General features: G+C 39.4%; 1 protein-coding gene across 1 annotated transcript; it reads right to left on the bottom strand.

The window, feature by feature from the left end:
* Positions 1-14747: 14747 nt before the first annotated feature.
* XKR4 (XK related 4) lies at positions 14748-240046 on the bottom strand. Its single transcript, XM_058019078.1, has 3 exons — positions 239124-240046; positions 100631-100830; positions 14748-28177 (listed from the first exon to the last, which is right to left on the bottom strand). Exons 1-3 carry the CDS (start codon positions 239963-239965, stop codon positions 27231-27233), a joined length of 1989 nt encoding a protein of 662 aa, XP_057875061.1. The 5' UTR covers positions 239966-240046; the 3' UTR covers positions 14748-27230.
* Positions 240047-244246: the final 4200 nt, after the last annotated feature.

Genomic DNA, 244246 nt, shown 5'->3' with positions numbered 1-244246 from the left:
TCTCTAATGTCCACTTTAAACCTCCCTGATCTATTTGAAATCTACCAAAGGTACCTAGAAACATTTCTGAGCTCTTACTTCTGTAATGAAGTTGTCAGCTCTCCAGACAGTTTTTTAATGATCAGATTTCTCCCTACTGTCTGAAAAACACTTTCCTGACAGATCCACCAAAACCTTTAAAGCACCCTCACCATTTAGAAATGAATTTATTTTCTTTTCCTCATTATGCAGTGGATTAATTTTAACTAGTGGGCACAGCATTTGCAGATTTGCTTGGTTAATGTTTTTTACCATAAATTTCCACTTTCCAGACAGAAATTTTGGTATTTGATCAGGCTTTGTAAGAACAAAATCGAGAGAAAAGGCTGACTGCAACTTGGAGCACTCTCTGAAGGGATTAATGAAAATATAAACCAAGTCTCACAGCTGAAGCAAGCACACACACCCCAAACTACAATTGGAATCCTGATTCTGGGCAATCCTGAGTCACACTTATGAAAATAAAATTTTCTGGATTCTTTTTCTCTTTGCAAAACCTACACTAGCACAGAAGCATAGCAGCTTTGATGGCATTCCCAGGACCAAGATTGCCATCTGAGTTGAGCAGTGGTGAGGGCACTTATCCTGGAGGACCAAGCTCAGGAGAAGACCTCAGGAGCACTCAGGGCCTGTATAGAGCAAAGTGTAACTCAGTATAATGTAGAGGAAGATGTTTAGTCGTCAGTGCTATATTACACTATCATCAGGTATTGTCACCTCCAGGCTTGTGGTTTCCTCTCAAAAGCAAGCTGGTAGTCATGCTTGCTACCCATTTCCTCTCTCTGCCACTTGTCTCTGCCAAAATCTTTCTTGTAGCCATCCCCTGTGATGATACCCAGGGTCTTCAGGACAAGGCTTAAATCCCACTAAAGCTTTGCCTTCAGACTAGGGTGTAGCAAGCTCTAGCACCTGTGTTTCCCTGGGCCTGCAGCAGTGTGGTGTGGTGTGGTGCAGTGCTGGGCTGCCTGCGCAGAGCAGCCAGAGGAAGAGGCAGCAGCCTGGCTGACCCAGCCACCCTGTTCCCAGTGCCTCACATGCCCTGGAACATCTTGTTCAGCTCGGGTGTGGCCAGACAGGCACAGGAAGTTACAGCTGAGGAGCTAATGTCATTAAGTTCGGGTCTTTGTGCACATCCCACCACATCCTTAGGATCCTCATACAGAGCAAACTTGATAAGGGAAGGCTGCTTTTCTAAAAAGAGAAGATTTGTATAAAGAATTTCTGGTATTTTTCTGTCATCTTACAGTATGCACAAGTACCATTTCTAGGAGGCAATAAGCTTTCTGCAGAGCAGCTGTAATAAATGAACCAATAGACACACTGTGTGATTTATTCCACCCTTCTGGTACAGCAAAGGGTCTGAATTTGTGCTGAAACCACTTTTAAATTGCTTTGGTTACTCTGTGCCCAGTGCTTCATTTGCAAAACTCTCCTTTTGAACCAGTGGATGTACAGTTTGACAAGCACTTAAATTTTAAATTTGGAGGATGGCTTTTGTTGCTGTCTGCAGCAAGTTGAGTCAGACGAGCCCGGCATGTGGGCAGCTAAACACCCACCATGGCCCAAAAACACACTTCAAGAAAGAATGAGGATAGAGAGCTGACCTGAAAAGGCAGCCAGAAGATCTCAGCTCTTGGAATGCATCAATCTATCTTCAGTTTCTTAACTCATAATATCATACATTAATGGACCAGATACTGTCTGGCTTTACACAGCAGCATAGGTAAATGTACATGTGTGTTTTTGTGATGCCCTGTTTCTTTGGTATAAACAGGAGCATGGAACCTACTTCAGCTGCTGATGCAAGTCAAATAGACCATTATTATTCAATCCACCTGGGCCTTGCAAATGTCAAGATGATATCAGTCATGGTTGCTTTGTCATTATTACACTTAATCATTTTTATTAGCTGGTGAACCAAGCAGTTTCTGTAGATGTGCTGATTTCTAACAGATTGTCCCTTCAAACCATGCAGCAAAAATAGATAGCAAGAAAATAATTATTTCTGTAGCCCGAGCTCCTAATTTTAATGCAGATCTCTGCAATTGTTGGAACTAGGTCTATAGGAAATTTTTATCAATTAATTTGCTTTTCTGCGGATCTGGGCCCCATTTCCAATATCTAGAGTAAGAGACAGCACCTATGTTAACAGCATGCTCACATTGGAGCAAATAAAGCCAGAAACACTCAGGTTCCTGAATAAGGAACCTGTTTAGGTTTCCACCTCAACAAATATTTTTATATTATGTATATCAGAATATTCCTGCACTCTAGAGAAAAAAACACACAGGACTAACAGATTTCACAATGAGGAAACCTGGTATTTTCAAATATAAAAGTGTAGTTCACCTGTAGAAAGGGGACATCCCAAAAAAGACTGACATTTTCATACTGGGGCTTTTCTTCTGAAGCAGCTTGATTTCTTTGGCAGGCTGTCCTGTTTCAACAGTCCCTCCTCCTTTCCAGGCAGCGTGCCAGGCAAGAGACAGCAGCAGAGACACAGTCAAAGGAAAACACGTGAGTCTGTAGTATCAGCTCTTTTGAGACAGAATGAGGGCCTGCTTCCATCAAATTTAATCACATTTAATACTCAGCCGCTGGGAGCAGCTACTGTTTTGCAACTGGAGAGAGGAAAAGATGTTTGGCGGAGTGCAGGCAGGATGTGTTGGAGAAGGTGGTGGTGATTCAGCCCAATATAAATGTGCCACTGCTGGGTGGGGCGAAGTCAATTTTAAGAGGTGCCGCAAGTGTTGGCAGCTGCAAGAAGTAAATTAGTAAGTCAAATGAAGAAAACATCACTGGCTCCAGGTAATTCATATGCCCATGACCCAAATTTCCCTTCCTGGCATCCCATACTGTTCTGTGTGTGTGCTGGGTTTACCTTAAATTTTAGCAGCAAAGCTGACGGTTTATTTCTCCGAGGAATACATTTGTGGAAGAGCAGCGCATTTGGAATGGAAATATTTGATCCTCTACAGGATGCTGGGCTGTTTTTTCCCCCTCCTTCACTGCCTAAATTTTTGTTTAGTGAGCAGCGCTGCCCCATTGCAACCATCCTAGTATAAAATCACCAACTTTAGCTGCCACTAGCACAGACATTACATAGCAAGGCAGATTGTCTTAACTTAGAAAAGCTGTCAAAACGCAAAATGTATGAGAAATAGCTGAGGTCACTTGGTTTGTTCAGCCTAGAATAGCAGACACTGAGGAGAGAACTCATTGCAGTCTACAGATTCCTCAGGAGGGGGAGCAAAGGGCCAGGGATCAATCCCTTCTTTCTGATGACCAGTGACAGGGAATGGTCTGAAGTTGTGTCATGGGAAGTTTAGGCTGGATATTAGGCTCTTCACTCGAGGGTGGTTGGGCAGTGGAACAGGCTGTCCAGGGAAGTGGCCACAGCACCAAGCCTGGCAGAGTTCAAGAAGCATTTAGACAATGCTCTCAGGCACATGGTGTGACTTGTAGGGACCGTGCTGTGCAGGGCACGGAGTTGGACTTGATCTTGTGGGTTCCTTCCAGGATATCTGTGATATCTCAACATTGCTTAGATAGTGCAGTTATTCCCCTTTGTAAAAGGAAAGGAATTTTTTGATATGCCCAATTCCTTAAGATCTTTCACCTGGCCAACCTGAAAGCCTGCCCACCCCATGGAGTTAAGTCTGCTCAGTTCATACTTACAAATGCCATAACGCATATAATGGGAAATCCCAAATATTCATCTCCTTTGCCCTGGTATCTGAGGGCAAGGGAAGGAAGGATCTTTGAACAGGGAAGCTTGCAGTGTGAAAAGGTTTGCTAACACTTTGGCCTCTGTTTTTTTGTTCTTTCCCCCAAGCACATTGGCAGTAAGTTGTTTGCAGTTAGTGTTTCCCATGTCGGGAACAATAAGGGCACAGGGAATTTAAAAGCATTGCTGCCTTGGCATAAGTGGAAGCCCACATTGCTGAAGCAGAGATTATTCCTTTGAACACTCGCTGAGCACCTCTGAGCACTCACACCAGCTGCTGCATCCCAGTTCTGACAGCTCTCAGGAAGAGCTCAGACTGGCGCCGTGCGCCGTCCGAGCCGCAGCGATGTGAGCTGGCACACAGGGGGCCAGTGGTTCTTGCAGCCTGATGTGGGCTGAAAAAGACAGCATGAAAAGGTTCTCTTTGCAGCCTCTGCTTAAAAACCAGACATGTGGGACCTGGAAAGTGCCAGAACAAGGAGCACTGCCCTGCTGTGAGTAAAAGCTCAGCTCTGGCAGGGCAGCAGGACACGGTGCCCAGCTCCATTACTCACCCTCCCTACCATGCCTGACCAGCTCTGTGTCCTTGCTGGCTCTGCTTCCTCCTGCTGCACGCTTTGATCTGTGCACTCATGCCTTGACACTTTGTATATTTGTCCCAGGCAGTTAAAGATAAATAGCGGAGAGCTCCTGAGTCTAGAAGCATCTCTGCTTTCTTGCCCCCAGCCAGCTGCCTTCACAAGAGGCAGAGCATCTCCCTTGGGCCTGTCCTCCTGTCTGAATTCAAATGGCACTGCTTTAGTACTTCCTTTGAATCGAGGTAGTAGATAATGCAGAGCAAATGACTGCTTCTGATAACTCAGGTTTCAGAAAAATGTCAGATCAAGTCTTCAAGGCAAACTGTAATGAACACAAGGCTTTTATGTTCTTCCAAGATTTTTTTTGCTTTTCTCGAAGGCTGCCCTGCTTTTCCTGAGTCTTCCTTTAGGAAATATAAGAGCTATAATCTCAAAAGAGGTTGCACACGTGCACACAAGAAAAACTACTCCAAAGGATAAAAGTCCAACCAAAACTTCACTTCCTATTTTAATTCTGCTTCAGGCAGAAATAAAAAGAGAGTATATTATCTCTGTGCATAGTCAGAAGCATCCTGTAGCATAGGCTGCTGGTAAAAATGAATTATCTATGCAGGAAAAGTTAATTAAAGAAAAGGTTTTAGGAGATCTGTATTCAAAACAATGTTGAAAAAGTTAAATTTAAAATTGAGGTTTCTCCTGTCCTACTTGCATGCACTACCAGGGCAATGGCATACCTGGTTGGAAGCACAGTGCAGTGACTTCCAGTCACGGCTGAGGGAGGAGATGTGCCAGGCTGGATCAGACCATTAGCCATGGCACCATCCAAACCATCCACTCCTGAGGAGTGCTAAGTCCAGCTTGCCCCTGTGCGATTCCATAGGGCTGCAGGGTAGGTGAGACAAATCCAGACAAAGCAGCAATGGTCCTGTGCTGAGCAGGAGGCACCAGAGCCTTTAAAATGGGCAGGAGCCAGAGGTGACCTCCTGTAGGGGCTGGGAGCCAGGTTCAGCAGGAGCAGAAATGGACATTTCCATTCCTCCCTCCCCAGCCCACACTCTAAAGTCTCAGCATCAGGATGTGTCAGACATTCAACTGAGCACTGAGAACAAAAAACAAGGACCACATTCTTTGGATCCCTAAATTTTCAAGAATGTTTCTCATTTAATTGCATATTTTCTGAAGATGTCAGATCCTAGACATCCATACAAGGAGATCAAAGACAGAAATTTCACCCTGACATTCTTTCTGCAACAAAGCCTCACAGAGGTACTCTACAGGCAAGGTAAAATAATTTTATGCACTACATAATACACTAATATGATGAAATCCTGTCCCATTGGGGTGTTGAAGAAATGGCTGTCACTGAAATCTCATGTCTTATCAGCACAGAGTAACAGTTTGGGATCAGGTGATGGGACCAAATGTAAGAAATTGATAACTGCATGAATGGAATGAAGTTGGATAATTATAACTTTCAATATGACATGGGTCAGATATATAACCAAAAACCCATCTAAAGGCTAAACTTGATTCATTATTAGTTATGAGTCACACATAGGAGTTGGTGCTGCTTTAAAGAAAGATATAACCATGAGGCATAATTATTCTTCACAGCCTGTAATGCCCTGCCTGCCATCAGCTGGGGCAGAGAGGGGAGAGCTGTAACCCTTGTGTGAGCACCAGTGCTTCTCACAGGAGGCATAGCAGCCCATTTCTACCTTTAAATCATGTAATGGAACTGAAGCTTCAACCTCATTTTTGCCTTACAAATACAGCACACCCTGCCCTATGTAAGCTGCTCACAGGGGTAAGATAATTGGAGATGTCATTAAAGGAGGTCATTAAGACATGCTATGTGATTTATGCTAAAGCAGACTTCAAGGCACATGGCGGTTACCTACGTTCTTGGGAAATGGGGAAAGCTCCAGGATATTATGGAACAGCTAAAGAAGGGTCTCCTTATTTTGGATTGGGTTTTTCTAGATTTTAAAATATGGGCACATATAAAAGTTACAGAAATTCCAAGTCAGCACAACAGATCCTGGGGTGAAAATGCAGGCAGAAGATGGCACAGGGTACCTAACAGAACGCTAACAGGCAGGGAAGATGAGAGATGGGTTAATTTTCCTGCTTGTATCAGGACATTGTTAGAACATTGCTCAGGACATCAAACTGACAAAACGTCACGAAATGTTACCTGTAATGTAACCACAGAGCTCCTCACAAATGCTGCACTGACACAGTCAGCTGGAATCAAAGGCAGCACAGAGAGGTGACAGAACTTGAAATGAAGTCTCAAACATAACAGATGGCAAGCAGAGCCCAAAGCAAGACAAATCCCCAAAGGAGAACACAAAAACAAATATCAGAGACAAATGGGCATTTAAAATAAATGAAGAAATGCATACAAAGGGAAAATGCCTTAAAGGGACAATCTTGGAAGAGTTACAAAATCATCAGACAAGAAAAAAGATCAGTGGGGATAAATGTGAAGTAGAGTTGTATAATGCTGCTCACTCAATCTGAAGGAGATTCCAGATGTTCCTCTTACTTTGATTTAACTTCAAGTTGTGAAATAGCTGGTTTGCAGAGGGTGGCTGAGCTGAGGCAGGTCATGGTGTCTCTTGTCTCGCTACAAGAGTGAGAAACTGCATTTAGGGAAGAGAAATTACATTCATTTCACTGCAGTAATGGATCCACTGGCCTGGAGGAAGAGTGCACAGAGCTAATGGAGGAATCAAGTAGGGTCAATGCTGGTGAAGATATAGAGGAACTACTAGCAGCAGCTACAGCCTCACTAGTCATGGATGATAAAATGAAGTTGGGTCCACATTGAAAAAATTGGTGGAGTTTAATGAATTGATGAAATTCTAAATTTGGACTGCTTACTGTCTTTACAGACACAGGAAATTTAAAATTTGTATAAGACTAACATGCTTAAAACTATGAAATAATTTGGTAATCACCTGCAGGAGACCACAATATCTGTAATAAAACATGACCTCAGTTCCAATTTTTTATAATAGTAGTGTACTTAAGCTTATCCTTCCATGTTTTGGGACATTATCAGTGATCATGACTTCTATAAACTGGTCAAAGTAAGTCCTGTGAGCCCATGCAGCAGTCACACAGCAGTGGGAAGCACCACACGTCCCTTGGGTGTGATCATGGCAGCAAAGCTTGTGCTCACAGCGTTTAACAAGAACCTGATTTAAAATAAATGATCTGATTGCTGAAAGATAGCAAGAGTGAGCTTCAATTTATTTTGTGTAGCTTCTTGTGGATGAGAAATCCTCTGCCTTGGATGAAGCCCAGCACTGCAGGGCAGCCCCTGAAGCCCACGACACGCACGGCCCGCTGTGCTAGGTGGCAGCAAAGGCAGGGAAAGCCGCCCTTCCACTCCGCCTGGCTCCACATCCTCCGGAGCTTTTTGTCAGCAAACCGAGCTCTCTCGCCATTGGAACGGACTGCACGTGAGCACTTGGGAATAACATCAATGAAAAATAGTTTAAAAATGCATTATTGTGTGGAAAACACACTGTAGAGCGTAGTGAAGTTGAGACTTTGCTCAGCCCAAAACCATGCCTGAGGGAAGGTCTCCAGCACATCCTCACACCAAGTTCACCTGAGGTTCTGTGCTTGACCGTGGGTGTGAAATACTCCCACAGCAAAAGTGCTGTACATCAGTACTTACTTTTCTGCTTTCCAGCTTTGTTTCTGAAATCACTGAACAAATGCTTCTTGTACCTGTGCAACACTCATGAGGAAAATATCTTTAATCTACCTTTCCAAGTTTCCCATTGCTATAGTAGGAAGACTCTGCTCCTTCCCATGCACACAGGTCTCTAGGTGCATTATTAGCACAGTATTAAGCTCAGCCTCTTACTAGCTCCCAAACTGGAGAAAAACCCTGCTTGAATAATTTTGCCTAGACACCCGGGACTTTTACTACCAAATCTCTGTATTTTCTCAGATTATCATTTTTTTCCCCCTGAAACTATAGACGCGTCAATTCTTTTAAGGCAGGAGAGTCAAGAAGTTCTCTGAATAAGCACTTTTCAAGCCACTTGCAATTTTTTTCCTCCCCTTCTGTTGTAAAGAATCTAATTAAACTGTCTACTACCTTTGTTCAGCCTAAAAAGAAGCTGCTCTGATTCTTTCATGCAGGTTTTCATTAAAAGTCCCCTGAAGAAAGCTTCTTCCCTAGAGGTAAATAATTTGCATAAAACCATGCAAAATCAATCCCTTTTACCCCAAGCTAACTAGACCCCACTGTGGCAGCAGCCCACCCAGTTAATGTGTCCTGTGCAGCCTACATTTGGGGAGAGAAGTGGGAAACCATGCTAGGGGGAAAAAATATATTTTAAAGTATGTTTCTATTACTTGCGTGCTGGTTTTGGAGCCTTTGGTGAGGATTCACAGGGTTACAGGGTCTGAGGATTTAGGACTCACATGAAACAATCCCAGTAGTGCTGCTGGGCTGCTGATCCCTTCATCATGCTTTTCCAAGTTAAAATAAGAAACTGCTCCCTTCAAACCCTTAGCCACACAACAGAGAAACACATGAGAAACAAACCCTCTGGGAATCTATCAATCTTATGTCATACCTACTGGCAAATTCACTTACCCAAGATGTATACTCATATATTCTTTTGTCTCTTTGAACTCATGGCAGAGTTAACTGTTGGCAGATATTCAACTGTTTTGTGGGTTGTTTTCATGGCAGATATTTAACTGTTTTGTGTGTGGGTTGTTTTCCCCCTCATCTCCCTTTCTTGATCACCTGAGGAAGGCCAAAATGCAGCATCTAAGGAGTGGGACGGTGGTTGTGGGACAGAAAAGCTGAGGGATCTAGGAGCTTGCCTTCCTTGCACAAACTTTGGCTGCTGCTTGAGGTGCCATTGCACACACAAATGGGGCAATGAATTCCAAGAAGGAATCAAGGATATTGGAGATGCTGCCAAAGACAGCAACAACTTGTGTAAGAGTTCAGTGATATGAGCAGTTACCCAGGAGGCAGAGGTAGAACCATCTGCATCTTCCCTGGATGTTTTCCCAGCTATTGGTGTCAAGACAAGGCTGGGTTGAGGCTCAGCCCTCCCTTCTCCACTACTCCATGAGGATCACTGAATGGTGATCCCTTCAGGGGTCTGAAGGGGGTGTGAAAACAACAAAGCACCTTATTCTGGCTCCTGTGGCTGGGGCCCTTCTCAGGTGAGGGAGGAATCCTGTGTTTCTGCTGGCCTGTTCCCCGGGTGAGGGCAGCTGTTTTGGAGGTCTTCTTTCAAGGCAGCACAAAGAGCCCCGTCCATGGTGCCAGGAGCACGCTCTTCTGCTGCTCTGGGCAAGATGCCTGCTGGGGTGTCCCATTCCTTCCCGGGTGTCCCTGCTGGGACAACCATCTGTAAGGTTGTCCAAGCTCCAGGTAAAGTCTTCTCCCAGTCCCAGGGGTAACCTGGGAGCCACTTGCATCACTCCTACATTCAGGGATAGGGCCTCCTATGGTAATACTGCCCAGAAACGTAAAATAATTACTGGTGGAAGGGATCTCTAGAGATCATCTGTTCCAAACCATTGTCCAAGCTGGACTTTTATCTGCTTTCCTAATAATTTCAGAGAGGTTAGCATCCTTTTTATGATCCAATAGGATAAAAAATATTTTATAAAGGACTCAAGAGACAGGGTAAAATGACCACAGTGTACTTTATTTAATGATTTTGGTACCTTGTGTTGCAATAAAATAAAAAAAAATCTACAAAATCCAAATATATAAAATTTTCAAGTTTCCCTTTTAAGTTTTACAAGAAAAATCAAGTTGTAACCAAGGAAATTTGTTAGTATGAAGCACTACTTTCAACTTCATTTCATCACAAATTGCAACTTACTTAACAGACCAAAATAACTATGGTACTGCAGTACACCAATTACTTCACACACTGTGTTCTTTACTATAGCACATGTAACCTCCACCACGGGAGGCAGCGGTCTCTAGCCAATAAAGACACTCTTCACAATCTGAACTCTAAAGGAATGTTTGTATACATGGATTCAGAATATATATATTTACAGGAAGATTTCTTTTTCTTTTTCATTTTTTTTTTAATAACTATTTCGATTCTTCATTTCAAATAAAATACCAAATACATTTTTACAATGTTTACAAGTCAAAGCACAAAGTTCTGCAATGATTATCATTCACCTGTAGTCACTGTGCTTGTACTGGGGCCGGGGGGAGGGGGTATGTATCTACACTGTTCCATAAACACAAATGTGATCTTCCATCACTTTATTTCTGCAGTGGTGACTGAGGAGTATAAGCACAGTAACAATTCTTTTAGCACAATCAGTGTATAATGCAACAGTTTACAACAGACAGCTGAGAAACTATTGGTCCACTCTGTTCAATTTGCTGTTTATTTGCCAACTGTTATGTTAGTCTTTGTCACATAAATTGTGTACAAGAGAAGAATTAAATAACACAACTTGAATAGGAAAGAGCATACATTTTTAAGGCAAATTAATAAGCAGCTTATGGTGGTTATTTTGTTAAACTATACCCCAACACAACCTAAAAATAAAATGTATGTTCTGCAACTGTCAATAATTATGTCTTCTTAAACAGATCTCCTCTATAAATTGATCAACATGGCTTTGAACCTGGTTATTCAAAATTGAAATAATTCCTCCCCCCAAATCCCCAAATATAGAAAGTGCATGACTTCATATGCGCCAAAACAAAACAAAAGGCAGCTGAGGTAGTTAGATGTAAAACGCATTTATGAAAAATAACTGAAAAACAAAAACAAGGACATATACAGTAAAAACCCACTCATTTGGAATTAATTTTATATCAGGCAACAACTTAAAGCAGGAAAATTTATGACTTCTGAAAAAAAAGCAGTAATAACATACGAATGAAAACAGAATATACTATTGGAATTTTAATTTCAAGTATTTGAGTGTATTTGCATGTGCATTTTTTTTACAGGCTTTGTATAGCATTAGGAAGTCATTTACTTTTTATCAGGCATCACATGAGATCTGGTTGACCTCTGGGAATGAAGTTCCTGGAAGGTAGGAATGTACTGTGAGTGCCTGCAGGTGGAATGCCGCCACGTGTGCCTGGAAGCACCACCATCTCACCCCGGGTGAACTTCTACACACCCATTCATTCTCTGCTGAGCTCACCTGAGAGTGACAGGGCCGGGGATCCGCACCTGTGCCTCCTGGGGACTGACTGGATGGATGTCCTGGGAGCCTGCCTGGGATGCACCCACACGCCTGGATCCGTGCAGGATGTGCCCATGTGGTGGGGATCCCACACATGATGTCCCTACAGAGCTGGTGTGTACACACCTGACCCAGGCAGTGACCCTGTGCACCAAAGGGAGGATCAGCCTCCACTCTGGAGCACAGTCCCAGCTCCTCATGGGCCTTCCTGCCTGTGCCCAGCACCATTGCATTTCAGCTCTCACAGGGACCTTTGCTCATCTGGAGAGAGGGACAGTGCTACCACTCCGGCAGACAGGACAGTCTCCAAGGAAGTGTTTGCTTGAGTCCACTGAGGATGAATTGGGATTTTGGCTCACATCATGGTCCCAGAGCTCCACCAACAGCCCCTGGCACAGAGGCAGTTCCAGCTTTCCCAACCATTTCTCTCTAGAAAGACAAGCATGCAGATCTCTTTAATGAAATGCCCAAATGGAGTGCGCAGGTGCATGGAAAGTCTTCAAGCTTTGGGAATGAAATTCACAAAAACACTGCCTACTTGTAGGAGACAGACCAATTTGGAGATGTCTTCAGTAACAACAACTCAAAACCATCACATTACTAAATGTGCAATGTGCTGGCTCTTCTGAGCCCTACTGTTAGACCCCTCTGCTGATGGACACAACACAGGTGTGTGCAATTTACTGTCATGAATTCTGCACCTGGCTTGAAGAGCATCACAGCAGTGAGCATCAAAAACTGAAATAGTTCTGATGTGAGTGGTTTTCCTTTTTTTTATTGGCCTGTGATAAAGTGTGATGTGTACTTCTGAACTGTGTGCATATGACATCTTCTATTCTTATTTTCTATTAAACAAGGAAATCCTGAAGCCCTTTCTATCCTCTTCTTTTCCTTTAATTGTATCCTTCTGATCTTACTGTATTGTAAAAATGATTTTCAAAAGTGAAGTGTGATTTTGGCTAACTTAGTCTCTGGCAACCCAAAATGAGGAGTTACTAATGTTCACAGAGTGCTGAATGTATACACTATGGTGGCAGAGATGGTAAAGGCCAATTACTCTTGGACATCCTGCACATCATGGCCTTGTAATTTTTCCTTCTAGAACTAGATGGAAAATTAGAGGACTGGACTGTGAGATTTCTTGATGTGGCATGATATTTCAGCTTTCCTCAAAATTTTTGTCAGAGATTTCTGCTCAGTTGTTCAGATTGTTTCAGCACAAGAGGGAGCTTCTCAGAGAAGTCAAGGTTTTATAACTTTATGTAAACCTAGGCAGAAAAAGATGCTCTGATTTTAAAGAGGGGAGAAATATTTTTTCAGGTCTGATTTCATAAAACACAAAGATGTTAAAAGGCACACTTTTGCAATGGATGTAAAAATAATTTTTCTGCATGTGAAACAACAGAAAACAATCCTCTACAGCCCAGGGAATCCATCTCGGTGTTTCAGTGTGTTGGCATTGTGAGTACTTGACATATGTAGACATCTTCTTCACTGTGTCAGTACTTTTATTTGCCACATTTCCTTTCAAAATACAAATAATGTTTCCAAGTCTCAGTACTCACAACCAACATTTGCCCCAAGAAGAAGCAGTCCCCCTTCCCATCACCAATTCAGTTGTGTCACTAGTAGCCATTGGAAACTGGAAGAGAAGAGGATCTATCTGCACCTGCCTCATCCCTGTCCTTGTGCCAGCGAGCTGTAAAGAATGAAGTTAAATCTGTCAGCATCCAAATGCTAGATCCATTTTCAGGGATTTCAGTGGTGAAGAATGACAGGCAAGAACCATGGAGGGCTGGATAGCAGGTTGGGTAGAAAACAGGACTCTTGCCTGAGCTTGGGATAAAATTTCACTTCCCAAGATTTTCCCTGGTGACATGGACTTCACAGAAAGATGTAGATTTGTCTTGAAACTGAAATTGAAATACATACCTCAAGTGACAGTTTTTATTTCATAGAAAATACTAAAATATAATTAATATATTCACAAACTATCTGAAAATTTAAACAGACATTTTAATTTGTCCTGGAATCCAGTGAGGTATCTTGGCCTCATCCAGTAACTAACGGAATTGGAAGACATAGAAATGCTTAAGTATTATTTCCAGTAAACTATTTTTTTTAGTATAAAGCCTGATATTTCTTCCTCAGACATTTTCAACTTAGCCAGATCAGTATTAAGTGCACAAAGACTGAAAATTTCACTTGGCAGTAAAGTTCATGTGCACTGCAAAATAGCTACTGAAGAGATTCTTTAATAAATAAATTTTACTTAGACTGGTGTTGCAGAATTTAAGAGCAAAATGCCCATGTGCTTTCTCTTGGGGCTTATTGGACTCCACTAAAGTCATAAGAAAGTTATTCATTTTCTGTGGTGGACCTTCAGGGAGGCCCTTTATGATTATAAACTGTCTGTAATCAAAACAGTATAATAAATGCTTCTGTCCAGAGCATTGGTGTAAGTATGTCTTATTGACATGTGCACCAGGCAAAGTTTCTCCATTTGTCTTCTAAGAATGTATTTTGGTTTGTTTGGTGGATTTTTTTTTTTTTTTTTGCTTAGCTGTAGATAATTGAAGACTATTTTGTAAGCACAGTTGTTATCAAGTCTGTCTTTTAGGATCGTTTGCCTCGTGTGAAATTGCTTTGGAAGGCTCCCTTGTTTTACTAACAGCCTAGAAACACTTTTGCACATTTCCTCAAACCAAACCAAATCAAATCCACCAGTCAACCTGAAAACAGACTTGGAGTTCTGTATATTAAGAAATGGAGGGTGGAAGAACACACAAATTAGTTAACCTTATCTGAATATAAATTTTGCTGTAATGAATGGATAATATACTCTTTTTAATTATTACTGGGTTAATTAATATATTTTGTAGGAATCCATTTGAAATATTCAATGTGAATTAACTGACATGCTCCTTGCACATTGCAAATTTCAAGAGAACAATGAATGCTGAGGAAGAATGATTAAAAGTTGGGGGTCTCCTCTTTTCTTTTCTTTTCTTTTCTTTTCTTTTCTTTTCTTTTCTTTTCTTTTCTTTTCTTTTCTTTTCTTTTCTTTTCTTTTCTTTTCTTTTCTTTTCTTTTCTTTTCTTTTCTTTTCTTTTCTTTTCTTTTCTTTTCTTTTCTTTTCTTTTCTTTTCTTTTCTTTTCTTCTTTTAATACAAGAAGATTGCAGAGAGCTGCACAAAGTTTCAAAGCTTAGCTGTACTCTGGAAAATTGCTATAAAACCAATATGGTAATGAACTGTGTTTATTGCATCCCAGAGGGAACCATTTCCAAATGCACTCGGCTTACAGTGAGAAGATGAATCTCCCATTTGCTGATGCCACAGGTCAAATCCAGAAGCCAAACTGGGTTTTGCTTGGTTCTGCAGCATGTGAAATAACAGTTGTTAAGTTAATATTTGATTAAATAGGCAGGAGAGCAAGCATGGGAATGACAACAGAGGCGGCTGCCCCTGTTGAGACCATCTTCTACACAGAGTGGCACCTGCAGGAAAGTACAGTGACTCTCATTTGTTAGGATAAACATTAGCTTGTTAACAATACAGAACTTGGAGAAGGGGCAGCAAAATATCTGTCCCCTCAAGCAGAACAAATTACACAGGGGACAGTTTCTGCCCTTGAGAATCAATGCGAATTGATTTAAAGGAACTGCAGTCCTGGTAAGGAAGAACTGTGGTGGAATGGCAGATCCTTGTTTGCTAATCCAGCATGATCCCTGTTACAGGCTGTTCTGTGAGTCAGAAATTACCTCAGAAACAAAGATACCGATTTTTAGGTTGCTATGGGCACATACCAAGACTGTGGAATGATGGAGTAAAATCAGCTGACCTGAAGTAAAATCAAGCTATGACAGCTGTCTTTAATAAAATTCCTGCTTTGCAATTGAGAAAATTACTTCAGTGTTTTCATTTTTAATCCAGATTTCCATCTTAACTATAGAAGTCATCCCATAGCCAGGTGTTATGCAAAGGAATTTTTGAGTTTTGTACCATGACATGAGAAAAGAAAGTTTCTTAGATAACCTGAGCATTGCCTTTTCTCATTGGTGAGGTTTGCATATGAGACTCATACACACAAGAAAAAAATGGAAGCAAGGAAGAACATCAGAACAGTATCTAGTAAACTTTGCCAACCTTTCTGAGTAAACCTTTGAAGAAAACAGATCTGTCGTGATATCCTACACTTACAGACCATGCATGAGGTTACAGATAACTCCACAGTGTTTTCTACTGAAACCAGGATGAGACTTTTTCTGCTACTAAATAAGGAAGAATGGATGATAACTGGAAATCTTTCAGCAGAAATTTCCGTGAGGAGCTGAGTGACAGAATACCTGAGCATAAACAAATGCTATGAAGGCTCACCTACTCTAAAGCTTCACAGCTCTTTCCTAATTATAAGGCTTCTGCCATATCTACTGATTTCCATTTTCTCTATTTTTTTCCCTGTTCTAAGCCTTTACACTGTCCCATGCATGTGTTCCTCAGCTGTGCATGAGGAAGTGGATGTGAGGACTATTAGCAATAAAGGAACATGCACGTGCAAATCCACTATTTGCTCATGGATATACTGTGTGAGAAAATGCAGAACCAGTTGAGCAACCAAACCTATGATACTTCAGATACAGAAAAGACCATCTTTTGAGCCTATTCTACACCTTATATTTCTTGTGGAAGCCATCTAAGATTTATCTTCCATAAAGAAGGCAATAAGGTTCTCTGACCCATAATCTATTGTAAAGATCTGTCATTTCTAACCTAACCATCACTGGCATAACTGCCATACAAAACCCTTGTCTCCCAAGCCTTAGTTTGAGACACTTCTGTGTCTTATTGCTAATAAACAGCTCCTGTCAAGAGCAACAAAGTCATATCTAAGAAGTATCTTTCACTGTCTCCCTGTGTGTTTCAGTTAGTTTGTAACACATAAAGAATTTTCTCAGTCGACCTCTTTCCCCGAGGAAAGAGAGAGTAATTGCACCATAAGTAGTATTTTGGCATCAAGGTTTGTTGGTTTGAGTTTGGGGTTTTTTTGTTTGTGGTTTTTTTATTTGTTTGTTTGTTTGGTTTTTTGCTGTTAAAATAATCTGCTCCTCCTTTTATCCACTGAAACAGCAGGGGCTGCTTTTCCACAGTGTTTCGCAAACATCTCTTAATCTTGACCAGAGGAATCATCCTTTTGCTTTTGTGTCTCTTTGATCTCTGGCCTCCTTGCTAAGGTCACTAGAGGAGAGGCTTCCACGATAAAATCTGTGTACAGATTACTCACATGTGTGCCCTGTGCAGCCTGACTGGAGGGGGCTGAAAATCATCCCACCTGAAAATTCTGTATCAGGAGGGTCCCAAGCCAGAGATCTTGCTGAGTCCCATGTTGCCATAATTGTGTTCCTACAAGGGTGAAGTTAAATATTAAACCACCCACTCATTCTTGCTGATTTTTATAAAACTGCAACTGTGCTAAGCTACACTGTTTCTGATGATGAGAAAAAATTAAGTGCTTTGCTAATCACAAGCCTTCAGATGCCTCTGTAAGCAGCATAGTTTATTTTTTTAACCTTCTACTTCATGTCAAAGTAGCTAAAATCCAACTGTGTGTTAAAAGCAGTGAAAACCAGCATTTTCTTCATTCATTCACCCAGTTCTTACTGCTGTTGCTAAATGTAGTATGTCCTTTGTTACAGTAATTTCTTAAGGATAAAAAGTACAAAAATCTGTACAATCGCCTCAAAAATGAAATTTTACTGCTGCTGGATAGAATAACTTTTTGGCTGATAAGATGAATAAATGACCAGAAGGAAATTTGTCCAGCTTCACACTGATGGTAACTAAAGCTGTCTCAACCATAGCGATATTCTTTAAAATACAACTCCTTGCATATATGAAATTAATCAAACAGATAAATGTTCCACAAGATTAGTTATGAAAGTTTAGCTAGGATGAATTTACTAAGGTTACGTTTCTTCTAGATCTCTCTTTCCAGTGTGGGTACCTCACTGAACACAGCTAACAATGCTTTTTTTCCCTTTTTTTCTCCTGAACTGATTAATGTTCGCTCACAGGACTTTGATTACTGTATTACAAGCCACACATTTGCAAGATTAAAAATGTCTGTTGAATTAATTAGCTGCAAATCAACCTAGGCACAGCTCGACAAGTTCTAAGCAGTTCCAATAAAATAAAAAAGAAGGAATCGATAGCAACCACAAATACATGACGATATGCTGGCATTTTGTGACTATAAATAGTGGCAGCTGCCCTCTCTGCTGACAAAGGAAGATTTTTCATTGTCCATACAGTGTTATCTAAGGGCTAAATCCTGTCCAGATTGGTGTGGCAGTCTCACCGATAGTTTAAGTGTCCTCGGTGAAATATGTCCCACGGGCCAGCCCAATGGCCCAGGGAGAACTGGAGCTGGAAACAAGCTGCCTATTCTGTCTTCCCTTTGAGCCAGAGTGAGCACCACAGTGCAGGTGCCAGGAGTGATTCCAGCACACGTGGATGCTGGCTGACAGGAGGATGATGTGTGTCCCAAAGTGGAAATTCAGGGAATGATGCTGAAAGTCATTAGTGACTGCTTTTGAACTCTTCCTCTGTAGTTACTGCCATTATCTCACCCAGTCATGACCATTTTAGATCTCTCTGACCATGTAACAGGTCCCCTTGCAAACTTACTAGTTTTTTCAAACATTATCCTTAGTGCTGAATGGTGACACAGGTCAGGAGCTCTAGACATGTATCTGAACTTCAGAGAAGGAAAAGCCTTCACTGGCTATCAGTCTCTTCCTCTGCTGCACAAAATTTAAAACTAATTCTCATCAAATATTTTCTGGGAAACAGTCTGGGATTGACACATAGTAATGCAGAACATATTGAAAAAAGCATCAGTGGTTAGAATTTCAGAAATAGTTAATGCATATGCATGGTACATTTAAATTGAGTATCATTTTCAAGTACATGCATTTGAAATTTATCTTAGTTACGTAACCTGTGCAAGAGCCAGTCTTTCCTTCCAACAGCTTGCATCAGGAAACTGCATATGCGTTGGATAACAAACCCAATTAGCATTCTTCAGTCAAAATGCAAGTGAACCATCCTAATTATTGCAGGTTATTTCCTTCATAAGCTACTGACAATGATAACTGATACTGAAACAAATACAACCAACATTACATTACATGAAACAAAAGTTTAATTGATCCCTTTGCCATTTTTCTATATGATTGGTTTTTTCCTTAAGAAAATGTGATAAATCCTTTTTTGTTTTACACAAGTGTCCCTGCTCTATTCTTTTACCAAAATATTTAAGATACAAAATATAGCATTACACATATTTTCTCCATAATTTTTTCTTAAAGTGCTGGCACACTAAATCACAAGGTTGTTTCCAATAATATATTTATTTTCCAATATTATATTTATTTTCCAATAATATAATTCTCTATTTTGCAATTGCCAGTTGGATATCCTTGATGACAATGTTCCTGATCCTTTTTTTTGTTTTAGGCTTAAGATTGAAACGAATTGTAAGATTGAATCCTAATAGAATCTCAGGACTCACTGTCGTGTGTATACACAAACACACACACACATGCACACACATATATATATATACACACATGTTATATATATATATATTTAGATAGATAGATAGATAATATAAATAATGCATTTGAAACTGTAAATTTGCTCCCAAGCATAAGATAAGGTCCTACTGATTTTACTATGATAAAACTGAACACTTCCACATAGAGTATTCATTATAGTGTGCTGTGGACACTGAATGTCTTGCATTCACCTCAGCCTGGGCAATTTGCACACAACTGTGGTCCAAATGTACGGTCCAGAGAAACCATGTCTGCTCCACATGCTTTGCTAGATAGCACAGAGCCTGTTTGCCTTTTGCTCAGCCCAAACTGATTGATCTTTGTTTGGCAAAGTAGCTGGGATCTCAAAGTGTATGAAACTTGGGCTCAGGGAGCTACAGATGCTACAAGTGTAGCTCTGGTGTCCATACAAAGTCTGGCTGAGCTCCAAGGAAAAGCCACGTGAAGGTGGCCAGAACTGCACACAGTGCATTAATAGATCTGATTCAAGGCAGCATGTAGAGATTCAGGCTTTGTCACAGTGTTAACCATGTTCATACGGCTTTTGGTCAGGTTGGAAGGTGAACAAAGTGATTTTTGCTTCTGCCCCAGATGTTTACTGCAGACATTACTCTGGCCAGGTGTAGGCAATGGCACTGAATGTGCTCAGCAATTTCAGAGTCCTCAACACTAAAGGGACTGAACATGTCAAAATACTAGAAGTATGTCTACACTGCACATGTCTTGTGCATTTGTACATCCACATTTACATTTTCCACAAAGAGGAAGAACAGTTCAAAATATGAGGCAGAGAGCATTGCCCTCCTCCTCACCAGTGTGCAGCCCTATATCCCTCTCCTGAGAGAAAGCAGCTAAAGATATGAATCATTGCTAGCTGGAGAGATCACTGTACCTGGCTCTCCCCTTGGTCTCTGCCAACCACCAATTTGCTGCTGGAAAAGCCCTCATGAGTATTTCAGTGCAAAGCTCCATCTGATAGCACCACAGAGGACCCAATTCTTTCAGGTAAAATGAGCAGGACAATACCTGCTCAGAGGACCCTGGCAGGCTTAGGTGGGAGACAGCAGCTGAACTAACCTTGTGCTGTGAAGACCAAGTGTATCTGACCAAGTCCAGGAGGTAAATTTTAGGTCCTTGAACATCTGGCATTAAAAATGTTCAGGAGCTCCCAGTTAGTGGAGTTCGGAGGAGCAGGAGGAGCCTGAGACCCCGATGTGCCTGTGCCGACCTCTGCCCCTGCGCTGCCACGGGCTGGGTGTCTGGTCCCCAAGTGGTGTGGCTTTCATCCAGCCCATGCACGTGGTTTTCCTCTCTTTTGTGAGCTCTTTGGTGCATGAGGTGGGGAGGAAAGTGCTGGACTACGACCAGGCCTTGCCCTGAGCAGACTTGTAGCACACAAACACAGTCCATGCCTTGCCTTAGTGCTGTGTTATGTCTCTGCAGGCTCTCCTAGACATTCAACTAGCAGCTTTTTTACCTTGAGGAAATCACTCAGCTGTGAAATTCTGCTTTGCAGTACTGTTACACACTAGGTGGCTGAGTGGACACACCTATTTCATGCTAAAAATGCTTTTGGGCGGTTTAGTTCAGTGCAAAAAACTACCCCAAACTCAATGCTTTGTTAAAAGGATGTGGATTCTCCTATAGCAGAATGGATCTCGTGCAGAAAAGCTGCTAGCATTCCTAGAGCTGCAGCATGCCAGAAGCAATTGTTTCCAAAGTTATCTGAAATGAGAGGCTGAAACCTACAGATAGAGTAAACTTACAGCAGTCATGTCTTTTTTTCTATGAATGTTGCATTTTGTTGCATTGACAAATCTATTACATTTTAAAATTTATTTCAACCATTCATTGAAGTGAGATTTTTAGTTGCACTTTAAAGTTTCTTGGCTAATTATTTTTTATGCTGCCTTGCATGTAGAAGTTGAGATTTGATCTTTCTATTAGTTGGTCACTTATATCACAATTTATTGTAAATCTCTCTCAATGAATATAGCAACTATATGTATAAGTCTGTTGTAATTATACACAAGCTTCTGTTTGACTTCTCTGGTTCATGCAAATCACCCCATAAGGGTGCTGAAGAGGACTTTTTGCTCTGTATCTTGCATGTCTGTTGTCTTTGCCCCAGGATTCAGAGTAGGCACACAGTTTACTAATGGGTGTGTAAGATCCTCTGCATAAGAACGAAATGCTAAACATTTAGAGCAAAATGTAAGAACAGGAGCCAAGCTTACACAGAAAAAGTTCCTTTTAATGAATGTACTGGTCAGGAATTGGCTTTTGTAAGAATCACTGGAAATGACTGGTTTCAGGGACATTTTTCAAAGTTTTCTTAAAAGGATCACAAAAGAGCAACTCAGTCAAAGCAGGTATAATCTTGAATGTTTGAACTAAAAATGAAATAAGAAGAAATCTTTGATTCATGCCGAGTCAGCACTAAGTTTAGTGTAGGTATTTCAGGCTGACCCAAGTGCCTTGCAGGCTTTTTGGCATTAAGCAAACCTCCAGCTGAGTTCAGTTTGGAGTGAAGAGGTGAAGACTTCCACAACCATGGTCTGAATTCATGTTGTTCACTCTAGGTCAGGACCTGATTTTAACATATTCATACCAGTGAAGAAATCTCACCAAAATCCTAAACTGAGATAAAATAAAGGGTGCCAGGGGACTCCTCATGTGTTAAAACAGCTCTGTAAATGATGTCTTAATCAGTGACACCATTCCCTTAACTTTGCATGAACAAGGCCTTGTAATGTTACCTCTGTCTCTCCTGTAATGAAATCTGCTCATACCAGATGTGAGAAATCATCTCAGAAGCAGATCACTCAGCAATTTGCAGCCAAGTGAAAATGATGGCAGAATCTGTTTTAAAAAATCACTACAGGGCAGTAATCTGTTGTGTCACTTTTTTTTTATTCCCAGATTTAAAAGAATCTGCTCTCATTTTGCATTTTATCTTTTTTATCAGAATAAGGAGGAATGGATTCAATGCTGTAATGAAAAGACATAGTCCTATAAACAATTAAGTGAGGATTTTATAGCTTAATGTCTCTGGTACACAAATGGCTGTCTGCCACTTACTCCATTTGGCTTTCTGGTGAGAGCCTGGGCTCTATGTGAGCTAGTATAATTGCTACAAGTAGTGAAATTAAATGGCTTATTGTGTATTTAAACAATTCTTCCCATGTCCTGCATTGTTACACTGCAAAATTACCAATTGTGGTGTTGGGCTTGTAGATTTATGGCCAAGTGTTATCATTAACTTCATCACACACATCTTGTAGGGGTTTATCTTACACAGGCTGCTTTAGATGGATGCACAGATGCAATTTATTCTGCTTCCCACCATGCACAGGAGTGAGAGAGGCAGCAGTAGGATCCCAGGAATCTGCTGAAGTCTTTTCCTTGGCATTGTGCAGGCAGTGCAGGGGGTGCAGAGTAAATCACAGCATCTCAGTCACTCTGGATTGCACTGTTCAGGCAGGGAGCAGAGAAAGGGCAGGGGCTTTGGAAGCTGAATCACTGGCAGACCCAAATAAAACTCAGTACAGTGCCACTTTTAAGGCTCCTTAGGAATGATATGATAAAATCACGTACGCTTCAAACTCGTTTAATTTGTGTTCTAAAAACCCCAACAGTCTAGTTGTGAATATTTTGCTGGCCAATAAAAAGTAAATGAACATATTGCATGACTGGGAGTCCCTTTCCAAATAAAGCAGCATTTCTACTTTTAGTACCACTTATGAATTGATCTTTTGGGGAGATAATGATGTATTGGAAAGACCTTCATATGTTTTAAACTAATACAGGTTTAATAGCTATTCACCACATATTAAAAATTAAATTGTCAATAAGATTATGATTTTTCTCCTCTGCTTAAAAGTTTACAAAATCAGGCAGATGAGACCTAGCATTAAATTTTGGGAAGAAAATTTTCTCCAATTTTATAAAAACTAATTAATATAAAATTTGTTGGTTTGACAATGAAAATATTGTATATATGCCATTAAGTCTATATAACCCAAACAAAGAAACATTGTTCTGTCACAAGAAGCATATTTAAACTGACATAAACAAAATTGGAAATTAGTACTTTCATTATTAAATATGCATGGAAAGAAAGTATTGCACATATTTGTAAAGAATTTTTTAAGAAAAATTATCCCATTACAGAATAAACAGCTTTTAAAATAAGTAAAAAGTTTTCTCTTACATTTTCTTACATGTTTTCTGAATGAACATGGATATACATTACCTTTATTTAATTATTGATAGTAGTTCAATTGTCTTTTCTGCAACAGACAAATTCACAATTCTCAAAATTTTAGGACTAAGTTTTTGACCAGATAAATTACCATTAAGTCTGCTGCTAAGTTAGTTTGGTTCATTAGAACAATGCTCCCATAAATCTTACTGCTAACAAATAGATGTGATTGCTTTTCTTTGCCTGAATGCAAATATGAAAATATGAGCTTTTTTATATTCCTGTATTCTGCCATGAAATTCAAAAGGCATGATGTTTTCATTATTTGAAAACCAAAAGTTCAGGTTTTTTACAAGTCCTTTTTATAAATTTTATTTTTGCTATTGCTGTCTCAGTTGAACTTTATTGATTTTAGAACTGTCTGTGGCAAAAAAGAAGAGTGCATATTGATTATTAACTGTCCATAAGGCCATAATGGAATTTCAGCATGGACTATGTTTATTCTTGGCAATTTCTATTAAAAATTCTTACAGCTTTTAATGCGACAACTCACAGCAATGCAAATTAGGCAATTGTCCATGCAGCCCTCAGAGTGTTTAGATTTCAGTCACTGCCCTCTTCTCAGTGCAGGTGACACTGATGGTATGATGGTAAGAGAGCAAGATTTTGGAGAACAAATTTTGACTTAGTGCATAAGGACTTCTACCTCTGCCTCAAACCGCCGCATTGAATTCTGAGGACAAGGTGTGTATATGTAGAGCTGCATACATATAAATATATGTACACAAACACACACATATATGTCACTCTGCACTCACACCCTGCAGGAGTTTCCTTAAGATAAACATTTTTGCAAACATTAGTTTAAGAAATTAAAAATGCTGTGAGCGTAAAGAAAATAAATGCTGGGCATGAAAAACCACGTGGATAAATAGCATCTCTGTGTCCTTCCTTCCAAAACCAAATAAAAGAAAATCAAGGAAACTCATCCCAAACCTTCTTCAGAAACCTTGTAATGCAAGCACCTTAACCCTTTAAATTCCATACAAAGCAACTTTTCTTCAGTTCTGTAAGCCTGGCCAAAGGGCTCACAGCTCTGAGGAAGAGCGAGAGGATGAGGATGAGAGGGACCTCAGGAGAGGCAGAGCCTCGCTGGCAGCAGCAATGCTGCCCCTCTCCCCAGGAGCTGCTGGTGGGAGACTGAAGCTTGAGAAGGCTGCCCACTGTGCCTCACTCAGGCTTCAATTTCCAGGTTGTTAAAGCAGCAGCAAACACTTCAAACTGTCTCCAAATGAAACCCTCACATCTCGGGTCATAAAGCTTACGTTTGCCCTCGTTGTAAAGAAAAACAGCAATTCCCTTGCGTGAGCTGGAATTTGATTCTGGAGTGAAGGGTCTATTGAATATGATAGGACGAAGGACTTGCTTCCAAAATCTTTTTTTTTTTTTTTTTAGCAGTTCTTGCAGTGTTATATTTTCTGAAAAAACATGAGTGCTTTTCTCTGAATAATCAGCTGTATCTCCATGAAGAAAAGGGTAATCACTTTGTAAAAAGCTTCAGGTTTGGACTATCAAAGATTTGCTTTATTTAAAAAATTTTTATAGAGGCAGTTGGCAATTGCTTAATTTGAAAATACCTAAGAAACCCCTGAAGCATAGATTTTTTCTGATCTCTGTAAAGTTCCCTCTGCTTTGCAGATTCCTGCACTTTCACAGGTTTTTGTTTAGAGGAACTAGCCCCAGCAAAGTACAACAGGTATTGAATATCTCACTAATAAAAAAAGTCAACATTAAAAATGGCTAATTGAACACATACAAATAAACATAGTCTGTGTAACCTTGGCCATTTCATAGTACAAATATTTGTAATAGGAAAGACAGAAATTTACCCAGCGGCATACACAGCAGTGACTACACTGGATATATCTGACAGTCCATTTATCAGGTCTTCTCCATCCTGACAATGCCATTTACAACAGTAACTCTTCAGTTCTGCTTTGCTCTCCTAAAATGGATGGAAATAGTTATAGCAAATTGTTTCTCATGGAATCACTTGGTGTCTTTACAAGCCACTCACATTTGAAGCAGGATCCACAGTTTATAGAGTATTCTAAAAGTACCCATGTAGGCTTTCATATGGCATTACACTGCAAAGAAATCCATAATGTGTGAAAACCAGGTTTATGTCAACCTGTAAAAGTCATTTGATAAAATTCATGGACCAATTCTGAAAATCTAAGCTATAAAGAGAATGAAATGTATTAAAAGATTTGAGGTTTATAAAAAGTAACCTTTTATACCATATTTTTACTTTACAAAAATATTGAAATAATCCATGAGTTTTTCACTCTGCACCAGCTTTAAAAAAAATACTATCAAATTTTGACTTGCACCTTTAATGCATCTGAAAGCACCGTCAGGGGATACTTTTAACATAAAGTATAATATCTTTAACTAGATTTAGGGAGGTATTTAAAACCCAAAAGCTTGCATCAAAAGCACTCTATTACAAGAAATTCTAATTTTTAGACACGTCTGGACACCAGTCTTGAACAGGCAGAAGAGGCTCTTCCACATAACTTGTTTGTATTATACTTCAGTGAATATACTTACTAAGAGGTGGCTGAAAGCCTTTAAAAGACATCACTTTCACCTTGAGGGGGAAAAAATCAGAGCTGTCTCTACACATTGAGAGCTTGGTTGGTCTTTCCTGCTTCTTTTTCTGGTAGGGCTTGTGCCACTTGTTGTGTCCCTCAGGCAATATCAACCTTGCAGTTATACAATGTTTGGCACTAGAAGGGTATGGCATGTCAGTCTCTTGTCACACCTGCATACATTCACACACTGAATCATGCATTCTCAGTCCTGAAACAGAGAAGTTTCAGTGTGTTCAGCTCCTTGTGGTTTCTTCTGAAATATCTGAAAGGGGTCCTCCAAAAAGTTTAGAATATGAAAACTATACTTCCTTGTTCTTTTACTTTTGTATTTTTTTGCAAATTGAGCACTGAATCATGATTATCATTTAATGAATGTCACTACGTGCTAGAGCTCCGTATTTCTCCTCAAAACCAGAAGTGAGCTGCATAGAGTTTCTGTTGACAATAATATCAAGAAGTTAAATTGCATTTAAAAAAAATTTTGAAATTCCACAGAAAACAAACAGTTCTGGTAGTGTTAATTTTAATCACCTAGTTAATCAGAATTTAGTTTATTTTCCATTGACAGCCTTATAAACATGATGACATTTCTTTTTAATTAAGAACTATTTTGCAAACCTATTCTAACCTGAATGGTTGATTTATGGGAGTGTTGAAGACTACTAAGCTCCTGTTTTTTGCCCCAGAAAACAGTTTTCCTAACAGCAACACTGTGTGCTACAGTTTCATTATTTTTGAAAAAGTGTGGGTTTTTTTTGTTTTTGCCATTGATTATGGAAATATCAATCATTCATTTCTAAAATAAAATGCACTACTGGCTGAAGCTGAAAGCTCTGGTCAGAGCCTTTTTATTGGTTTGATTGTAAGTACTGTGCAGTCAGAGATTCATAGCAGCGAGGGGTGGTGGGTGAGTTCCCCACGCTGATGTAACTGATTTGTATGTGTGGGTCAGGGTTTGGGGGTTTTTGAGGCTTTCAGATGATGCTGCTGTACCAGTGTCCTGCAGACAGACTGCACACAGTGGATCAAATGATAATCATGATGATAGCCAGACTAAGAACGCTATAGCTTGCTGCTCTATTTGTAGTACGCAGTTTAGTTGTTCCTACAGCCCTACTGTCAACCCTTAATTTGGACTGTAACATTGGAGCTGCTCCAAGCTGTGTTTTTGCTTTGTCTACAACGTGGTTTCATATTCCAAGCGCTCCTGAATAAGGGCATCATCCTTATACTGTAGCCGTGGAGGAGCAGGGGAACATTCAAACGCTAAGATCGCCTTCCTCAGGCTCCTGTCCAACACGTGTCTCTCCCATGCCGGGTACCTGTTCCTGAACAGATCGATTTTAATGACAGACTCCTCAATCCTTGGTGGCCGGGAGGAAGGTGTGGAGGGTGCAGTGGGTCTCACCTGAAACACAGGCACACACCCGTCCCTCTCTGCGAATTTCTGATCCCGCTCGCTCGTGACGCTCCGGTTGTTGGAGATGGAGCGCAGGGTGCTCGTGGCCACCTCTGGGGGAAGGGTGAAGGCAGCGGCAGGGTCCTCACAAGCACAGCTTGGTGACTGCCCAAACCTCGGTCCGTTGGGGTGGAAGAAGGCATAGTACATCAGCATAAAAACAATGCCTGTTAAAAAGCTGCTGAACACTACACACAGTGCTGGTATGGCAAATGCATCGGAGATTGGAGGGGCCTTGTACAGATACCAGAGAACGCTCAAGGCGGTGTTTTCTAAAAGGATGACAAAATAGTAAATGAAAAGCCTACAGCGTGTCCTCCCTTCCTTGACGTTGAACCAGCTGAAGATGTAGATTATCCCAACAACCATGTCGAAAACTATCTCCTCCCACTTAGTGATGCAAAACTCTGTCTCGCAGTGAACGATCCAGAAGGTCATGATGCACCAGTGCAGCACGATGAAGATCCCAAAGTACAGCTGGAAAACCGAGGCAAACAGAGCAAAAGTAATGACCCTTGCTGCAATGGTGAAGAAGTGCCAGCAAAACTGGATTATAACAGCCATGTAACTGATGGGCTTCTTGTCATCGCGGGAGTCACGGAGGGCCTTTTGGTAGGAAGCCAAAGCCCAAGCCAGGGATACAAGGGATGCTGCAGCAGTAAGACCTAGGAGGAAACAGGAGGTGCAGTTAAGGCATAATTAGTATGTCAGCACTTGGCTGATAACAGGAGATCCTTGCTGCTTTAAATATGTTCTCCACCTCTGGCACAATAAAACGTCTTCCCTCTCCTTTACTCAGAGAAACGAACCTCTGCTGCTGAGATTTCATTGCCCAATGCTGGATGCACACAAACAAGAGCAGCTATTAAACCACGCTCTGAACCTCTTCCCTAGCAATCACATATTTGAAACAAATTAATTAATTCACAGCATTGAGCAAGTCAGGAATAGGTGTCTCTGTCAGCTGTTGAGATTGAAGAGCACCTACTGTGGTTTATGTTTTCAAGAAAGAATAGGAATTTTCTGATTTTGATAAGCCATTAAAGAAACCTAATATAAAGCAACCAAGTCTTTCTAATTAAAATGCCAGCATCATCTACATATACACTAAATCAATGACAATGTGAGCATATATCTACATAAAATCTATTAAAAATAAATTTATGTTACTATTGTTACATCAAAATTTAAACCGCCTTATTCTTGCTGAGGGAAAAAATTGACCATTTTGATATTTTCACCCTTTTAAAACAGAATTTTAATAAGTAGAAAATGTCAGAACTCACTTTCTTCCATCTGGAAATTATATTTATTTTTAAAATGTTGGAATTTTTAACAGAATTAAAATAATGAGTAAAGATGCTCCTAAAGTAGGGGGTGATATATTTTAATTTATATAGCCATTCTATCTCCAATATATCACAGAACTGCCTGTTAACAAGGCCCTACATGATAATATTTTAGTAAAACCTGACAAATATTTAAAGCATTCAACATGAAATTATTTCTCATAAGATTTAAAACATTAGTTTTGTGAAAATACAAAAACTGTAAAACAATTGTTAAAAAAACAGACCTTTTCTCATACTTATTTTAAATGTATATTCATTTCTCCTCAAGGGAATTTGATTCTTGTCAGTAGGTAAATTTAGGAAAAAAATGCTGCTTTGAAATGAATCTGACTTTTAAACTAATCTGTTGCTTCCAGACACTGCCAGAAAAACACCTTACATTCCCATTTCAAAAATAGTATAGATCAGCATAATTATTCAAATGATAAATACTTACATAGCATTCTGGTAGAAATGAATGATAATTCTTCTTTACTAGAAGATTAATTTTTATTTACTTACGCCTTGTATCCAGCTGCTTTGGATGGAAATGGGAATTGCAATTGAAATGCAAAATCCTTGCCTTTCAAGTGTATTTATTATTTATATAAAATTGCAATAAATGTTGTATACAGGGGAAAAATGTATCAAGCATTTTATATTTAAAACTGGTTTAATACCAAAGCTAATTTTACATACAGCTAATGAATGAATTCATAAGTCTCAGGATCCCAGACTGAGAATTTATTCATAGGCCATTTAATGATAATGATGCTTCAGCTTATTCTATTTCTAAGCAGTTCCTTAACTTTGAACTAGTTATTGAAGTAAATCAAACTGGCATGAAGAAAACATTTCTTTTGTCTGCTGTTAAAAGCTGTTTAATCATTTTGACAAGCTTTAGTTCTGGATGCATAGACAGTATTTTTCTTCCCAATTAAACAGTTTTCTTTAGAACTTAACAATCAAGAATATATTTCTTAAATATTATGAATTTTAGGAAGTTGTATTAATAGCAAATGTTAAATTTAAGCCTAAATACACGATGCTATTTACTTTGAAAGAAAACAAAAAAAGTTTATTTTAAAAGAGAAAAAAAGTAAGTTATGGAGATAAAATCTATTTAAACAATTCACTTGGCATAACACACTAAGATTTTGCTCAGTAATTAGTATGGAGAGATTCATTGCTTTCAGGAGGGATTCTTTTTGCCAGTGTTTCTTCCTCTCTGGCAGGGTGCAAATAATGTTGTGAGCTCCCATGAATCCATGAATTGAAAATCCCCTCATTTCAAAAATAAAAAAAAAATAACAACAATCAGCAGAAATATAAAGGAAACTTAGGATTCCAGGGAGAATTTTTAATAAAACTTCATAATTTTTCTTCCCATGCAGATGCCTGCATGAAAAAACCACCGAAGTTACTTCTGGAATCTTCCTTCATGGACAAAATAAGCTATCAGCAATGAAGACAGGAAAGAGACATGGTATAAATTGGTGTTTTCATTTCTGATATTTGCTTTTTCACACTGAGCTGCCTTCATGTTTCCATTATCTCTGATGACAACCCTGGGAGCTGAAAATGTAAGTTCTTGTTTTCCTGTAGGAATGTTTTAAGTATTGAGAAAACACAGTTCATTTCCCTCATGAAATGAAAAGTTAGGAAAGGTAGATGGATAGTATAAAGAATCTTTCAATACAAATAAGCCACTCTGAACAAGAACTCAAGAATAGCATTATCAGCTGAGGAAAAAGTAATGTGAGCGAGAAATCCATATATTTTCTTTGCAAATCTAACTTTAATGACCTCACACACTCCCCCAGAGGTTTGAAGAGATATCATCAGTTTTGCATTAGGAAGTGTAAAATCATTCAATAATGCATACAAAATACAATGTTAAACTCACAGGAATTTCCACTGTTCTAATGCTAATTAATTCATAGTCACTGTCTGGGACATAAAGAAGCAAGTACAATAGCTATGTAATTCTGTTATTTAAATAGTCATTAATAGGGAATCATCTTCTGCTTTTACAGAACAAACTCAGGGATACTGGCATACAGGAGCGAAAAGGAGGCAAGGGAATGTACAAAAGGGAGGAATTGCCAGTTAATGTATTCTGTGTCTGCTCTTGGCTATTGGCAGTGGTATTAGGGATATGGAATTAAGATAAAGTTAAATGCTTCATGGGCTCCATCCATTTTTCTTTATTGATGAGACCAAGCACTAAAGAATTATTGAAAGTAAATTAATGATGAGAAGAATGATGTAGAAGTGATGCAAATGGCAGTTTGCTAATAAATGTCACTATATAAATAATTCACTGGGAATGGTTAGAAATAAAGTGAATTATTGTAGTACTAAATGGATAATTCATTAATTAGAATATATTTTTGCATATAAACCTCTTTATCCCTATTTCAAAGAGGAACTAAAATAAATTTCTATTACTATCAAACAAACATTGCAGCAATGCAGGTGCAGTCAGGAACACTTATTTGCCACTCAGAAATGAACAGAGATTGGACAAGATCTGTGGGGCCACTGTCCATGAAGAATAAAAATCAGCTTTCCTACTTGCTCATCTGCAGTCTCTGCACTCTTTTTGGGTACTGCAGCAGCTTTCTGTTGTGTTTGACTCTCTTGTATTATGAATCTTATATTTAGAGTCTTGATCTTTGAAATTAAGACTAATTAGCCATTCCCAGTGAATATGTACGCAAGCAGCTATATGCTCATCCACTACAGACTGTTACAAGAACAAGAAAGCAGGAATTCTCTAGAATGGCCTTAGGAAGCATGGAAGCATGCTCCATGTTTCTTTCTTTTCTAAAGCGGAACCTTTCAACATTTTCCACAGTATTTGATTTGATCTCTAAAGTTCTGTCCTGAAGAGGAAAGAAATGCAGGCTTTGCACAGGAAAAACATCACAATTTGCATCAGCAAAGGGATGCTTTTGAATGGTTCTAAAGTGGACACCTGAAACACCCTAAATAGCAAAGAGTGGGCGTGTACATACCCACTTTCAGCCTTTGCAGCATAGCCCATCCACAATAGTCACAGCAGAAAAAAAATAGTGCATTGTATCAGGACAACATTCTGGCAGGAACTAATTATAATCTGGTTGGAGTGAAAAATACAATTTAACCTCTTTTATTCTTTGCATTACTTAATTTGTATAAAGGAATGACATCTTTTTAATTACAAATGAGTTTCAGATGTTCTTAACATAGTGAGAGTATATCAGACTTTCTGTCTGATAAACAAACAACAGGATTGCTTTGATTCAATCATAATTTTACTTTATTTCCCTGAAATTATTAATTTCCCCATATATGATATGTGCTTGCATTTTGTAGATTGTGGCATTTCTCTATGTGTACTTAAAATATAATACATAACACACTACAATGAACTACAGCTCATTAAAGACAAGATAAAAAACTAACACACATGACTTTCACAAGTGAAAGCAAATGCATATGAAGGAAAAGAAAATGTATGCAGAGATGAATACATTCACAAATGTATTATTGTTTCAAGGAAGCAAGCAAACTTGGATAACTAGGTCAGAACCAATGGAATTCTCCTCAATGGTACTTTTGGGAAACCTGATTTGGACTTGAAAGATTAAAGGTATATCCACGTCCATAAATGACTTTTTTTCTAATCATATCAGTACATAAATCCTATATAGCATAAGGACAGAACAACTCGAGTCAGCTGGAAACCCTACAAATGAATGAACTGATCTGAGAAAGTGCTCCTTGACATTCAACCTGATTTCAGAAATCAAACTCCTGCCAAGGTGTCTGTCTGCTTCATCCTTCCTTCAAAACTTGTACTCATCTCATCATTTCCAGGAGTAAATTCATCTAAAAGCAGGAATACCAAATGCAGCAGGACATCTAGGTGTGACAACAGTGCCTGGGATGTGAGACTTTGAAACATTATTTTAAGAGAGCCTATTTTTTGATTTTCCTTCTCAGCTGGGGAAGTGACATTACATGCATCCAAGCTTCCAGGTGCTTCTCTGAACCACAGCCAAGGATCTATAATATTCACATCTCAGTCCTTTAAGAAACAGCATGACTGTATCCCTCCAGCTTCAGAAAATGTCTTGCTATATTTACACATCTTTTGCAACACTGCTCTGCAAGTGTAGGCACAAGCTAAAGACTCACGTGGAGGCAGCCTTGCAGGCAGCTTGAAAAGAGTCTATGGGTTTCTGCACTAGTGCTTTTGCTCCCAAACACAGTGTATGACAGCAATGTGTGTCACGGTGTGCATACTGTTCTTCCATACGTGGTTTAGTACACAGGAGGCTTTGCAGGCTTTAAGGGCAGCTCTTGGTCACATCAAGGGCCACGTGTCCTGGTCATCGGTACGTGTTTCATGCTCACGGATCTCATGATCAATACCATGAGATGAAACTTAAAGATGAATCTTACTTTTGTTTCATGCGTTCCTGTTTTCTAAAGGGATAACAATACAAACTCTTGCTCTCACCTGGGCTGTTTCCCCATAAACCCATTGCCAAAATAATCCTATTACCTTTCCACATCAACAAGTTTGTCATGTATTAGCTATCATAAACCAAGATCAAAGGCTTTCTGTTCAACTGAAATAAGCTTCCTGAGGTCAGAAAAGCACTTTTTTCTTTTTTCTTAACTCCCACTATATCTGATTGTGACTAGATTGAAATGGCACCCTATTGAAATGTTCCACTCCTGTGGTTTTACACTTAGACTGTTTCCTCCTCACAAACATGGGAGTATCAGTGTCTGAGGATGTCTCCAGAAGTTCACGTTTCCAGTTTTTGCCACGGCCTTTATTCATTGCTGGGGATTTTCAAGGCAGCACAGATGGTTTCATCAGTTTGCCAACGTTCAGCTTAACTTTCTCCCACTGCATACCAAAGGGGATTAATGCAGCATAATGTGCGTTAGGAACTCTTCCCTGTTGAAATGTAAGTCAGCATTACACCTGATATTACTCCTCCTTTGTGTTACACAATGCCCATAGAACATGCTAGCACATATATAGGAATAATGTCTCCCATGATTCCTCTTAGCTGCTTTCAATAGACACTTCTGGTGCTACAACTTCCAGCTGCTTCTTTAATTTGCCTCTCCACAACAACTTGTCATTGCCCTGAAAATCAAGAAATACTCTTAGTATTGTATTACTTTCAGCCTTATTCATTTTACCTACTCCTAATTTTTTACCAGCAGTGGTCTGGACTCTGTGTAGAGGACCAAAGTTAAATGGCAAAAGTTTGGCTTATTTTATGTATCTTTAGCAGTTTCTTAGGGTCTGTACAGGACACCTGCCTAATGATTTATCTCTTTCTGCACTCAGAGTCTCATCCACCTTAACAAATCTAACTTTAGACAGTGTTGAGAAGCTTCTGCTGAGCAGCAACCCTGGTCATAGCTTTATTTCAATGGTCATAATTTTATTTCAAGATAAAATAAAGCACAGTCGTCCTTTGCCTTGCCCTTAAATCCAAACTAAGTATTTTACCCAGTTTTTGCTAATGTTTCAGGAATTGTATTAGAAACTATGAATACAATTAACACAGATAGAGAGAGGCAACTTGGTATGCAGGGACCACAAGAACCATGAAAGCTGGCTCTCTCCTGTCTTTCAAAAGACCAGAGTAAGTAATTGAGATCTCTCTTTCTTCACAAACACCAAAAGCTCCATGACTTCTCCTCTATCTGTAGAAGTAATTGGCTGCTTCAGATACTCGAATGGAAGTCTCACTGTCAGAATACCCCAGCTAAGGCCAGTTACTAGCTCCCATGCTGGGTGATCTCTTCCCCTTCAATTACATTTTTCTAAGATTTGTTATTTTCTTGCTCTACTAAAGATGTGTTAAACTTAAAACTTTCAGTTTAGGAGTCCTCATTAGCCACCAATCAAGTCCAGTCCTTCAGTGGCAGTGACAACCACCAGGTACTCATGTGCGCCGAGCAGTCTGTGTGCTGCCAGGCTTGGCAAGACAGCATGAGATCATTTTCCCTGTTAGGAGTCTAAACTTAGATTCTGTACTTTCACAGCTAGACTCCTTGTCTGTTAGGTAATTTGGTGTCTTTTATTCCAGTGAAGTATGTGCAGCACAAACATACCCACTGACTCCAGGCTCATTTCCATGATTTCTACATTTCAGGGCTTTCAATGCCTTGAGCCTGCTGCAAGAAATCAAGGGATTATTTGGAGAATACAGCAACCCCAAGCAGAACCAGCCCCCTGCCATTAGCTCTTAAGAAACATCATGACAACCTAATGCTAAGCTAAATATAGGGCACCATCTATGGGAGACAGCTCCACCTGCACTGCACTTGATAAGGTACTTTGATAGAAATGCTGTCTGTGATTGCAGTGATGAATGACTTGTCCCATGCACGGACACCTTCCACAGCACCTATGGCAGCAGGAGCAGCCCCTCTCCCTGCCACCCAGCAGGAGAATGAGAAAAAGATGGAGTTTACTAGACATGTAAAAATCCTGTTACAACTTAACTCTTGAAGAAATGCCTTCCTGCTGGCCCACATTTTGGTGATTTCACCAGCACTCTTCTGTCAAGCTTTTATATGCTCTTGCTTATGCAGCTTCTGTACAAATTCTGTCCTCATATATTTCACTGATCTGGAGGAACCAGCCACACAGATCTTCATTCCATGGCATCTAACAAGAGCAGCTGGAACTTTTTTAATGGGAAATGCTTTGGAAAAATATTGAAGTGACACCCCATCATCCCTACAATATAAACAGTAAATGCCATTTAGATTATTTAAGTCTTCTGTTAAAGAATACACAAAATTTAAAAAAAATTATATATTAATTAGTCTGTAAGAGTGCATAAGCATGAACAGGGAGAAAATTAGTATTAGCATTTGTTTCTTTTGCAAAGTCACTGTGTCACCTGCCCCAAGGTGTGCATGCCATCCTTCTCAGCTCACAGGGCAGGGACCTGCCAAATGTTGGTGGCTGGCTTGGCGCTGCTGCAGGTGTGGACTGAACCCACACATCAAAAAAGGGCAAAAAAGTAAAACGTTGTATTAACAACTCTCAGAGCAACAATACAAAACTAGAACTGAAATGGTTACAAAATTTGGAAATAAATCTGTTGACTTGAAAGCATGGTGGTGCTACAGACCACATTGGTTTCCTAATCAATTCTCCATGGAACCGTTTTCTAATTGCTTTCTTACTCTTTTTTAATTGGTTGTCAGGTGCCCAAGTGCTGGCAGGGAGACACATGGGGAGAGGTCAGAGCCTGTCCCATGTGGGACACAGTTGTTTCCAGACAGCTACAAAGTGATATACCACAGAATGCAGCTGAGCCCACCAGCCCATTGTTGGTGCCTCTGAAAAAACATATTTAAGAATTTAGGTTTAAAAATGTCTAATAGGCAGAGGAGTGGGGGAAATAAGGATGAGAGAGCAGCCATGTAAGCACTAAAGTGAGAGAAGAAGGAAGGGGATGAGGTTCTCCAGGCAACTGTGTGACAGAATCATGGTGGAGCAGGTAATTTCCCACTGCCTGTGAAGGACCATGATGGAGACTATGTACAGCCTACAGCCTCTGGATAATTCCTGAAGGAACATATGGTCTTTGGAAAGCCCACACTGGAGCAGTTTTTTCTTGAAGGAACTATACCATGTAGGAGAGATACCATGCTGAAGCAGATGAAAAGTGTGAGGAGAAAGAAGCAGGAGAGAGAAAATGGTACTGGAGTGACTGTAACTCTCCATTCCCCATCCTCCTGTTCCACATGGAAGGGGAAGGCAGAAGGACCAGGGATGAAAGAATAAAGTTTATTGTGGTAAAAAGAATACAGGGGAGAAATCTTGCTTTAATTAGTCCATGTTTCCCACTATCCATGTGCTTTCCTTGGCAATTAATTATATTAATTATTATATTGAAAGTTGAGTCTGTTTTTCCTGTGATGGTAACTGGCGAAATATCTCCCTACCTTTACCTCAGCCCACAAAGATTTTTTCCTCTTTTCTCACCCTGTCCTGTTGAGGAAGCAGAGTAAATGAGCAGCTGGGTGGGTGTCTGTCTGCAGTCCAAGGTCAACCCATCCCATGAATCACCTCATTTCAATATATTTTTGCATGCACAAACTCTACATATGGTCATGGCTTTAGGGGCCAGGTTGTGTCTGCTCCCTCCAGGACCAGTCAAGAAAATTACTTTTTCCTTGCACAGGGATACATGAAACATTCCTCAAAATACTGGAAATCCTCCTTCCTCTGAAGGGTGTCTCACCACCTGCCCGTGACCTACAATGTACTGGCTGCCTCAGAAATGGATGTCTGAGAATATCAAAGCTGTCACATTATTTCCTGAGATTTAATGAGAGGATATGGAGGAAGAGTGCACCGAATACCTGGGACAATTGGAAGGTTACTACAAATAAAATTTTTCAATGCCTGTAGAGAAAAGTACAAATTCTGGAAAAGGAAGCACCTATAAAATTTTTTGTGTTTTAGTTTGATATAATCACAAAAAATTCACCATTTCAATTTTTTAGTGGAACATGTAAAATAATTGATACTTCAGTAAAATGCTTCATAGGTGTAGAGATCTATCGAAAGCGAGACAGCACAGTAATAATCAATGTAAAATACAAAACACAGAGCATTGCATGATGAACATTGAGTCAATCCTATAATTGTGTTCAAAGATGTGAATAGGAATTCAAAAGTTTCAAATAAAGGACAAAACACCCTTCCAAGGGACATTTGTCTTGCCATTAAATATGCACTTTTTCAGTCTGAATTTATCTACCTTTTGTTTTCTGCCATTGATTTGGCTGAAGTTGTGTAGGATTCAAATAACTTAAGCATAATATTTCATGGACCTTCAGAGTTTTAAAAATTAAAATTTTCCAGGGCATCAGTTTTTTACTCAGTAGTAAACAGCTGAAGACAATTTTCCTAAGCCTGAGATGAGCTGATGAAGGATATATATTTTTACTATTAACCAAGATTTCTGATATGTTTTCTGCAAGCACCCCACAAGCAAGACAGCTTGAAATGATCATACTGGCTGCAATATGGTGGAACATATCAGAAACAGAATCTGGCAAATTCAAACTATCTCTTCTGAATATTTTTTTCATGACATAGTGAGTATCCTAAACTTCAAATAGCACTATCACACTGGTTCTAGAAATGTCTGCTGAGGATTTGGAAAAGGAAAGGCTAAATCAATATTTAAAACACACCAGAGATTTTTTTTTTAAAGATATTTCACTAGGTGTGGCCAGCACACAACACAGACAAGAGTAGAAGCCAAGATGCATTTTGGCATGAAAAATATCTCAAATATCTTGTACCAAGTTTTACTACAAATCAATGACATGGGACCAGGTCACTGGCAAAAAAAAAAATGCTGACTCCATGCAAAGATAGCATGGGGCCCTTAAATCTCCTTAGGTCATGATTTTAGGATTGGCTTTCAGTGGTTCATAGGCTCATATTGGCTTTCTGAAAGGAGATAAATTTCAGTCCTTATTAAGGAACTGATATTTCTCCCACTTGCACATTAAAATCAGTCTGAAGTTAGTACCTTATTTGACACAATTTGTCTAAGAAACATTTTGTATATGTAGCATGTTTTTGTGTTTGTCTTTTAAACTTCTCTAAGCTGACAAGAGATGTTGAGTTTAATGCCTGATATGATGCTCAGGGACAAAACACAATTAGTGTCACTCTGAAAAAGAAATCAATTTAGTATTTGTTGAATCCCACTTAGCACAGGAAAAACTGGAGCTGTTAGTTCATGTTATACATGGAGAAGTTTCCTTTAGATCAAACTCTTTGCTATGTTTCTTTCACTTCGATAAAAGTTCAAGTGTATTTTCACAGTAATTCATCAAATAGACTTATTTTTCTGTTAGTGAAAAAGCAATCACTAACTTCTCCTCCTCCATCTCAAAAGAAAATCCATATTTTCACCTACTGTGGGGATAATGTAAATTGAAGCAAAGCCTAACAAGCTGTTTTGAAGAATATTCAGTGTATTTTGAAGATTAATTATGCTTCCAGGTCATGGCATACTTGGATTATTTTAGGTCTCATATTTACGTCTTTGTCTTCATTTTTAGTTGCAAAATTATTAATTTTCAGTAAGAAAGATCTACATCTCTATATCTATCACTCATATCTACCTATGTCTGATATGGTTGGAATATATACACATGATATATGCAGGTAAGTATTACACACATTCTGTATGTACAGCATATTCAGAGTTATATACTACACACAGACAGAAAAACTGGTGCAATTTGAATATACCAAGCAAAATAATAACTCAAAAATTCCTCTGAAAAGCTTTTCCAATATTTATCTATGGCTTGTGCCAAAAATTTGCTCCTTGTTGCAAGTTTAAATGAATCTAATTTCCATTTCTGCTACTTGTCTGGAAGATTGAAAAAGTTCCCCTGGCTCCTGTCATTAAGGTTGTTTTTTTCCAAATGTATAAGTACGCAGAGAGAGTGATTGAATTACTCCTTCAGCCTTTCCCCAATATTCTAGGCTTATGAGTTCCTAAAAGACTTATATCCCAATGGTTGATTGATGGCCTCTGAGACCATTTTTTTCCCTGTCCTTTGAATTTCCTTGAGTAGCTCCTTCCTCCAGGAGCTGTGAGTCACAGAACAGGGCACAGTGGTCTTGTTGGTGGTGTTCAAAGTGGTTTGATCTTTTTAATGTCTCTACTGCATATTTTTTTTCCTCTTCGTGCATGTATCAATATAAGGTTCAAAGTGTCAACTTGACACTGAGATCTCACAAAAAAGCTCTTCCCTCTCCTGCTCTGCAATCTTCTGAATTACTGTTTTCCAAGACAGACAATGGGTCTGTCACACCCATCCCATGGGTATGTTTCTGATTGTAAAATACACTTTCCTGTATTATAAACCATATTTAGTTGGTGGGGATAGGTTTTGGCCAGTCAGTCAGACTGGCCTGTGATGGCAGCTGTCCTAAGCACTATCAGCTACCCTCACATCCCTGTGCAAAGCCTGGAAATGCCAGCCAGTGGAAACCCAGCTGGCAAATGATACATGTCACCATCCATAAGGCTATCAAACAAGATGAGAGCAAGGACAGGCATTTAGTAGGTGCTCCTGAATACTCCCTCACTTATTCTTTCCTAATTTCCATATCCATCTAGATGACAGATTTTAGTACACTTTAAATGAGCTCTACTCCTTCCTGCTTCAAGATCTCATGTGATTTTAAGTCATATGAACTTAAAAAATAGAAATTATTCATTATTCATTATAATTGCTGTGATCATTCTGGCTTCTGAGCTTGTCAGTGAATGATTACAAGTCTGGGTAACAAGACTTGATATCCAATAAACAAAAAGGTTTGCAGACTTCTACTGTCTCACTTCTAATTCTTTGTTACCTGAGTACACAGTTGACATTTCTATTATTTTTTGCTGAATTAAAGCCAGGATAATCTATATTAATGTTTATTTCTGCGCACACTTCCCTTTAAAATGTTTAGATTTGTTTCTTTATGCATCTGCACATCAGTGTGCTCTATGGCAATTGTTAAGAATGACCAACTGATTTCAACAGAATTTGACACAGAAACAGATGTTTCAAAGATGCTAAGTTCTGTGAGGTTTAGGGAAGACAATAGCTAGAGAAGGGCCCAAAGAAATGTTCCCACTTAAAGTATAGCAGACTTCAGGCATTTCATTTTTATGCCTGAATTTCAGGCATTTTTATGCCTTCAGGCATTTTTATTGCAACAGCTAGGGACCAATTAGTAAGTGAATAAATATGTCCCTGGCAGCTGGCAAATTCACAAAGATGTAACTTTGAGCTAATCCCAGCAGATATTGCCTCTTAGCCATCCAAACCCAAAGTCATGAGAGAGAACTCAGAATAAAGAAGGGAGTGAACAGCAGAGTGTGACAACCCAGGGGATCTGAGGAAAAAAAATGGATATATTCTCTGGGCAGTGGTTAAGGCAGGAAATGAGGCTTCATTATTTTTGCTGCTTGAAGAATGTATGTTAATAGGCACTCTCCTTTTCTTGAACTCATCTGCTTCTCCAATATTTTGTTAAAATATAACGTTTCAGTGTCTCCAGACATACACGCCAGGGTCCTCCAGGCTGGAACATGAAATAGTTCAGGCTGGACACAGAACACAAAGAGGGCCCTGCAAATGGAATTCAAACACTTAGGTCATGTTTTAAAGATTACTGAACACCTACCTCAAAGTGCAGATAAATGAGTATTAGTTTTACAGCAGTATGACTGTAAATCAGATTCTCTGCCGACACAAAGGGGGAAGTGACAGTCAGCTGCATGCCTAATATTTATTTGATTTATTGTTTTTCTGATACAGTGTGACAGCAGATTAGCAAAGCATTTTTATGACACTCATGATCAAGAAGTTATCAACTCACATCACTGGGACATTTTAACAAAGAGAATAACAATAATAAAGCATTCAATCTATAACAGTTACCTAAGTATGTGGGATTCATATTCTCTGAACCTGAGAGAAGCAGTGAGAGAAGCAGAGAAAAGAATGATCAAAACAATTCTTATCTCATTTGCTGCTCATGTGTTGTGCCAAAATAGAATGATATGGAGATTGTTTACCCAGAGTGATGGTGTTTTGTTTACCCAAAGTGTTGGTGTTTGGCCCTATCAAGGCCAAGTGTATGTTCAGACTGTCAGTCAGCAGACAGTCACAAGATTTTGTTGAGGTGAGTGCTTGTGCAGATTCAGTTCAGATGTAGTGTAATACAGTATAGAATACTATAGTATAATAAAGTAATTAATTAGCCTTCTGATATCAGTGGAGTCAGATGCATCACTTTCTCACCATCGTCGGGGTTGCCCTGCCTTTACTATATAAGTAAATAATTTGATATAAAAATCCAGTAACAACTGATAAAAGCCCAGGAGCAGTAGTTCTACACGTATTAGTGAAAATACTAGACTAGTAGAATATGGTTACTCTGGTCCACCCTAATAATTTTGATTTGGAAAGGAAACAGGATAGTGTGCATATCCTTGATTGGGGGAAGGTATGCTAAGAAATATGCTATTTTCCTTCAGCTTTAGTAGTTATTTGGATGTGCAACTGTGAATGACTCTTCGTTCAGCCTGCAGAAAAATAGCTTATCTCTGCTACTGCACTTAGATAACTCATCCCTCTCAGTCAATTAGAAACATAACTGTTCTTTAGAAAACAAAGCTCATAGAAAGCCCTCTGAGCCATGCCATAAACACACTGCCAAGCAAAGAATCAAAATCAACACCATGACAAACTAATATCCCATTTTGAGATTTGAAAGGTAATATGAAAATATACTTCAAAGAGTTCAGATTCCCAGTTAGAGGAAAAAAAGTGCCATGATCTATTTGTGCAAATGATCTTCCACAGAGAGATGAAGTAAATAGGTTAGGCAGTTATTTTTTTAATAGTTGTGGTTCTTACTAGAGCACACACAAAATACCTTTCCCCAAACACTCTGGCACTGGTGGGAAAAAGTATTTCACATTAATCAGAAATCCATTCAGTTTGTATGTAGATTGTCTCTATATCTCTACTAGTTTTAATGTTAGGATACCAAGATTAATTCTATTTTGAGCTCCTAGCATTTAGTTTGAACTCTTAGCACTTCTGCTGGCCTGGTTATACTGCAATGAGTTTTAGATTTTTCTATTGCTGTTTCTAACTGGTTTGAAACAACATATTATGGTTTGAAACAACATATATTGATACTAGACAAGGAATAAATGCAACACTTTTGGAATAACCTAGCATACTTAAATTGTTAATATTTTTTCCAAATCTTAACCTGGTCTGGGAAACAGGAGACAGAAATTTTGTTTTGATTATGTTTAGAACAGTATATGAATACAAAGTTGTTTAGACATTTTTCTTATTTTGCTCTTGAAAAGCAATGTCTATCAAGGGGAGTATGATTTAATTTATCTTTCTGAGATACTCAAGTCTTCCTCTCACAAAATAATTAACCGTAGATTAAGCATCTTGTCCATTTCAGTTCTACATATTTTCCTTCTACTGTTTCTGCCCCCAAAAGGACTCAGCGTCACTCCCTCCCAAATGCTGCCTGAGACACCTTCCTTTTCTCTTTGTCACCTCATCCGCAAGGTTTTCAAACTGCTTTTTCCCAATGTTCCTTACATTTCTTGCTTTCCCACAGGTTTCCCAGCTCATATATTTGTTTTCTGTAGAGGTGCTCCAGATTCGTAGCTCTTTTCGTCCCTTCCTGCGTTCATCTCATCTGGTATCTCCACATGCCTGTACCCATCCCAGCACTGGGACAGAGTGCCCAGGTATCTGCATTTAGATAAAACCTCTTGATGACTGGAGCATTGAGATCAGAGCTGTCTGGTTCAGAAATGTGTTGTGGTCCACCATAAAACCAGACATCTGCCCTCTCATGCTCACTCCTCTTGGCAACAGCATCCTGTCCCAGCAAAGCACTGCTCCGTTTTCCAGCCTGTGTGTAGTCACACACAGGCAGCACCTATTGCTGTTCTTCAGGCTTTCCCCCCAAGCCAGCTCACCTGCTTTCCTTAAGAAGACAGGTTTTTTTTTTAAGTCCTGATAACTATGGTTATTTATTAATTTTATTTTTTTTTACAAAAGATCCCGCTACAGCAATGAATGTCATAGAAAACAAATATTCTTCCGAATTTTAAAGCAAGTTTTACCGGTGCTACCTGGTTCATATTTTAATACAAGATGTCATATTGAGGACAAAGGTCTGCTTGTGTGAGTAACTATCAAGTCAGCAAGGAAATTCACTGCTTCCTAGCTTTTCCAAAGCAGCCTTCATTATCTCGGCCATTTCAATTCACTGTCTTCTGTTCTGACTAGCACTCTTGTTTCCTAAGTTATGTCATCAGAATAACCCCTGCCCTGTTCCTTTATACATTTTTATTACCTCTCTTTCTCATAATGAGGTGAGGAAACTCTGAATACAATAGTCAAGTAATCAGGTAAAGTTTCATAGACTGTAGGAATATATTTGTAATTATTTGCCATCACCCTGTGTTTCTGTCTGCATTAAAATAACTTTTGCTATTCACAAAGTACCTAGATCCATAAATTCATAATTTAACATTAAAATAGATAAAGTCATAGGCATGATCTCAACACAGCCTATTCTCAGTGCAAAGAGTTCATAAACTGAGCATCTCAGAGGCTTCTGGGAAATGCAAGTGATGTTTGTACAAAAAATTGTGTCTGACAATATTCAGTTAATAAAACACATAATTTCTGTCTCCAGTATAAGATTCCCTCTCCTTTATCCATGCTGAAAAGGTGACAAAATTTCCCCTTATAGCTCCATTGTATTCCTCTAAGCTCTTCAAGAGGAGCAACATTGGCTGCCAGAATGTGCGTGCTCCCGTGAATGGGACATTTAACAATTCTCTGCAGATCTAACACCTTTTCTCAAAATATTTTAGTATTCTCTGCAGTCACTGCATTATTCTTAAAATAGCAGATGAAGAATGTCAGTATGACATCCATTTTCCTGATGCATGAACCCGAGAAAAAGGAGCTGAATGATTTGCCTGAAATACCAACCTACAAAGCCTTTTGAAGAGTAGGAACCCAGGAGTTTTAAAGCATTAAAACTATTATCCCAGGCACAAAGAGCATGGCTCCAATGGCACCTCAGCACCATGGGGCAGCAGACTGCTTGGCTAAACTTTCACACACCAAATTATCTGCCTGCATCAGTGCTGTGCTTATCAGAGGACTCGAGCCCCCTGCCCATGAGCCAGCATTACAATCTGAGCCTGCACTGCAGACATTGACTCATCAGCTGGATCTTCAGAAACTTCTTTCCTGAGCAATCAGTTTACCAAAAATATATACAGCTTGTATATTTTGGGAGCCAGTTGAGTCCCACTTAATCTATCAAAAGCAACTGGGCTTTGAAAATAGGTGAAAGCACGAAGGAGAGAATGTTTCTGAATGATGTGTTTTACAGTTGTGGGCAGTGACAGGTATTTATTTCATTCTTTCAAGCACTTGGCTAGCAACTACAAATCAGAATGATCACAACTGCCATTTCTCAAGAGCTATATAAATCAAGCTGTCTTACCAACTTAGCAGCTTTTTACACTCTAGATCAAGAAGGGCTTAGTTTATCTTCTCACAACTGGAGGTGATGCTTTGTGGTTGTGCTCACCCAAGAGAGTGTTTAACCACTGTGCTTAAAGCATGCTGAGAATGCCTGCTGCAAACACTAGCATGCCTTTGGGTTGAGTTTGAGAGACGTTTTTCTGGAGTTTTTCCAACCTTAGATGCCATTCAGAAGATTATGACAGTGGTGATACATTTGTTCAAGACTTCACATTTGTGAACACAAATTTCCAACGGGTTTCGTGCTAATTCACTGGCAAAGACTGTTAGGTGAATTAATTCTTCTTAGATTAGTGTTGCAGAGGCATAAAATTCCAACAGCTTTCCTCATCTGAGAGACTTGAGGACTGGGCATAAATGCTATGGGTCATTAGTGGTATTTGGTTCACTAAACCCTTATGGGCCTTTTAAAAATATCTTACCTGGTACACTCAGCACAATTACTCAATCAAATGAATTCATCATTTTTGGCCAATGGCACATTCCATATCCACATGTGGAACTTCTGAGCTATACAGGGTATATACTCTGATTTTTAAATAGCAATTTAATAGCAGCACTGCATAAATAAAGATATTTGCCTAAATCAATTATTTTCTGAAATAATCAAGATTTGCCACTTGTCTTTAAAAACTTATTTTGCATCTTTAGGAATCAAGGAGCAATTTTACTGGCTTATTTGCAAGTAGAATATGAACAAATTTCCCTAAATCTACAAAAGCTATTGTATTCTAGGTATCACCAAGCTGAACTGAATTATTACTGCATGGTAATAATGTCCTCAAAATAGAAGGCTATAATGTGAACACTTAAACTCATGTAATGAATGCCAATTATTCTATTACTCTGCTCAGTGTATAATTAAGGAAACTGGAGAATATTCTGGGCTTACAGTTTCTCTATTGTTGGACTGTTTGGTAAACTTGACTGGCAGCTTCTCTCTTAATTTTTTTTTAACCAGAAGGGAATCAAGTCATGCAGCTATTTTGAGTGACAGCTAAAGAATACTGACTAATGAGCAAACACTCCACACTGCCTTTTAAAAATGCAAACACCATCCAGGAAAAAGAATTGAAGTAGCCAATTTGTATAATAAATGACTTTATAGGGCATGCATGATAACAGAGCTGAGAAAAAATGGGATGCCAATCCAGGTGGGCTCGATGCAGCAGACATCCACAGCACAGGATGCCTTTACATGATGAAAGGCAAGCACCACATACGTTGGCTAAATTTCCAATTAATTAAATAAGTTGCTAATATAATTAGCTTGCTCATTTTAGCTTTCCCAGGATGAAATTAATGAAAGAACCCTTTGCACTTCTGAAGACAGACACTTACATAATCACACACATTTGCCATAGGACATGTAGGTCCTTGGCCTTGAGAGTAGGAGGATGGATTGAGGGAGTTTGCCAACACATTATCCTGGCATAAATTAAAGGAGCTTGAAGGTGGCTGTCATTTGCCTTTGCTGCTGACAGTTTTAAAGGATTATTGATTCAGCTGACAAGCTTTGCAGGAGTGTAGCCACGTCTCCTTTCCCAAGGCCACAGTGTTTGCACAGGGGGAACAGCTGCTTGCCTTGCAGGGCATCAGGGGATTGCTGCACACCAGAAAGCTCTTCTGCAGTCCCTGGCTGTGAATTAAGGGCTGCTCCATGGTGGGAGTAATTGCCTGTGTTTGTGAAATAGGTCAGCCTGCCAAGCAGTGCACGGCTCTTTCCTCAGCTGCAAAGTATCAAAGCCTTAGAGAACCACCTAAGCTAAATGTTTGTGAGAGAAGAGAGTAAGGGAGGGAGGAAAGCTGAGCAAAGGTTTAATGCATTGCAAGCAACCAAAAAACACCTGTGAGTCTTTCTGTGAGGAAAAAGAAGGCTCACCAGAACTGCTTTTCAGTAGGAGCACATAGTCACACAGAAGGAAAAGAGTACTGCTGAGGAACATAAAGAGCTGGTTTTTAATAGAATTTTCTTTTGTTCTGGCTGTACTTGCCAGCATTTCACCTTAGGGGTAAAACTTCTTGTTTGTTGACCCCTGGTACAACAAGGTGCAAAAGAAATGCATAACTCAATAGGATTTGAGTCATGTTAAATCCATCATGAGAAGTTTGTGAAATGTTTTGTTTCCAGTTTCAAAAGTAACTTAAGCTTCAGCAACAATTAAATGCTTAACACCCCTGATGTCAGTGGGAATTAGACATTAAAGCACTTCAGATGAAATCCTATGGCCCAAGATCCCCACATCTAAAAATATCACTGATGTTAAGCTTGCTATAAGACTCCTACTATAGCTCAAAATAAACCCTTACATTGAATCCTTAGTGCCAGCTCCAATTCAGTTACAGATTTGGAAATGTAACCTGAGGGAATATTGACCCAGTCCCTTGCTGAGAACTTCTTCTCTGCCTGTCTGGGAAAATTAGTTTTCCCAAGACTTGAACTATGTTTTCAGTGGTAGGGTTCTTCTGCTAACTGTTAAAGCTTCCTATGCTGCTTCCAGGGTTCTATCCAGCTGAAGTACCCGTGCATCTTTTTTCTTACTTCCATCAGTCATGCACCCACGAGCTTGCTTTTCTTCTGTGCTGAAGCTCCTACTTAAAGAATAGAACTCAATGAAAAATCCAAGATAAGCCTCAAGCACCATTAGAATGACCTTCCAAGAGGGAAAGTAGACATGGCCAACTTTTCTTCTGAATTAACTCAATATAAATGCTCAGAAGAAGCAGCAGTATAACAAACGGCTTCACTAATGTTTACACAGCTGAAACATCAAATAGCAAGCCCAAAATATGTTTAAAAATCCTATCCATTATTCTGATAGAAGTTAAATTATTTTTTACCCCTTTTGTGATTATCTTCTGTAATCCAAATGAACCCTGTGCTGTATCTTATTTTGAAATTTTTTGTTTTATTCAGAAAAATTACAATAGATGTTGAACATTCTTGGGGAATTTTCAAGGTTAATTGTCAAATCCTTCATGACATCATGTCAACTTCTCTGTGGTAAATATAGGCTTGTGATCAGCAGACTGTCAACTGCACTTATTTATAAGCCAGTGTTCCTAGAAACACGTCTAAAGGCTATACTTAGAGGTTGTGCCACAATACTGCAGTGCTGCAAAACTGGTCACATATGGAGGTAAACAGTTTTGAAAGGTTAAGCCTCCTCACTTGTGATATGCTCTGACATCCTGTGGATGCCAACTGGCTGAACACAACACAAGAAGAAGAGCTGTGGGTATGTCAGAAAAACAGACAGTTGCTTATTGGGATGAAAATTTACAGCTTAAACTGGTAGGATGGAAAATCTGCAGGGTACTGTCGGAAGGTCAATGATATGGATGTGAAGATCAGGAACAGGCTCACAAGTGACTTAGTACTCAGTGAGTTTTATTCCTGAGATCATGAATATTTATTCTAAGTAGTCAATTATTTATATTAGATTGCATGCAAGTACATTTATTATAAATATGTTTTAAATACAGTATTAGTCAAAAAAGGCAAGGCACCTAGACACTCTAGTCAAGCATGCAGAAATTCTCAAAAAGATTTTCAAGGTCTAATTTTGTGCAGACTTAAAATAAACATGTCTCACACTCATCTGTTCTGAGACAATCTCCTAAGCAAATATGAGCTGAGTGTCAGTAAATTCAGTTTGATATGCACTCCTTTTCCAGCTAATAGAGCCTACACTATCAAACGATTCTCTCAGTTAAAGTTCCCTCAGTATTTATGACTGAGCTTCAAACATCCTTGAAAAGTATTATAATATTTCTATTCTCATTTTATAAATTAAAAACTGAGAGGCTTCTTTAAGAAATGTGGCTCAAGCTTTTTTTTTTTTTAATGTTTGGCAGTGATGAACTATTAGTTCATCTCATTCTCTCCATGCAGCCAGGTTAGCGAGTTTTAGAAACCAAAGGCAATCTGACTCAAGTCTTTGTCCTTGGTAAAAGATATCTAGGTAAAATTTAATGGCTGGGGATATACAGATAGCTGGACCTAAATCTTTTGAAACTCCAACTGTCCCAATCAGCAAGATGGCCTCCAGGAGAAGTTGAAAGACTAATCCATTTTCCCATGTCTTGTCCCATAGAGATGTGTAGAAAAAGGTTCCTTTCTACAGGGTTCTATGTTCTCTTGCTAAAAAGAACAGATAATTCTGTGGTCAAGAATATTTTATAGAAAGCCTCACTTTTTTTGTCTTAAGCCCATCAATAATCTGCAAATACATGCACTGCTGTGATATTTCAGAAGGCATATTCCATGAAGACAAAGACAGAGAATGAAATGAACAAAAACTCCTGACCCAGTAGATAAGGCAAAACTTATACCAGTCACATGTATTTCAAAATAAAAATACACCACTTTTTTAAAGTGCAGTGAATTAACGTGGTAGGCCATTGTTTATATATCCTTATTCATAACAAATAGAATTGTCCACTTCCTACATTAGAAGCCTTTTCCAGGGTCACTGTAAGGACCCCTGGAACTATTCTTGACGACACTTAATATGTTTGAGAATATGCAATGTTCTTTTTCACAGAAATGTGTTGTGATGATCACAAAAGTACAATTCAGAGAGGTTAACAGCCTGTCCATATAACTCTGCAAAACCAGATTGTTCAACTTGATTGATACATAAGAATGTAGTAGCAATAGCATCTGATCATTGAAGATGTTAATTTAAAAGATTCACCATAAATTAAGGAAAATTCATTCACCCAAGTTTAAATATCCACACTTCTTTTCCTTGTAGAGTGTTTTATAACAGTCTAAAAATATAAAAGGTCTTGTCAGACAGAAGCCTTGAAAGAAAATACTGTCCTTAAGGGTTACTAAAAAAAGAAAGTTAGTTCAGAAAAAAAATATGCAGGCTAAAACAGAGGAACCAGCAAATTCCATACAGGCCAGTGCAGCTTACCAGAGAAGCTAAGTCTTCTCCAGTGTCTTCTCTCCAGACCAGCTGGTGAGGTGTGTGGTTCTGTGTGCATCATTTGCACAGCTCTGCAGCACTCTGTACCTGTGTGTGCATGTCCCCCATGCTCCACCTATTCCTTCTGGCAGGCTGTGCTGCTTTTGGCTGCAGTAGGGTTAACTTTCTTCCCAGTGGCTGTGGTCTGGGTTTGTGCTGGACACGGTGATGATAATACAGGGATGGCTTGGCTTACACAGAGCCAAGGCCTTTCCTGCTTTTTGTGCTGCCACTCTTTTTTGGGCTGGAGTTGCTTGGGAGGGTGGGAGGAGACACAGCCAGGACAGGTGACCCCAGCTGACCAAAGGGACATTCCAGACCATGTGGCATCATGCTCAGTGTAGAAGGGCAGGGAAGAAGCAGGATGGGGGGATGTTTGGAGTGATGGTGTTTGTCTTCCCAAGTTGCTGTTATGTGATAGAGCCCTGGTCTCCTGGGATGGCAGAATATTTGCCCATGGGAAGCACTGAATTAATACGTTGTTTTGTTTTGCTTTCATGCATAGCTTTTGCTTTCATTAATAATCTCCCTTTATTTCAACCCATGAGTTTTCCAGCTTTTACCTTTCTAATTCTCTCACTGATCCTGCTGGTGAGGGAGTGAGAGAAGGGCTGCATGGGGCTTGGTGCCTGCCTGGGGGTAAATCATGGCACAGGCTGTGCTGGCTCACCTGACTTTACATGAGTGTGATGGTGTTGATGGTGTTGAGGGAGCATCCTCAAAGATAATGGTCCTGACAGGACCATCATTTAAGGTTAGGATTATTCTCAGATGGCTGACGTAATTTCTGCAGGAGCCCATGCTACCCTTGAGGCAAGGGAATGAAGCTGATGGAAACCTAGGCCTTCCTCTTGAGAGGTGATAGCCATTGATGAGTCCTACAGAAGTGCCCTTTTGCTTAGTTCAGAGAAGTAACAGAAAAGGTATGATATTTAGAGGACTGATTCAACAGACACAGAAATAATCTTGTGATAATTCCCAATTTTACAAAATATTTTAAAAGTACCTGATTACCTGCAAAGAACAGGTCATTGTTCTTTATGTACAAAATAATCAGTCATTATTTTTTATTATTAAAATAGCAAGAGAAAAACATAAACAGCAATGAAGAAAGATTAAGGAGATAGAGTTGCCACACAGGCTCAGGCAAAGATGCAAGAAGCCTCATGTGCAAGATGCAAAGAAGCCTCTGGCAAAGAAGCCTCTAACATTTACCACCCAGAAGATCCTCACACCTTAAATATACCCTATAGGAAAACCACATCTGTTTTTTCATTCTTAATGTAGCATCTGCTAAATTCCCTTCTTAGTCATCAGCCAATGCACCAAATGACACTGCAAACCGCTGGTTACTTCTCATTGCACTCTCAAGTTCTTATTTCATATACACCATGTGAGCTGTCAGATTTCAGAAAGGCTGAAAACATGACCCATATGTGTTGAATGCCTTCAGTGTAATAATGCATCTACTTTTGTTCTCCAGAGAAGAGGAGCTGCCACTAAGACAAAGAGACTGCAGAGTTGAATCAGGCACCATGTGATTGACTCATCCCTGGTGGACAAAAGCCAATGTTAGGTTCTTCCTGCTGCATAATGGGCTGGTCCAGTCAGAAAAATGAAGGAGAAAGATGACACAGCTTTTCAGAAGCTCCCTAAGGATGAGACTAACCCAAAAGGTCTGCCTGTACAATAATTTCTGTTTATTTGCCAGTCTTCATTTTCATTCACTGTAAAGAGCATTAAAATAGTTAATAGACTGGTCTCTGTTCAATAACTGTCACTAAAAACCTGACAACACATTGACACAAAGAAGATATTTCACAGTGCTCAACACCACTTATTCAGAATTTCTGCAAACACAGGCACACATCATCTTCTTCATCTGGAGTTGTTTCAATTTATTCAACTGCTAGAGGAGTTAGGAACTTTAGGTATAACTAAACTGAGATTCTGGAGGACAAAATACCAACATCAAACAAAACCAAGTTACCTTTGAACTCATCTGAACCGAGCTTCTGGCAGAAGCAAAAGAAGCTTTTATGTGAGGTTTTTCTTACTTTAGTCTCAGTTTCTGAGACTGTACAATTATCACAGCACACACCAATATGTCAGATACATCCTGTTCAAGAGGGAAGAAACTGAAAGATAACCAGGATGATTAAATTCAGAAGATTTGCATGGATGTCTTATAGACACAGGAAATAGCATGAGAAAATGGAAGCCTTCAATATATCAGTCACTCAGTATCTCTGTTTATAAACCAATGAAGTTTGAGGCATGAGGTCTGTTCACGTCATTTGGAGGAAGAATCAAAGGAGTTAAGAAAACTGTTAAAAACCCCATCTAATCTCAACATGTACCTCTGCAGTGGCCTTGCATAGAAAGCAAAAAAGAAGCAGTAAAATAAGCAGCTACTTGCTACTTGCTTAGCTGAACTTCTTTCATTACTAGATTATTTTTAATGGTTTCCTCCAGAAAATAAGAATGGAGAACTGACATTTCTTTGTAAGAGAAGTGATTATTTTGAATTGATGGTGAAATCAACAGGATGTGTACAGGACCTACTGCCCTCAAAATCCCTAAATGCTTCTTACTTGGACAATTGTTCTAGGTTCAATTTTGGCAATTAGGAATTTTTAAAAAAACCTGCTGGCCCTAGAGCACTCATGGTACTGTATTTTGAACCAGCAGTTCCAATTAGCTTTGGCAAGTATTAGTGACAGGTACTGTAGCATGAAGGTCCACCCAACAAGTTTTTCTTTCCCTGTAGCAGTTCCATGCACGTATTTCAATGGTTTTTATATGAAATTTCCCCACTGGTTAACAGAGGGGCTATGAATGTATATGGCATAGGGACTGAATCTGTCCCTGTTTTCTTGGCAAGGATGACCAGCTTGTGGCTTTTGCAGAACTTCATCACAAGGAACATTCTGCAATGAGAGCAATGCACACTGTAGTATACACCACCAGTTGAAAATATATACAGAAAAAAAGACATATTCAGTATTCAGTATCTTGCACTGTTACAGCATGTAGCAACGAATGATGAGAAAACACCTCACCTCAGTAATCCTTGGCTGTAGCTTAGGGAAAAAAACCATGAAACAACCTTCTACCTGGAAAAACTTGTGTTGTTGGAAATAATACAGCTCTGTTGCATGGATGCTGAAGGGTTTGCTCTTTGAATAGACTGCAATGCTCTGTTGCATGGAGGCTGAAGGGTTTGCTATTTGAATAGACCACAATGCTCACCTTAGTTATGGCAGCACCTTGCTCAGCACATAAATTTTCATCTTATAAAAAATAATAGATTTGCCAGTAGGGGAAATGGTATGTTTCTGATCAATTTGTACTGTCTGAATGATGGAATAGATGGTGCAGGGGAAGTTTTCTGCTTTATGGAAACCAAATGGGATATAGGAGCCTTTTTACTAATGGAAAAACCCTGACCCATTTCAATATAATCTTGTATAAAGTCCAGCTTTTCTGCTTCCCTGTTTGCCAGTAACTGATGGCCAGGCCAACTCTGATTCATGGGTCATAAATGCATCTTTCACCTAGCTGATAGACCATGCTTCTATCAAAAACTTACATAGGATTCATTGTTTTGTTGTGAAGAATTACTAATTATTGCATTATTTAGATTCTTAGCACAAATAAGTTTCTGTCCCATGATCAGGGTATTTTCATGTCATTTAATCTCACAATCAATCTAGTCTCTCCCCCAGCCAACAATAAATGCTGTGACAAATAAATGAAATAAAATCCTAGTCATTATGTCTAGATCTCTCTATAAGAAACTTATGCAAAGATGAGTTTTCCAGAGAGTTTATAAGAAAACACAGACCTTAATCACGTAGGAGATGCAGTCTAGAGCTCAGAAGTTCATAATGAAGAACATTTTGCCAAATGCACAAACCTGTGCCAATGGAGTTGCAGTACTTCAGCAATACCAGCTGCAACAGTAAGAAATGGGTTGTACTAAATTACTCAACTTAGAAATGATAACAGCTGTTGTTTTGGCATGTTACTTGAAAGGGAGAACATGGAGAAGTCTTGCTTCCTGAGCTATTTTGGTATCTGTGCCTGCTGTGTGGTGAGAGACTGAACTCTGCAATGACAATGTGAGATTAGACACTGTGCTTAAATGCCCTGCAAGCACAAGGAAATGCAGTTGGTTATAGGCAGCCAAAGTAGAAGGAAAATACTGTATATACCTGTGAAGCAAATTGTGCTGTCCCTGTTTGCTAACATCAGAGATCCCTTGCTATTTCTATGAGCTTTCCTCCATTTATCATCTCTGTCTGGATGGATTTATGCATGCTTCTTACAGAACACCACAGTTGTGAGCACATCACATCTGCTTGTAATCCATACTAAAAAGACCTCATAACAGGAGAGCAATTACCCTCAGGAACTCATTAGGTTCTGCCAGAGGACAAAAGAGGAACAATATAAGGAGCACATCACCCATGTTAGAGACCTTTCACAGTAAGAGTTCAGAGCTTCTCGTAGCCCTACAAGCGTCAGTGTTTGTAACTTGTCCCTTCTGCTGCCAGAAATGGGTGAATGGGTCATGCAACTTCTTTTCCACATTCAGATTCCAATCAGATTGGTATCATTTCAGTACCTTTTTGAGGATAGAATAGATCTGAGGTATTTTATCTACAAAATAACTAAATGAGGAAAGCCCAGCTAATGACCACTGGGACCAGCCTCCTTAGTCCATTTGTGAGCAGCAAAACAAACCATTGTTGATGTGGGGAACTGCCAATGCGTGTGAGAGTTTCTCTGACTATTCATCTGCAAGTTTGTGAGGAAGAATAAAAGACAGTAACAAGTTGCAGAAAAATTCAAGATGACATAGTACTGCTTGCTACTGAAGCAACAGCAACAGAAAAACCGTTCCCAATTGCCATTGTAATAATTCACCAAGAATATGACTTCAACAAACACATAAACTTGTACTGCTGCTTCATGGCCAGCGAACTTGGGATTTTCTGAATTTATTAAATGGCAGAAAAAACGCATAGTCTCAGGGAAAAATCTGCCTCTGGTTGCCCAAAATACAACAGTTGGCTTGATAGGAGAAGCATTATAATGTATCTGGATTGTAAACATTATTCATTGGGAATACTAAATGGAAATTGAAGCTGATATTCATTCCAGGGTTGTCCTATCTACAAGCATCAAATACATATCAATGTGAAAAACAGCACTGTAGCAGCAAATTGTATTATTTTTCTCTGGTCTGGGTTAATACAGTCTTGTAGTTTTAGCAAATTTTAACTGCCAAAAGGCTTTTCAGATAAGAAGAGTTAAATGCAAAGAGCTATTAAGCATGTGATAAGTATTTTTTCTCACAAACATCTGTTGAATTTCTAATTCTGATGTTTCTTTGATTCAAAAACTCCCAAATGTTCTTTGAGTACCAGGTAAATATTTAAAAGAAGTAATAAATAAATGTGGATGATCTGTGATACTGTTGCTCAATTAAACAGTAAGGTTTGCAGAGGCATAGCCCAAGGCACAAAGCTCTGTTTGATTTAGATTCTGGCTATCAGACAGTCATCAGGGTGTGGAAAAATGTTCTTAAACTAACAGCCTCCTTTCACCAGCTGACAGGCATCAACTTTACCTGTGGTAAGGCATATCAGAGAGAGACCCTAGAGTCTAAAAACTCATTTTGTTTTAGTGACAGAACTGGAAAGAATTTACCTAAGGGTTTTCTGCTGGATTTGTGCATCAGTCCTGTTTACATTCTTATGTTGGGTATAGTTTCTGAAGAAAGTGTAAGCTGTGCATTTCACATTGGTAAAGTTTCATATATTATCTATCACTGAAATGCTTTGTAGCTGAAGTATTTGGATACTGCCAAAAGGATATCCATGCTGGCCAAACCCTTGAGAATTTAAACTGAGGAACACTATAGTTAAAAAAAACCCCAACAAAACAACAAAAAACAACCAAACAAAAAGGAATAACATGCTACAATACTACAACACTGCAACCTCTTGCTAAAGAATCCAGATTTGCCAGGCAGCACTGTATTAAACTAGGCACAGCTGAAAGAAGACCTCCTACTACATACTGCCTAATGGGATGCACAACATATTATTGACCCAAGTCTAAACCAAAACAAGCTAATAATTTTTAGATTGATGTTTTTGCTGCAAAGTCTTTCAGGACCTCTGGCTCTTCTGTAAGAATACTTACATATTCCAATTAAATATGAAATAGAAATACTAATAATATTACTTGTATTTGCCAATGTAAGCTGACATAACTGTAAGTGAATTTTATTTACAGTGATTTATTCACAGCCTACTAGGGATTAGGTCTTTCTCACACTTGCCTCTGCAGATTTTAGAAGCTAAGTAGGGTCAGACTACTTAGGTCAGATTTAGAAGCAATTTAGAGGCGCTATGAAAATTTAGATATTCTGGTTAAATGTCTCAGTGCTAAAGATTTGGTCTCACTTTTATCAAAGTATTTCAATTAAGCTGAACAGTGAGTATGTATAGAGACTTCAAAAGGACTTTTCCTAACATTTGAGTAGAAAAAGCAGTTGAAATGTAAGCATGGTATTTCTCCACAAATATTAAAAGGTTCTGATAACACTACTTGGTTAGAAGTAATTCAGTGCAATTTCAAACAAATTACTTCAGACTCTTCTAGAAATCCCAGTTACAAGTATAGTTGATTTATGGAAGTGATTTGAGGTACAGTGGACGCACAGCAAGATTTTGGGAGGTAAGCATGATGAATGCCTGATTAGTACATGTGGCAATAAACCATTTTTCATTTGCCAGAAGCAGAAGAAAGGGCAACGCTGTCTTGCCTTGTGTTCACAGCCCGGCCCACCTTTCTGCAGGCCACTGCAACACTGGGGCAATGCACAGAGTGGCTGGCATAAGCCTTGGGGCCTCCATGCGTCCATTTTCCATCCCCAGAAACCCCCTTTAACAGCAAGGTTCCCTGTGAAGGCCAGGCCAGAGGTTAAGTTGGCACAAATGGGTGTTGCACGAGGCTCAGTAATAACGCCCTAGGGATCAGCCGTTTTCCCAACTCTTGTGTGAGAACTGGCTAAGTTCTCCTTCCCTCATTCCTCTACAGCTGGCCCACTGTGGGTTAGCAATGCCTTTGCAAAGGAAGCCCTTTTCTTTTGCTCTGGAAAGGTGACAAAAGAAGCTACCTTGATTTTCTCAGCCCCTGCTGATGTAAACACAGTTAGACAGTGCATTACTTAGACACTGCATTGATGTGAAACAGCTCAAATGCACCTGTTGAGCATGGATCAGATAAACGTGTCATGGGCTGAATCATCACTGCCATTGCAGCTGTTAACAGGACTTACACAGCAGACAGAATTGCTCAATGAAGGTTATACCATTCACAGGTAACATTCAATCTCTCTAGTGCATTTTTAAAGGAATGTCAGGCTCACTTCTAAGAGCTTATTTGATAGTGCTGGGAAGACTCTGATCAACCAGGCTCTTTGTAGACAGACTCAATAGTTTGCAGCCACATAATGGTCACTACAGATATTAAGAGCTGCTGAGAAAATCCTAAGTGAGGAATTTATTTCTGCCAAGTTTCTCATCTAAGGCTATGTCGTTACACTTATTTCAAGATAGTAGTCATGTGCACATCTAGATAGCAGCCATGTGCACATCTAAACACATTTTAAATGTTGATTTTTTGATATTCTCAACATCCTGAGAAATACTTATTTTATGATTACTTTTACCAGGTAAAACACTAGAAATGTTACTGGTGGCCTTCTTATGTCAAAAGGTCTTACATTTCCTGTCCTGTCTTGTCCTGCAATTCTCTTAAAATGCCATCCTTAAGACTGAGCAAGGAGCTTTCATTCCATAAGATGTGATCGAAGATATTTATCAGCTATACAGTCTCTAACACGGACAATTACAAGTGCCCAGATTCAGCTGAATGCATAGATGAATATATAACTTAAAACAATCAAATATGCCCACATTTAGGAAAGTATTTGAAGTGAGTTGTATTTTATTTATAATAAACTCCAATAAAAGCATTCAAATACCTAAGGCTAATAATTTGTTAAAGGATTTTGCTGAAGCAGAGTCTAAAGGAGAAATACAGACTTGAAAGATCAATATGGTCATCTACAAAGAACTGACCACGGAGTGCTAGGTCCAATTTAAAGATTGGTTTGTATTTTAATTGGTTATATATTTTTTTTTTTTGCTTTTAAAAAGCTTTTGCTTTTAATGGGTAAATGTCTCATCCCATGTACTTTTTACTCAGTAGCAACACTGGCTTATCTTCTACTTCTTCTGTCTCCCTCATACACCTTGATCTTCACCTCATCTTCAGAAATATATTATGAAGGAAGGCTTTGAGAGAAACAGGAGTTTAAAAACCTTGATCATATAAATTATCCAGTTTTGACGGTAATGCCATAAGTAGCTACAACAGCACAAATGTGAGTGATCAGCTTCAGGAGGGGGCAGAAATGAATAGGTTGCTTTGAGATTTATTTCATGGTTACAGGCTGAATTTCAGTGACAAATTTATGAACCCAGAAGTTGTCAGCATCACTTAAGATATATAAAAGCTTGTGTGCGCGCCCTTCTACTGCTTAAGTGTGCAAATGATTAGTTTATATGCAAATTAAATTACAGGCTGACTATTTACATGCTGACTGTGGATTGCTTTAAAAATGGTGCATGCTGACTGTGGATTTCTTTAAAAATCGTGCCTTAAGAATGGTTCTTTCCTGCAAAGGTACTGGAAGAAGAATATTGCAAGAAAAGTAAGGGTCACGGTTTGTTTGTTTCAAATCCAATCAACTTAACGTACAAATTAAAAGTGTACTGCTTTTGCTGCCAGCAATTTAAATTCGGGATATTCTTAAAAATGACATTACTGTCTTACTTCAGCAACCATGAGAATTGTGCACCTGAAATTTAGGTCTGAACCCTGGTTCATAGAAAATTGTCTTGGTGCTCTTTTGCCTTTGTAAGGGGAAAAATCTTTCCTAGGACTGACACACTGCTGACTGACAGAGAACTATGACCATAATACTCCAACATGCACTGAGTTTCAGGGGCAAAACCAGATGTTTTTCCCAGCTGATACAAGGGATGAATGGGGAGCAGTAACCTGCCTTGCTGTGCCCTCCTAGCCATTGTTTAGAGGTGCTGGAAGACTGAGAAAAGAATAATCAATTATTTATATGGCGCACAAGCTGAAAAAGTAACACTCCTTTCAGGTTTGTTAGAGGCTCAAGGAGCATTTGGGTAAAGGCTGTAGTGGTGCTCAGGTGTTGTGTTCTTTGCTCAGCTTAGACTGGTTGGTCATGAATGACGACTGCATGGAACTGCAATAAAGGAAAACAGGACAGATGTTTTATAGTCGGATTCACACTGTGTCACACTGACTCCTCTAAAATAATGTTATTGGAGAAGGAAATGGACTATCTATGTAGTTCAATGAAGGAACTTCTCAATGTTACTTGAGAGCATCAAATCTTGTAAAAAATTATGTAGGAATTGGAAAATGTCTGTGGTTTTTAAGTGCACCCAGAAAACCTAGTGCTGTTAAAAAATCAGAATATGTATGCTTGGTTACTTTATATCCCAAAATAACCATGTGAGCCTAAATTGACAAAAATCTAGGGGGAGGAAAGAAGCAATTAAAGCTGCACAAAGAATTAGGTTGGCTGTGGTTATTGTAGGGGGTTGCTATTTTCTTCCTTTCGAGGAAGGATTGAGATCAGCTGTAAGTTGTGTCATTATCTGCAATTCTTTTAACAGCAGCATGGTGAAAAGCTGCCAAAGCATTTAAAATTAATTCAATCAGGCTAAGAGGAGTATGTCAAACTGACTTCTTTGCCTGCAAATTACAAAATTATCTATAGTTAAAATTAGTTTCTAACCATCCTGGAGAGGGAGGAGATGAGCTCCTAAACACCACTGTATGCTGTGATGAGTCTGTGGTGTAGGTTTGATGGCCCATCAGCAGGACTTGCAAAGTCACTTGCTGTTGGTAGAACTATTGAGGTGTATACATGATGCACATGTGATTCCCACTGCAAAATGAAGGAGGTGATAATAGTAACTGTAAACTAAGAATAGAAGGTTATTACCATGAAAAAAGATAAAACCATCTAGATACTGAGTTATGTTCTCATTTTTCTTCAAAAATCAGCACAGCATAGCCTACTTAGCTCTTGTGTAAAGTAAAATTAACTTTTTGACTTATTACTATTGGCTAGAAATGCCAATAAAATTTCTCTTAGCAAATTTGGTTTCGGCCACATCTATCTTCTGATTACTGTCCTTCAGCACAGGGACCATTACAGCCAATTACATTGTTATCTGACTCAAACATGTGGACAGCTCAGTCAGTGACTTTAATTACTTTCTCATCAAAGTCATGTTGGACAGTCTCTGAAATTCCTTCTTTGCCTCCTAGGACACTGTAAAGGACAAATGATTTTTGCATTCCGCTCATCAAACATGACAGGAAATCTCTTAGTTTAGTTATCTCAAGTCAAGTTCTACCAAAAGAAAGGAACTATACCTGGATTGTCAGTGGGCTCATATCCTTTGAGATCTGGCAGATATTGTACACCTTTAGCTTCACAGTTTATTTTCAAAAACAAATTGATTTCAGACTTCATCTTTACTTGAAGTCTGAAATCAATATACATGAACAGAATCCTTTCCTTAAATTATTCCCTTCACAATGCAAAATATTTTGAAGTGATCTCCTCTGGAATTAAGGTTCACAACATCCTATGCTTACACACAAATCAGTTGTACTCTGCTTTAGCCTTGCCAGAACTGGATGGGGCATACATGTTTTTTCACACTGAGTAGGGCTTCTGGTCCTAGTTTTAATTGCCAAGGCACCTCTCTGCAGTTATTTTCTAGCTCGCTCTGGAAATTCAAAGCACCACATCAACAAAAGAAAATACAAAAAAACCTCAAAATGTTTGTAGATTATTTTGAATGCTCAATGAACTTAATAATGCTTAAGTACTTATTGTTACTAAAGTCCATGGACACGTGAATAAAGAGAGAAACAGGATGCAATTACTGGGCGTTCATATCATCAACAAAAGGATATTGCATTATTGCAGAAAGCAGGGCAAATACCTATAGCAGATGCATCTCACAAAACTACTGAAAATAATTGCTCCAAGGGGCCATAATTAAAACTTTTTACCAAGAACACTTATTGGCACAGAAGGTGTATTTGAAATGTCACTGATTTCTGTTATATAGCTACAGCTGTCAGTCCATGCATCTAAAGGTGACATTTGAGCCAATGTTTGAATAAAAATAATCACGGTCTTTGGCTGAATAAAATTCTATGAAATTATAGTCTAAATACTGTTGCCTTTAGAACAAACAAAACTGCAGCTGTTCATTTCATGAAAAACAGATTTAGACACGTGCAATCAGGGCGAGAACTGCTCAGAGATGTGATAGCTCTCTGATTGCAAAAGGGACAATTACTCCTACAAGGTTTCTAGAATCAATGAGGGGTCTGGGTGACCTAGTCAAACTCTTGCTCAGAGCAGCATCAACACTGAATACAAGCCAAGAGATTCAAGCTATTTGATAATCTCCCAGGAGGAAGGGTTCACAACCTCTCTGGACAATCTGTTCCATGATTAATTGTCTTCTTGATGAACTTTTTGTTCCCTCATACATACAGCCAGAACATCTCTTGTTTCAATTGATGAAGACTGATTCCCATACTCCTGTTGTGCAACACAGAGGAGAACCTGCCAACAGGAGGGAACAATATTTTCTACACATTTTCCCTAAGTATCTCTCCCGCTGGCCACTGTCAACAATGAATTATTGGTCTAACATGACCTTCAGTTTCATCAGGTGCAGTGCCTCAGGTTCCTATGACAGAACCTCCATCACTTTTCTACATAGATCACTGAATAATAATTTATAGTTTTTAACACTTCTGCTGAGCTAATGACTAACATATACAAAAGTGAAGGAAAATAAAGGGTCTAATCTACAGATATTACAGAAAATGATTGTCATTAAATGTCTTGCATGTAATCTAGAAAACTGGATTGATTTTCTTGAGAAAATAACATATGGGAATCATAATTTAACAACAGAACCTGGTGAATTACAGAGCAGGGATAAGGAATGGGAAAGAGCACTGAGAAAGAGCATGCAAAAAAACATGTAGGTGCCAAACTTGCATTTGTTAGCAAATGTGTCACTATTATTCTGAACTGGAAAGTTACATCTCCCATTGCTGTAGCACTTTTGCACCTCTGTCCTTACATAAATGTGCAAGAAGAAGAAATTCCAAGTCGTACAACGGGGCGGGGGTGCATGATTATAACCACCCCCACTCTGGGAGGCACCCAGACATTGCTGAAAGAAAAAACAGGTTTAGACCTGAAGGGGTGCAGTTTGGAGGTGATGATGAAGCTGTTGCAACAAGTGACCTGACGAGTTTATTAGCTTGGGACAGGAGCATGTGTACCATAAAGGGTTTGGGTAACACAGCGGAGTGCTATCATGTGACAAGACTGATCAATAGGACTTAAGCAGAACTGCTGTCAGGCATTAAAGTATTGGTATTGAGTTTATGATCTGAGCAAACTCTCTTGATCTCTTCAGAGAGTTCACACAGACTAGCAGAGTGAGCTCAAATGTACCATTTAAATATGTCAGACTAATTTCTGAGTTTACGGTGCGTATAGAGGCACATGGGGCACTGGGATTTCTATGCTAAAGCTTAAGGAGAAAGTGATGCATGCACTGCCTTTGCCCAGTACACTTTTGTAACCTTTGCCTTCATCTCCTTAATACTTGGAGTTTTTAGCTGCAAGCTGTAAAACCTGCTACTTCTTTAAGAAAATAATTTACTTTAGGGTAAGTTTGTATAGGAAAACAATACCCTTGTACACAACAATACCACTTATATCCTCAGAGCATCATGCTCCAATGTTATTTGAAATTAATTAAGACAAGAGAGAGGTGGATTGCATGCCATTCTTAGAACTGTGATCCTCATACGCCCTTTAAACCACACAGTAGCAGTCCTCAATTGACACTTCCCCCCCCCCCCCAAAAAAAAAAGAAAAAAAAAGAGAACTTTGAAGTACATGTTATGCAGAAAATGTTTCTGGAACATTTACTTGAATTAAAAGAAAGCGAAAATCTAATCCCAAGTAATTTTTTATTATAAAGTAACTTGTAAATTCTAGTATGTTAGAAGCACGAAGCATGGCAGATCTTTTGCTCTTTTTAATTTCTTAGGTTTTAAAACCTTTTAGGCTTGGTTTATAAAACAAACAGTGGTGGGGGTTTGGTTTCTCTTGTTTCTTATTGAGGTAGTCCATGGATGAACATATCTTTGGGCACTTATAAAAATCATAATCATTAAGGCACCGCAAGTAGGATACGGGAGTTTTGTACAGATTTCACAGCTGTGCTGTGCACTTCCTCTTTTACTCTGGACAAATGCTTAAATAATCTAACAACCTTCTCCTCCAAACTTGGTCTGTTCGCATATTAATTTCACTTGAGAAGAAACAATAACATAACAAATGAAGAAAGAGTACAACACAGACCAAGAGAAATGCAAATCGTACTCTGTTGACTGTAACTGCATGCACTAGACTGGCAATGGTGCCAGTTGGTTAAAATATTAATTGCTGCAAGTATGTAATTTTCTCCCTGAATATACAAATATTTTGTCTAGGAAGCTGTAGAAGACTTTTACAAGCCCACAGATAAGCAAACTTCTTATGCATTTTTGTGTGGTATAAGGGATTTCAAATTTTAACATTTAGTGTATGCCACTAGTTCATACATTAAACGGTGCCACTTAAACTGGTCTAAGAAGGTGCCACCCTCCTTGCCTTGAATTGGTTTACACCTCCACACCTCCCCCAGTGTTGTCATGGCACATCTGAAATCATGGCTCTGCAGCAAACTGGATCAGTTATGTCATCCAGCCAAAACTGTTTCTGTCCATGTTATTCTTCAGCAGGATTGGTTCTGCACAAAGAGAGAGTGAGGGCTGGATGGCTGGGCCCAGACGTTGGTGGCTAATGGGTTGTATTCTGCCTGGAGGCTGGTGGGAAGCAGAGCCCACAGGGGTCTGTCCTGGGACCTTTGTATCTTTGTCAGTCACGTGGAGGATGCAACACTGCTCACTCATCAGATCACCTGATGGCACCAAACTGAGGGGCCAGCCAATATGCTCCAAGGCAGGGCTGCTTCCTGGACAGCCTGGAGAAACAGGACAACAGGAAACTTATGAAATTCAGTGTGAACAGCATAGTCCTGCCCCTGAAAAGGAAGAATGGCTGGCAGCAATGCAGACTGGTGAGAGACTGGTGGGGGAGTAGCCCCAATGAAGAGGCCCAGAGGACCATGGCAGATATAAGTGGGACATAAACCCCATGTTTCCTGGTTGAATGGCATCCTGAGCAGTGTCATTAGAAGCACAGCCTGTAAATTGAGGGAGCTGGAGACTCCATTTATGGAGCACCTGCTAAGCCACATGTACATATACACACATATATATATATACATTCATATCTACATGTAGAGTTTGGAGTCCCCAGTACAAGATGCATAAATCAACTGGGCTGAGTTCAGCAGAAGTTTACTGGAGCCCTTACCATGTGAGAAGATGCTGCAGGACCAGGGCTTGTTCAGCCTGAAGAACCTATGAGATCATCAATAAGATGGAGCCAGACCCTTCACAGAAGTGCAAGGGGGAAGGATGAAGGCAATGATGTTAAGTTGAAACACAGAACAGAACTAAAAACCTATTTCCCTATGAGGACAGTAAGAAAGTAGACAGGCTGCCCAGGGTGGTGGTTTTACAGTCCCCACCTCCAGAAATGTTCAGTATCTGACTGGATAAATTCTTCAGCAGCCTGGTGTGACCATATAGACACCTCTGTTTTGAGCAGAGGTCACTTCCAACCCCAGTGACTCTGTGATTGACATGAAAGTCAGGGAATGCTTGAACTGGCTCTGCTATGGATGAAACAGATATGGAAGTGTGTTATTTATCCCCAGGATCATGCACTTAGGGTGCATTATGTGAGCAAATGAAACACAATACTTTCAACGCTGAAAAACACATGAAGGAGAAATACTGTGGTATTACACTCTTTTCATTAATAACCACTGGATAAGCAATGCAAGGAACTTCATTACTAGAGATTGTGTCTATCCCTCTCCATATGTACAGTCTATATTTTTGTGTATTTATATCTGTCAGTATGCAAAGATATCACTGCTCGAGAGGTTTATCCCACGCAAAAATTACTCTGTACAGAGTGTTTGCTATGGTGTTGCTTACATTTCTTAGCTGACTCCACAGTGAGAAGAGTTAAATGTTTTAGAAGCTTTTAGAGGGCCAGAATCCATAACAAGGGTGTGGAGAGATCCGGATTATGCATCTCTGATTATATGAAATTAGAGAGTCGATGAAGCTGATCTCTACAGACACACTTGTGCAGTACTACACGTGCATATAACTATCTTGGATATATTAGGAAATAATTGCCTTGTTGTGCTTGTGTGCATTGTACTTCAAGAGATGGAAAAAAATCTGGATTTAAGAGAAAAATAAATATCAATCCTCAATTCTAACAGACTTTCCCATGATGCTTGAGGTACAAATTACTAGTGTTCCTTTCCCATCGCATAAGGCAGGCATGCTTCCTCCTCACCTTCTCACAGGAAGAAAGATATGCCCTGAAATTGAATGGCTTGCCCAGGATCACTTGTTAAATCTCTGATGAAATAACAAAGAAAACCTGGGTATTAAGGGCAGCATGTCCTGTCCCTTTCTAAGCTTATCTTCAGTATCATTTTCTGCTCAATAAGAAGTTTACAGGCTCATAGAAGCTGTTTTTTTTTTTTTACCTGCATGTGAACCACCAATCACAACTTACCTTATTACCAGTTATTAATTCAGTTATTCCTTAACTTAAAACTGTTGTTCTTGTCTGCTCACAAACATGAATGTCAGCTTTACCCTGGTAGGCAGCATCTGCAATTGGAATGGAGCTGCTGTGAAAGATGCTGATATCCATCAGATACCATCTTGTAATTTAGCTTTGTATGAGCAGAAAAAGAGATCTTGGGAAAGGAAGAGCAAGAGAGAAAAAACAGAAAGAAAGGGAACACCTTTGTGTGTTATTATAGCCATAATTTCCAAGTTATAGTAGAAAAACTGAAATGTGTAAAGGAAAGATTAATACTAACAGTCACACCAGGCTGCACAAAGCTCAGCCTGATCTGCATTGTAAACTTTCTGGAGACAAACTTATGCTTAGCATAACAAAGTGGAGTACAAATTTTTTGTATGGTTCACTGCATCTCCTAAAGCAAATCCATAGCAAAGTACACTCAAAATACTGGATTGCATGATAGCATGGAAAGGGCAGCATTAAAAAGCTTTATGACAATTTTTGCCTGGCTTTTGCAAAATGCTTTTAAAGTTCATTCTGAAACAGATACACAGATTTTACCAGGTACACCACCACAGAAACAGCTATTACTATTTGTTCATTTAATTAATTTGAACTGTCATAACTTCTTTTTAAGGTGGTACATTTGGGACTTCACATATTTCTCACTTGATTTTTTTCTCCAACTTAACAGAGCAGCTGGAACATTAGTAATAAAGAAAGGAATCAAAGATTTACTTTTCTTCATTCTCCCCAAGGCTAAGAAAATGTATTTAGACTATGTATTTTCAAGTGAAACAGACTATCATGTGTAGATATTTCTGTATCAAGCTGGAACTAAAGTATTTGTATTAAAAGAAGATTCAAATCTACTAGACAGAATTTTTTTTTACTACAACAAGAGATTATTCATATAAAATACATATTCAGAGAACCAGATACCATTATATTACGGTATGAATAAATACCAGCTAAAAATCTGGCAAATTGTAAAGATTTATCAATCAATAAAAAACAAATGTGGAAGCTTAATTTAATGGAGAAATATGTATGTAACTATCACTTCCTTTTTTTTCTTTTCTATGGCTATACTTTGCTCACTTTCTTTCTGTTGTTTTTGGAAAGTATAGCCAGTTTAGCCTGCCTTCCTATGAAAGTTTCTGACATCCTTTCAATAAAGTAACACAGGTGAAAAATCACATCTTTATCTGTGTTCAGAGAGTGGGTGGGCACAATGTGCCTTTGCCTTAGGTCTGGTATTCCTTACATACATGCTCCGTGTCTTAACTTTTCCCATTTGGAGGCACTGACTACCTTCACTCTTCTGGGTAAAGTCCTGTCTTTCTTCTTGCAAGGGTGAGGACACTGACATTGATTCTCATCAAGCTTTAATTTAAAGAGGACGAAAATAATCAAAACATTATGCGCACACTTGTCTGCCCTCAGCTCCACAATTTATCATAATTCCAAAACATTTAATATGTGTTTTCATCTGAGAATAGGCCTTCTGGGCTAATGACAAGTTTGTGTTTTTTGAGGTTTGCCCTACAGGACATGGTAGACAGGAAACAGAGATTAAATAAAAATGACATTAAAAAAAATCCTGAGTACATCAGTCTCCTAGAAACTTTGCTGTCACTACTTTTCAAAGGTGACCCAACATAACCCTGCAGTGGGTGTCAAATGCTACCAAAACACAGGAATTTCATTTACTTTTGTCTGCTGTGTGAGGGGAAGGTGTGGAACAGTGAAAATTTGTCCTTTCTGAAAAGCAAAAGACCAACAAAGTCATAGAAACCTTAGGAAATCCAGGAACAAGGCAGTGCTCCAAGGCTGACATCCAACTTATTGCAATATATTCCTCAACAGCTTAAGGGACACAGAGCAGAAATGAGTGAAGCTATCATATGTGAAGGGGTACAAAACACTCCTTTACCCCATACTGACCTCACCTGACTTCTGCAAAGGCCAGCACCAACCCAACCCATTTCTGTGCACCCGGGCTTCAGCTGGGAGTGGGTGGGCATGTCTGAAAGGTCAGCTGTTCTGCATCTTGGTGCCTCATTTCCCAGTCTGCTGGGAATAAAGCTAGTTCTGACTGGGGCCATTCAGTAAGAATAAATGTGAAACATGGTATTAAGTAAAAATGAAGCAGCATGATTTAATGCATTAACCACACTGCTAAAGCACTCCAGCTTTTAGAGCCCATGTTTAGAACACATCCTTCAGCCTGCTGAGGGGCAGGGGCCTGCCCTAGAGGGCCTCCAGCAGATACCCTGAACTGAGCTCCCTCCCACCACTGCTTGTACACAAGTGATCGCTCCTCACAAACGCACAAACCTCAACAAACTCACATCACCATCACAAGGGCAACCAAAGTGAGGTCAAACTCATTATTATCTACAACAGTAGTTAGGAAAAAACATGTAGCACTCAAGTGATGGCTGTCTTGTGAGGGGCAAGACAAGATAAAGATGATCAGAAACCAGTTGTAGGTATTTCTCAGCTAGTCTCAAACTGTTTCTTCTTTGCTCTTCAACCCTCACCCAGGCACCAGTAAAATTGATTTTTAAGCTGCTCATAGTTTCAAAGGGATCACATGTTGACGTCAGGAAAAAGATAACTATCACTGAGGGTTCAAGAAGGAGAATGGTAGGGCAACTCAAGAGGATAAAGTGGTTCCAGAGATCAGTGCATGAACATTTAAAGTCTCAAAATAAATTTGACATAAAGATGATACCTGCTTTGAAAACCAAATTATAATTTTCAAAAGCAGGCTCTGGCCTGAACTTTGAACACTTAGAAATGGCCTCACTAAGAGCATTTGGTTTAAGACAAATACAAACCAAAAGAACAAATTGATGATCCTTGATCTTGGTCTAATTTTCTAAAAGTTACCACACTGTGCATACTATTTTCAATTCATGAACTGTTTAGGCATTATTTCATAGCTATAGTACAGAGAATTAAAGAAATGCAGTGCCAAAATTGCATGCATTCACACCTGAACCATTTGGGCAAAGAGTTGCTCTCATTTTGATTACATCTGTGTATGTCAGCAGGAAACTGAGGGTGCATGTCTATTGAATCACAGGACTGGATAAAAATAGATTGATTTAGTCACTGGTACAATTAATCACGTGTGTGCATATATATAGATACATACACAAACTATTTAAAGACTTAAAATTTCAGTAGATATGCATGCACTTCAATACAGCACATCTGATTTAACAAGCAAGAGGGTCACATTAATTGATAGCCCAAGTGTAAAGCACACTTACTGTTGTGTGGCTGATGAGACCACTGAAAATCAGATGGTTTTGGTTTTAGGTGAGATGCTGGCACCCTGGCTGTTGGGTAAGGGTGGAAGGTGACACACAGGCACACTCTGTGGGGGAACGACCCAAGTCTGGCTTTTCTGCTGCCCCCATCATGTGTCCCACCGCCAAGGAAGCAGGTGAGGAGGATTCTTCCCATCGTTCTTTCCTCCTCCTGGGCTCAGACTCCCTCTCCTGGCTTCTAGCACCACTGCACCTTGTCCCCCCTCTTTAATCCTGTCCAGAGATTGAATGTGCCTTCAGTGTCACTGCCCCCACAGGAACGTGGTGTCAGATTTCCAGGGCTCCATCACAGCCCCTACTTGTGTCAATATGGACCTGCCTTTGGTGGTTTTCCCATGTTTAGCCTCTAACACAGAGCTACCCAACACAGATGTCGCCAGAACAAGGGGACAGTTCACAGTATGGGGATCTGAAGGGACTTTGGCTTCCAAGGTGGCTGTTGCTCAGAGACTGGCTGGGCATCACTTTGCTTTTGGAAGCTGGTGAGTGATTGTCTGCAGCAGCATCAGTATAGGTTTTCTGCCCTTTGCTTCACTTATTAAGCTGTCTTTATCTCAACTGTCAGGAGTTTTCTTGGGTTTACTCCTCTTGTTCTCTTCCCTGTGCTCCTGGAGGAGGGAAGAGGAGTGAGTAAATGGTTGTGTGGGTACTTGGCTGCTGGCCAGGGTCAACCCACCACACTGGGATTTTACCCCAACCTTGTAAAACTTTTACAAAAGTGCAAGGAATGTTATCCACATTTTTCTGTTGTGCATAGAAACACAAGAGATATCTATTTAAAATATGATTTTGTTAATTAAAAGGAAAAACTGAGGGATTATTTAATTGCCAGCTTGATTGTAAATTTTAAAATTGAAATGTACATTAAACCAAAGTTGTCTTCAATCATATCCCAAAGTTTAAATGTGCAGAAGACTGCAGAAAAACTGTACTTCCTAACCAACATTTTACCTTTATGTTTGTAACACTAATAAGTATAGTCAGCTTATTTTGATGACTGCATAGAAAAATCTTGCTCGGAACCATCTGAAGTAATTTTTTTCAACAGAGACAAAAACCCCTCTAATATCTAAAGACGCAGATAAATTTTCACTCCAGTTCCTACTTGCTATAATGACTCAGATATAAAAGAGAGAAAATGAATGTCCTTCCTCAACCAAAAATTTTACTTCTCAGACTTATTTATTGGCATATTTATTGGAGTGGGCATAGTGTCATTGTCTTTTAATAATCTTTATGGAATTAAGTTTGTATGTAATATACTTCTGTTCAATTATGCCCTTAATTTACAACAATTCTGCTAATATTATTTACCAGTTCTGCAATCCTGTTTTGTGGTGATGACTTCTGGAACCAGGCTGGGTTGCTGCATCTCCATGGTGTGTTAGGAAATACAGGCATCATCTGCAAGCCATGCCCCAGAGAGTAAATAAGGAAAGCTAAAAAGCCTTTAGAAAAGGAAATTAAAATTCTCTATTACTGCAATGAAAGAATTTTATGACCTAATATTTTGTTCTTAAACAAGCTGTATTGGCATAGGAACACACAACCAATTTTTCAATTCAGGAAAAATTGCATGGGAAAAATGTAAAGAAATCTCTGAAAGAGATTTTCAGACATTATATTATAGTCATTTTAACAGTAACTAGTCTTCAGAAGCTTCCTTTTTCTAAAATTAGCTTTCTTTTTCTAAAATTAGTAATTCAATTAATTTACGATGGTTACCTGCATGGAAGTTTGTTTTAACCCAACACTTCCTTTTGGGTGTGCCTTTCCACAAAGAAGTTCTCCTCCCTAGCATGTGAAGTCCTGATAGTGGCACTGGGCACCTGCTCATCCATCTGCAATCCTGCTGCTCTCTGCCCACAGTGCAAGAAAATCCAACCTCTGTCTCCCAGGGTCCTTTGGGCAGGAGCTTGAGCATGCTGTTGTTGAACAGACAGGTAAATATTACTGAAGTGTGGTTTGCAAAGATCCCAGAAACCAGAGGAGTTTCCTCTCTTGTAGAAGGAGCTGCCTGCATCCTCCTATCCTTCTCAAAGGTACAGGAACAAGGGCATCTTGGCAAAGATCTCTTCTTCTTCCTTGGGCAGGCCAACATTCTTTCCTTTTCCCACACTCTAGATCTTTTATTAAGAGTTTATGCAGACTTATGGCAAACTTATAGGTTTTCTGCATAAAGGATTTTGGTAAATAGAAGGCTTGGTGGAGAATCTAATGAATGTATATAAATAACTGAGGGGATAGTGTAAAAAAAAAGGAACCAGACTCTTCTCAGTGATATTCAAGACAAGAGTCAATGAGCACACAAACTGAAACACAGGATGTTCCTTCCCTCCGATAACAAACTATTTTTTTTTTTTTTTTCACTGTGAGGGCCATGGAACATTGGAACAGGTACAGAGAGGTTGTGGTCTCCATACTGGGAAATACCCAAAAGTGTCTGAAAATGGTCCAGGTGTGTCAGTGATGGCCCTGCTTTGAGCAAGAGGGTTTGACTAAATTATCACTCGAGATTTCTTCTACCTTCGTCTAATCTGTGATGTTGTGATTTGCTATTTGTTTCTCCTCCTAATTATCATGGGAGGAAATTTTTGACCCTTGGCTTTAATTTAGCTTTGCAGCCAGCTATTTAAGGCACACAAATCTGCAAACATGGATTTACAAGCCCCATAAGGAATTTATGCATGTTTGTGTATCTGTAATGGATGCTCCTCTGCTTGGTTCTGGATCCTTTTCTCCTCTCCTGGATGCTGCACTGTAACATAATATTGCACTACTAGAAATGGCAGGACCTCTCTCTTGGCCTGACTTATGTTCAGTCCTTTCCACGTCTCAGGAGGCATTTTAACCTGTGTGCATGACTGGTAGCAGTAAGGGATCATGTACTACCTTGTAGATGGTGGATCCAGTGGTTCATTGTAGCTGGTTTGTGCCTGGGTTCAATGAAGGAAATGAAGCTCTTTGGCCAGAAGTGCTTCAGCCTCCTGTCAGTGTTCAGATGCAAGTTTGATTTACTTTGTATTGTGGTGTCTGGTCCCTACAGAGCTGGGTCAGCTGCAGCTGAGCAGATGTTCTACTTGATGTTGCACTAAACAGATCTTTCCCTGTGCAGTCTGTCTTCCTCTGATAGACATCACACCTTGGAAGGCTCACCACTATATTGCACAAAATCTTCAAAATTCTCCTTGGGGTTTTCTTCCTTCTAAGTTCTTTCTGTCATTTGTTTCACTGTCACCATGACAGCTTAAAGCTAATCTTTTATGTTTCTGTCCCATGTATCTCTGTCCCATGTATCTCCTAATTTCCAGTTATGAATAATTCTTGCTTTTGCTTTCTGTTCATACATACCTGCCAGATACTGGCTCTCAGAAAATAATTTGGTGATGCTTTAGCTACTTCTTAAATTAGCAATCTCATTTTCTGACTTTCTCCCAATGGATTAATTTCTGATCTTCCACATGAATTGTTCCAATGCTGACATGTTCCTGTTTCCAATCCTGTTTTTCTCTTCCTCAAGCATGACCTGCAACTTCTCAACACTTTGAGTTTCACATTACAACCTGGTCACCCGGTTCTTTTTGCCTTTTTTGAGCTTGTCCAGCAACTAGCATTTCAGCCCCCACACCATCAGTAATACACCCCTGTTCTGCCCGTGTTTAATGCACAGAAGTAGCTCCCAGCTTGTCTTTTCCATACTAACAGCACCATCCTTTACAATTATAATAGGCAGCCCAGTGAAAGGAGGCAGAGGGCAGCAGGCAGTGTACCTGTTGTGATCAGGGCAGAGCATCCCACCACTGTTTTAGGTAGCTGACGTGACCTTGGGCATTTCCTGCCCTCTTGAATGCAGGATTGAAGCAGCAGGGCTTCACACAAAGAAGATGCAGAGGAATGCCTCCTGTCAGACTTGGGGCTGCCCTACACTGTGACACTCACACAAGTAGGACAGAGGGAAATTGAGGAATGCAAAGAGAAGAGTAGATGCTTGTTTCAAAGTCATGCTGCCAGTTAAGCGCATATTTATACAGAGCTGCCTCCAGATTTGTGACCTAGCTGTAATGTAGTAACCAACAGCTTCTAGTTCTCAGGTGTCTGGGTTGGGGTGATTTCTTAAGCTTTGCTTACAAAAGCAAAAGTGTTTTGTGTTACCAAGGCATGATAGAGGAAAATCTAAGGCTGCTGTGGTTGAATGTAAAGGTGGGAAAGGAGCCCGTGTGGCAGTACTCGTGTCACAGAGGGAGGTACTCCAGGGCACTTGATCTTGCACTGAGCTCTTCAGCTCTTGCAGTGTTGAGTTTCTAAGAGGCTCTTGACTTTTGTTCCTTTATTGAGCTTTTAGTAAGCTATGGTCAAGAGTTCTGCTGTGCTAGCCAGCACTAGCCACCAGAAAAGAGAGCAGATGGCCACTTGGAGCCATTTTAAAGAAAATCCCTGTCATTATTACTTATACTAACTGCAAATCCCAAATACTCTGCTCCCTAGCCCAATGAATTTACCATCTTGTTGAGGACAAAACCTGTCACATCCTCCTCCTAACTGTCATCACACTTATCTCATCTACTGTCTCTCTGCCTCTGCTTTCCCCAGAATACAGCTCCTCATTGTCCATCAACCCACATCTTGTTGCTCTTTTATAGTGTCTCTAGTCTCTTTCACTTACAGCAAGAACTTCAATAAAATACCTGGATTCAGAACAAAATTTTCCTCTCTTTTGTTCTCCTCTTTTTGTGCTTCCTCCCATCTCATCTGCATGGATAGGTAAGGAGATGACAACCCATCAAACTTTATTATATTCAGTGGTGGCAAATGGACTGCTTATCTTCCCTTTACATATTTTAATGTTTTTGCTTTGACCTCCACATGTTTTAATTCACTACGAATTACTGCTTTTAGTATATGTAGGGAGGGCACATAGCCCAATTTGGCAAATTTGACAAGTAGTTATAAATATTATCTTAATGAAAAATATTAATGAAAGAGAAGGAAATGAATTCTTACAATAATTTTCTATATGTGCCCTGTCAGAATCCTGGTTACTTAAACCTTCAACTTTCTGTTACTCTTCTGTAAAAACTGTTATGGTATAACTCTGATTCCAATTTCTCATCTTTATGTTCTCAAAGTCACACTTTGAATTTCAGCTTCAAAAGACAAGATATCATGAAAGAGACACTGTTGAAATTGTAGCTCTAGCAGACCATTTGTGAGAAGAAAACAGAATGCTTTCATGTATTAACTTATGTGACACAAATGCTCTGTTCTGCTCTGAATGTGTACAGTTCAAATAAAAACAGGAAACTAGAATTTTGATTTAACAGCATAAACCTCTCTAAATTTCCTGAAAAAGTCTGAACAATAGTAATCTTTTAGCTGAACACTGTTTCAGTGTAGAAAGCAATCAGTCTTTGAGTCTGAGTTTGTTATGCAACCAGAGGCAAGAGCAGGCAACTTGAATGTTAAAGTGAACAATTTACATTGTACTGTAACCATTTTGTGGCTGAATGGTGTCGTGTTCCTGCACACCACTGCTCTCTCCATTACTGGGAGTTTGATTTCTCATTGCTTTGTGCCTCTTTAAGTGTTTTGTGCCTGTGTGAATTGGGTATTTAAAAATACTCTTTTGGTTTAATCATATTTCATATCTTCTTTGTGCAGTATGAAAAGAACAAACTTTATGTCACTCCAGATGTCCATTACTGTAGACATCCTGATCTCTTAACTGACTAAATCTGTCAATATTTGGAAGCATAAACCCACACTTATTTCAGGAACTAGTCAGATTGCCATTTTAAAAATAAGTTGTCCTGCTTGACTTCTGCACCCCCATCTCCTCTTCCCCATGCTAACATCATAACAGGAACATGAAGAGGTTCAAACATGCCAGGTGGCACCTCTGGGGATCAGGGAATACCCTGCCAGTGTGGTCCCAGACCATTTACTCTCAGCTTGTTATAACAAAGCTGAAGGCTCCTATATCCTAAAATGTGATTGTGGTGCACAACACCTGGTTGCAGAGGTAGTTCTTAGGGAAACCAGCAAATACAGGAGACATGCTGTATCTCAGTCCACAAAGCCATTAACTTAATGAATGCATTTTCATTTTTACAGTGTTCAGACCATTAGACGACAGGATAAGATTAACAGAAGAAGAAAAAAAAAGACAACTTTAATCAGAGCTTTGTGAAGTGTGCTAATTATCTTCAGGCAATAAGATGCCACAGTGAAAGACTGTGATTTAAACTCCCTTTCCTGAGACTCTGGAGCTTGCATTTGTTCTGAGTGAGCAGTGTGTTAGGTAGGGACTCTGGGGTAAACCTAGAGTAGATGTGTTTTGTGATCAGTGGACTGTATAATGAAATACTGATGCAATATATTTCCCTTTTTCTGCAGGGGAGTTCCTCTGGGATTTGATACAGCTACATTTGATATTATAAAGAATTTAAAACTGGTAATAAATGTGTGCATATCTGTTCCTAAACAGCAGGTATGAATTTTGATGCACTGACTATTTATTATGTGTGGAGTTTGCGTTTTTTTTTTTTCTTTTGCCAAGCAATATAAAAAATGTGCCTCGCTGTGCTTTCTTTTAGCAGTTTGGAACAGTTTTATATGCACACCATGTATTAGCAGCCCCAGCAAGAAAGCTGAAGAAGCCAGCAGGATGAAGTATCCAAACAACAGCAAGCCTACATGACTACTCCTTTGGTAGGTCCTCCTGCTCATCCTCCTCTGTTTACAGCTCCCCTTCACCCAGCTGTGTTGCTGGTTTCTGGTGGTATATTGACTCTCACAGATGCAATGAAGTTTGACCTGAACTCCCATTTGAGGTTTTTCAGCTTGATACACTCTAGATTATGTGCCCAGTGGCATCCATTCAATCCCCAGCCATCCTGAAGAACGCCACCAGAACCGAAGAACTTCCAAGTCTGAGCTTCCAAGTCTCTCCCGATGAACTCAGCCGTTCTCTCAGGTTGTGCTTAAAACGCCAAAGCCTCTGAGCTGCCGGAGCCATCCTGTCCCCTCCCTCCTCCCTGCCCTTCAGCAGCGCTACAACCCCAGCAACAACTTCTCAGCATCCCCAGACCACCAGGACACGGAGCCGCAGCCCTGTTCCGCCCAGCGGGAAGGTCCCAAGAAGCCCTGGGGGGAGGCGGGCACAGCCCAGCATATTTACAATAAATATTTATTTATTCTCTGCCATTATTCTGTTCCTATCACCCCGAGCGGGCCTGCTCCGGCGGCCGGGCTCGCACTAGGTGGCACTGCGGGCCTGCGGCAGCTCCGCACCCGCGCTCACCGCCGCTGCCTCTGTCTCAATGAAACCTGACCGAGCTAGGGGTACGTAGAAAATACACTTCTCTGTGTATTTTGACAGCCAAAGAAAAACAGGGTCTGCCGACAGAACAGTCCTGTTCCCAGTCTCCAGCGTGAATGACGCACTGAGAAGGGTTTTCCTGGCCCTCTCTTGCAGCAGGCCGGAGGAGATGGCTGGTTTCACTCCCACCAGAATCTGTGTGGCCTGAAGGAGAGGGAAATCAGACCTACAGCTCAGTTTTGAGTTGTACCACTGAGCTATGCCAATGTGTTTTAGGAGATCCTTGTGCTCACAAATGCTTTGGGTCTCTCAAAATCCCCCAAAATAGATCTGACCTGTTCCAGAGACCTCGCTCCAGCCTCTGTAGAAATTTCCCTCCCAGACTAAACATCACATGCAGCAGCTGAAAACCAACAGCATCCCTGATGTACTGGGGAAGAGCTGGAACTTCTTGGTTCTGCACACAAATGAGCTAGCTGGACCCAAACTGCTCATTACATTCTCAGTCAGAGAAGTTGCATGAATGACAGGCTGGAAACAGGAGAAATTCCATTTTAATTGTAGAGGAATCGCCTTTGGCTAAAGTAGGGCACAGAGGTGCTCAATTATCAGCAGAGTTAGAAGTAATATGAGACTTTTCACATTCTATTTCCCCAAAGTGAAGAAATAAACATGCTCTGTTAGTGAGGCTTTCAGGCTGAATATCTGAAGGTAGCATTAAGCCTTAAATTAACACATTGTTCAAGTATTAAAAAATTATATGGGATTAATTGAACATGTGACCTGGGCTCCTTGGCCTTGAAGCAGCCCTCAGTTAAATGAAACTCCTGGAACGTGTTTGTTGTGATGACTAAGAAGCACTCTCTGTGTACAGTGAGTTAACTCTTCAGTAGTAGAGGTGGCTCCTATTCTGACTGACTGTGATTTAATTTCTACTGGACCTATTTGGCAAAGGCTATGATTTGATGATTTCACATCCATACCACATTGGTAATTTAAACTGTCATTATGGTAATTTTCGAGGATATTCCACCTAATTATGGATGTTCCACCTAATTATGGATGTTCCACCTATTCTTTTGGAGGAATACACAGCATTGCTCAAAAAAAACTTCTAGTATTATGATGATGACTTAGTATTTACACACACACACAGACAGACACAGAGATACATTTGTCTCTGTAAGCCTCTGTCAGTAGTATGCTTGTGATGTAAATCTGACTTTTTAAGGAGTTTAGTCAGGGTAGAGACATTCTGACATAATATAGGAGGGACAAAAGATCTTTGGAAACCATATGGTCATTTGCCACAAGGGAGCTGGTAGGGAGTTTCTGGAAGGAATGGTGGCAGTTGTGATAGGAAACAGTGCTGTGTTCCCTGACCACAAGGCTTGACCAGACTTGTTCCCTGACTAGAAAGTCTTGCTGTTTCCTGAACTCTGTTTATCAGAGCTCACAACTGTTAGGACAAGTTTCTAAATAAGCTCTCATTATGTAGTCACCTCAACAATGGCTGAAGAAAGAAACCCTGGTCAACCTTTACAAATGTGTTCCTCTCTACACCTTTTGTATAACTGTCATCCTAATCAATGCCTGAGTAATTGAAATCCCCCAAGACCAAAGCTGTGACTTTCTGACTGCCCTATTCCTGATCTATGTTCTCTAACTCCTATAGTGAAGGGGAGCAACATGCAGAGTCAGATGATTGACTTTGCTGTGCTAAATGATAACCAGTCTGTCAAAATATATCCCCTCCTTACAAACTCAATAGTGCCCTTTCATTTTCTGCTTCTGAAATCTTGTTATCATTTACACTTTAGAAATTAATAAATATACTGGTGTTTCTACATGTAAGATGAAATTTCACTTTTTATCATAAATTGAACATGGTTTTAAGGCTTAATAGCTTTTCTAAAAAGTAATTTTCATATGAATAAAATCATGTTGCTGCAAATCCAGTCTCAATTCTTATTTGGCTTTGCTTCTCCTGGTAGAGAAATCCTGGCCACATGTGAGTGATGATAAAATTCAGGTGAACAGAATGACTCCAAGGATTTCCTTGTAAGCATTTTTCAAGGCATAGTTTACAAGAGAAAAATGTCCTCAATCCCAAGAACTTGAAACTTAAAACTTCAGTCTTGTAGTGGAAGCCAGATCCCTGATACCACCTGGATCCTCAGGGAAATCAGCAGGACAGTATAGTGTAGGAAGATATACAAATCCCTTTTCCAGACTCAGCATAAACTCATGATAAAACAGTAAAAAGATGCTCTTAGACAATGGTGGCTTGTGTGGACTAATGGGATATGGCAATAATAAACATTTTGGTGTATATTTTGAAAATCTGTTTTGTTTTTTTAAACCAGAAATGTAGTAATATTTTTTTAACTTATGTGGTTTTTATAATGTACCTCAGTATGAATAAGCTGGTAGCCTTTGGAATGATTTTCATGCATTAGGAAGGAACTGAAAATAAAGCATGTTACTGCTAAAGAAAATTATGGTGCATCACATCACACAGAACTGTGCCAGGCTCTGTATATTAAACATTGTCATGGATTTCCATATTGCAATAGGACAGCTCTAGAAAAATCATAATACAGGACTGATTTGTATTCAACAATCGGCTCTTTCAGATAAGAAGCATTTAATTTAGATTTTTGAAGACTTGAAATAATTAGTTTTGTACAAATTTTATCTCAAAATTTGAGATAAAATAGTGTAGTTTGCACTTGATCTTTATTTTTTTCTAAGCTATTCATGTATCTTAAATTTTGAAAAATTTCTGCTGGGTTTATGGAGTGAAGCAGATTGTTAGTCACTAGAAATTATTTTTCCAAGACCAGTCTTAAGTGTGCTTTTTTATCTCTGTTATCTGTAATTTATTCTGGCTAGTTAAAAAAACCCAGATCTTTTGATTAATCAGCTTGAAGTTGCTGAAGTAAGGGAAGTTAGGCCTTTCCTTTCAGAATTAATGAAGGCATTCTCCATTATTTGTGTCGCTTGTGTAATCTCTCACAGGAACAACAATATCTATCCGAAACATAAAAGATTCAGCAAGCAAAACCAGCCAGACATAATCCAGCCTTCCTGGCACCATGTACCTTCAATTCACTGATCATTTCTATCCAATATACTTCAGAAGCAACTTCACAGCTCAGGCCTCTTTGGCTCTATTAGCCTCCTTTTTATTTGATTTGAAATCACTCTAAAGGTAAGAAATCATGCTAGCTGCAAGATACTGTCTGTTAATTGCTCCTGCAGATAATGAGCACCCCAAGGGTCGAAAGAAGGTTACAAGGCCTACAGAGACACATCAGAAATACATAATTTATGCCTCTTGCAGCAGTTAACATTGCAATGCTTCTGTGTGCACAGTCTATCTTAAGCTGTTCAGCCTCCAGCTTTTCAGGCATTTCATTTTTGGATGGTTCACCATTGAACAAACTAGTGAAACCTCCCAAAATCTCCTTAGGGCTTTTTCCTCCTAAATCCTCTTCTGTCATATGCCTCAATTATTTGATGGTGAAGGATTTTCCATTTCTCTGCTCTTTGTTTCTCTCCTCACTTCCCCATTTGAAGTCCAAATAAAGTGCCAAGACTGAAAAGTATTTAAAATAATTAACTTGGCATCTTGTACAGCTTGATTGAAAAGCAGGAATTATTAATACAAATGAGCAATGCCTGTAGGACCTTTAACATAATTGCTGTTTTGTTTATGCTGACAAAGTATAATGTTTGCATTTTGTTATTCAATTGTTATTAAGATTTTGAGACAGTGAAGTTATGTCTACAGTATAAAAGAGGCATTTATAACTCCTATAAAAGGAACTGTAAGTTGTACTGCAAATGACACGTCTGCCTGTGAGAACACTGGCTCTAAGGATGGGCCAGACATTTCATATTTCATCCCTAGAAAAGCAGTTACCTTATGGATGCCTCTGATACAGTGTGGTGATACAGGCACTTGCAACCAAGCAGTTTTGTTTGGCCTCTGTCTTCACCTCCTTTGCCCCAAGAGTTCTCTGGAGAAGCTGACAGAGGCTGGTAGTCCCTGAGTTAATCTACTCAAATGATCTCACTGATGAAATCCCATGTATCTTCTGATTCACTGAATTCAGATTGTGTCTGCCAGTTTGAATTAGGCAAACCAGTTACATGAGGATAATCCCAAGGTATCACATTGGAGCATTTTCTGTACAAGGCTGAAAGGCTGATCTTGTAGCAGGTGGAACAAGCTGTTCCTTCCTCAGAGAGCAGCACTGTCATTTTTTAGGGCACAATAGATATTATAATTCACTGTATGACCTGTAGCAGTATTAATTTACAAACATTTGCTGTGTTTCTTACTGCTGCAGGTGTGACACAACTGCCATGGATTCAACTGTGATTTTTTTAAGTGTAGCATCTTTTTTTCATACTCAACAAACTTTTAGTTTATTCCTACGTGATAATGAAAGAAACATTCTGTGGTGAAGGAATTAAAAATTTCTTAGATTCCAAAGCAATGCAAATCCCTGATATGTGCACAGAAATGAGAAATCTCTCTCCACAAATTTTTCAAGCATCTATCTTGCAGTGAAAGACATAGAAGAAGTAAATGTGTGCCCATCTCTCTAAATTTTACCCATGTTTAAGTGAGATACTGAAATTAAATTAATTACCTGAACTCCAGGTAGCTAATTTCTAGGCCAATGAGAGATGTGAGATAGGGTAAGTCATCCCATCTACACTAGATGCCTCTCAAGAAAGAAAGAATGTCCTTCAGGTGCCTCTCTCAACTGGTTATAAAAGGAGCTTAAACAGAACATCTAACTTTTAAACAGAACTGTAGTTCAGCAAGATTAATTCCACCCTTAACATGCAGTTTTGTCAATATCATCTTCACAATTCAGAAAAGTATTTAAATACATGCGCAGCTTTCCATGGCTGAATAACTCTAATCACATGGACTGGGTTAAGTAGCTTGTTACACCAGGACTGGATGGTTTCTTGAAAAGACAGCTTAACATACTGTGTGGCTCCCTCTGTTAGACTCCAGGCTGCTTTTTTATGACACAAATTCTCTTTAGCTTTCTTGAGAGGCAGTGTCAGTATTTTAGAGAGCAAATGGAAAAAGCAAAACAATTGTTTTAGGTATTTTCAAAAGAAATACAAGGCATCATTTACTGCCTAGCTCTGTGCTGCATGTCTGACTAAGTGTTTGAATTATTTCTGCTTTCCTTTGCCTAAATCTTTTAGATTTATTTATTCCCTGCTATTATTTACTGAGACTGTTTTATGTAACTCTGTTAAGTGTTTGGGGGCACTTTCACGGTGTGAAATGTTCCACAAATAATAGAGAGCCATTGTTCAGGCAGCTCCCATGGCAGTTGATGGTAGAGATTCAAGTATTGGGCCATAAATTGTATCAGTATAGTGTCAACAGGACATTGTTGACACTTTATGTTCCAAATTAGAAAAAAAATTACGAAGACACCTTGCCAGTTTTTGAGCTGCTTCCAGTAATTTCTTTACATGAGAATCTAAGAAGCATGCTCAGACAGTTGACCTGTCTCCATTTGGCATAATGTTAATTTCAGGCAAAAGTTTCCTCTTCAACTGGCTGAAGAATACCTAATCTAAGACACCTTTTCTCTCTTGTTGACCTAACTGTGCATGTTCTTGCACAAAACCCTGATGACAAGAATTGGATATTCAGATGAGTATCTCTAGGAACAGTGGATCACTGAGACCAAAGGAATATGAAGCCCCCATCCAAACAGAGACCAGAAAGAAGAATATTCCTAAAACGAGATCATTTGAGATAGCTTGGATTCTGGCAGAAAACAAAATGAGCTCAAACAAATGTCAGCTCATTTAATATACAAGTCAGAGGAAGATTCTGAGCCAGATGATCAATGGTTATTTGAGAGCATTGGCATATTCCACCAGAATCCTCTAAAATAATAGCTAACAGTGATGCCATTTAGGTTTTGCCTTTTGCTCTTTTATATGTTCTCTGTATTCTTCACACGTATATTTGTAACTCTGTCACCCATTGTATTGGTAGCTAGTTTGCCCAGTACTTTTCCATGGCTTTTCCCTTGGCAGAAAGGCAAACCAAATTCCAGAGCTACAAGCCCTGGGGGGTACAAGGCTCTGTGCTATCTTGGTTCTTCCTGGGAACCAAGGCTGGGAACAGCTCTTGGGGATACATTCTCGTGGACAAAGCACAGCTAGTGCTGAATGGGGGGCTCCAGAGAAGGGGCTGACCTGGGGGAGAATTTCAGCACCACTTGTCCTCCTAATTGGTGCTTTTTAGCAATTATGCTAATTATCTAAAACCTATAAAAATGTACTCACCCCTGGGGGGGGCGGGCTTTTGTGGACATCTTTCCATAACTGACTGTGAAGGCCTTCGAATAAAGATCCCCTTTTATATTACCTCCTCACTCAAATTATCTTGAGTTCCATTTCCAGGTTGGGCAAAGGCAACAACAGTAACCCTGTGACAGTGGATGATGTCTGAGAAGCATAAGTGAAAATCACTGAGCTGAAATGAACCCGAACCTGAGCCAAAACCAGAGCAAATCACTGTCTATCAAGAACTGAAGATGAAACTGAACTTCTAGTGTGAAATCTTAGCAAAATTCCCTCATGTCCTCCCTCTCCTCTGCCAGACACCCATGAAAGGGGCCCAGGATTGTTTCAAAAAGCTCCAGTGTGGAGAGGGAGCAGCCTGTCCCTGGGATATGTGAAACTGGCTGGCCTAAAGGTCACAGCTGAGCTTGGTGTGCCCATCAAGGCTCACAGGACTATTGGCACTGACATACGGGTTACACCAGCCGCCCGCGATTCCTGCAGGTCTTAAAACAAGAGTTCCACCAGGGTGGGAGGTTGGATGGGATCCCCATGAGCAATGCTCAGCAGGGGTCAAGGCCCTGCTTCTGCAAGGCTGCTGTGCGGCCTGGGTACCACCCAGGGTAAAGGTTTTGGGATGGTTCAAAGATGGAATCTTGGATGGAAGAAAATATATGGGCCATGTGCTTTTCTTCAGTGTTGCAGAAGGACTCAGATCCAAGGTGCCTCACAAAGGCTTTGAGCAAAGCTTGTGTAGGGGGAGAATTAAAATGTAAATTCAGGTTTGGCAGCTCAGTTGCATGCTTGCACTCTGCTGGCCAGTACCTTTATCTGTTTATCTGTTGCCTCTTTCTTCCCCGCTCATAACAGCACATTTCTGCTATTTTAAATCTAGTTTTTCATATCCTGGGGTTATGGCACTTCATAGCAGGAAGAAGGTATAATTTTAGCGTATTTTAATTGCTAAGCCATGCTCTCCCAATCTGCCTCCTTATCTCCTTTTGTTCTTTTTCTCTTGAGCAGAAAGGCAAGAGAAATCAGGCACTGAGGAAGATGAATACTGCTCCCTGACAACAAAATCTAGAGCCAACTGTTGCAGTCAGTTTCAATTTTCATTCTCTGGTGAAACCCTGAAGCTTACTGGGACATGGAAACAAGCAGGCTAGAGCAATTTATGATCATGCACGTAGCTACTGCTTTTTTCTTTTAAACTTTTTTCTTGCAGTTGTTTAAAGGAAATGTTAGCAGAGATGCAGACTCCTGCCAAACATATGTTGCTTTTAGGACACTTACACGCAGCATGAATTTTCAGTCCTGGGTGAGGAGAAGAGGGCACATTTCTCATGCCCCTGCTGGGGAAAAATGCAAATTCAGTGCCAGCTTACACAGAAATCTCAAATCTCAGTCCTAAATCCCTCCACCCATAAACACATGAGCTACTCTGCACAGTTTATCTATTCTTGCCTCACTTTGCATGTACTTAATGACAAAATGCTAATTTTTGTTGGCTGTTGTTTTGCATTTTGTGGGATTGTATTGTTTGCATGGTATAGTTTCTTAGTGTTTTTGCATAGTATAGTTTCTTAGTGTTTCCTAGCCGGAGAGTGAGCTTTGTGATCCAAATATATTCCTTATCATCTGACACCTGACATTAACTATTGGGAGGGGCCATAATAAAAACACCATGTGAGTTGTACCATTACAGCCTTGGTAATGGCTTTAGAGGGCTGAAAATATTTAAATGATTGCATTCAAAGACACTCAGAGGATAAAGCATCTGGTTTTGACAACGGAAATACTGGTTGAAAGCATTACCTCCCTTTTCTTCAAAATTTATGACATTGTCATTAAAACATTGTCATTGTCTTTTGCAAACAACAGTGAGGAAAATGTGTGTTTGGGTGGGGGAATAGACGGGAGGACAAAAAGGAGGAAATAGGACTTGTCACCATGGATTAATAAGCCAGGGGATGAATATTTAGGCAGTAGTGCTTAACTGGAGCCGGCATCAAATAGTCACTGTCAAGAACTAATAAACATTTTAGCACTCATCGGTGAGGTGCTAATGAAATAGTATGTGTGGTTTTGTGTCCTTATGGGGGAAGCAATCAAAAACTAAACAGTAGTTAACTAATTATACTATCCTTAGGGAAAAAAATTGTTCCTTTTGGCCATCTTATCAGGCAACAAAAATGTAGACTCATAAGTAAGTTCATAGTCTGATAGTACAAGATACGTCAATAAAAGGGCAAAAAATTAAAGAAAACCTAACTGTACTCCAGACAAACCTATTTATTTAAAGATATATATATTCAAAATTTGGTAATGATTTTATAGAGCTTATTAAGGGAGTCATGAAAGCCCTTTAAGTTGTAAAATATCTTGTAATTGGATTATTACTTTTACAAGGCTACAAGATATTAATGATTTCACATGATAACATAAAAAGACTCAAATATTTTAATGGTTTTCAATGATATATGATTTCAGTTCTTTAGTGGGTTAAGATGTCATTTGGATCAACAAGTATTTAGAAAATTCCTCTGTAGCCTCAATGTATTTACAAACACATAACTGTAATTTTTTCTTTAAGTTACACATACTTATACATTTAGAAAGCAGATTACATATTTATGCGTTTAACTATGGATCTCTTTTCCTAACTTTAGACATGCAATTTTTAAAGCTTTTTTTCAAAGTAACAGGTTATTGGTGTGTTATAGGAAGAAACCAAAATATCACCCCAAACATGTGATCTAAAAGCCTGGTGTTCTCTTCATTACATTCCAGCTTTCTGAAGATCTCACACCTTATCTTCTCTCTTTACAGACTTGGCAAATTTCAATATACAGTTCTTGGAACCAGAAATTTGGTATCCGAGAACCATCTTTCTATAGCCTTCCCAGCAGGACTATTTTACTTAATAGCAGGTACAGCTCATATGTAGAAAAATGTGTGAAAGTCTCTAACTGGAATCCTTTCTTAGCCAAAGACTTTGTTCTACAAATTACTCATGTTCAGATATTTGTGTAACCATCTTCTATAATACCTTTCAATCTTTTAACTTTTGTATATGCAGCTCTCTGTCTCTTCTGTTTCAAGACTGCATAAAGAATGCTCTACTTAGAATCAAATCTGGAAATTGATTCACAGTATGTGCAGATACTGTCAAAGCAGAAGATATTCTTAAAGTGTCTGATCTTCCTAATTTGTTCTGCAGAGCCAGTTTAAATACTTCTGAATATATAATCTGAAAGACTTGGTCTTGATGACTGCTATTGATGAAATCTTGAGTAAGAAGAAAAAAAAAGCCCTTGATGCAGAAGAGTTCCCCAAGTGCAGTTACAAACATAACACAAGTCAGTTGTGATGGACTTGCTACTTCATTTGCTGATAACAGCTACAGCAAGACACTTCACTGTATGGTATAAAAAATTCTACAATAAACAGTTCAGGAATAGCCTGCCATGAATAAAATTGCTTTTTCTTTCTCAGAAAGCAGAACTCTGAAAGACACAATGGCTGGATTGTAAGCATTTGCTGTTAGAATGCTGAATAATAATAATAATAGTACTCATAATAACAATAATAATAATAATGTTCTTCAATCATTGGTCACCTTTACAGGTTGTGCTTGGCCTTAGTGATGCCTGACAACAAAGGGATACCTTATACAGGCAAATGTTTTAAAGATAACATTTCCTCAACACACTTTGCCACTGTTCAACTCAGTGTTCCTTCAGCTTTCATGTTAGGTGAAGTATAGCTAATGTGCTTTCCTAGAGATCATTTGCAGCTCTGTAGATTTTATCCAGCTGATCTTTTCAGAAGAGCTTTTTTCAAAGCTCTGTCCATTCTCATTGCCTCAATTGTGTGTCAGTTTCAGAAACTAACACAGGACCCTGCCTTTGGGGTAGCAGATTTTGCTGCCCTCTTGTATAAAGAAATAAACTCCTACTGCTTTTCAGATTGCTCTGGGTCTTGGCCCATGTCCTTGTTCAAGCCCCAGATAAAAGTGAATCGTTACAGCCACTTTAAGTAATTGAGAATCAAAATTTAGAAGTGAAATGCTGATACCACCTTCCCCATTACAGCATTTAGCTGCTTCTGTCATGAGGCAATCAGCCGTGTATTGTAAGTGACTGTGTTGTGAGCCTCTCTGATCTAAACATGTGTTAGCTTAAAATATCAATTCAATTGCAATGCATTATGCTCTGCTCAGAAAACCCATCTGGTTCCAAAGGCTGCTGCCACAGGATGTGCTGCTGCTGCAAAGCCAAAGACCTGTTTCTGCCCTTGTTTGCATGGCTCTGCCTCTCAAGGAATGGCATTGAAGTGGCTGAAAGTGAACCACCCCAGTGCAGGTGTGGCAATGAGTCAGCCAGGTGTATGGCTACATCATGCAAATTTCCCAGCTTGTTTTCCCAATTTTGCTGCTACACTCATTATGAAGGAAGTGAAAGAAAACACCTCAAAAACAGAGAACACCTTTGGATTTCTTTTCAAGCAAATGATTGTAACCCCATTTCTTTCCTACTGAATCATCATTCAAGATACTTTCAGGCATTCAGATACTTTCTGCGCTCTTTATAACAAAACTGACTCCATAGGGGTGGAAAGTAAAATCACGCTTTTTAAAGGAAATTACAAGAAAAAAAAATTAAAATATTCATCCTCTAGCAGAATTTCTTTTTACTGCAAATGATTTTAGTGTCTACTGTGCTTGCAGGTGAAAGTACATCATTGAAAACCTCTAGATGAGAGTCCTGGTCTCAGGTTCTGCGAGAGATCTGCTGGGAGTACAGTGGGTCTGAAGAAAAGGCACGGGGAGCCATTTTCAGTTTGCTGCTGCCTTGGACTCAAGTTGCACATTTTCTGCCTTCTGCTGAGCCAAACCAGCACAGAGCCCAGTTACTGAGGAAAGCAGTAATGTTTTGAGCTATATTTAAGGATGACAAGCTGCTATGAATATACAGAGAGTAAATGCTACCATGTCACTTAGGGTCAGGATCAAGCAGATCACCAGAGCTCAATTTTTTTATGGCTTTGGGGCATCTTACTTATTTAGTTTTATTACCAAGAGTGACTAACCTAGGAACTCAAAATAAGCTCTGAATGCCTTTCTATGGCAGGGGAGACCTGGAAAAGATCCAGCTTAGCTAGATGGTGTTTGAACAGCTCTTTTCAGTCTATCTATCTATCTATCTATCTATCTATCTATCTATCTATCTATCTATCTATCTATCTATCTATCTATCTATCTATCTATCTATCATCTATCTATCTATTCAGCTACCTTTCTGGTGATGATGAATCACTCAATTTACATTTATCCAGAGAGCAGGGGGGAGATTATGAGAGCACCAAGGGCACTCATTAAAACCTGAAAACAGCCTGAAGTTGCATAAGCTTTCAGAGGGCTTTGACGCCGGGGTGGCAGCAGATGGCTGAAGGAGGGGACCACCCTGTCATTCACTGCCCCTGTGATGGGGATGACAGCACAGCTCACGAAGCAGCCCCTGAGCTACTGCAGATTTTAGTACAGCATAAAGCATGAGATGGGGGTTAGTTTATTTCACTTTGCAGACTGAGAAGTGCAGCGATTTGGGAGGCTTTTCGTGAGTCACTCTGTTGTCCCCACAGCCGGGGACACGGCAGCAGCCTCGCTCAGAGCGATACGGCAGCTGGCAGAAGGGGTTTGCTGCTGCTGATCTCTGCTACACGTGAGCCCTGAAAGCCCCAGGGCCCAGCACCTGCAGGATGCTCCCAATCAGTCCCGGGGGTGCTCTCTGACCCTGCCATGGGGCTCCTGGGTCCTCCTGGTTTCACTGGGTAGGAGCTCCAGGGAGGCTGCAGCTGTCAGAGCTCCTGCAAAACTCTGTGACAATCCTGGAGGGCTGCTGGAGGATGACAGGGAGCACTACTTGTGGCTGTCACACTGAGGGAGGATTCAATTCACACTTTTGACTCAATTATGAGTATGGAAGAATTCCTCTGCATCTTGAAATGTCCAGAGGGTGGGGAAGAACATGCAGAAGCACTGTCTATTAGCTATAAGGGGCTGGGATCAATAGTAATTGAGTAACCTCATACCACAAGATTCTTCCTGCTCAAGCTATTTAACTCCCAAGGGCACAATGGCCACCCAGGCATAAATGATATGCTAAAAGCCCCACTCAAAACTAAAACTAGAAATTCTCTTTTCAGCAGTAACAGAAAAGCGATTAATGATTTGTTTTTAAACTGTATTCATTATATACAGAGAACAGAACACAGTTTATTACTTTATTAACTGACGTACTGTTAGAAATAACACCCACTGGATAAAGGAAAATATTTTAAATTCATTTTCATTATAATTTAGTTCGGAACCCAAAAACTAATAAAATACACTTAATAGGTTTTTATCCCCATTAGGTTAGGTAGAATGGCATGCTTAACATAAAAGACAGCTACTTAATACCTTTTTGTAAAACAATGCTCCTATAAATCCCAGCCCAGCAAGTAGATTTTATTCATTAAAACAGTTCCACTGAGTTCAGTGAGAAGGTGCCCACAGGGGTGAACCTCCTGTACCTGACTGTACCTTTTGTTTGAGTCACACTTAACACTGGTTATTCACTGATACTGGCAAAACTCTGAGCACAAAGCAAAAATACAGTGAGTTTTTTTATATTTGTGGCTTGATACTCATCTAACACACAGCTGAAAAACACTAATATGTATAAAACTAGTTACAGGTATGAAATCCCATACAAATCTCATTTGTATACCACTGTATATTCTGTATACCACTAAACTTGGATGTCATGTGAGGCACATTTTAAAACCTGCATTTCCACTTTGGCATGCAACTTACAGCTGAAATCACTCTCATCAGGAAAGATTACTTTTCTGGTTAGCTTTGGCAAAAAAAAAAAAAAAGTAATCCTGCAGATTAACAAACTAACATGCACTCATGCACTAGCAATGAAAATGACAGAAAATTTCAGATCTGTGGTTTTGGCGTGAAACTGGACATGCACTTTGGCTCTGTGACTGAAGATTTAAAGGTCACTGCATGATGAAGAATTCACATTAATTCTTATCTTTGAGGTATTGTGAAGGCTCTGGGTAAGACACAATCACGACTAAAATTTGTCACTGCTATATTAGACACAGGAAAGCTCTTTCTGTGCCAAGCATGCATCACTTTTTTTTCCCATCCCCAAGCAAAAGTACCAGTCATAAAAAACACAGGAACCCAAAAATGAAATTGGAAATTTTTTCTTTGGCAAGTTCACTTATAGCACAACAAAAAGGGAGCAGAAGGATATGCCACCAACTTTCTGACATTCCCCAACAAATAAAATTCAGTGTGTAGGCAATATATCACTCTTGCAGAAACTAAATGCACTACTTTATGTCTCAGGCTGTCTTTACCACTGTGTATACATTAACAGCTTTGTGAAGGCACTATTAAATTTAAAAATCTGTAGATAATGTGAAAATAATTTTTGTTGGGTTTTTTTGCCATTCCCTGCAGCAGTAAAGAATTTCTTTTCATAATACCTCCAGGCTCATAATGCCCTTAAAGCCTGGATCCATCAGAGGGGATCAGCTGATCCTCAGGAGAGCAGGGCTGCCCTCAGAGGGGTCTCAGAAGACTGAGAGGAGTGACAAAAAGACTTACAAAGGCAAAGGAAAACTCTTGCATGTTCATATCACTTTGGGCCACCAGTAATGGATTCACAAACTGGAGGGAGGCCAGTGAAGAGTCACTGAAATTAAAGGATCCTAGAATGTCACTCCATACTCTTGTAAATGATCTGTCTCCATCTTCCTTGTAGGCCTCCTTTGGGTACTGGAAGGCCACAACTAGGTCACCCTATTGCCATGCTGAACAATCCTAATTCTCTTATACTTTCCTTGTAGGAGAGGTTCTCCATCTCTCTGACCAACTTGATGGGCTCCTTTGGACTCACTCCAAAGAAATGTCTGTGTCTTTCCTATGCTGTGGACCCCAGAGCTGGATGCAGCACTCCAGGTGGGATCTCACCAGAGCAGAGCAGAGCAGAGGGGCAGAATTCCCTCCCTTGCCCTGCTGGCCATGCTGTTTTTGACCCAGTATGGGATATGGTTGGTTTTCCAGGCAGTGAGTGCACATTGCCCGATCATGTCCAGCCTCCCACCCACCAGCACTCCCAAGTCCTTATCAGGGTTGCTCTGGATCTGTTCATCCCCAGCCCATGTTGATACTGGGGGTATAAACACCCCAGTATTACCCCACCTGAGCCAGGTACAGCACCAGCACCTGGTCTTATTAAACCTCATGAACTTCTCATGGCCCCACTTTGTGAGCTTGTCCAGGTCCCTTTGGATGGGTCCTGTCCTTCAGGTGTGTTAGCTGCACCACTCAGCTCAGTGTCATCTGCAAATTTGCTGAGGGTGCACTCAATCCCTTTGTCCATGTCCTCAATGAAGATATTAAATATCACTGGTGCTAATATGGACCCCTGAGGAACACCACTCACCACCAATGTCCATCAGATTCTGAGCCACTGACCACTTCCCTCTCAATGTGACTGTCCAACCCTCCCTTGTCCATCTACCTGTCTACTTATCAACTCCATCTTTTTCAATTTAGAGAGAGGGATGTTGTGGGGAATCATGTCAAAGGCTTTGCAGAAGTCCAGGTATATAACATCTGTAACCCTTCCCTTGTCCACTCCTAGCCACAATGTTAGGGACTATGGTGCCTGAGCTGGCTTTGTGTAGCCTGAGGGAGGACTGGTAGAGAGGACTGTGAACCAAGAGGAGAGATCCAATTGCCATTTTCTCCTGTCTAAAAGGAGAATTATACAAACCCCTCAAACTTAGAGGCACAAAATGAGTCAAAATTGCAGCAAGGGAAAATCTGATTTGCTGTAAGAAAAGAGATTTTTGCCAGGGTGGTGAGCATTGGTCCAGTTCACCCAGAGAGGCTGTGGGCTCAGCAACCACAGAAGTGCACAAAACTCAAACAGACATGGCCCTCAGGAACCTGATCAATTTTTGAACATGGTTGTTCCTCTAAAAGGGTTTGGACCAGATGATTGATTGAGGACTCTTTGACCTATCTTGTTCTTTCATTCTGTGACTAGACACAGGAGCTGGTGTGAGCTGGAAATATCACCCAGAGGTGAGATTACCAGCTTTGTACTTGAACAAACTCCATCAAAAAGCCTTGAGAAACCAATCTTTAAATTATATTCCTATACAAATGTAAGTTTATAAAACCACTTATAATAATTTTCTTTTGACTGGCATAATACCTCTAAGGCATTACAAAATATGTACCTAAGGTTGTGTTCGGATATCCAAATATATGTCATGATTTTTTCAAAATTTAGTGAAGGAGGCCCCTACTTACTCTCTTTGGTAACCATCTGATTTATTGATACCTTCCTACAGGTTTTTGCAGCTTAACTAGGGACACCTCTATCTGCAAATGTAGCTAGAATTGCTAATGTGAGAAGAAAGAGGACAAAAAGAGTAGCAATAAAATGTGTACTAAATCCTCTTAATACTGTTTTTAATTACTTTTTTTTTCTATTAAAATTACATATGAAGATTTTATGCTGGTATGTTATGAAGCCTTACTGCTATTCACTCAGAATGACTGAATAGTTTATTCATTTTCTTATGATGTAACGAGTGGAAAAAATTGTTTAATAAGTGGCCAAGCTTCCCAAAATGATATTTTTTGCATCATAATGCACACTTACATTTATATGTCTACATAGTGCTGTGTTATCCTCTGGTCTTTTTATGACCAGTTAATAGGTAATAAACATGGATAAAGATACCAGCATAAACTCAGTAAAAACCAGAGTCATCAGAACATCTTGTTATGAAAAAATGTTTTATGCAGTTCCCCTCATTACTAATGCTGCAAGAGGAATTAGGGTTATTTTACTGCAGTTAAACAGAAAAAATAAAAATATTCACTAGTCATCTTTGATTGACTTTCAGGGGTTGAGGTCCTGCAAAATGGGTTTGTTAAGACAATAACTATGTACATTGCTTCTTGTTTTTACAAGTTGTATTGATGCATCATACTTTTAGATAGATGAATGGACAGGGACAGGACATCAGGAAACACAGGAAATAAACACAGGACATGAAGCATTATAGGGTTACAGAAAGACCTGTAGGGGTACAGAAACACCCATGGCCTCATAATCTTTCCCTGGACATGGGTGCTGAAAGAAGGCTGGTATTCAGGAAAGATGGAAATAATGGCAAAAGCAGCGTGTGTGAATGGAATGACAGCAGGATATTTCAGAAAGGGTTCCCTGATAAAACAGATTCTGTTTGCATACAAAATCACTTTGGGGAAAGATTGTGGGTAGTTGTTAGAGTCTGCTGTAGAATTCCAGAGTTAAATTTGGATATGGATTGAGCTGTTCAAACCATTATTACAGGGAGAAATTCTGCACAGAATTGTCTCGTTATGGCAGCCTCTGATTTGTCAGATATAGGCTGGAGAACAAGTGCTGCTGAAGGCAGCCCAGATATTCCAGGGTGTGACAACTGACAGCTTTTCTGAGAGAAAGCAGAGAGGATTCTTTCTAAACTTAGTTATGGAAAGCATAGAGGTTGTTACAGGACATCTAATTGTAGCAAAATAGCATTGAATCCCATAAATGTTGGTTTAATTTATATACAATGGAGGGATAAACAAAAATAGATCTGTTAGTAAGTCTAACAGAATTTTAGAGAAATGAGTGAAGGCAGCAGAAATTAATTGTTCTGTTCCCCACTTCTCTGTGGGGGAGACTTGGATTTTCTTTGAGGCAAAGTGCAGAAGGATTTCTGGAGCTTTTGAACACTGAAACCCAAAAACTTTCAGAAAAAAAGCCTCAAAACCTACCTCAGAAATGCTTCTTTGATTGAAATTAAAAAAAGAATGATGAGCAATAAAGGTTGTGCTATATAGGACAATTTTCCATAAGGGCTCTTGAAATAAGAGCTCAAAGACAGAGCCAGCTGATAGAAAATAAGAACAGAAAGGAAATTTGTATTACTGTAGATGGAAGCAATGCTGGAAGTTCCTTGTTTTCACCCAATGCAACCAAAACCTCTCTGTTTCAGGATTGAAAATAATTCAATGTATGAAATCCTGCTGTTGGTGAGCATCATCTTAACCATCCCCACTCAGAAGTGGTGCCATGTGACTGAAAAGGAGGCATTTCACAAGTACCTGGCTGAAGCAGGGCTACAATGCAGGCTTCAATACAACACAAAGCTTTAGAGCAGCTTTTAAAGCAATAACTAACTGGAAACAAAGGTAAATCCAGAACAATAGGATGGCTTGGGTTGGAAGGGACCTTAGAGGTCATCTAGTTCCAAATCTCTGCCATGGGCAGAGACTACTTTCAGGAACATCAGATTCCTCACAGCCCTGTCCAACCTGGCCTTGAAACATGAAAGTGTATGAGAAAGAATGGATAAATCAAAAATGAAGTAGATCATAAGAGGGCTGGAGTCTAGAATAGCTCAATAGCTTTCTTTTATAACCCCTTTCTCACCAAGTAAAATGTGGCAGATCTAATCTATCAAATGGCAGAATGGTGACTACAATGCTAATGGGAAAGTGCTGGTGATGCTCGAGAGGTTAGCAAATAGCAGAGGAGAAATAAGGCAGGTAAAGGAGCTAATTAAAGAAAGATACTGCAGTTTATGTTGAAATGCTAATAAGGAACCCTTGAGGTGGAGTAGAGTTACTCTTACTTTTTCAATACTGATTACACTTGGAACCAATCTTGTTTGAACACTTCTCTTAATGACCTTTGTTAAAGACATAATGTACTGGTAAGTGTTTGGGAGATATTGTCAATGCAGGAAAGGAGAGTGATATGTGCAAAAATCAGGGGGATCTTGCAGGCTGGAAAAGTAGAAAAGAGATGAAATTTCCTTACATGTATTTAGTTGCTAATACATTTTTATAATGTAATTGAAGCCTCATCAGAGTGATATGACACTAGAAGAGCCTGTGTGCTTTAAAGGACCATAATAACTAGAAATAACTAGAATTAACTAGTCTAATACCTGAGTGAACAGGGAATTACAACCCTAGATCACACCTAGTGAGATATTGCCATGAGAAATATGGGAGCTCTGGATAAATGTCATGTGGAGTGTTCTATGAAGTCTTGGTCATCTGTATACACCAAAGATGAATTCAGACTGGGACTGAGGAAGAAAAAGTCTATGAAGAAAATTCAGAACCCCTCATGAGATGAAAGAATGCACAGCAAGAGGAATGATTCCACTTTTCCATCAAAGTATTTCTTATTCCCCAATCCCATTTGTCACTCACAACAATCCCACGGGGCAGGGGAAAGCAGTGCAATTCCTTGTCTGGAAGGATGACTGGTGGCTGCTAGGTAATGAAAAATATTGGCTGAAGTCTGACTGCTTTTCCCTGTAGTGGAAGCTCTCAATTTTTAAAAAATATTTGTTTAAAATCATAATTATTTTAATTTATTTTTATTTTCATTGTTTTTACAACATTGTTTTTACAACATTTTTTTACAACATTTAAGAAAACATAATTATCTTTGAGATGTTGGCTGTTCTTTTATATTGATTGAAATACTGCAATGGATCAGAAGTTCTAAAAAGCAGGACTTAAGGACAGGAATGGGCTATATTATTGTAGGGACCCCATTTCCTTAGGGAACAAGTGTAAAAATAGGAATGGCACTAGAACAAATGTGTGCAGACTGCTGATAAAATTAAAAAGTCAGAACACACATAACAGGTCTATATCAATCAGAGAAGCTTTCAACTGGTATATTAGATACTAAGGGTATAACTAGTTTTAAGATTGTAATCATGTTATGAAATAGTTTATTTGACTTGATTGCCTTCAGGAAGTCCTCTTCTGGACTATCAGAAACAAGGGTATGCTAATATGATGCCTCTATCCTAATGAGCACAAGATAACATTTTTGAAATTTGCAAAAGGACCTGCGGATCAGTTTTAAAGTCATTTCCAGAAATGACATTTACTCTGTAGTATATCATACTTGTTGATCCTTGTCACTGGAAATCTGTTTTGCCAAGTAGAATCTGTAAGTATAGGTTGCTCTGGTTTAGTTTCTCGGTGGAAAGTTTGGGTGCTGGACTGCTGTGGTGCAGAACCTTGACAACACAGAAAAGTAATGGCAACTTGCCCAGAACTCAAGTGCTGCTCCTGATTTCCATACAAATATACATTGAATTGTATAAAATGTTGCATCAGAATTGTGAATTTTATTTAGTTATCTATTTATAGGGCACTGCAAATGTAGGCAGCATTTTACAGAGCAATCCAAAATTGCTGTGTGCTAACAAAAAGGAAAAGCTGTGCAAAATCATAACGCTGTTCACAAAAAAATTGTAGACTTAAATGATTTTCAGTTTACTGTGCTGATATGAAAAGTCTGAATTCCTGATGCACAGCATTGAGCTTTGCCAGAGGATTTTTATAAACAGCTAGTGAACAACATAATTTGCTTCTGCCAGATAAAGTTAGAACCTATCAGGCATGTCATAAACTGCTATCAAGTCTCTGAGATTCTTCTTCAGCTCAGGCAGGAGCAGCAATTTGTTTGGAGTGGGAGCACTGGAGAATGGTGCTTGGTGGCACTGTAAACATTGTATACTGGCTGTGGTGTCAGCATATAAAGTGTAGGGTTTCCAACAGAGTTGGTAGAAAATGGGAAATGTTTGGCCAGGGAGATTTCCTGGAAATGCATTTTCAGCAGAATCCAGTAGCTCTGTGGTGTCTGGTGACTTCAATGAAACTTGATGAATTTATAAACTGGTCTGAACTTTTTGTTTTGCTTCTGGCACTACTGTCAGTCCCCATTAAGAAATGCAGCTTTATATGACATAAACTTTGATTAGATTTTGATTAAACTTTGATAGAGACTTTGATTAATAACACTGTATGGAGAAGCCAGAACAAACCTCCCAGGGGCTGATGAAGAAAAAATGGTCAATGCAGTAAACAGGAACGAGAAGCTAATCTATAATTTAAGCAATGTGTTAATTAATACAGTATAAATAATGAAATCTGTGGTAAATCCAGGGAGTAATCTTGTCTATCTGCTCATCTAGGTGTGGTTAGAACACCATACCCTGAATAGGAAAGTAGTATCTGTATAACTGTATGATGGGAGTCTCTTTCCAATCAGATGGTCAGCAAGATTTTTTTCTTGCTGGAGTTTACTCATTTTAAGATGAGAAACCTTTTTAAAACGGCATAGTGGGAAAACTGAAAGAAGTAAGAGAAGAGTGCCAAGGGATGGCTGCTAGTGTGCGGGCAGGACTCCAAATGAGGTGCCACATAAAGGGACAGCCCTGACCTTCCTTCCTTACCCTGATGCCGTGTCCTCCCTTGCCTCCCCAGGGCTGGCAGAACCCATTGTTGATATTCCCCTGTCCCAGGAAGCTTGGCTGTGCTCAGAGCAAAGGCAGGAGGAACAGACTCCTGTGAGGAAAGAGGGAGGAATTACCTATTTCAAGGCACATCAGTCAGTCTTCTAGATAGCAGATATTTCTTCAAACTCAAAGGAATCACCTGAGTGGAAGAGTTGGAGGGAATAAGGGTATTAGCACAGCTCCAGCTTAGCCCACTGTCAAACTGAAGTTGTTCGTCTTCTTGAGAACTTTGCACCTAGAAATCATCAGCTTCCCACACAAGCAATTTCACTCCTTCCACTCAGGTGAGAGCTGGCTGCTGGTTGTAGGCAGAATAAGAATTAACATTGCCTCTAAATGTGCCAGTTTTGATGAAATCTTAAGGAAGAATCAGGGTTTTAGAGGATAATTTGGGTACTATGTTACTATTACTGGGATAACCCTGGATGAGGATGCAGAAGAGAGATTCCACTCCATAAGGTCTGTCCATGGCCTCCCACACAAGCCTTACTCTGCTGCAGGGTCATGATACAGGGTGCACAATCCTTGCTAGATTGCAGCTTTAAAATTCATGCTTGGGGATCCCAGGCAAGTGCTAAAGGATCCCTGTGGTGTATCCTCAGGGCTTTTGAAGTGGTCTGTGCTGCAGTGCATGGGAGATTGAGGGGACAGGTTTTGCAGATATTGCACAATATTGCTCATGATCCCCATAAAGATCCATGTACAACTCTGCACATATTTCTTCCCTTGATTAGCAGGGTGTAGTTACTGAAATAAGAAAGAGTCTTAACCAAGCCAACATCCATTACAAAACTTGTAATCTTCAGTAACACTGATAGCATTCTCCTGTTGGGAATAATGCTATTTAGTTGCATTTGGAATTAAAAATATAGAATTTAATAAATAAAAATACTTAAAAGATTTTCCTTGGAGTAATTAATGGATTAATATTAGAAGTACCCTGCTTACAGACCATTCATGTCCTGTGCCAAATTTGTGGTTTGTGAAAGTCATAAACTCATAAGAACACGGACCAGCAATGTCACTTAACAATTCTCCTAATAACTTTGTCCTGTGGGACAGAGAACTAAAAGAACAATAAAAACAATAAAAAACCAGTAGCATTCCCTAAACAAAGAAAATCAATCAAACACCCTGTTTATTGATCCATGTTGGAAATCTCTCTAACAGGCTCAGTGAGTGGACAGCTAGCTGAAGAAAATACCTTATGGCTGGGCTTTTTAAAACACCCATTTGTAGCATGATACCACTGAGAAAAATTATGCTCTTCTTATGCAGCCTTGTAGCTAGTCCACCATCCTGTGGTGCAATGCATTAGCCTTACCATTTCTTTAAGAAAGGAGAGAAAACAGAGAAAGGATTTTCACAGCTGGCAAGATGCTAAAACATATTAGCTTTTATTGTGAGATTGTAATGGTACTACTGTTTAAGAAAATCCAGCATCTTGTTTAATTTTCTTAGTTTTTTAAAATTGATCCTTTTCTCTGTGGAAGCTGGAAAAATATGGGGGAAGCATAAGTAAATACCATCAACCTTCTCAACTGCAATCCATAATTATAGTTTTATTACTTTCTGGTTTCTGATGTATAGGTTTCACAGAGCTGATTGCAGGGTGCAGGAACCATTTTTGCCTTTTAAATTGAGGCATCTCAGGTCTTCTCTAATTAACCACTTGCAGAGTGTATCACAGGCTCAGTGTCTACTCACCAGGCTCATTTCTCAGAGAGAGATCTGTTATTGCACTAAAATGAGGACAAGAGGCATTCTGTATTAATAGTTTATGAAGATAGCTAAATTACAGCTGACCATACAGTATTCTGCCTGTGTTCTTCTCCTAAATCTTTCTCTGGACTCACTTTTTCTGGGGAAACAAATCTTGAAGTGATAATACCTTCTCTGCAATGATAACAGTTTGAGAAATTGCAGTAGGAAGTGCATAGGCAAACTTCCTTGTACAGAGCACCAACTAATTAAAATAGAAACTTTGGTTTTCTTTTCCCATTAAGGTGGCAGAGTTTTAGATCTAATGGAACAAAAAACACAGGAAGAAGTACAGCTCTTTATTACATGACGGTTCAGAGCTCTGTAAAAGTAAAGCCTCTGATTTATCCATAAGAAACTGCCCAGGATCAAGATCTTCACACAGTTACCCACTTTGTGCCCAATCCTTTTTTAGCCAATCAGATTCACTTCATGTTACTCATAGCAAGCTAACCAGACCCAACATTTCTTGGAGCAAGGAGCTGTCACATTTTCTTCTTGTACAGTGGTAAACACATGAACTGTTCCTTAAAAGCAAATGACAAAATTCTGAATTTCCTTCCTCCCTCTGTCCCTCTCATTCTCCCCTCCTCCCTTCACTCCTCACTGCCTCATGGCATTTTTGTCACCTTCTGGATTCCAAGTTCTCATTCACTTCATTCCCTTGCTAAAAAATTCCATCCAGGTGCAGCCATAAGGCAAAACAATGGCACAATATGAAAGGACAGCTGTCAGGTAGCCAAAAGCAGCATGAGAAAAGCAATAGTGAGTGAGATATTCCAATATCTGTATCACTGACTGACAAAGCCATGTAGCAGGACATATGCATGCATTTACCATTTTAGAGAAGTAACCACACTTGCTGAAAGCATCAACCTTTCAAGGAAACCCAGAGTGTGAAGGAATGAGTACTGCTGGAGAGATGATTTGTATTATTTCGGGTAAGCACGGCCGAGAGCTGATGGGCATAAACATTGGCATTATCTTCACAGAATTGCTGTTATCTCCTGTGCTGTCTCCTGCTTTGCATAATGCCATATCAACCTCATTACTGCAGTTTGCAGGGTTTTGAACATTCACAGAAAAAAGCATAGGGAGAAGAGTAATAGTTTGATTGATGCAATTTTCACATTGGCCCAGTGGATAATCAGAAGAAGCTCTTCTATTACAAGGACATGCAGAAAGCAAAACATTTTAAATCCTACCCACAACCCAGGGCCATTAAGAAAGGCTAAAAAAACCTCTAATAACACAGTCTTTCTTGACAGAGTTATTGTTAACAGCTAAATAGCAGCTAGCAGGCAAGATCTGCTCTATGCCAGGACTACAAGGCACACAGCAGTCTGAACGAAGGATAAATATGTATGCGTGGAAATTACATCTTCCAAAAATTATAAAAAATAAATAGATTAAATGAACCCCTACCTTGGAGAGCCTGGAGTGTACGAGTCTGTACAACAATACAGAGTTGCAGGACCAGTTGTGGTGCACTTTCCAGAAAGGTGGCTAGCAAATGCAGCATACTCACATCTGCATACTCATACACCATTTTCCAATAAAACCGCCATCTGTCATTCTCTCCACTCTGTCGACTCCGGATACCCAAGTACATCGTGTGAAAATACCTGGAAATAAAAGAGAGTGGTTATAGAAGCACAGAATGATATTTTACATGTTCTACTTCTGCTTGCAAACAATGTTTTGTTCAAAGTACTTCAAAATAATGAACGCTTATTTAAAAAGATCATTGTATTTCAATTTATAATAGTTTATGTGATAAGAGTAAACTAAACTGAAGGCAAAACTAGCCTTTTTAAGGCCATTAAAAAGGCTTAGCATTGACTTATTTGTTAAATAGTATTTCTTTCAAGGACTCAGTTTTCTAATTTGAAATATACAGGTGATATCTTGGTTATATGGCCTTCCTCAGAGGTTTTGCAAATAATGATAGGAACAAAATGGACTCTTTAATGAGAACCTGCAAAGAACTAATCTCCTTCTGCATGGCTGTATTAGGACTTGGAGAAACACCTGCACTGCAACTCTGAGGTGGTCTTAGCCTGTAGCTCTGCTATGGCAGAACTTATTGTCCTGCTTTCCCCCCTTCTGACACACTGAGTATTTCAGATACTGCCAAATGTATTGCGGTTTTTTTTCCTCATAGTTTGATTATTTTAGTCGGAGAGAAGATGTAGCTGTGAGTTCCTATTTTAGAAGGCGTGGAGATGTGGCGGTGGGTTCCCTTGGAGATCAGAAATGACTCACTGTGGTAGCTCCCATGCAGCAGTAAGCAGCAGCGGGAGCCAGGAGCCCAACAGTCTGCTGCTGCTGCCCGTAGTAACCAGCAGATAAAGGGAAAAGAGGCAAAGCCCCTCAGCTCTTGTGCCCTGTGCAATCAGCAGGAAAAACACCTGGCAACCAGCTCATTAGCTAGGTTTTGGTGGGTGCAGGAGCAATGAGTGGTTTTAGGAAGCAAGGGAGGTCTTCTGAAGGCTAGTACCCAGATGCTGTGATGCCTGTGGTGACCCTTGCAGAGCGTGCAGCAGCTTCCCATGACACACCTGAGTCACAGCACAGCGATCACTCGGGGTGGCCTTTGATCTGCTCTGTTATTCTGATCTGCTATCAGATATTCTGTGTCAGAAAAGCTCCCACACTGTTCCTGCAATTTTAGTTCCAAACTAATTAAGGCTGGCTGAAAAAAATCCCCAGTCTCACTTCATGAAAAATTTTGAAGATTAAGGTATTGTCTTGCATCAGGGTGCCTTGTGTCCTGCAGTAGTAGCCTGGGGAGCTACTAACTGATGTGGATCTTTGTTTCTCTTTTTCTTGAGGTATCTTTAATATCCTGTTCCTGACATCATTTTCTTATGATATTTTAATATGTTTTCACAGCAAATTTTTAAGGGAGATCCTATTTTATAATTAGCAAAAGTTTAGTAAATTTTAACCACTTTCAATATGAATTGCTTTAATTAGTTAATATAAAGTATTTCAGTATTTCTTCTTTCCACAAGTTCTTAAAACCCTTTTCCTAACTGGTGGAGCATGGTGAATAGTGAAATCTTCTTTTACAAAAGTTGCATGCAACTTTTGTAAATTATAAAATTTACAAAATTTTATAATCTCTGCTCAGCTGTAACTTCGGAGGTGTCTTATGCTGATGAGAAGACTTTTGGCTTCTGACTGGCAAGCCTTGGTTGTCCCCTTGAAGAATGACCCAATACACCCTTGTACCCAATGCACACTCTATGCAGAGCAGCAGTTTTTATTCAGGAATATTCACCAGACAAAACCAGGGACTAGCACAGAGAAACAGCTGAGAGGACAAATCTGAGCCTGCAGCATTTCTCTTGACAATGCACATCACAGCAATATAAAAGGAAAACACATTAAACTCACATTTAAATTAAAATCACACCAGGTGGCTTTGAATTTTATCAAAGTCCCGTGTGGGAGTGAAGCAGCAATGAGCTGCTCAGAGACTGAGACCACAGAGGTACAGTAAACAAGACACCAACTGTAACTTTCATGCAAAACACTGAGCAGGTCTAGATGGGTCAGAGTGTGATGGCATAACTGGGGCACTCTGGTGTCTTTGGGGTTAGGTAAAGTGGAATGGCCTGCTGCCCAGATCTGAAAGCCACTGAGCTGGAAAGGCATCTTTTGCTGCACAGTTCTGTTAATGGGGTCCATTGGACCCACTGGTTCTCAGTCACGATCCATTTAATTGTTCCTAGACCTCTCATTAAAGTCCTGCAGCACAACAGGGACAGGTAAGGCTTTTATTTCCTTCTGCAGTTTATTGTTTGGGTGGGGGTGGTTTGTCCTGCCTAACATGTCCTCCCAAGGGGCACACCTTGGAATATTGCACATAGTGGGACCAGACAGCATCTTCAACACCATTCTTTTAAGATACCACTAACCTCTCCTATAAATTCCTAAAGGAGCTGTGGCTGCTGAAAGTTGTGCCAGGAGGCTCTAGCTCTGCCAGTGGAGCCATCTGCAACTTCAGTTCTACAGCATTTGTACAAAAAGTATTTTTCCTATTACAAAAATGACATACTGTGGCAGGTGAGGACCCCTAGGGTTCTCTACCTGCTCTGCAGAGTGGTTGTGCATGGCAAATATGTTGTGATTAATGAACCCGTATGGAAATATTTCCTCTCCCGTTGCACTTTATTGTGAAACACTGGCAGTGAGTTATTGGGGACTGGGGAATCATTGCTCTTTGTCTACTTAGCTCTCTGCAATTTAAACACAAGATGTAGAGGAGGAAGATACTTTGTGGTTTTACACACTGGGGACCAAATTTCAGCCTAGGGTGATTTTTTTTCTGTCCTTTCAATTTTGGCCAAATTAATTGCAGGCTGAAATTAACATTTACACACATAATTACTGTCACTGATTTATAGGCATAATCAGGTGATTAGACAGCTAAACATTCTGATTTGCGTCCACAATTAATTGCACCAGCAATTGATGTTAGGTGTGCAAATTAGGAGCTATTAAAATAAAAAGAAGGTCTAATAAAATGATTCATATATCAAAGACACTTTTTTCTGATTGTGAAATATAGAATAAAAAAATGGGAGAAAGTGCTTTGTTGTAGTGGCTTCCAAATATAGCTTAACACTGCAGCAATGACACATTCCATTTTATATATATATGCATTATGTAATTCCACTTCAGACACCCTCACTGGAGGCCTATTGTCAGCAAATGCCATACATACACAGTCAGAGGTAGTTCCTGATTTAAAACGTTTTTCTATTTTGGTGTTCTGGTATTGTTTTGGTAGAAATTCACATTTTTATGTGAGTCTAGGTTGTGACTCTTTTATACAGTTATTCCAGAAAGATATAGGAAAAAGCAGTATAGAGTTCTGCATTGCAAAATTTCTTAGGTAAATTGATGTCAATTTTCCTGAAAGAACAGCTGTGAATGTCATTTTTTTGGTTGTGATTGCATTCAGTCAACTACAGTCTTCTGCCGGTGCTGGTGCTTTACCAATATACAAAACCTGCCTATTCATGTTCCCAAAAAGCATTTAATTGATATGTAAAGAGATGATAAAGAGTGAAAAATTGAGAGTTACAGCACCTGGCAAATAAGGGAAAAGAAGCAGAAATGGGGAGTGTGGTAATGATACTGCCATCTAGCAAAGCAACTACTTTGTCTAATAAATCAAGTTTATCTTAAAGTCTCTTATTTCACTAGAAGAGTAAAATGAAATAAAAATACACCACTTCACCCACTCCACAAAAAGACCCTAGAATTTCATAGATCTCTCTTTCATAGCTCTCTTTGCAAACTCTCTCTTGTTTGTGTAGAAGAACTTGGACATAACTGATTTTCTTGGAGATTTTGCAGTTAGAGGATTATGAAACCTCTCCTGTGAAGTCAGACAGAGAGAGTTGACGTTGTTCAGCCTGGGGAAGAGAAGGCTCCAAGGAGATCTTATTGTGGCCTTCCAGCACCTGAAGGAGGCTGAAGGTTATGGCTTCAAACTGAAAGAGGGTAGGTTTAAGTTAGTTATAAGGAAGAAATTATTCATTGTAAGGGTGGTGAGACATTGGAAGAGAAGTTGTCAATGCCCAGAGAAGTTGTCAATGCCCCACCCCTGAAAGTATTCAAGGCCAGACTGGATGGGGCTTTTAGCAACCTGGTCCAGTGGAACCTGTCCCTGCCCATGGCAGGGAATTGTAACTGGATGATCTTCAAGGTCCCTTCCAACCCAAACCATTCTTCCAGTCTATGATTCTATGAAATGTACTATGAAAAAGCAATATCAAAACTTTTTTTATTTTAAAAGTATCTTTTTTTCTCTCTCTCTCTCCTTTTTTTTTTTTTTTATGAAGATAGACCACTGCTTGGGTTATTAATGCTGATTTAAAGAAGCTTATATTCAGAATTAATACGATGGAGTGAGAAGCACTATATCACTGATAATCAGATAGCAACATATGTATTGTTATTTGAGCCTTAACATCTTAACCTTTGAAGGAAGTAGAGAATTTTTCAGCATTTAGCTGTCTTAATTTATTTCAGTGCATCACACAGCACAGTATACAGACCTTGATCAAGTATAACCCTTAAGGATGTGAATGTGAGAAGGACCAAGTGACATTCTTTTTCTATTATATTAATGATGGAAAGCACTAAAGTAAAAGAGACAAACAGAAAACCAGGCTATTCATTATGTCCAAACCAGGCTACTCATTATGAGATGCAAGACAAATAGAAATAAAAAACTGCCTACATTTGTATTTGGAAAAAAAAATGTATTTCTGTTATAGGGAAACAGACATTCATTCTGGTAAGACAGTGGCCCTCCAGTATTTCCAAAATCAAGAGCCCTCATTTTGCTCCAGATTCACGTACCAATCTTGAGAATGGTCAGCATAGACTGAGATACATACATTTGAAATAATTCTGGTAACAATTCACTTATGATTAAAGCATGCCTACTTGTGTATTTAATTGAGATGAGGTAGTGTAACTATACCATAATACCAAATATTTATAGGAGTGCTTTCCATGTTTAAAGTGCTGTACGACCACTGCTTGATTAACTGGGATGAATGAAAATAATCTTACAGAGTTTGTTCCTCAGGAGCTGGCAGCTGACCAACCTAATATCTTTCTGCAGGACCCAGGTATAACTTTCAGTCAGCACACTCAAATCCAGCTGATATTTCAGAAGCCCATGACTGGACAGGCCTTTTTCTTGTGTGAAGAAAATTCTGACTCCTTTCTCCCTTATTCTTAGCAACTTTTTCCCAGGTCTTGCTCCAGTACAGGGCAGGCAAGGAGGCCCCCAGAATAGCTACCAAACAGGAGACAAATCCTCAGAGTCAGTTATTTGGGAAGAGTGCTTAGGTGCCACTGGCACCTGTGCTAAGGATTTCCAACCTGCCTACAATTCATCTATTCTTTTATAAAAGATCTTTGGTGAATATCCTGGTATCATTGAAACTGAAGATGCTTTTGGAAGTGATTTAACAGAGCTTGAGTTTTTCCCCAATTTACTTCATAGTGTTATACTTCTGGGTGTTATTTATGCCTATTGCTTCTAAGGAATTATTTCAGAAGCTGCTCTGTTATGCTTCACAGACACCATTCTTTTTCATACAGATAGCTGAGGCTTATTTTAAGTGAAAAAGAGAAAGCAAACCCTTATTACTGGTTATGTATATGGATACGTTGTTCCCAAGCATGTGGGACTTGACTGTTCTTGCTGCACCTACTTTGGCTCAATGTCTTCCAGTCTTCTGAGCTCCTCTGGGATTCTCACCCCAAATTTTGTTATTTGATCTTGCCTCCATTCTTCCAGTCCCATAAATTTTGAAAATCTTTAGCTATAAATTTGGATTTTTGAGATTTGGAAAAGTTATGTTCATCTGCTGCTCATTTAGACAGCGTGCACAACAAGTATGTTAATATGCAAGTGCAGAGCCATATGTGAGTCCAGTCTGACTATGGCTCTGAGCGCTTGCTACAGATTTTCACCATAATGAAATTATCCATCTGATGATAATATATACAGCTCTAGAAAAAAATCTTCAGTTTAGAAGTGTCAAAGACTGCATTGTCACCATGTGCTTTATCTAAGAAGTCCTTCGGATGATACACATGAATAAGAGACCATTTGCATTCTTTGGAAAAATGAAATTATTCTGATTTCATGCCTCATGTACTCCATTTTATTGCAATTGCCTAAGTCTGTAGAGGGTGCCTGCTCATGTTGCCTGCTTATGTTGCATAATCCAGTGAAGAACTTGTGAGAAGACCAAAAGTCATTAATGGCTATTTGGAGCAGTCTTAGACACTTATTCTGGTGCCTAATTTGCCCCTGCATCAAACACTATATTAAACAATTCAGCCATACCATAAACAGTTGTTCTTTCTGTGTTTGAGGTGTAAAGGATAAAAATCACTACTGCAGAGCTACAAATCAGTAGAATAAACAGCAATTCAGATAAGTGGTATTTTCTTCTGTTGCTTAGTTACCCAAGAAAACTTAACTGTGTTTGTATCTCAACAGTATTTGCCATGTTAAATAACAACAGATTGTTCTATTTTACTTCTTATGTGCCTTTTTATTAGGTGTGCCTGAATACTTAAATAAAAAGTTTCTTTAGAAGGAATACTTACTGCATTAGCAACACATGCTAATGCTTATTCTTTTTGTTCTGAAGAAACAAACAAACCCCTTCAGTTTTGATTCCTTATTCTAGGAAGGAAAAAACCCCCAACTTTTAGTTTTCCAATCAAATTATTTTTGATGCAACCATTAAGCTTTAATGTGCAAAAGGAAACTGAAATGCATTCTGGAGCACAGAGCAGTGGCAAAAACTTGTCCAACTAAGCATGGTTCTGGCAATTTACCAGCAGTCAAAAGTCTGGATTTAATTTACTTTAAATTATGAGTGCTGCATCCTCATCTGTGTCACTGAGATGAGATCCATGTGAGGACAGATCCCACTGGGGACTATTTCATCATAAGAGACATTAAAAGGCTGATTTCCAGAATATGCATACCATACAAAGATAAAAAACAAAATCCAACTCCTTGTATTTAATTTTACTTTGCAGTATTTAAGATACCAGAAAAATAACTGCTTTACTTCCTATAACATAAAGCAAGACACTTTATGAGCATAAACAAAATTATTACATCTGTTTCATTACGACCTATAAAGCATTCCCCAGCATCTTCTGTGACTGGGTGATCCTTCTCAAATGGCTGTGAGTCGTATTACGGCAGAATTTTATGGTCATCTAAATTTTTATGGCCATCTAAATTTAGCTACTTTATGAATTCCCCAACTGTAGCCAGTCCTACCCAGCACTCTCCTTCCTTTCCTGACACGTGCAAGCTGCAGACCTCCAGTTTGTGAACCGGTGGTGGAGGGAGATGGCTGGACTAAGTTGGACTTGCTCCAGGTTTAATGAGGAGAAGGCAGGGTGGTCTAAAGAAATCTCTGATGCAGCCTGCTCCCCTACTGACTGCCCTCACCCCTGGGGTTCAGCGCTCAGCCCCACTGCTCAGCCCACTGTGGATTCAACCATGTGTGAGGTGACAAATCTCCAGGGAACAAATCTCCTTGTACTGGAATGAGGGGCAGCCTGGATGCTTGTACTGAGCAGCACGGATGCTGGGCTGTGCTCTGCCAGGACCCCTCTAGCTTTACAGCAATTTACTGTCCCTTCCTTTTCTCTGTACCCTGCAGACTCAGGTGAGGCAGGCAGCAAACCCTCCTCCTCTGCACACAGTGAGGGGATATCCCCAAAGCATGCCTGGCACATGCTGCCAGATCAGATGGAAATTCCTCTGCATGTTTGCTGTTTAGTTTAATTGTTTCCATGTTTCTCCTCTCAAAACTGGGATATTCCCAGGATGCACTTGCCTCCCAGGGCTCCCTATCAGCCTGGTGGCTCTGTGCATCCCCTGTGAAGTCCTGTGCTGCCCCAGCCATGCCTGTGATGCTCAGCCCTGGGTCAGCTTTCCCCTTGTACAGTGCTGGGGACAGACAGAGCTTGGTGGCCATGGACCCATCGGACAGGCAGCTGATGATGCCACTGCCATGGTAGGGATGGCATAGCCTTGCCAGGCAGTATGACACATCCACTGGCCACAGCTCCTCTAGATGCTGCCCAGATACTTCTCAGGAATAAACATTGGTGCATTTTTTTGCACTATCAACTCTGGGTTAGAATTGAAAAAGAGAATGCAGAAGTGAAATAATAAAAAATTTTACGGTATGCTGCAGATGTGTATAGCTTTTTTTCACAGATTCTTCACCAGGCATTGCCACTGGTGCTGCATAACAGCTGCCTTTCCTGTTTCAATCATGGGACAAGGACATTTAGACATGTTCAGCAGCACAACTAAGAAGTTTTATTGCACTGTCATTTCCTGCATGGCAGTGCACACCTGCATGCTCTGTAACTACAGGCACTGCTTCATCAAAGGCTGATGAAATTGCTTTGGACCTCAGAGGTTCTCAGAGGCTCTCTTGGTTTCCACTTGTGGGAAACACTGGAGTTTCTTGTATATTATCAAGGCTGCAGTGCTGGGAGTGATGTCAGTGAGAGATCAGACTCCTAAGGGCAAGCGGCTTCCTGAGAGATTAGATATCTGCCCTGCTCTGCGTCCTCTGAAAAGCTGAGGGCTTTCCTGCTTTGTCAAAAGGGTCCTTATGGGCTTCCTGAAGCAAAGGTCCACTGAAGCTCTTAGGAAAACATGGCTCTGCTGGTAAATGCCAGAGCACTCTAAAGAGATCAGTTAAAATCCTGATTCACAGACTGCTCTGCAACTATCTCCATTTGGTTTCATCCCTGCAGCCCTACATGGTTTTTGGGGTGACCAAGTGGAAGGCTATATCTGTACTATGAAGAAGAGCTAAGGTTCCCAACCAATAGTGGTTAACAATGATTTTCTTTCTTCCCTTCTCCTCCTTTTCTCCCCATGTCATATTTTTAATTTTCTTCTAAGCCTGTCTGCCTCTTAGTCATCCTGAAGCACCCCAAGAAGTGAATCCTGGTTTGCCTCTGTCTCAGTTGGGAGATATCAAGAAGAATCAGGGATCAGAAAAGCAGAGAATCCCCCAAGGAGCTCCAGGCATTCCCTGGAAAGGCAATTAGTCATGGCCAAGGATCTGTACCATGCAGCTGTCACAGGAATATAATCATTATCATAGGCATCCTCACTTCACCAGCCCCTGGGGCTGCAGCAGGAATTGAATTGTTTCCCTGTTCCCTGAAAGCTCTGACAGACTTATGATGATAGCCCTTGGAAATGGTCCTGAGACCTGCCATGTGAGACAGTCAAGGAAGATGCACCTGTGTCCCAACCACCTCTTTGATTGCACTTGAAGAAGGGACTGCTTGTATTAGAATTAAATCCCAATATTGCTGGATGGAACATGCCTGGGCTTGTCTGGCCTTGCTGCTTGACCAGAGGTGGCAGCTGTGGTGGTTTCACCTCAGAGACACCTTTGGCTGGCTGGATGCTGCAGCTGGGTGCCTGGGACAAGTCAGGCATACAGGAGCTCAGGTTTACCTCTGGTGGAAAGGCTTAGGGTGAGGTGAAGGAAAAGGAGTTGGTTCTGCTGGAGGGTTTGATCCAGAGCTTTATTCCTGGCACACAGGCCTCTGAATGCAGCAACAACTCCAACAGAACAAGAGAAACTACATGGTTGCTGTGTCTTTTAACCCCAGGGAGAGAGGGAGGGAAGGGGTATGGATCCCACCCACCAGGTAAGGGGGGGGGGGAAGTCTCGGGGGACAAATGACACCTCGATGGCTGAATGTCCCCAGGGCTGAGAGGCATCTTTTGAACTTCACCAATCACAGGATGCCCTTGCTGGAATGCCGGATTGACAGACAGCAGTCGGCAAGGGGGCAAGGGGAGGGGAAGGGAGAGGTTATTGGCACACCTGGGGAAAGAACCGGGAAGGACAGGCTATTACATCACACCGCAACATGCTTGTGGAGGTAAGAGTGGGCACAGATGGCAAGCAGCGTTTCTGGCTTCCCAGCTTGGGGTACCAGGTGTACGTCCCAGATCTCTGGAGAAGCAGCCAGGCAGCCTCCCACCAACACAAAAGGATAAGACCAGTAAAAGGTATTAAGAACCCTTTGCCTATCTTACCACTGTTTCCACAGGAGCACTCTCTGCAAACCCGTGCTCTGTGGCTGCAGACTTTGCAGCCTGGAGATAGGCTCTTCCCCTGGGTGCCAGTGTTTATCATTCACACTGCACACAGGGAGATGCTCAGCCCCTCTGGGACAGCTGAGTTTCTCCCAGCATCTGTCTCTCAGCCCAGCTCCACAGGGACATGGGCTATTTATTGACCTCAGCAGGTCACAAGGGAGGCTTCAACAGGGAGGTGGAGCAGCAGAGCAGCTGGTGAGGTAAATACCCTTGAGCACTCCTGTGCCAGTCACAGCTGCCCTGTAAGGGAACCCTTCAGTGTTCCAGTTCTCAACCTCGTGGTCAAGCTCACCAGCTGGAAGAGGGAATACCTTTGCACGGGTATTCACAAGAACCCACGTTGTTTGTTGCTTTCCCTAATGCCTTTGATAAATTAAGTAGATTGATCTGCCTCCTGATTATGCAGCCTTCCAGTGACAACTTTCACAGAAGAAGAGCAGACAATTGTGATTTCTTTGATCTAGGAATGGGAAAAAAATAGCATTTTTAAAGCTGAAGAGATGCCTATAGTATCTTTTGCAAAAGTCAGGAGAAGCAACAGTAGTACAAACACTAGAGAATCGCAATGGCTAGGGTGGATGCTATATTGTATTCCCACAGACAAAATGTAATGTGTTTCCCTCCATATAAACATCTTTCTTTCATGACCACTGGTGTGTGCCAGGATGAATCTGGGTTGTGTCACTCTGGGGGCCTAGCATATAATTTCACACTGTGAAACAGCAGGAGCTAGCTGCTTCCACTAACCAGTAAAACTGAACTATTGCCAGCCTTCCCCTTCCTTCCTCCAAAAAACCTTCCAAATTGCTTATAAGAGCTTTTATAGGACCTGCTTGCTCTTTCTGGCTCAGAGAAAACACACAACTGAGAATTCTGTTTGGAAATATCTTGCTGTAAATAACTTTTTATTCATCCTATTTATATAGCAGCCTCTGCTTCAGCTTTTTCTTTTGAAGTATTCAGGAGAAGCCATTAGCTAATCCTGCAGTAAAAAACTCCTAATAAATTGAATGGTCATTGTTTGGATGGAGCAATCTATAAACACTCAGGAAATAATGTGGGATTAGTCACTCATTAAGATATAGACAGGCAGTGCCCGTGTGATCTTTATGTGATATTCAAATGGCTGGCAGTGTTATTTAACAGGAATTCAGGCTAACTTCCTCTTGGTGCTTATCAGTTGTCTGGACTAATGGAGAGTGTTCTTTAAATGTTGCCTGCCTGAAGAATTTTATATAAGAATCAATTCAAAAACAAATTTGCCAGCAAATAGCATTAGTAGGGCTGAAAAGCATCTCACAAGGAAATGGTCTTGAATACCAAGCTGAACACCTCTCCATGCACTATATCTGTGTGCTTTGCAAATCAAGTATTCAGAAATCTTAGGAATAAAATTTCTGGCCTGGATTTTGCCTACTAAAAAAGCTCTAGGGCAAATGACAGCATTTTCATATCAGCCTTTCATCAATTCCCATAGGTCAAATCCAAAGGGTGTCTGGGAGAAAAAACACTCAGGAATCTAGAGGGAATTTTGCCAGTTTTCGACCTCCTAGTTTGCCCCTTATCAATATATTATAGAAAAAGAAGAAGGGATATAAGAGGTAACATGCTGGCAGCATACAAGCCAATGGAGAAAATAACATGAGCTGGCAAGACAGCAATTACATTTAGGACTTGAAAGCAAACCATGGTCATTAGAGATCTAAAGTTTTCAGTCTAACTGGACTTCTGTATTCCAATATTAGTTCCATCTTAAAAAATAGCACAAAGTCCAAGAAGCACAGAAGGATAGTAAAGCGCCTTCAAGAAAAATGCTTCAAGGAATGGCTTGTTTCAAAGGGCATGAATTTATATGTGCTGAGACTGAGTCTGAATTTAACAGCCATTTTGTTTAAAAACTTATTCAGAAAAGAAGGCAGAGATAACACAGGCATGAAACAAGAATTTAGAAGGAATTTTTTGCTATGGCAGGAATAGAAGAAAGGTTCAGCTAAGGTTTGGTCTGTGAACATCTTTTAATACTATTTTTAGATGGATGTAAGATCAGTTTCACAGCACAAAACACAACCATATTTGCATATATATGCATATGCATAATCTGTAACTTCCCTGCAGTTTAGGCGTCTTATTCCAGCAGAGAAGGATATAACATCTGATAGAAGACTTGTAAAACTTGGGAGACCATATTACTGAAATGCTACAAATACAACTAATCAAACCTAAAATCTGTGTGCTGTTAAGTCCCAAATGGACATAAATGCACCTATAAACAAGAGCAGCACTGTCAGTATCATGTCTGAATTCACTATCACAATGAAAATTGCTGAAATTAAATGCCTCATGTAGAATGGGAATGCTTTCAAGGTGGTCAAACTGGACAAGGACTTGCCAGGAACAACAGGGCCATCTGCTTCTCACCTGGGTGAGCAGGGATATGCCAGAGCTGGAAGGCTCTTTTAGGACTTGTGGAGAGAACACTTGTGCTCCACAAAGCATCTGGCACTATCCCTTTGCACCCAGGCAGAAAACAGCTCCCAGTTCTAATTCTCCAACACTCAATGAAGGTTAAAAGAGCTATGAAGGATGTCCAAACCCTGCTTTGCCCATGGTATATCCATTGAAACTGGCAAACTTAGTGTGATCTGCTTCACCCTTCGACTGCAATCTAATCACAGAATAGCTGAGGTTGGAAGCGGTCTCTGGAGGTTGTCTGATCAAGGAGAGCCATCACCTAGAGCAGGTTGCTAAGAGCAGGTCCAGACAGCTTTTGGACATCTCCAAAGATGGAGACTCCACAACATTGAGACCAGAGCAACTTGTCCAAATGCTCTGTCACCCTCACAGAGTGTTTCCTGATGTTCAAGGGGAACCTCCTGAGCTTCATTTTGTTCCCACTGACTCTAGTCCAGTCACTGGGCACCACTGAAAAGAGCCTGACTCTGCCCTCTTTGCACCCTCCTTCCAGGTTTGTGAGATGGTCCCTGAGCCATCTCTTTATGCTAAGCAGTCCAGACTGTCCTCAGAAGAATGATGCTGCTGTCCCTTAGGTATGTTTGTTGCCCTGTGTCAGACTCTGTCCAGTACACTACGTCTCTCTTGTACTGGAGGGACCAGAACAGGACACAGCACTCCAGGCATGGCCTCAGCAGTGCCAAGTAGAGGAGCAGGATCACTTCCCTCAACCAGCAGGCAGCCCTTTGTCTGATGCTGCATGGGACACCATTGTCCTTCTTTGCTGACACTCAACTTGGGGCCCACCAAAACACACAGGTTCTTTTCTGACCAGCTGCCTTCCAGCACAGGATATCCTCCAGCAGAGTACATTCCCCAGTATTTACTGGTGCATGAGATTGTTCCTCTCCAGGTGCAGGACTTTGCATTCTCCTCTTTTGAATCTCATGAAGTTTCCTTTCTCCAACCTGTAGAGGAGAAGGTGCATCAGCCGTTCTTCCCAGGTTTGTGACATTAGCAAACTTGCTGAGGACTCACTGTGCCCCATCATCCAGATCATTCCCAAGATGCTAAACAGGAGCAGAGCTGGCTCTGACCCCTTGGGTTCAATGCTAGTTGCTGGGCTCCAAATAGATTTCATGCTGCTGTCAGAGCCCTTTGAGATCAGCTGTTTGGTTAGTTTTCAATCCACCTTACCAGCTTCACCCACTTCAGGCCACACTTCACCAGCTTCTCTACAAGGATCATATGAAGACAGTGTCAAAAGCCCTGCTCAAGTCTATTTAGAAAATATTCACTGTTCTCCACTCATGTTCTAGCCCAGTCATTTCACCATGGAAGGTTTATATAAAAACTAAAGTGAGGTTGGTATGGCAGGACTTCCGGTCAGATTTATAAGGCCAGCATTGGTGAAAATGAAAGCTTACACGTAAATGAAAAATTTAAAAAGTATGTTTAGGAAGCTGATAGATCTTTTAACTATCCTTGCCCACCACTGCAAATCCCTCAGACATATGACAGATGCCAGTGATAAAATTCCTTCTTTAGACTGACACCTCATTTCCAAAATGCCACATGCTACAAGTCTGATTCTCAGCCTAGACTTCATGACTTTTTCAAGGAAAATATGAGACATGTCTTCCCAGATCTTTGCATAATGAATAAAAATTCTCTCAGAATCCCAAGTGCAACTGAAGTAATATATAACAGTAATAATAATACTATTAATAATAATATTAAGTCTGTTTAGCATTATCTGCTTAAATTGAAAACCATTCATATTAATACAGGCAGCAATGTGCATGAACTTCCTTTAACCTCTGGAATCCATTAAGAAATTCAGTGGTTTTGGCTAATTACAGTTGCAATTCATGGGACCTGCTTGCCTTCTAAGCTAGCTAGGTAAAATACCACTGTCCCCCTGACATTTCCTTCCTCTGTGTATCCCAGTTATCCAGTGCAGAACTGGCTTTTCCACATTTGTAATCACTCTGAATTTAAGGAGTATTTGAGGTGAAGGTGGAGAGGGATGCAAATGTGCCTGATAAAGGAGGCATTAAAAACTACGAACTGCTCTTCTCAGCTTTTCAAAAGCACAATTAAGAACTTGCTTTATCTGCTGGTAAAGATGAGACCAGAAGCTAAAAGAGCTTGGGAAAGCAGGAAAAAGTAATTTTTGCAATTACTTTCTTTTTTTATTTTCCTATGCAGATTATTTTAAAGAGAAGCTTTCCCTTTTTAGACTTACCAGTTTCCTTTCTAGCAGCAATCTGCCTGATTGCTGCTGGCTCCCAGGCCACACATATGCCCTTGGTTTCCAGAGGAAATTCAAAAAGAGGTAATGTAAATCATAAAACTGCTTCTACACACAGAAATGTGAATGTATAGAGAATGTAAAGAAAATGTACAGCAATGCAGTGAACAGCTCTTTCTGGGTCCTCTGAAGAAAACAAGGGACCCGTGAGGAATTAAGAGGGTGAAAGACCACCATGGTGGCTTCACCACACCGACAGCCATGGCTGGTCCCTGTGGGTCCCTTGGCATTTCCACCATATTCTTGGGATTTTAAGCCTTCCCTGCTCTGCAGCAAAATAAATTTCTAAGGCCTAGTAAGCATTACTAAAGCTAGCTGTACCAAAGGCCTGTGTATTAGTGTTCAAAGATGCATATCATTTCCTACAGCTAGAGGCAGCCATTTAGCTTTGGCAGATGTTATTTTATTTGTTCAGGCTGAAAGGTCACTATAATTCTGTCAACTTTATTTTCTGCATTTAAAATGTCACCCCCAACAGGTAGCTAAGGTAACACATTTGCTTTCTACATGTCTTTTACCATTTTTCATGTCAGAGAAGGTCTTTTATGTCTTAAGAATACTAATTAAGTTTGAGAACTGGTCTTTGAAAAAAAAAACACTCAAAGGAAGTGAAGCACCTTTTTCAGACAATTGTCTCAGTTCCAGATGTGTTTGTTTCCATTGTTTTTCTAGGGGCTTTGACATGTTTGCTTCTGGCAGGATTTCTTTGCTTTCTCAAAGCATCTCTTCATGTAAAAAGACAATTATGATGATCTGAAAGGCTTCCTGCTACTGTCCTCCATTTCTCTGCTCACATTTACTTGTGTTTGCACCTATAGAAATGTGTAACAAAGGTGATCCTGTGCTTTGGAGGCCATTTCAAAAAAAGTGATTAAAACCATGTTTATAGGGACAATTGCATTGATCTGTCTGTTGATGTTCACCATCCATGAATCCTGACTGTGCAAACCACCTCCCTCCTTCACGCCAGCTCCTGAACATGGCTGAACCTGTGCTAAGCTATTTCCACACGTCATGCACGTCACCACTATCCCTGCTTTTCTGATTTAATTTGGGGTTGTTTTCTGTCACCTTGGCATGCTGAAACGGCTTCATGAGGACCACAGGGCACTAGAACCACAGGGAGAGGCAAGAGAACAACGAGCCATGGGCAAAGGGAGAGGCAAGGTGGAACCAAGTAGAACCAGCCCTTGCATGGAGTCCCACTGCCATGGCAGGACATCTTCAGTTATTGGAAAGAGCTTGGTGGGTCCAAGGATGCAGTTTTTCCTTGCCATATTTCCCCAGAGAATGCTTCACTTCTCTTTCTACTTAGAAAAACCTTACCTTTTACTGTCATTTGAAACACAGGTATCTAAATGCATTTGAGCCAACATGTTGGTCAAACATGGCTAACTGTGCTCCAGGGAACCCCATCTGCTTATTAACTAACTTATACCAGGCACATAAAGGTAATAAAGATCTCTACTGAATTGATTAATTCAATGCACTGCAATTTCTTTTTTCAACTGAAGAATTAAAGCTCTTATTTTGTGGTATAAATGACTTGAAAGGAAAATAAAAATGTTCTGGTTTTGGATATATTTATGAATGGTTTTCTTCTAATACTCTGTTCTTGTCAAAATGGGCATGAAAGCAAAAAGACCAAAAAGAACTTCACAAAATACTTATTTTCCTTGTAAAATACAGTGATGATCACTGCTGTCTCTAAGGACTTGTGATTTTTTCTCCCATACTGTTGTAAAAGTTCTAAACCAAGCTGCAGACTGGCATGACACACTTGTGAAGCACTGAGACTCTAGGTCAACAGAAAGACTATCATTCACTCTTTTAATTTGCTTTTAAAATTAAGTCTGAAGAGGACTGCAGAAAACCTGTTCTTTTTGTACCAACTATTTAGATATTTTCACAAATGTGTTTTTATCTTTTTTTTTTCTTTCCTTTCCTGACCACATGGTTTGAACATGCAGGTCAATGTGACCTTACAATGTCCTAGGGGAAAATTAGTTGCAGAGAGATGGCAAGCAAAGAAAATGCGACTGACAAAGAATCAGTGGGTTTTCTGCAAAACACATTTACTGCTTCTTGGCAGTCTCTGCCCTCAACTCCCACCTTTGCTTTAGTAGCATCTGCTCTGATTTTCTTATCTTACACTGAGTGGTCCAACCAGAATTTAATAATTTGGAAAGTGCATTCCATTCACTAATGTGTATCTGATTAAACTTGGCTCCAGATTACCTTAAGTTAGAGGCACATTATAGCTACATCATCACCGACCACTGAAACATCCCACTTCCCAGAAAGCTTTGGCAGAAGCCCAAATTTTACTGAAATCACCAGGACTGAGACCTCTAATTTCCTTTAAATATTGAGACAGTTTGATAAAATAGGACAGACGCTGGATTGTGTACACATACACATATATGTGTGAACGTGTGCCATGCATACACACTGATATGTCATTACCATACCATTACACATCTACTGGACCCTCTAAAGGATTCTGCACCCTTGTGTCCTGACTTTTATTTCCCAGAAGCAGATCAATCTTCAACAAAACTCTGCAAGGTGGATGAAGGAAAAGAACTGACCCAACCTCAGTGAAAGCTCTCCCACCTAAATCCACCAAAATAGTAAATTCAGGAAGTTCAGACAAAGGCAAAGAACAGGCCCCTGGCTGTTTCTCATTCCAATCCACCTTGCAGAGCACATTTCCCCCCCTGTGGTCTCCTAGCTGGTGTGCTACTTCCCTGGACTGAACAGAGTTCATGGTACCTTGCTCATTCTATGATCCACTGTCTGGCTCTGAATGTTTCTGCTGCACCTCACTGCCCACAGGGGTGAATCTCACATTTAGCATTAAGCTGCCATAGGTAGGCTTTGACCACTTTGTCTAAAAGAAGAGTAGATTAAAAGGAAGTGAACTTGGTCTCTGCTATTCAAAATGAAAAGCAAATAAACAAATAAAAAGATGTCCTGAATAAGCCAGCTCAAATCCCTTCATTTAGCTGGCTTTCAACATTTTTTTCACACTCTGAGACTCTGGTATATGAAGCAGGCCTGGAAACTGATGAAACAAATTTCAGCAGTCTGGGAATCTGGCCTATGTTTGCAATGGGTGGACCTTAACTAGACACAGGGAATGCCAGAAGTCATAAAGAAGACTGATGATCCTCTTGTGATCTCCAAATTAATTTCAATGAACTGAGGAATTTGACTAAGCTCCTGTTAAGCTTTTCACATTTGGACTGCTGTTCCAAGCCAAACCTATGTGGTTTCATCCATCTCCATCTTCCTGGCTTGATTTGAACTCTATCCTGATGACAAAGGGAAACACTTCAAGCAGGAGGGAGAAAATGCTCTAAAGATTGGCCTTAGCAGTGAGAAAAATCCAGCCCTAATTCTAATTCTGTATCTTCCTCATGAGCTTGCAGAATCACTTAAATGGAGATAGGCTAACAACATATTCAATACAAAAGAGAAGGCAGAGGTCCACAAAAAGCAGGTGTGCTCATAGAGTGAATGCAACTCAATTTAAACACCTTTAGCTGAAGACTGATGAAAATCTTGACTCCTCCTCTGAATAAAACACAACCAGTGATATCTCTAATTTCACCCTCCAGGAACACAAAAAAACAGTGCAAATGCCCAGAGCTACCACCACCCTGTCCCAGCTGAATAGCTCCATATCTTCTCCTTGCTCTTGTCCATCCACATGGGATGTACCATAATTTACATGCCTGCCACACTGATAAGGGCCCAGGGCTGGCTATAAGCTCAGTCTCCTGTCTGGGACCTCCCAGGAGGTGTGAGAGTGGGGCTGGGATCCCCCAGGCTGGGCAGAACCTGCAGGAAGCCCATGCATTCCCTGCACTGTACTCTGTCCACCACACTGTACATTGATCCAGTTACATTTTCTATACTATTGCTACAGCTTTTAGACAATTACCTAGAACCAGCAGCTAATTTTCAGCATCCACCATGTATCAAAAAGCAGATGAGATTTCAGATACCTTCTCAGTATGCATGTCCTCCCAAGAATTCTCCTGTGCTTAAGGTGACACAAGATGAGCCATTAAGTCTGGTTCAATGTAGTAGCTTTGCCTCCTTCTACATCTCTCATCATGTCTATGTGGGAATGCTACTGTTCAGTAACATTGTAAGTATGTTTGGAGCCTAATTAAATTAGAATCTGCAAAATACTAGCTCCCTTGGAAAGCAGGTGCTATATAAGTGAAAGATATTATATTTAAAATGTCATGCTAAGAGAAACTTTTTTTTTTCAGATTATCTCCCAGAAATCCTCGATGAGTTTTAAAGCTGAAATTTCATTAGCAAGTTGTCAACACCAGCCCATCCTCCCAAACCCCTCTTTTTTCTCCCACTCTTTCCTCAAAACACCACCCATCTTGAAGCATCTAGAATGGCAAAGGAAAACCTGGCATATTTAAAAGAGGAAAAGAATCAAAGTAAGCAACATGAAGCTTACTTCTTTTTAGGGCTAAAAATGCTACCCTGTCTCACACATACCCTTATACACAAACATGTGTATGAACAAACACACTCACAAAATGCCTATGTACCATGCTTGATAGACAAATTTATGCACAGAAATACAATTACCAGTTAAATGAAACAAAACAGCAGAAAAATGACTGGGGACTTCAGCCCACCTTGTTCCTCCATTTTGAACTCTTTTTAAGCCTCATTTTCTACTCAATAAATTAATGAGTTAGCATAGGACTGTTCTAGTTCTTCTAAAAGAGCTAGATGCAAGTAAGGCTCCTACCAATTCAATTTTGACAAAGAAAATAATCACTTGACAGAAGATACTGATTATAAATCAAAATTGCATGTGTCCATTCCATTCAAGGCAATCACAGTTACTTCCTCATGAAGACTGCTACCTGTATCACATCAGGCACTAATTCCTCCCCTGCCTTTTAATGTACACTACAGTTTCCAGTGGTTATTAAATGCATCCTGACCAGACATTCTTTTAAATTAGCATTCCCCATAAGATACAATATCCTCTTGAATTCCCCCAAGAACCATTGCAGTTGCAATCTCCACTTAATATTGAATTTGCACCAGAGAAATTCATTAACTATGAACAGTATAAGGCTTCCTTTTTCTCTGTTTTCCTTTCATTCATCCAAACCCACCTCACCCCTTGGCTAAAGCAAACGAATTTGGCCTCTTCCCAGTAAAATTGACTGTTAATGTACATACTGAAAAAAGTCCTTTGTATTCAAAAATTATTAGTTACATCTTGGATCCAGAGATTTTATCCTGAATATCTTTTTAGGCTTTGGCAGAGACTTATAAATTAAAACAATCCTGTTCACTACATATACATCGTGATACTCATTCTACTTATATTCTTAGCAAAATCTGGGAATATGACACAGAACTTAATAGTTGTGGACTACAATTCTAAAATCAGAGCTACATAGATACTGGACAGATTTGAAACATTTACATATTTATTCTTCCAACAGTAATTTGAATATTTAAGTTGTGGAAGCAGACCTGTTCTGCTTTTTTATAAATAGAGAACACAGAAAACAACACACTACATACACATAGACACACAAATATGTATAAATATTCTGGTTTTGAAACTTTGTGTTGATGCTAGCTCATATTCACTCAGAGCAGGTAGTGAAACTAATATTCTGCTCTTTAAAAAGATTGCAATTTAGTAATCAATTACTGCCCTCTTTAAGATGCCAACAAATAGGAAATAACCTGAAAAATTAGTCTTGCAAAGCTTAAACTGAGAAGTGGGCAAGGGTACTGACTGGAGCACTGCAGTACGCATAAACAAAATGGTTTGTTACTGTTTGTCTTAAATGTAATGAAATCTTGAAAAATTGCTTTTTCAGCTTTTATTCACATAACAAATGTGGCTCTACATAGTATAATTATTTGAAATGTTTAGTCTTAGGAAAAGACACCTAAAATCATCAAGTCCAATACTAACCCAGCACTGCCAAGTCCATCACTCAAGCATCTCCCCAAGAGGTGTTTTCCAAATACTTCCAGGGATGGTGATTCCACCACTTCCCTGGGCAGCCTGATCCAATGCTTGACATCCCTTTCAGTGGAGAAATTTTTCTTATATCCAGTCTATACCTCCTCTACCTTCTTGTGCTGTCTGAACACAGGATTTGAGGTGTGGCCTCAGCAGTACCAGATACAGGAGGAATTATAGCAGCATAACTACAGACAGAAACTCTCCAGCCCTCCATTTCAAAGGATACAAAAGTCTTGCAATTGTGTACCTTTCAAGAATGACTGTGCATTAACAGAAGTGCTGAAAGCAATTATCATGGCAATCTAGGATTCCTGACAGTTAAATTACAACATCTGACATAAATGGGGATAGGATGCTTGAATACTTGATATTGTGCCTTTTGGAGTGAACAGACTGAGGAAATATGTAGGTTCCTCTATATACTAAAAAGGCTTGCTTAAAATTCATTAATTAATTTGGACAGGTTAATTCCCACACTTTTTCCTGAATGCAGTACTCATTAATTGCTATATTTTATTACAATCTTTCTTAAAATTGCATGCAATGAAAGTACAGAACCAAAACGAGCAATGCTTTTCTAAAATGCAATCACTCATGAAAATTAAGAGAATTCAGCTATATCCAGAGTAGATTTGTCAGGGATTTCAAACAGCTACATCCTCTTTCTTTTTCCCCATAGCATGGGCTTCTCTAGGCCATATAAACCAGACCCAAACTGTGGTAACCAGGGGAAAAAATCTATTGATGCATTGTATGGCTAGTGCCTTTAGAGGTTAAGTAGCCTTAAACTGACATAATCAGGAACTACAGAAGCTCAGTATCTCCTCCAAAGACATTTTGCTGAAGTTCTGCTTTATTTGAAAAAAAACGGACACAGGTTATCTGTGTACAAAATAATAGGCAAAAAAATCTGACTGATTTTCTTTACTATGCAAAGATTTATTATATCTGGAGCAGCTCTATCCATATCAGTGCAATTACACCAATATTCGACCTAGAATTGCATATAGCAGAGCAGAAGTAAAATTACATCCCACTCTCCTATTCTACACTTACACTTTTCTACTTCTGAATTATTTCTCATGAGTACAAGCTTGCCTTTGTCCTCTGCTTCATCCTTTCTGCACCACCAGGTCCTAAGGTGACATTACTAAGCCCACATTAAGTCCAAAGTTCTATTTTGGTGATCATTAGCATACATTGAGCATCTTTATATCTCAATGGGGAATCAATCCATGACCTTTTAAATCACATCTTCCTAGTTTGTAACCACTATTAATATCTTGAATTTTCCCTCAAATACCATTATAATGATGTGACTTCTTCATCATGCATTTGATTAGTCTTACAGTCAGCATGAATGTCTAGTGCTGTCAATAATCTTGATGATTCAAAAGACCAGCATCACTTGTGTATTTTTCAGTTTATAACAGAAATATATCAGCTATAGAGGCAGTGGATTAGGGACATTACTGGAGTGGTGCTCCCTTGCACTCCACAACCTCCTCCAGGCGATACATGGTGAGACTGGAAATTCAGGTCACAGTAATAAAAGTGTAGTTTGAACTAGTGCACCTCTATTTTGTTCTTTTATAACCCAAGAACTTACACACTCCAACTGCAAGCAAGAAATTACAGTAAAGGGCTGTGTTCAGCAGCTGCCTCTACTATTTAAAATGTCAGGTTCACATTTTCAACTATTGCCTTCAATTCGAAGGCAGAAGTTAAACTATTCTAGCTTGTGGGGTGGAAAAAACATACCTGGGACTATATTCCATGCTTGACTTACAGAAAAAGCATGAGATATCCTGCCGGTTTTTTGCACTTGTGTATATCATGTGGCTTTTCCATGTGTTCAGATCTCAGTGGCACCAGCGGGTAGATTTACAATTCAGATCTATTTATTCACCAAGTTCTTAAAATAATTTCCAGACTATACTGTTACATACTTTTCTTCAGAAAAAAAAGAAAAGTATTTTAAAGATGCCTAGATAATTTTTTTAGCTTGCTATTGTTTATTGGTTTGGTGGGGTGATTTTTGGTTGTTTTTTTTGGGAGGGGAGATGTTGGAGGTTTTTTTGGTGCTTTTTTTTAGGTGTTTTTTGTTTTGTTTTTGTTTAATTTTGTTGCTTTCTTTTTTTCCCCAGAAATTTCATTTATCCTACATGTTCCAGACCAAAAAACTTTGTGAGAATAAGTATAACTAAATGAAATTTTTATTAAATTATTGTTTATTCTGGACTTAGTAGCATGGATTTTTCATTTCACTGATGCACATTTTGGTTTCTCATTTCATTTATTTTATGGTACAAATATTTAAACTGCTAGAGTGCCCAGCTGGTGCATACAGAGCATACACCAAGGAATGTCCCACTGATTAGACTGTCTAATTTGCCTGCCTATTCAAGAAGCCACTGACAAACTCTTTCCTCTTCCAAGCAAAATCCATGCATGCAGACACATCAGTTTTCTTGACTTTTACTGAATTTTGAAAGCTGAAGTGTTTTGCAAATAAACTTCAAAAGGTTTTGTGGTGACTAATGAGGACATCATTTGCTAAAAATATGAAGAACTCATGCACTTGAGTGAGCTGGTACAATATGCTCTTCCTAAACATATTATTTCATACAAGCCTGTCTGAATTTACATTATCACAAGTGTTCCAATAAAGTGCTGTATTTAACCCAACCAACTGAACCTCATTACTGTCCTCTGTCTCAGAATACATCTTACCAGGGTTTAGTCTTCATGTCTTGGTGCCTTTACCCAAAGTAAAAACACTCAGACCCAGGCAGCAGCCTTCTGAGCATTTGTGATCATCTTGACACATTCTGGAATGCAATGGACTCAAGAGATTCTTTTCCTGCTCCCTCTGGGACAATGAGAAAAAGCCTCAAGATCAATCATTCAATTAAGTTATTTAAAAAGTCTTTAGAAGCAAGGTTTCCAGGAGAAGAATATCAATACCATATTGTGTGCATATTTAACTTTGCATTTTTCTGGAACAAAATGGTTCAATTCTGCTGGGCTTCCCAAGCCAGCCTGTCTCTACAGACAGCTGCTCACACATGCCAACCTTTAACAGCCTTTCAGGTTTGCTTTTGACTTGAATTCTCCATTGGTAAGACAAGATTTTCAGTATCTTTGAAATCAGGACAGCTCCTTCCACTGTCTTGGCAATGTATATCAAAATGAGAAGTGATGGCGATATTTGGTATGGATTTAAGATAGAATAATCAGGAGGGAAAAGAATCTTAATGCTATATATCAATCAGTTTGTTGCATATTTGGTGTTGACCTTATTTACGTTAAAAAAGAAGACAGTGTTTCACTGTGCTATTTGTTTGGGAATAATCTAATACTTAGTTATTCTCAGATCTTACACAATCTTATTTCACTCTTAGGTCACTAAAGCACATGTGGGTCATCAGTCTTTGTGCAATGCCCTGGAGAAAGGTGGTAATTAACCTACTTCCATACTGACCAGAAGCCATCTATAGCTCCTCTTTGTTCCCCTCAGTTTACAGTCTATAACACTGCTTTATTTTGGTTTTGTCAACTTTGAGTGCTTAATTTCTTTAGATACCACTGACAAAACCTTATCAAGATCACAGGGCCATAGCTGGATTTGTCCACTCTCTAGGTGCAGTAGCAGTGAGATGGGAGAGCTGCTTTCTAAGAAGCCTAGAAAGGGTAATTCAGATAACAGAAAAGATCCATGAAGCATCATGCAGGTATGCGGAACATTTATTTTATTTCCTCCTTAGCATATCCTCAACAAAAGCTACTTGTTTCTTATATCTCCAATAATATTTTCTTGCCTTAGACAGCCTCATGGTAGGAAAAATGCCAGACATGGAATCCTGTTTAGAGAACTTTGGCAAAGTCTTTTCAAATGTTTAGATAAAGATCCAGCTGACACAACATTTTCTGCAATTGTCATGGCAGGCTTAAATTCTATGAAATTAGTAAGATTAGATTTTTTTTCTTCATGGAAGCCAGAGTGATTTGTATCTATTAGTATCTATCATGCCTAGTTTAGTGTTTTATAAGCTCTGCCTTGCTTTTTTCAGCTATTGTTCTGGATCCTAATGTAAGTGCTTTATGCTCCTCAAGTGATCCCCTAATTTATTTTTTTTAAAGAGAGTAGTATTTGTTACAAATCAGGGTTGATAAGTAATTGACTCTAGCATTATTAAGGTACACTTTCATCAGCAGCTCAGCTGCTTCTCAAACATTGCTGTAATTCTTGTGTGAACAGTGGCTAGACCTATTATTTAATTGCAGTTTATTCTACTGCTCAATTTTTGAACACCTCATTTCCCATTATGCCTAGATTTCATTTGGAAAAAAGAAGAGTGATATGGTAGTAGGAGAATATGTCTCAACTTCTATGATATGCACTAATGCAAAGTCATAATTAAGATGCTTTGAAATCACATTTCAAACCTGCCTTCCTCTGACTCAGGGGAAGGAAGGAAGGAAGGAAGGAAGGAAGGAAGGAAGGAAGGAAGGAAGGAAGGAAGGAAGGAAGGAAGGAAGGAAGGAAGGAAGGAAGGAAGGAAGGAAGGAAGGAAGGAAGGAAGGAAGGAAGGAAGGAAGTGTCGGAAGGAAGTGTCGGAAGGAAGGAAGGAAGGAAGTGTCGGAAGGAAGTGTCGGAAGGAAGTGTCGGAAGGAAGGAAGGAAGTGTCGGAAGGAAGTGTCGGAAGGAAGTGTCGGAAGGAAGTGTCGGAAGGAAGGAAGGAAGTGTCGGAAGGAAGGAAGGAAGGAAGGAAGTGTCGGAAGGAAGGAAGGAAGTGTCGGAAAGAAGGAAGTGTCGGAAGGAAGAAAGAAAGAAAGAAAGAAAGAAAGAAAGAAAGAAAGAAAGAAAGAAAGAAAGAAAGAAAGAAAGAAAGAAAGAAAGAAAGAAAGAAAGAAAGAAAGAAAGAAAGAAAGAAAGAAAGAAAAAAGAAAACGAAAGAATTGCACTCTCTCCACTTCTCCATTGCATGCAGGAAAACATCCTTTGAAGATGTATCTGCAGCCTAGGCAGGATGGTGGGCAGGAAGTGCAGGTTAACTGGCAGAGCTGAGAAATCTCTCATTTCCCAGTTTTTTCTAACCTGTGTGTTTAGAGGTAAAGCACCTGTGGCCAGATTTGAGGGGAGGAAGAAGTAAAGGTCAGGCTGTGGACAATTATCCCTTGAGAGGCAGTAAGCAGGGAGGAACTTGCTCCCCTCTGTACCATGGCCCTTTGGCAAAGCCCCCAGTGCTGTGGGGATGCAGGGTGTCTGTGGAACACTCTCTTCATGTGGCACTGTAATTCTGGGAGATTTTTAACCTACAGACAGCAATTGTGTGGTGGCTGATGTAGCACACACGGGCTGGCTTTTCCTCTGGCCTCTTTTGGACTATTTTTCTATTATATGGTTGGCTGTGTTTGCAGGCAACAGGCTCAATGATCCATGAACTGCCATCTATTCCTATGGGGAACAACTGGGGATAACAGTAACAAAAACTCTGCGATTTTAGAGAATTTGGGAGTCTTGTTCTTTGTTTCCCCTGTGTTCTGCAAGAGCTGCTGTGAATTCTTTAGCTTCCCCAGCTTTCAGAGGTGTTAAAAGGTTTGCTAGGCTTGCAGACCTGTCTGGGAACTTAGAGACATTGAAAAATAACAACAGAATGGCCCAATGAAAGAACAAAGGGCTGCAAGCCAGAATCTGTCCCTTGCCAGATGGTCATCTTAATAATACTTTGCATAAATGTAGCATTAAGAATTTGTACTTTGGCCTCTGAAGTGGATACATATCATTAAAACTGTTTTAAAGATGAGGAAGCTAAGGGTTGAAAAGGTGCACTCAGCAGCCATCACATGTGGGAGTAATGCCAAGAATTTTTACACACAGGTTACACAGAAAAGGTCTTGGTGGCTATTGCAGTATGGAGATCCTTGGAGTAAACTGTGATGTTCAAAGAGAGCACCGTGTGTCTCAGCAGCCATACTACAAACCTGAGCTAAAGGAGATTCCTGACTTTAGAGATTAAACGTGTACAGCTGCTTTTGCATATTAGAGTTTGTTCCTTATTATAAAAAGCACTGTCATAGAGTCAAGAGCCAAGCATCATGTCAGCATCATGTCAAGCATCATGTCAAGCCAAGCATCATGTCAGCATCAGCACTGGCCCAGGAGCTGTGTTTTACTCAGTGTGCCTCAGCAGGGCAGGGGATTTCTGTGAATATTTTTTGTTCGGCCTGCACATTCCATGGACAGATGAAAGCTTGTTTCTGTCCATGCTGCAAGCAGCCATCAGTTTATTTTTCCTATACTCCAAGGCAGTAAAAAGGCCCATGCCCATGTAAAATTGGACTTGGAATTATGCAGAAAAATTCATCTTTCCTTAAATTTTGTCATGTATGTCTAAACAAGACATCAATATGTACTGGGGGATTTTCTCCCCCAGTAGTTGTGCATTGATATCTGCCCTAAAACACAAAAAATAAGCCCATCTTCAATCTTAGTCTTCTATGCTAACCTCTAAGTAGACTTCAGGGTTTCATCCTTCTCATGTGGCAGTGAATATAATTTTGAAATAATGCAGAAATATGCCTTTAAGTTGTTATTCAGTAAGACATACTGCCAAGAACACCACAAAATGTCTAAACCCAAACTGTTCTTCACTTTGGCTCCTTTATGTTCAATGTCATTTGTCCCTTGGCATTCAAGTACAATTTGATACAAAGGATACTTTAATAAGGATTTAGGGCACTATTTCTGAACCAAAGGGTCACAAACACAGAAGGACAGTGAAAATAAATCAGGGTGACTTGAAGTACTGTAAATTTTATTATATTATAAAGCAGAGAGAATGCTGGTTTCCAATTCTGCACACATACCCCAGTCAGTCAAGGTCAAATAATCCGTTAACCTCTCCAAACAGATGCACGAACATAAGCTCATATGTCCTTCTTGCTACTGTGGATATAGTCTTTGTTCTTACATCTACAATAAGTAGAAAGAAATCATAAATAATTGGTTCAGACTTTGCCAAGTTGAAAAGCTTAGGAACACTGTTCCAATTTATGTTTTAAGAAGAAAAAACCTGCGAATTTTTAATCTGCAAACAGCTGCTGAAAATGGTGAGTTAATAGGAAAGATTTTTCTTTGTAAAAAGCTAGACTTAAATAACAATATGTGGAAATAATAGTCACTTTTATATTTTGGAAAAAGTACCATAAAAAGTTAGATGCTCTAAGTACTGTAGTTATAAAAGCCTCAGTAAGTACAGCTTAACAGTGATATACTGCTATGTGCTCCTACTTATGCTAATGGGATGTATGCTAAACACTTTACTGAGTACACTGAGGGGAAAAAAATAGCATAAAACAAAGTAAGCAGAAATTATTCTCACACGGCATGTACACCCATTGACCCACTTCCGCTCTGAAGTGCCTATGTGTTTGGAAATGCTGTTTCAGAGAGACCTTCAGAGAGCCAGCTGAAGATCATGAGACAAATAACGTTTTGTGATTTCACCTGTACTTCCAAAAAAAACCAGTTACAAGCTAGCTAAGAACCAGTGAAGTACTGTGACATATTTTTATAACACAAAAGAAATGAGAAGCAGAGACATGAGCTTACCAGGGAAGAGAAAGCACCTGCTGCAATATTAGAAACATAGGTATTAAAAGCAAAGAGGTGAACTTCCCACCATATCATCCATACACATGAATAACTTGGTTTTACTGCTAAACCATGGAGGAAACAGCCTGGTCATGCAGTGGCAGCTTTGCTTTGTTTAACTCAGAATTATACACAAAAAATAGGGTATCATACAGAGTCTGGCATCTGTTTTAGCAGCTGTCACACCAGTCCTGCAAGGGAGCGTTCAGAGCTGCAAAAGAGGCCAAAGGGGACTATATTCTGCACAATCATCGCCAGGAAAAGAGGGTGCCAAGTGGGTATTTGAGTCAAATTTATAAACCAACTTGCTTTAGAACAGTGCTGCTATTTTTAACATGCAGGGACGAGCCAAGAAGCAGTGAAATAATGCATTACAAATTACAGAGAGATATGGTTCTACCCTAAGTTTCTCCCTTGTGCTTTTAATACTTGAGCTTGAAGGCTGCATTCAGCTTTGGTGTAGGTGCATGCTGCTTTATTTAGAAAAGGAATAAAATGGAAATTTCTCACAACAATTCAAAACAAGTGCTTAAAAAAATATCATTTCCTGCCAATGACTGCTTAGTAATTTATAAATTATTTTGTCAGGCAGTAATGAGTAAATGAGCTAAGTCTTCACTTAAATAAATTGAGCCATGTCTTTTGGTTCAATGTTTTATATTTTACATTATGCTAATGTCATAAAGGAGTATTAAAAATATATTCCTCTCTGCCCAAGACAAGGCAGCACCTGAGGTTCTCATGTTCTCCAGATATCTATTGCATAAATGTAAAAATTCTAGACAGCAGAAATCTAAATGCCAAATTTCTATGCCAAATGCCAAAGGTGTTTTAATTTACATCTTAAATAATTTTAAAATTCAAATTTTTAGAAAAGCAGTGTAAACCTCTGTATTTGCACACACTACTTTTTGGCTTCTGACTAACACAATTTTAATAACAGTCCAACAGCTACACACAGAACTCTTAGTATCACTGATTTGGATCAGCCACAGTTTCTCAATATGTTGGAACCTTTTACCCAAATTTACACTGTGGATTTTCATTTGGGTTTTCAATAGGGTCAAAATATGTTTCTTAACCCCTACAGAAATTATGTGACAGTGAATAAGCATATCTAGTCCCATTATTTGACCCAACTTGCAAAGTTCTGATAAGGAGGAGGAGTTCCCCTCCTTTATGACTTTATCCAAAGTTCACTATAATTTGTGTGTCCAAAGCTGCAGTATCAGTGGAAGACCCTCACATTAAATCCCTGCAGAAATTACTTGGCTTCCTGGTACCATCAGCCTGTGCTACTGCTTGTTGTCAACCACAGCTTCTGGAACATCAAGTTCAGCAAATCTTTTTTTCCCATAATAGCGAATGTTTTAACAGGTCAACAGGGCAGCTTTCAACACAAATGAGTGTGATCTCACACTGATAATTCATGCCCAAAGCAGCTTTTTGTGAAAAGGTGGAGACGTGCTATCCTCCATCTGACTCTTACATGCCATTGTGGCATTCATTCTTTGTGCTATGCCAGGTTAAAAATAGGGTTTGAACTCCATCCTGGCTTTCATTTAAGTCCCCCCAGCCTAGACCCCTGTCTCTCAACCCTTGTTTTTGAAGCACACCACTTTTACAAGGTCATATTAAGGTCTACCAAACACATCAGCAAGGCAAAGGAGCTTGTTTTGGTCTTTATAGTCTCAGAACAGGTTCACCTGCAGCAATTTTGTTTCAAGTATCCTCATTCCCAGGTCAGTACAGTCTATTTTTGTTGAGAATTTACCCTGCCTCCCTGCCACATGTATTTACCCTTGGACAGCACCTAGTTCTCAGCCTCACCAGTATTCAGCTGCTACTTTGCAAGCTGTCAAACAACCACTCAGGTGTTAAAAAACCCGACCAAGTCTCTCTAGAGCCTTAATTTAAGTGTTAGCAGGGAGCTGAAAATTAGCAGCAACGTTTCTGCCTGCAGCTACGGGAAAAAGTGTGAAATGACACTTTAATGATTGCTAAGAAAGGGTGGGTAGTGAGTTTGCTGCTTGCTCTCCATTTCACCTTCCCTGCCAACTGCTGGATGCATAAGCACTGAGCCTACATTCCTGCAGTTTCTCACATGAGGGTAGGAATCTGAGCTAGGGATGCAACTTTGGAGGTAAGTGGCCATGTCAGGTACATTGGTGAGGCTCAGCAACCTGTTTGGGAGACTCTAAGAATATTCTTCCCACTGCTGAATGCACTGCAGAAAGTTTTACATGCTGCTGGTTTTTTACTGCATTAGTCCACACAACTCATTCTTTGAGATTTCAGAGCAGTCACCTTTTCAGCACCTACTTTTCCCTGATCCACCTGGAACTCCTCTATTGGGTTTTTTAAGCTGTCCAGGCATTTATTTTCAGGTCCCTGGTCATGGCCTCTGAGAACTCACTGCCTCTTTGGTGTGGACTTAGCAGCTATTTCCCATACAACCATAGACAGTGTTTGCTCTCCTGAATGCTTTTAAACCAGTTGTGTGGGCTTCTCACTTCCAAATCATCTTCCAAGTGTCCTTGGTGTACGCGACTGCTTCTGTGTCGTGGGCACAGGGCAGCAGCTGGCTCTAATGCACAGAGAGTTCCTCTCAGCATTTGCCTTGATAAGGCTGATTTTCTACCACCAGCTGATTAAACTGGCTACCAAGTCAAGATAGGAAATACTGTAAAAGTCAAATTTGCTAATCTGGTGAGGGAACTAAAACTCACACCCTTCTGATATTTGCCTGGTTTGCTATTTGCCACCACACTAGTCAAGGTCCACTTGTATGATATACAACAATATGAATACAACATCTGGTGACCCCGACGTTATAAAGAACATGCAGCCAAACATCGAATGAAGGTATGGAATCCCCCGGACAGCCGAGAGCTGTGGCAGCCTGAGAGCTGGGACTCTAGAATATAGTATGGCCTTTGAATCAAGGAGCTGTAACAGCAGAAAGCTATAAGACTATGGCTTTTCAGAGAGCTGTAAGACTATGGCCTTTGAGGAAAAGAGCCTGGGAACATCTAGGGATTTGTATGTATTCAAGACAGCTGAGAGCTGTGGCAGCCTGGGAGCTGGGACAGATATGTATATTGTAACTGTGTAATTGGAAAAATTGTTAAAAGAAAAGGGGGAAATATGATATACAACAATATGAATACAACACACTTGTGTTATGCTCCAAGTGCAGTTGTGTGCAGCCATGCTGCTCAGACACTGTGTGACCCCAATCCTAACTCCATGCTGTCACCACTCAACAACATCACTGTGCTGCATGTCCACCATGAAGGTTTTTCAGCTTGAGTAACACCACACCCCTAACTTCCCATTGCAGCTTTCTTTCCCTCCTCTCTTCTCCTGCTTCATCTTAAATCTGAGGATCTTTGATGGTCAGTTTAGCCATGTCATAACTTCTTAGTGGCACAGTAGCATTTTGCCAGCAGACAAAATGAGTTCTGATCTGCTTCTGCACTGAGAGCCTACCATTCAGATAACAGCATTTGACAGACTGCATTACCTCTGGTCCTGCCTAAATTGCTGGTGGCCACAGCCAACGTGTAGGCAGCACCCACAGCTGGGCTTTCAGGACAGACTGTGTTGGCTATATGGCCAGATGAATATTACGATTAGCAGCACAGGGAATGATCTGCTGGCCAGGAAGGCTCTAAACACAATGAACACTGCCAAGTTTGTCACGGTTTGGTTTGGCCACTTGTGTGAATACTAAAAATAAAATTACAGCAGTAGACACCAGGAAAAGCAGTTAACTTCTGACAGAAATCTGAGTGACAAGTATCAAAATCTCACGTCAAAAAATTTAATCTGAGACATCACAGGTCCAGCTGAACTCTGAGCCCAGGAGCACTTTCCATCTGCTGGCTCTGCTGTGTACCTTGGCTACGTGACAGCCCAAGGCTGATGATGAAGTCGGGATGGGGACAGTCACCCTGTGCCCTGGCAGGTCTGTACACCAGGGGTTAAGGCTGTGGGGCACAGAACTGAACACATCCCTCCTGTGGTTTAGGCTCTGTGTAACCTAAAATGGTGCAGGAAGCAGCAAAAACCAGAGGATTCATATCTTCTGCAAGTCATATCTTCATAACCAGCTTTCTCCACATGAACCTTGATATCTCTTAATTACAGTGTGCAGTTTTTCATAACAGAGAAGGTACTTGGGATTCTAGAGGGATACTAGGTTTGGTGGAGTTTGGGCAACTTTAGAGATAATATGAGCAACAACCCTCAAAATATGAGGCATTTGAGAGGTATTGGAGTAAGTGTCTATAGCAGTTTATGAACAGATTCAGAGATGATGGTTCACAGTTCACCTATAAAACTGTAAACAGTTTTGAGAGATATATTAATTCCATGGAACATCTTGGAAACATAGTGTTCAGCTGTGATAGTCTCCTAGAAGTTAGATGTACTTGTACCATCTAATACAAATATATCAAGGGAAAAAAAACTTTTTACCAGAATGAATAATCACTACACAGGGTTTAGTAGTGCAATTCTCCCTTTAATTGTCTATTCCCTATTCCTGGTTGTTTCAGTGATTCAAGAATAAATATCAAAGAATAAATAAAGTAGATACGAGATTTCTTAATACATAATGACAAGGCTTCACTTTTTAGATGAAATCTCAGACAATTCAATCCTTACATAACAAAGAGTCTCCTGGCAATTTGGGAATTTCTGTAGATGAAGTCTGATTTCTCTCTCCTCTGCCTATCCTCACTACAGCTTAATCATATTCTATTTCTGACTTAAGTTACAGCACTTCACTGACAACATAACAGGCACTGATAGTATCTTGAAGACAAAGGAAAACTCTCTGAAGCACTGCAAAACTGAGTCATGCATAGTAATATCCATTTTTAAAATAAAGCAACTCATAATTTACACATGCATTTCAAAGAAGAAATCATCACAGAGACTAAAGAATAACCCATCCCTAGAAATGTTCAGGGACAAGCTGCATAGGGCTTTGAGAAAATAGGCCTTGTGAAAGGTGTCCCTGCCCATGGCAGTGGGGCTGGAACCAGATGATCCTTGAGATTCCTCCTAACTCAAAGCATTCTGTGACTGATACTATGCTTCTATGATTCAAAATAAACCCTGCCATTTTTCTCTTTGCATGGCTCCCAGGAAGGCAGTGGTGTTTTGGGTACACTCACATCACAGTCTGATGGCATCCCTCCACTCTTCAGGTATTGTCTGAACATACTGAGCACAAAGGAATGGCTACAGGACAGGGGGGCATCAGGAAGCTCACCAACACTGACCATCCTTACAGGCTTGTTTCTCTATAGTTTTTCCCTCAGGAACATTCAGGCTGTGCCCTTCTTCTCTTCCCTTCCTTTGCATACAGTAACCAGAGCCAGACCCAACCTCTCTTTTTCCTGATACACTGCATGCCTGTGATTGAGGTGGGATTTGCAGCAGTCTGCTCAGATTGGTGTGTACCAATTGGGTGCAGGAGAACTTCTGCTTAGTGATAGACCTTGTACATTTCTATCTAAAACTGAATTCATATACTTAATAGATTCTACATCCATCACACTTTTGAATTTTATAGAACTTAGAATTACAGAAAAGCTCCTAATTACCCCTTAGCCTTGCTATAGACAAAGGTATATTTTAAAACCTGAAGATGCCACTGTACCCACCTAGTTTTGTTTCCTGATTAACAGAAGCTAAAAAGATCACCCAGCAATTAGCTGGGAGGCCTAAATTTTTCCCTCCAATCTCTGTTTTCTCCGATTATGTAAGTACAGACACTGCGCTGACATTGAACTCAGGTCTCATACGATTTTTACAAGCTGCAGCTGTCTCAGTGCCTGCTCATTGCCCTGTGATTGGCAGGAGGAATGCAGCTGGTCCAGCATGAGGCAACCTGACAGCAGTGCCAAAGGGGCAAGAACCTGATACACCTATCATCATCATCATCATCATCATCATCATCATCATCATCATCCAGGAAACTGCATCCTGAAACTTCACATCCTGAATAGCCTCAAAAGCCAGTTCAGCACAGCAATGGCATCTGAGGTAGCAAAGCCACACCTGAGCAGACATGCCTGAAGAAGATAGAGACCATAAAGAGAGCTTTAAGAGGGCCCATGTCATTGGTGTAAACAGATGGACAACAAGTGCCTTCTCTTAGTCTCTGAGGAACACGTACTTTGTTATCAGTGCTCTAATTACACTCTTATTTTAAGAGTCCTAATGAAACCCTGAGCCATGCTCTCATTAAAGAGCAGTTATATTCCTATAGTCTTTAGGTAAGCAGCTAATTTTAAATGGCTGGAACATAAATTAATTACATTTATTTTAATAACATTTCATTTAGAAGTCTAGGAGAAAACTAAATGAGACCAGTTTAATAGATAATGTTATAAACATTCTCTTCATTTACTGATTTATTAGAGACATTCAACGTTATTCAAGTAGCTCCCTTATTAGAACAGCTGCATGGTATGAACCATGGTCATGTGTAGCAGCAAACCAAGAGGCTTTCTCCCTTCAGTGATCCAGCTACAGGACACTGACATGGGCACTGTGGGGTAGGGTCTGATCATCACTGAGGCTGCTCCGAGGGGATTTTCTCATTCATCCCCAACTAAAACCAACTAGACATGTGTAACAAACTCCTTCATGCTACTTCCCTTTCAAATAATGCTAATTTAAAAATTAGATTTCTTGACTGGGTTTTGTTATTGCCTTTTAGAGCAGTAAATAGAATATAAGTTACTCCTGACCCCTGAAACAGAACTTTTAAGATTAAAAATACTGCTTTTGTATACAGTTTTTCTTAAACGTATCACATAAAAATAAAAATATTTTATTATTTTACTTCTGAAAGCTTTCTGAAATTCTGAAACATATCTCAAATTCTACAAAATATATTTTACTGAAAGGTTTTGTTTTCATTTCCTGAACTTTGCTTCAGGACACATAATGGACTGATAATGTAAACAAGATCTGCTATGATTTAAAATCAAAGACTAAGGTATGCAGTTAGGGCAGAAATACTAATGAGGTTTATGTTACACAATGGAAAAAAAAATATTATCAGCTTGGACCAGTTTGAAAGCTTTTTCCCTGCAAAATATAAGATTCAAATTTATATGTCAAGTCAAGGATGCAAATGTTTCCTGGAGCAAAACCTCAAATCCAGGTGTCCATCTCCCAGTGGAATGCCCTGCCCACCAATCTACTGAATCACAATCTGCCTGCCCCTGGACATTCAGCGTGTCCAAATGACAAGTCTCATTTTGTTGTACTTTCAATTAATGTGGCATTTTCAAATAGGGGAATGTACCAGAGAAAAGGAATCACAAGTTTCAGATAGTCCTGGACCCTCTCTCACAATGTTTCTCATGTTAAAAAAAATTCTCGGGCTCCTGCACAGCAGGATCAGTCTAAGTAGCATGTCACATACGGTCTCAGTTGCCTCAATAAAACCTTTCCATCCTAATTTGATTTTTCCTCTCATGGGTGTTGCATATTGACTTGTGCAATGATTCCCCTGCAGTTTTTTAATTAGAACCTAATCTTACCTTCTCACACATGGCTAGACTTCCTTGTACTCATAAACTGCAGCCAGATATTTGGCAACAGTGGTGATTTTGCTGATATAAGCACTTTCTCCTCTTTAGCACCTCTCTAGGGCAGGATGTGCTGTTCAACTCCTTCCAGTGTTGCTGCCACTGCCCTGGTTAGCCAGCCAGCAAAGGGAATCAGGACAATGAAATCCATGGTCCAGTTCAACCCACAGCCAGCATACCCAGCAGGAACTGGGACACAGAGGAGAAGGAGCAGGCAGGTATTAATGACGCAACATACTCCCCTCTGGGGAAGGAGGTGTGTGGCCACATTTCTCTTCACAGAGAAAAGCAAGGCACAACTTCCCAGGGATATTTTCTGGGAATAACAGCAAGAAACTTCAGAGAAAGAAAAACCAATTCTTATCTCAATTGCCATGGCTGTGTTTGTGCACAAGTGGAATGCAGTGTGGAATATTGTTTACCTGAAGGGAATTGGTAATTGGATTCTGGTTGTGAGTGTTTTGTTTTCTTGACCAGTCTCTGCAAGCTGTGTTCTGTCAGTCAGGAGACAGCCACGAGATCTGGTTGAGTTGAGTGCTTGTGCAGCTTCAGTTTAGATGTAGTGTAATGTAGTGTAATAAAGAAATTAATTAGCCTTCTGATGTCAATGGAGTCCTCCTCATCATTTCTCCCTGCCACAGGGGTTGCTTTGAATCCTATAGAGGTGCCCTTTCATCATGGGTGAGGAAAGAGGAATAGAGCCAAGAGCAATTATTTCAGGCCAGTTACCAGTTTGTGCGACACTGTGAGGCTGTTAAATGCTCACCTGGAGACAAATGCTCACCAGCTCCATTACCTGTTACTCCATTACTCCACTTAACTCTTATCATTAACAACTTGTTCAAATCAAACACATGTTTCTACAGCAAATAAAGAAAAAGACAAGGGAAGTCTAGATCTTCCCTCAGGTATGTTTTTAGAACATTCTGTGGGATGAGAATCCATGTACCAAGTGCAAAACAGACTGTATTGATGGTAAATTATGTTAGTATAAGACAATTTTTTTTAAATTTTATTATTACAGTGTAAATTCTTCTACTGCTACTACTTAGAGAGAAATGAAAATATTACTAGGCAGATTCTCCTGAGTGTTTATACAGCTCCCTCTAATGCACAGGGGAAATGCACACCTCTCTTCATACCACTTTTGTGATTTCCAATTTTCCTTGTGTTAATTGCTGTATTTAAAAAGAAGATTTATATTAACAGACCAAACCTTCCCTAGAATTTTTGGCAGACTTTTAGATTTCATATTCAGATTCTGTAAGCCCTAAAAGTATGCAGGTTACTTTACTGGAACAAAAGCATTTGTGTTTCCTTGGGACTCTGCCTGCTTCAAGTTCAGAGCGTGAAGCATGTAAACCACTTGAAAGAGCCAAAAGGGAGCCTAAGCAAGACTGAGGATCATTCAGAAAGCTGATTCAGACACAGAACTTAGATAATCTCCTTTCCACCATGAATGTCCTGAAGGCATCTTCCTGTAAGCAATATTCATGGGAACATCTTCAAATATATAACTACATGCCAGGTTCCCTCTGAGAAGAGGCATCTCTGGAAATGAGGTAGAATTATCAATCAACAGTTTTTTATTAATGCAGAATGGAAATTGTAGCAAAGTGGAGCAATCTTCTTTCACACTATCACTGTCATCCCATTTGTGCTATGAGCTAGAGGTTTAAGTGTCATACATAAGAAAAGAATATATAGGAAAAGGATATTAACTTGTAATATCATGGAATTAACTTGTAATAACATGTGCTGTAATTGGAATATACACTCTAATGCCATAATGGTGAGCCTTCTGTGCAGTAGGAGATGGAGAAATCCACAGCCTGCCTGGTTTGACACTTTCTGAAGTGTTCAGCTGGAGATATTGTCCCAAGTACTGATAAAACAAATGGGAGGAAGATGCAGAATAAGCCTAGAGTAGATGAGGGGAAAAAGTGACTGATACAATGAGAAAGTGAGGCTGTCAAGGTCTATAGGCACAGCATACAAATCAAGTCTAGGAATACAGTCAACCATCAGGCCAAAGCCTGTAGCTCACAAAACTTTAAATGGGAAAGAATATCCCAAAAAAGGAGCAGAGCCTGGATAAATGAGGTAAGGCAGCAACAGATCTATGTTAACTCTTGCAGAAGGCAAGATAATGAGCCAAGAGGAGGAAGAGGCAGTTTGTGATGTTCAAAAGAAGCAGGTCAGAGCAGATTCCCAGGCAACCCACAAGTTCCCAGCATGTCTTTATTTTGACAATAGTGCTTAGGGCAGAGCTTCTCTCCAGGAGTTCAGAAGTCAGTAACCTGGGGAGTGATTGCCCTCAGCCAGCCATAGCCAATTACAGAGACCACTCAAGGCATTCACTGACATATGCACCAATTTTTATTTCATTTTTTTTGCTAAGTTGCCTGTAGTAACTTTACAGTTTTCCCAGACCCACCTTTCGAAATTCCAATAAGGAATGGACACAAAAGCCCTCATGACCCCAAACCTTATTGATTCCAAAAGAACAAAGGTATAGTTCTCTCTCAGTTCAATCTATAGTTTTGTCATTTTTATATCACCCTGTACTTTATTGCATAATCCTGTTGCAAGTCACTACAATTTTGAGTAGCCTCCAATGAGAAAATGAGTAAATATCTGATTTAATGGCTTCTATTAAAAAAAAAAAAAAACAAACAAAAAAACAAAAAAACAAACCAGCATTGTAAGCATCCTCCTGTACTATTTGTTACCCATAACTGGGAATTGGTTTTATCACAACCTAGCACCCAGTGCAAATCCTTGTGCATGAAATTTTTAGTAAAATAGCCTAGACAGCAATAACCTAGAGTTGGACATATTTTCTCGTGCTCTGAATTGGTGAAGAGAACATTTATGAGAATACTAAAATTACAATATACTAGGGAGAGACCAAAACAAAGCCTTGTTCTCCTCCAGCAAAACACTAAATGAAGCCTTTTGGAGAACAAAAGCATTGATCTTCCCATGATTTTTTTTCCCTGACTTTGCTGTGCTTTTTTTTTCTCTTTCCCAGAACTCTTCTGTCAATTTGCATTCCAAAGTTTTATGTGAGAAAGCTGGCCTCGGAATGGAAACACCAGGCAGCTGTGTGAGTCTGATGTTGTGTTCCTATGCCTTTCAAATTTTTTTCTTTTCTCTTTCCATGGGTCCATCTTAACTGCTAACTCCATTTGTGATCAAGTCTTACCTATTTAGGGGCCATTTTTGGTGCACTGTACTTGTGTCTTGACCTGACCCAGTTTTCATAAAATCATAGAATGGCTCAGGAGGAACCTTAAAGACTATCTAGTTCCAGCCCTCCTGCCACGACAGGGACAACTTCCAGCAGACCAGGTTGCACAGAGCCCCACCCAGTCTGGCCTTGAACAGTTCCAGTAATTTAGTGTTACCTTTGATGGCATTAGTGTCCTGGGGTTATTCAGAACACTGCCCTTTTGGAAGAAGCCAGCAGGCATTTTGGAGAGTGACTGCCCACAAGCACCCAAATGTTCTGCACCACATGACCTCAAGCATGTGCTTCAATGGAAGAAGACCTGCCTGCAACTCAGATTTAAACAAACACATCCTCTGTGTGGGACCTGCCTACAACTCAGATTTAAACAAACACATCCTCTGTGTGGGGGCTTCCCTCCTTTCACTGTGTGCCTGTGTTGGTCCTTCATTCTCCACACTTCTACTCTGCTGCTTAGTCATGGATAACACTGCTTCTCCAATCACATTAGTTAAGCCATATTTTAATAATTACAACTATCTATGGAATGGAGCAGGCTTGGGGTTGAGTCTTAGATTTGCATTTGCTGTGTCATTGTGAGCAAGGGTGCTGCTACAACTCTGTCTCCTTATACAGAAAAATTTAAGGATAAACACTTACAATTTTATGAGGCTTGGAGCAGGAAAAGGCCCCACTAGCTGAAATAAATTAAAAACTGGAAAGATTCCAAATCCAACTGTGACTCCAAGAAATCTAACCCAAGTGTTTTTTTGAAAGATACATTAAGTATTTGGGGTGTTTGTTTCTATCAATTTGGCTGAAGGTTTGACTTCATGGTCTTGAAGGTCTTTTCAAATCTTAATGATTCCATGAACTGAATCATGTGATTGTGTTTCCTGGAGAGAAAAATGCATGACTGTGCTTCCCATGGGTTCAAATCACTGAGTGGACAAGTGGATCTAAGCTCTGTGACCAAAGTTATCTTTAAAAATTAGAGATCCATTGTAAGCTTGAAATAAAGCATTCTACAGCAGGAATGAGGGGGAAAAAAGGGAGATAACAGGGTTTCTCATGTGTTTGTCTCAAAGACCATTTGTTGTTTATCAGTTCATACCAATGCCCATTCAAAACAAGAATTGCTTCAAGTTGATTGTACATGGTTTTCCAGGTAAATTATCTTCATTCCCCATACTTTATGTGCTATAATTTTCCTAATCTACAAATTTAGTAATTAATCAAGCATAAATCACGTAAATACATTTTATACTCTAAATTAAACAAGTAATTTCTACTCTGCAGTAACTAGTTTTTGATCATGCTATTTCTATAGTTAAGAATGATTAATTTTGGATTTTTCACCCTATGTTCATTTCTTCCTCAGAAACAGTTTTGGTTTTTCTTTTACCCTGTGGTTTACAAAGAAACTTTTCACTTGATCAGAAGTTAAGACCACGAAAATCTCATTTTAAGAAGGTAGCTTGTCTAGAAGGAGCTCCATCTCTAACCAGTGCACTATTGGCTCATCTCAGATGCAAGGCAGATGAACACATTTGGATAACTTTGAGGGGGGATGCATTTGGAAAAAGAGTACAATGCTAACACTAAATGAAAGAACTACTGCAGTCCTAAAACAGTTGGCAGATTCAGATTCTCGATAAGCCCTTTTAAAAATGATTTAATGGAAACATTTAATGAACATTGTGCCAGATTAATTAGAGGGGTTGCCATATGTAATATGTATCTATTAATTGTAGCAGAACTCTGTCTCTCCATCTTAATCTAGTGGTGTAAGATAAATTTGAGTAATAGGTGTAGGATTTTAATTTTGTATTATTTTAACTCATGCTGACAGGAACTGGGATCCATTTCACCAATTTTTCAAAACTGTATTAAGTAAACTATGGTCCACAAGGGCTTGTATATGGCAGAAAAAAAGTGCAATGAGAAAAAAATTCAAACTGTCTGGCATCTGACCAAATGCTGGCAGAGTTGGAAACAGACTTCAGGTATCTAACACCCCACTCCAGGCTTGTATCATCTCATCTCTCCTGCCTCATTTATTTACACTGTTTTTTCTTTTCTGCTGCTTAAATGAATTACCGAATCTACATCAATAGCTGAACTTACAAATTGGGTATATCATTTTAATAAGAAATGTTTAATAATTTCATTTTAATTGTCAGTGGTCATACATCTTGCACTAGCTCTCTTCCTTCCCTGAGCACAAACATATGCTGCTTTCATTTGTGTAAGTTACTGATCATTCATCTAAGGCTGGAAAGGCAATAATAGCACTCATGATAACAAAAATCAATAGAGCTGTAAATAAGCTTTGCTACATCTCCCAACAATTTTAAGTCATTCATTTATCTAGAAACATAATGCCAGCCAAGGAAATACACTGGTTTCTACACTTTTCTACACAAAGTTTCTACACTTTTCCTATATTTGCACCCATTACCTCCAATGTGTGGGTCAGAAGAAAGGATTCTGTAGACCCTCTAAAGGCAATGAAGATGCTTCCAACCCTGTTTCACATGATGTGATGATTTTGCTGAATAAACACATGGAAGAAGATAATCAGTGTGTAACCATATATTCACAGGGACTTCTCTATTTCCTTTACAGCCTGCCTTTTGGATCAACTCCTTTTTCCAAGGTCCCAGCCATGTTTTCCAAAGGCCTTCAGGAAGAACACAGTAAGTAATTTAAATAAATTTCAATCACATTTTGGCCTGTGGATGGACAGTCAAAACAGTCAGGACACAAAGAGTTTACACTGCTAGGATTAGAAGGTGAAACATGAGAGTGTAAAAGGACAAGGCTTTGCAAGGGAAAGAAAGCATTTGAAAACTAAAACTGCTGCTTAAAAATGTGCTAAAATGGGGACACTGAATTTGAACCCATTCAGAAAGGCAGTGAGCAGAAGGGGAATTTGACAGCCAGACTGGAGTAGTCCTGGGTAGGAGGAGACTCAAATACTGCAGAGGTGGTAAGGTCAAATACACTGGCCATGGACTGCCCCACTTCTCATTTTGCCTCAAGAAAACCAAAACACACTGTGGAATAATAGAATACTGCATCAAGAGACAAGACAGGCGAGGAAAAGGCATGGTATTTTGAAGTCCTCTTCCAAATTTCTGAGAAAAGTAGTGCTGTAAACCATATCCCATAACATTTAATACATTCAGTTCTGCTCTTTTGATCAAGAAACAGAACCTTGGAGAATTTCCACAGGCTTTTTAGCAAGGAATACCTCCAAATTGCCAATTTTTTATACTTTAGTTGAAAATTACTTTTTTCCTACCGCAACATGAAGTTCCAGCTCCTCATACACTTTTGCAGAACAAGTTGGAATCTGTGGAGTTCAATAAATACAAGGGAAAAATGTGAAGCATTAGAAATCCTGATAATCTTGATGTGTTTCTCAGAAGACCATGAAAGAAAGCTGGATTCAACTGCTTGCCAAAGAACAGACAAAAAGGTCTTTAGGCTAAATCTTCCTGGATCAAAGATGACATCTGACCACTGAGAGACAAATCCTTTGCAGTTTAGTAAGTAGCAAAAGCCTAAATAACTCCACCAGGGTGCCATATATTAACACACATCTGACAACTTTGCCAACAGGAGCTCTTACCATTTAATCATAGAGGAATTTTGGGCTTAGCCTCCCAGGCAGAGATATAAATATTTTCTGAGAAGAAAACCTGAAATTTCTATGCAGAGTGCACACGTTTGCTTCCCTATACCTCTCTACACACAGTGTAAAGTGACCTAAATTATGTCAGGTATTTTCAGTCTGGGACTGAGTACACAACCTCAGCTTTCTCATGTGAGGCTCCGACTGTCTGTATTAATTTAAGCTTGATGTTCACAGTGGCTGAACATCAGCTTCATCTAGAGTTAAAGAGTCCAGCACTCATAAATAAATAAGCAAGTAAATCAGATTCCCATGGTTGATCAGTCAGATTTACTACTAGACATGATAGCAGATACTTTCCCAGCGTAGCTACCCACAAGGAACAGCTTATCTCCCAATCTAGGAGTCATTAAATGAGGAAGATTTAACTTGAAGAATGCTCATGTCCTAGATACCTACAAACACATTTGTCTTGCAGCTCAGGTGCCCCTGTTAATTGGCACTGACTCTATATGGAGCCCATAAGAATATTCATAGAATTGAGAACACATTTGTAAATGATTCATGCAACCAATCCTCAATTACCCCTTTGCAGCACCATTACCAGATTAAATACGTGATGTTATGTGCACTCTTCATTATGTTCAGTGCTATTCTTCATTCAATTTATAGGCCAAAATCTGAATCTGAAACAGACATAACAGTTTCTGGGAAGCCTTGTCATAATTTTAGTGACTGAAATCTTGACCAGGGTTGGGTGTGGGAGAGGGGAAAAAACAGGAAAGGAAAGAAAACAAAAGAAAACAAAAGAGTTTGACTGTAAAATCATTCTACAGGCACGACAATGGAAATACTGCTATAAATTTATAAACCAGATTAGCTTTTCTTTCAATTGCCAGCATGAAGCTGTACCTAGCACCCAAAACCTAGATTTGAGAGACTCTGTAGTATCAGTTATTCTCAGACAAGATTTCATCATAGGCAGCACCCTAATACAACAGAATTTAATGTATGCACCATTTCACGTGTCCTCCCACACATTAGTGTGCATGGCTTATGCAATGTGCCTCACTTCAGAATCACCAAGCCAAAATTTTTCAGCTATATGTGGCTTGAAAATAGCTCCAGTGTGGCTCCAATTTGGGAGATACAGCCTGCAATTAATTCATGGTATGCCTGACAGGACAGTTGCTTGGTGACATTTTATTGCTAAGGCCTGAGACTGCAGCCTGGCCGTGCCCTTGAGGCAACCTTTGGGGACTGGCTTGATGCTCCTGGGACAGCCTTATGGGAAGCAGTGTAGGCTGCTTCTCAGCATCCCTGCATCTGCCTGCTGGCCCAGCATTTAGCTCAGAGAGCACACAAAATCTGAAGAGCCAGAAAAACTTCAGCTGAAAGTTAAACTCAGTATGAACAGACTAACTTCATCAGTGGAATGAAGTTCATGAAGGAGGGAGTGAGAATTAGAAAAGGTTGCATGATATTTCAAGTACCAACCAACCAACCAAAAAACCCCTAAACCCTGCTGAGAAACAAGAGTATACCTCTACTTTTTGGCTTTTGAATATTTTAGTGCATGTGATACAAAATACTATTTTGCTAAACTGGGAGTTGATAGATTGGGAGTTATTGTGTCAACATTGAAAGAACAATTTAGATCTATATGCAGCTTTTGCCTGTATGATCCAAAAGTTAATGTTTTCAGCTAGTCTCAATTGCTCTGAAAACCAAGATGATGACTCCTCAGAGCTCATTTTCAGCTAGATTGCATGAGTATTTTGATAACTGCAACCCTGACACTATTTTGATAGGTACTCCTCAAGTACAAGTCCCAAAAGAAGTTAAAAGTTCAGGGTCAGGAAACCTTGAAGGGACACAGAGAATCAAGGCTGAGACAATGCTATTTAATTCTATGAGAAAAATGGTACATTTAGGAAAAACAATAGGTGTAAAATTCTGCCATTTTGACCTCTTCCTTTCTGCTTGTTATAGGCTAATGAGGAGAAAAGCTTTCTTTTGAAGAAGCTTTTCTCTGTAACTGTATTTTCACGGGAATCATAGATCTGTGAAAAATCTATAACCAAAAGCCTCTTCAATAATACATTTGCTAAACAGGGGGTCCCATTATCTATTGACCTAGGTAAGTAACAGTGACTCATGTGTTTCCACTCTGTTAGAAGATTTGCTCAGGCCAATAATCTGGAAAGAAATATTCATAGAGAAAATCAAAGACACTGCACGGTCATCTCATAACAGTCAGCTCTGTGTCATCTCTGCACAGTGTGAGAGCACGACTGAGTGATCAGGGCTGGGAGCTCTAGAAACATTTTCTTTCATTTTGGAGAACATGTGGCTACATTTCTGCTAGAAAATAATGTGGTCTGAGGCCTTTACCCATAAATCAAGTGTTCTTTGGCATTGTGTTAGTGACCAGTCACATCAACATCTGTCCTTGATCTTTGCATGGGAGTGACAGCTGGCCCATGCCAAAGCTCTCAGGGATGAGGCTCATGGTGAGGGCAATCCCCTGCTCGTGCTTCAGCCTTGCTTCATTATGAGTATGAGTACACTGCCAGGGAAACCTGGCATCCAGCTCCTGATGTCTGACAGGGACATCCCACTGGCATCTTGAGCTGTCACCCACCTGCTGTCCAGCTTCCAATACTCCTAGATCAGGAATAGTCCCCGGACACCTGTGTCTCTACCAGTGATGAGCTGAAAAGCCATTTAAGCTTCAGCTCCCATAGCTCTGCCCCATGCCTTGAGACACAGAGAACCAGGTAGACTTGGAAGGGGATCATGGTTGAGGTGGGAGGACGCATATTTAAACACCAGTCATCACTTCTCCTGTGGGCATGCCTTAGGGGATCTTAACATCCTGCATGAGGTATGTCACAGCTAGGAGGAGGGACAGGAGGCTTGCCACCCAAGGCAGAGCAGGGAATGCAGGTAAATAAATGCAAATAGCTATGAGGGAACATGAAACAACTGGTTTGGACAACAGAGCATGGGCTACTTAAATACTTGATCTGAGTAAGATGATCAGCACCAGCAGTTAGGGATGGTTCAGGACAAGACATGAAGGCAAGAGATGTGACATCCACCTTGGCTTACCAGTCACTCTCATAACCTCAGGTACTGAAGTACTGCCTCCCTCTCCTGGACACATCTCTCCCATTTCACTTCTGACTCACTTACAGGACTTCCATCAGCTAGACATTTTTGAACACCTTTCCTTGTAATTCCTCCTGTGCACAAACTGTGCCACTGTATTGAAGCCAGCATTGAAGGGTAAGTTTTTGCAACAGGGAGTAAAATAACACTTAAATGTCAGTAAATATGGACTTTGGGAACCAACCTGCAAGGAGCTATGCAGTCAATGTGCACATGTGACCAAATGGATAGGAACAAGCAATTGAAATCAACACATGTTAAAGCCCAATTTACACTGTGAAAATGTGTGGCACTCAGGTTAGCCCCATATCTAGTACAAATGCAAAACCTACCACAAAATAAAACTGTAATCAGGGCAGCTTAATTTAGTAATGAACTCAAATTTACTGTGAGCTGCACTCAGCAATTTCCAATTTGACAAAATATTCATGCATAGATATTCCTACCACTAACCCAGTTTCAGCATAAATGATATTTAATGAAAAATGACAGTTGAGCAGTAAATATTGATAACAGAAACTGAAAGGGAACAAGGAATACAAAATATAATTTATCACAAAAGAAAAGCACATAACCTATTTTGACTTTTTTTTCTTGTACTTTTTTCCTCCTGTGTGGAATGTGAGAGGAAATCAGAAAATGATCATAAGAAACATGAGAAGCTTTGGAACTTTGTGTGTAGAATGGCTTGAGGGTCATTGCCATCCTCCCTGCTCTCTGCAGAATTTTGATAATTTGATGCAATCTGGAAGCCCTTTGGTGCCAAAGAATAGCGTCTGCCTTCCATCACCATCAACCTGGTTTCCAGGTTCAGTGATTCAACCCTTCCTTAGGATTAATGCCATTCTTGCACTTATTCTTCTTGAGGAAGGTATTTTTCTTGACTGTGATTATGAGTGAGTGAATAACTTTACGGTACAATTTGTACTCCCATGTACACATTGCAAAATCCCTGCAAGCAGATGGTAATTCCCTTCAGTTTAGAATTCAAATACATTTGATGCAATTTTTTTTTTCTTCTGTGGATTAATCATTAAATTATTTGCTGTATTTGATATCTGACCAGTGCAGTTTCACTTCATTGGTCAAAAAGCCATACAATCTTATTTCAGTCTATTTGTAGTGCTAGATGTTCACCTGTGCTAAACAACAGCCCTGAATCTATTCAGGCATATTATTTCACAACAGTGAAAAAAGTCACTGGTAAAACTCCATTCCTTGGAAGCTGAAGAAGGAGCAAAGGAAGAATGCAAGGCTGACATGCTTCCTGAAAATCTGGAATAAATGATTGGTTAGAAAATTACAAACTAGACTTGAAAGAGAATGCTTAAAAGGTGTAATTTCAAAACCTTATTCCAAATGTTTGTGAAGACTCCAGCACAGCTGCCTCCTAACATGGCAATACCAAGGCTCCCAGGGCACTTCCAGGTCAAAGACCTCCCCTGGAGGCCAGGGATCTGCGTCTGACAGCACACAGAATTCCCAAATGCCTCTAGGCCTGGCCGTCTGACTCAGTGCAGACATCCACAGCATTTCATCTGCAGAATTCAAAAAATCTTGAGCAAATCCACCCTACACTTTCTTTTCCTTTTTGTGGTATTTTCAGAGTGGCTTCTTTTTTTGGTTTGTTTGGTTCATTGGGGGTTTTTTGTGTTTGTTTTGGTTTTGGAGTTTTTTTGTTTGGTTGGTTTTTGGTTTTTTTGGAGGTTTTGATTTGTTGTTTTTTTTTTGGTTGTTGGGCTCCCAGAAGAATTAATTTGCCCACTCTTCTGTTCCATCTCCAACACCTCCCTCTATAGACACTGCTCTCCTGGGCAAAAAAGCACAAGGGAGGAATAGCACCAAGAGATCCTTCCCTGCCCCTGGGATGCTCTGGTGCTGTGCCCAGGGTAGGGAATCTGCCTGAGAGCAAAGACTGGTGCAGGCATGCTGCAACCATGCTGTCTGCAAACCCTGAGCAGGTAAAATCTGTCTGGGGTTCGGCTAAGTGATCACAGACCTCACAGGAATACATCTGAAGGTGATTACACACTAGCTAGTGGACACTTCTACATGATGGGTAAGAACATCAGAAAGGTCATAGGAAAAATCCCACCAGTGGAGGACTCCCAGAAGAAAACCCTGTGTAGGGCTAAATGTTCACTGTGCCTTGGCTTTCATTTACCTTGGTCCCTGGACAAATTGCAGATGTTTACAACTTGGAAGGAATTTTGTCAGACTATCTGTTAGAAAGTAATTAATCCTCTAGAATAAATTAAATCAGAGAATGCTACTGCTGTGATGAGAAATTTTAATGCTGAGGTTTTTTTAGACAGAAAAAAAAAAAAGAAAAAAAAGATGCCAAGGCTGGGGTAAATACATTCCTCTATATATTAATGAACTGTCAGGCTGTGATAGAGTCCATAGTATAAATGTATATTTGGCACTTGTTTTAAAGTTGGGTACTATTTAACATTCTATTCTATTCTATTCTATTCTATTCTATTCTATTCTATTCTATTCTATTCTATTCTATTCTATTCCATTCCATTCCATTCCATTCCATTCCATTCTATTCTTTATTTGGGCACCTCTACCCCAGAGCTGCAGAAAGAGAAAGAGCCCATGATGAGTGAGATAAATCTGGCACCAGACACAGAACATAGGCATGAGCAACATGTATGCTTAAGAACTAAAGAACTCTCAGGACATACTGCTGTTAGTATGGATTTTTTAAGGTTTTTTTTTTTTTTTTTTTTTTGTTTTTTTTTTGTTTTGCTTTTTATCCTCAGCCAGATGGAAATGGGTGCTCTTTTTAGTCAAAGTGATTTTAGAGAGTTAGTGAGCACCATACTCTAGCACAAGCATTTGACAGGAGTAGACTGTTTCTTGTTTCAGGGTACAAACTGTCTGCCACTGTCTCTTATGCATCCTCCCCTGCAGTCCTTTTGGCTCTTCTCAGGAGGGAAGTGACCCAACCTGACTGCCATTTCATCAAGAATTTGTTGTTCATTCCCTTCAGTTATTTTTCCTTTCCACTTCCATATGGTCCTCCACATCTTTCCTTCTCTCAGTTCCATCATGTTTTAAAAAAGGAGTAGGAATCATTTACTCATGAGGTTGTGTAATAGTGGTAGTCCAGATTTTTTGGCTTTATCTTTGCTAATGATTGTATTACAATCACTTTTTTTTGCTGTGTTTATTTACTGCACCCATAGCATTCATCTTTGCAGAGATGACTCTGGTACACAAATGCCTGTTATAGTAGTAACAGGAAGATTCAAGTTGACATTGCAAACATGCATTTTCACAAGCATTAGTCACATCATGAAGACATTAATTATTTGTTACCTGGCAGAAATCACTAATACTCTTTCTAACATTCAGCTTCTTGACAAATATCTACCTACAAATACATTTATTTACATTTTTAAATCATCTTTAGATAAAACACTAGGCATATCAAATGGAAGCCTTGGCCAAATACAGAACTAAACAACAAGCAATATCACATTTACAAATAGAGTACTTGACAAGTTGGCCCTCAACTGCCAAGAATATATTTGTTATGATGAAGCAACACAGTTTTCCTTCAAAAATTCACTTATGAGAAATTTATCAGTTTTGTGAAATTATGTTGACTGTCAATGTTGATTTTCAATGGAAGAAAATCAAAATTCAAATTTCAATAGTACTTGATTCCTGCTTTTAAGCCATTAAATTTTAATACTAATTAGATGCCTGCAGCTGATGTAATTTTTAAATTTTATATGGACACTGCACTAATGAGAAAACCTCTAAATCATCAGCACTTCTACTGAAGATAATGAGAAGAAAAAGGAATGTCTTTTTCATAAGAACCTGAAATTTGGGGTTTCTTTTCATTTCACATTAGCACAAATCTGCTAGCAACCTACGCTCCAAATGTTGGAATTATGCACAGATTTGAAATGTCTATTTCCTACCAACTCTGGTTCCTATTACTGTGTCAGTCAAAGCCTTCAATGTGCTAACCACTGCTCCCTTCACAAGAAGAAGCCTTGTGAAAGAAAAAACCAAGCCTTTCACAAGTAACAGGGGGTGGCACAGTTGGACTTCAACCACAGGCTTAGCACGGATTCCAGCTCCTCTTTGGAAACTCCCTGCAGCCCAACCTCTGGACACCACAGGAGTGTCATCTCCAGCAGGACATGCAGACAGAGATGCTGACAAGTAGGATTTCCTGATGGCAGGAAAGGGATATTTTTTCCTGATGTTTTTGAGTCTCATTTTGACCAAAGTGAGACTAAATGCAAATGTTTCTGTATTTCCAGAGAAGCAGAATTCCCCTGAGCCTTGCAGCTGCTTGGTGAAAGAGACTTTTCCATCTGACACTGCAGATGCCATCAGGGAAATAGATGCTCCTCTTTTGAACTCTGCTTTGGTTTTGTGGAAGATTTAATCAAACACAGCACATTCTGAATCAGAGAATTTTGCCCCAAGGAATGAGAATTTCAGGATGAATCTTTGTTCTGTCAGACATTTTCTTAACATGGTACTCAGAGACACTCAGCAACTGCTGCATCATATGAATAGGAAGAAACTTTTCCCAGTAATCAGGACCCAAACAGGACCCTTTGAGTATCTGCACTCAAAGGGAGATGTAACTAGGAATTGATTCCTGTTTTTTGCCTTTATAGTTGTGGCATCCTGCTGCATGCTTTGCTAAAATTTTTAATCTTACCTGGCAAGTTTTTAATCAAGACTACTTTTACAGCATAATTATGTAGCATATTTGCCAGGTAATTTGATGCTGAAATTCTATCTCTTCTGGGAAAATCCAGGATGTTTCACATATAATGCATAAGAAGATGGCAGTCAGCTTAAAATGGGAGTTTGCAAAGATCAAGCATTCCTTACAATCAGCTTGCTGTAGCATGTTCTGTGAACCTTACTGCTTGCAAAATTGCCTTTGGCATCAGTGCACTCTTTGACAAGTTCAGTGTGTGACAGTGCCTTAAACCAGGATGTTTTCCTGGATATCTTTTGGCTCACGATCATTTTAAGCAGAACTATCTTGTTCAGTAAGGTGCAATCACTTAGCAGAAGTGCCTGTCATGGATGTTTAAAAAGAGCACAGAGCCCCCCCCAAACCCAGCAAGCTGCCATTGTCACCTCATCCAAACCTCAAATGCAGCACTGGTGCATAACCAGGGCTTCTCACTTTATGAAACATACGTGCTCCCACAGACCTGATGCAGAAATGTGGAATTGCAGATGATCTGGAAGGAGGACATTTGCTCTCCAGGGTGATTGCATTGCCTGAGTCTACCCAGCCAGGAGCTGCATCTCAGCCCTGCCCTCATAAATAACACAGGCTAATGTCGTGCCACAAAACATTTCATTATCTAGAGGCTGAGAGCTGCCACCTGGTTTAGACTAAATTTGTTAAATTAAGAGTTTTAGGCAGTTTTCTATGAATGCAATTAAACAGAGGGAGATCTGCAAAAAGGAACAGAAAACAAGGAGAAATATTGCCTTGTTGAGGAGTCTGATAAGTGAATTGTCCTAACACTATTTGACATTTCTATTTAATATAACAGCATATTCACTCAGGAAACATCTTCAGATGAAAATAAAACAATTATGATGTTTATCACTCGTTTCTTTCTATCTCCTTTTTTAATTTAGTGTCATCAAACTTGACTCCATGTCAAGATGAGAAAACAACTGTTCCTGGGTGGTTTACAATATAAAATATTGTGTGTATATCTTTGGATGGATCTGCTAATCTTCCATCATAAATACGAATTAGATAAACAGTGTCCAGAATGTAGAATGAGGATGACATACAGAACTGTGTTGGCTCAAACTGTACTATACCAAATCAGCCCTTATTTGGAATAAAAGACTTTTGTCTCATCACTTGAACAGTGAATTTTGTTGGGAATCACTTTTTGGAGTTTTATTCTCCTCACTGAAAGCACTGGAGATCATTTCAGAGTTTTTGCATAAAGACAGCAATTGAAAGAAGCACAGCACAAGTTTGCTTCTTGCAGGGTGATGGAGGTTTTAAAACTATCTCCTAGGATATGGAATGATAATTTCCTCTTAATCAGTTTCTCATGGTTTTATTGCTTTTATGATCCTAGGTTTCTGCAGAGAGATGTAGTTTTAGGATGAGAAGCTTGTCCATCACCTGAGAGGTGATTTAGAATAAGAAGTTAAATTAATGCTGCATGTACTTTAGTCTTTTCTAAAGCTACTAAATAACACACAGGTCTAGCAGGGAGACACTGTTAGCAGTTTTGTTTTTAGAAAACTTTACCTGTAATGCCTTGTTTCTGAAAGCACAACAAAGATAGGAAGGGAAAAAATGAGGGAAAAGGAAGAAAGGAAAAAGAGAGAAAGTCAAGAGATAGAGATAAGACAACACTGTCTGACTACACTGAATTTCCTTTCTGCCACCATTCCTTTGACATACACGACATGAATGAACCTTAGCCTGCAATTGCAAATCATATTATTAATAACAGCAGCTACATTCTTGTTGAAGAGTCTTCTATTTTAGCAGCTATCCAACTAATTTGAATAGCATTTTGACAGGAGGAATATGCTACCACTCTATATTTTAATGAAGATACGGAGATGAAAAATGTAATGATACTGTAAGCAAAAAGTATGACTCCCTGAGAGGAGTTTATTGAGTCCTTAGGGCCACTGTTGAACTAAAAATAGAAAACCCCAATCACTACATTGCCATAATTCATTCAGGTGTTTGCCTCTTCCCATGAAAAATGCCTCTGCTTTTATCTCAGCCCACAAACAGGGTAGGATGAGCTAAACACACTTTCCTCATGCTGCAATAAAATTGGAAAACATATGCTTTTCCATTATAGAAGCACTAGATTATGCTCACTACACCACTTTGTGAAGTCTGTGACGGCATCTGGCTGATGTCTAGGTTATTTAGCATAAGCAATCACATTCTATCCATTTTGCCAAAAGAATAATAATATCTTCTGGGCTATGAAATGACAGGAATTCATAGTTTCATAGACTTTGAACAGGTTTTTGCTGATTTAGCAATAAGAAGTTCCACCGTTGAATACTCATTCAACTTTAGGAGAGCATTAAAAGAGACAAAATAGAGATGTTTGTCTCCTTCCTTCACTTCAGGAGAAAATTAAACTAGAATAGCAGTCAGAATAATTTCCTGTCAAAATAAATATGTAAGTATGGCCATGTGCACATTATTTCTTCATAGCAATAACTAAAATGTCCTTCATCCAAGATGGAAAAATATCTGCTTAATCTAGAGCTTCACAGAAGGACCAGCCTCTATAAAGGATGAGCCTGACTGCACCTTTTCATCTGGAGAAGGCTTTCTTTGAACACAAAATAGAAGAAATCTACTCAATGAATTCTACTCTACTCAAGCTTATAAATTAGAAGCCGTCTGGTGTTACAATTCAAGATGTCATCCAATTTATTATCTCTGATTTTGCCTACACCTAATAATTTCCCAGTGGCTCCAGGAGGCTTATACTCCCAAAAATATTTAAGATTCAACCCCTCAGTTGTATTAAAAAAAAATAAATCAGGTTCTTGATGCTGTAAGGAGCTGAATAGGAACTCTCTGAAGGGATCAGCTGTTGCTGATATGTAAAATGAAATTCAATAACCTCCATTAGGGTTCATTTATAGTAGCTTGATAAAAGTTACCTTGTATTTAATGAGTGTTGGCTTCTTTTTAAACATTAATCAAAATCCAGTGAGTCACCCTAGGTATGAAAATTGTGTCAATTGCCAGCTTTGTAGAGCTACAGCCACCAAAAGTAGGTCTTTTGAGGTGCACACCTTATCTTTCTGCCCACAACCCACAACATAAATAAGAACAACTATGCATTAATAAATGCAGGTCTTATATTTACAGATTTAAAAAAAAAATTAAGTCACAGCTTGAGTTTGCAATATTAAAAACTGAAGGGCAATTAAACCATTTAGATGCAATTTTGATTCTGCTTACAGAAGCTGAGTAGCACAGCTGGAGCCATGTTTCTGTAATTCTACCACAGGATGGCTATAAGGTATTAAAGAAAAGAAAAAAACAAACACCCTGAATTTCTCAGGCTATTATAGAACAGTACCTTCTCCTTCTTCCAAAAAGGCACTTAGACTTTTAAAACCATGACATGCCATCTCTAAAGGAAATTAATTTTATCAACATCATCAGTAGAGACATTCAGAACTCACAATTCCCATACTGTTAACAAAATCAATATTTAGGAAACTTCATTTCAAATTGGAAAGATAAATATTTCTGGGTAGGGATGCTTTCTCAGAATGCCGACTGGGGAGAGAGAAAGAACATGTTAGTCATACTTGTAAAAATTAAGACAGAATAGACACCCCAGTTATGAATTGCTATAAACAATAAACCCTGACAGTTTGTCATTACAGCTCCTGTTAATCCAAATTAGAAATATCAATATATATATTAATAAACGAATAAAGCATTTATCCCGTTAAGCAAATACACAGAAATAAACATTTATCAGGCTAATATCACCTGTCCTTATGCAGCTGGCAGGAAGCTGACCTAAGGCTACAAAGCTGTCCTAAATGACACATAACCTAGTTCTGACTCATTTGGCATGTTTGTGCTGCCTCTGATGCAGCACCACACAGCCAGCATGTGCAGGACTGAGTCCCATGAGCTCCCACACAGCCCTGATTCCCAGACACCTCAAGGTCTTAGTGGGGCTGACAAAACCCTGCATCTCCCCGAGCGTCTCTCAGGCTCAGAGACCTCCGAGCAGAAGTCCAGGGAAGTGATGGGTCAGGGTTTCTGTGAGGCAAAGCGTGAGGAAGAAACCAGCCCCGCTGGTTAGGTGATCACCAAAATGAACTGACTCAATCCTTTAAAACACTGTGTTTCAGCAAAGAGCCTAAAGAGCCTTCCCTGACCCCCCTCCTAACCCTCAGTGGTAGAAAGTGATTTTTTTTTTTGTTGGAAAAGCTCTTGACCTAACCTGAGAAGTCATCAGCGAAGAGGTGATTTGGCTTTTCAACGAACTTTTTTCATAACTCCTCTCTGACTGTCAGTTTAGTTTATTTATATCATAAATCAAAAGGTTAAGGATGAAATGAACTCTCAGAGAGAATTACTTAAAGGATCATTGCAAATTCATCAGTACTTTATACAAAAGTAAAAAAATCAGCAAAATGTTAATTTTAAATGTGTAGACAAATAAATTATTTTAACCAGTAATCACAAGGGAATTGCACCTCCATAAAAACACATTAAAATCTTCAGGAGGCATAAAGTTCAGTCTTGGGCTACATAGCCTGCCAAATCTTACATTAACAAATGATCAAGAGCTAACAGGAATGTCAAATATTTTATGCCAGAGTTGTTAAGTGCCTGAAAACACAGGATTAAAACCTCTGAGTTAATATCCACCATTAAGGAAAAAAAGTGTAAAAACAGAAGTGATACGTCTTAAAAGTAGAAATTTTTGTACAGCTTCTTCATAATGTCATGACAAGGCCAAATCTCAAAGAAGATATAGGAACTCCCTGTTAAAAGTTAGAGTAATAAACCCACAAAATGAAAGATATGTGCAGATTTGTAGTAGTCTAGTCCCTTTTTCTGATTGAAAAAGCCCCCCAGTATAATGATTTTTTAAGTGTTAGAGGTTGCTATGCATTATAAACTTAAATTAATTTGCATCTCCCTTCTTGGAAGCAAAACACTATTGTTATATGGAACTAGGATAAAAAAGATTTCATTAAAGTTATCACAGGTTGGAATCTCACTGTATAAAAACTGATACAAACTCAAAATCTTTATGTGCTCTTGCAGACGGGCTCTACTATTCAGATAACTCTGGACAAAAAAAGGTAAATGTTTTTAACAGCACAAACAATTCACAGATAAAAGGAATGTCTCTATCATCCATATCCAAACAGACCTGAGAACAGGAAGGACAAAGCTCTTCCTTAGTGTGTGGAGGACCACCATACTTAATAATTTAAAGATTATTTGAACACAACAAAGGAGCATCTGTGAGCTCAGCTCAAGACAGTGACAGTGCATTTGGTGACCCTGGCAAACATTCAAGGACTCCTTAGGAATCTGAACACACTATTCAGTAGGTTATGATTTGATTTCACCAAACCATCCTTTTTGAGAAAGTATTTTGTGAAGTGGGATTTTTCAAATATGTCAGATTTGATAAGGTATGTACAATTCAATGTAATTGACTTTTTCATTTCCCTAAAACAGAAGCAAAACTGTGATGCTCAATAGGAAAAACAAAGCACTTCTCTCCCCCTCCCAAACAAATATGACTACTCCTTCTTCCTCAACTCTCCTAAAAATTCAGAGCTGTTCACACTTTAAAGCATTATCTCATTTATAACTTAGGTTAGCAGTTATCTAGGAATAACATTAAAAAACCCCACTGTCTTGTGGAGGTAGGGTAATATATCAAAATATGTCAGATACAGATCTGCTGCTCATTGTCCCTGAACATCAGAATAAACCATTGGTGGTGAAATATAGAAATGTATCTGCATTCATCAAAACAATTTCAAGCTGGATTTCTCAGACAGAGCAGGACATTAAAAACAGTGCAGAAGGAATAAATAGACTGTTGCACCTTCTGGATGAAGGAGTTCATGTGGTGTCTGAGAAAAGGTTGTACACGTGACTCCTCCCTCCAGCAATAAGGTTCATTATACAAAATTTCTCCTTGGCAAGGGTGACATGAAATTTTGCCATTCGCAATATTCATACCGCAGGAGACTCATGCCATTTCATTCAACCATCTGGCCACAGAACTTTGTTTTTCAGGGTATTATCTAGTCTGCTCAAATTTGGATATTGCATCATCTCAGTTTTACGTGTTTGGCAAGGGAAGGCACTTTAGCTTGCCCAGCTTCTCTACAAGTCAATGGAGTCAGATACCTTTGAAGACTTGTAAAAGTATACGCAGCCTTCCTGACTTACCTATTTTTCGTTTTTTCCTGCCAATATATAGAGTTCAGGCATTTCCAGATATCATCAATTCTGTCTGCTTAAATGAAGTGTACATATTTTCACCTGAAATCACAGGAAACTAAAGAAAAATTTTGCATTTCTCCATTCACTCAGTCCACAGAGTGATGGCACTTCACAGAACTGCATTGGCAATAAAAATGTGTGAAAGAAGTGAAGATCTGGATGCCAGGCTATCTGATCAGAGCTGAGGTCATGTCTCAGAAAAGTGGCCTAGTGATTGCTCGACCAAGAGCTGTGTCCAAACACCATGTCACTGTGTCCAGAACAGTGAAGGGGAGTAAATGCTGGAAAAGCCCAAGTCCAAGCTATTAGTTAAAACATTCAGCTGTGAGAGGACTTATTTATGCATTTCTCATTAAATCACATCCTTGCCATATTGCTGATAACCAGGGGCAGAAACTTAGATCCCATCTCTTTCTGCCTTCCCAGCACCCTCCTCATATTAGAAGAAGCCAGACAGACACATGACACAGTCTAATATTTGAGCTTCTTGCTTCTGGTACCTTCCTGTCTTGTCTTAGATTGCAATATACCTTTTGTCACTCAATTCCCCAGAAAGAAAGGCTCTTTGCACACACACTGACAAAATGTTAGTGCCTAGGGAATGTTCAGACTACATGGGAGGTATCTAATGAATTTCAATGCCTCCTGGATTTAATAGCCTTACTAAGTAAGCAGGCTGGATCAGTGTCTAGGATTCAGCAGGGTTAAAGCATTCTAATCCTATTGTAGGCAAGATTTAGGCAGACTGGATCATAGCCTTTCTTTTCCATGTCCTTAAATCAAGAACTAGCAACAAATACTCCAAATTGCAGTCCACAAGGTATTGTAAAGTTCACAGAGACAAGCTTCACCAGAAGTCAAGTTTCTGAATTCATATGCATATATATGTTTGCTTAAATTATCAGTAGTCAGCTGAGATCTGATGTAAACTCTACATAAAATAAGCTGACACATTTTTAGGGGTTAAGAGTCTCCAGATTTATCAAACATGAACAGCTTGCTTCCACTCAGCTAGTTATGCTACAGAGCATGTTTGCCATGTTTAGAAGCTTGTATATCAAAAGGATAAAAACAAATGAAAAATTCTCTCTTGAAAGGCCAGATACTGGTTATCCTACTGCCTGAGACAGAACTCCTGATCAGTTAAATTTTATAGTGTAGGACAAGGCAACAAACCAGATCTATACATGAAGGTCTCTTGTTCTTTCAAAAACCTCTGATCTTCTCTCTTGCTCACAGTCATTAAACCTAATGGCACTTTCTTTTACTAAGGTGTACTGTATTTTTTGTTGATCACATCTTCCAAAACAGAAGACTCAAACACAAAACCAAGTGATAAACCTGCTAATTTAAGCATCTTTGCTACAAAAGCCACTGGAGATTTGAGCTTGAATTTCTTTCAGTCTGTGAAGCCACCCATTTAAGACAAGAAGCATCATACCTAAGTGACATGCACTTCTAAGAGATCACAAATGTAGCTGGCTGTATGACTCTGTCATTCTCAACTGCAATATTGTACACTGAGTTAGTTACTCCTTTCAAAAAGAATATTGCTGAACCAATGGAGGTGCTCATGGAAGAGAAATGAGAACACATTTCAGAAAAGAGAAACACTTCTGTCCATGAGTATAAGTGGAAAATACTGTTACTGTCGCCTCAGTGAAAGAAACAGGAGTGATACTAAAACAGAAGTGATGTTTTGCTTTGCCTGTGAGCAGAGGATTACATTGACGGGACTTGAGAAACAGGTAAGGACCCATAACCTCAGCTCATTCCTCAATTTCTGCTATTGATATAAAAAGAAGAATTCAGGCCTCAGACTTTTCCTTTCTTCCCAGTGCAGATCAGGTTAAGTTAAGGATGAGTTTTCAAGAAGAGAGACTAAGATAAGGTCTTCCCAGTGTCTTGTGCAGACTGGTGTTAAAGGTGTCCCCTTTCAATGACAAAGGACATGGGCTGAAACTCTCCCAATATGGAGAGGGATTTATGCCCAGATCCTGTTAACTATTGCTCCCAATGGCAGATACTGCTGTCAGTGATAACAAAGAAACATTATTTTGCAAAAAATAGTAAATTAACCATAATTGCTTTGGAATGAGCCATTTTTCAGTTATTTTCAATTTGTATTTATTAAAGCAGAGGAGAATACAAATATTCAAATATAAAAAATAATTCAGGTGGAAGTGCGAAAACAGAAGCTAGAAATCATAAACATGAAGTGAAAGAGTACCTAGTGGAACAGAAAAAATAATATTGCTGTAATTTTTGGCAGCAGCATTGACTCTCAAATTTCCATATTTAAAACTCCTATTAATCAGAAGGAAACTGAAAATGGTCATGTTTGTCTTTCTTGGATTCTTGTATTCTTTTTCTGAAAAAACAAACCAAAACAAACAAACAAAAAATCCTAACACACCACCACCACCACCAACAAAAAAAAATAACCCTAGAGAGATCCTCACAATAATTAGACTTTGTTAACATTGGGGCTGATGTCAAATAAATATGTCTACCTTCCTTTATTTTATTTTTTGTCAAAGACATCAAAACTTCTAGTCCATTTTAATAGCCAAATTCTTTTGAGCCTAAATTTGAAGTCAATACCTTTTCTGTACATGCAGCCAAATTATAATCACAGCCATGGTTTATTTTGAAGCCAATTGGTCTGCTCGTGACCAGTAGTTAAAAACAGCAAGAAAGCAAAAAGCCAACCAAACCTCATCCCACCAAAAAACCACAGCAAAAAAAGTGCAAAGGATAGGAAGAGAAGGTTTTGGAAGGACCATTAGGAAGAGTGCTTAGTTTTCAGGAGACTCTCGTGGGAAAGTGGTTTTTCATAAGCATGCTGGAAAGATTATCCTGGGAAGACAAGCATCTATTCATGAAAGGAGCCCTTCTCTTTATTCCAGCCATCACACACCTGAAACACATTTATAGTCAGCACATCACAAAGTAGATGAGACTGTAGTCAAATTTGCTTTTATCATTTAAGTATATGATCTTGTTTGGCACTGTTATACTAGAATGTGAATTCAGATTTAAGTCAAAACTTTGGCTTGCTACATATCTCAGCCTATTCTACTTCAGTATTCAAGCCTGACTGCCATCATGTCATCTTACTTTTCATTGCTAACCCTAAGAGGAAACAATAAAGCTTTCCTATCTTACAAAGTTACCATTAATAAATTTAAGTGCTGAAATGTCACTGATCATAAGAATACAAAATAGTTTTCCAAAATAGGAGATTAAGTCAGCATTTTTTTCTAAACAGAATATTACATGATATTTCCCATAAAAATTTCTGAACCAAATATAAATGCATGCAAAAGAAACCAGATTGTGGCAAGGCTGGGCACAATGAAAACCACAGAAGCACATTTGATTCTACAAAGCTCCTCTCCATCCCTCTGTTGAAATGTTAACAATTTCAGCATCTTCACAAGACATTCAAAGGTATCTATTCCATTACACACACTGTACTGCATGACCTTAGGGCCCCTCCAGAAAGGAAAGAGCCTATATGACCATACTGCTCATCCCTCTGTGGGATAGAATGGCTGTAATGTTTATGGAATTATATCACAAACCCCACCTGGCATTCTCCTTTGCTGGCTGGACTGTTCTTAATATGATCTTATAGCAGCTAGACCAAATCAAGGGACATTAAAATAAAAATATGAAACAACCAGACATTTTGGTAATCTGAGGAAAGATTTTCTCATCATGGAGGAATCTAAGCTATAAATATGAGATCCTGGGAAGAAATCCCTATCACAGCATTTTTTTCTTCATTAAGAAAGAGCAAATAGCAGTGTGAGCTACAACTGCTGCACACTCTATAACTCTCCTTGTGGGAGCTGCTCTAGTGTGTATCTTGAAAAAAAAAAAGATGACTGAAATTGGAAGCCAAAAATCCCCCACTTAATCACAAGTTTGACTTCAAAACAAATACCTTAACTGGGACTTAAATTGCTTTCTAAAAACCTTGCACTGATAAAAATTTAAAAAACATCATCATTAATTCTGAACTGAAAATAAAGAAAATCTTCCTCTCATAGAGGAACAACTCTGCAAAACCAAGGTCATTACATTAAGTGCTCTGGGTTTTTATTAACATTTTTATTTTCTTGCTTACTATTTGGCCCAGAGCTCAAGAGTAGGTGTAAAAGAATTACATATTGTAATGAACTCAGTGGATCATCAGAATATATTGGGAGAACTCTGGGCAAGGCTAACAGTGCTGCTCATAGGATCCATACAGCAGGTGAAAGAAAACAAAACCAAAACCTAAGTCAGTCTCTGTTGCTGATCATATGGAATTTTAAGCACAGGGCAGCACAGTAAGACATTGATATAAATTAAAACCCAGGCTTAGTCACCTGGATATTCACAGTGATCAGGTGGACACTACTGACTGGGAAAGAGCCCTGGAGGATCTCAGAGCACAGAGCCATGGACACACAGAGGCTATAAGAGAAACAGGCTGTGATGTGGGATCCTCACTTTCGGCCTCCCCTAATGAGAATATCCCCTGCTCTGCACAGTAACCTCACAGGGTAACTCATAACAAAGAGAAATATAAATGCCTCCCCCCACTCCTGAGCATCCCGTGTCTCTGAGCAAGCTCTGGGAGTTATTGGAGAAAGGACTGCTAAGGGCATGTCACAGCACATTTGAATATTAAACAAGCAATTTTATTCTGCTTGGCCCTGCAGACTATGAAGAAAAGTGTTGCATTACTCTGGTTTGCCCTACATACATTGCTTCTCACTTGCTAAATACCTGTTTAACCTGCAGTTCAGGCTGTTGAAATAATTAATACATTGCTACATTAAACACAAATATTAGAGCATTAGTAAAATAAACTAACAGACCTAAAACTCCAGGACTGAAACAATCAGGGATGTTATTACATATATAATTGCCTCAGAGCAGTTATTGAGTGGGATTTTTTTTTTGTTTTTTTTAAACACGGGAGAAATACCAAAAGAGCAGTTTCTGTCCTTCCCCTTCCTAATCATGCATTTCAGTTTGGCAATGTCAGAAGAAAGGTTGCCTGTGCAAAATTAATCTAGTCCCTTTGGTTATACCCATTATGGTACAGGCTTGTAATTGCACATTCATGCACTGTTTTCTCCCTCAGGACCACTGTTGTATTCAGTTAACAGGAAAGAAGAGTGCTCTGCTAAAAATCAGCTGGACAAGCTTCAGTTTCTCTTTTGTTTCGTCTTCCAGTGTTGATATGTGGTCCTGTGCCATGGTATTTACTGCTTCCTGACCATCCTTGCTCCAGTAACAGAGTCAGCATTCTCATTCCCTTTTCAGCAGTGCTTATCACTGTGATACTCAAATGATTCACACACACTAACTGATTTCTTTTCTGAGCACTTCTCTATTATATATATATATATAGTATTATAACTCCTCCTAGTCAGCACCTGAGGAACTGCCTGGAAATTCAGGTATGAGTTTCCACTCACCTTGAGTGGGCTTAAACCAAGAGTTAATGAATTCAGCTGAGCACCCAGAAAAAAAAGAACAGATGCAATCAGTGTCCATTTGTGGAGGTCTGGTTTAAAAGATTTATCTAGTGTTCCATAGAACTTATGGCAGGTATAGGATCCAGGTTCACAAAAGAAAATTTAGCTGTCTTGATCCTGAAACTCTTTTTCCGAGCTGCCTTGTGCCATTCAGAAACTTTCAAATTTCACAGAAGATTAAAAGGCATTTTACAGAAAAACCCCAAGCTCTGTTACTGCACAGTCCAAATTCACTCCATTTCTCTCACCCACTCTAAGAAATTTGGTAATGTGCTCATTGTTTGACTCCTTCTGCTCTGTCTCTCTTACTATTGATTCTCCTTGTAGTCTCCCCCCCTACACCACATTTGATGGCAGAATAATTTTATTCTAGACACAGTCCAAATCCCATTGAAATTTTGGAAAGACAATCTACAGACACTATCTGTAGACAAATCTGTAGACACTAAGTTTTCAGAATAAGCAATTTCTGCTGGTCACTGAAGAGCCTGGCACATGCACAAACAAACATCTTTAAAATAAATTTACCAGAACTTTCATGCCATTTTAGTGAAAATTGGTGCTTTTATTCAATAGCACACAAATGGGGAAAGAGACTTTCTTACAGTATTGTCCTTTATTGAAAGAATACTTACATCTGCAGGATCTCAGACTGTTCATGCCTAAATTTCTTTGGGTATTTCTTTGGTTTCTTTGGAAACTTCTTTTGTTGACTTATGCACTTCTTCAGTTGGGGACATTCAGTCAGTTTTATTATATAAATCATATCAGTGCATAATTTTTAAAGCATGAATAGTAATGAAGTTGCATTTATGATGCTTAATTTGATTTTTAATTTGGCCTCTGTGGGTCAGTGCCTCAGAAATACTGCTGCTGCTGCTGATAGGCATCATCATGTGAAGAAATCTGCATTCAGGCCAGCTGTGTTTATGTATCATTCACACTGGTACCATACAATGAAGAAAATCACAAATTTGACTCTAATTGTGGCAGCTGTGTTCAGTGAAGTGTCCAAATTAGAAGCGACCTATAAAAGACTGTATTACTTGTAAAAGGAATGTGCTCTGGGGCATTTTCCACACAATGGAATATTTGGAAGTAAGCTTTCAAAACAAATAGGAGATTATATGTGAATAAAAATCATGAATGATGCATGTAACCATGAATGAACTTTCTGAATGTACCTTCATGCCCTTTGATAAAAAATATTTGTCAAAAGTCTCAAAAAATTTGCATTTCAAATTCCTGTAGAACTGATTGAAGTAGGCCCTGACAAAAAAAAAAAAATCATTAAAGAACAGTGTTAAGAGGCAAGGGTAAGAATATTCTGCAAATATTAAAGCTACTGCTCTGCATACACTGAAAGCAAAAAATGTCACTTCTGCAGCATAGACTGTCAAGCCAAAAACCATTACCTCATCCAGAGATCTGAATCCAGGAATTCCAGCCAATTTGCTACCTGGTGGTTTTGTCAGCTCTATGCTGGATTTACTTATAAATTATATCTAAACTCTTCTGTTGGGCCACACAGATCTCACTGACTGAAGGACTTACTGAAAATGCTGTGCTGGAGTTAATGACACTTCCCTTGTAAAAAACAAAACAAGCCAAGAATATTCACATAAATTTTTAGACATAATTGTCTAACTTAAAACTAAATGTTTTTAGTTCACTTTTTATTCAAAACATTGGCTTCCTGAAAGTGTCACTGTTTTCTATACATTCAAGAAAATAGATTTATGGAAATTTCAGCATTCAGTATTTTTTCTATTTTGGTATAGTGTGCATCACAATAATAACCTGACACTTGGTTCACTGAGTGCCTAAAATTCTTACAGAATAAAATAAATTTAAAATGACTGAAGCCTCTCTTGACTTCCAAAAAAAACCCAGAAAAGTTTTAAAATTTCTGAGTGAATCAGACCCTGCTAAGATTTGGAATATGCATGTCCTGGTTCTGGGTTACAGCAGATTTGTTGCAGAAAGATTTAAATAGAACATTCAATTTGTGGCTTAGTACTTCAGCACTCCAAGCATTTTTTGCTAACTCCCCAAAATACAACTGAATTCTCTATCTCCTAAACATAAATTCCACTCTTAAGTAGGTCATTAAGGTTAACTTTATATAAAGCAACCCATAATATGAAAAAAGCAGTAAGACACTCCCACAGACTTAGAAAACATGGTCTAGATGAAATCCTCATAATGGCGCATTTTCTGCTTGGAAAAAGCTCTCCCAAAGACCTCTTAAAATAGGGTTTGGTCAAAATGAAATGGTTGTCCAAAGAGACCTCTGTGTGGTTTCACCTGAAACCCATATCAGTCTTTTTCAATGGATGATGGAACAAAAGGGGCAAGAATTGCAGATATTCCAGAGGAAGGATGAAAATTCAGTGGTACTGGGAATTTCAAGGAATAGCCTCAATTTGATCCTATGAGATGGAAGATATGAAATCTCAGCATGCTTGGCAAAAAATATGGAGTATATCAATAAATAAGTAACAGCATGCTGGACAGTAGTGGCATCAGGAATAATAGCAGATTATGGACAAACAGGGACTAAGAGCCTGATGACGTTTCAGATATGTATCCAGAAGAAAACCTTCTGGTCTACTTAATTAATACTGATACAGCTGGAATACCATGTCTGTTGTTGCCCAAACATAGAGTAAGGCAGTGACAGGCACACTGGGGATAATTCAGAGGACTGCAGCAGAAATTGTCAGATATGGTGTTTGGAAACACAACAGTGTGAGGAAAAACTGGAAGACTTATGTTGCTGAACATGGACAAAGGACACGAAGGGACACATAAATAGTGCACATATAAAGACAGTTGTTAATGACGAAAATAAGGACAGTTTTTTACTAAATTATCTAAGTCTGCTGCAATATTGATACATTAAGCACATAAATAATAATTCAATTGTGGGTACCTACCCACAAAGATGGTTGCACTTCCACCTATTTCTTTTTTTTCCAAGACTAGTTAAAGACCCAAACATGTAAATACAGAACTCTGAAATACTTCTATGCAGTACCTGGATAGAATTATATAAAGAAGGCTTCTGGAAGGTTTTCTGAGGTTAGGACTAACCCTCAGCTTTCACAGCAGGAAGATGTAGGTGATGAGTGTGGAGAGAGAGGCCCATAAAACGAGTGCTATATTCAGACATGGCTGGGGCTGTTGAAGGTAAACCATAAGGTGTCTTACACAGAGGGTTCAAAATATGGAGCATCACCACCTCAGGCAGGGCCCTCATTCTGGGGCAGGTGCTCATTGTGCCATTATGCACATTACTGCCAACTGCAGAACTCAAACTCCCCAGCAGAGGTTGCAGGATTCAGGGAAAATTGGCTGAATTTCTGTACCCTTTCTGATCAAGCCTGAGCAGGCTTCAGTCACATGTTGTATGCTATGTAAGCTAACCTCTGCCTCACACGAGAGGGCAAGAACATGTCACAACTTCTGCTGAAGTTCTTGAGGTACATTATACAGTCACATCTTCAGAGAGCAACCCATGGCTGCAGTCTCCCTTAAGAGAGGAGCCTGGCTGGGCCATGTTGCTTTGCTGACTTCTTGCATTCCAGTCTTACCTGCAGAGAGTAAAAGGCTGATAGGACCTCCTGTGCTTGAATAGGAGGCTGGAGCTGTCATTCATATATTGACTTACCTCTTTTAAAAAATCCGGACTACTTCTGAAGTTTGGTTCTATTTCTCTTTGGGCAAATATACCATGAGAACAAAATTAATTTTCAGTGTGCCTCTCTGTTAGCAGCAAGAATGCCTTGTTTTTTTGGTGTACTGTGTTGTCTCAATGGGAAAATAGCTTGAGCAAAAAGTGATAAAAATGCAAGCAGTTTAAACCTAAGAAAAAGTACTTCTTTGAACTGATGAATGGTCAAAACAGAAGATTTGTAAGAAATATATCTAAAGTTAACTTCTTTGTAATGGTTGCAAAAGATATACAATATGCTTTCATATTTGAAGAAAGGCTGTATTTTGCTGAAATACTGATTTCAGCTGCCTCATGCCCGAACAAAAGGCAGAGGAGTTTTTTCCCATTTGCAGTGCTGCCATTAGAATATCAATTTCAGGAAAAAGAAAAGAGAATAGAAATAAAAAGCCTGTAATTTATTGGGAAACTCAGAAACTGATAGGCATACCTTTGACTTCCTGCTTTCAAATCTTCAGCTACACATATTTTTCCAAACAGAACTAGTTAGTTTGGTGGTTTAGTTATGTGTACAATTACAAAGCATTGTTGTGAATTTAGTCTCTGCTACTTTCACTGCATTTAATAGACTGCTCTTGTTCTTTATGCTGCAACATTATTTCAGACCTCCCTGGACTGAAATGTAATCTTCTTGGATGTTTTTTCCACTGCTGTTGTAATCACACACCATTCAATCATTTGAGACTCTTATCTACTGCTCACTCTCTTCGGCTCTAATGGATGACCCTCACTCCAAGTTCGTTCATTCCCCCTTCCCGACGAATGGCACCCACCAAGACCCATTTCCATCTGCCTGGCAATGGGTAATACAGAACAAAACAGACATCTGCATTGCATTCAGCTCACTCAATGCCGTTGATCCAAGGCAATCCTACCTGACATGTGTTCATTTGAGTGAGTTCAATTTGCAGTCTGTATCGAAATATGTTGTGAGACCTCCTGGCCTTTTTTATTTTTTTCTACCAGATTGTTGTAAAATTACAAGTAAAAGACACGTTGGAAATAGAAAAACCCATATACATGTACACAAAGGTAATAATTTTTTACCTTTTAAGATGAACTAAAATATAGAAGCACAGGAAAAAGAATTTTCTTTGCCTTCACATGAATGTAACTCCAAATGCACATTTCAATTCTAGTATGGCTAATGTGACTCATGTAAAAACCTAAGGCCAGGATTTTCTCTCATGTTAAATCTTGATGGACCAGAAATAGACATTTGCTTATACAGTTTAAATCTTTGAAACCATATGTTAACAGAAATATATGCAAAGGGCACGTGAATTCTATCAAAGCAAATCAACAAGAGATACAGGGAGAAGAAAGAAAAGAGCGAGGAGAAATGAAAACAATACTTCCATTATATAAATACTTACATTAGACATAAAAAAATACATCATAGACACCTCAGCTTATGTGGTCTAATAGTTTTAAAGCACAGGAGGTTAGTGTAGATGAAGGTATCAGGAAACTGAACAAAATCAGAGATGAAACCTTTTCATTGAATGGTGCCTGGAGCTATTAATTGGAGAATACTGCTGCTTGACCATAACTACTCCAGCAAATACTTTTTTTTTTCTTTTTCCCTTTTGGAAGAAGGCAGAGAAAAATGAAAGACTGATGATGAAGATGAATGGGGCTATCACCAGAAGTCTGAGACAGTTCTGAAGAGGAAAAATCACAATATCTGCAGTTTCTGGGTTGTTCGTGAAAGCAGCTGAGCTGAACAGCGTTTCCCAAAGCTTGGGAGAAAAGACTAAGATTTAAGTGAAAGCAAAGGTGTGATTTGAAGCTTTTTGCTTTTTACCATTTGTTTTGATGACCCTTAAAAAAGCAGATTAATAATGTTCTGTTTTGAAAAAATTACATCTGAGTTGCTTTAATTTAGTTGCATGTATGAGAACAAAAGAAGTAAACATAGCTGAGATGGTGTATGGAAGTAAAAGATGCATACATCAGAAAGGAAGGCCTTCAAAACTCACACAAAAAATTATTTCATTCTTCTTTTACCTGAAGTGACTGAAGCACATCTAAAGTACAGTTAAAATACAACCTTCTCAAAGGCTGTAAGCAGCAACAGTAATAAGAAAAAATGGAGTTTCCTCTGCATTTCCCATTGCCATTTAACACAATGGATGGATGGATGGATGGATGGATGGATGGATGGATGGATGGATGGATGGACGGACAGACAGCTTCTATTAACATCACAGGAGAAATCCTAGAGTTCACAGAACCTAGTCCACTCCTCAGAGGTCTCAATCACACATCATTGCTCCATAGTCCCTCCACTCAATAGTCAACATAGAAATGTAATATTGAGAAACCTGCATTAAACATACAGGTTTCACAATCAATACGTAATACGAGGCAAAACGTCTCAACACAGTAATTCAAAAACCCAACACATTTAAAGAATTAACTGCCCAGAGCTTATTTCCCAGAAACACTTATTGCACAATTGTAGCTGATGCCCTATTTCTCTTCTAAGTTGAAGTACCTGATTCAGTGCTAGACCAACAATAATAATCTTAAGCACAAGGTGTGACTCTTGGGGATGGTGTTGCGCAGGGCTGGGAGCTGGAACTGATGATCCTTGTGGGCCCTTTCAACTCAGCTTATTCTGTGATTCTATGATCTCAGGCCATCAAAACCCAGAAAGCCTCATTCTCTGCTGAAGAACTACCTGCCCCCAAAATCCAACCCAATACATTCCTCCTTTTTCCAATGAGGGAGTATGTTAAATTACATCTTAAACCACAGCTGAGACCAGTCTATAATGTAACATCTTCATTATTAGAATGACACTCACACATGGGAGACATCCAATTTTCCTCTTCTAGCATGAGGCATTTCAAAGCTAAGAGTGTGCTGCAACTACCCAGATAAAAGGGACTGAAAATCATCTTTTTCTTACTGAGGGGGAGACCACTGAATGAATCCACAGAAGAGAGTAAGGCCTCCAGGACTGAGTCTTCCCACATGGTTCCTCCTCAAAATATGAGTGCTATATAAAAGACAGGTACCATCATTATTTTCTCTGATGTGTCCATTTAAAAGACTGCATAGCCTATCTCCTCATGGGAAGGGCCTCAATCCATTAATAATTAATTCAACAGTTATCCTAGTGTATTAGTAATGTGTGGTGGAAGTACTACAAACGCCTTACCAAGCTGCATCTTTCAGCTGCTCTTTAAAACCACTTGAAAAGTATTTTTCTCATAATCAGAGTCATTAAAATGCTCTTATCAGCAGAAGAATTGCTGATGATGTTCATTCCCTGCAACTGAGGCTGAAGTCTCTGAACACAGTTTTGAATGGTGCCAGTGTTAAAACTTGTCTTAAACTCTGTCAGTGGTCAGTGTGAAAAGAAACCATTTAAGAGTCAAATATTCCTATAACTCCTGTCAGTGCCTCAGAGTGATGTAGGTTAAAATGGTTCATTCCCTTAGTGGTCTTTTTTTAGAGGGAAGGCCAGGACTGAACAAAGGCTTGGGCAGGGGTAAGGTCTTGGGAGTTACTGCTGCAGCTCCTCTTCCCCATTCCCAGTCATTGAAGTCAAGCACTGGTATCATAAAATCACAGTGAGAGCTGGAAGGGTCCCAAAAGTAACCTTGCCCACCTGCTAAATTGAATTTTCCAGGACAAATTGAATGTTCTTCCCTCTACCCTTGAAAAGATGGTTAAAAAAGAAAATAAAAAAGTTCTTATCATATGCACTTCCACTACACAAGAAATGTAATAATCAGGTTCTTTATGAGACACTTAATGGTCTCTTACCATCCATGTAAATCACTCCTCAATACTAAACAGCCAAACTCTCCAAAAGGCAGAGTATTTTCAGACTTCTCTCATTCAGATTTGTGTTTACTGACATCTACTGGCTGCTCTGACTCATATCTCCATTTGCCAGTGGAATGAGAGAGGTGAGTCCATTTGGCACTGCTCTAAGTCCAGCTACTTTGGTACCATCAGCCACAAAAGGGGAATCTGGCCCTTCCTGTACCAACGTATAACACAGACAACCTAATTTGCATGTACTACTTCTAAAAATGATCCTTCTAAAAATATGGTTCATTAATAAGCTGCCTATAAAAACACCTCAGGTAAAATGACACACTGTGGAATACATTTGCCAAATTCATCTCTCCCGAAACACTTTTCTCCTTTGTGACAACCAAGGAGAATCTTCCTTTAACCAGGCTACACAGTCTTTACAAAGAAACACTTCTTTCAGCATTCAGTCAATAGAATTATCTATTGGACCACAAGAATGAGTTAGATGATGCTTCTTTCACAGTGTATTTTGCCAACAGATACAGAAAAAAATCATTCAGTATAATGAGATGATTCACTAACACCTATTAACTCTTTAGGAAAGAATACTCCAGCTAGTACCCTCAAAATAAAGAAAAAAAAAAGGCATAAAATAACAAGTATAGACTGAAAAACAACAAATGTTAAATTTATGCAATGTGATAGATGCTGCAGGAATTTTTTCAGTTAAATTCTCAATGGCTTTGTCACCTCACCTGAAAGACAACAATTTTAGGGAAGGTTCATTGCACACCCTTCTATTGTGCCTTGGTATCTTTTGAAGGTAGTGTAGGAGGCACCACTGCTTCTTGTGTCAAAATCAAACAATCCTCTCTGAAATACTGCCTGAAAGGAGAGGAAGTCAGAGTTGGCTCTTTGAGCTAACACAGCTGGTCAATATGAATAGCAAAATTTGAATCGTCTTTAAGGAACTTCAGAATCACAAATTTTCTTTGCTATAAAAAATTCTGCTAGGACTTGAATCAATCTTCCAAGAGAAGTATTCAGAAGATTAGCATTTAATTTACTTCTAAATCAGCTAAAGACTTCACAATAATGTTTCACAAGGTTTCAAAGGAAGCAGTTTATCTCCAAGATGAATTTAAGACCAATTGATGACTCAGTCTATAATATTTTCCTACCAAAACTGACTGTTCTTCTAAAATCAGCCAATGCTGTCTGATTACATCAAAAGTTGAGCAAGTAGCAAGGTTCATAACAAAGTGTCATTCTCCTATTACCAATGAGCAAAGAATTCTGTGTCCTGAAATTCCACATTTTCCTTTCTCTCTTGCGCACTGAAGTCTTTCAATAAAACTATCATAGACATTAAAAGTATTTACCTCCATCACTCTTCCTTAAGTAGGTAACTTTTAAAATATAAACATAGAACACTGGATAGGTGTCTGCTCTAAATGAATTATGCTTTCCTGAGGTTTATTACTCAGTGCAAGAGTTTTAGATACCTGGATTATTTAGGTCAAATTTCCTAATTTTATAGAGGAAGAGTTAGAAAGAGCCCCAATCTCTGGTGGAAGAATAGATGAAACAGAATACTTATTGATAAAGTGCAATGCAGAAGAATTATGCATCAAACTGAAGGCAAAATATGGGATTTCAGGCAAAAAGTCTCTTAGGAACCCAGGAGATATGAAGAATATCTGAATAGACACTGAAGAGTTGGACAGTTCACTATCAAAAGCAGTTCAACTTCAGTTCATACATTCATAGTCTAGAGATTAATAAGAAAAATTCAAGTTTCATTTCAATAAAATGAAAAGGCTTTTTTGGTATTCTGTACCATATGCTGTTAAGGAGGCTCCAAAATTCAGTTATTACCTTCCTTTGAATATATACCAAAAGGTTTTACAGGGTTGAACAATACTGAATGCTGGAAAATTCTCATGGTATTGCATTGCCAAATAATATTCCTTTTGTTCCATTCTGTTAGGTGCTTCCTGAGATGGCAAGGGCAAATTAGGGAACTTAGTGATATCACAGATAAATGCTCCCTTTAAATATGGAAATGCATTCTACAGCTCCCAAAATAAATTCTCAGATGAACATGCATCATCCTGTGAAGTTCAATTAACTAGTGTTTGGGTTTGTTTTTTTTTTTAAAAACAGCAGCCTTTTTGGAACACTCTATAGAAGCTCCTTTCATTGGCCATTGAAATGTTCAAGGTCTGATTTTCTCTCTGAAAAAGACACACTGGTTTCTGAAAACTTAACTGGTCAAATCTTTTAGCATGAAACTATGAAAAAGTTAAAACCAAAATATTTTCAATAATAAAATATCCTTTCCACATAAGCCTTTTAATAGAGCTGAATGAGAGGCAGTTCACTAAACTGGAGTATCAAGCGTGCTCACATTCATTTTTATTTTTAAGTAAATTTAATTCTGTCATCTAATCCTTTAGCTACATGGCTAAAAAATAAAATTGCTGTCCAGTACATAATTCAAGTTTTATCTTTAAGTATGAAATGCTGTGATAAAAATTCAATTGTTAGAATGACAAACATGAAGTCCTATTTTTCTTTATTGCTGGAGAGGGACAGACACCACTGGCTTGATTAGCCTTGATGGCTCCTCTTGGGGAGGTTTTCAGAGAAGCACACAAAAGAATCATAAAGCATGGTAGATCACCAGCAGCAAAGAATTAATATTTCTCACATTTAAGAGACATAAGTTCACTACCATGAACAATTCATTGTTATAAGCTTCATAAAGGAATGAACCCACAATAATAATTTTCTGCTTTCCTATTTTCTATAAATTGTCCTGAAACTTTCCTCAAAAGAAAGATGATAAAGCAGAGAGGCTGCATAACCTGAAGATCACCAGCACCTTGAAAATGTACTAAATAAGAAGAAAAAAGCATTGCAAAATTGAAGGCCATTGCTAGAAACCCAGTGCTCTAAATTCCCACCTGAAGAACATCAACATTCCCTGAGAATCCAATCAACACATCTCCTGAGTTTCAACCAGAAATTAGCAAACAAGCAGCTACAGGTACAGATCGGTAGGTACACTGGCAGATCAGGAGGTACACAGGTAATACACTGCTTAAAGAAATACCATCCCAAGGTAAGATGAAAATGTAGTGCTGTGGCTGGATATATAAGCTAATTCTAAACGAACTGGTGGAGTACCAGAAACAGTGAGAGAGCATAGTATATCCTGCTTTATAAAGGGTTACTTCAAGACCTAGACCATCCTTGTTTGATTATACAGGCAACATTTTTTCTTTTTTTTTTTTTTTCTTTTTTTTTTTTTTTTGTCAACAGATAAAGCATATTTTAAAGCAGGAGCAGTTATTACAGATATTATATAAATTTTAAGACTCTTATGTCACTATAAATGAAGGTAGCAAAACTATCTCTTTTTAAGTCATTTGGTATTTTAGCCTTCTTCAAAGATGGATGTTTACAGACCACATGGAATAATATTGAGAAGGAAAGGGGAATGCTGTCCATCCCTTACTGAAACAGGATACATTTTCCCACTAGTGCAAGGATCTTTGCCCATTTGTGAATCTGAACAGCTGAAGATCCAGTAAGACGAAAATCCAAACAGTAACAGCCTACCACAGATTTCTTGGGACAGAGTGCCTTCTGGAAATGCTAGACCATGTAAAATTACAGATTAGCTTGCCTACTCACCCATTACACCAACACCCCCATTCCTGACTGTTGTTATTTGTTAATAAACATAACCTTGCTCTAGAGCCTTTTATTGGTAAATCTCAAAGCACTTTTCAGTACTGGTATTTAGTTAGCTCTTTATTCTTAGAGACAGTGAAGCACAGGATAAACTGATTTCTTCGGTTTCTTTGCAAGATACACAAGGGGAAGGGAAGAGAGTTAATTAAGGGACTGTAGCATTAAAGATACTACCCAAGTAGCAAGGTCTTTAACTTCAAAAATGAAATAATTCTATTTTCATTCATCCTTACCAAAAATATTTTTACATTTCCTGAAGGACCAATGAATGTCCCATCTAATTTCTACCTAAAGACATGCAGTGTCTTTTAGAAGAGTCCTACTTTCCTTGGAAAATAGTGGGAATGACAAACAGATTCACAACTGAGCTATAACGATCTAAAAAGAATTTGTTACCATGGCTTGTTTTCAGCAAGCCATGCAGCACTGTATTGAAAATATACAGTATTTCATCACCTGATTTACAGAGTTGTAAAGAGTCACAGAATGAACTCTAGCATGTGTCTCATACTTTGAATCCTACAATATTTCAAAAGATGCCTCTTGCCCATGTTTATTGCTTCTCAGTGATCACAGATGAACAATATCATAGTCAGGGAGACAGCTATTATTGTTAGCCCTGTAAATAAAGTCTGGGGTTTGAAAAGCAAGCTGTGTTCATCGTGATCATTTATCAGCAAGATTTTGACATTCACAACTTCATTAAATAACTTTATCCATGACACAAGACAGACCAATGTTCTTGTTATCCTGCAAAGGCATCATCACTGAAAGCATAAGAGGTTTTCAAAGGAATGGTTCTTATTAAAAGGAAAGTTCTTCAATTTAGTTCTGAATACACACACAGAGCAGACTAATGAAGAAAAGATCATTTTAGAAAGCAAAAAAACCAAAAAGCCACCACCACCAGTCTAAGCCTCATTTAAAAAATACAGACATTATTTAATCCTGTTCCTATTGTAAATGGCATACCAAAAGTCCTAGTAGAGCTTATTTTTGACATTATTAAAGACAGTTCCCACCCAAGGAGTTTATAATCTAAGGCAGACTAAAGAACCCCATGAATAAAACATATTTTAACTAAAAACAACTACATATATGATTCTCATATCTGGTTTAGATTTATAATGAAATGGTGCTCTGAGAACTGAATGAAATCAAAAGTTATTTTCAGAATATTCAAAGATGAGAAAACTTTTTGTGAAAATGTCGATCTAAAGGCTATTTTATATAGTCACATAAACATACATATATATATACACATATTTACAAGTTCAGATATGATATTGGATCATAGAATAAATTTCTGAAGAATACACTGAATATACAATGCATTGACATTTTTAATATCTCAACTTAGTATGAATTCTGTGATTAAATTGCCACTATTTCTAACTTCAAAAAAGCAAGAGGACACATGCAAGAGGATGTGCAATTGATAGCCCTATTGAATTTCAAAGCAGCTGGGAGGTATGGGAGAAAAGAAATTAAGAATACCTGTGTGGATCCTCTCCACTTCCCATATTGCTCATGAGATATGTAAGAATATCTGGAGCTAACTTTTCGGGCAGGACTAGGTAAGGATACAATGAGAATTAGCTAAAACGAGACTTTAGGAGAAAATAAATCCATGATGACACCAAACATCAGTATAAATTCTGAAAAAATTGCCATTTCTCCTGTGCCAAATGGAAGCTTTACAGAAGTTCAGCTTCTGCACCTGCAGAACTCTTCTGAATGTCTTAACCAGGGTAACTGGGGCCAAGCACTTTACAGCATGACACCCTTCATTGACAGAGACTGTGGAGCTGCTCCAGAGGGAACCCAGTGACAGAATTAAATATTTGGGATCAGCTGAGAGGAACATATTTCTGTGTGAAACACAGCCAGAACAAACTGCTTGTGCAGCCTGCATTCAGCAAGAGACTCACTGCTGCCTCCTCAGTTTCCCTCTGTGGTACCAGTCACCAAGAGGAGCATGAGCCTCAGCCTGGCTCACTGAGAGTGGCTGCCTGTCTTGAGCTCACAGAGTACTGCTAATAATTCTCCTCATGCTCATCTAAGGATCCCATATGCCAGACACAACTCTCCAGTGAATGTCATGCTCCATAACTCATGTTTTCCAGAGGTTCATGGCCCTGGCAGATGGCACCTGCCATGCTGAAGTGCAGCAGAGTGTGAACTGCCAGCTCTGTGCTTGAAGAAACCCCAGCAGAATCCAAATTTTCCTCTGCTACAACCTAAGCCCTCTCCATCAAGTGACCTTGCACACATGAACCATGCACAAACACAGCATGGTGCACACGTCTGCATACATGAGGTGCTCAGTGCTAACGAGAGCTAAATGGAGATATCTGCAGAAATTCAAAATTCTATTTAGAAGTCAAAATCATGGAACTAGAAAATAATGCCAGTAGAGAAGGTCTAATGGGGGTCATCAGGCTTCTAAGTGGAGGCAATTTTGAAGTTATATCAGCTTGCTCAGGGTCTTTTCCAGTCACATTATGAATGTCTTCAAGAATGGAGATTCACAAGCTCTCTATGTAACTCACCCCCCTGTTCTGCCTTTAAGGCAAAGAACTTGTTCCTTATGCCTGGCAGTGATTTGATTTGCATCCATTGTTTCTCATTCTTTCACTGCACACCTCTGAGTCTGTCACCTACCATGGTATATCTGAAGTCAGAAAGCAGTTTTGCTCTCTGTAAATGGTCAGGAATAAGATCTGAATTGGAAAACATTTTCAGACTCTACTCAGGTTTTCCTAGTCTGGTCAAAGCAGTTTATTTAGAACCCCTCAGTGACTAAAACATAACCCACAGCTTTCATTTTACAAACTATTACACATATTGAATGCTAAAATATTTTTACTTTGTAAAATAGGCTATTGGCAAGTATATTTCTCTTTTTAACTGTGCACAAGTTGAGAAGTGGTGCTAAAAGACATTTATAAGCATTTTTTGATAAAAAATCTACTAAACTAGCTCCATGTCACATCGTATGTGTTCAGAACATCTGCATGGTGAGGAGAGGGTCACAGCAGCTCTGTCACAACTTACATTGCTACCAGAGAGGGCTCATCTAGAATGGCTGCCTCACTAATGAACCAGATGTGGTGAGCTGTACCTCATGAAGGGGGTAGCACAGGTTAGAAAGGGGTAAGAGCTCCTTTTTCTGGACCAACACTCTCAAAGAAGCAAGTGCTTCTTCTCCAAATCATTAACTACTAAATGCCAAAAGAGAGGCATTGGTATCTCCACCAGCCATGTGAATGTGCTTTGTGGCAAGAAATAAACAAAACTATAACTCCTGAAGATTTTTGAAATTGCATTCCCTCTCAATCTGAATTGCATTCCTCTCTGCAGACTGGGGAGAGCAGAATGGGATGTAAGTCACAAGTCAACAGATTTACTATAATTTGCTGTGTTCTAATAGTAAGGTATTGGCATGGGTAATTTTTGGATCAATTTTCTTACAACACACATTTCAGTACAAACCTGCAGTAATTCTGTTTCAGTAACTGGCATTGTACTAGTGGAGAACAGCTGTTATTTAGTGAGGATTCAGACGTTTATCTAGTTACACATTCACAGTTCACTCAGCTGGGTCACGAGTGCAAACCACAGTGTCTGACAGAAAACCTACAGGGTGCTAAGGCTTTGCCCCAAAGAAACAGTGGAGAAAATATATTCCAGAAGGGTCAAGAGAGAAGAGGAAAAAGATAAGAAAACAATCACACATATAAAGTGGATGTTTAAATCTTTTTCCTCCTGGAAATGTAAAATGACAGTTCGGGTGAATGGCTCTCACATGATGCTGTCACCCTTCATTCTGCAGCTCTGGCTGAATGACGTCTAACAGAAAGCTCTTTTCACCTCACCTTCAGGGATTAGATTCTTGGAGCATACTCAGGTAACTTCTATATAAATGTTCAAGGCATTCAAATCTGTAAAGCAAGGAAATAGTCTAACTGACAAATGCCTCGTGGTTTATTCCTATACACAGCTAATGCACTGCAGTGAATAGTAATAACTATTGGCTTGTACAACCTCATTACATCAATAGGCAATAAATTTTTGTTCTTTCTTTCCAGTAAGAAAATGTAGAAATGAAATGCATTATATTTAATATACCATTATAATATACCATTACTTACACTGCTATCTGTGTACAGCCCACTCCCAGTATGTATGCCCATCATTAAGTATCTTCCTCAGTACAGTCTTCAGAACTGGGCTCCTTTGTGGCAAGGTCCTTGGCAAAAAGATTTTATTATAGGTGCAGTGTTACACAGAATAATCTATTTTTGGTTGTTGGAAGTTCTGTTAATTTAAAAAGTCATTGTGCTTCCATCTTGCATTGAACCACATTCTTTAAAAATAACCTACAAGTCATACCTGCTCAATGTATGCTAGGTCAACCTTTTGTTATGCATCACGATCACATCTCATTTAGAGGTTACTCTATGCTAGTCAGATGAACACTGGGAAGCCAAAGCAAAGCAATGCAGCACCACCCAGAGACACCAAACCAGAGCTAAATGATATAAACCTGATGTGAATGTGTGCACTACAATTGCATTAGCAGGACTCTGTAATCTCCTAACTCACACAGCTGTGCTGCTTCAAGTGCTTGGGCCACTCTCTACACACACTGTGTGGTTGTTCCTGACCTGATGAGTCCACAGGCTGTAAACACAAAGTCATAAATGGAACATGGGAAGCAAAGGAGGCAAGGTCCTCAAGTACACAAAGCCTGACGTGAGCACATAAACATGTGCTAGACCATGAGGCCTAGTGAAATGACCAGGTACAGGTTTTGCTTGGCTCTTGCAGTTTGTTGGGATTTGTAACTACTTTCTGTATTGATTGCTAGGTAAAGGACACTGATGAAGGCTGCAATGGTAGTGATATTAAAAAGTAACTTAAGCTAAGACAAGGAGTACTACTAAGCAATGTCATCACTGGACTATAAAAGTTGTCTTTCTCTGTCCTACATATAACTATACTGCAAAATTACTGGAGATATTTATTTCTGTACTAGTCATATTCTTCAGTAAAAATATTATTTATTTAAAACCTCTGTATCATAATGAAAAGCAGAAGTTGCAGATGAGTGCACAGACAATCCTCCAAAAGGTCAGACAAGTCAAGGCTAGCATCCAAAGGAGGAGGATAGTCAGATTCCCTGGCAGGAATATAAATGTATCAGTTACCTGATGTAAATTAAGCAGTGGTTTAGCAAATTTTAATCTCAATAGTGTCTAAATATTGCAATTTCATTTATACAGCAATAACAAGCATTCAAGTCCCTTTGTGGATGAGCCTTGTAATCTGCTGTTAGTACTAACATTGTAGAAGACAGATCTGTGTGGATGCCAGAAACCACACTCTAACATCAAAAAGAAGTTTTATTTTGTTTATTTGTTTCCTTCTCCAGAAATACCTGTTTGTTTTATAGCTATTATGGTTCTAAGATTATTACTTCATGATAAAATTGATGTATTATCTTGAAATATAGGACGTGATGGCTGGTGAAAAGTTTTGCAGAGGTCTTAAAATTCCACTCTAAAAACCTCAAAATTATGGAAATGTTCTAAATGGAGGTTCTTTGAAAGGCTAGGTAAAGAGGAATGCACTGAGTGCATGAGAAAGGTCTTTTTCCAGCCAGCAGAGTGAGACTGAAAGCCTAATTTATCACTCACATTAATACAGTAGATTAGCATGCTATGTGGCATACATTTCTCAAAGCCCAAAAGCCACTGTAAATTATCAAGACAGCCATTCAGGTAAGTCAGCTAATGTATATGGACATAAATATATGTGGGGAGAGGAGGATGGCTCCCTTCTGAGCACAGTGCCAGCCTGGGGAGAGGGGGCACACACACAGAGAACCATGACCTTGCCAAACTCCCCCAAACCCAGGGGAAGAGGGAGGGCCACAGCACAGCACTACCCTGGCTCTGCCAGCCTTCACTGCTGGTGACAGCTGTGGCAATTTCCTGAGCTGCACAAGGTTCCTTGCCAGCAAAGAAAAGGGGTTTGGGGTCAGCTCTCTCATGCAGTAAGTGGAAATGGGAACAGAAGATACAATCAGAAGAAAAAAGAGTGTAGAAAGTTCTTGGCTGTATCATCCAAATTGATATCCAGTGCCCATAAGAATTCTTTATCTTTGCTTCAGAGATATTATACCACTATTCTAGCAACGTTGCTCAAAATATACCTCTAAATATTATAAACTTATTTGCATAGTGTACAATCCATCTTCTGTTTATCTGTCAAAATTATACTACAATTATTTTGGTTACTTCCAAGTAAATTATTTTTCCCTGGGTTACTACACTAAAAATAATAGGTCTTTTCTGTTTGGTGATCGAAAATATTGGGTAAGTACAGAAAACACAGTATAAACCTCAGATGAGCATTTCAAGGGAGGATAGTACCACTCCAAAAAAAGAAGATTTTACTAATAATTGCACAAAACATTTTTAGCTAGATTAGCAAAGAGTTTTGCCTAACCCAGTCGGCAAGTTTTGGCAAATCACCACTGAAAAAAATATTGCCTGCATCTGCATCTTGTATTAATTTGTACTCTGTAAAACCTAGCTACACTTCTGTCCAGCAATTACCTTTGTACACCTACTGGATTTACACCACAGCTGCTTATTAAAGCCCTATCTTGTAATCTGGTCCCAACTACTGACATGTAGGCTCCCCCAGCTCCTCCTGCTGTGTTAATGCTACACAAGAAGACTTTTCCTGCACTAAATTGCAACCAGAACATCCATTTTTGCTTATACTTCAGGAGAGGTCTTGGACTGGGATAACAACTGCTGACTCCCTGTAACCTTGGGCAGATTGCCTCACCCTTGCATGGCTCATTTTAATCTTCTGTTCAACATGAATAATAACACTGGAGAGCTCCTTAATGTCTTTGGATGAAAGACTTAATATAGTACAAAGTATTTTTATTTAATATCAGAGTATAGCTTTCACAGTAACATCTTATATGGAGTGGAAAATGATGATCTTATATAATCTGTTGTATACAGACACTGACAGTTTATCCTTGAGGGTCTGGCAAGAAATAACTATGAGAAGGTAATGGCTGTGAAGAATATTTTTCTCTGTCCGTGACACATCCCCTAGGACACAAAGGTCTCAGCAATTAGTTTTGTTCCTCTTTTGAGAAAAACACATTCAGCACTATAAAGGAAATACTGTAGTCACTTGGGACAATGCACCAAAAGCCCCAAGTGCTGCTCTGTATGGGCAGAATTTTTTCTCATTCCAGGCCCTAGGTAGCCAAATGAGCCCCTTCCAAGATAAGCATAATGAATGAGCCAATTAAATAGGCACCATTTTATGCAATTTCCTCAAAGGCACAAAAAATTTCATTCTGGTTGTATTTTGAACGCCATCCAAAAAAGAGCTCAGATTCAAATTCAAATTGAAACAATACATCAGGGCAAGTCTAGTCCCATTCAGACACCCAGGGCAGCTCCTGACTGTGGGTTGGGTGGAAGATCCACTCCCTCCACCTGGTTGAGAGACGCCCACAGGCTGGCCCATACCCCTCTGGATAGGATGTGGCTGTGCAGGAACCGTGCTGGAAGGGTTTTATGAGGTATGTCACAAAAGCAGAAGGAGTTTCTAGCCTGTGAGCTCTACACTACTGTCACCTTTAAGCTGCATGTGCTTGCAAAGCACCAACCTACCAGCATCCTTCAAATACATAGAAATATGTATGGGGACAAGGAATTCTCCACATCTAGACCTCCAGCTAATGCACAATGAAGCAAGCCCCGAGGCAGCATGGAGCGTGTTGAAGGGGAACCCCAAATGAACGTATCTGGAAGTGCTTCACCCTACTATTGTGAGAAAACAGGGCAACTTATATCTGGACACCAAGCAAATATTTGCAGACTTGGGGCATTAATGAGTTTCCTTCAGTCTTCCAAGTCTTCTCTTCAGAATATGTCTCCAAAGGGAAAGTTTTAAACAGAAGACAGAATAATCTCTGGGACTTTGATATATAAAAATCAGACCTGAAGACAACAAAGTATAAAGAATGTACAATAAAGCGCAAACCCTTCTAAACTAATAACACTGCAAACACTGTCAAGCTGAGACTGTGGTCCTCTAGGGTATTTCTAGATGTATTGAAGTGTCTTGGTGAAAAAAAAAAATAATGCAAAATAAAATCAGCATTTCTGAGAGCATTTTTCTCTAATTTTATAATTAGAAATTGGGTTAGACCAGTTAAGATGTGTTAATTTAGAAAAAGGCAACAGAATCTCAGAAAAACAATTCTAGTTTTATCTGTTGGCTGTTTTTTTTTTTTTTTTAAACAGATCTGTTTATCTGTTTTTTAAAACAAAACCACCAGCCTTTGGTAGTATATTGGTTATTTACTTTTCACCATGAGATGTCCAAGTCAATAAACTGTGTGGGTCACACATGGGAGACCTGATAAATGAACAACTGAAATAATTTAAGGCAAATGTCAGCTTCTCCATTAAGGAAATATTCAAAGTATCAGAATACAGAAATACTATACTGAAAGATGAGTCGGAAGTATGGTGACACAGCTGGTGTTCCACAAATAAATAACCTTAGGAAATTTGTATCTACTCAAATGGAGAAGAGATAGTAAATAAACATTACCTGTAAATAAATCTCTAGCAAGTGCTTTTGTAAAACAAACAAGCCTCTCCAACACAGTAAATACAGATGTTTGTTTGCATGCTGCTGAAGCCAAAAATCTTGAATAATTTTGGCCATTAGAGTGTACTTACTCTACTTTTATTTGTCCTTTCCTTTAAATAGAAATTTAATACTCCATTCTCCCTCGAAGGTTTATTAGAAGATAAAATGCCAAAGGATAAAATAAACACAAATTAAATGGTGTTAGGAATCCCAAGAGAAGAGTAATTCAGTTTATATTTTGGGGGGTTTTAATTGCTGGTAAATTACACTTCTGAAATTGCGTTCAGAGGATAAAATGATTTTTGCTGTGCTTTGTAAACCATTTTCACAATTTTCAGGCACAAAGCCAACTGACTAGAATGACATATAGAGAAGTCCAGAGCTCACAGGATCTGCACTCCCCATATATTCACTGGCATAAAGAAAAGTTCAAAGCATGCAGTATATTCATTAAGAGAAAAAAGTTTTTGAAGCTTATCTGCTCATTATCTACTCAGCTATACACCAGTTTCCAAGCAAGAAAAAAAAAAAAAAAAAAAGATAAACTGATGATAAGGAAAAAAAAGCAAAGAAATTGAATGAGAACCTGACCATACCTGACCACATACTTCTAAACAAAATAAAAACAAATATTTTTTAAAAGATAAAAATATTATTTTTTCTTGTGCAGCCCCATCCCTAACAGCAAAATACAGCAAAGTGTGTAATTAGTGAAAGGCAATTTTCTAGGACACAGCCCTATTTTCTTACTTAACTTCACTCATAAATGACACCTGACATTTCAGAAAGAGGACTTCCCTGCTGCTAAGGTCAGCCTTCATCTACCAAACACCCCCAGTGGAGTACAGGTATTTTAATAAGAACCCAACAAATCACAACATGCAATGGCTACAAAAGCTGGCAGTGAGAGAGATGGAGTCATTTATATTTTTGGTACCTCATGTTATGAGCAATTAATAACAAAAGGGAAACAAACACTTCGGTATTCAGAAATGGGAATTATTCTTTAAACATTTGTGCATCTCTCTGTGTATTGCAGTATCTTAATTATGGGATGGGCGGGGATACACTGCATATTAATAAAAGTCAGGTAAAACAGATCTTTCATGCTTAATGTTCTTAACTCTTAAGGCCCTAACTCTAATCCTTAGAGACACAAATGTCCTAAATGAGGACTGTTCATAAAAGATCCATCCCCTCAGTCTTAAAAGAAAAATTCCTACCAAGGTGGATTTCGTGATAAGGTTTTGTCTTCAGCGTTTTTCATTATTATTGTTACACAAGATTAAGCTATTGTTAGACAGCAGGATTCAATCATGTGAGTACTTAAAAATATCATGAGTCATTCCACTAACAGCAGTGAAGTTAAATAAATCCAAGTCACAGGTGCTATGCTGAAAACAGACATGGTTACAAGGTAAAAATGTGTTGTCCATGGGATCTGTCAAAGCTCCATTTCCACAGTTTCCCAGACATCCAGGGATAGAAGCAGGGAGTGAGTGTTTTTAAGTTAACTTATTTTCTCTCTTGACATAGTCATTGAGCTCCTAAGACCTCACTAAATTTGGTTGGTTCATAAACAATTGTTTAGCCAATTTACACACTTTCACAGCCATTAAAAACAAGCAATGCAAACTTCCTCACCCAAAGAACAGGTTTTTTATTTTTTAATTATCTAAATAAAAGAAATAAGAAAAAAATATTAACATAGCAGTGGATTAAATTCATTTTCCTTTAACCATGTAAGAATTCTTTCTTTTCATGTCAAAGCCGTGTTTTCTGATTTACTGGCATTATGAAGGGATAGCTATGTTTATGCTAATTTACAATGCACAGAAGAAAAGGTCTTTTGATCAGACTTTTTATTTTCATCACTTTGATTGACTGTCAGCCATACTAATTATCATAGAACCATTGATCATCATTTGCTGCTAACTAGAAAAGGTTGACATATTTTCTATGGCATTATTTAGTATGCAAATTTAAGAAGAAATGGTGCTAGACCTATTGGGCAAAACTTTCAGTCCACTTTGTTTAAGAAAGTCAATATCTATTTAAGAATAAAATAAAGTTCACCAAGAAGAGTCCCTCAAACAACACACAGAGTAAAGAAATGGAACTGTAGACCGTACAGAAATGCTTTCTATTTATTTTTGCTCATATTCTCTCTATACCTGTCTTGCTGTAATTCTTTCCTTACCCAAATCCAGCTCCTGAAGCAAAAAAACCTTGAGAATTTGATTTAAAAAAATATTTAAGGGCATTTCAAAACTAAGAATAAAGAGCAAGTGCAAGCATTACTTTTTCAAACATATTTTGGCTTTAAAACCCATATTTAAAAATCATATCATATTTTATCCAAAACCTAAGTTCTTCCTCTTTATGCACCAATCCATTGTATAGAATGCAATACAAGTGTTGTGATGCTCCACAGAAAAGGAACAACAATGTTTATCCACAATGCCAATGGGTGCACTGTAGATTGTGGGGCTCTAATATGTTAATTAATAAATTATAAATTTTACTACTAATAATACATTCTAATAATGCATAATGTATTATAATAATCTTTAATAATATATTGGTTAATTAATAATAGATAAATAATGAATTATCATATCTTTAAATTGCTCTATAAAAACTTTGTGCAATCTCACAGAACTGACACAGTAAAACCCTGTTTACTCCCTTGGCAGCTTTTTTATTATGATCAACACAAAGAAAACCAGGCACAGTTCCCATTCAGGAGCAGCACAATTCAAACTTTCAAATGTGGCTTAGAACAATAATAATTTTCTATTAAAATGTTCTCTAGTAACCACACAAGTCCTGCCTCAGCAGTCACCTAATCATCATTACAGCATTGTAGCAGCACTGCATAACCAAGAGCAGGACCTCACAAATTCCTGTGACCATGGGGTGCCCATGGTGCTTCTGTGGCACTGAGAAAGCACAGCAGTGTCATCAAAGATCTCGAGGAGCAGCTGCATGGAGGTTCCACTTCATGAGAAAAGTAAATACTGCTGGCAGTAGAGTGCAATACTTTTTTAAAAAGACGAGAAGCCATAAATATATGGTGTTTGGTCCACCATTTTTTGCTGTCCCAGATATGAAAGTTATTGGCTGGTTGAGTAAAAAAGGTCATATGACCAGACCAGCAGTCTTTATGACCAGGAGGAGAAAGTTATTGCACATCTGGCCTATTGAATATTCTGGGGATGGATCTAGAGGTTTGCAGAAACTATCTCCTGAAAAGTATTCCTTGCATCTGGATACAGGATCCTTCTCAGTATATTCTATCCAAGCCAAATTATTCATTTGAATTCCTGGTCAGGAATGAGTAAGACACAAGGTATATGAGTTGGCACTGTGTACAATCGCTAAACTATGCATTGTCTTTATTTTTAAAAAACCATAGGTCTAAAAATGACATTTTGTCTTTTTGTAAATATGCCTGTATTATTGGTATTATGAAGGACAAATGATGCCTTGAGTGGGAACACTTCTCTGATGCATCCTACAGCCCATGTTTCCACTCAAAGTTGCAAAAGTTTAGGAGCCACAACTGCACCCCTGTTTGGTCAGCAGCCATAGCTGTGCTTACCCTTCTCTGTCAATTCAGAGAGAAGACAGATGCTAATTTTCAGTTGCATGTTGTAATCTGCTTTTAATAATATTAAGGGAAACAACTCATATTACCAGCATGTTTTATCAAATTATATTCTTCCCTCAAAGAAAAGCATTTTTTCTGATATCTTTGAAATCAGCAGTAAAGATGATTATTTCTGATTATTGCGTCCAGTTCTGGGCCCCTCACTTTAGGAGGGACGTTGAGATGCTTGAGCGTGTCCAAAGGAGAGCAACGAGGCTGGTGAGGGGCTTGGAGCACAAGCCATATGAAGAACGACTGAGGGAGCTGGGGTTGTTCAGCCTGGAGAAAAGGAGACTCAGAGGTGACCTTATCACTCTCTACAACTCCCTGAAGGGGGGCTGTGGTGAGCTGGGGGTCGGTCGCTTTCTCTGGGCAGCAACAGACAGAACAAGAGGACACAGTCTCAAGCTGCGCCAAGGGAGATACAGGCTAGAATTAAGGAGGAGGTATTTTACAGAAAGAGTGGTCAAATACTGGAATCATCTACACAGGGAGGTGGTAGAGTCGCCATCCCTCGACGAGTTTAAAAAAAGACTGGATGTGGCACTTGGTGCCATGATCTAGTTGAGGTGTTAGAACTCAATGGGTTGGACTCGATGATCTTAAAGGTCTCTTCCAACCTAGAATTTCTGTGATTCTGTGATTCTGTGATACTGTCAACACTGAAATGTCTCATGTGGTTCTGTGGCTATACTACCTTTGAAATCTGGATTGTTTTTTAATTCCTATGACTCCCTTCAAATAATTTTCATTAGAAGCAGTAGAGGCTTTTTAAGAGTCAATGGGAAAAATAATGTAGAAGTGGCTTTCTTCTCCTACTTGAATTTTAGAATAACCTCATTTTCTGTTTTAAGGTCAAAAGCCCCACAAAATCCTAAAATTACCTGAGACCGCAATCACTTGTACTCCATATTTAATAAAAAAGGGCTATTTCTTTCCTTTTAGTGGATGAAAGCCTTTAAAAAACCCTATTGACAATAGGCAAGTATAACAAAATTTGTTGTGCCTTAACTTCGAGGTACCTAGGGCTTTGAAATAAAATATTTTTGCAGTTACAAATGTTGACTTGATATTGCCTGCAAGTTTGAATGTAAATATTACAGGTAAAAATAGCCTGAAAAAATTCTTGTAGCTGTGAAGCTGGATTTGCCAGTGGTCTATATTTATACAGGTAAATTTCCAGAAACCAATATGGTTCAGCCAAGAAAACTGAAGGACAGAGAATGGGATGAGGCACAAGGACAAGAAAAAGTCAACCTATAGATTAAACCTGTGGAAATTCCACATTCTTAATCAATGTTTTATTCCAGCACTTTATTCACAATTGTAAGCTATTATTTTGATATAATTAAGAGCATTAGTGAATATGAGTTTTGTTACAGTGGCGCAGAGGTGCAGTAAATGAGGAGCATCACCATACTTCTGTGTTTGTAGCAACATACCAAAAGTCAGCTCCTGTGCCACCCAGTCTGTCACTTAACTTGGTAATTAAAGCACAGGAAAGAGGATATTGTCCCTATGTTAGTAAGAAAAACAGGAAATATATGGAGATTTTGTAGGAGCAGATGCAGGAACTTATCCCAGTCTATATTTCCTTATGCCACTCCTTTCTTTAACCACAAAATCACTTTTAATCGTGTCTACACTGCAGAGCCAGCCTGGCTGCAGCAACAAAAGCTTAGCTGGAGCCCAGCTTAGTGTAATTGCACAGGCTGTGTCCAGGATGGAGCCAGCCTCCCCACAGCAGTCCTTGCAGGGCTGTGCTTTGCCCTGGCAGCTGAAAGGTGCTGGTAGCACACCGGTGCTCTGGTGCTGCTGAGCAGCACTGGCACAGCACCAGCAATCTCTGTCCAACGTTCTGCTCCCTCCTCCAGCAGGCTGGGGGTGGACCAAGGGCTGGGAAGGGACACAGCCAGGGCAGCTGTCCCATGCTGACCAAGGGGTCCATGCCATAGGACATGATGTTCAGCAATGAGAGCTAAGAGAAAGGAGGAGGGGGAGGGGCATTAATTATTAAGGTGCTTGTCTTCTGAAGCAATCACTACATGCACGAGATCTTAGGTGGAATCATCTGCTAATGGAAAGCCAAGTTTAAATCTTCACTAAATTGCCTTTATCTCAACCCATGAGATTCTGATCCTATTTTTTCCCTTTTTCCCACGGGAGAAAAGGAAGCGAAGTGAGAGGGTGTCTTGGTGGGCACCTATCAGCCAGCCAAGGCCCACCCACAATAACACATAAATACAGCTAAAGTGCAATATATACATCAACTGAATAATGAAACTTTCCTTGGCTTATCATCAGAGCTTGTTTATGCTAGTATAGCTAAAAATAGAATGGCAAAGTTTTATGAAGAATTTTTGTTTTAGGGAGTTCTCCAATAAGAAATCTCTTTGAAGGAAGTTAGACTACACAACTGTATTTAGCAGTCTGCACATATTTCACAGGGTTAAACTTTTAATTATAGAATGGCTAATGTTGATTTGGAAGTCACTGAGTGACAGCAGCTATAGTCAGATTCTGTTTAATTTCAACAGTCAATTTTTAGTATTGACAGACATTTTAAACACAAAGATGTTCTTTTGACGCATCAAAATCTATTCTGTTGAACTCTTAAAGGACACATAACGTGTTTAAGAAGTGAGTGTTTCTCTATGAAGCTACAATATTTGTTCAAATATCTTTATTCTTAGTCACATACTGTATGACGTAATGTGATATTTTTGATGCAATTTCTCAATCAGGAACATTGGGCATAGGCAGATTTCATATCCTTAAATAACAGACTTTTTATTCAGCAGTTTGAGCCAAACAATACAATCCTTATAGGCAACCTTGCTGGTTCTAGAAGGGACTTGACAAATAATTTTTCAGGTACATTTCACTGCTACAGACATAACTGTCTCCCATTTTTAAGTATGTCTAACAGCTAAAATGTGCAATTTACTTTTATATTCTTTATGCCATTATATTTTTTTTCTGACATCAAGATGTCTGAATAGGCTATTTAATCCTTCTAGAATCCTTCAGAGAAACCTTGGTATTGCCTGTGAAGAGGCTCTATTTTATGTAAGGTGTTTTACCATGCAGAAAGAAAGGCACAGTGAACTGGCACTGTTCATTGCTGCAGCAACTAACCCCTTCCTCCTGTGGGTTATCCGTTCTCTTCCTTTCACATGAACCTTGATCACGCTCCCTATTGTTAATATTTATTTTTGCAAAATTGTTACAAAGGAAAAATAATCAGGAACATGATATTTGACGTCTTTCAAGATGTTTAAACACCATTAGGGATAGAAAGAGATTAGGTTCCACCCTGCATGCTCAGTAATTATGTGTAAATTTGATAACCAAGAAAGGAGAGGAAGAATTCAGAGGAAGAAAACATTTCCCCTGCTTGCTCTGCAAGGGCAGTATAGAGAATGACTGTGCTGCAGCCTCCAGCTTCAAGGCCTGTGCCTCCCTTTCACTAGACGGGGTAAGAAAAGGCAGAGTTATGGCATGTTGTACAGGCCATCTGCCTTTCAGCAACACAACTGCACAGTCAGTGGCCTCCAGGCAGCTTGAGACTCCCAATCCTCTTCTGGCAGAGATACCCTAAATCCACTCTCTCACAAGCTGCAAGCAGATCTAAGTCCACTGACTTGTTGCAGCTTTGGATTCGTGTTGGTCTATGTGAGAGTACCAGCCTGATGTGGCAATGGGCAGCCTGGACAGGATTAGCTGTAAAAAGTTGTAATTGCCATTTGATTTTTCCAGAAAAATTGATATTCATCAAAAATTGAGTTTTCTGCTTGAACTGCATCCTCCCCAAATATTGGGTTTTTTCAACATCAACTGCATCACCTTAAACAATAGATAATAGCCAATATTAAATAGTAATAATAATTATAAGCTGGACATTTTTGAATTCTGAATACAGTTATAGTTTGTGAATACTTTTCAAAGTCAACTTTTCCAATCCTTCCTCATGGCTGGAACAATGTCACTATTTATTTGTAACACATTTTCACCAAGAAATAACCAAAATCAGGGTTCTCACAAGACAGTCCTTGTATGGAGAGTCTCTACTCAAGGAGGTTCAGGCTAAATCAACAAAATTACATGTGTATGGAAGCAGAAGGGGCAAACCAAGGAGGAATGGATTAAAATGAAAAGAGAGAGGGTTTAGATTAGACATTGGGAAAAATTTCCTTACTGTGAGGGTGGTGAGGAACAGGTTGCTCAGAGAATTTGTGAATGTCCCATTCCTGGAAATGTTCCAGGCCAGGTTGGATTGAGCTCTGGTCTAGTAAAAGGTGTCCCTGCCCATGGCATTAAGGTTTGAGCTAGATGAGCTTTAAGGTCCCTTCCAACCCAATGCATTCTATGATTCTATGATGATTCTCTGAACTCAAATTTGAGTAACATCTTAGCAGTCTGAAATGTATATTCTCCTAAAGAGAAAGCTCCTCTCTGAATACCACACAACATGAGCTGGAATCACAAAATGGAATCCCACTATCTGTCATAAGTAGACAGCCAGAATCAGTTCAGTCTCTTGCCTTGCTTCTACATAGTGTTTTTATGTGGAAGTCAACATTCCTTTTCTACATAGGCATTTTCACATTTCTTAGCATGATAAAGAGGGTTTAAGTGGTTCTCTCCGCCCACAGCTCATTTCTTGCCCTTATGGTACAGTTTCTTTTCTGCTGACTGGTGACAGTACAGCAGTTTATGGGCTGTTCCACAAACAGGGTCACAAAACTCAACCAGAGCACATCCAACCTTGTTTTAACAACTGCAGGAAGCAATGGGCTCAGGAGAGATATAAAAAGTTGCAAATAAACTTTCTGAATAAACTCAGGTGCTGAGAGAGCTTCTAATATGTGCTTTTACAGATGCTGTCATTATCCTATATATTGATAATACTCTATTTAAGTCTCTGAAGTTGACTCAAACAGCAATTTCAGTATTTAACCTGAGGGATTTTCAGGATCACCTACATGACAGGGATGGTATGGCTGCCCAGGTATTGTTCACAAATCCTGTCTGTGCTAATGAAATTGCTGTTTTACTGAATACTTCTGGGGAGATAGAATTGACCAAGGTTGTGTCATGTCTCTCTCTAGCCAGGAATAAGGGAAGGTCCCTTGCTAGAAAGACCTATTTAAGTGGAAGTACCCCATAATAATGAGATACCTCAGAAAATCCCCCTTGGAGAGCTTCTTTGAAGGAATTGGGTTAGAAGGAGTGGAATTTCCTCAAAAGCAAAACAAAAAACAGACATATTCCTGGGTTTCAGAGGCCTCAAAGCGTGAACAACTTGAAAGGAACTGACATTCTCAATGTCACAGGGAAAGAAAAGACGACAGCTCTGCTGCCTTTACACAAGCATCTACTGTAATTATCAGACCATGGATGAGGTAAAATGGCTACACAAAGGAATGAGAAAGTGTCCTTTTACTCTAAAGAGAATAATAAAGGGACTAGTCACAGATCTCATCCTTGACTCTCATTAATACTAATTATATTCAAAAAAAAGAGGAAGAAAATAAGGAAAATACATAGGGATCTGCTTCTCTTCAAATGTGTACACTTCCTTTATCAGTTTGAGAGGTTTTCTTTCTGGTCAGTTCTGCTTTCAGATGTCCTATAATCTATAAACATTAAAGTGGCCACATTCCTGAGGCTCTGGGGGATATTCAGGGTGTCCTTCCTTGGGGGTTTTGGCTTCAGTCAGTGGCATGTTTCCAAAGCAAACCCCACAGCTGTTCTCTTTTTACTTTAAGAAGGCACATTATCTTTTGGTCATAAGGAGATCTCAGGGCATGCAACCACTCTTCTTTTGAACATAAAAACCCTAAAGTCAGGACAAAAAGTGCACCTAACCCACTTGAATTTTTAGTGAGCTGGTCCAAAGGAAAACAACAGAAATTCTGGCATTATGGACATGAGGGCTTCATCCAATTTCACTCCAGGGTGCCATGCCAGCTACTGCAAGCACATCCTTACACATTTCCACAGTCAGATATTCTGTGACTGATCAAAGATTCTTTTATTTCAGCATCAGGGTAAGGCTGAGGATTGTGTCTGACAAGCTTCACAAGACTCCAGAAAACTTTAAAGCCTCCAGTGCACTAACCTGGCATGCAGCAGTTGACAACACGTCCATGCAATTTCTTCTAATTTTTTCAGCTAATGCCTTTTAGTTTTAAATTTACCCATTTTTAAAATTTCACTGCTGTGTTTATGGCTCACTTGATTGAAATAACTCTCTACCATTTTAGATTTAATCATAATCTTCAAAATAATGCAATTTCTATTAAAATACATATATTCTGAAGACTATCAAAGACTGACAGAGTATTTGCTAAAACTACACAAGGGAACTCGTCTGTGGACTAAGAAGAAAGAATGACTGAAACAATCCATCAACATAAATTTAAGCTGTATAAATATTTTTATCTTGCAAAATAATTTGCCAAGAATTAAGTGTTCTTCTGAGCCAGTCATGACAGCACATTTTATTCAGAGTTTTGTGAGGTTAACTTCATTCATTTAAAAATTTTCTATCAGAAACCAACAGCTAACTTGTTAAAGGAAATTTGATTAATCTTAAGTAAGCTACTTTTTATTTCACTACAATGCAGTATTAATGGGAATAACATAAAGGATAATGGAATTAAGAACTCAGTAACAGCTCAGACAACATCCCATTACATCAAATTCCAGCGTGTTTCTGTAGTAATCTGCTCTGCACCACTCCAGCGTGCTTATGCAATCAGAGCAAAGAGCTGTTACCAAGGAAACCAATCAACCCAAGACCCCTCGTGTGTGGAAAGTGCAGATATTTAACACCAAAAATCCAATAGAAAAATAACTTCAAATAGCAACCCAGACTGGACCTACGTCTGACATTTATAAGCTCATGCAAATCTGGTCATTGTTCTAACCTTTCAATTAATCATCTTGCAAATGTGAACTGAATAAGAAAGTTTCTGTCAAAAAAATTAAAAAGGGCATTTGTCCAATAGAAAGAAAAGTTTATCCACTGTTATTAATTACAACAAAAATGCAAACGGAAGAATTGCTTCCCACAATTAGTACTCCGTTGGTTTTATTAAGCCTATAGCCAAAAAAACCTAGGTCTGCTCTCAATATTGGTCAGAGGAATGATAAATCTATTGCACAGCATGAACTGATGCAAAGCCTTGCTATCAATGAACAGGTTGATCATAAAAGAAAGGCTTGACTTTATCCCTTCATACCTTGTGGTAAGAAACTTCTTTCCAAAGCTGCTGATCACTGTTAGCTACTTAGCAAATGGTAATGCCAAAATTCCTGAACCACATATTTCTTGTAAATGGTTACAGGACTGGATACCTAAGAAGCTGCATTCTCCAGCAATGTACAGACCTGAATTCTACAGAAGGAGGAGCAGAACAGCAAAGCTCCCTGTTCACCCTGTAGGGTTCCAGTTTTTAAAATTGCCAACTGATTTTGCAAATATTGGTGGCTAATTTCAGACGCTCAGTAAGTGTGAACATAGATGAAATTTAAATAAATGTCTTTAATTTTCATTTAAAGATTGTTTTTGATCATCTGAAACAGCAATGGCTAAAATTCAGAGCAGGAGTTTTCTAAGATGTACAGCTCACATAACTGGAGATGTGAGAAAAGCTTTGTGCTAAGAGAGAGAAATTGCTGCCCATAGACACTGAGGGTTCTTAAATGACAATTAAGTCCTCCAGATGTAATTTATGAAAGCGTGGGAATACTACTTAAAATATGCGTGTAGATGGCAAAGAGCTACTTTTTGCATTTTAATATGTGCTTTTAACTTTAATATGCACAGTACAATTTACTGTCTCTAACAAGCACTGATACTATCTTATTGTAGGACTGTACCTGTGAAGGACACACTGTGGATAGAAAGATTAAATTGGAAGTTAATTCCATACTGAACCACAGACGGCCTAAAATGAAAAGATTTTGAGCATATGGAACTAACAAATACTAATCAAGCTTAACAAAAATTTGCATGCTTCAGGGGATTTAACAATAGCTCTAAATGATTTGTGTTGCTAAATATGCACACACTGCTTTAGAGAGATCAAACCTTCCAGTTAACTTCATTTGTGCTAATAAAAGTCAGAAGAGATACGGCTGTCCTGCTTCAGTGGCAGAAAGCAACGCTGGAGTTAGGAGGCAGTCACATGAAGCCCCAGATCACCCTTATTTTTAACACTGCAGAAATAAAATTGTTTTTACAGAGATATCTGTCACTTTTAGGAGAGAGACATTACATAAGGAAACTGATCTCTGTTGCTTGAACAGATTAACTAAAGTCAATGTTGTATATGATAATATTTTATAATTGTTAAATTTAATGTAAGTAAATACAAAGAGAGCACCTGTCTTAAGGTTTCCTTGAAGCTATGTTAACCCCAACTGTTTATCTCCCACCTGTATCAATTCCGAGAGCTTAAGTGGTTATCTAGCAGTAAAAGATAAATAAAACCCATTTTGAGGGCACAGTTGCTTTTATCTCAGCTAATCTCTGTCAGGCAAAGCAAAAACTTTCTTTTAAAAGCGATAATTTTGAGCATTTCTAGAGCATTGCTAAATATCTAGCATGGAATCTGAGTGAGGTGCATTTGCCAGGCTCATTTGCCTCTTCTTCTTGTGGCCAGGTGGGAGGAGCTAACTGGTAGTTTGGAGGTTCAGCAGATAACTCTATTGTGTATCATAGGAATTCTAAATAAAGCACTTTCCCTTCTGGTGCACACAGTACTCCTCTTTCCCCTTCCATTTTGAGCTAAATAACCATTTCTATACAATAAATTGAACATCTCAGTTCTTGTAAGGGTCATTTGTTTTGTTAAAGATATATGTTTCATATCTTTTTTTTTTTTCCCCATAGGGAGAGGTGACTGCCCTGAGTTAAATGCTAAGTGTCTCCAGATTAGTTATGTAGAAGCTAACATGGCAAAAGCTCCAGCCTTTGAAACTTAGTCTGTGTTTGTAAAGTCAAATTTCATTTTTTCTGGTGGCCACATCCTCCCCGTTTCCTTTGAAGTTTATAGTGCAGTCTGCAGGATAAGTCTGCATCTTAAGATGCCCAGGCTAGATGTGCAGGGAAGTGGCTTGGGTGCCCAGGGGCAATGGTACAGCAGGGCCAAATCCACCCTGCTCTGAAGCAGACTATCCAAGAGGAGTAAACTGTCATTCATCGTGCAGGTGTGGCCTTTGTGCATTTTTCATATTTATTTATTTAGTTGTTTGGGGATTTTTGTAGTTAGCTAAATTGCTAGTTAATTTCTAAATAATTTAGTTCAAGCACTTCAACACTGCAATGAAGCATAGCTATGTGCATCTAGCAACAAAGTAGTTAACAAAATTGTTTATGCTATAACAGAATTCAATACGCTCCCTTGTAGTTTAATCAGTAGTTTGATGCTAGCACAAACTGTAGTAACAAATTTATTTCAGTAACAGAAGCAGATGAGTCCTGGCAGCATTGCATGTAGCAAGTCTACTAGCTAGTCTGTACCATATTTTATACTGATGCTCATTCTTTCATCTTTTTTCATGGAAAAAAAAAGAAAGGCAGCACTGCTGTAGAAGGCATCCTCAAACAGAAGTGAATGACCAAAACCTAACTAACTTGCATGTGTGCTCTAACAAGCCCATGTGTTCACAGAACACACCCTCAGAGCTGCTGGGCAGTTTTCATCTTATCCATCTCCTCTCAACACAAACAGGAAGAGATTCTTGCTTGCAGTCAGACTCCAGATGCCCAAGTCACACTACACAATGCCTTATTGCATGGAAAAGGATAACTAAAGTGTGAAAACATTTTTTAAAAACCATCTCCCTTTGTTAGCAAGAACATAGCTACTGCTGACCTGTGTTCAGTGAAGGTGTTAATGGAAGACATAACTACAGGATGTTTTTTATCTTCCTATCCTTAATAGCATACACATTTTGTTCTTAGGCAAAAAGAAGAGTATTATTTCCATGTTGGAATTATTATGCAACAATATGTGCATTATGTTGGAAAGGAAATCCTGAAGGCTGAAAACTCACTGCTTTTCACAGAAAAAGCCTTCTCAAGCCAGAAATATCATTGAGATATTTTACAGCACTGCTTGAAAAATAAAAGCAAATGTTGCTTTCATAATAATGACCATTAACTCACTAAACCCTATTTTAATAAACTACAGTTTATTAAAAGTAGAAAATGAAGACTGGCTAAAGAGGAAATTTCAAATAAAATGCCTAGTCATTAATACCTTTGTTCTTCTGCGACCAACTGGATTATTAAATGCACTGAAATCATTAACTGACTTGTAAATTAACTTCTGAGGCTTTTGAAAGCAGGCTTGACAGATGTTTCTACTTTCAGTAAAAGCTCAAGTTGAAATCATAGTAAGACAACACAGTAATTGCTGTAATTTGGATTAGCCTTATATTGAAGAACCAGTATATTTTGGTGACTGTATTTGAGCTGTGATTCCTACCAGTTGGTCAAAAGCTTGAGCAAATAATGTCTGGTGGCATTTTTTAAAATATGCAAATCTCAGTCATAAAAATTGATTATGATTTAATGCAGAAAATCAACAGAAATTAAAGACTGATAGTGAATTGCTGTGTATTTGAAGGAGTATTTTAATACACACCTGTTCATTACAAGGACTAATGATGGCTACAGCAATACACAGAGAAAAGAGGATATATTATCAGGATAGTAAATATTTCTGTTGGGATTTGAAAGTAATTGCATTAAGTAACTTAATAAAATTTATTTATGTCAACTTTTACATTAATCTAGGCAGAATAAACAAGCAGACAGGCTTACTAATAGATTTTCAGGTTTAAGTATTCACTCAGGAGTTTATATTTTGTTTTTATTACTCTAGGAATGCTTTCTTCGGCATTAGCCTAGTTTTTTACACTGTATTGCTTCAAAATGTTAAGTCAAATTAATAAAAAAAGTAATAGGTTTAGAATATTTTGTCCATATGCATTTTTCCACTCTCATATCAAGGTATGTAATTTATGTAAGCCAGACTTCCAGGCTTAATTGGTAAAGGAAAGACAAATCCCTACAACCTTTAAAAATTATGGACTGCACTTTTAAGAGACCAAGATCCACTTTGCCTTATGTCAGTTCTGCCTTAGCAAATGAATTGTAGGTGCTCTTTTTGAATTAAGTCTTGAGACTACCTTTTTTTTAAAATATACTCTTATTTTTAATGTGGATCATAATTTATATAACAACCATTTTAGTCAACACTGAGATAAAAGTTATTAACCCAAATATATATACACATACACATGTATATGAAAAGACATGAAAGACCCGAGAAATCAGGTGGAAATAAAAGATGCATTCGAATTTCCTGAAGCTTGTTTTGACTTCAGAGCATGTGAAAACTTGTTCTTAGTGAAGACTTCTCTAAGTTAAAAATATAGTCATGGTACTTAACTGGCTGCTGCCACTTCTGATTCGGGTCTTTGTTTTGACCAGGAAGCAAAGAGCTGAAGTATCACTGGAGTCAGCAAAAGATTGCAGAAACAGCAATCAAATGACTCAGCATTTAATAGCAGATGACTGCTAAGCCATTGCATTGAATCCAAAGCCAAGTTATAGTTTATGTAGATGAGAAATAGGAATATTCTTTATGCACTGGACAAAACTGTTTCTTTTGGCACAGTACAGTGTGCAATTAGCTAATCAGAAGTGGAGAAATCACAGTGAGACCAGTCTGACTCTTATAATGAGAAGGAATAAATGCTATTTACTCATTCTCTTTGCAATATACAAATAATAAAGTGACAGTCACTGAAAGCCTATAATTGCACAAGCAAAAGAATCTCATTTAGCCATAATATCAGGGTTGCCTATGCAATGACACTAAAACCTTCTTTACAATACTAGTATTTTGCTTTCACCATTTACCATGAGCAATCATGGCCTTGGGTCGGAGGTCTGCCTGGATCCAAGGATCTCTATCATCTCTGCCTTCTTTGCAATGACCCTAATAATTTCTTTACTGCTAATTGCCATGGGAACACCTGTCCACTTGGAGCTCTATTAAGAATATTGGGTTTGTTTCATAAGCAATTGCAAATTAGTAATGATTCTGGCTACTGTCAAGCTGGGTGGCTTCAAACCAAGAACCAAAATAAAGTGAAAACCTTGACCTCCTTCCATTATGTAGGGACACTAAATTAAACTTAATCCATTATCTCTGGAGCTACATGGCAGCTGCTGGGAATACATACAAGTTGCACAAGTCCTGGAAATATGACAGCATCAGGGAACTGCAAGAAACAGCCTTCTATACTCAAAACTCACATCCTGACTCTGGCACAATAAATACTGACAAGGAAGAATTTCCCCTGTTAAGAAGGGGCAATTTCTAGTGGCAGAGAAAGAGAGGAAGAAAGAGGAAAGGGGTATTTCTGCATTTCTTTTAACACACTGTGACTAATCCAACTACATGGCATACAACAGTCCAGCAAAGGAAATAAGATAGAATGGGAATATATTTTTTCATTGTGTTGCGCAGGGATGTAATTATACAACTCCTGTAAATGTTAATGGGAATCACATGATCCCATCCTTGTATGGTGCAGTTAAAATGCACCCAAGAATATCAATAATTTCTCAAACCAGAAAAGGTATCTTAACACAGCTAAATGCTGAGATTAAAATAGGGTGTGCAGAGCAGAGAGAACATTGGATGTGAAGGCTGATTTGGGAACAGACCAAGGAGGGTATGAGAAACTCAAATTCTGTCATAATCTATAAAGGGCTAAGATGAGAACAAAAAAGAAAGAGACAACAGATTGTTTACAGATAAGAAATGCTGGTGTTAACAGTCTCTGTAGATACAAATTGAATTTGGTTTAAGAATATTATAGCTAGGAGAATAGTTACAGTGAAAATAGGAAGCAGGATCCTGCAGCCTGTAATCCTTAGACTTACCTTGGCTTTACCCAACCTAAATGGGCATTGTAGGTGCAAAAATAGCTTGGTCTGTGGACACTAACAGGCAGTTGGTAAATGAATGCATGGCAAGTTGCAGGGGATGAATGTCCAAAACTGAACTTGTGAGTCCTCAAGCAGAAGCCTATTCTTGCTAGCTATAACTGGTACAAGCTGGGAGGAAAATTCAGTCACACCTGGGCTAAACAGAACTGGCATGTCCTGAATCCTCCTATTAATAAGGAGACATGAGGCAGAGCCACCAATTAGGAGGTTGGTTGCGCCTTGTGCTTGTGCACAGAGACTGTACAGACTGGGAAATTGAGGGTTTGGGTTCTGGATAAAGCAGCTGCTGTCAGAAAGGATAGCTGAACAGAGGAGGTGGTCTCAGAAAGAAGAACCATATAATCATGGGATGTTTTGGATTGGAAGGAACCGTAAAGCTTATATAGTTTCACCCCCCTACACACCTTTTCCATTTGGCAGGGACACTTTCCAGCCTGGAAAGCAGTTTAAGATCTTGGCTGGAGGAGAGGTCCTGGAAGTTAGGGAAGATCCTAGAAACTTGGTTCACGGTGATGGATGCCGTGAGATGCTTAGGGACCTTGGCTGGGATGCTTGGAGATGGGTGACTGCAAACAGTAACACAATATGAACCAGCATGAACCATTCCTTTCCATGGGCAGCAGTGATCCCTCTGTGCACAATTCAAGACCAAGGAAATCAAGAGTGTGAGCTAATCAGGCAGGGTAAAAGCTCTGCTCTCCTTGGCTCTGGAATAAGTGCCTCTATACAGGTCTGCTACCAGTTGCTATTTATTCTGTTTCATCCAGAACAGGCTACTGCACATTTTGAATCCCATGTTAATAACATTTCAGAGTTTGCAGCAGCTATGCTGCCCTCTGGTATCCAGTCTAACAGACAAATTTTATTACACATTAATGGAAATTATATTTGATTTCCAGGGATAAGTGCCTGTGGCTTTTGGTTAAAATGATCTTGATTTTTATTCCAACTTATGGTCCAAAAGTCCAAGGCCCTGCTGTGTATTGCCCAAAAGAAAATCACTGGAGCCAAACCACTGTGAAATCAAAGACTCTGAAGACTTGAGAAGGAGGAACACTTCTCTAAGCTTTCTCAGTCAAAAAAATAAAAAAAAAGGAAGCTATAAAAGAAAATATTTGTTATTACTTATCACAAAGGTTTAAAGTTAAAATTTGTCCTTTCTGTGAATTAGCTAAGAGCTTACAGGTGTCAGGTGTTATAAAAGTACTATATTAGACTTAATTATAAAATATATTTCTTGGAAGTGATCCCTAGAAAAAAACAGTTAAGGCATTAAAGGAATGAACCCTGAAAAAATGTAGTACTATTTTTATGGTGATTCTGTAAAATATGCAAGAAGACATGGTTTTCATTGTCATCTTAAAACCTAAAACTAGATGGTAAAAAAATAATCCATAAAAAAAAAAGCCTTCAGAAATTATATTTATTCCACTCCTATATACAACCAAAACATGGTAAATAAAAGACAGACAAGGGGAGGCAGAAAAGGGAGTGGGCACACAGGGTAATGAAGGTGAGGGATCTCCCTGAAGCTTGACTTGACACCAAATAAGCCTCTGCTAGACACACTTATTGGAACCATTTGATTGCATACTACTGAATTAACATTTCAGTGGGCCAAAAATAAGCACATAGGATCTTCCAACTGCTCCTAGAATCAACCTGCTCTTTCCCAGCATCTGTGTGAAGCAAGAGAACTCTAATGGGGAAAAAAAAAATCTGAGAGAGATTTATTCTGCAGTGTGAGGGAGACCCAAATTCATGCCTATACTCTGCTCAGCTCTTTGATTGGGGAAACATATTTGAACCATTTCTGTGTCTACCATAAGCCAGACTGTTGAACACACATCTCCAAAGCCAATCTGGATCACTCTGCTACTACTGCTGCTGGCTTTTCTTGCTGTTCAAAAAGAATTTAATTCTGGATTTCATAAAAATTCACTAACAATTATTTTTTAAACAAACAGGTTAGGAAAATGTTCCAGCTTTTATCAAAACAGCATCTCAGATCAAAATCTTTTGAGAAGCATTTCCTAAAAGGGTTTATTAAAAAATTAGCACATAACCATAGAATGGAATGGAGGATAATATATAGAAAGCAACCAAATACAACAGATTTTTTTTTTTTTTTTTTTTTTTTTTTTTTTTTTTTTTTTTGCCTTTCATAGCTCTTAGCTCCCTTCCTGTGAAAGAAAAAAGGAAATTGGGACAATTTGATAATTTTGTATTCTCTTCTTCCTTTGTTACAGTAGCCAAGGACCACCTGACTGCTCTTCTGGTCATGACTCACTCTGGGGCTGTTCATGGAATGCCAAAAGTATCAGAAATTTGATGGAGGAAGAGCACACCCACTTTCAAAACACAAAGAACTAAGAAAAGGAAGGGTTTCCTGTGTTAAAATAAAACAGCAAAACAAACAAACAAACAAACCCCCTGCAAAAAGCAAAACCAAAAAGATGACCCAGTTCCATCAGGAACTAAGAATTTCTGTAAGGTGCTGAGTACATTCACATTCTATTATGTTGACTAGGAGTTGATGGAATTCAGTGATACACAGAACAAATACCCACGTGTTTGGAAGCTCTACACAGAAAACTCTATCATTTCATCTGACATGAAGTGTTACACAGACTGCAGGATGCAGAACTTTGCATGGGGTAAGGATTTTTGTGAATCTGTGAGGAGGTGGCAATGTTGTTGTTGTTGGATTCATGAAGCACCATAAGTAGGATTTAATTCATCAGCCATAGCATTTATGTGACTAACAGCCACAAATGAGAATACAAAAGAAAGAATCAAAAGCTGTTATTTTCATTGTACCACCGTGGCATTCTGCACTGAGGGAAAAAATAACAATATCCCTCATAAGAAGAGCACTGCTATTCCATCTCCAGACATCAAGAGCCACAAGGGGCAGCCACTAATTAGGAGATGATGGTGATTCGGGGCTTCATCCATTAATAAAACAAAACCAAATTGCTTCTATATTTAAATGTTTGTTTGGGGTCAGAAATTACCCTAACTGATACTATGTAGGGATTTCTTTTTCCCTGCTATTTTTATTATCTCTGAAAAATACATGAACAGGTTGGATGGGGTTTTGAGCAATGTGGTCTGGTAGAAAGTGCTCCTGTCCATGGAAGGGAGTTAGCCCTTCAAATCCAAAGCATTCTATGTGTTTTTAAGTTGCCTCAAATCCATCTTTCTTGAAAATAATTGGCTGTTTTCAACCACTGGCAGAACTCTGCAAATACAGGTGATGATAAGAAAAGTATTTTGACCCCTATTTAGTCCAAAATGCTATGTATTCTCTATTTCCTGAGCATAAAGGAGAAAATATTTTTAGAAGTGCCAAGCCAGCGAAAAAAAAAAAAAAAAGCAGAGTATTTACTGATACAGATATTGCATATTTTTCATGAAGGTCATGAGATAAAATTGGAATCCATTTAAAATAGCTTGTGCTTTGATTAGCCACTTTTCAGCCCTGCCTTCCTTTGCACAGATTCATTAATGTACCCCTAGAAGTATCATTATCCCAATATTCAGAAGGCTTCTAATTTCAAATTAAATACATTCAGCACCATTGTTCCTTCAACTGAAAAGAGACTGCAGGAGTACATGCATTACTTTTTCATAAATATTTTGCTGTGATAGCTGCCTGAAATGTTTTCCTAGTCCTTCTAACCAGAATACTATGATTATTTCAGCAGAACTGTGAGGATTTTCCGAGAACAAACATCTCAAAAAACGTTCACCTATACCTGTCCTAGCTGCTGTTCCCCTTCCATAGCCCAAAATACCACCACCACAGAGGCTGTGCACCACTTCTTGGGCAAGCCAGTCCTATCTGTTCAGCTGCTCCCTCTTTCTGCACAGGAAGTTTTTCCTAACAGCCACTCCAGTCTGAAGATTTCTTGGTCCTCTTGGCCACTGAGTACAAGTGATTACTTTCTCTCTTAAAATAGCCATTTGGAAGAGAGTTGTCTTCGTTTTCTTTATACTAACAGGGCCCCAGAATAATTCAGTGAAGTAAATATTGAAATGAAATCATGAATACAGCAATATGCATGTGTAATAAATATCAGAATCACAGCTTCAGAGAATATGCTGAGTTGGAAGCGACCCACAAGGATCATTGAGTCCAACTCTTGGCCCTGCACAGCACCAACCCCATGACCACACAGGCAAATTCTGTTGTTTCAAAATCAAACCCCACAATTACAAGGAATAATTCCACATTATACCTCCCATCAGAATGTCTTGTATGCTCTTACAGTGCCCTGAAAATACTCAGGAATGGGATGCTTTTACTTCAAAAGCTTTAATACTAACACAAACCAAATGAAGCTTTCCAAAGGCCCTGAACTTTAGTCTCACATTAACTGGCATTAATATTTTCACTGAGTGGTCTGGGAACCCAGCTCACAGATGAGTCTTCTTGGAGATTTCATCCTGAATTTTAATATTTTGAACTACACACTATTAATTAAACAAATCATAATTTGCCCTTTCAGTTTAGCTTTAATCAGGAAAGTTGTGGGCATGATCTCAGTGCAAACCTGCAGTATTATTAATTAATATCAGCAAAGAAACCTCAAATTTATGAGAGGGTAAATGCCAACAGAATTTGGTCTCTTGCATGCCACTGGTCTACTCAGTCTCTACCTTGGACAATAAATCCATAAAGATAATAAATCACAGCATACTTTAACACCATAAAAACCTTCAACTTGCCAATTGAAGCACTAAATGAACATACAAAATGAGCTTCAACTCATTATTCATGAGTGTTAACAGAACTGGTAAAGAAAGATATGTTGCGGTGCCTATTTTGACAGGTATGAATGTTATTTAAAAGAATTCTAGAAAGATTTCTGTGAAGAGTGGTAATGTTTAAAATATAAAGTAAGAAAAAGGCATTCACCTATGGGTTTTCTTTGTCTGATCTCTATCTGTTCTTTTTATCACTTCTCATGGGATCCAGAATAGAGAACAGGAAATATTGTCACATTATTCTCTGTAAGCTTTTAAATTTTTTTTTAAGATACTGAAAGGGTCAGCAGTGACATTAGCACTGTCAAGAAAGGGGTTTCTCAAGCTATCCCCCATGGAAAGAGAATTAACACAGCAGATTAGTCACCTCAGTGCTGAGATATTAGCATATGATACACTGCACACTACCATTTCAGTGTTGCCAACTCATGCAAATCACACAATAATTGGTATTTTCCCTAAGGCTTGTATAATGAGATTACATAAAAATAATACGTCTTTAAAAACTAATACAATTCTGAGCCATATGCTTAGGAAAAATCTTGAAGTAATTGTTCTTGATCTTAAAAAGTCAACAAATAGAAGGAAACAAATTGTGAAATTCATTACAGTTAAAATTTTATCCTTTTTAAGGCAATAGAGATCACCTAAAGATCAAGTTGCCAGTACTGCAGGAATGTCAAAGCACAATTACGGTTAACATTTTCTACTTGCCTCTCCATCATATATTTTGCGGATTAGTTCTGGATTGGACTTTGTTTTTTTTTTTTTGGGTACACATCACAAGTTCAATATGTGACTTTGAGGAGAAAGAAAATCTTATTTAAATACAGTAATTTAATTTTTTCATTAACTGGACACTGTCTGTTGAGGCTTAACCAGTGAAAGACTACAGGGCTGTGTGCATTCTCCCTCTTCAGTGGAACAACATGGAAAGTCAGTGAAAGGACCATGTCAGCAAAGAACTGACAATGTGAGAAGGAGAAGGAGAGAATTCCCTGCATGGGGTATCTGGGAGAAGCATCATTGACTCAAAACCTTCAAAAGAGAATTACGTGGCACAAGCTAGAGCACAGCAGGGCTGACAGCAGATAGTGACTACTGGAATGTTTTGTAGTTTCAGTTCATCAAATATTGCTAGTGGCAGTTTTGCGACTGTGCTGTGTGTTCACCATACAGGCTTCTTTACTTTTCCCAAAATTCTTTTGAGTTACACAATGGAATGCAGAGATGTATGGGTATATCACCAAAATCATCCTCTATTACACCTATATTGTGCTTTCAAATACAGTAAAAGATGCCTGCCCTCAAGTTCCTAGATCCCTTGTTAACAGGATTGCTCACCTAACTTAAAGCAACATCAAGCAACTCATTCTAGCTATTCATGCCATGGCTCTGCAGATTAGCAGCTAACACACCATACCTCTAAGTCACTTGGAAACCAAAGCTAGTAAAGCAGGGACTTGCCTGTGCCACACATTACACAGATACCCTCGTATGTATATCTAGAAACTCTTCAGAGGCCAATACAATGTAGACTGTGAATTCTTTACAAATACAAATAGTAAGATAAGGAAATTGACATAAAACTGGTTTGGGCCAAGACAATCAGAGAATTGACTTCTCCAAATGAGTTGGTGTCAGCTGGAAGCAGCTCAAATGTACAATCTGAGAGCATCCTCTTCCATAAGCCATGACTCGAGCATTCCCTTCCTTTGTGGTCCTGTCTTTCACTCTGGCAGGTCAATAGAAACAGCTCTGGCAAAGCCAGAGCAGGCTGAGATGCAGCTGTGATACAGGCTGTGGCATCTCTTCTCTTCTCTGAGATGACAGGTGAGAGTTTAGAAATTATTATTTATAGGCTTTGATGCTGGTTGACCTTACACACACACACTTGTGGTGGGATTTGGCGTGCTGCTGTCAGCCTGTGTTTTATGTGTACGTATCTCAATTTAATGGCATCGATTAAGATCCAAAAGGGAGATGAGAAGTGAGTTTTCCACCAGTTTTCTGTATTTTATAGGTAGATCCTAAGACCTGGGGGCACAGAGAGCTTTGTTGGACATTTTCCAGTGCAAAAAGAAGCAGGCATTCAGAACCTGAAGTACTTAAACCAGTAATAAGTTATCTGCAGTTTTAAAGTTTTTCATGGCATTCACACTGTTTTCTAAATTGAGTACAGAGAAGTGCCTTGCAGAATTGGTCCTACTGATTAATGCTAGAATTTTGCTTCCCATTTGTCTTTCATACTATTCTTTTCTACTGATAAAACTGCATGAAGTTGGTTATGCTTCTGCTTTACTCAATGCATAAGAGATTTCATTTGCCTGGGGGATTTTTTAAGAAAGAAAACACACATATGTATACATAATTCTTTTATTAATACTTAGCATCAGAAATAAAATAGCTCAAAATAATTTTTGTTGGGTTTTTTTTGTTAAGATTTGGAATTGTGTTTTCATCAGGAAACTTGTCATCCTAAGGGAATGAGTTATTGCATTTAGTCCCTTTAGTCAGTAATTCATTGTTTCTGAGTAAATGCAGTAATTTTAAAATAATTACAATGAGACTTAAACTAACTTTTACTAAGTAGCAGTTAAACACTATACAAATAAGATTATTCTATGCTGATGGAAATGTTCCTTCTTAATCTTTCCCTGGTTACACTCCACCTTTAGAAATTACTTATATGGTCTTGGCAGATCTACAGCAGGGAGACTGTACATTTGATTTTACAGAGATTTGCCTTTTACAGAGGTTTGCCTTTTCCTAAGGCAAACCTCTTATACAGAACTTCTCTTTTCCTGCTTTATAGAAGGGACTGATTTTCCTTCACCTACAGAAATAAACTACAGCAATGGTCTCCAATTTTTTTGATGGTGAACACCTATCAGTAAAAGCATTTTCAGCAAAATAAATTTCATTCATTCATTAATTATACTAATTTTAATATATTATGCATATTTCAAAGCATACAAAAATAAAAACAGAAGAGGATGAGCTAAAAATGAAATAAATACTATTTAAAATATTTTATTAATAAGTAATCAAACAAATAAACTATTATTATTTAACTTATTAATGGTACAAAATGCTTTTTCTGCCTACACCTTAATGGACTGTGGACCCTATTTGGAGATAACAGAGCTAGAGCACCAAACTGCTTATAACAGGTGGGGTAAATGCACACCACAACCCTATCTGAAGTTTTGGCCTCTGTGTATATACCTTAACTCTTCCCACTCACATACCCAGCTTATTTGCAGAGACACCAGGGTATACACCTGTCCTGGTTTAGGGCAAATCTGGGAGAAAACAAGAACAGAAACAGAACATAATATCCAGCATAAACAGAACACATGAATGGGGATACAAGCACCATGACGTCACCCTAGGACAACACCCAGGTTTCATCAGAAAATAATATCAAGGTGAGTCCCAAGGGTGAGCACCCTAAAAGCAAAAAAAATATCCTGGGTTCTTCATCAGTTAGATGTCTTCACTGTATACCAGCCTCATTTTTCAGCAGGTCCTAATGAGTTGACACTGCAAGGGACATCTCTGGAGAGAAGGCAGGATGATGAATACAGTACCTCAGAACAGCTTCTTTAGAAACCATAAGAATAAGCAACTGGAGAAAACAGTGACACAAAAGCCAGGTTAGATCTTGTCTTCCCTAACTTCAGTGTTCTCCCTGAGGCCCCTGTCTGGCCCAGGGAGAAGAAATGGAGAGTCATTATTGTCTTCAAAATTAGCTAGTTTCCTACTTTTTCTCTTAAATGCCAGCAGAAGGGTTGTCTGAGGCCATTGCCACATTCCTCTGTGTGTCAGTTGTCAGGCAGAAATTAACTCTTTCAAACCAGGTGACAGTTCAATAATCAAATTGTCTAAGACACAGGGAAGTCATAGGACCTTCATAGTTCAGTAACAATTTTTGCTGTCTCTTGGCTCTGACAGAGAGTGTGAACGCAGGATCCTCAAAGGCTGTAATTCAATCCTCTCTGGGATATACAAAAATCTGTCTTTCTGCTAAGTCCTTTAAGCTGATTCACATTTTACTTTAGGTATCCTTACAAAATATCAGCTAATCTTTCAAATGAGTACATTACAGTCTTACAACTGGAAAAAGATTAGTCAGAAGTTCCTATTTCTAAGTATTAAAAGAGATTATGGACTCATAGCAACTCAGATATGGTGTATTTGCTCAAAATTCATCTCATTAGAAATGCTGCGTAAAATTCCTCAATCCTGGAATCCTTCACAAAATACACATAATGAATTTTTTTATAATCAAATATTGTAATCAAGCAGTTTTAATCAAAGTGACAATTCAAGAGAATCCTCTCAAATGATACAGCATCCTGATGCTATGATTTTGTAGGTTACATCATCTATCTCAAACATTTTCTCAGCACTTCTGGGAGATTCTCTCCCTCATTTCCAAGTCCAAGGACCTTGTTTTGCTCCTGAGGGAGTTGTGCAACTAGAAAAATTGATTTTTGGAAAACACTCACTTTATTTCAGCAATCTCAGATCCCAACAGGCAATATGTAATCTTGTCAGTAATGCAACTAGTAAATGTCTTGCTATAATCCAGGCCAGATTTATTTGAAGGAGATATTATCTATAAATCAATTATCTATAGAAATCACTAACACAAAATCTCACTGTCTAGATTTCTCTTGTGCCCTCTTGTTTGATTAAAAGCACAGCCTCTAGACAGGAAGGAGTTAGGCAGAATGGCAGGAAAGCCCTGTCAGCAATTCCCTTTACAGGCTACAAGTGAACAACTGGACCAGACCGCCCCTCTGCTCTGATGGCACAAATCCCTGAATTTGCTGTTTTAGGTGCAGACATGACATTTTCACTGCTGTCCTCTGAACTCAGCTAAGAAAGGGGATGAAATTAGACATCTTCAGTTGAACTCATGTTATTGAAGACTTGGATGTCTTTTAGATGCTCCAGCTAATTCTGTAACCTGTCCTGACAAATTTTCAAGCCTTATTCTTGCCTATCCACACAACTCAATGTCCCCAAAAGACATTAATAAATTTCTTGAAAGCAGGTCAGATGTACTCCAAAAATAAAAATAAATTGGTCTCCATACTATAGCTTGGGTTAAAAAACTCAAAGGGTCTGGAAAGAATCTGGAAGCTCTTTCCCTCTTACACCCACCCATCAGGGTTCTCTGAACTTCAGCTTGTCCCTACAGTGTAAACTGACTTTTTTCTGAGAAGGTGCAACCTTTTGATAAGGCTGCCTTCTCATTTCTCTAAATATGTCTAACATGTAGATCAATTTTAAAAATATATTCCAAAGCACCCAGGTTTAAAATCCTCCAGACACACCTGAATTAACTAGTCTTTAAAAGGAACTAGAAGGAAATAATCTCTTTAAACAGCTAACATTTTCTCTTTCAAGGATTAGTGCTTAAATTTCTAGTTGGGAAATACTTGGCTACTGAGACAATGTCTGTTTTATGGAAGACAAAGAACAGAGTCTTCAAGGAGGATGATATTCATGTATCCAAACCTTTAAAAACAACTTTGTAGCTGCAGCATGTTTTTTATTTGTGTCTGGTTGATAAAGCAATGAGTTTTCATGCAGCTGCTTTTGGTTTAGCCTTGGACGGATACTCAAGAAGGGAAGAGCGTGGGTATTTACCAGCATGCAAGTTCTTCCAAATCACAGATATCCAAAAGATAAAAGCTCAGATTCACCCCACAATGCATGAAGAGCCATCTGTAAAGCTGCCAGTGTAATTGCTCACAGAGCTCCCCAAAGAGCCAGATGCCACCACTTGAACACGTTCCCAACTTAGTCATCTGAGTACTGAAGGCAGGAGGGAATAGCAGGAAGTTGAAGGGTCAATGGTATGCCATTTATATTCTGAAAAGATGAAACGGATTTTTGGAGAAAATTAAACTGAAAGGACGTCATGCCAAACAGAATGTGCTTTAGCAGCACAATTTAATACTAGAAATAAATGTGTGTGTCACTCTGGTGTTTTTAGAATATGAAAGGCATGAAAATTGTGCTCTGATAATAATACAGAATGAAAATGTGGCAAAATTTCCTCATAATTAAAAGATGTAGTGAAGACACTCGTGCAACTCATTTTTGATTCTCTCCACTTTTCCAATCAGAGCTTTGTTTCCAGAGCTTATTCTTGCAGTAAAATTAAAGCAGGCATTCAAAATCTCATTTTCTTATGCACCTGTTTCTCCGTTTTACTAGCAATAGCTGCTGTAATTTCTGTAAGTGCTTGGAGGATGATAGTTGGTCTTAAAGGCTCTTGCAATGGACAGAGGATAACAAAAGCGGGTAATAGGAACTAAGATTCAAAGCACAATTAAAGCATGCATTTGATATTTTCTCAGCTCTGTATCTTCTTTGTATCACATTACCATTACAAAGCAACAAGTCCTGAAGTCTCCAGGAATCCACAAATTACTTACCACAAAAATTATGATAAAACATCAATCAAGAAAAGAAAAGCTGACCAAGATAAATATGTTAGTCTCTGCATCAGTGGAGCAAGCACTACTTCTGCAAGACAGCAGCTGAGACCTTATATTTCTTTATATATGGATCCTCTTTCCTTATATTTTTCCTATCTCATCCCAATTGTGACCCAATGACTTTCTGCTCTTTGCTTGATAGTACTTGGGTCTCATGTGGCACTAAACTGGATTCTCCTTAAATGTTCTTTATATTCAACTGAAGGAAGAGGCAACATCTCCCTCTCCCTGCCTGTAGCTGAGATGGTCAACATGTCCAAAGCATCACAGCAGTGCCAGGAAAAATGGGACAGATAGTGGCTCAGGGAGGCCCTCATGGGCATGGATTACTGAGGTTTGTCACTCTTCATCTTTTTCACCCCAGCCTCAGCTTGTCAGGCCCTGTTAATGCTTCCTAGCTCATCTGGGAGACCTATGGCCCAGGCTAAGGTGGGACATCACCACAGGAATCTGCACCATTGAAAGATCTGTGCTCCTCCCCTTCCTCTTCCTCATCATTCTCCTCTCCATTGTTGTGCAGATGTCAATCCACATTCACAGTTCTACCTGGGAGTATTCTAATCCCTCCTAAATCACAATTTGTAACCTCTCCTAAACCACAATTTGATCACGGAAAGCTACTGAATAATTTGCTTTTTCTTTATACCATGGCAGTATTCTCCTCTTGACAGCCTCATCTCAATGATTCCCATCCAGCTTATTATCAAGAGTGGATTTGGTCCATGATGGTCTATTATTTCTTTCCAAAAAAAAAAAAAAAAAAAAAAAAAAAAAAAAAAAAAAGTAAATGAATTTCTCTATCCTCCTCACTATTTGAGAAATGTTGTTATTCTGTTCTTGTAGTACCAGAAATACTTGATAACTCCCTGCTCTGATATGCAAAACAAATCATATGTAGCAACCTCCTGTGGCAAAACCAAGTATACCATCATGTGGTACTTCACTTCTGGACCTGCACAACTATTTTCCTTTTCTTTGACAGAATGAAACATATTAATGAAGAACAGTTTCTGACCAAAGAAATAAAGCAGCTTCTTGATTGCACAAAGATTCCAACAAAAATACCAAGTCTCAACTACTAGTTGCAATAATATTTTTTGAGCATAAGCCTTTCTTTAACTTCTTATCAAGTTACCAAAGGTTTGTCAGTGCAAGGGTCACTCAGGAAAGTTAACTGAATTAAATTTTAAAGTGGATTAGTCAAAACATATTAAACGTCTGTGTAGACACTTTGGTTGAAAATTGCAGCACACTTAATTAACTCATTTTCTCTGGAAATTAAGTTAAATTGAATCAAGACACTTTTAATTCTGATTCATAGTATCCACATGAGAGTTTAATGTCATTTAATTAATCCACTGTGGATTCACACTTCTATTTAATTTGGATTACCTTTTTGGAGGGTTCCAGTGCACACTAGCTGTGATGCTGGACTTGGGCCAGGATCCTCAGAATTTAAAAATAAACTATGGAGCAGTGCTGCAATTAAAATTCATGACAGAAAGCGCTACCCTCATTTGATTTCTGTCATTTATGAAGTGTTAAGCTCAATAAGTTAAAACAAAAGAAGTAATTTGATAAACATTTTCATTGAAACATAGTATTTAAAGCCTCCTGGAATTAAATTCAGATGAAATTAATCTGTTTATCATTGCCATTGAAGGAAATCATATCATATCATATCATTCACAGATCTAGATAAGATTTAAATGATTTTTCCTTGCCCCCATTCTTGACTGTTTACTTCATCTGCCATGCTTTTTGTCTTGTTGTGTTTCACTGCGCTGTTTGGGGTCCGTGCTCCCCACCTGCTTCCACGAGGGTCGTTCCAGGCAGAGCTCACCAGTGACAGCGCTGGGCTGCCATCACAGGCTGGAACAACTGATCTCCTTGACTGAGAGCAAAGGGTCTGAAAGCTTTTGTTACAGGGGATTTAATGAGCATCGCAAACACGCAGGTCCCACAGCCTCGCCAGCAAGCCACCAGCAGACATGGTTTTCCAAAGAGCTTTATTTGTCCTTCAAGGCAGGCCCCAATGAGGGTTTACACCAAAACAGCAGGAGGAAGGACCATGGGCAGGGTCGTGCAGCTTGATGGTCCCCAGGGCCACAAAGCACACCATTCTGGGCACGCAAATGTGCACACCATGCCTCCTCACATACAGCAGGCAGGATCAATGGGGTTCACAGGGAAACTTCTCAATATCCATCAACTGAAATGATACGCAGTCATTGAGCAGCTCTTGTCTTTCCAGCCATTACTGCAGGAAAACTGCTGTGAGGCTTCAAGATACCAGTGGTGGAAACTGGAACTAGTCCAAGTATTAAGGGACAACATTTGTAACTGTCTGAAATTCAAGCCATCACACAGCACCAGAAAGAGAGCTGTAAAAATAGTGAGGAACAATGGATCTGAACGTGGTTAATATCACCCCATGTAGGTTTGTGCATTAATCCTTCTTCTTATGCTCTCTCTTAGGACAATCAGCTAGGGAAGGTCTGTGTGTGCTTGCAAGGATACAGATGAATATGGGTTTTTTTGTTTTTTTCTGGATATATCTCTTAAAAAGGAAAAAATCTATTATTTACCTTACTGTCTAGAACAGAAGGGGCATTGCCTCTTGGCAGAATTCAAGTGTCCCTTAAAGAGAAATTTTGCACTGACAGCATTCAAATTGAAATAATGCAATTAAGCACTTGAAGAAAATATTTAAAGAATTGATAAATTTTTAAAAAGACTATTTTAATCAAAAGCTATTAGGAAATTTTACTCCATTTAGTAGAATGGCTTTGAAAAAGTAATTTTCTTGCCAATAGTACCAGCAAAGATTTTAAGTTTCTAAGTACTGCAACAAAAATTGCTTCAAAATGGAAATGTAATTGTTAGTGTCACTTTTTTAGCAGCAAAAGAACCAACAACACCATGACCCATCTGAACAAATTTAGAAGCTAACAATTTTAGAAGTACATGTTGGGGTCAAATATTTTTTGCTGTACAGATGCTTGCTGACAGCTGTCAATAAGAAAACTGGCTCTTATTTTTAGTTAACTTCTAATTATGTTCTTCCTGACTTCAGCATATGAATAGAAAGTTCTTTCAGGAAAATCTTTCACATCTGCTCTTTTACCATTGGCAACACAGATGAACAATTTATTTATCTATTTTTTTAACAAGTCATGCTGTCACTTGTCTGCAGTTTTGTGAACTCAGAAAAAAAAAGTGTTTACTTTTCCCTTATGGATAGTGTTGTGCATACAAAACATCATCTCTCTTATCTGAATTTATTTCACCTGCCCTTCAGGAATTGCATGGGAAGGACTGCAACAGGAACCATATCTTAACACACTGACCATTCACCTCTGCCTACCCTCAGTACCTTCACCCCTGGCTTGTGTCAGTGCTGCCAGTTCGGTGGTGTTAAATAACTCCCAAGCATGCAACACAAATCTCTCTCAGACTGTCTTTTGGTAGTGTTGCTGGAGGCACGATGGCTTCGTGGTAAAAGGCACAAAGCCTTGTAGGAGCAGGAAATGTCTTTTATTAGTCCTGCTGATGCACTGGGTAAAGCAGGCAATCATTGGGATATGCTGTCCCTTCACCTGACATCACACAATTCCCGTGCAAAACAATGTTCTGACTGAGAAAAGAAGGCATCTCTGTCATCAGGAGCTCAGACATCCTACTTGATTGTGTTAATTTCTGGGAAATCCCCTCATTACCTTCTGCTATTATTTTATGATTCCATCATTGCCAAGATAACAAATTTTATAAGCACTTTAGTTATGGTCTCTGCCTGACAAAGTTTACAGGTTAAAGGTCCAGCCCTGCTCAGCAGGCTTTCAAATAGGGCTACTTAGTGTAATTACCCATAGAAACATGTTCTAAGGCAAGACTTGGGAGGGAAATGATACAAATACATAAGGGAGCAGAATTTGCTGAGAAGGACTGATTTTCAAATTAACTGGCAGCTGACAACACATTTTCTGCCTTACAGACATCTATATATACTTGAGGAAAAAATACCAAGATTTTGTTTATGTATCAAAATTCATTTTGCATGAGTAGACAACTATCCAGCTGAACAAAATACGAAAAGAAACCTCAAATATTTTAGCATGGGTTACCTTCATAATTAATTTGTATTGAGTAAGCAACAATGATCACAACTCACAACTTGCCTATGAGACTTCAGACATCTCCTATCTTGTTTACAGTCATTAAAACCCCTATTATATCAAAATATCCAACTGTTTAAGAAGGAAGAACACAGGAGTCAAATGTGGTTTTGCTTAACAAGAACAGACAATATTTGTGGTTTACTGTAAATTGTTTTCATCTGCGATGACTTACTATTAGTACTCATTTACTTAGAAAAATAATTTATCTATGAAAATAAAAAAAAACCAAACCAAAATATCATGAGAATTTATAAGTAAAAGCTTTTTATAGACACTATAGTTTGTATTTATGAAGCCTACCACATAACTGGTATCATCATCTGTATTCATTCTCATATATAAAGCATTTATCTTTGTACTGCTTAAGAGACTAATGAGATATGTCAATTCTTTTGACTTTACAGAGAGAGAACAATGGCTTTTACAAAAAGGCTTAAACAGCTCATTTACTACTGTAAGTTTTGAAATCCTCTCCATGCCCTACAAAATGAAAAAGGACAGCTACCTATGGTACAGAACAGCTGTCTTTCCATTCTCCACACAAATTACATCATCAATATCACAGGATATGACCACCAGAGTTGGATCAATATTACACAGAAAGTATTTGTGAACAGGAAAAGTAACACTCCCACCTTTAGCCTGGTGACAGGGTGCAAGAATGATAGGAGTAGGCAGGAGGAATGTCAGGAAATGCAAGAAAGGGACAGCAACTACAGCCCAGGGCTAGAAATACACAAGTAAGGGAGACAGCAGGGAAAGCCACTTGGGGAGATATTTACAGTGCCTGACTTTTTGCCATGCTCCCTAGGTTCCTCCTACAGGCAGCAGAGGAGATGGGATCTTCCAGGGCGATAATTCAAAGCCCCAAGCAGCTATAACCAGTCTTCTGCCATCAACTCCCTCCTGGGGGAGACTGCCTCCTCCAAGCTGAATGCAAGATTAGCTTTCCTTGGATAAATTCAGTCTTTGTGAATTCCCATACCACAGATTCTCAAAAATGTCAATCTCCTAGTTCTCATTTTAAAGGCTCTGACAGAAATCCTCATTGATGTGAGTGGCAGCATGCTTTGGCCAAGGCTGGTACCCGTGGGTATGCTAAGCCCCACTCTGACACAACCATGAGGTGATCAGTGGCAGGTGCTATACCTGCACAAAGTACCACAGAACCTGAAACAACACCTGAGCTCATGATTTCAGAGGTTTTGATCCCAGAAATATCCACTGGCAACTTTGCAGACTCCCTGTCTCACTGCATCCTCACAACAGATGTGTGGTACACTTCTTAATTTCTAGATCCCTGGCAGGGCTGGAGTGACCCAGAACAAGCTGACCAGCTTTGTTAATGGTGAGATATTTCTACATGTTTTTTTTTTTTTCTTTTTTTCGTCATAAAAGTGTAGTTTAGAATAAGATGCCCACAATGTTCTCAGAGAGAACATTTCTAGAGAGATAGCATCTGAACTGGGTTTCAGATTGAATTTTGGAGGTAGATGCTCAATTTCCATGATACCTGCCTTTTTCCTTTTGTTTTCATTTTTTAATTGGTGGCATATTTTTACTTATCTCAGTTCTTCCTCCAGCAAATCAAGTATTACCTAATGATAGTTCAGGTCCTCCAGAGCAGTGTTATAGTCAATCAATTATTCTTTATTGTTAGGGAGATTACAGGAGAATATATTGTATGAATAATGTACTAATAATTGTTACTACTGCACGTCCTAATAACTTTTCATTTGTTTGTGTAGCAAATGCATGCAACCATACCCAACTCATGTGATGCTGGAGACAACAATGGTCTTATACTCTACAGAGCAAAAGAAACATGCAACTCAGTAATCTTCAATCCAAAAAAGGACAACCAGACAGGATAGGAAAATATGTGACCTTGGTCACACTGTATCACATTAGCAGATTATTCCATCAAATAACATCTAGAGTTTTCAAACAAAACAGATCTGCTTTTATCCTTTTATTAGAAACAGCCTTATGTTTTATTCATTCAAATAATTTGCCTTTCAATTTTGCTTTTATTCTGCTTAAATTTTCTTTCATGGAACTTTTAGTATTACATCAGACAAACAGCAATTTTTTTTTTCTAAAAATAAAGAAGGGAAAGAACATTGCTGGAGTTCTTGTTGCCCTCTAATGTCTGTAGACACTATTGTCTTGCTTGCTTTCCTAGACAATCCATAACTGGGGAGAATATAGCTCTATTAACCTTGCTTTATCAGCCAGCATGTCAAAATCTGTGCTATAAATCTTCATCTTAATCATTTATGATTAAATATTCAGATGAGATTATGTGCAACCTAATTCTACACATCCATCTCTACATCCCTAATTAACAAGAGACAGCAACAGAGGGAGGAAACCACCACCTTTCTGAAGTAATGAGACAAAACCGAGCTTTTGTAGACAACTTTCATTTCTAAGCACTTCTTTTTAATCACCATTTAAGAAAGAAATATGATTAATGAAGTTATGTATATCAAATTATACATCTGCTGCTTCACAATAGATTGCTAAATATTGCACTGTTAGTCCCAGTAGCCCCAAAAACTCTTATTTTTACGAAGCCTCACTGGTTTCAATTTTTTCCCCATCTGTCAGAGAATTTGATATCCATACAATGGAAGATGCATGGGAGAAAACCTTCCAGGGCTCAGTGGGTAAAATTCCTCCCTGCTCAGAAAAGCAATCTAAGACTTAAGGACCTCTAAAAACCCTCTTGGTGTATCACAGTTTTACTTCTATTTAGAACTGCTTTAGCTTTAAGCACCAAATTTGAGATATTTAAACCCTAACTCTGAGAAGGAATGCAAAAATGTACCTCATACTGAAACTGAAGTTGTTGATCCACATCACCAGATTTTCAGAAAAATCAAACTTGAAAGCTACTAAGGGCATTACTTAAGCTGAGACAGCCAACTCAACCTGTAAATCACAGGCTCTAAACCAAAGAGATCTCCCAGGAAAAGACACAATGTCTGCCCTTCTATCAGCCTGAAACTGACTTTTCATGATACTTTCTAGAACTGTGCAAGTAACAGATTCATTGTCTGTATGAGATAACAAAAAAAAAAAAGTTTAATTAAAATCTCATGTTGGGGAAGGAAAGAAACAGGAAAAGAAAAATATAATTATGTACTCTTGCATCAACCTGGAACAAGTATGACCCAATTCATAAATGAAAGCACTAAATTTCAAAATGACAAGTTGCATTTTTAGCATGAAACTTTCCTCCCTAATGTGCAGGCACTTTCACAAAATTACTGGAATAAAAGATCTTTAAATTTGTTCCTTCTCAGCCAAAACTACTTGCTAAATTCAACCTGACTCCATTATATTTCCCCAAATGACATTTTTCAAACTTATTTGGGGAGGAAGCAAAGGAGGGCGGGGAGGGGGAATTGCCTGGCTCCATCCTCTGCTGGTTTTTCTAATTGCATTTAAATGATCCGTGCAACTGGTCTCCTACGACTTCCCTGAGGGGTGATATTTCACAGTCTAGCTAATCTCACTATTGAAATGTGTCCTGTTTTTCAGCAAAAATTTCACTTGTATAAAGCACAACTGGAATAAGTTTTGTTGACTTCTAAAAGTTTCTAAGTTAGTTTTAAGATCAAGAAATATATAAATACAGACTATCAGCAGACTGTACAAGTCTGGATGGTTTAGCAGGGCAAACTATCCTGCCACCTAAGGTGCCTCATATCTACTCATGAGCCAAGTCTTTTGGTCCAACAATATTTTGCTGTATCTGAATGAATGATAGTTACCTTCCTAAAAGGAAGAAAAAACCAAACAGAAAAAGAAGCAATGTAAGCCCCAACTTTTTTTCACATTGCACACACTTAACACTTGATTTATTTAGTAATCTCTGTCTCACTCACATGACTGAATTTGCTGAATTTGAGTTCAGTAAGCACAGGCCAGGTTCTTCATCTGGTTAGGTGTCTGCTTAGCACAGGTGGCATGGTGCTTGCAGGACCAGAGCTTTGTACACCTCTCCTCACTGTGAGGGCTGCTGGAGCATTACTCATCAAACAAAAATGCCAACTCTTTGGATAAAAAAAGTTTCACTGTTCTACTGCTCTCAGTGATTGAGTAATCCCTTTTGCAACTATTATTAGCAACCTTACGATACAACTTAATGGCCTGATTCTATATATATATATATATATTTTTTTTCCCCTAGGTTGACTAAGACACTACATGCTTTGTGAATTTCTGAGCTGGAGTCAGTAGGCTGGTTAAAAGGGTCACAGACATTATTAAGCCTCTGGGGATTTCCTGTGGAGCCTACAGCAGGGGCGCCTCTGCCTGCAGACCAACGTGCAGGGTACTGTGCCCACTCACCTTTTGTGCTTTAAACTGGCTTGACACTCTGTAAAGTACTACCTAATTACTGAGGGCTGTGGCATTCTGCACAAGAGAGAAGGCATTCTAGGCTCAGATAGAAGCATCTTTTTCAGATTTACTCAGTTTCTGAATCACCTAGTACCTGGATTTACATAACACAAAGGAAAGGAGACACATCCACATCTGAGATTAAAAAAACTCTAGTGTGAACCAGTCAACAAACACTACAGAAAACAGTCTAAACAAACCACTTCAACATATACAATTGTAGACAAGGAATATATATTCTGGCCCAGTGATGCAATACCATTATTTTCTCATTTAGTCTCATTCTCTGGCTGTCATGCTTGTTCTGTAGCAGTAGGCAAGAATGCTCCAAAGTATTGAAATTAAGGACATTTCCACAGTAACATAGCATTATTTCCACATTTTAATTTAAGGATACTATAAAACTCTACACACACAAAACTCACAAGCACAGGAACTGATGAAAGTACCCTGAAACCCCAAGCAGGCTGTGTTTCACAGCACAAGGCACACAGTCAAGTAAAACACCCAGGCTAGCTTTTGTTTGGAGTAGTTTATCCCAACACGTTGGATCCCAACACTCAGTCTTCAGTGACAGCATTTCTTCAGTGACTTTGCAGACACAGAAATAAACACTTGAATGTTCTCAGGGGATGAGCAACCAGTAAACCCTCACCAAGACTAGGTATCTAAACTGAATATTCTACCTTTTGAAAAAACTTGGTCCTGTGGATATATTGTCATAGCAAAGCTTAAGCAAGGTTTTCTGGCATGCCACAACATATGGAAAACTCCAGTTTAAATGTGGTCTCGGGGTATGCCACAAATACACAAGCTGGAATCCTATTTGAGAAGATGTTTAACGGGAGCTTAAATCATTGACTCTGAAGTCTTTAAACCCCCTGATTTCATAGCATGTGACAATACATCTCTGTGGAGCAAAATTAAACTGTAGAAAGACTCAATTAGTTTTGACTGTATTTCTACCAGCAATTTTTTTTATCTGTTCAGATCATGCCTGGAGAATAAACAAAATCCCAATATGCTCAGACTAGGCTGTGAAATGCAAACTCCTATCTGATATAAAATTCAGAATTTTGAAAACAAAAAGAGCTATAGTTTGGAAATTCTGGCAGAATGGCTCTGCAATGATTTAAACATATGTCTCCTGGATGAGAGGCTGAGAAGGAAGAGGCTAATAGCAGGCATATAAGCTGTCAGTGTGCATGAGCTTTGGGTCACCCAGTGAAGCCATGGCTGTGGCCACACAGCGCCCCTCAAAATTCAGCTCCATTGGTTGTATTTAAACACACCTGCCATGAATTAGTGCCTTTCATACTCTACTGTCTCTTGCTATTCCCCTTCTTGTCCAGCTCTACTGAAAATTCCAGGGTGCATTACAAAATTTTCCTTGCCATACAGAAACCATGCAGCACACTTCTTTTCCCTATAGAATTCAGTAAAGCACTGGGAAAGTTCCCTGCCCAGTGTGGCAGTGCCAATCTTTAGTAAACCCTGTTACACTTTATTTATTCCCGCCTTGTCCTTTAACTTTTAAAGTTTTCAAAGGAAAGGACACTTATAGCATCACTTACTCATAGATGAATATCTGATGAATAATTTTATTTCTCAGCTTCTTAATTATGTAGCTGTTCTCCAGTCTTACAGTGCCACATATATATTAAAAGATTTAAAACACAGATGCATTTCACCAGCTCTTTCAGTATTCTGGAATTAGAATTATTAATTCCCTTTGATTTTTCTAAGAAAACCTCATTTACTGTTGCTTTCACTGCAGTTGTGGTTATTTCTGTTTTACTATCATCATATACACTACCTGCCTTCCCTTTACCACTATGATAATAGAATTGTCTTTACTGAAAATTAAGGGAAATCATCAAGTTTATCGAGATTATCTTTAATATCCCTTCTTATAAAATAGCAGCTTTCTTCCTTTTTCTGTCCCTATTACATAGCCGAAGAGTGTTTTACTATTTGGGTTTTTGTTTTTTTTTTTTTCTGTAAAGGCCAGATCAGCTTGGTTTTGGAAAATCTCACTTTTATTTTCAAACCTCTTGACCTCTGAGCCTCAGTGCTGCTTAAACAACTGGGAAGGAAAGGAGGCAAGGTGGCAAGCCATTATTTGGAGATTACCAATGGTTTTGCAAATACACACTTTAAGAGCTACACCTTACAATTTTTTCTCTTTTTTTTGATGTTCAGGTTCCCTGTTAGCATAATCAATTTCAAACAAATTTATAATTTCTTTATATATTTGCAGGAGCAAATTTCTCTTACTAGCCAATTGCCTCAGTTATGAAATTTTGCTCTTTTGGGGAGAACAAAACAAAACAAATTACGTAGCAACTTTATTTATTCAAGAAACATAAAATTAAGCTATCTGTCATCATGCTGTTGAAGTTTATTCAGTGTCACCAGTCTTCCACATCAGTCTCCTCATTCCTTACTGAGAAATTCTAAAAGTTCTAAACTGTCCCCATCAAAAACAGAACACTGTGACACATCCTAATACATTAGATACTTGATGAAGACTCCACATGAAAACATCTATGATGGTTATAATGTGTTGTGCTCTCCAGTATGCAGTCAAGCAGTTTAAATCCCCCACAATGGGTAACATTTTCACAGATTGCTGGAATGCCTACCTTTCCCTTTCCTCAACACTACTCCAGCAGCCCAGTGCTAGGCCAGGTAAACCACCTTTCCAGACCTTCTAAAAATTACTTTTTAAACACATATATCCCACTCTTTCAAGTCATCATGTCATTAATACTCAGTAGAATACCAGCATGTCACTAATTTCAGTTCTCTTTTCTTGGTAGCACACAACACACTAGTCCATATTTCCAGTCATGAATTCACATAATTCAAGTCCTGCACATGTGTTTCCGCTTCTCTTTTCTTGCACAGGTTTTTGATGGGTCTCTATCCACATTTCACCTTTTTCCTTGGGTCCTTCAGCCACTGAACAGAGCAAGTAGCATCCTAGGAGCCGTGTACCATTGACACTTTTTTAAGGTTAAGAAAACCTTAGAGTTTTCTTTGTTAACCAAATTCTTGCTAACAACTCTAGATCCACTGTTCTATCCTCATTTCCCATTTTCCTCCTTTTGCACCTATTTTAAACATATACATATAAATGTTTGAAGTCCTTCTTCCAGATTTGTCAGCACCAACCTGAGACCAACTTTTAAGTCAGACAAGAAGAATACATCTTTAGATGCCTCTTCATCCAGCTGCACAATAACAGCTGATGCTCCAAAACACATCCCTAGTAGCCTCCTGAGTTATGTGCTGAATACCAGTGCTCCATCATGCATACAATCTCTTATCCCACTGGAACATAAAGGAAATTTCTGAACATCTTAAAGACACTTTAAATCAAAGTAGAAACACATCCACCACTGACCTAATGCTCCTTACTTCTACATGTCACTGACCTAATGTTCCTTGCTCCTTCCATGCATGCCATATGATCAGCAAACTGTTTCCAAAATTAAAATCTCTGGTGCAGTTCTGATGAAAGGCCAGGTTAACCAGGAAGTTAAATAACAGAACCAGCATTACATTCCCATTCACAGCAATGAGCCAAAACCTGTGCCATTACCTTGCCTCCAGGAAAGAGTGATTTTTATGAAGATGGTACAGCTCCCCTTAAACCATTCCTAAATCTATTCAGACTATAGTGGAACTTTGAAGCAGGAATTGCTCAGCTATAGCCTTCCTTGTAGGCAAACAGGCTGTGAGAGAAATCTTGGCTATCTTTTCACCTTATCAGTCAGAAGAATTGGAGAATACTGTAGAAGCTTGAAGGGCAATTATTTTCTTCACAGCAACATGGGGAAACATGTTACTCCTCAGTCTCAGTTTCAACAGTCCTGGACTGCCTCTTATCACTAAGACAATTCCAGGTCTCTAGGTGTGATTTCATTATTCATCTTTAGCATAAACACTCTCATAGACAGAAGGCTACATAAAAAAGGGCTTTCTAGAAAATACAGACTGTAGAGAACATAAAGGACAAATGCATAAAATTAAGCACAGTACTTAACATTTCTTGGTTGTAGGCATCCTTTGCCTTCCATACAAACCCCCTTCCAAAGACAGAAGATAAATTGCTATGGTTTAAATTATTATAGCCCTAAACCTTTGTAGGAGTGCTTACTGTCATTCAGCCAAAACAGAAGAAAATTTATGCCAAATTTGTGACAAACCAGTGTGAATACATTTGAGCCATTACAGAAAAAGCAATGTATGAAAAGAGAAGTCCCAATCTGAGTTCAGATATGACAGTTCTAGTAGTACATGAAATGTATGCCATTGATATACTCCCAGTTTTACATTTTCCTATCAACAGGCAAAAGCACTAGAGTGAGAAGGGATTTGTCTCTTTTTCACCACAGTTATTTATGACTGTGAGAAAAACAAATCTTGCTCAACCAGTAGCTAACACTCAGCAGTGTTGGGTTAGTGGGAATGGAAGGGGGAAAAAAATAAAACTGACTCTTTGAAAAAGCAAAGAAAGTAAAACTTCCAGAAAGCACATTGTCCTCTGCTGATGGATCCCATGTGTCAGACAGTTCAGGAAGGGTAGGTCCAGCTTTTCACCCATGGGATAAATCAAAGGTAACTAATACACTGAAACACTGCCTCAAAATAATAGCAAGTTAAAAGAAAAGTGACAAGTTTGTGAGATGCTAGTTAACAAGGTTCAGAGAAAATATTCACATGCTTTAAAGCTGGTCCTGGGCTACAATTTGGATTCAGAACACAAGCAAGCAAACTCTGATTTAGCATGTAATTAAGAAATCCTCTCTGAATTATGCAACTTTCATTCACTCTTCAGAAGATATGAGAACACTGCAACCACTTGCCAAGTTTGATCCCAACATGCCATGGGGCAAATGGAGACCCTAAACTGTCATTTTCTATTTAAATCATATGTAGGCTAAAGTGAGTGTGATTGCTTGGTATATTAAATTACTACTACCGTGTTGATAATTCCTCACGAACAATCTATGATTCTGAATTATTTATTGAGGAGGAAGTGGCTTTTGAAGTGAACATTATTTCTCCCTAAGAGCTAATGCTTGAATATGATAAAAATACTTGCCAAGAGAAAAAGGAAATTAAAGAAGATACTTCTACAACCGACGGTTCTGAGATTCTATCTTATTACATCATGGATTTCTTCGCTTTGTGAAGTCTATAGGCAAAAATGATGTTCATATATAAAAAAATAAAAAAAAATTTAAAAAAAAATTTAAAAGTGGTACAGCCTGTGTAAGGAAATTGCTTGCAACAAATCCCAGGTACATACACATTCAATGATGGCAATTAATATCATTCCTAACTATTCCCATGGCCTTGTGCTTCCTTGCTTTTAGAATCCAGTATGGCTTTGAGGGAGCCACAGAGCAAACTTCACCTGGCATCCTGGCATTGTGAGTGGTAGATCACAGAATCAGAGAGCTTTGGCTTGTAGTGCAGATGAAGGACACTTAACAGAGCATGGAGTGACAGCAGGACAGAGAGAAGGACTCAGTTCTCCCACTGGTCCTTCAAGTTTGCAGACAGACTTTTCAAAGCCTTGTCCCCTTGAAAGACTTCACAGGTTTTTGAGGATGGGGAATTGAAAGCACAGATGAAGCAGTGACAGACTCCCACATACTAAGATAAATCCAGTGTGAGACATTCTCCATTGTGGCCAAATTAGAATTTCATTGCTCAAAGATGTAGTATCAAAATAAGATGCATTCCTGAGTCACAGTGGCAATATTTATACCCAAAACAATTGCTTGAAATGAGCATAAATCCTGCTGTCTTCTCCATATCTATTAAGGTTGCTATTCATGAAGAATTCTCCAAAGGATGATTTATGAAATGCCATTAGAAGACATATTTCTATTGTTTATTTACTTGCAAATAGTTTATATAGAGTAAGCATGCATGAAAGCATTTAGTAAATTTTCAGAACAGATCTGAACGTTGAGTTTATTCTTATTTCAAGGTTATTCTTAGTTTTCAAGGTGCCAAAGTTAATTTCTTTGATAACCAATCCTTTGTTCCTACTAATTAGAAATATCCAAAACAATTTGCTATTTAAATCATATGTCATTGCTTCTGATCCTTGATTGGATGAGTAATGAAATTAAGTAAGACCCATATGAATTGTGAATATTACTACTGAATATGTAATTAAGGTTTTGATTAATATTCTGGCACTCAGGCTTAAAATACACCTTCCATAAGTATTTGCACTCATAAAGCTCAAGCTGAAGAAATCAGTACAAGTCATTAACACAGTCAAACTGAATTCATAAGTGAACTTCAAAAGAATACTTGTAAGGTTTTTCTTATGAAGATGGGTATGTACAGTGTCCCTTTAAGTTTGACTCCTCTTTTAGTGCTAGCTGTCAAATAAAGCTGTTGGCCATATTTTCTCCTTAGGTGCTGGCATAAAATTAAAAACTAGGGGTATAGATTTTGCTGAGGTATTGAAAATATCCTGTGTTAATACACACTGATTATGTAAATGCCGATTGTTTCAAAGCTCAATGAATCATTTTGAGGATATTTAAAATCCTTTAAGACATAGCATTACATTAAAAACTTGAAATTTTATGGGGTTTTTTTTAATGTAATGTGCCTTTATTTCCCACCTATGGAATGCATTAGGAAAATTCTTCATGTCATTACTGAAATATACTTAATTATGGTGACAGTCAACATTTTTCAAAATATTCTTTACATCCAATACTTTCTGCACTTCAAGAAAGCCAATCAGAAAGATATGAAAGTATAATTTCTTTTTTTTTGTTGTTATTTTATATCTCTCCCATTTGTAAAACAACATAATTACTGATAACAGCCTATTAACATAAATTCTGACACAGTATGGTATTCACACACCTGTTCTAATAAAAGATAGACCTGTAGAAAAATTCTGGTTCTTAGCAGAGAATGGGACGACTCCCTTGTGAGTTCATAGCACACATCACATAAAGATGTGGCAGTGTAACAAGAGCTAGATTCAAGAAAAAGGACTGAGTCTAGGTCTGAAATTGATTTGGGAATGAATAAGGAAAGGCTCAAAAATACTCCTCTATCTTAAACATGCAGTTAAACCACCAGAAGTAGTAGCAACTCTTCATTGCTTCTATTTCAGAAGTATCCCCAAACCTGCACGTAACATCATCCTCCTGCTGTTTTTATAGGAACAGGAGAACCCTCTTCCAGCTTGTCACCTTTTCAACATGGGTGAGGCGGGAGGCTGTTAATAAGCTCTGCTGGAAGAGCAGAGGACACACAAAGATTAAAGACTTGCTCTGGGCCGTCTCAGGCAAATCTCACTTGAAGAACCTTCAATGGCCCAATTCCCAGTTTGGTCAGGAGAGCAGCATTCCCTCTCTAAAGGAGCTATCCTGTTTTCACTGATGAGTGCAAAGCATCCATAAACTCACAAAACAAGCCAAAATTCACAGTCTACCAGACAGCACAGGAGTAACAGGTACAAACTGACAAGGGAACAGGTCCATTTCAACTACAGCCTTCACAGTTCCTGGGATTTTATGTTCTGCTTCTCCAGACCAACCATCAGGGGCTGAGTAAGCAAGCCTCTTATGAGACAAACTCAGGAACTGAGTTATTTTGCACTGACTTATTAATTATTATATTATTAAAATAACTGTCTTATTTTGCACTCTATGCTAGTTTTCTCAGAAGCTCTCTTGATTTAATCCAACTATGAAGAGAACACTCCCAATAACTAATTAATTCTCTAACCCAATTGGATTATTAATGGAGTAGCTCTTCCACAGAAGTGACCCAAAGAGAATGAAGACAGGTTATAGAAAAATGTACATGTCCAAAATTTTCTTTTTTAGTTAAAAAAAAAAAAAATAATGAATAACATACTTAAGGACCAAACACAAACCTTAGCTCAGATAGGTAATTTTCAAACAATGTTATCATGAGTTCTTAATTTGCCTGTGTGGTAAAAATTGCTAACAAATGGCTGTTGACTGTAAATGCAATCCCTCCTTTTGACACATGCATTAACACACTAGTGTAAAAGTTCAAAGTCGTTATTATTGAGTTCTCCTCTCCACATTAATTATCCTCTGCACTGTATTTGGCTTCACTTGGGTAAATCCTCTTTAAGTACCCAATCTTACTCACCCATTTAATATTCTGTGAATGATGTTTACATTTATGTTGGTTTTTTTTTCAAGAATTCTGCATTGAGTCCAGTTTCCACCAATACTACTGGTGATGTTCTATCCTCAGCCTATTTGTCTGCTATCACCCACTTATGTCATTGTTTCTGAAGCTGAAGTGACTGGTGCTTGGAAGCTTCAGGTTGAAGTTGATTCTAGCTCCTCCACTTTGTTTGGAAAAATCCCTAACCCTTAGGACAGTTTCCCACAGCATGCTGGTTCCAGCTCAAAAAGCAAACTAGCAAATAAGGAAAACAGCTCAAAAGATGAGGGGATGAACTAACCTGAAGCAGCAATAGTATGTGAAGGAAATGGGGTGAAGGACAGAACTTTTTTAAAGCTATATAGTATATTCTGGGTGTAACAAGCATAAAGCCTTGTGGAAAGAAATCTTCAAAATATTAAAATCTTATTTTAATAGTTCAATACTGTCCATTAAAGAAAGATGCTCATGTTTTCAACATATTTAACTTAAAACCTGTTTTGACAGACACATTGAAATGATAATTGATTTTGAATTGTTTCTACCTAGATCATTTTCCATCTGATTATCTCAAAGCATATTACAAAAACAAGGCTTCATAATATCCATAGACTAGATTGCAAATATGTACTAGATAACTAAAGAATAACATCTTCAGAAGTATGCTCTGCTTTTGACTACCCAAAACGAGCCTTTAAAGATCCTTCTCTTTTAAGAAAAAATAATATAAAAGGCTCCACTCCAATTGAAGTAAAAGGGAGCTGCAGTTCTTAATTTCTGAAACATAGACTAAAGGCAAACAAAAGAAAAACAAAAATATGCAGACTGAAAAGCTAGGCTCCACTTGCTATGGAGCTTGAGGTGAGTTGGGAAATAAGAAGCTGGGACATGAAGATTGGGTTTTATTTCAGCCACAAAACTTCTGCTGAAAATCAACTACAAAAATGGTATCAGGGAATCAACTCAGAGCAAGAATCAAGAACTGAATAATTTTTAAATAGCAGTTTTAAAATTGTTATTTCATTCACTTTTGCAAGAAATGGCAGAGAAAAATGTAGAACAACTACTGGGTGCATGTTGTCATTATAATGCAAGAGTTCCATGGTCATTTCATTGCAAAGATTCCATATTGCTAGAGTTCCACACCCCCTTGACGTTTCTTGTAGGCAGCTCCTCTGGGCACTGACCCTTCCTTATCCTCACAGCAGCAACTGACTCCAGTGCCCCTCAACCAACCAATCCACTTTTTATAACACTCTTCTGATTGGCCACAGCTGTGGCCTGTTAACATCAGGCCTGCTCCCAATCCTTAATAATTGGCTCAGTTGCAACTCTTACCCCACCCCCCCAAAGATTACTTTCTATACTACCTTTATTTACTTATATTCTATCCCCCTACAGATGCATACATCAAAAACAGCTTTCTTCTATCTCTTTTTCTAAGTTTGATTACATACGAAAAAGAAAGGTTAATGAAAAATATTAATAAACCAACCCTTCAGCTAATTCAGTTCATCTGGAGCTACTCCTACAAGCTTAAGCAGGCATTTTCAGGGATGTCTGTATTATGGTGCTCTTTGTGGTTATACTATACATGAAGCATGAATGTTTGTAAACAGAAATACTTTTAGGGTAAGAGAAAGAGAGAAGGTTAAAAGAGTGGAAAAAGGTAGGAAAAAAATTCATTAAACTGTAATGAAGAAAGACAGGGAAACCTCTTTTTGGTCTCATTGCAAAGCCCTATTAGGTCTTTCTCTATCCTCACAAACATGACATTTCTCTGTCAGAGTTATGTCACAACTCTGGCAGGAAGGGCAGTAAATGTCCCCATCCAGCCTTGCCTAAGCATCAGTGCAGAAACCAATCAGGGAGACAAGAACTGACCCCTCACAGCTGGAAAGGGCAGTGGACTGAAATCTCCTAAAACCTGAGCAAATACTCTAATCACAAGGGACATTTCTCCAGTACTATAAGACAAGGCTGAGTCTGCAATATTTGTTGGGGATATAAGCTTGTCGTTGCTCATAAAGCAGATTTAAACAATGCTTGCCAACTGGATCCACTAAGGGATTTCAGTGCCACTGCAGCCTAGCCTCTGGTTTGCAATGGGCTCAAATGAGGAGGAACTCAGGCTGTGTGTGCTGGGGAATTTCTGGACACAGCTAGCAGGCAGGAATACAAGCCTCTAGGCAGCTTTCAAGTTGAACATTATGGTCCATTATATTCAAATTCCTCAAGTTCATACAGAATCACAGAATAACAATGTTTGGGGCATGAAGGGACCTCTGGAGACCATCCAGTCCAAGTCCTCTGCTGAATCAAGTTCACAGAGCAAGTTGCACAGGATCATATTCAGGCATTTTTTAAATATTTACAGAGAGAAGGAGACTACAAACTTTTTGGGCAGCTTGCTCCAGTGCTCTGCCACTCTCACAGTAAAAAAGCTTTCCTCGCAAGGCTGTTAGGCCAAATTTTCTAGGTCATATTTTCAGGTCTATATGCCTGGAGAACATCTAAATTCTGCTTTCAGAGCAAAGTCCCATTATAGATCTGTCTCACAGAAATATTTCCATATATAAGCGAGACTATAAAGGTTAGGGTTGAAGAATAATAAGAAAAGACACAACTGCATCCATGCCCTTCCTTTAGATAAAAGCCCACACACATTTATAATGACAAAGCTTATCATTTCACACAAGCCACTATTAAAATGTGAAAATATCAGCATAGTGGCTTTCATTGCTTTCTATGCATGTATAGATCTCTCTACAGATAGCTGAAGTCTGATGCTTGATATTTAAAGGTACTTTCCTTGGTCCTACAGGAAGTAATCTACTGACCCTATGTACTATCCATGGGAAAGCATCACTCAAAGAAGTTGGCAGGATCCTAGAACAGATCAGATGTTTCCATGAAAACATCCCATAAAAGCGAGTAATGTTGAAACGGTGGCAATGTTAACTTTCATTTTTTAAGGGCAGAAATTAATCTGATGTATAACAGCTGATAGAGATGAGGAAAACTGTTCATCCATCTGTAGGTTAATTCCCTTTTTATTCACCATAAAACATCTGCATCCTTCTCTAAAGCAGCTGGCGCCATCCTTGGTACATTAGTCTCATCTAAGTCACACCTTCCAACTTTAGAAGAACAAAAAGTAGATACTCTCCCTGTCATATCATTACCTGCTAAAATTCCTTTGAAAACACCCCACAAAACAGTCTCACTCCATGTGCTCCCACTCGTGACATCAAATCACTTGTGACTGATAACATTAACCACCCCCACTGATTACCCCTGCCAATCAAACAGATTTATACAGCTCACCACACAAGGTTTTACCATGAACACACTGAGCAGCACAGGCTTGTTGTCAAAGGAAAGGTAATGAAAATAATAACATAATACAGCAATTATTTTATCTTGGGGGAAAAAGTACATTATAACTCATTTCAGCCATTCAGGCAGGGAAATAGAATGAGAAGGAGAGTGATAAGAAACCACTTCAGCAACCAGAGCCCACGGGGAGATGATAATTCATGTTATGGTTGTCAGAAAATTCAGGTAAAATCTCTTGGAAAAATATGTACCCAAGACCTATTATTTTTTAATTCTAAAATTTATGAAAAGATGTTTTAGAGTACTCTCTTTCCTGTCAGCTTATGCCAGACTGGTATTTCACATTTTTATTTATCATTGTTCAGATGACTACTCAGTGCAGTGAGAGTTTATCTAGCATTTTCTCCGTGTATCTAATATTTTTACTGTGAATTTTCCCAGACATACAACTCTTCTGTTTGCCTGCCTGCTTCTACAGTTTCTCAAGCAGTCACTGAGGAAATTACTCAAACAATTCCTCTTTGGTCAGTGGCTGAAAGGAAACAAACTGGAGTTAGGTACATAGTTAGGAGTATTGGCTGATATTCCCATGCCTTTTCAGAACCTTCCTCCTTTTCTACATGCTCCTTCACGTGCTCTTCAATACCAGCCTCCTTTCATTTAAAAAATCAAGTAAATCAAAGCAGTTCTTTTTATAGCCTGTTTGCCCCTTCCCCACCCATATCCACTTGACACAATGCATACAACTGACAGCTGTGCTAAAATTGACAGAAAAGGCACCACTTTGCAAATATACTTTAGCAAACAAAAAATTTTTCTTGAAGTGCAAGCAAAAGAGCTATTGATTTTCTCTGTGCCTGACAAATTCCTCCCAAACAACCTGTTTACTGAAAATGTAAGTCACTGCTGTGATTTATCTGCTATATATTAGAAGCTACTTAATTGGAACAGAGAGACAGAAGAATAAGGTAACACCAAGTGACAGAAGAACTGATTTAATTTTTAGCTTTATTAGAGCTTTTGCATCTTTGTGGCCAAATCAGTTCTTATGGACAAATATTAACAACTAAGCCAGCTGACAAGGAGAATACACTTCTGAACAAGTTAAACTGTGATGTAAATGACCTGATGAATGAAGGAGGATAACTGAGGCTACAGATTATGCTGTGGTGTTACACTTGCTTTCCCACAAGAGATGCAGACATGCAAACTGACCTTTCAGAGAGAAATACTTTTTCTGATGTAGGTAACAGAAATTTTAACAATAACAAAAAAAAAAACCAAAACAAAAAAAACCCCTCATCTGGTTGCAAGAACTTTCTGCAAGGTTATAACATTTAGAAACAAATGTGAAAACATTTAGAAATGATGTGATGCATTTCTTTCAAATCATGGTACATACATATAATCATTTGTTCAGAGCACCAGAGGACTCTAAAATAATATATGTATATGGTGATACGAAATCCTCTAAAACACAAACCCCTGTATTCTTATCAATTTTCCACTCTTGGAAAAAGGCAAATAGAAATTCTTCCCATATATAAGTTTCTAGAAAGCATTCTGTGCATAAAATATTAGTTTTCCTACTAAGCCAGTTGTGTGATCAGAAATCAGTGCTTAAGCAGTCCTTTGAAAATCTGAAAACTTATGTAACTGATAAATATTCTCTGCAGAGAGAACACTTGTTAATTATTAAAGTACAGTATCTTTCTTCTAAAGTACATCAGCATCTTTTACACATAGCTAAAGTTATTAGAATAAACTGAATACCAAATCTGATTTGTATGCAGACTTGTAAGAGATTTTTAAGAACATAGTAAAGCTTTACTCCTGTGTTTCAAAAAAAATATGAAAGGCACAGACTTCATCTGCATACCACTATCTTCAGAAAAGAGAACAAAAAATAAAGAAAAAAAAAGGGAATGAAAAGACTCAAAAATTTTGAATATTTATTCTGATGAATATATTATCAAAAGTTTAAATGTGGTCAGGCCACTTACAGGGTGGGCTGCCCTTCTAATCCTGCTGAGGGGAAAAACACACAACTTTATTTCCTGTTTCTGACAGCTCATAACCTTTCCTGAGACCTAAAGACACAGCAAGCAAAATAGTTAGTCAGTAGGACTTTAACTCAAGCACTGCAGTAACTCAATAAAAGAAAAATGGCATTGCTGAGTGGCAGCATTTTGCTACACTAAGAGACAGATGGGGAAGATATGCAATAATCTTGTCTAGGAAATGGTTATGATTCATAAATTTGGACTCCATGTGACAAATTATCTGACAGATTTCAAAACAGTGAGAAAAACTGGTGTCAGATTGAGATATTATCACATCTTAGTGTGAAGTCCAATGGCAGCTGGAATTATTGACCACATAACTACTCCTACATTGCTACTGAACAAAAGTGTCAAAAACTACTATGTAGATCAAAAGTGTGAAAAGAAATGAACCTATTTAAGTTTGGAGTTGAGCTAAGAATGATGTTTTTCTTAACTTGAGCTACTTTGCTGGGACTTCCAGTTTAGGGCATCAGTCATGCTCAATGGTGAGCACCTGAAGAAGTTGTCAGGATTTCTCACATGCAGAGCAGACACCCTTTTTTTTTTTTTTTTTTTTTACAGTGAAGCTTATGACCATAAGCAATGACATTTCTTTGGCAGATGACCCAGACCTGTGAAAAACATTTCTACATGGGCACCAGAGAAATTACAACTCACCCTGGTCTAAGAATCCAACATCACCTTTACAACCTGGCCACAACTCCTTTTTTTTCCCATATAAGAACCAGGAAGAATGAGTAAAATAATGGCTTCTTAGTACTACACACAAACAGATATAGCCAATCCATAGCATTATTCCACTTAGGAACAGACACCTGTCCTGGACAATGCCACCAGGAGGGACAAGAGGGCCGCTTGGTGTGTCCTCCTCCTTCTCTAGGTGGTTTCCCACAGAGCTAGGAAGTCTCACTCAAACCCCCTCACTCTGTTGAGAGGGATATACTTAATCATCTCAGTATTGCTTCAGCTATCCAGAAATAATTTTAGAGGGTAATTTCCAGTCCTCGTCTTTTCAATGATTCACCCTTCCTCTGGCCTTGTTAGCTACAGAAACTTGACAGTTCCCTTTCAGGCACTTTGACTGAGCCTTTCAGACAAAACGACAGACACTGGGGGAACTCCCAAGCACGCTGAGCACCAAGGCAGCCTGCTCACACCACCCTGCTGCAAGGCACAGGCGCTGTCTCAGGCAGCTACTTCTTGCTCTCCAGACACCACAAGACGGGCACCAGCAAGCCCTCCAGTCTCCTCCTCTTGTTCACCCAACCTCCCACAACCCACACTCCTCCCAGGGCTGGCTGATCCCTTTACCCAGCTTCAGGAGCATGGCTATCTGAATCCTGCCAGTCCAAGGGAACCTCAGCCAGAAATTTTTTTTTAAGGAAATGAACCAGCTCCACCGATGCCAAATGAACACTATGATCTCCTACATCCAGTCACCAAGTCCTGCTGTCCACAGCAAAATCTGAAAGTCGTGGCTAAGCCTGAGGAGTTTAGTGAATCAACGGGATGCTCAAGGGCAGTGGTTACACACTCTCAGGCCAAGCTCAAAGGGCAAGAGCTTTTCTGAATCCTACTGGCCCTTATACCTCTACAGAGGTCCTCACAGACTCTAAATTAAAGCATTCCCTTTCATTTTTTTCCTTTCAATGGGATAGAAACACCCTGTGTATTGTATCCTCCTTGTACCCCCCAGAGTCTACTAATAATAAAAGACGTCTCTCACAGCACCTGCTTGGGAGAAGAGATTTCCATGGCCAAATATTGGTAAAAAGCAGAACACACTGGAAGTATGGATAAGGAAACACATCTGTATCTATTTCTGAAGGCAGAATCTCACCAGTGATCACATTTCACCATGAAATTAGCTGCCAAAAAATGCCTAGTTCCTGCACTCTGCTGTAGCAAGCAGATCCTCAGAAACTTCACTGGAATTTTAACAGGTGGCCACTGCTATCAGGAAGTCCATAAATAGCCAAACCCCGGAGGGGAAAAGAAAATATATATATATATATATATTCTTTAAAAAGGAGCTATTTGATATTCCAAAGGTTTTGGGGAGGAAAGTTACACCAATTTCAAAAGAAAAAAATTTAAGATTTTATTCAGAGCTTATTGACAACTTAGCTGCTCCTGCAGTTCCCCTTTTTCACACTCAAGGAATAAAAAAATGTTTTAGTGACTTTTGATTGCCTACTTCTAGAATTGTTCCATTCCACATTAAAGACCTCATTCATTTCCCATTAGCACATTTTAGTTAAAATTAACACATAATAATTTTCAATGATCTGGCTTTCAGTATGTTTGTAAACAAAAAATTAATCTCAGAGGAAAAGCTTTGAAATTGTTATAAGTCATTCTGACAGAATTAATCACTAAAAACACATTTTTACAAATTTTTTATTTAATTCAAGGATATTAAGAGCACTGGGATTGTCAGTTGTATTGCTCTTTCCTCAGAATGCCTTCCTTAAATAAGCCACTGACACCATTGACCCCAAAACCTTTGGCAATGGGACAAATAAAGGGAAATTGAAGACCTCAGGATTCAGTTAATTTTAAGAGGAGACAGAAGACAATAAAAACCACATGAAAACAGAATGATCACTAATTTTAGTAGCTAGAGAATCAGGCACAAGCAAACTTTCTCCTCATTCCCTGATAGAGAAATGAGAGACATATTACTGTCATTTTTACTTAGGGGAGATTCAGCATAATAAGTAACAAAAAAATTAAGTGTAGCTACAGGAGAGCTTTAACCAGGGGCAAAAGAAACAAAAACAGGAAAAATCTGAAAGCTAATAAGAAACATAATGAGAGGCACAGAACAAAGGGTAACAGGTTTTGTCAGCTGTTGGGATGGTGACCCCAGCACATGCACCTCTCTCTGGCAGCAGGGTCTGTTCAGCTGTGTCAAAGAACGAGTTAAATCTCCAAACACAGGCAAGTGGAAAACACTTTAGATCATCTTTCAGCCTAAACAGCTTGAGCTATTTGCTCAAGGCAGTACCAATGTTACACTGCAGAGTAGAAGTTCTGGACTATTAAGTGTCTGATTAGAGATACTGTTTCCAGAAAATTTCTACAGATCATGTTAGTTCTGACACCATGCATATGTACAGAGTTTCTCAGGGTTTGATGTGACCTCTTCTCTTTGGGGCTGATTATTAGCTGTAGATGTCTCCAAAGGCTCTCCCTAATCAGGAATATATGTAGGGAATTAAAATGGAGCCACTTTAATCAATTATGAAGTGCTGATATGAAACATTCCATACTGCTGACCATATAATTTTAAAGTTTGTGGAAAAACTGCAAATAAATACTACAAAGTTACTGACAGACAGGTAATTTGATGGCTCTGTTTCACTGAAAAAAAAATTTCAAAAGTGTAACGGGCTAAACCATAAATAATGTCCTAACATGCCTTATCAGTTTAATATTCTGGCAGTCTTACACTGCTGCACATAAAACATGAAGAAAAGCTACATATGATCAAAAGAGACTCATCTAGCTTTAAATATAGAGGAGTAGGTGCTTTTGCAAGGAGAAAATCTTGTGTTAAAAGACACTGTGCTTCATCAAAAAGCAAGCAGCTGGAGAGCTCTAAATCCCAGACACCTCATCTGACAGAAGTGCTGTACAGTGTTGGATCCCACCCTGCTCCACCCACAGCCCTCCCTGCTCTTTGTGTTCTCCAATACAGAGTCGTGACACCAAACCTTGTCAAACTCTCTCCTCTATCACTCAGCATGATCCACACTGTTTGACTTCTATATGGATGAATATCAACATGATTTTCTAAGTACAATTTAAGCCACTGTACTTACTTTTCTACCTCTGCAGGGTGGGGACTAAACATTACACAAAACCCATCACATTCAAAAAGTCCTAAACTTAACTTGTGTTAAACAAGGTAGAAGGTAGAAGATAAAGCATACAAGCATTCAAGATTTGAAACAAAGCATCACTTTTTGTTCAAAATTCTTCTCTTTCAAGTCACGTCGTTGTTAATAAGAGCACACCTGTAGCTTTAAGTTAGTTTCACAAGTTTAGAAAATTGAATTTGTTACAATGAACCAAATACTCTGGAAAGGAGAAGGTACTTAGTTGTGGTATTCCAAGATCTTTGGTCAACTATCTACCAGCATTTGGACTCCTTGATGCTTAAGGGCCACAAGCAGAACTGAGCTGTGCTGGATTCTGTGCTGACAGAGTAAAAGACAGACTTTGTCCAAAAGAATGAGACAGATATTAAAATTACCAGCATTACAAGTTTACAGGAACAACAAATTAAACTCCCTAATGAAGTAGTTGCGAAAAGTCCCAAGTGTTTCCAAAACAGAAGGATGACATAATTTCTTTCCATCCTCAGACAATAAACGCAAAAGGTATTTTCCATTGTTGCTTTAGTGCACTTGCCCTACTGCATGACCTTCTTCAACACGGCATCTATCTTGCAAAATTTTATGTGAAAGTTTTACCTCTTTATACGCTATACCTTCTGAACTCTGCCCTTTTCAGGCAGCACTAAATGTATTTGCAGGGCATTCAGCCTCCATATGAATCTTTCCCAGAAATTTGCTAAAACTGAAGGAAAACTTTACTTTTGAAAACTATGATGTCATCTCCTTTTCCAGCAAGCGCCTTTCCCAACCCACTTCAGCACATCCTTTCCATAATGCACAGTACGTCACTTGCAGATGGTTTTGAGAACTGCTACTCAAAACTTTGATTTGGAAGACATCCCTTTTATACATCACGCATATAGAAAATGGATATGCATAGCAAGGAGATGACTGTTCACAGCATATGTACACATAAATCTCAAAACAGGCATCAGGGCGTTACGGGAAAGTAACTCCTCACTGCCAGTGAAGTTCCCTGCTGGCGGCAACGGTGTGCTGGCCGCGTGCGAGGAGACCCGGAGGTGTGCGTTACCGGGCTATGTCCACTTTCCCCACCGGTTCCTTAATTTTACCGAGCGTCCGGCGCAGGTTTCCCAGGAGGTTCTGGGCACCTGGCGCTGCGCGGGCTGGAGGCAGCCGGGCGCTCCCGGGGCGGTCACCTGTGCAGCACAGGATGGCCGGGACCCGGCGGGGCTCCCCTCGGCCCCCCGCGCCCGATCAGCCCTGCGGAGCCCGGTCAGCCTTGCGGAGCCCGGTCAGCCCTGCGGAGCCCGGTCAGCCCGACGGCCCGGGGTGCGCTGTCCCCAGGAGGGGCCCCGAGGCGGCCGCTCCCCGGGCTCGGTCCCGCCCGCGGCCGGGCGTGCTCCCCCTGGCCAGGGGCTCAAGCCCCGGCCCCCGCACCGCCCTCGCCCTGCTCCTCACCTCCAGACCTGCCCCAGTTGCAGGATGTGGACGAGCGACTGCAGGAGCCAGATGCAGAAGGCGCAGGACGCGGACCGGGCGCCGCTAGCGCGGGGACCGGCGGCGCCGCTGCCCGCGGCGTTGCTGCTGCCGTTGCTGCTGCTGTTGGTGGCGTTGCCCTTGCTGGCGGTGGACGCCTGTCTCTGCGGCGTGCTGGGGCGAGCGGCGTCGATGTCCGCGGCCGCGGAGCCGCTGCTCACCAGCAGCTTGCTCTCGGCGGCGGGGCAGTGCCCGGCGGCGGCGGCGGCGCTGTCCTCGGTGCTGAAGTCGTGCGCGAACCAGCGGAAGCTGAAGACCTGCACGGAGAGGGAGCCCAGCAGCACGAAGAATAGGGTGAGCCCGAACCACCAGCGCTGGCCCCGCAGGTAGTAGTCGACCGCGAGCCAGATGTCGGTGCCCACGTCCGCGAAGTACACGGCCAGGGCGGCCAGGATCCAGAGGCAGTCCCACAGCGAGTAGCGCCGCTGCTCCCTGCCCAGCCGCAGGCACAAGGAGGACGAGCCCCCGCCCGAGCCCCGGGAGCCCCCGCCACCGCCCCCTCCGCCGTCTCCTCCTCTGCCGCCGCTGCAGCAGCAGCAGCAGCACCGGGAGCCGCCGCCCGAGCCGTCCCCGCCGCCGCCGCCGCTGCAGCACCCGCCCCCGGGCGCCTCATCGTCGTCGCTGCCGCCGCCCGGCCCGGCGCCGGCGGGCAGCCCCGGGGCCAGCGCCTGCACGGAGCCCGAGTGCTCGGAGTTCTGCAGCGGCGTGAACGCCACCTCGCCGCCCTTCTTCATCTTCCGCCGCCCGTCCGACTTCGCGGCCATGATGCCTCCCTCAGCCCCGCTGGAGAGCGAGCGGGAGCAGCGAGCGCTCCTTTATCCCGCGCCTCCTCCTGCTCCTCCTCCTCCGCCTCCTGACTCCTGCCTCCCGCCCTCCGCCGCCGCGGACCCGCCGCTCCCCGCGTCCCCTGTCCCCGCTCCGCGCCGGGCTGCGCGCCCGCGGGCGGCTCCTCCGCGGCGGCCGCGTCCGCAGCGCCGCCTGTCTGCGGGGAGCCGCGCTCAGCCCGCCCGCCCCGCCGCCGCCTCCGCGGGGGCCGCCGGTGCCGGGGCCGCCGCCGCCGCCGCGCTCTGCTCGAGCCGGGAGCAGGCAGGGCTGCTCTGCCCGGAGCAGCGCATCCCGCACCCGCCTCCCCGCCCGCCTCCGCCCGCACCCGCCGCCGCCACCACCCAGCTGACTGACGCCGGGAAAGAGGATGACCTCATCCCTCTTCCCTCGCTGCCACCGCCCCCCGCCCGGCACCGGCACCGGCACTGGCGCAGGGGCGGGGAAGGGGGCGCTCGGCGGCCGGGAGGGGAGGGCGCGGCGCTGCCCCGAGGGTGCGGAGCGGGCCCTGCGGCGGCGGGGGCAGGCGCGGTCTCGGCTGCCCGGCCCGGGCAGGTGGGCACGGCGGCTGCGAGCGAGCGGGTCGGCGGGGAGCGGCGGGGTGTGGCCGGCTGCCCCCGGGGCCGGGGCTGCGGGAGCAGGGGGTCGCGGTGCTGCCGCCGGCTCCGCTGCCGATCTCCGGTGTCCTCCGAACAGTTTGGGAGCGTCTGCCCCGCCGGCACGGGGGTGGAGTGGCGGAACGCGGGTGGGTGCGGACGGGGCGGCCGGCAGGGCGGGGGTCTCCCCGGGCTTCTCCCTGCGAGCGGGCATTCTCGGGCTGGGGGGAGCCGCCGCTGCTGCCGCCCCAGCGCGGTGACGGGGCCGGCTCCGGGCGGCGGTGCCCGCCGTGCCTCCCGACGCCCGCAGCGGGACCGGCCCGCCCGGCGGAGCCGCGCTGAGCGCCCGGCACGGCGCGTCCCGCACGGGGCGGCGGCCGCTTCCCGACCGTCCCGTAGGAAGCGCTGCCGACGCTCCCGAACTTTGTGAAACGCTGTTGCGAGCTGCAGTTCTCGGGTTGTGCCGTGACTCACGCTGCCTCAGAGGCGTTCGGGGGAAGGTGAGGAGACACCGTTTTATTCTGCCACCTGGAGAAATCGCATTTTGGGCGTAAAATTCACCAGGAGAACTCACGACGCCTTTCACCGCTCCCCGCCCCTTTCCTCGCAGCCCCGGCTGCTGGCAGAGCGCGGTCGCTGCTCGGAGCTCACCCGGGCGTTTCGGCAGCGGAGCTGGCTCCGCCGGCAGTTCCCGGCTCGGGGCGGCGGGAGCAGCTGGGGTCGGGAGCAGCTGTCCCGGGCGCCGCGGAGCACAGACTCCCCCGGGCGGCCGCCGTCGCCCTCGGAGCCCGGCGGGGGACACAAGTGAACGACGGCCACCCGGTCACGGGAGGCCACAGCATCGGCCTCCGGGAGTCACACGGGCACACAGGGCTCGGGCTGCTGGCGGGGTGGGGGCGCATTTACCGCCCACCCTCGGCCCTTCCGCCCTCTCTGTCCTCCTGCGTCTTCAACCGCACGGGATGAGCAACTAATTGACCTCTTCACCTTTTTAATTTTTTTTTTTTAAGCTTCTGCAGTATTTTATGAGCATGCCCTCTCCCTTCTTAAAATAGAGCAGTGAGTTCGTTCAACAACGTTGCTGGAATATCTTAATAGGAACGGCAGTGAGACTGATAGGGTAGTGTTATGTTAAGCTCTGTGACTAAATATAGTCCCTTTAACTTCATTAATTAAACAGAAGAAGTCATATGGACAGCTGAGAAATCTGCCTTCTAACTCTTAAATGTACATGGTAAGTATAAAATTGCCTTTAGGAAATTAGCTTTTACTGATGTATATCCCAGATTTCAAGAAAAGACTGCAGCATGCATTACAGTATTCAGAGTGCTGAACACACAAAAATCAAACTTTGGAAGGTGAAAAGCACACAGGAAACTAATATGACTAGTTATTTTGCATGTTATCACACAAGAGTCTTTTAATTACATTGTCACACAATGGTTCTTAAATAATACACATTTGCTATGCAGTCTCTGTTACAATGGTATACTGCACTTTATTTCTATTCCTTTTGGAACCCTGTATTTTATTCTCATTACAATCTACATGATCTTTCTTGCCTGAGACTTGTAATACAAATTGCTTTATCTCAAGATATCTTTTAATAATGCAGTCAGCACGTATATAATACAATATATTCACTTAAGGTCCCTTTCAACCCAAACCATTCTATGATTCATTCTATGGTTCCAGGATTACCTTGTGAGCAGAGAAGGTGCTTAATGACAAAGCTAATTTAGCTGCAAGCTTGTGGTTTATAACCAACAAGTTTTCAGTGTTACTCTGTTTCATAGCATGGTTTGGGTTTGAAGGGAATTTAAAGATCATTCAGGTCCAATCCCCTGCTGTGGCCAGGGACACCTTCCACTTGACTTGGTTGTTCAAAGCCCCATCCAAACTGTCCTTGAACACGACCAGGGATGGGGCCTCCCCAATTTTTCTGGGGAACAATCTGTTCTGGCTCCTAACCACCCTCACAGTAATTGGATTTTTTTTCCCTAACATCTTATCTAAAACTGCCCTCTGTCAGTTTGAAGCCATTACCACTTGTCCTGTCACTACATGCCCTTGTAAAAAGTCCCTCTCCAGCTTTCTTGTAGTCCCATTCAGGTAGTGGAAGGTGCTATAAGGTTCCCCCAGAGCCTTCTTGTAGTTATGTCTTCAATAAAATGGTTTAGTGTACACTGTAGGTTACTTTAATTGAGTCTGTTTGACATATATAGGTCTAAAAGATGCCACAAACTTATAATGGAGGTTATAGTGTGATACATGAGTGGCAGTAGGGGATCAACTGTGCTCCTGGAGCTGAAATCCTAACCTAAATTGCTTGGGCTGCAGGTGGGGTAAGAGAGTAACTCTAAGGTGTCAGATTTAAGAAGGAGAGAATAAAATGGAAGAGATCTAGGTCCAACATACTAAAAGGGCAGAAAGAGGCTCTGAGCAATGCAGGAGATATTTAGGAACATAAATGGTGTCAGTCTCAGTGTACATCATCTTCAGAAGTCATGGGATCCTGCTTAAGGCTACTCCCCTGCTTGCCATTGGAAAAGGTGAGTGCTGGGGCCAAGTGTCCCCAAATCCTCCCCTTCCTGCTCCATATATGAGACAAATTTTCTGGTATATTTTCCCTGAACCAGTTCACTAAAGGATAGCATTTGGTAGAACTAGGAGCTGACCCATCTTCCAGGAAGACCAGTTCACCCCAGTGGGCTCTGACCTGTAAATCTGAAAGGTATTCAGTTCACAAGATAATTTGTTGGAGGTGCGGGGACAGTTTTACACTTTTTTTCCTAGATGTTTTCCTCTCCTCTCCTCTCCTCTCCTCTCCTCTCCTCTCCTCTCCTCTCCTCTCCTCTCCTCTCCTCTCCTCTCCTCTCCTCTCCTCTCCTCTCCTCTCCTCTCCTCTCCTCTCCTCTCCTCTCCTCTCCTCTCCTCTCCTCTCCTCTCCTCTCCTCTCCTCTCCTCTCCTCTCCTCTCCTCTCCTCTCCTCTCCTCTCCTCTCCTCTCCTCTCCTCTCCCTTTTTGTTGGTTGGTTAGGTTTGCTGTGTTTCGATTCAGCCACTGTTGCATTTGAGAGGGAAATAATATTCTTTCACACTGATTTTCATGTTAACAATAGCTCTCTGTGACAAGACAGGAGTGCAATAGATGAATATTTAAACTTAAATTAAAGGCTGTTTGATACTTGATAAGAGGAATGTCTTCTGGTTTGTTTTCTCACTTTAAAGATAACAAATGAAAAGAATCCCAAATAATAATAATGATAATAACAACAGAACCAAATTTCCTCTCTGTTAGACTGGCATAACTTCTGTGGAGCTGTATCAAGGCCAGAAGTGTTTGTATACACACTGTGTACAAACCAGCATGCATTCAGCAAGGCAATGTTGTTACTAAACCTCAGAAATTATTAATTACAAAATATAATTGAAGGACAAAAATGAGATTGCAGACATAAATACATATTTCATAAACTAAGCACAGACAACCAAGTGCGTTCATTTCTCATGTAAAGTTAGCTTTTCTCTGAAGGAGATTTTATTCATGCTTCCTTTTTCATCTCCTGTTTTTAAAGAAAACATTTTTATGTGTATCACTGCTTTTGCTTTGTTCTGAGTTGCATCT

This window comes from Melospiza georgiana, chromosome 1 (assembly GCF_028018845.1).
Source record: "Melospiza georgiana isolate bMelGeo1 chromosome 1, bMelGeo1.pri, whole genome shotgun sequence".
NCBI classification, from domain to species: Eukaryota; Metazoa; Chordata; class Aves; order Passeriformes; family Passerellidae; genus Melospiza; species Melospiza georgiana.
The sequence above is the reverse complement of the archived record's forward strand: the minus strand, read 5'-3'. Positions and strand labels throughout refer to the sequence as shown.

Excerpts from the sequence above, each read along its gene's own strand:
- XKR4 (XM_058019078.1), bottom strand. The coding sequence starts at position 239,965 with ATGGCCGCGAAGTCGGACGGGCGGCGGAAGATGAAGAAGGGCGGCGAG. Across the intron at positions 100,831-239,123 it reads CAACTGGGGCAGGTCTGGAG|GTATTTTCACACGATGTACT; the intron begins GTGAGGAGCAGG and ends TTTTATTTCCAG. Across the intron at positions 28,178-100,630 it reads TACACTCCAGGCTCTCCAAG|GTCTTACTGCTGCAGCATCC; the intron begins GTAGGGGTTCAT and ends GTTTCCTCCTAG.